The sequence below is a fragment of the Rhinolophus ferrumequinum genome, chromosome 4 (genome assembly GCF_004115265.2).
Source record: "Rhinolophus ferrumequinum isolate MPI-CBG mRhiFer1 chromosome 4, mRhiFer1_v1.p, whole genome shotgun sequence".
NCBI classification, from domain to species: Eukaryota; Metazoa; Chordata; class Mammalia; order Chiroptera; family Rhinolophidae; genus Rhinolophus; species Rhinolophus ferrumequinum.
Window position 1 is genome coordinate 68,050,955 of NC_046287.1, and position 288,358 is coordinate 68,339,312.

Here is a 288,358-nt window from a genome sequence, read left to right on the forward strand (position 1 = left end):
TATTTAGATTTAAGCCCATTTCCTCTCATTTTGGCCCCTTGTTGATGGAACAGCTGTTCACAAGGCTGTGCAATTGGCATCTGTTCCGTTGCTGAGATCCAGAAGGGCTGGTGCCAGGGTAATTTTTTTCTTCTCTCCCACATTGGAGAACCTCTCCAAAGGAAGGGCTGATGTTGGGATGACAGACATCTTTGCAGGTCCCAGGGCCCAACTAGCTGTAGGCCGCTTAGTGCTCATGGAGACCCACAGTGGCCATTCCCTCTCACACTTTGTCATCACCCTAAGGGACTCCTCGTGAAATAGTCCCTTCTGCATACCCTGTGCATCTTCCTCTGTGTATCTGCGTCCCAAACCAAAGTCTTGTGCATAAAGCTTTCTTTCCTGGCTTCAGGGTGCAATCCTGGCCCAATGTAGACTGCATCTCTGGCAAAGGATCAGTAGCCCGTATGTCTGGGCCCACAGCGCCACCCAGTGGCCAATGTAGGTCCAGCCAGCCCCTGCTTCCCAACAGCTCTCCTCAGTCTGGGGTAGGATTCAAGCTCTTTCTGGTTTCCTGCTGGCTTAGTGACCCCATTAACCTGAACTTCTTTCTCCTTTAAAGGTGGCTATGAGAGGTTTTCCTCGGAGTACCCGGAATTCTGCTCCAAAACCAAGGCGCTGGCAGCCATCCCGCCCGCTGTGCCCCCCGGCACTGTGGAGTCTCTGGACCTGGGCTGCAGCTCCTGTGGAACTCCACTGCACGACCAGGTGTGTGGGGGTGCTTCTTGTCAGAGTTCTGCTTGTCAGAGGCTTTGGATGCAGTGCCTCAGTGTGGGGAGAAGGTAGTGAACCCTGATACTGGGCTGGGATGGAAGGTAGGTTAGGAATAAATTCTATTTATTTTTTGGAGCCCTTCCCCTTCCCTCTCTTACTTGTTATCCCCACTTAGACATAACTCCCTGATTAACTTCTAGAGTTATGTGCAAACTAGGAGGCCTGCTGAAACTATAAGTGTATGACCTTCCTGTAGGAAGCCGAGAGAATACCCTTCTTTGAGGAGTGGCCTGTGGACCCCAACCCCCAGGTCCAGAACAGTCAGGCTGTCCCCGTTACGAGCCAACTGTAAATGCTAAATGGACATAAATGGTGAGCCAACCCTCCCCCAAGAAAATCAGCTGAAGCCACTGCATTTCTTACAAGCTCACCCCTTCTAGCCCTTTCATTTAGACGGAAGGGTGAATTTAATGGGCTCCGACAACCCTGCTCCTCAAATCCCAGATCACTCTGGTTGATCTGACTCAAAGTCATCATTAAGCCAAGCTTACCTAATTTTGCCAAGATCCCTCCTCTTGTCTGTGAGGCCGACATGGTATCTATTCTTCATGTACCAAGTGAAGACCCAGCCAACCGAGGAAGTCCCTGAGACACACAACAGACAGCCTGGTGATTGGCAGGTGTAAACTCTTAGTGCTACAGACAAGTGGTACAGAAGGGGAAACCTCGAAGGGCTGTGTCCACAGGCATTCGTTCTCCCCAGGGCCTGTGACGGCCCCCCTCTCCCTGTCCTAAGCTGCTTGCCTTACGCATGACCTTGGGGGCCTTTGTTTCCCCTCTCTGTGTAGGGCGGTCCTGTGGAGATCCTCCCCTTCCTCTACCTTGGCAGTGCCTATCATGCTGCTCGGAGAGACATGCTGGACGCCCTGGGGATCACGGCCCTGTTGAACGTCTCCTCCGACTGCCCAAACCACTTTGAAGGCCACTATCAATACAAGTGCATCCCGGTGGAAGACAACCACAAAGCCGACATCAGCTCCTGGTTCATGGAAGCCATCGAGTACATCGGTAGGCTGGCCCTGGCTGGGCGCTGGCGCCCAGGCTGGTGGGAGGGTGAGAGGGATCCCTTGTAACTGGTGTGCTGAAGGAGGGAGTAGGAGGTCGGGACCTGGACTGTACCCATTTCCCCCCGCGCTCAGTAGGACGGCTTGCCTGGTGGGTGGTGTGTTGTGCTGTGTTGTGCGGGAATAGGAAGACTTGAGTCCTCCTCCAGGGCTGTTGGCTGATAGAGCCAATCACCTTTTCCTTGCTTGTCTCCGGATGTCCAGATAAGGCTTGGGGGATGGGGAGAAAGACAAAGATGGAGAACCGGGTCATTGCTTTTGTTTCTGCAAATGGAAGTCCTTTGAGTGTATGCTGGGATTTAACTGGATTCAGCACGCGTTTTCACCAAGTGTAGTGCATTGCATGGGTTTCCTTAAGTCTCCCACACACCCACTGTGGGGCGGAATTCTCCAGTCCCTTCCCCACAGGTTTCTTTCCACCCCGCCTCTGCCCATTATTTCTCCAATACCTGTCCCCTCCTTCCGCCGCCCCCCGCTGGCTTACCCCCCTGCCCTGGCGTTTGGGGGCAGGATCGGGACTGCGGAGGGAGGAGGGCACTGACGGGACGCCCTGTCCGCAGATGCGGTGAAGGAGTGCCGCGGGCGCGTGCTGGTGCACTGCCAGGCGGGCATCTCGCGCTCGGCCACCATCTGCCTGGCCTACCTGATGATGAAGAAGCGGGTGAGGCTGGAGGAGGCCTTCGAGTTCGTCAAGCAGCGGCGGAGCATCATCTCGCCCAACTTCAGCTTCATGGGGCAGCTGCTGCAGTTCGAGTCGCAGGTGCTGGCCACGTCCTGCGCGGTGGAGGCCGCCAGTCCGTCGGGGCCCCTGCGGGAGCGGGGCAAGGCCACCCCCACGCCCACGTCACAGTTGGTGTTCAGCTTCCCGGTGTCGGTGGGCGTTCACGCGGCCCCCAGCAGCTTGCCCTACCTGCACAGCCCCATCACCACCTCCCCCACCTGTTAGGGCTGCTGGGAGCACCCCCACACCGGGCGCCTTCAGCAAGGGGTGGGGCGCCGCGCGCGGGCAGCGAGTCAGACTGACCAGTTGGGGGCAGGCGACCGAGCCCCTTCCATCCATTTCTCCTCGGCCGACCACCGGGCCACCAGAATGGCAATAAGGACTTCAAATACATACTAAAAGCAAACAAACAGCCCCCCTCCAACTTACAGCAATAACGGCTGCCTCCGCGGGCAGGGAAGACCTTGGTTCGGTTTGTGGGTCAGTTTTACTTTTCAGATAGGAATTTCTTACCTCATTTTTTAAGCAGCAAGGCTTGAAGTTATGAAACCCACAGGTCCTGGCAAAATGTGCCCATCCAGTTTTACTAAAGGGGTGGCGGGGTGGGGGTTAGGGCAAAGGACAAGAAGAAAAGTTTGCCAGAAGTGCCTGGTTCCGTGTGCTTGGCCCTTTTTTTGTTGTTAAGTTACAGGAATTTTTAAGAAAGAAATCTGTTAGGACAGGGTTTTCCTTTCAGGTCACCAACAAGTGAATAATTATGCGTACTAATAGAAGTATTTATTAAGCATTTCCTCAGAGTATGTAAGTACGAGGAGTCTAGTGACAGTGACTGTAGAATGTATTTATGTTGATGTCGAATGCAGCACATGGCGGGCTGATGTCACAGCGATTAGGAAGGAAGGAAGGAAGCGGTACCTTGGAGGTGATGGCCCGGTTAGCTAGATCGACTTGTACTTGTTGCCACTGAGAAGCAGGCAGGGTGGGGTGGGAGGAGGAAGGAAGGAAGGGACTACTTTTTACCTTCAAAGCTGGTTGCTGGCTACATGGACCACTGAAGCCATGTTAAACCACAACAATACCACCTTTTCTCCCTGATGATCAATAACTCAGTTTGGCGGTGGGAGCATTTCTCGCATAGACCTGCCTGAGGACTTATATATCATCTGTGATAAACGCCGTATCATTTTAGGTGCTCCTGAAAAATTGGGTGCAATTCGGATTTTCCTACAGGGAATCATTGGCAAGGCCATTGGGGAAACCAGCTAACTAGAGACAGACCCCTTTCGTAAGTGGAAGCACCATCTTTTCTCTTTTGCCTAAACTGGAGTTTTTAATTTCAGGAGTTTTTAATTTCAGGGGGTGTACTTGGAATGAAGTATACCAACAAATTCTTGTGTTCTTAAAATTCTTGGTTTAGGTGAATATTTTTGAAGCCCGTCTTTTGAATAAAAAGGGGAGTGTACACGACATTTCAGGTCTCCTTGAAGTCTAGAATGGAAGAGAGCTTGAGTGAGGGGTCAGGGTAGACTCTTTGCTTGGGAGCTGGCTGCTGGACTTCTGTGACAGGCGTCATGGGTACTCGGGAGCCATTTTAGAATCCTGTCTTGGGATAATGCCATTTTAAGGGGTCTTTCCAAATGGAGGAATGGCTTTTGGAAGAAGAAGGATGTTTTCTGTGGGTTGGGCTTGGGGGGAGGGTGAAGGGAACAAACTACGTGTTATTTCATTTGTAACATTGTGGAACAGTGTTGTTACGGAGTGCCAGATTAGAGGTAATTGCAAATTTGTCTAGAAATGAGAGCGTTTTGTTTTGTTTTGTTTGTGTTAGCCCTTTGAGAGAGTAAATCTAAATGAACAGTCTTGCTCAGCCATAAATAACTTGCAGCCTCAATGTCAGAAGTGTTGGAATGCTCTTTCTCATCCTGGCAAACCAGACAGGACCTGGTTCATTCCATTTCCTTCCATAAACATGAACCTGTGTTGGCATCAGTCGTCCTGCCTTTGTCAAGTCCTGTCTTTGGGTGATGCCATAGTTCTCACTTCCTGTTTTTAGGAAAGCCTGAGGCTCCCTTCTTCCCCAGGAGCTGCTTGGCTGACTGGTTAGGAGTGAGGCATGCACGGGCAGCAGTCCCTGGACATTGGAACTATTTAGAGACAGCACAGTTTGGCGTTCCCACCTTTTCCTTGATCCCCGGAAGTTGCTTCATGTTTTGTGATGAATGAGGCCAAATGGGTTTTGCAGTTGAAAAGCTATGGGTTTTAAGAGCAGATAGTTCTGAGAAGAAGCGCTTCTAGAGTGGAAGGGAAAGTAGCTGGAACAGATTCACTTTTTCCAGAATGACTCTATATTGCCAAAACCCATGTATCCTGCTTTCCCAGAATGGATTCCAGCCACATGCCCACTTGGAGCTCAGGACCAGCCCCAGGCATGTCTTCCCCGGCTTTCTAATTCAAGTCTTTTCGCACAATGTCAAACTGCTATTTATAAAGCCATTTTCTTTGTACTTGATAACAGCGTTGGAGTCCCCAAAAGTTAGAAATAAAATAGGAAATTGGCTTGATTGGAAAAGGGGGTTTTTGGTTGTTGGTCTCCCATCAGAAGCTCTTTGATGACTTGGAAAAGCTCTAATGAAGACACCACTACAGAATCAGTTCAAGTGGCCAGTGGGTTTCAAGAGACATGCCTCCCAGGAAGTGATTTCTGGTGATGCGCAAGTTTTGTAATGGCCAGAAAGCATTGCCACTTTAACTGATTACCAACTGTGCTGTGGGCTGCGAAAGGCAGTAGACTTTGTGTCTTCTGCAGAGACGAAGCAATGCTGTTGGTTCCCTTTGGGAGGGAATCTTGCGTCACCCAAGGGTATTTGTGGAGCACCAAGGGAAGTGGACTTGACTGTCCACAGAGCAGTATTAAGTTGATGTCACTGTGAGCTGGTGGCAGGAGCTCCCGCCTTCAGTCATTCCGTCCTGAGGCCACTGTCCTCGGGTGCTCATTCCAGGTGGATTCCAGACAGTTTTCAACAAGCTTGGGAAGTCATGAGAAAAATTTTGAAATCCTTGGGAAGGTGGACAGAGGGAGGCAGGATGGTTGATTCCAATGCGAGGGGAAGGCGTGGTTAATATGAATATTAAAGTGGCGGTTCACCTTGGCTGCCCATAGCATCAGTCAGGGAGCTTTGAAAATCCTGCTACCAGGCTACCCCAGACCAATTAAACCCGGGTTTCTGGAAGAGCGACCCACGCACCAGCATGTTTCAAAGCTCCCCAAGCGCTCTCCAGGTGTAACCAAGTTTGGGAAGCTGCTTTCTGGATGGCAAGGTGCTGTGGGAGGCTGGGTCTGGGTATTAGAGCTCGCCTGTCTCACAGAAACCACAGCCACTGCGTTTGTTACCAGCTCAGCATAGTCTCACTGCCAGTCCCAGCCTGGCTGAGGGGACAAGACGGTTTCTCTCAGGAGCTCATGTCACGGAGCATGTGACCTGAATGTGGCACCATTTTATGCTCCTTGCAAGTCAGCCGATCTGTGGAGCATCGTTAGGGAGCTGGATACAGTGTCTGTGTGTTGTTTTTCCTTGAAAGTCTCCTTGTCTATCAAGAAGGATGGAGAGTTTCACCTGTTTGGAGCTAGCCCTCCTCCCCTAGGAGCACAGGAGCAACCTGTCCTTCCTTAGAGTTTATGAGTCATACCAGGAAGAGGCTTCTTCAAGACAGAGCAATGCAATACTTGTACCTTCTGTAAATAGCCCCACCTTTCAGAGTGATGTCATTTCTACATTTGATATGCTTGTATTTCTGTAGGATGTATATAGTTTAGGGGAGTTTTTTGTTTGGTTTTGTTTTTTAGAAAAGTCAACACATCTGTTTTTATTTATTGCTTGAAAAAGATCATTTGACGAAAAATAAATACATTTTCAACCACTTCTGGCTTAGTTTATCTTGTCCTTGAAAACTGTGCTGCTACGCTGACTTGGAAGAGGAGGAAAGATGTGGGTCATTTAATCCTGTGCACTTAGGAATTTCTACAGTGGACACTGGCTCATAAAATCAGTGAGCCCATTGCTGCTCCCTGAACACCACTCAAGGACGGTGACAGAAGGCTGGTAGGAATCTCTAAGAACCTGAGTTCTCTAGGCAGAGAGACCTTCCTTTAGTTACCACGTGCCTGGTGTGTTTTTATATGTCTCCTTTTCATTTTAAGTAACAGTTGGAGATTGATCTTTTAATCATAGAGAAAACATGACCATTAGCTAAGTAATAGAAATATGACTACAGTATAGGTTGAATTCTGTAATGAGGCCAAAAGTTGATTCTGGATATAGCAATGTAACTGTTTATAACAAAGTAACTGCATTTAATATATAATTTATTTCTTTGAGTAGACCCAGCAGGAGACAGCAAAGAGTGACATTTCTCTCAGTCCTCGTCATTTCTACCTTCCAACTGAAAAGATTCTCTTCCAGCATTCTGAGTAAATGGGCAAAAATCACAAAGGTACTAGCAGAATGGCACATTTATAGTTCATCATCACAACTTTTTTCATTTTAAGATGATTGCTGTTCTTTAAGTTCCCAAACAGATTAAAGCAATTCACCTGGAAATCATACTCTTTAAGTTTGAATTCCTGAGCCACATGATTTAAAAGTTGTTTGTTTCAGACACATCAAAGTATTAGAAACCAAAACAATCTGAAATGCTATGTCTCTGAAACAACCACCCTCAATATTCTATAACCATCTTTTTACATCTGTGTGTGCATGTATACATGCATAAACACATACACATGCTTTGATGTTCTAGTTTATAGACAGTCATGATAGTTAGATTTTCTTGTGGCTTATAGGTGATGTTTCTTTGTTCCGTATTTTAGATAGATATAAAACTATACATACATATAATACACAAACAATATTTTTCAAAAATGTCGGATATATTGTTAAAGACTATCTTGACTTACCTTCCTCCCTCCACAAGACCCTGCAAACCACTGTCAACAACCATGCGTCCTTCCATAGTTCCACGCCCACAGTCATGTACAATGTAATGTATTATGTGGTATAAAGTACATATATCACATGTCTACATGTGTAACTACATATAGGGATTTTATTTGGTATTGTTTGCTCTATAAAAACAAGACCATATAATACACAATTTTCTATATCTTGCTTCCCTTGATGTATTGTGGAAATCACTCCAAGTCAATGATAAATGATCTAATTCACTCCTAATATTTAGTTCTTTATATAGACAATTTATTCATATATATCAAAATTTTAAAAATACATTAAATGTAATAAAATGTCCCCTCTTCAACTATGTCGCTTTGCCACCGTGTTTGCGATGTTTACAAATGTTACCTGATTTTTACATATTTATCCCGAAGAGATATTCCATGCATTATTCATACATGAAGGGGTATGTGTGTTTACACCCACTCACGCATTTTTTTCCACCTACTAACACTTTGTTATAAAACAGGGTTTTGTCACTCTGATAGGTAACTTGCATTAACTTAACTTGTACTTCTCTTATTATAATTTTTTATATATTCAAAATCATTTGTATTTTTTCTATTTCCTGTGTATTCATAAGTTTATCTTACAGACTTTTAGGAACTCTTTCCATATAAGAGATGAGTTCCTTGGTTATAGTAAGAATTGCAAACACATCCTCCAGTCTGTCATTTGTCTTGACTTTGCTTCTATTTTTAAGACAAATATTTTTGAGTTCCTGGCTTTCAGTTCTATCCTGTCTTAAAGAATACTTAAAAAGAGAACAAAGCTGCTCACCTGTGGCGCGGCCCCCGCTGCTGTGAAGGGAACGTCTGTGCAGGAGAAAAGGGCTCCTCCAGCTCATTGCTCTTTTCTTCATAATTCTCCTGGGTGGCTCCACGTCCAGAGTGGAGGAAACATAAAAGAACATTTGCTCTCCCTGTTTTTCCTAGTTTCAAATGAATTAAAAATACCAGGATACTTTAATACACGTTTTCGCTAGTCACCTCTTTGAAGTCAAAGGTGTTAAGGTCAAAATTAACTCTTTTTATTAGTATTTATTTCTTCGTGTGTGTATGTCTCCTCAGTTAAAAGAGGAAGTGTGTGTGTGTATACTTATCCATTGCTATCCTGATCTCTTTTTAAAAGGCGACTTTATTTTTTAGAGCAGTTTTAGTTTCACAGCACAATTGAACAGAAAGTATGGAGTTCTCATCTATGCTGTCCCCCCTGCCGACCCCCATAGCGTCCCTATTATCAACAGCCCCCAGCAGACTGGTACCATGTTTGTTACAACTGATGAACCTACACTGACTCATCATCACCACCCAAAGTCCATAGTTTACAGTAGGATTCATGGTGGTGTACATTTTGTGGATCTTGGTAAATGTATAGCGACAGGTATGACAGGTATCAGTGCTCTAAAAATCCTCTGTGCTCCCTCTTCATCCCCCTTTCCATCTAACTCCTGGCAACTCCCGATCCATTAACTGTCTCCAGTTTTGCTTTTTCCAGAATGTCATATAGTTGGAAACATGTATGTAGCCTTTTCATATTAGCTGCTTTCCCTTAGTGACATGCATTCATGTTTCCTCCATGTCTTTGCACGGCTTGATGGTTTATTACTTTTTGGTGCTGAATAACACTTCATTGTCTGGATGTACCACAGTTTATCCTTCACTTACTGAAGGACATCTCGGTCCCTTCCAAATTTGGGCAGTTATGCATAAAGCTGCTATAAACATCTTTGTACAGGTTTTGTGTGGATGTAGGCTTTCAGCTCTTTTGGGTAAATACCAAGAGTTGGTATTTGTTGGATCGTACAGTAAAGACTTACTCTACAAATCAGTCCCTGGCCCAGAAAAGGAAGACGATCATATGAACAAACCTACATACTTTTACTTACGTTACCTACATACTTTTACTTACGCAAAGTTGTTTCATTAGCACTCTAGGACAGGTGGAATTGGTCAAAATGAAGACATACTCACCACCCCTTCCACTTCTGCTGTTTCTAAGTCCAGATCTTCAGGGTAGAAGCCAACAGAAAAACCTGGCAGCTCGGTCCCAATTTCATGGGAACAGATAACCTTTCATTATTCCCAGTATAGTGCCGGGTGCTCTTCCAGCTTGGAGGCCCATTGTACTGTCTTGTGGCTACAAAATCACGAGGGAAAGTGAACCGTGCTGAATGACCAAGGTTCACAAGTGCTATCAAATCGGGGTGCCCCCTCTAACCTGAGACACCGGCTCACAACAACCAAGGCACTCCACGTAGACAATGCCTGTCCTTCAGAAACGGTTCTTCAAAATTGGCTACCTAGGTAGCACCACCCCTTTATGTTAGGACGATTTAGTTTTCTAGCAAGTCATTTTCTACAGAAATAAATCCAATCCAGCAAGTCCTTTACGGCCCTCCCCCCACACTTCTAGCTCCCGATCCACCATGGTCTCAAGCTATAAAAGCAGGCCCTTGAAATACTTCTGTATCAGTAACCAAACCAAGTTGCTGCAATTCAAAGTTATTTGTTATTTTCTATTCCACTTGCTTTTTGTGCGTAGTTCAGATCATTTCTATTTTCTACCACAGCAATAACCAACGGGGAACACCTGAGTCTAGTGGCATTTAGAATCTCATCTCATGAGATACTGACAGAAAACCATGCAGTTGAGTCACCTCACTGTTTTCATTCCTGCTTAAACACTCAAACTCCATAAACAGCCACCATTTGGTACATATCAATCGGTACCTCTAAGTCACCACTTTGAGTCTCTGTTTCTTCATCTGTAAAATGAGGATTAAAATACCTATTTTGCAGGGTTGTTGGGAAATGTACACAAAGTACCTGGCTCATCATATGGTCTCAATGACAGCTATTGTTATTTGCAGGGTGGTTGGAGTGCTTCCAAGTACTTAATTTATATCTTCTTGCGAATCTGACCATCACACTGGCAAAGAAACTACAGAGAAAATTCTACCTTTCAATGTGCTATCTAATGAATCCCTAGGCATGGATACAGGAGAGGGGAAGAAAAACAATTTTCTTAGTCTTATGGGCCAGGCACTGTGCTAGGCATTTAATGTCCACCATTGCATGACGTAGGCGTTAGTATCTCCTTCCTCCCCCCAATATGACAGGTGAGGGGAGGGAGTCTATAAGCAGGGCCTCCGGGCGGGTGGCCCTGGTGTGAGGTGTGCCTCCAAAACCCACGCCTCTCCATTTCAGAGACATTTCTAAAAGGAACCTGTCCTCCTGCTATTGCTATACTTCAGTGACTCCCATGTGGGCTTAGAGATGGGGACAAAGCACATCCAACAGATGACACCAGGAAGACGAGAGGGACAGTTGTTACTTGTATTCCGACAGTTTTAGGTGGGCTGTGTTAAGGTTGGTCAGGTGGAAATGAACTAACTAGGAAACGAAAACACATCAGAGCTAACTGCTAGCCACATGCAGTATACTTTAAAAATGTTTTTATTGAATATTAAACAAATACAAGTACTGTAAGTTAGACATTTAGCCAAAGCACAATTACAGGTTAAATAGAATCATCAAGATGTCTTAAATAGAAACCCACCATGCAGGCAGGTTAAGTTCCTTGATGCCCTCTTTTGGCAAGTTGAGGGTGACGGTGAAAAAGTCTTCCATTCCACGTGAAAGATAGTGAAGACTAGAAGAATTTACATGCTGTACGTGATTTTCCACAACCAAATTGATAGGGTTGCCAGATTTAGTAAAATATAATAAAACAAAGCAAAAACCCAGAATGTTCAGTTAAATTTGAATTTCAGATAAATAATGAATTTTTAAAATGTAAATGTATGGCAAATAATACATGAAACATACGTAAGCTAAAAAATTATTTACCTGAAATTTAAATTTAACTGGATGTCTTTCATTTTATCTGGCAATCCTACAAACAGGATGCAGAAAAGAAAAGGGAGGGATTGGAACCTCCCACAACTGGTGGGTCATACAGAGACTAAAAATAAAAACAACATCAATAATGAACTAAAGAGTCACCACACTGGTTACTTACACAGACCAACATCACAGTGAGAAAATACAAGTACTACTCCAAATGCTGTCGCCAGGAAACATTCCAGGTTTCCTGCAAGCTGGTTCTGTAAGTGTTTCTGAGAAACCTTGTTGATAAAAGTACCTTTTCAGTTTGCAGGTATCAAAGTCAAGTACTACCACAAAGACAGGCTGAGCTTGAAACAATGAAAGCAGAAGCGGGTATTCTATGCACATGAAGAGTTTAAATATTTTGTGTAACGAATACAAGAGTTAGATAGTTAAGGTCATCTTCTAGGTCTAGGCTATTAGCTTCAAAGATTTTCGTTCCTTTCTAAGTTTGACTGTTGTGTTTTACAGCTTTTCATCCTGAACCTTAGGAGGGGCACAGGAGTGTGTGAGGGACATCCCACTACCAGAATTTAACTGCATTTCTCTGCAAACACTGAATCAACAAAGTGCTCTCAGAGCTGCCTGCAGAAATGGGTAGCCAGATAAACCACAAAACAATCTGAATTCTGGAGCATGAGAAATCTGCTTGAAAAGATGGGTGGCAGGATGGGGGTGGAGATGTGAAAGTGTAAAGCAGAAAAGAAAATGTGAAAGAATGAAGAGTCAAAATGCAATCACCTCTACAGTATGAATGTTGTTTCAGAGGAGGCAGAACCCTCTGGCAGATGTATACAACTGTCACACCATGAGCTTATTCGGTCTTACAGAGTATATAAAATTTAGCTTCTTCCTGCTTTTCACTTATCACCATAGTTTATATTTTACAGTGATTAAAAACAGCTTGTGCAGCAGTCAAATTCTACATGGTATCACTTCATGGGTTGTTGCTGTATCTCCACAAACACAAAACTTAATAGATTTTGAAATCTTTCTAGCATTTCTCCAAACGAGATGATCTGGTAGCGGGGGAATTTCAGAAATAGAGAAATTCGAAAGGGTTGATTCTGTCAACTCCTTTGCATAAGCAAGCATGACTTACGAAATATACCCTCACCAAATAAGCATTAACGGGTGTGATGTACACAAGAGACATACCCAACTCATGGACACCTTTCAAACACTAAGAAATGGAATCACAACTTTTTATTTATTAGGATATAAAAGGTTAAAAAGTTTCTGTCAAGGTTAAGGCTTTCTTAAGGAATATTGAACTGTCTATAATTTTAGAATGCACAAAGTGTCTGAAGAAGCCTCACCTTTAGGGGTGGTTTTTTAAAAAAACGCATTTCGTTTTCATATGCTAGACGTGTCCAAGCAAAGCTCAAATATAACCTTCCCAATTACTTTTCATTTCTGTCACTAATTTGACATCAAACAAGTTTTACTTTAGTCTTCAAATAAATTTCTGACACATGAAGTCCTAGCTTAATGTCAGTTTTTAGTGTTCCCTGAATGACTAACGTCTTCACTACGCAAGGGAATTGCCCAAAAGAAAACTGTCCCACCATGAGCATTTCTGGTAAGTAAGAAGGCTGTTTATCACAGATTATCATATAAATGGGATCTGGACACACGCCGGGGAAAGGTGCTTAAAAATATATACCATTTGTTTGAAAGACAGTTTACAGAAATCCAGAGAGTGCACATGTTTAAAAGAGTGAGCAACGTCCAATAACCACTGGGCAACTGAGAGAGTATTGAAAGAGAAAAACCTAGACAACTTACTGCATTCTAATGCTGTTCTTCCAGCATGTTTTGTCGTCTATTTAATATAAAGGCAATAATAATAGAATATTAATCTATATTACTTTGTTTGCCACATCCACGCATTTCTCTGTATGTATCAAGCACTTTGCTATTCTGAGAGGAAAGGGAAATTAGGCCAGCCACTAACATCAAGCTCAGATGCACCCAACAAGGATGTTACTTCATGAAAACATCCTAATATTGTTTATTCTTATGTTATTGAAAAGCTAGAAATTCCAAATTCCAAGAAGGAAAAGGTAAATAAGGATCCTGGTTGTACTGCTTTATTTTGCATAGAATTAAAACTCTGGGTTCCATGCTATCATTTGTTAACAAAGTGGCAGAATCTTCTGAGCAGAAGACATGGGGCCTAATACTTGGTTCTGGTTGTGATATGGAAACAGAGAGGTACTGTCTCCTTTTGCAAGACTCAGATGCAGAAAGGAGGAAAATGAGTGGCGTCAAAGGTAATTGTTGTAGCTAATTATTATTCCAGACTAACCATCTAGGGAAAAGGGATGGAGGCCAAGTACAAGGAGACAGTGGGCAGTCAGGCACTCACGCTTGACTCTAGTAGCCAGGCTGGCCACTGCGTGGTAAGTGGAGCCATCACGTCCAGAAGCCCTTTCATGTTAGACCTGAGGGAAAGCTGGGGGAGATGTCCAGATTCACTCTTACATTCCATTTGGGAAACAGAAGGGCCAGTTCAAGGAAGGCCATATTGGAAGTCCTCAACTTGCTAGTGTTTCTATATAGTGAATATGCAAGAAATTAAGTGGATTTGAGCGTAATTTATTGTCATGCTTTCATATTCTAAAGGGTTTCTCACACTGCTATAGACGGAAATTCCAAATGTAATCAACTTTTGCTAGCTTGAGTACACTCATGATGACCTTTGGTTTTCAAGTTTTGAAAAAATGTATTTGGCTCCGATGAGATATCAACCCATTCTCTTTAGCAGATGAATATGTACACATTCTTTTAAGAATTACTATATACTTGATTCATTACAAGACAAGAAGCACTGCAAATGTCTTCCTACACAGTACCTTTACTCGGTACACAGAACATACAATACATAACGTTGGCAGTTTAAATACTGAACCACAGTTTAACTTCTCAAGTGTAAGGCTGAAGTTTAAAACTGGCACATCCATTAACCTAATTAATATGATGGAAACAACATATAACCATAGTTGGGTAGTGGATTATCTTTTTAATGAAGCTATAAAGCTTTTGGTATCTATGCCATATTAACCCTTTTAGTTAACTAAAAATCACAGCTGTGTTTACCATTTTAAACTATATCTAAGTGGAGAGGCAAGTAATACACACTTTCACAGCTACTGAATACTACACAGATGCCAATTCCTTCAAACCATTGTTATAGCAAAACAAGAAGGAAAGGAGGAAAACGCCCTCTTAATGAATATCAACTTCAAAGCTTCCTATGGAATTCTAGTGCTATTACACAAGTAGCCAAGACAAACACCCAGCTTGGGCCACTAAAACTTCAATAGAAGCAACAACTGAGGCTAATTCTTGATTTAATTTTGAGGACTGATGCAAGATTCAGCTATAAAACTCAAACTAGTTCCCGATGCCTAGTTATAGCATTGGACTCAAGCCAGAAAGAAAGCAAAATGTGTATTTTAAGAGCCTATTCTAGAATTTCTGCATGTAACCATTTTATTTTTCTTTAGGCGATTAAATGAAGTCACAGCTTAATCAGCCTGTATTAAAAAACAAACAAGTCAATTTTCAGGACTTCAAGTTGAAACTGCAAGTTTGTGTCACACTGTTTTTCATTTTTTTTTTAAACCACATTTATATTACCTTTGCTTCAAAGCTGAGTAGATGCACTGCTTGTCAAAGTAAATAAATTAATGCACTCAATTCAATATTCAGTTAAGGTGAAAAGGGCAAGCGTGAGAACTGTAATGGATAATTTTTTACAAGTGTCAATGTGTAAAAACAAGTGAAAGAAAGTAATTTCATGAAGTGACGGTACGGTATTTTTCCACCTTCATTTAAAAAAATAACTGAAAGAGCTTTGGTTTCAAGTTTTTGTTCTTCTTTTCTATTGAGAAGTTTAAAGAAATGGTTCAAAAATTTAGTGCAGGGATCTGTATAAACCATTGGAAGCACCTCACTCAAAGTAAACCCCAAATCTGGAGTCAACAAAAAAGCTCTTGCATTTGTGCACAACTATCTACTACACAGGATTTAAATCCTAGCTTGCTAACCCAGAGAAACAATAAAGTAATATTTTTGTGACTCCAATGAAGTACAATCATTTGATTGAATTTGGAAATAAGGGAGCTAATTTTGGGGGTGACAACTGCGGTGGACCGGATTGAGAGCAGCTTTCCTGTGAGGAGTCTCACGGTCCTTTGCGGTGGCAACTGTACAGGACCACACGCTCCTCACACGTTCTAACAGCCCTCCCTCGCTGTCTCATCTTCGGGTCCAGGACAGCATCCCTGCGCTGTCTCATGGCTGTGCTCCGCTGGGCTCTCCACCGGTCTTGACCGCCTCTGACGCAGACGTGTATTGGAGAGCAAGTGGCCCTCACCGGCTTTGACTTCTCTGAACTTGGGAGCTCCTAAGTCAGGTTGATGTTTGTGCATTTCCCTTGTAAGACTGGCCAATTAATAAAGGAAATGAAAACTTGATGATTTTCCTTCCCCTCTCAATTTATGTTTATAAGAAGTACAGATATAAAATAAATTAAAGTGAAAAGAACTCTTGCTCAGCCAGAAGCTTGTTGCATTGCTAATGATTTTAGTCAGTGTGACTTTGTGCAAAATATCCTCAAGAAGGCTCTGGCTCATTATCAAAGTAAGAAAAAAAAAAAACACACCAAAAAACAAAACAAAAACGCCCCAAAATGATGCATGTTTAGAAAAAATGAAAAATGAGCCTGTCATATGTGTATTTGTTATATACACGTGCCATATATAATAAAGCAAATGTAGTGTGTGAATTGTGGACATTTGGGAAAGTATTGGTTATGTTTTCTTTTTTTTCCATTTCCAAGTCTAGATCAAAGCAATCTTATTTTAGAAATGGATAATTACAATGAAAGTGAGCCTGAGATATATTAAAAGGCTGCCCCTGTAAACATTTCCTCAAAGGGAACAGTAGCAGTTGAGTACATATCAGTTACTCATACTATATTCATTACTATATAGCAATGCTTCATAAAAGACAAACAGCTTATTCTAGGCTGTCAGGGATTTACAGAATATTGATTTTGTTGGAAACAATCCATTGTAATCCAGTCCCAGGTGTAAATCTGATCTGGCTTTACCAGTGGGCATTCACTAGGTCTTCTGCTCTGCGGCTGTTGCAGTCTGTGAAGGAGCTTCCGGCTTCATGATCTGGTATGTGATGAGATACTCTGGGTATGCCTGGAGAGGACAGGAAGAAAAACAGGTCACCCTTTTGGCAGCTACAATATTAAAGCCTTACTTGATGTGAAGCCTCAGGGGAGGATGGTCCTAACCGATATTCTACATACACACTCAAGAGCCTATGCAGGCCAGCCAACAGGTGCCTGAACGATTAGGAGATCCACCCACATGTCTGCATATAACCCATGTATAAAGCCTGCAATCTAGCAAGTTGTTAAAATGTTCTTTCTACTTTTAATACTGTAAATTAGTTAACACCGCATGCACCCCTCATTAGAGAGCCACATGCCATAAACAAGAAAATTAAGGTAAGAGGAAATCTTTTCCACCTCAGCTAGTGTAGTGCTCAATATACTAGCATGTGTTCAAAAAGTCTGGTAAATGAAAGAATGATTCTGCTGAATCAATTTCAAATTAATCACAGATGATTCTTCCACTGAGCTGGAAGAATGGTGAGGTGTGTTGGGTCACCAATAACTTAGAGGCAACAGTTTAGAGATAATTTTTAAAAGTCACCCACATATGAAAGAAATTGTATTTACATAGATAACTTGCAAAATATTGAAAAGCGTATGGTAAAGAAAACCGAAATCACTTATTATCTCAATACTGAGATAATAATGTTTTGGTTGATTCTGTGTTTCACATCTATTATGTAAATGCATTTTTAAAAATCATAGTCATATAAATATACTAACATGTATTAAATCATTTTCTTTTTGTTGAATATTTAGGTTTAATTTCTCATTATGATAATCAAGACAGTAATGAACATCCTCACTTTTTTTGTGTGACCATCACTGATTATATTAATACAAATTTCTAGAAGTGGAATTACTGAGTCAAAGTGAAAGCATTTTATCTAGCAGTCTGGAGTTTCTAATTTAAACAAATAAAAAACTGACAAATTTATTCTTTGGTAGTTTTTAAACTTTTCATTTGGAAACTGCAAACTTACACATGAAGCTGCAAAAATTAAAATGATACTTACATAAGACACCTGCATGCCCTTTACCCACATCCACCTACTATTCAGGTTTTATCCCATTTGCTTTTTCATGTGTGTTTTCCCCACCTCTGTACATATCAGGCAGGCAGGCAAGCAGATGCACAGGCACATTTTTTCCTGAACCATTTGAGAGTAAGTTATATACATCACCATGGGTCTTTACATATGCCAGTATTTATTTGCTAAGCATAGGGATATTCTCTTACGTAAGCACAGGACCAACCTTATAATTTGATACTGATAGAATATTTGTATCTACCTACCATTCATTCAGATTTCACTTTTCTCAGTTGACCTAAGGTCCTTTCTCTCCCAGTACCAGATCCAATGTGGGGGCAGGACCTTCAGTTAGTTGTCCTGTCTCTTGAGTTTCATTTAATCTGGAAAGTTTTCAAAGTCTTGCTCGGTCTTTTATAACACTGGCATTTTTTGAAGAATCCAGTCTTACCACAATTTTTATTAATAGAACATTCCTCATTTTGATTAGACTGCGGTTATGCATTCTTGGCTGGAATGCTGCATGAATGCTGCTGTGCCATCTCAGAACACACACCTGGAGGCACATTCTAGGTCTACCTGTGATGCTAATTTTGGTGATGCTAATTTTGATAATCTGGTCAAGGTATTGCTCCCTTTCTCCAATGTGTAATTACTGTGATTTTTTTTTCTCTTTTGTAACTAATAAGAAGACCATGAAAATATCTTTCTCCTTATCAAAATTATCCCCTAGATTTAGCAACCATGATTCTTGCATGATCTTGATGATTCTTCCATGATCTAATCTTTACCACAATGGCTGCAAAGAGGATGACTGTCTAAATCCAGTACTCCCTCCACATCTACCCATGTGCCCTTGGCTTTCTACTGTAAGCAAAAGCCTTCCTTTCTCCTTCACTCACTCACTCATTCATTCGTTCATTTATTTATTATCAATATAGAATCATGAATTCCTATTTTTTTCAATGGTTTAAATTTCATTACTGCACTTATTTGGTATTCAAATTGTCCCAGATTTGGCCAGTGGGAGCCTGTTCAAGCTGGCTCTGTGTCCCTGTGGCATGCCCCTATAATTATTTTTTTTTTGGAGCACTTCATTACTTCCTGGCACGCCAGCTCTTCCAGGCTCATCTTGTTCCTGTTCTGCTCCAGCCCTGGAATTAGCTGTTTTTCCAAAGAGCCTGGGAGCCTTTTGGTGGGGATGGTATTAGAGGTCAAGATCTGGGCTTTCGGTGTGCTCACTGCTATTGGGGTTTCTCTGCTCTCAGCAGACAGGGCTAAGAAACACATGCATGTATATATATATATACTCAGATACATCCACATGCTTCCATGACTCTTACACAGAGACCTATACATACATGTATTTACATGTGTACACACATACATACATACATTAGAAACCACAAGTTCGTATCAATACCTCTCATCAGTCCATCCCTACAGTCATTCTTACCTTCCCCCATTCCATATTTGTGTGTCCCTTCAACAGTGAGAACCCTTGCTCCCTAAATCAACACATTTACTCATTTGCTGAACCCTATAATTTAACGAAAAGAGTTTCACTGCTTTGCCCATACCACCACAATCAACAGATCTACTACACGGAATTCAGAATTTGTTCTCAGTTCTTCCCCCTATACCACACCCCACATGGCCAAAGACCGATAGCATATAATATTGTTTTCATAGGTTACTGGTTTTTAATTTCTTCTTTCTCTCTTCTTCCTGAAGTTAAGGCATCTATTTGAAATTCAATTAAGTTCAGACAAATTGGTTTTTGTTTTCAGTCAAATTGGTAGGCAGTTGGCAGTACTGTGAAAGTGAAGGACTGGGTTGAAAATAAGAGAAAGTTTTCCTGCTTGTTGGAGCCACAAGTAATTGGCAGAATTTAATGTACTGTAGCTTTATGACTCAGAAAGCTATCATTCTACGAATATGAGTACCATGCTCAGCAGTACAGATGGTCCTTGATTTATGATGGTTAGACTTGTGCTGGGCAGTGGGTGGCAACGAGCCACAGCTCCCAGTTACCCATGCAATCACAAGGGTAAGTAACCGGTATGCTACGGTGTACTGTGTTGCCAGTGAATTTTAGATACTGTGTTTTCACATCCCATCATGCCTACAAAACACCCATCTGTCAACTGTGTGCCAGGGTGCTTTCAGCTGCGTATGTTAATGGTGAGTACCCATGCAACCATTCGGTTGTTCATTTTCAGTACAGCGTTCAATAAATTACACGTGATAGTCAATACTTTACTATAAATAGGCTTTGTGTTAGCTGATTTTACCCAACTGTAGGCTAACGTAAGTATTCTGAGCACGTTTAAATTAGCCTAGGCTAAGCTATGATGTTTGGTAGGGTAGGTGTATTAAATGCATCTTCAACTTACACTACTTTCAACTTATGATGGGTTTATTGGGATGTAACCCCATCAAGGAGCATCTGTACAGAGCTTCAACTCGTGTGACCAGCTGTGGCAAGTATATCCATGAAGACGATCCATCAAATGGTAGCTGCTCTTAGCTCTACTGCCATGTTGGGGTATGAAAGATACAAAGCATTAATTTAGAATAGCGGGCTTTAAGAACAGCATGAGATGTCATGCCTTTATTTCTCAGCTGCTCTCTTGTTCACACTGTGTTACTTGGCTGACACGTGACTCATGGTTTGTGTGTGTAAAGTTGATGTCAAAGAATTTTGACATCTTCGTTTTGACCTGAAGCAACTAATGCCATCAGACTATGTGGTAGATATTTTATTAAATGGTTTTCTTTAACTCTTATGTGGTCTCCATATTCTGTATGAAGACATTTAGCAGCTTTGTTCCGCTCATCTGATGAGTAACATACCTGTTCTCCTCTGTAGATGACATACTCAGCATATGCCAGCCCATTCACACTTGGTCTCCCAATAACTGAGTGATGTCCTGGAGGCGCATGAGCCATTTTCATGGTGCTGAACTGCAGAAAGGATTTTCCAAGGGTCACTCTACAGAAAAGCATTTGTCTAAAGAAAACAGAAAGTAATACTTTGAAGGAAGCTTTAAATCTTGGAGTGATATAACTGTTAGGTTTATTGATTTAAAAAAATATTTAACACAAGGTGAGCTAACTTAAACATCACTTTCATGTTTATGAGTAGGCATGGAATGAGATTGGATATATTGCTTTATTATGAACAATAAGGCTCAATTGCTACACTTTAAGTGTAACTTAAAGTTTTGGTGTGGTTTAGGAATCAATCACAAAAATGCCTGGTAAGTTTTGAAAAATGGAAAAAGAAGAATACTAGTGAAAACAGTTCTTGTAAGGAAGGATAGGAATAAAGTGAAGATAGTAAGTGAACAGTAGCGGCATCTGAAATTAAGATTCGGATTTACTCATTATGAAGTAAGAACTAGAGTAAGATAAATAATAAGAGTGGATCATATACAGCAATACTTGCTTAAATGTATGACTGGAAATTATACTACCTGGGTGACACATGAATGGGGCAGATGAGAAATACTATAGAGGAGAAGAAAGGTTGATAGGGAAGAAAGTATATTATATAAACTAGGGCTGGGCATACTGGCTCTTGGGCCAAGTTGAGTGTGCCACCTATTTTTGTAAATAAAATTTTATTGGCACAAGACCACATACTCATTTACATATTGCCTATGGCTGCTTTTGCACTACAAGGGCAGAGCCGAGTCATGGGGACAGGGATCACATGGCCTGCAAAGCCTAAACTATTTATTATGTGGCCCTTTCAAGAAAGTTTGCCAACACTTAATATAAACAACAAACATTTTAATTGAACAGTAAGATTGGTCACACTGCTAAAAGTAAACAGTTTTTCAAAGTTTGTTTTTAGTAATGGAGCATGATCTTTATGACTTATCAGAGATATTTTGAGTCAATTAAAAATTGTGCCACACCCAGTATAATTGGGTCCTGCCCAAGCTTTTTTAGTGGGAGCTACTGCTGACCCTCTGGCTTGGTTGCAGCAGCATTCTCCTGTTGGTCCCAGAGGAAAGGGTTTTGATCTACACGAGAGGGAGGCTTTTGAGCTCCATCCCCACACTGTGGCAGCACTCTGGTATCACTGGACTGGCTGCTCGGCTGGCAGGGCCCATTGCCATGGCCACTCCCAGACCGTATGTCACATAAAGCTTGACCTGACAGTCCTCGCCTCCTGCCTTCTGTTTCCTGCCCCAGGGCTTCCCTGTTTCTGTGGAGGCAGAAGCAGCAGGACCTGCCCTGTGGCCCATGAGGCTGCAGGCCGCAGTGGGTAGGTGGGCTGGCTCCTGCCTGCTGGCTCACCGGCTTGCCCTGTGATTGTGGCGCATTCTGCAGATGCAGCAGCCCAAAGTGGGGCAGGGACGGGGAGAGTGTACAATGCCCCGTGGGGCTAATGCTGACCAGTGCAAGACAGGAGCCAGCAGATAAATTCATCTCTTTTCTCCCATGATGTACTGTTCTTGAGATGCAGTAGTTCATACAGCTTCTCTAAAGGTGTCTCATGGACCAAGCAACCACGCACTTGTTCTGAAACTGGCCAGCTCCTTGATGGACCTCAGTCTATACTGCCTTGTCTACCTCACTGCTTTTTGTGCCCTTATTCCTGCTCCCCTGGGACTGCACTTGCCAAGAAAGTGCTAGCACGTAAGCTTTTGTTTCAGCCGTTGTTTTCTAGGGAATCCTGGCTAAGACATAAATGTGTGTGTCTAATTTTAACGAGGCCTGTTCATCTTCATCTCAGTTCACTTTTATTGCTTATTTAAGTTCATTCTGCCTCCAAAAGAGTTAGGTTTGAAGCAACAAAGACAGATTTTTGCATATTACGTATTCTTGGGAATTTTCGTGTGTTACTAATCACAGCAGCCTTAATGGAATGACACTTCCTTCTGGATATATAGCATCCATCTTAGAACTGCTGATGGCTGCAGTTTGTTTCACAACGTGACCCAGAGAGGTAAGGTTTAAGGTTAACAACTATAATGCATTTCTAGGTTATATGGGTCTTTTTGAGGTTTTAACTGAATTACAAGATCTCTTATTAACTTGACTTTGCAATAATAACCCTTCTGGTTAAAGAGATATGTAATAAACTGCAATCTTTGTGAAGTACAATTCTTTTGTATTTTTTTCTATTGGCAGGGAAGAGAATAGGGAAGGGAAATTTTTTTTCACTGACTTCAGAGACTATACTATTATTCTCTATAATTCCTGAGTTTTAAAATCCTATTTAAAAAGCTAATATTCATTTGTTTATTAATTCCAAAATTAATATTCTGAAGTCGGACGTTTCAAGGCCAATTATATATCCTGCCTTAAAACGTCACTAGCAACCACAGAAGCATATTAAGATTCTACTTGTTTATAGAAATGTATGTCTTACTTCCAATGTGACTAGAGCTAGAGGCTCTTTGTTCTGAAGAAATAATTTTCACACTTTTCTTGTTCTGATTCCAAAGCAAGAAAAGTGAAGCCCTGAAAAAAAGCCAAGGTGGAGGGAGTTTCACTGTCACCTATGATTGATTGACACATACCCGGATTTTATCACCACCAATGCCAGCTCTGGTATCGTTGCTCCTGTTAGGGCAGAGGCTGATGAGCTGTTCCCACCCACTCCCTGTCTGATTCACTAGGGTTAAGAATGAAGACAACCTGTGACTTTTGTAGAGCCTGAGCAACAAATGTGGTTCATGACCTCAGAATAGTACCCACTACATGAAAGGCAAGATGCTCACCTGTGACATATATAACATGACCGATCTTTGTGTGTGGGGCAGCCTGTGCCTCCTCCAATTCCATAAACATACTGGTTGCTTTTAGAAGAGTTTTCGGCAAAATAAATCCCAGCACCAAACATTCCTCCTATGTATGCATGTCTCTCATCAAACCCTTTATGAATAATGGCATTAATGAAAGGAGAACCTAAAAATATATAGAAAGATTAGTTTTTGAACACTTTTCTAGAATCTCAATTAGCTGCATATTTGGCAGACTAATATTAAGTAATTAGTAATACATAACTGAAAAGTTTATTTTGTAAGATGTCTGTCATACATAAATTATTATCATGTAGTAGAATCTTATCAAGGACCAATAATGCTCACCAAGCAAAGATGTTATAGGGATTTTGGAGATGGCATGAGATTTTAGGTAGTAAAGTACAATGAAGCTTTGAAAATACAGATTATTTTATAGCCAATCTTACTTTAAATAAGCACAGATAATCTGATAAACTAAAACAATTATGTTAAACTACAATAAAAATATTTCATTCTCTAGATGGCTCAATGTGCAATTTAAGTTCTGAAACAATTTCAAATAAGTTGTTTTCATTATACATGCCTCAGAAAGCCTGTACTAGAATATAATACATTAGAAAGCTGGTACTAATATGTAATTATTTGGAAAAAAATTCACAACACTAATATAGTCAATAATACCGGTTTTCCACTTTGCTGGAATTCGTGAAAGCCCAGAGAGGTGTCTATAATTACTGTCATGACACTCACCATGAAATAACATGCGCTCATTGTGATGGTTATGATTCTCCTCAGACACTTCCTTTTGTCTGTGACAGAATCGCTCCCGCAACTTCTTGTTGACAACTTTTTGAATCTTTAAGAATGAGGAAGAAAGAAGAAATTTAGTGAAATGCATGCTACTTGGCAATTTATGATTTGAAGTGAAAAGGATGTTTTCCTTTAGGAAGGTCTAATTTGTGTTTTGTTTGCTTAAGACATTACTTAAAAATGATAAAGTTGCCAGGTTAGTATAATTTAGTTAATACTCTGGCTCTTAGTGACATAATTTTCAGTTTTGGTTTTTGTTTATTATTCTGCATCAGACCTGGCTATACCTCAGAGTCCAGGAGTTGGAAAAAAAAAATTATTCCTAGACTCTTCCCTAGACTCACTGAATTTTGGATAGAGGGGCCTATAACTCTGGTATTTTTCAAAAAGCTCACTGGGTATTTCTGACGTCTAACTTCTACAGGTCTATTAACCCAAAGGGTTAAATCAGTTCTCAACATATTTTATTCATCTTCATGATATCCCTTTGAAAAAAGCACATAAGCAGTCATCTAACCTGTATTATAAATTAAGATACTGAGATTAGGAGATATATACATTCTGATATAATCACGGATTCAATTAGATTAAAAATATCCAGGCCTTTACTGCTACTTTGAAATGGTGATAACAAAAATTACTGTCAGTTATGGTCCGAATTTATGGATGAGCTGGGAGTCGCATCATCATATTTGTATCACCAATTCCAGCTGATCTGGCCTTCTCTTTGTAGCTTTGGTGGTGTTTCCTGGGTGTCTCTATTTCTAGTGAGTATGGTCTTGAAAGGCTAGACACTATATTTTAGTGAGGAGGGTGACACCTGACTGCAGCGCAACAGGTGACTCATCATCCTTGAGTTTGAAAATATTATTTTTAAAAAAACTTTTTCATTGTCAGTGTCTGATTTTCAGACAAGCCTTGTAATCCAATTTTCACCCTGAAATTTAAAAAACTTACTCGAATAACATTGTATCTGTTGAAGATGCCGCCAGCGTTACCACCATCTCTGTGTTCTCGAATTGTACTTTGCATCTATAGAAAAATAAAATAACGAACTTTCGGAAAATGTGCCAGTGTATAATTCTAAAGACACTCCTTCCATTGTTTTCAGAATTTCAATTCTATTACATTGTTCCACTGATGAGTCTAAGACTCACTTATAAACAAACAGGAGTTCACTATAAATTGATCAACAACTTTAGTAGGTATTTCTGGTGAGAATATAGTCATACACATAAACATTAAACTTCTGCATTTTCTAATAAAAGCTTTGAAAGATTTTTCTGTAAAAACAATGGGGAAATATAAAATATCACATTAAGTCACCTACATTACTATTTTATGTTACTGAGAATGGAAACAACATTGTGATTAAGTCAAACTAACACTCCTCATATTCAATTAATACCCCACTGGACAAATGCTAAAAATAAACACAAATTATTTTCTAAAATAAAATTTTTGTTCCCTAGGTGAAATATTTTATATTATCTCTTTAATTTGGATCTCAAAGTGTATCTACACAGACCAGGGGAAGTTAAATACAATGTATAACTAAGTGGAATAACTTTCTTCTGAACACCACTCATTCTTTCTCTACTCTCCAAATTAAAAAGAATTATTATGGAAAAGTGAAATGTTTTAAAGACCCAAGTTTCTCATAGAATTGACTCAGACTTAATTCTCTAATTCATCACTCAATTTATGAAGTTATTCGCCATATTTTGACATTATTATCAGAATTTACTAATCACTAGGAGATGATTAGGCAATAATACACTAGAAGACATGATGCTTTCCTGAAAAACTGGCTATGAGCTGAAATACTACTTCAGGTAATTGTCTTGAGTTCCCAGAATGGGAATGAAATGAGTATTAATTAAAAAGCAGATAACAAACAAAACTGTAGGCATTCTTTTGTATGCAAAATACTTTATTAGGTGTCAGAAGTGGGGCAGAAGCAATCAGTAGAGAGGGATTCTCCATGGCACCTGTCTACCAAGAGGTTCTTACAAATTGTCTTACCATGGTGTGTTAAAACCATTGCGACTGAGAAAATGAAAGATGACTCAAATTATGAGGCAAGCATACATGAAATTTAGGCATATTATTTTATAATCATGTCTTACAGTGCTGCACAAAAGTCAAGATGAGAACATATTTGCTAACTATGAAGTAAGATTACTCTGTATCATTCTTAGGTAGCACTTTAACAGTATTGAAAAAAAAAGTTTCAACAGTATTAAAAAAATAAATTCTAAAGGTCCTTACTTGCATGAGTTTCAAGAGTCTCCAGAATAAAAAGACAGATCTGAACCATCCATTGGAAACCCTAGGCTTATGATGTGAAAATCATGTGGCATAGTAGTTCTAATCCATAGTCTATTTTAATTTTGGCAATTTCCACCACAATGGCTATGGAAGATAGGATAACAGATAGGCAAATGACGACATGTCGAAATAAGACAAGCTTACCTCTCCCGGAAAAAAAGGTTTAACTGTAGATTCTAGGAAAAGATAACTAAAAATTTTGATGTACATTACCTCTTCTTCTACTGACTGATACTCCTTATCCTCTGGAGCAAGATCTAGCAAAACAGTTCCCTGATTAACACAGTGAAAAGTCAAATAAGGGTTGGTTCCTATGGGAAAGAAAAATTGACATAGTTAACATAAGTCCATACTATTCAGGCTCTATTTTAGGAAAAACTTTGATTATTTTGGAACAAGTCCAAATTATTTGCAATTGGAACCGAATATATAAGGTTATATTAAACAAGTGTATCCAAAAACATGAGAAGTAATGGAGATGTGTTTGAGGATCAATTTTACCTGTTCTTACAGAGTTCCTTGTACACACAACATGGCTGAACAATTATTCACTGAACTAAATCCAATCATGAACATATGTGAAGCTAATGTTTGATATAAAAGAGAAACACATTGTAATTACAATGTAGTCAGAGCTAACATAAAAGAATTATCCTTTTCTTAAAACTCTGTGAGACGGCTTCAAATGGTCCCCTGTAGTAAGTTTAAAATACATTATTTTTATTAATTTCATTATTCTTGTTCATACGATACAGAAAAATAAGCAAGACTCATTCTCAAAACCTAACTTTTAGCTTCATGTCACTCTTGCAATTTTATTAGCTCTGCAGACTAACTGACTTATTCAAGTTGTTTCTTTTCTCTCCTCTTGCTTTCCTATAATGAAAGCACTTCTAACAAATAGAGAAATGATAGACATGGAGACATACAAAGGAAAAAGATAGGCTTGTAACAGCAAAGTACGATGGAAAAGACTAAGCTGACAGTTGTAAGGAAAGGAGAAAGGTTCGAGGTGAGGTAAGGGAGGAAGGTCAGATTAAGAAAAGCCACGTTTCTAATGTCTGATTTTATCTGAAAAGCAACAGGATTCTATTGAAGGATTTTACGCAACGAAATGATATGATCATATAGTCATGTTGAAAGGAATCTTCTGGTTATAGTGTAAGGAAGGTACTGGAGTGGAGGCAAAAGTGAATGTCGGAGATAAGCAGAAAGGTGGTTGTGACAGTCTAGGCGAGACATGATGGTGACCTGGATTAGGTGACAGCAATGGAAGAGGGCAGAAGTATGAATCCTAGAGATATTCAGGATATAAAGTGTGGTGAGAGGCAGAATGACTGAGATTTCCAGCTAGAGCAACCAGAGGGCGAGCGTGGCCAATAACCGAGATGGGAAAGGTAGGAGGTGCTATACCAGGCAAGTGCATGAGCTCTGGGCTCAGACCACCCGAGTGCAGATGCCAGCCCGGACACTTAGCTTGTATCGCTAATTTGTGAAATTTATTTTTTCCTAATAACTTACCTTGTTGTCCACCTAAGAGTCTTTCTACTCCTTTGATTAGTTTATGGCGGTGTCCATATGCATTGATTCCTATTTCTTTCAACTCTTCATGACCCATATCAGCCAACACATCTAGCGTTATCTGAAAAATGAAACAAAATTAATTGGTCAATCTTTAACAGTTCCTCAGACAATAAAAACTCTTCTGTCTTCAATGCTATAAATCCATTCAAATTAAGAAAATCCTTTTGTTTCCATTATAAGCATGAACTTAAACAATCTTCTTAAAGTTGTCTTGATAACTTTGTCAGCTTTTTGCTCACTTTAAATATTCTTTAATTTGCTTTTAGACAATGGAGAATTAAAATGGGAGAAACAGTGTTATAGAAACATAAAATGATCTTTGCTATATTTCCTTTTGATTATTTAATTCTACCCCCTTTTGCTTCCCTCAAGAACAAGTGGGAAGAACCAGTACTACCCTTCAAATTGGGAAACACCGGATCCCAGCATCCAGCAGGTAGCAAGATGAATGGTAGGGGAAAGGAAGAGGTGATTAGCACAATGAAACAGAATGTAGCAAAAGGAGTAAGAAATTTCAGGCAAGGAGATTTATATAAAAATAAGGAGGAACTTCTCAGAGCTAAGAAAGAGTCAAACGTGGAAAATGCTTCCTTAGAAAGTAATGAAATTTATATCACAAGTATTTAGTTAGATTACAGACCATTTTATATAGAAACTATAATAAAGAATTCCAATATGGAGAAGAAAAGAGTAGATGGATTTAAAATTCTCATATTTAACAATTCCTCAAGCCTAACACACATTCTATTTTTGTACAAAATAGTGGTTTTTAATTTTTGGTTATTTATCCGTGTAGGTGGAGATGATTTCACCATGACTCCAAATTACCTAATTCTTTTGTAGACCAAAAGTAACTTTGACGCTACCGCCACCCAGTGGCAGTGTTCTAAATGTACACGGTGAAATCTTGGGTGACCTCATTTTTTGAGGGCTGAACATGCAATTTTCCAGTTTAGAAGCTGGCCCTGTGACAATCCAAATACTACTTCCCAAGATTAGCTTTGATTTTTCTCTTTCATTGGGAAACTGAAAAATCCTTTTAAAGACACCCGTTTCCCAATTCAAATGAGATATTTTTTTTATCTATCCATAGCTTCTCTACCTTTATACTTGCACGTAACATTTTAAAAAACTGACAAATTAGGCCTGGAGCTCTGCTGATTTTTACTGTCAGGATGAAATATTATATAATGAGTCTGATCTTCTCAGCACAGAAGCATTCATCACTCAGTCTTTGGAAATAATTTACTATATTGCTCCTAAATGGCCATTTAAGAAATAATCGCTTCATTGCACAAAATGGGCAATTCACTTCCAATCACCCAAAGGAAGTTTTCAGCAGCGCTTTTAAAAAGCAACAGTTCTGAAATACACATCTTTGGGACAGAATAGTTCACAATATAATAGGAGCCTTTACATTTTTAACTAGATGTGATTTTAATACAATATGGAAACCAGGTACAGGGTTTACTACATTATGGATATCCCATTATTTTCCCCTCTGAATATTCTAAACTTTAGTTCAAATAAGGGTCGACACAAAACTAGGATCTCTTATCTATGTGGTAGCTTTAATTCAAAGAATCCTTTAGCTTTTCTGAACTGACACAGATAGTGCCTATCAGAAGAAGCAGAAACCAGGCAACAAAACATCATATTCTCTCCAAGGTTCTAGAGAAGAAACGGTGAATGTAATACATTTGTTCATTATATGGCCCCAATCATAAAATGAATAGCTCCTTCAATCCTCACAATGACCCATGAAGTACTGTTAATGTCCTTCGGAGGAAACCCAGGCTCAGGGCAGTCATAAAACTCACACACAGAAGAGCTGAGATGTATTGCCATTTCTGTCTTTCCTTAGCTTGTATTTCTCAAAAGACATGATCACTAGAAAGCTAACATAACTAAACATTAAATTTAGTTTCTTTGACTTACATGGCACCCACTTTGTCCCATATTTATCAAGTAGTGACCAATGGAAAAACCTTAAATGGCAAGCTAGAGAATTCAGATTTATGTTTATTTGTTCATTCATTCATACACGTTTAATGAGTATCTTCTATATGCTAGATATTTCCAAAAAAATAACTTTATTAAACATTTCATTTCATCTGAAAACAACCCACTATAGCACAGAAGGTTAAATAACTGGTACAAAATGGTAGTACAAGAGTGGGGCCAGGAAACGAACGAAGTACTACCACGAAAGTCCATGCTATTTCCTATACCAAGGTGATAAAAAGAAAACACAAAAACATGGAAAGGCTGGGAAATGTTTTGGAGGAATCCCTATGGGAACTCTCAGGAAGGTTACCTACTTGGTCGAGGCTGTAAGTAGGGCTGGGAAGGAAGGAAGGAACAGGCAGGGAGTCAGGAAATGTTCTTAGAAGCAGGTAATAATTCAGTTAAAAGGTAGGAGTTAATCAGGCAGAGCTAAGAGGGAACCGTATTTAAGACAATGCAAAGGAAAAATCAAGTAAGAGAATATAGAATATTTGAGAGACACTAAGTCCTGAAGATGAAAATGGTTAGAGTATGATGTTTATAAAGGAATAAAAGCAGGGATGGGCAGAGCAGCAGGCCGAGGGCAGATCTCAATGGGCATTACATACCAGGGTAAGATACTATCGAGAGGTCCGAGGAAGCCTTTTCAGCAGAGTAGCACAATCAAAGCTGTATCTGAGGAGACAGGACATAATGCCAGGGGAGGCATTATGAAGGGCAGATTTGGAAGGGAACGCGACAGGGAATAAGATGATGGGAGTGGAGCGGGAGCAATGAATCGGAGAAAGCAACTTCAAAGGGAGAGAGGACAGGGCCCGGTAAAAGGAAATAGTTAAGAGGGAAAAAAGGAACAGGAGTAAAGATTATTCTAAAACTCTGAAGCTGGGTGAATATGAGATTATTGTATCAATAAAAGAAATGAAATATCTGGAAGTAGAGCAGTTAGATTTTAGACATGTTGCTCCAAGACTCAGGGCTTTTATACTGCTAGAAATATTTTTCTGAAAGTTATCATTAAATTAACTCATTAAAAAAATGTCTTAACTTAGTTATAGGCAGGAAATCACAAATTTGTTGGGCTAGTTATTTATATCTAGCACACATGAAAAGCAAATTATAATCTTTAAAGTACAGATTATCCATGTATCAGCTGCATCTTGCAAGATAAAGCAAATGTTATTTTAAGAAAGGCTGCTGCTTGTTTCTCAGATTTGCTCATTTTTCCTAGAGTGGAGGGACAAATGAGAGGTTTAATGAAAAAGACCTTTCTTTTTACTTGGGCTTAAAGGTTGCAGGCTAGAGTTACAGTTATTAGAACTAACTGTACAGCCATGTTCACAATGAATTTACTTGAGCCCATGACTTTGTCTTTAAGAATTTGAAATAAAAATTTATGTGGTCACTTTTCATGAAAATATATAGGTTGACCATAAGTATGTCCACAAGGAATATTTCACAGTATTTATGTTCCAGGAATTGCAATATAAATCAAATCGGACATTCCCATAGAAAAAGTATTCTAGTCAGGAAGCTACATTATAAAGGAAGGGCCAAAGTGACACTGGTACTATATTTAATTAACTGTAAAGGACACAGGTATTTTATATTTAATATAGAACTTGGCAAAGTATATATGTCAAACAAGTCAAGTTAGTTAAGAGACTGCTGAGAGAATAACTATGAAGAGATGAGGCTATGACACTCTGAAGAAAGTTTTCCTGGGACCAGAAATAAAATAACTGCTTTCCTTACTCCACTGGGAGAGAAGTACCCATGAGTACGAACAGAAGCAGTAAGATATTATATGTCAAAGCATCTAAGGAAGCGGAATGACTCTCTGGCTTAAGCTAAATGGACGTGAATTAAATGGGTAGAATACATGAATCCTCACTCCTTCCTCACTACACAAATGTCTCGTTATTAGCCTGATACAGAATATTAATGGGATACAATTCTATGGGTAAGTTATGAAAAGGGTTACAAAATTCATTACTCTATAACTGAAAGCTAATCAAGTAACACTTGCAGTTAAAATAAAAATGAACTTGATTGCTTGATGACTGGTCCAGAAGACAAATGCAGTTCAATAGAAAGGTAATGAATGCCATTTGTCTGGAGGAAAGGATCTGTACCAGGTAATACACATTACGTAGAATAGTCAACATGTTGATAAAAAAAGAATATAGAAATTATTCTGGCAAAAAGAAAATCAATGGAACCATTTATTCAGAATAAACCTGCAGTGACAAAGACAAAAATGAAACAGATGAAACCAGGATAAGCTGTCATAAGGACCGACTGTAAGACTAAACACTTAAACTATTAAAAATCAATAAAATGAGATTAACCATACAACAGGAAATCAGTTACGGAAATGCTAAGTATGTAAGGTAAAAAAGGAAAAAAAATTATGATGTAAACTAAAAGAGTAGAAACTGAAGTCCTTTGAAAAACTTTCAGCAGTCACTTGGAGTTGTTTGAATTAGGGTCTTTGTTTTATCAGGCAAAGATGTATGAATCATGTGTGGACATAATTTGGAAAGACGTGATAGGGCTGGAGTATGGCTACAGCAGAGGATAATGCTTTTAAACAGCTTTAATACCTTCAGTGATAAAATAAAGGGGAAAAAGATTGTCATGATTTAGGATATTCTCATAAAAATTTTCCAAACCATTGCTGCTTTCAGTTTTATATCCCACATATCAGTGAAATCATGACAAAGAGACAAAGACTGATAGACATAGACAATAATTGTTTAGTGGTTACCAGAGGGGGAAGGGGAGGAGGGTAGAAGATGAGGGTAAACGGGGTCAAATATATGGTGATGGAAGAACTGAATCTGGGTGGTGAACACACAATATGATATATAGATGACGTAATACAGAATTGTACACCTGAAATCTATGTAACTTTACTAACAATTGTCACTCCAATAAACTTTAATTAAAAAAGAAAAAAAAACTTCCAAACCAGAGGGTGAATCAATGGTAGGTGAAGCTTACAGGAAAAGGAAATTATTATAGCAGTCTATAAAGTCCTCACCACCAGTCAGAAAACCCGTCTGATGTTTCATCAAAGCATATTTTAAAAATTGGCACAGAAGTACAGTATTACTGGGAATTTTAACTATCTGGACATTTGAAAGTATTATTATATTTTACAGGTAAGGACAGTGATAGGGTAAACGCTTTACCCAATGTTACACAGCTTGTAAAAGGGAGAAAATAATCAGAATTAAGGTCTTCTTTTCGTCCACTGCTATTTTTACTCAACTGTTTTGCTCATTAAGAGCATTAAAGATGAACTACAATAAACAATATAGACAATTAGCTAAAAAAACAACAAAAAAGGTAAGATATTAGAAAATCTTAACAGTATATGAAAAAGACCTGAGGTTTTAAGGAACTCCAAATTAACTATAAGCCTACAAAGAAACCAGAGTGGGGCAAAGAGGCTAGTGAAGAATTTGGAAACACTGTCCATATAAAGAAGAATTGAAAAAGAAGATATATTTATCCTAAAACAGAAGAAACTTTGTAGAGGTGGGCAGTTGGAAGGGTTAGTCCATGATAAGCTGACTAGGTCTTAGAAATATATCTAATGAAGAGCTACATTATGTTGTAGTGAGCTGAATGGTGGACCTCAAAAATGTATGTCCATGTTCTAATCCCCAAACCTATAAAGGATCTTATTTGCAAAACTTTCGTTACATCTTTGCAGATGTAATTAAGTTAAGGATCTTAAGATGAGGAGATCATTTAGGACTATATGGGTAGGCCTTAAATTCCAGGCAAGTGTCCTTACAAGAGACACACAAAAGAGAAGACAGATGCAGAGAAGGCACCCTGAAGATGGAAGCAGAGATTGGAGTCATGTAGCCACAAGCCAAAGGGGCCCTCAACCACTAAAAGCTAGAAGCATGGGACAGATTCTCCCCTAGAGCCTTTGTTAGGGAGTATAGCCCTGCTGACACCTTGACTTTGAACTTCAGGCCTCCAGAACTGTGAGGGAATAAATTTCTGTTGTTGAAGACACCAAGTTTGTGGTAATCTAGTAGGCAGCCCTATGAAACTAATACATATGTAGATAAGCGATAGATTTCTGTGCAAAACAGGATAAATATAAACATAAGATCAATGGATAATACATGGGGGCAGATGATGGTACATGTCAAATTACAAACATTTTATTACACCTGCCCAAATTGTAACACATTCTTTTCCCATGTGGATATTAAAATGGTAATTCCTATATCTAGAAGAAGGGCTTGATAATCTCTAAGGACCTTTCCCATTCTACGATTCTATGTATATAAATAGTTAAAGTCAAGAACCTATTATTCATCTTTAATCTTTTTTTTATTGAGACATAATTGATATATAACATTAATTTCAGGTGTACAACATGGTTCAATATTTGTATATATTGTGAAATTATTATTCAATATTTAACATTGACCATGGTAATAAGATCAAATAGTAATAAGTTAAAAACTTATTATCCTGTATAAAAACAGAATAACAAAGAGAAGGATCTTAATTCACAAACACTCTAATGATGACTACATACTAAGACCTTCACAGACACTTAACATGTATCCAAAGGTAGGTCTTTTTAAGTATATTGCCAAGTTTTGGTTCAACATTTTAGACTCTAATCAGACAACAAAAACTTCAAAAAGGGGCAATTTTAAAAAAGGTATACCATTCACGTATTACTTTGCTTTCCAATTTAATGGACAACTGCTTCATGAAGCTATTGCTAAATATTAAACACAAAAATTTCTCATTGATTTCAAGTGGCATCTAGTCACATCGATAATGAAGTTTTGATTATTTTTGCTTTGTAGTATAAATTGAAGTCGGGGAGTGAGATACCACCAGCCTTGTTATTTTTCTTAGGATTGCTTTGGGTATTCAGGGTCTTTTGTGATTCCATACAAATCTGATGATTTCTGGTCTATTTCCTTAAAAAATGCCATTGGGATTTTGATGGGGATTGCAACTGAATTTGTATACTGCTATGGGTAATATGGCCATTTTAACTGCCGAATTTCCCTGAAAATAAGACCTAGTGGGACAATCAGCTCTAATGTGTCTTTTGGAGCAAAAATTAATACAAGCAAGACCCAGTCTTATTTTACTATAAGACTGGGTATAATATAATATAATATAATACTGGGTATAATATAAATATAATACCCAGTATAATATAATATGATATAATATAATATAATAATAATATAATATAATACTGGGTCTTATGTTAATTTTTGCTCCAAAAGACACATTAGAGCTGATTGTCCAGGTAGGTCTTATTTTTGGGGAAACACGGTATATTGATTCTTCAAATTCATGAATATGGAATATCTATTTCTTTGTGTCTCTTTCAATTTCTTTTAATAATGTCTTATAGGTTTCAGTGTATAGGTTCTTCACATCCTTTGTTAAGTGTATTCCTAAGTATTTTATTATTTTTGTTGCAATTGCAAAAAGAACTGTTTTTCATTTCTTTTCATGAAATTTCATTGTTAGTATATAGGAATGCAATGAATTTTTGTACATTGATTTTGTATCTTGCAACTTTACTGTATTTGTTTGTTTCTAATAGTTTTTTTGGTGTAGTCCTTAGGATTTTCTATATAAAAAATCATGTCATCTGTAAAAAGTGACAAAAAATAATAATGAAATGAATAATAGTTCCAACACTTTTTGGAAACAAAATAATGAAGATTTTGAAAACATTCTTTTGAGATGGTTCATGGCCTAAGTTTTGACATGTAATATAACATATAGACCCAGACTGCATATAATGATATAACAAAATAATAAAGACTCCCATCACCTGTTAGGCACTTTTGGGGACAGGTATAAAATACTGGATTCCCTTGGCTTCTTTAGGAAATTGTTGTGGGTTTTAAAAACAGCGGTTGAAGCCAAAAAGAAATGAGTGAAAAATAACTCAATATTTAATTAGAAAGACTCAACTATATAAAGAGAGCTTACCTGTTCTGTTTCAAAGATGTCTCGAAGGTGTTCAAGACCAAGGCTTTTTAGGAATTGGCTGATATTCATGTCAAGACCCGCAACTAAAACAGACATATATTAAAGTTTCTCAGAAAAGTTTATCAATCTAAAGGAAGTTCCAGTATTTTTTAAAGCCATGGCTCTATGACACACTTGGCTACGTAGATGATTTTTCCATAGTGTAAAATAATCATAAATTTCATTCAGACACTTCAAGTTATTTCTGAATTTGGTTGAGAAGTAAAAGGAGAGTTTATCTTTATCAAATCAGTAGTATTTTTATATTAATTTTAATATTACAGAGCATAATCTAATGTTTTTAGTGAAATATTTAACAGTGGATATAAAATTCCGTATTTACCAGCTATTATTTTAGTTTTCATTCCTTACATAATCTCTCAGTTTTTTCCTGATGTATTTCAGGACTAAGACTCACTCAGTAGTTCAATAGGACACTACAGTTGGAAATGCATGTACTGGGATATACATCAGAACAATGTTAAAACCAAGAAACTTATTCTAGTAAGATGTATTTCTTGTAAGTTGTTGTGTAGATGAAAACTTACAGATAAGGTGTCTGTGAGGTGTTCACAAATTACCAATAGAAAAAAGTGGCTCTGTAATTATAAAAACAAAAGCCAAGAACCACATACGCTTTTCGTGGTATATACTCGCCTTCTCCTTCCTTCCTTTCTGTGCCGGCAGCGCCATCCCCCGCGTTGGACGCTCCTCCTACTGCCAATTCCGCTAAAGGGCCGGTGAGGTTATCTATGCTGCTGGCAGCGGACAGGCAGGATGGGGTGGATGCTGGTGAGATTAGAGAGGCACTTACTACGGTAGCCTGAGGTTTAAAACAGGTCGGCAAGGCCTCTGGAGGCATAGCATCTATCAGCAAAGCTCTGATATCGTCAGCCTAAAAATAATAAAAAAAACACAGAAAAATACTACATTTTAAAGTGATAAGTTTTTTACTAAGGACCAAGTGCTTTGTGAATTTTTTCTCTAATAAATGCCTCATTATCTCCTATTTGTTTTTAATAATCTCTTCTTTTTTCCTTCTCTGATCCACAGCTCCACAGAGTTTCAGAAGTTCCAGCAGTTAGAAATGAGAAACCATGTAATTAACCAAAAAATTCATTTTTTGAACATTCAATGTACAGCTTGATGACTATAGTTAAGAATACCGTATTATGTACTATTATGCTGAAAGTAGATCATATTCTCACCAAATACACACACAAAGAATTATGAAAAAATATCTAACAATGTGGACTATGTTGATTCCTCAAAGTGCTTTTTTAACAGTAAGTGAAAAGTGTGCACACAATTGTTCATACTGATTTCATATGCATTTAAAGGAGATGTAAGTGAATAAAAATTTGAATTGAGTTAAAAAATGAAATATTTCATCCTTCATTAAAAAAAGGACATTTCAGAGTGTTGATTTTTAATCTCTTCTTTAGAATGAGTTTCCATATTTGTTTACTATGTTTTGTTTATGCTTAAACAACGACAATAACTTTTGTTCAGTTATTTAATGCACATTTAATTTAATGTACAATTAAAATCTGTACAATTAAAAATTTAAAGGCATAGAACTTTAATTTGGCTAGCTTATTCATGAACTTTATAGTTTGTTAGGCATAACTGCGATTAGAGGATGTGGAGATAGCCTCCAAAGACAGCCAGCCATTAATTCCTTCCTCCGCGTACACGCATGGCACTCCTCCCATCAAGAGGCAGTTGTCTATTTCCCTTCCCAGGAATCTGGGTTGCCTGTGAGTTGCTGTGACCAACAGAATGCAGAGGAAGTGATGTTTTGAGGCTTCTGGGCCAGGCTGTCAAAGATTGGCAGCTTCTACTTTTTCTCCCTAAGCAGCCATCCTCTCCTCTGTGCTGTAAAGAAGTTTGAGGTACTGAGTGATGGCATACTATGTAGAGTCCCCATAGGATGAAAGGCCATTTAGACATGGCAGCCTCAGCTGAGGTCCCAGCTGAGGTACCAGGTAAGTGTACAAATAGCAGAACTACCTAGCTGAACCCAGTCAACGCACAAAACTGTGAGAAATAAGAAATCACTATAGTAAGCCACTCACTAAGTGTTTGGAAATTGTTTATTACTTAGCAACAGACATATGAAACAGAACGTATTTCTGGCTTAAAAAATTATAAATTATTGTGTGTGTATGTGTGTGTGTGTGTGTGTGTGTGTGTGTGTGTATACATATATATATACACACACACAGTAACTCTCTGATTTTTCAGAAGGTTCAGGGAAGATGATGCTGTGTTTAATTTGGTAGTTAAATAATATTTAACCACAACAACTTAATTCTTGGTTTTGAAAATATTTCTACAGTATATCAATTTATTTTTCCATCTTCAGAAGAGTAATACACTGCCCAGTTCATTTTTCTTTGACTATCTCAAAGCCTCAGGTAAATGATCATGAACATCAATTCTTTACAATATGCCAAATATAGAAGGTGTAAGATATTGCACTAAATGTAATTCTTTTAGGAAATACTACATATGTGTTTTTCTATGATTCATCTTTCTCCTCCAAGTTAATTATGGCAAAATGAATTAAGCTAACTTACTACTTAGTTTGCCTTAACAGAGTTTTAAATTATATAAAAAAAGCAAATTTAAGAAATTTCAGAAGGAAGGAAATTTGTTTTATTCTAAGTGAAATTTGCACTACTAAAGCTAAAGCTGCTAAGCCCTGGAATTTAAAGTCATCTCTGAAAGTATAATAAGCAATTCTGAATATTTTGAAATCAGGACTTACTGTTGCCAGATCTAAAGGTGTCTGACCTTCTTGGTTCTTCATAGTTGGATCTGCACCATGTGCTAGGAGGAGGGCACATAACTGGGTCCTTCCCTTTTGGGCTGCTTCATGAAGAGGAGTAAATGCCCACTTATCTGTTGCATTTACGCACGTGTTGTATTTTATCAATAATGCTGCTATGTCCACATGCTGAAGAAAAATAAAAGAATGAGAAGAGTTAAGAATGACATGATTTGGTAAAGCTCCATCACATACACTTGCTTTTATCTAACATTTCATTACCTTTACATCATTATTCTTATCCTTACTAGAAGTTTATTCTGTAAAAAATATTTATCCCACCCCCTCCCTGTATTTTGGACTCCATCTTTCCTTGCCTCTTCCAAAATATCAGTTCCAGAATTATTTTTTTTCCCTGTAATTCTAATTATTCATGGGAGCATTTAAAATTTTTTATTCAGCCTTCTAACATGTTCGGGTCTATTTTAAAAACAAACACATAAAATGTAACTATGACCTGACTCCAAGCCTCCCATTAATGGTCTAATCTGTCTGCCGAACTTTTCAAACAGGCATTCTATACCTACTGCTTCTCTTATCTTTCCATTTTTCTTCTAACCCATTGCAATCTATCTATTTATTGAAATACTCATGTCAAAGCTTCTCAGTGTTCTTTCTCTAGCCTTTGGGAAAACAACATCACACAACCAAACAATTTATAAAAATTAGTTTGTCATGTCCAAAATGACTTAGGGAGTGAAGAAATGTCAGCAGCAGACAAGATTCTGAACTGGGATGGTTAGAGATGAATGAAAAAGACGAGTTAATGGAGAAATTTTGAAAGAAAAAAATACTGGGTTTTAGAAAGACTAAATTAATTACAGAGGAGGAAAGAGAAGTCAAGAAGACTACCTTTTTAAAAAAATTTGGTCTAGAAGATTAAAAAACAAATGTAGAAGTTTAAGTAGGAATGAAACTATAAGAAAGGTAAGGTTCACTTGGGGTACACAGCTTTTGACGTAAAGTACCAAAGTACCAAAGCAATGATGCTTTGTAAACGGTCTGACACAAAAGGCACAGACAGGAGGGCGTCATTTATTTGTTCACTTCTTCTCTTACCCCCTCACCTGCCAACCAAACATTTACTGAATAACCACCTAAGTGCCTGGCACTGAGGGGATGACAAAATGGAATATTAAGTTGATAGTTGTAGCTACTTGATAAATTAGCTCACTAAGAAAAGGCATACAGAAAGATAATCACCAGGGGTTTGATAAAACCTTGAGAACGGCATTTTGAAAAGGAGAGTGGAAGACAAAAGGGGCAATAAGAACTGTAGAAGAACTAAAGAGAGGCAGGACTATGAAAAACAATGTAGGAGAAAGTTTCAGGGAGAGTAGGTTCTTTCAAATAACAAGTTCTGTATAGCAAAAGGTTTCAGCTTCTTCCCAAAAGTCCTTATAAACTAAGCTTAAGACTATGCAAAGGTAATGCTGATACGATTAGGCTTTTGAGAATAATAAAAATAACTTTATTCTTATAAACACATTTAGGAATACTAGTTTGGTTACCACTAAAGTATTTCTGAAATCCATTTCAACTCCAGTATTCTATAATTTTGTGCAATTGGCACATTTGTGTTCTTTATGAATACATTTCCTGGCATAACTGGATTACTTTTGATAATTAACTCTGAAGCACATTATCTGCTAAGAATATTTCTAACTTATGCTGTTGCTCAACTACAATATATTGAGTCATTTGAAGCTGACTTTCGTGAGAATGGGAAGAGATGAGGAAGGGAAAGACAGAAATACCCCAAGATGGGATTTAGGGCATTACTTCTTCCTATTGTCCTTAAGACAGTCTTGGCTCTCTTGGACACTTCAGAAAGAAAAGGCACTTTTTTCTAAGGAAGTATTAAAGCTTTTAAAAAATATAATACAAATTCTTATTAATTTTAGGAAAGGTAATTTCAGAAAACAAAGAGAAGGAAACTTATCAGAAAAATACAAATCAGACAACTAAAGCTTCCATATTGACTTTGACAATATAAAGACAAAAAAAGGAGCATAATTAGATTAGGGCTTCTGAGAACAGGCTGTGTTTTGTGATCTTTTTGGGAATATGACTGATACATCATCATTATAAAATTGATCTTCAAACAAAAGATAAAAATAGGTACCATCTGTGGTACTATCAAAATTACTTAAAACAAAACCTAGTAATTTATCTCTCTTATTCAAAGGATATATGTTGAAAAGAACAGCTATTTTTGTTCAGTTAATATAAAAGCATGGAATAATTTGAAGCTTCTCCATAGTAAGGTTATAGGATATTTAAATTGTGTTTCTGATGATTAATTTTAGTCTCTTCCTATGTATATTGGCAGAATAACAATTTGGTAGACTAATTTGTATAGGCTTCCAAAATTAGACCAAAGAAAATAATGTGTGTGTGTAAAATAAATTATATATATGGTATATATTATTAAACTTTTTTTATATTGAATTCATAGTTTATGCTTGGAGAAACCAGTTACATGCTTTTTAAATTTGCTGAGAAACTTCTAAAAGAGCAATAAAGAGAAAGGAGTATATTACTACCCAAGTATGCTAACATCACAATTCTTAGTCTTTTGAATAGCTACACCACTGGGGCAAAAATAGGAACTGAAATTTAAGGCTGACAAATGCAATAAACAAGCTACAGCCCAGCTCCATACAATACATGAGCAAAGTATTAAACTAGAAGGTCTAGAAAAGGAACTGAGCTCTTGGAATGTTCCCTGGAGACAGAGTCCACTTAACATGGTTTTAAAATCCAGCTGCAACACAAAATGCTTTAAATGACAAATACAATGTAAAAAGACTATGAGGGCCTGAATTTAATGAAGGGCAAGGAAGAAGAGAGTAAGAGAATACGGAAATCATGGTGACTAGTTTTTACTTGTAGTTTGTCAGGCTTTGGCAAATGCAGAAACTGTCCTCATCAGTAGTGAGTCCCACTGTGAGAAGCTCTCTGGTATGTACAATCTGGCGCCTGCAGATTGTGACAGTCAAATAGGGACTAAGTGGATGAACACACAAGCGCATGAGCTTTCGTTTTATTCCTGTGTGATTCATTAGGCCTGAAGTGGGCCTTGGTGACTCCCAGGCAGTCAGTTTCAGCACATGGCACCACAGCTGTGTAATCCATTCCCCTTCCTCTCCAGCTGCTCACAGTTACAGTGCTTTGAGAGAATGACTCTGGCCTTTCACTGCAGGGCTTTAGCTGGTCATTCAAACTCTAGCAAATCATATGTACTAACAGCTCAACCATGTACTTGAATATTTTTAAAAAGTTGACGATCAACATAAGCAACCACAATTCCCATGCCTAAAAAGAAGCCTCCTGGCTGTTACAGTTTCTCAAATCTACCTGAGGTAGAGTTAAGATTTATTATCTGGATCAATCAATATTAACCGTGCAGCCATTACACACCTATCATTGTGGTAGATCATGTTGAAGAGACCAAAAAGCTACAAAAAGCATGGTACTTGGCCAAGATAGTTAAGCTTGACTGGGATGGCTAGAAACATTCTGAATAGAAGATTACAATTGTGCTCAATTACGCTATTGGATAGGTATCTACTTACTCCATGCATAGTATATATTTAAGAAAGCAGTAAATGCCAGTGAAGTTTTCTAGACTTGCACTTTAGCATGCTTACCCCATAGGATGCTGCATTATGAAGAGGAATTAAACCACCTTTGTCTTGGGCATTAACATCTGCTCCATGCTCTAGAAGATATTCAGCTACTTCCAGGTTATTGTAGCCTGCTATTAAGAGTGAAAAAAGGCAAACATGTCAGCTTAAAGGAAAAAAAAATGGTGTGTGTGTGTGTGTGTGTGTGTGTATATAAATAATAAGGACCAGAAAATGTTAAAGTTTAATACTTCTTGCTTCATAAGCTAATACTATTATCACATAATTAAAAGCCTTTACAATAAGAAATTATATTAAAAAATTATGTCAATCAAAAGCATTTTACTAAATAGTACTCGTTATGCTCAGCATTTCTTTCATCTCCGTTAATTTGTACTAGGTATCAAAGAAAGGACTATGAGACTTGAAGTGCTGGTGATGCTTACCTGCCAGGTGCAGAGGGGTTGAGTTTCTGCCCTGGGTGTCTCTGCAGTTGATATTCTCCGGAGTACAGAGCTTCTGCACTCTTGCCAGGCAGCCCTTTTTGGCAGCGTCCAACAAGGCAGCATCTCCTCTCAGTAAGTCCTGAATATCTGTGTCTCCTTCTTTTACCAAATCTAAAGGGGTATTTCCATCTCTGTTCTTTTTAGTTGGATCTGCTCCATGCTGCAAAGAAGAACCAGATGGAGTATGTATTTTCTATAGTATCTTTCTTAAGGTTGTTTGTTTATTTTTAACTTCACCTTCACTCATCCAAGGAAAGATGTCTATTCTACATGTATTTTGAACAACAGAGGCAATACCTTGTTCAATTTTGCAAATTCCCTACGTAGCAATGAACTGGGTCAGCTTTCTATCTACTTCTCAACAAAAGCCCCAACCCTCAGGATCAATGGTGACGGTGAAGTGGGGAAAGGTGTTGAGTACATTTTATGTGTCATCTGATATACTTTCTCAGACTCCAACTGTCTTTGGAAATATCTTTTCCTTTAAAGAATGGCCTTTCCATTAAAAATGTTAATTTTGACCAGATTTCAATTACATAAAGATTACATATTCAATTACATATTCAATGCATATTGTGAAAAAGAAGTGAGAAGAGGAAGACACACAGGCAGAGAAAGTACATAATTATAAAGGTAATCAGTAAGATGGGTAATTTTAAAATATTTTCATTGTAAGTCTTAACATCTATCATGAAATTAGGTATAAATGTATCAACAATTTGATTTTATAAGTTTAATTACATAGACCTATGAAATAAAGTAAATAAAAGTCAAGAATCTTTATTATGGGCCGGAAAGTCTGCTATTAGCCCACTGGAGAAATTCGGAATAAACCAAGCTACACAATGAATTCACAGTGACCTGGAAGTTATTTCTTACTAACCAGTTAAAATAAAAATGAGTATCAAATACAGTTATAGTCTCAAGGCTCATAACAACATATTTGATACCATAAAAATGGCGGAAGAATTTTATTTATATTTAACAAGTTTTTCTCTAGTTAAAAAAATAGAGAGAAAACTACATACATACATTGTCTGGTCATTTGTCACATTCTTAAAAGAACACAAAATTATTGAATTAGTTCCATATAACTACTGGTTTCTAATATTTCATGTATACTTCCAAAATTTATATGAATAACTTCTGTTTAGAGATTATCTTATACTTTAATAAAAACCTGATATTAAAATAAAGTTTTTATAAGATGTATGTTTAAATCATGTTTAATAATGATGAATGAGTTTAACAATAATAGCCAGAAAGAAAAAATCAAACTTGACTGAAAAACTTGTTTCTCCTTGTACAAATGTTTTCTGATATTAATACTGTTAGTATTAGATAAGCAATGCAAACTGATTCAACTCTTTACAAAACCTACATTGACGAATGGTGACAAATTGAACTTAAATCAGTTCAGAAAGGTACTTCAGACACGACTCAAAGCTATTTAAGTTTCACGATATCACACTTAAACATCCCCCTAAAATGGAAAATGGAAGCTGTCTCCACAGCACTTATTGCACTTAATAGAATAATTTACTTTGATGTAATTTTATGTACTAACCACAAAAATTAATAATTACTTTGTATTTATAATTTTTAAAACTACCTACTTTTAAAAGGAGCTTGCAGATTTCGTATTTTCCTTTTGCTGCCGCTTCATGTAGAGGGGTGAATTTCCACAAGTCCGCCACGTTGACAGAAGCCCCATGTCTCACTAAAAGCTCAGCTACCTCATAGTGTCCATAGGAACAAGCATTATGAAGGGGCACCAAGCCACTAGACAAAAGAAAATTCTTTTAAAGACATTGAACAAATTGTTGAGTTAAAATGCTACTTATAATAAAAATAATATATTTCTTCTACAGCATTGACTGTACTGAACACTCACTTAGAAAGAAAAAGTACTCTGGCTTTGAAGATATAGTCATCCATTTCTAAATAAAGATTAATAATTTCAAAAATGTCCCTTTCAACATAAGCACTTCCTTAGTTTCTTGGTGATGGATATAAATTACATAGCAATATACATATATACCAGGGGTGCCAAAAAAATGGATACACATGCCTTGTATTCATCTTTTGTTATCGGTATATATCGAATATTACAATTGTAATACAGTTTTTTCCTTTTTAAAATGTGTATACATTGTTTTGGCATTTTACACACACACACACACACACACACACACACACACACACACACAGAAAAAGGTTCCATTACAATACTTTTAATTCAGGTTTCATCTTGGCAATATAAAGCAACATTACAAAGTGTTTTCAGGAATAACTAATCAATAATCTGGTTTATCATTGCTCACATTTTCTTCCATTTGGGATTTCTTAATGAAAACTGTATGCTTATTTATAAAATATACAATGCAAATTAGCTTATTTATTTAGGCAAGTTCTACCTTTTGATTTTGGTTGTTATTATTTTTGGTTTCTGTGCATAGGTTTAAATATTTAGATGCCAAGCAATGAAACTCAAAATCTAAATGATACAGAAACTTCAGTATTCAGTAAGGAAAATAATGGCTCCAACCATAAACTCTAGTTAGATAAGAAAATCTGGCTGCCTCATTATGAGCACACTATTCTGAGATGATTCTAAGTTCTGATTAGAAGATAGCTGACATTCTATTATAAAAGGACAAAAAATATCCCCATAAAAAAGGGTCCATTAAAAGGGTAAGTTTAAGTTGCACTTAAGAAATGGCAAAAATTAGGTGCAAGTACCTTTTTATTTAGAGGTTAATGCTTCTTAAATATTTTTAATGTTTTGAGATCAAAATACTAAGTGCTAAAATGGGAAATAGAAACAAATAGTTGCTTTCCAATGGTATTAAGGTACTTTGATAATATTATTGAATATTCATGTTTGATGTATCCCTTTTAAAAGATAAATAAATCCATAATGGTTAATTGAAGTCTAAGTTGTTCAATTCAATTCTATAGTACTGTGGTATGTAATTGTACAGAAAGGTGCTTCCTTATTTGTATTTGGAGGTGACATGAAATTAACTCAGAATATGGAAGCTCATTTCAGGTGAAACTTAATTCTTGTATTTCTAAGTAGCTTCCATGACTGCTTTAAAAACTCTGTCTAGATAAACAGAAATAATTTAGCAAGCTAATATAAAAATATAGAATATCTTACAATAAAAATTAAATTATGTGTCTATTAATACTGACGACTTTCGGATGGATGGCTTCTTTTTGGAAGAGATTATATATTTTTCAACAGCAAACCAAGGGATAAACAAATGATAAGCTATATAAACATATTCATACAAAGTGATAAAATAATATATACAGGCATTAAAAGGATGAGATAAACTGTTAAGTACTGATCTGGAAAGATAAATTCAAGATATATTACTTGGTAAAAAAAGAAAACTGCTAAGCAGTCTGTCATGAATTGCCAAGGATCCTGTATGTTAAAACCACCATCAGCACTACCACAGCATACACACTGGGATATGTATTTAAAAAATCAGGAGGATTACCATAATATGTTAATGTTGTAATCTAGGAGGTAGGGTGATATAGAATTTTCACTTTCTATACTACACATTTCTATAATGTTTTAATTTATGTGTGAAACCTTAAAAAACATGCATTACTTTTTCAATAGGGAAAAAAATCAAAGACTTCAAAAATATCAAAATAATTTTTGAGTCTCACAAGAATGAGTCCCACACAGCTGAATTCTAACACATACCCTTTGTCTTTGGCATGGACGTCGGCACCGTGGTGTAGGAGGTACTCCACAACAGACACACGATTATAGCCTGCGGCAAAGTGTAAGGGTGTAGAATGCCGGCCCTCTAAATCTCTGCAATTCACATTTTGAGGGCTGCAAAGTTGCTTTTATGGCACGTAGACACAGACGAACACAAAAAGAACATTAATATTTATTCACAGATTTTGCTCCAAAATACTGCAGGTATCGTGGATAAACTGTAATTTTCTAATGACTATTTCCAAAGATTAGATAATACAAGTGATGTTTAAAAAAAACAGCACTATGCTGGGTTTTACAGTGTCTACAAATATTCTTACTGTTTACAGAGCAATTTAATCTTTTTCTACATTTCCTGGCCAAAATTGTAATCAAAAAGAAAAACCCATAATAAAGCAAGCATTTGCAAGGCCACTGATGCCTTCCTTTTTTAATCTTTATATGGCTTTCCTCCCTGAGACTGCTTGTCACAGCATGTCTGCTTGTACTAGCATGCTCTTAGCCATTATTTACTCAAATAACACCAACCCTGGTTGACTGCAGAACTATCCAGTTGGCAGGCAAAAAGATTCTGGAAAAATTATATTAATAATGCCTGGGCCACCCACTTGGCCCTTTGATCCATTATAACAAAGCCATTCAGTCCACATTGCTTTACTTGATCTTTGGAGAAATATTTGTCTAACTCCACAAGTCAAAAGATTCTAGCCATATTCTAGTATTTGGCCTTTACTTCTTTCTCCATCAGCTGTGCCCTCCAAATCTCTCCTGTCTTCTTTTCGTTACCATTTCAGCACAAACTCCATTATGTTTGATAACAAAGCAGTAGGAAGCAAAGTAAGGACTGACAGGCTGCAGCATCAGTGGTGACCGATAAATTGTAATAATATTTGAACAATAATTTACAATTTATAAGACATTTCATATTCTTTCAGTGAGAAAATTACTATCTGTGAAGTTGATGATTATCTCCATTTTACAGATAAATAAACCAAGGCTCAGCGAAGTTAAGTGACACCCTTTTTCATAGAGTTGGGAAGGGGTAGAATAAAGACTCAAATCCTGTTTTCCTGATTATTAATCTCTTGATCTTTTTGCTACATGGTTGGTTACTTTCATAATTACCGAAATTTAGGGAAGTGATGAGAAGAAAGGCAATGAAAAGAAGAAAAGTCAAAAAGGAGAGCATTTTCCAAGTTATGATGGCAAGGGCTTTCCAAGTATTTGACAATCTTGCTGCCACTCCTGTCACTGTAATGAGCTATTATTTACTGTATCTACTGATATACTAAGTAGGGGCTTTCACAGTGGCAGGGTAAAAACAGGTAGCATAATTTTTACATGAGAGAAGGAAGTCTGGGCAGTATAAGGGAGGGCCTACCATTTCATCAACTCTATGTGGAAAAGCACAAGACTCTACGCTCTGAAAAGCCATTGTTATCTGGCAAGGTCAAATACATATCTTTTCATGACAGATCAGTCTGTGGCTATATTAATACATAAATTAGAGAATAAAAAAATAAAATTAAATAGACGTGAGCAAATTAATATATAAACTAAAAGAAAGACTGCAAAAACTGGTAATAAACATCAATGGTGTCTTACATGATTGTAGCTGCTTCCTGCTTCTGCTAATTTTTCTTCTGGTCTTACTTTCTAAATTATTATTTTTTTTTTTCAGAGAACACTGGCAAAATAGGGATGAGGCAGGGAATGAAGAAACAATTGATTTTGCCAGGTTATAAAAATAAAAGCTCATTCTGCTTATTAAACATTTGCTTTTTAATATTTGGAAGTTTTTTATTTATTCTCTATTCAGTTTCACTTCTTTTTGAATGCCAAAGCATTTTTCACCCTTCCTACCTGCTTTCCATAATTTCAAATATGTTACTCAGCAAAGAGCCTGTTCTTCTGATATATAATTTCTAATACTTTCTAAAGCCTCTAGGGAAAGAAATTTATCAGGCTTGATTCTCACTTAATTTGTGCTTTGCTTTCTTCTGCCACTTCGATTCCATTCATAAAAATATAGTTGGCCTTTATTGTGAACAGACTTTAGAAAACCTGAAAGCTGCTGTGTATTTGCCTATTATATACAAAACTAATGGAGTAACAAATGTTACTTTACATTAAAAAAAAAACCTATTAATTTAATTATAATGGGTACATGTAAGAATTTTAGTACTGAGATTATCATGCTGTGATACAGAAAAGGCACTCTAGTCACTTTTATATTCAAAGATTTTCTTTTATTAGGATACATTTCAAATGATAAAATATTTTTAAGAAAAAATATATAATTTTAGATCTAACAGAACTTTAAAATTTCTCCCCAGTGGCTATTACAACTGAAATTTACTATTTTTCTTTAAATAACTTAGATGTTATTTTAAGATAAGAAGTTGGACGTGGCCACATATTGAAACAAAAATAAAATTTCTAAGAAATAGAGCTTAGAAAGTGTTTACTGTCATTTTCAACCAGTATATATCATCAAGAGTGCTAAAATTCTTTATTAAAACTCACAAAAACAGAGTTTGCTTAATAAGAAATGACATAGTTTTGTTTGTAAAAAATAACCTGGAATGACTGTCAATACCAATATTGCAATCAGCCTTTCTTTAAAAAAAAGAAATATAAACAAAACCACAAGACTAACCCCCAAACAAAAACCGTAGAAACCATACCCCTTTCTGGTATCTTTACCCCTACAAGAGTGATTATAGATGGGGAGTCTGTGTGTTTTTAAAAAGTACATTCAATATTAGAATATAATTTTTATTTGAAAAACATTAAATCTATAACCATTATTTCTATGCCACAAATAAAACTGATAAAATTTTCTTGGCAAGTGGAGTTACACAGAAAAGAAAATCTATCTTCTGCATATCAATTATTCCAAATGGTTGCAGGATCATATTAAGTTCCTAGAGGAAATGTGAGAATCTCTTGAAAAAGTTCAAGAAACACTGAAACATTATTGTACTATTATCTGGGCTTGAACTAGCTTAGAAATTTATGAATGCAGCCAAAAATAACACTTTAATTAACACAAGTAAAAATAAAACCGCTTTCACATAACCAGAAGAAGAGCAACTAAAACATGGTTTACTGGAAATAAGGCACGGACTAGGAAATCTGTTATGGTTGAAGGTCTCTCCTGTTTAGGGATCTACTCTGCTCATCCTCTTAGTTGTTTGGATTTGAGTAGTTTCACAAGCTTCACAAGCTTAAAATGAATTGGTTAGCAAATGTTCCAGAGTGCTGCTCAAGTCATTAAAAGCACTGACTTACCTTCACAGTTTCCAAGTCTCCAGCTTTAGATGCCTCTAAAAGTCGATAGTCAACATCCGAAGTACGGATAGGTGTACTTTCTGCATAAAAGGAAGGAAAGATAATTGCTGTTTTTTAGGGCATCATAGAGTAGTTAAGGAGGGAAAATTATGGGGCGAATGCAAAGAGAGATTAAGGGGTCAGATTCCGAAATATAAGAGAGTTTTTTCCCAATCTTTTTCAGATAAGAAGTGGTTTCTTACTTCAATCTATAATACATACATCTTAGCCTAAGCCAAACTTAAATAAATCCTAAGACACACAAATCCTTCTCCAACCCTACACTACTCTATCCTTTAAATTTTCTGTTTAAAACTTGGCAAAGAAGAACGAAGAAACATAAAACCATGAGATCAAGAACATCTTTCAGTGATCTTAGAAAATATAATCAGTGTACAAAAAAAGGTCTACTAAGTACAGAAATTTGTTTACCTCACATTTATTGAATGGCTTCAGGGAAATGCAATTTAATAAAATGCCTGTATAATTAGGAGGTGTGATACAAATGCTAAGTAGAATATAATTAAATCGAGCTGTTAAATCTACAAGTAGGAGGCTAATAAACAAGGTATTTTGATTAATCCAGTACAAACAAACCAAAAATTCATTACATATTGGCGCAAGTAAAAAGGTTTCTAACGAAAACAGTCCGGACTGTATCATTAAAAGCATGCTCATGGACATTAAGTGTGGCTTTTATAATGCACATGTGTATACACACTCAGATAACACATTAAAGGTCTGAAGTCCAGGAGACCTGGTTTTAAACTGGGCTCTATGAACTATGATGATGGACAAATCACTTCATAGCTTAGTTTTTGCACCTATAAAGTGAGTGCTGGTTTCCCTTAAATTCTCTTTCAGATTTAAGATTGCATTATGTTATGATCAGAGATAACTTTCTTGAGTACACTGTCCAAATGGGAATATCAAGTAATACTAACAAGAAGGGTTTCAGGTTTCAGAAGAAATACTTTGCTTCTTTCTAGTCTAAAATGCTTGGTTCAGGAGAGATGCTTTTACAGAGTAAGTTATGAGTACTCTTCAATGGAAGAGAAGCTATTTAATTTAGTCATAATGATAATAATAATAATAATAATAATAACAGATAAAATGTTAAGATTAAAGGGAGGAAAGGAGAGTATTTCATATAATAGAATACATTTTTGAAATATCTACAATTATTTTTCTTTAAAACGGAGTTTATTACATTTGTTAGTTTGTGGAAGTGTTGAGGAAAGGAATCGGATCTTGCTCCTCTTTATATTCCCTTTAACATGGAGAACATTCAGAAAGCATTTGCTGAAATGACTTCCATGCTATTTTATATTGGGGTCAATGCGTATGTCAAATCATACCTCTTTCTGTGGTTGCCCTTATTCTGTTCTTTCACGTCTCATTTGTCTCCATTCTAACTGTACATGACATTACACTTATCGGTGTGTATATTATGTCTCTATGACAGTGATTCTGGCAGTTGGTAAAACTCACCGAAACTTTGGATAGCTATAGGTGATATTTTTTATTATTTCAGAATAATAAAATGACAATTGTTTATGTATATAGAGTTAGAACTTTGAATATTTTCAGATTCTAGCATTTGAAGGACACAAATTAATATGGCTGAATTTTTTAATTCTAAGAACTATTTGAAATTGGCACACGTCTTGATGCAGACTGATTTGCAAAGGGTATAATTTTACAATCAATCAAAAATTTTCATGCAAATATAAGAATGGTTCTGAGAACTATGAGAAATTCTTAGTCCTAGTTAAAGAGTAGAAAGTAAAGAAGTTAGTTAAAGACATTGATTAATTACTATACAAGTTATAGAACTTTGCATCCATTATAAATCTCGAACAGGCTTAGAAAAGATTCATTTTTAGAAACAACATGAACAAAGTATTAGCTGAAAGGATATGTAAACAGTCCAGGAATTTTGTACAAAGAAATGCACAATTAAAAGAAGGGATATAAAAATTAAGTTAAAAAGGAAACATAGGCAAAAGAAAATGAGCTGATATGCAAAATATTGTAACAGTACAATCCTTCATAAGCACAAGAGCTTTTGCAGAGAATGAAATTAAATATGTCACTATGGTCAAAGGCTAGAGATGGGCTTCTAAATTTTTCTTCAATTCTATTTTGGCTCACCAGAATGAAAAAACAAACAAACAAAAAACATGAAGTTTCAAAGGCTGAAAGGCAGTTTGCTATTGTAATAAAAATCCCCCGTAGACGGGCTGTTAGTGTTAGACTCCAGCACCTCATTCCAAGGTGCAAATGTAAAGAGGGATTTCAGTGTTTAATTCAGCTTTCACAAATCCTCAAATCGTTGCCTCTGTAGGATTTGGTAAAAGCAATGCAATAACCATACTGGAATATGCATCAGAAGAATTCATGTCAATGGGATCTGTTCAAAAGAACTGTCTGTGATGCTAGAAATACTCTCTTTATCTATGCTGTTCACTACAATAGCCACTAGCCGTGTGGGGCTATTCAGTACCTGAAATGTGGTCAGTACAACTGATGAACAATTTAAAAATTTTATTTAATTTTAAGTAAATTTAGCTACATGTAGCTAGTGGCTACCAGTTGGACAAAGCAGGTGCTGTTTTCTCTAGAGAGAAAAGTCAAATCTTCCGAAACAATGTTTGAAAATGCTGGTTTAGATATTAGCCCCTCATCAGAGGTGTTGTTTGCAAATATCTTCTCCCATTTGGTTGGTGGTCTCTTTGTTTTGTTGATGGTTTCTTTTGTTGTGCAGAAGCTTTTTAGTTTGATATAGTCCCATTCATTTCCTTTTGCATTTACTTCCCTTGCCCATGGAGTCAAATTCATAAAATAATTTCTAAAACCAAGGTCCGTAAGTTTAGTACCTATGTTTTCTTCTATGCAATTTATTGTTTCAGGTCTTATATTTAGGTTCTTGTTCCATTTTGATTGAATTTTGGTGTATGGGGACGGAGAGCAGTCTAGTTTTATTATTTTGCATGTGGCTTTCCAATTTTCCCAGCACCATCTACTATTGAAGATGTTTTCTTTTCGCCAGTATATGTTTTTGGTTCCTTTGTCGAAAATTATCTGCCCACATAAATGTGGGTTTATTTCTGGGTTCTCAATTCTGTTCCATTGCTCTGTCTGTCTGTTTTTCTGCTAGTACCATGCTGTGTTGATTATTGTTGCTTTGTGGTATGATTTTAAGTCAGGGAGTGTGGGATACCCCCCGGCCTTTTTTTACCCCCTGGATTGCTTTGGCTTTTCAGGGGCTTTTGTGATTCCATAAAAATCTGATTTTTTTTTTTAGTTCTATTTCTTTTAAAAATGCCATTGGGATTTTGGTGGAGAATGGATTAAATTTGTACGTTGCTTTGGGTACTATGGCCATTTAAACTATGTCGATGCTTCCAATCCATGAACATGGAATATTGTGAGGGACCAAGCCAAGCAGTGTGTCCTCTAGCTCTGAAGTCGCCACTCCATTGTCTCCTGGCCTCCACTGTTTCTGAGAGGAAGTTAAGCGTAATTCTTACTGTAGTGCCCTGGTATGTAGTGGAGGCTCTTTCCCTGGCTGAATTTAAGAACATCTTTCCATTTCTTTGTGTCTTCTTCAATTTCTTTTAATAACGTCTTGCAGTTTTCAGTCTATAGGTTCTTCATATCCTTTGTTAAGTTTATTCCCAGGTATTTTAGTCTTTTTGTTGCAATTGCAAAAGGAATTGTTTTGTTCATTTCTTTTTCTGAAATTTCATTGCTAGTATATAGGAATGCAATGGATTTTTATACACTGATTTTGTATTCTGCAACTTTACTATTACTTGTTTATTGTTTCTAATAGTTTTTTTGGTGGAGTCTCCAACAAACTCAACAATAATCAAAAAATCCAATTAAAAAAATGAGCAGAAGACCTGAACAGACACCTCTCCCAAAAAGGTGTCTCCCAACAGACACCTCTCCACATATAAACAGCCAACAGATATATCAAAAGATGCTCAACTTCTCTAGCCATTAGGGAAATGCAAATCAAAACCACAATGAGATACCACCTTACAGTTGTTAGAATGACTATTACCAATAAGACAAGTAATAGCAAGTGTCGGAGAGGCTGTGGAGAAAAAAGAACTCTCATACACTGCTGGTGGGAATGTAAATTGGTTACAGCCACAGTGGAAAACAGCGTGGAGGTTTTTAATAAATTAAGAATAGAATTACCATATGACCCAGCAATCCCTCTTCTGGATATCTACCCAAATAATCTGAAAACATTTATCTGTAAAGACATATGTACTCTGATGTTCACTGTAGCATTATTCATATTGGCCAAGACATGAGAACAATCAGTATTCTTCGGTAGATAATTAGATAAAGATGTGGTATATATATGTACACTGGAATTATTACTCAGCCATAAGAAAAGATGAAATACTGCCATTTGCGACAACATGGATGGATCTTGAGATTATCATGCTAAGTGGAATAAGTCAGACAGAAAAAGTCGAGAACCATATGATATCACTCATGTGGGATATAAAACTGAAAACAACAAATGAACAAGACAAACAAACAAACAAAAATTCATAGACACAAACAACAGTTTAGTGATTACCAGAAGGTAAGGGGAGAGGCGATGGCAGAAGAGGGTAAAGGAGGTCAAATATATGGTGTTGGAAGGAGAATTGACTCTGGATGGTGAACACACAATGCAATATACACATGATTTATATACACATGATATTACAGAAATGCACACTTGAAACCTATATAATTTTATTAACTAATGTCATTTTAATAAATTTAATTTAAAAAATGCTGGTTTATAACAAAATGCTTATTTTCTTTACTCTGACATTACTTTTCACATAAATATTGTCAGAAGTTTACAATTATAACTTTATTCTTTATTAATGTTGGCAACTATAGATTTCGGACCTGAAAGTGAAGATTTCTAAAAGTGACTCTCAAATCCGGCATAACAGGTATACTTAAATGAATCTTTAAAATGTTTCCCAGAATAGAACCCCAACAACTTATTATGCATCCTATATGAATAAAGCAGTCATTATAGATATAACCTGGAATTGGATTAGTTAATGGAGGTATAATAGAGACGTTCAGCTAGTTCTTGGTTCATAGACTATAGATATACAAGTTTCTTGTAGAAATATCAGTTTAAAAAATTGTACCTTCTTTCAAACAAGAAATAATTCCTATTTTTGAAAACCTTTCTAAGGATAAGATTTTACCATATAATTGTATTATTTCTATTATTTTTCCAGATCAACAAAGAATATGAAGAATTAAACTAAAAAGTTCTGGCATGTACTAAATTAAGCATTTAATTACCTATATAATGTTTTATCTTACAAATCAATTTTTTAGAAGAATTATCAAAATTATTTCATGTATGATTCAGTATTTAATTTTATGGTTTATCAGGAGTCATATATTCTAACTGCATTCAATTAGAAGACACTTTAAAAAGAAATAATGGATCTAATCTGCTTAATTTATTCAATCCTTTCCTCCCCATTTTGTAAATTATCTTTAAAAATTATGTATAGTATTGTTAGAAAGTTTGATGTAAAAGCTATGTTGCCAGATTTATGGTTACAACTTATAGAACCTAGCTTAAAATTCAGTATTAAATTGTTCTTACCATGTTTCCCCGAAAATAAGACCTAACCGGAAAATAAGCCCTAGCGTGATTTTCCAGGAAGACATCCCCTGAACATAAGCCCTAACGTGTCTTTTGGAGCGAAAATTAATATAAGACCCAGTCTTATTTTCGGGGAAACATGGTAGTAAAAAGTTTAAGAGGAAAATTTAGGATATTTTAACAAAAATAACACCTTTTAGAAATTATAAGATTTTATTGAGAAGGCAAAAACTTTTTCTAGTCAAAGAAGAACTATCTTCTTTAAGCAAATGTTCCATCGCCCTGTAGAAACAGGAAGTTAAATAAGTCCTGTTTTTCACAGTTCAAGCTTGAAATCCTGTAATAGGAAATTCCACTCCTTCAGATAGATCTTATTTGTTTTGATAGTGAAGATGGCCTAGTCATGTCTTACTTCATTCCACTGTCTAAAGATCACCATCTAAGAGTGAAGTAGAATGATCACTACCCAAGGATGAACTAGCATGAGGAAAATAAATCCTAGTAACAGGTTTCACAATGTGGCACAGTGTTACTTTTATGAGGCTGGTTAGCTCTGATTCAACTCGAGTAACACACATCCTGATCTCTGTACGTCTGGAAAGGTCCCTTATTTCAGTGCATAGTAGTTATTCTCAACTGGGCTGTACTTTTTAGAGGCCCTTCAGAAATTTGTGGGGTTGATGTTTGTCTTCTAGTGTAGTCACGCTCAAGTAATTACTATTATAGTAATTATAAATTATTTTATTGTAACTCACTGTCATTTCCTCTTATATTATAGTTAGGACATTTAATATAGATTTTTTGGAAGGCACCTATATAGTTAGATCATATTATTTATGGACTCATTTTTAGATAGTAAAGGGAATGTCATAAAATATTCATAATAAAAAGAGGGCACTGTGCTTGATGGAGTAAAGAGCTACTGGACTATAGGTAGGAAAAAGAACTAGGACTGCTAGTCTGTTGCCTTTTCCATGTTACTCTTCCAGTTTGTTATGTCATTCTGGAGCAGATATAATCCACAAACAAAATTAAAGAAAGATGAGTCAGTTGTATTAAATTCCTTTTGTATCAAGTTCATCACTTTTCAGTAGGTGGACTGTGTTATTTTGTCTAATTTTTGGGCTTTGGAAACTAGTGTTTATTTTTGTATCAGTTTTATGCTTGATCTTCCTCAATAAATTAAGTATCTAGCACTGTACCACTTAGCCAGATTTTATAATTATAGTCACACCAGGAAAAGGCAAAGTAATTTCATAAAAGTGCAATGAAGAGTTATAAAACACAGGTCAGAACACATGTGAGAACATTTTATTAAAGGTCATTACCATGAGTGATTTGTAATTTTCTCTCTCGCTCTCTTTTTTTTTTACTTTACTGGGGAACAGTGTGTACTTCCAGGACTTTTTTTCCAAGTCAAGTTGTCCTTTCAGTCTTAGTTGTGGAGAATGCAGCTCAGCTCCAGGTCCAGTTGCCGTTTTCTAGTTGAGGGGGCGCAGCCCACCATCCCTTGGGGGAGTCGAACTGGCCACCTTGTAGGTTGAGAGGACGCACTCCAACCAACTGAACCATCCGGGCGCTCAGCGGCAGCTCAGCTCAAGGTGCCGTGTTCAATCTTAGTTGCAGGGGATGGAGCCCACCATCCCTTGTGGGAGTCAAGGAGTCGAACTGGCAACCTTGTGGTTGAGAGCCCACTGGCTCATGTGGGAATCGAACCGGCAGCCTTCGGAGTTAGGAGCACGGAGCTCCAACCACCTGAGCCACCGACCTGGCCCTGTAATTTTCTTTATTTGATAGATTATAGAACTACCATAATTCCACACTGTTTATATGAGTTTTAACTAACATTTGATTATAATACGAGTCAGGTTTTTAACTAAAAACTAAAAAAAAAAATCAAAGATAATATTTGCCTCCTTCTCATGACATCTACGTCACCTCATGAAAAAGGCTAATTAATGGACAGGGCCCCAGGCTAAACTACAAGCAAGGAAAGGCAGGAAAAATATTCAAACGACAATGAAAAAACATTCCAAGAGCTACTTAAAACAAGAGGCACAAAGTTTGTCTGTGCATACCAGTGGACGGTGGAAGAGAAAGAAGAGAATGCAATAATTATCTATTTTAACTCACCACTCAGAATCTGCTGCACTGCTTCGCTTCCCATCTGCGCCGCTGTAAAGCCTTGTAAGGAGATGATGGAGGGATCCGAGCCATAACTCAGCAGGAGGCGGCAAGTCTGCAGGTGACCAGCTAGGGCAGCTCTATGCAAAGCAGTCTGACCAAGAGTGTCTAGTGCATTCATCTGAAAAATCATTAGGTGGACACATAGTATTGAGCATCAATTTTGGTTCCTTTTTATACCCAAGCAAATGAATTCCAGTGAGAAAAATGAATTCTCAAAGCTTTTTGAAAATGCCACAGATTATTCATGAACTTTTTTGCTCACTGGTTCTAAAGAATATCTTCTTCTTAAGTTACTCTTCTCTGACCACCTTATTGAAAATTACAACATAATCTATCCTTCCCTGAATGACTGTCTTCCTGTTCGTCCTCCACTTCCTGCCACTCCCCTTGGCAACTAGAATGTAAGGTCTCTAAGCGCTGGCACTTCGTCTGATATCCACTGCCTATCACATCAAAGATGTACATTACTTTTGGATGAATGCATTTTACTAAACTTGTTCTCAGAATACAAAGACAACAGAATAGGTAAGCAGAGATAGTTAAACCAGTTTAGTACATTTCTAATTTTAGTAAATAAGTATAATAAGTATAATTGAATTACAAACACATTTAACCAAAAGAATGACTTGAAGATTCAAATGTTCCATTTTTAAAACTTTGAAGAGTTATAAAGAATAATAATAATTTAGCTAGTTTTAAGACTATTTAAGACAACGTTAAACTTTGAGATCATGTTCGAATTTGATCGAACCCAACTTGTGTGGTTTTCCAGGATGCCCCAGTCAATACCTCCTACTCCAGCGAGACCACAGTCCGTATTCATTGTACACCAGTTCTTTCAGAGAAGGCTTTCTTCCTGCCTTTTTAGATTATGAGATCCAGTGCAAGTCCCTGCTTTGTCTAAGAAGCCTTCCTTGATCACTTGAAGCCTCAATAATTACTTCCTTTGTGAACACCTATGTCAATTCACCATTATCCAAATTATTAACACTAGGATAGTTTTTGTTTAGCAAGTAAAACTAAGATTGAGAAAATACTGTATGATACATGTTTTCTGGGTCCTCTAGACGGTTCCTGTTAATGGTACATAATAAATTCTCAAATATATGCTGGTTGGTTATTTGAAACATTTGCGCACACCCACCAAATGCAAGATTAAGAAAAATAAAGGATTTAAGACAAGTGATCTCCCTGTCTCCAGTCTTTCATTGTTACCAGTAAAGCTGTAACACTTGTTTAGGCCAGAGTTCATCTAAGTTTTTACTGGCGTTTCACAAAATACACCATGAAATACCAACATATTTAATTATATCACCTTTGCCATCAGGAAAATGACTTTTTATACACAGACAACATAAAAGCACAGCCATTAGCATGTACTGATGGAAAACACAAGCTGCCAAACTAAACTCTTGAATTTTTCTTTATTTTTTTCAACACAGGAGAAAAACCTAAAATTGAGAATATTTTAATCATTAACATTTTTCTGGAAACTGGATAAGAAACCCACTAAATTATTCAATTATAGTGATGGAAATCTTCAAAGCAGCTTGATGAATCATGGGAACATGGTTTGAAAACTACTATTGTAAAATACAGATCTTACTAAGTAATTCCTCAGGACAAACTTAGTGATTCTTCAATCCCTTCAAATGAACTTGAGTAAATCCCTTAGCATGTCACTTAAGACAAGCCATAATTTGCTTTTATACCACCTTCCTTTCTACTATATTTTTTCATTACAATCTGATGTACTCCAGCTTTATTAGATTACACGGGAGTCCCACTTTATGAAGATGTTAGTTTCCAAAGACATTGCAAAAGGTAAAATACACCTTTGGTTGAGATCATCCTTGAAAACACCTTAGCCATGCAATGGTAGAGACAGATGTCAAATTTCTTCGTTAATCCAACACCAGCCAGTTTTACCTCCAGTATACTGAGCAGTATCTAAGCAGCAGATAAAGTGCATAAAGTATTTTTAAACACTAAAGACACACTATGTGTAAGAAGAGGTTCTCTCTATAAATATGTATGGGGGAATTGAGCGCAATATAGAAAATAGAAGATTTACTTCCGTCACTCACTCTGGCACATGCACTCATGGAGTGAAATACTGGGCAAAAGGCACCACTAACTAAAGTTATTTAACATTTCTTGTTCCTCTCCCCCTCTGTTTTGGAAGGGGTGATCCTGAGTGCAACTCCACTGTGTACGCTGCATTTTCATTTCTCTACCGTGCTGTTCTTTATCTAACATTTTTTCCCCTTGTGTATACCTGTCAAAATCAGAACTAAGTTTTTTATCTCCTAAGAAGTCTCATAAGGAAAGGATGTAACTAACATTTACTAAGCACTTAATAATATTAGGGTCCGTGTTAGATGCTATTTGTAAATTATAAGCTATTTAAAAGCAACGACTATGACAATCTTAAATATAACTTTTCCCTCTACCCTTATTCTCCCCCTCCCCAAGAAAAACCAGTATCTAGGACATAGCGGGAGCTCCACAAATGTCTTCTGAATGAATAAAAAATAGAAAACTGTATAAACAGTTAACTAGAATTTATTTATAAAAGGAACTTTTTTTGCTAAAAAAATTGCAATAGTTTGATGAGGACTGATTGATAACCCTAGGAAACTAAAAACTTGACCATATACTGAAGCTTTACGTCCTCATCCCTACATTTATATATATATAAGGCATTTTACTCATTTCTGTAGATAGTGTTATAGTCTAGCATTTCAGAAAGCCAAACTTTCTTAAAGTACAAGACAGAGCAATGTAACACAAAATTCTTTGCTTTAATAAATGTATATTTTTTTTATTATGAAAGAACAGCAATTCTTCCCTCAAAACTCTAAATGGCATCATAGCAAAAAAAGATTCTCTATGGAGTGCTTTATCTGAAAACAAAACTGAAGCAGTACAAGAAGTCATTGAAAAGTATCAGCGAGTAGTGCAACAGAAGCACTCATTCTATGGAAACAAGTAGAATAACAAAACTAGAACAATTTGGTGATACTCTGTAAAACCCACTTAGAATAAACCACAATGGATGACAGCGTAAATATGAAAGAGACATTCTATAAGGGTTTTTGTGAGGAAGAATTATTGTTCACTATAAGCAAGTGTCATAAATTTCTCAGCTCCTCTAATCTTAGGACTCCAGGCTTGTCCCTCTGTGGTCTAAAGATGACTGTGGCAGCTCCATGTAATCTCACCAGGGCCAAAAAGGAAGTATTATACATCTATTTTAAAAGAGAAGGAACTTTTCCCAGCAGACTTCTCCTTATGACGGGGGCCAGAAATGTTTCCTGAATCAGTATCTACATCAATCACTAGCAAGGAAAATGAGACTACCAGAATTGGTTTCAGACCCGGCCTTCTAGAAGCTCCCATACCCGAACAAAACAGGAGTTGGCAAGCTATATCCGTGAGTCAATCCAACCAGCTGACGATTTTGTACTGCCTGCAAGCTAAGAATGGTTTTCATTTTTCAATAATTACACTTTCAATGGCTATATGAGTACATATATAAACTCCTTGATTTATCTCTTGGCCCATAAAGCCTAAAACATTTGCTGTCTGGACTTGTAAGAAAATGCTTGCTGACCCCTGTTCTGAAGCAAGGAAGAAAGGGAAAAATGATTACTGGATGGAAAATCAACTATCTAGTAGAGTCATTATAAATCTTTAAATTGATTCAAAATTGAAAAAAAAGTTAAGGTTCCTAACTTCCTCTTATATTCAACTTTATCAATGCCCATAATGCTCTACTTTTGTTTATTCTTTAATCAGTCATGGGATACAATGAGGGCTCTCTAAGAAGTGGACAACCTAATTTTTTCCTCCATATATTTGAAGTGGTTCAAGGCACAGAAGTGCAAAACCTACACGCGTAGGCCTTGTAAAGTAAGTGATACATTTGTTTTTAGAGGGCAGCAGTAACTACCCAAGACCAGGTCTTACATTAATTTTTGCTCCAAAACACGCATTAGGGCTTAATTTTTGCTCCAAAACACGCATTAGGGCTGTCATCCTGAAAAATCACGCTAAGGCTTATTTTCCCATTAGGTCTTATTTTTGGGGAAACACGGTGTATTTTTACATGACTACAGACCAATCCCAATTCCCTGATTTATTTTTTAATGGGTAATCTGAAAGGATTTGCATTACTGCTCTAATTCAGTTTCACAGTGAAGAAGGGTGATATTTTGGAGCTAGTGTAATTTTAGTTCATTGGGATCCCAGAGAATTATAGGGAACTCTAATTGCTTAAAGGAGGTTCTCATAAGTTTGGATTTACTATTCTAATATCTATCATTCTATAAATTAGATAAATTGCAAATGATAGTAATTTACTGCATTGATGGAGAAATATAGAAGGAGATTAAATGACCTATGCATGTCATCCAAAATATCAATACTGGAAGCCCTGAAAAAAAGGGCCACCTAATATATAGAACAGAGCCCATGACCTGGAAGATCTCTGAGACAACACTGTTTTTTGTATTCCTAGCTTTGACAATTTTGACTCACACATTGACAATTCTTCACTCAGGCAAAAAACTTAGGCTTAATAACATTTAACAGAAACAAAGAAATGCAGTGTAGTATTATACATACAATTAAGTGCCTCAATGGTAATCAAACTGAGCTATCAAATAAATGGGACTGCTGCTCACAAGGATTCTTTTAGGAACTTTTAAATATATATATACATGTATTACTGTCCATAAGTTTTGTGTTTTCAACTTAAAACATACATTTGACAGATTTATTTTATATATATCACCATTAATTTATTCTTCATATTTTAAAGAGATACAACTTTAATTCTTAATAATGTATTATTTGGAACTACCAAAATACATACTTACTGAAGAAATCTGGGAATGTTAAATCAATTTTTCTGATCAAGTGTTTTTTAGACCCAATCCTATTTTCCTCTATCATAATCTTCAACACAGGATATGACAAGAGAATGTCATCAAAGATGCTTACCAGTCAGCATTAAGGAGATTTTCCCTCAAGTACAGAAACTGCCTTAAATAAGAAAAATACTACATTTAATGTATTATACCTCAACTGTGATAATTAAATGGTTGGAAATGGCCTGAGATATATATTCAGAAGGTGTCAGAAGAATAAGAGATGTCTAGCAGTTTTGGAAACAAAACATATTCCACTTTTTTCCCTTTTATCTAGAGATAGCAAGCTGAGGTACGTATTAAAATTGAGCAGTAATAGCGATTTTCCTAGAGGATAACAGGATAAATGATACAAATCCATAATGGCCTTTGGCTTAAAATATACAGACCATAAAATTATGATTTGAACACGCCAGAAGAGTTCTGGAAACCAGCAAGCAGACTCTAAGGAAATGGTTAAGGGGAATCTTTCAGAATTTGAATCAGTGTGAGTACTGTCGCCTCAGAGAGCTCGCCTGGAGGCTGAGTTCATCTGTCCTCTCAACTTAAAGCTACCAGTGCCCCTATCCCTCACTTGTAAGTAATCATGAACTGTTCTGTGATGAAGTAATCATGACTAGTTCTGTAATGAAGCATGTATTAAGTCACAGTATAATTTTACTTTAACTGTGAACATATGTCTCAATCTTAACCTGATTTTAAGTAATCTGAGAATTGAAACTAGTCTCTGTATTCCTTTAGCTAGTGATAATGTGTTTTTTTCCCCCAAATCAAAACACCTTAAAAAGTGAAAGTGAACTATTAGACAACTATTAGATTTTAAGTCCCTTAAGAGAAAAATTTTGATCAAATTCAAATTTCATATATACCCCATAGTAACAAGTACAATGCCTTGTATTTGAAATGGTTGGTAAATAAATGGGTCACAAAAATAAATCAGTAAGTTCTGATGATAAAGAATACTGTTTTCAACATACTATTCTGTATACTAATCAAACATTAGAGATTATGAAAATAGTCTCTCACCAAAAACCATGCATTCTTTTTTCCCTAGACATTTGGGGAAAAAAATGTTAAATGCCAGTGTTGATAAAATTTTTTAATATTGAAAGTCACTGATTCACTTTATCTGTAATAAACTATAATTTAATTTTATCCTAAAGTTTTTACAAATATTTATAGGCCATCATTAACCACAGTGGGATGCATAGTTCAAGTACCTCCTGTGAGGAATGAAATAAGACAAAATGACAACAAATTTAATTCTTACCTAGAATTCTGATACAGTAATCAGTATTTTACTTTAAAAGGTTTTGAATCCTTTAATGTGTTGTGAACCCACAACAGAATACAGAACTTATCTAAGAAGTTAAATTTAATATAATTTGAGAGACACATGAAACTAGATTAATGTTTACTAGGTGAACTTCAGTGTATTACTATTTGTAAACCTTCAAAATTCACGTGGAATTTTAAAAGAAACAATCAAATTCTCCGCTAAGGGGTATATATAAATATTATAGTGGTACATAATTTCTCTGCTTTATTAAGGGGTACTTAGCTTTTCATGTGCCCTAACTGCCTGAGAAATAACTCAGTGAGCACAGCTGATTAAATAGAAGGGCCAATCTAATGACTGTGCTGAACAAACTGACGTCTCATTCATGTTCTCCTTTTCTCGTCCAAGACTGGAGAGAGATGGTAGCTGCAGGTGGCATATTTCTAAGCCAAAAACATATAAAGTAGGGGCCGCAAAGACCATAGCTATGCCATAGAGAACTAAACAGAAAAATACAGTCTATAAAAAAAAGAATGAAATAGATGAGCAAAGACTGACAGAGGAAAGAAATTCATGCAACTGCAGAAAAAGAGACAGATACAGAGAGATTGGCAGCCAAAGCACCTAACAGTTTGCAAATTCCTTGTTGTAGGCTTTTGCAGATTAACCATATGGTTATCTCAAAAAAGTAATAAGCACATATTTTCATAAGTATAGACTAGATTTCCATTTGTGCTTAATCTAGATTTAGTTGATCTGTTATGGTAACTAAATTTCTCTGAGACACTGGTCCCTTTGGTCTTTATTTTGATATGCTCAAACCTCAGACATTATTTAAACTGTAAAAGATAGTTTGGATCTATAGTTTTAATAGCAGTTTAACACCTTTGCGCTAACGGAATCTGCTTAGCAATCCAGCTCTAGAATGCATTAATAAAATCCTTATAATGAGTTAACACATTTCCCCAAAGTGAGCAAAGACTCTTGATCACTTCTCAATGTGAGAAATTAAGCCCATTTAATGCCAATTACTATCAAAACAATTTCTTCTTACATACAATATAAATAAGTTAATTAAGACATATGAACAATCAAAAGAAATTTCTTCATGTTCTAAACATTTAACAGATGCTCACTAATGACAAAATAGCAATGCTTTTATGTATGAAAAAAAGCACCTCTGAATGAAATCTTTTGTTTTTAGGTATTAGTAATACCATATGCAATTGGGGCTCAAGTTCTACCCAATAATGATAGCAGACAAGGCAGTAGTAATAGACCAAAAATTGGCCAGGGTAGACCAAAAATAATAAAGAAAACAACTGCCGTACAAAGGATAAAGTCTTCATGTCTCTCCCTTTTAGGCTTTATAGTAATCTTGCAAAGCAGAGGGTTGGTAGAGAAAATTATTAATTTTTTTTTAAGATACAAGTTTACTCCTATAAAAGTGGATTTCTCACATTAGTTAGTTAATACCCCCATTTTCTTATAACCCTCCTTTCCTCACTGGCTTTTTGTTTTCTATCCTTTTGCTGAATATTGCCTGCTTGCCCCTCTGGATAGCCATCTTCCACCCTGCTCTGTTTCGTAGGAAAACCATTTACATGGATCACATCAGTGTGCTCTTGTGGTCTCTAACCTTTTGTTGTATTTGGCCAATGAGAAGCAATGGCAGGAGACTGGTGGGAAGCAGGAGAGTGATGGGTAGGGTCAAAAGCTACAGGTGCTGTCGGATGACCTTCTCCATCTAGCTCTAACCTCTTCTGGTTCCAGTGACCTCTCCCTTTCCTTGTCCCTTTAGGCTTAGGGATGGTAACATCTCCCACTTGCTGCTAATGCTGCTACCTCACCCCTTCTTGATTTCCTTAAGTCTTACCCACACCTTTGTATATAATTCCTTTATTAAACTCTCTTCAATTACCCACCTTGAGTATGCTGTTTATTGCCAAGACCCTAACTGATACAATTCTCTACTTCCATTATCTTTGGAACACCTCCTTCCAAAGCTACCAAAACCATTATAGGAAAATTGCCAAATTAAGTGGCATTGTCTCTCTTGTTTTCTCTCTGCAGCACTGATCACCTGTTCTTTCTTTATAATCCTATTGCACTCAATAGACACTGTGAAGACTTTTGGTTTCCTCTTCCCGTTACTGCTCTATGAATACGGATGGGTAATCCTCAGAGGTTCTTAACTCTCAATTTATCTCTTCATATTTTCTCTACCAGGAACTCTACTCAATCCCACAACATATGATCATTACGTTGATGGCTTCCCAATAGATCTTTCTAATCCTAAACTCTCTTTTACTTATACTCTAGTGCTGTATTTCCAACCACTAGGTTTATCTAAATGTTCCTCTATCATGTCAACTCCAAGTACAAAGTCATTGTCACAGCATAGGAAAATAGTGTTTCTCTCTAGCCTTCTTTCTTCCATTAATTATACCACCATTTTCTAAGTTCATTCTAACACTCAATTCATTTCCCAGTACTAAAATTATTCCTTCTTAAGTGGCTTTCACCTTTCTCTTCCTTCTTCATGACTGATGTTGCTAAATTGGGTTAGGATTAGCTTCAAATTTGGTAATCGTATTAACGTCCAAACTGGTATCTCCCACAGTACTGAGTACACAGTCTTGATCATTTTGCATCTCAATATTTGCTGAGTTAGTGGATCAAGACAAATTAGAAAGGGATTAGATGTTTTATATAAAAAGAGAATTAAAGGAAACATGTAGTATATAACTTTGAAAAAACAAACACGGAAAAAAAATACAATGCTCATACTTACTAGTAGTCAAAGTATTGCTTGTATGCCAGGTATTACACTCCATACATATATACATAAGCTCATTTAATTAAAAAAAGAAAAACTTGTAGGGGAGGTATTAATACTCACATATCACCAAGGAGGAAACAGTTTCAGGGAATTAAGTGCAAGGTCACACAACTAGAAAGTGGAGGATTCTAAACTGAAAAAAGTATGCCTGTCTATGTTTAAATTAATATGCTTAATTTAACACATACAACGAACCTGAATTTTGTATTTTCTTTTGCTTTGAGCAAAAGAATGTTTTGGCTTATATAAATTTTACTAAGTTCTATCTAAGTAAGACAAATTAATTACTGGTATTAGATCTCCCTACCAAATTCTCTGCCTTTTCTCAACAGCTTTAGGTTGAAAATTGGACTTATCATGAAGAAAAGAAGGCAGCATGATGGTAGAAGCAGTGTAAGAGGGCTGAATCCTAATTCAAGACTGGTGTGCTTGATCTGAAGGTGTTTTTAGAATCAAACAGGAAACCATGAATTGCCTGAAAATCAAATTGAAACCATGAGTTCCCCAGAAAGAACACTAAGCAAGGAAACACTGGGGCCCACAGTAGCTAAGTTGGGCTTTTACTAATAATGCATTAGTCAACAGCTAAACCCACCCTGAGCGACAGCAACCTGCCTTGGAACCAGGGAACAGGTGAATGGGAGGATAGCAGTTGGTATCTATTGGTTCATAACCCTAATTAAATAGGATACCCTCTCCCCCATTTTAATGTATTTAATAGCAGGTGTTTTCAATTTATTTATTGGAAGGACTAGGGAAGATACACTAGTTTAAAAGTCATTTTACATCACTGGCAGGGTGTTTTTAAAATTATACATGCCCCACTGATGAACTGAGCATGTACTGTGGACATGAAGCGCATACAAAGATTGAGAACCACAGACCTTGAGTAATGGTGACTAGGATGGGTTATAAAGCAATTTTTCACTGAATCTTCATGAAGTAAAATGACTCATGGGAGACAACAAATAGATATTTTCCCAAAATGAAGAACATCATTCATGGTTTTTCAAGAATATTATAAATTCCATTAAGATATTTTAAAAAATATGTCAATGATAAATACATGATGCTCTAAGTGTAGCAGAAAGCCCTCTTAGCTTAGCATTTTCTGCTTGAAAAGAAACAAGACATTATTTATGTAACAATGTAGTATGGTACCCTCAAAACAGGTACTAAACCTGCAGAACTCCATTCCCTTGCATTCCAGGTCGTACTATTTTTTAAATTAAAAATACCAATTCTTTTTAAAGCAAGGATATCTAAATTTTTGGATCATGCACCTTATGAATAAAAAATGTTTTAAGAACACTTTCAATATACATGTGTGCTCATTTGTTAATTATAACCAAGCAGTGCTATACTAATATATGTAAAACTTATACAAAAAGACAAATTACAAAGGATGGAAAAGAGATTAAACAATTAAAAATTTAAAAATAATTACTAATGATACAATTACTTTTGGCTCAATTAAAAAAAACCTGAAAAACCTTATAAAGAACTGTGATGTAGATTTGAGGATCTGATTCTAAGTTCATTTTCAATAGTTGGTCCCACTGGCTAAAAAGACTTCACACAGATATGCAGAACCACTGGAAAAAGTGCATTATTAGCAATGCCTACTACATCATATTGCTTATTTTTAATGTAATTTACTAATTATGCTAAAGTTTAAGTTGAAATTCTGGTAGTAAAGTTATATCTTTCTTAATGTTCTTGAAAACTTAAGAGGAGGTGCTGCATTAAAATGTTTTTAATAGCTTAAAAAACCACCTACACACAAATTAAGAAAGACTTTTAAAACAGGTTAGAAAATTCTGTTTTCAAGTTTTTTAATTATGTGGATATGACAACATCTGGGTGATATATTTACATCATTTTTTGGCAACAAAATAAAAAAAATGGACATTTTCTAATAATCTACTTTCAAAATGTCATCTTCATTTTTAAAAGTTTCTTTAAAAAAACAGTTACTTTCTTATTCACTCTAAAATATGTAACTTTTACCTTTAAAATTCTGATTATTTCTTTTTTAAAAAAGTACCTCCATACAAGTAATAGTCATTTGTCAACAAAGAACTCAGCAAATTTCGAACTCTTATTTTCATTAAAATAAAAAAAAGCACAACTAAGTATGACAATTCCTGAAAATACTAATTCATGAAAGAGCCAGATAACCTCTTTATACTGTAAGATTGTCATGATCATTCCCTCTGCTTATCAACAATGATATTTATAAAGGTTCAGCCGTTTAGGATAATGTTCATAAATCTACTCATGTGGACACATGTAGAGTGCAGTATGTCACAACGTGCTGAAAGTGAACAGACGAGTGAGTGTGTCACTGTCAGTCCCTCCATATTCAAACTCCCATTCTTCCTCAGGAAATACTTCGGACTCAGACATGACTCAGACAGGCTGACACATGGACCTGATGAGGTGCCAGCATCAATCTGAGTAGTAAATGTTAACAGATCTTAATTTCTTTTTTTTTAAATGAATATTACTATTTTCACAAATTAAAATTCCTTAATGTTGAGGTTATCTGAGAAAATTATTATAATTACCAGTTTGAAGGAATACAGATGTTATTTAAAATAAGTAGCGATATTTTAATTATCATTATTTTCTAATAATTTCTAAATTATTTTCTGATAAACCATCACTGATGTTGACTATCGAAAAATCCATTCCAGTATTAACGTAAAATAATGTAAAGGTAAAATGTATTTCAAATGATAAGACTGTAGCTACATTTTATTGCTTTACAGAAGAACATCAGTAAAGTACAATAAGACACAGGTAATTATTAGTAATAAGATTTAAATCATCTTTAAAGGAGAACTGATGAATTCAAATACATGCCAACAGTCCTTTATAAAATTACTTTTCTCTTTGATTTTCCTGAAGAAATTAACAGTCTTAAGAGCAGCTAGATACTCAGTGCCAAGTCTGGCACTCGATTTCAGGTGTGTGCCTTACCTTTGCTCCATGCTTATGTAGAACTTCCATGACATCATTGTGAGCTCTTTCTGCTGCAACGTGCAGAGGAGTCATGAAACTATAGAGAGGAGGAAAGGAAAAGTTAATTTCCTAACGTTTATTACATTTTCCCTTTAAGAATTAAACAACTCCTTCTATAATTACACTTACTCTTTGTTTTTTTCATTAACATTTGCTCCTTTTCTAAGTAACAATTCTGTCACTTGTTTTCGTTTGGGATGCAGGGAGGCCACAGCACAATGCTGTAAAGTAAATAAAAATAAGTTAAAATAAACTATTTAAAAGTAGATTTCTGAATTAAATAGCATATGCTGACTATTTAGAACATTGTTATTTCAAAATACACATATATTTTACATTATGGAGATGACCAAAATTTCTCCTAAATATGCTGGAAGTACAAAACATAAGCCTTTATTTTAGAACAAGACAAAATTATGCTCTTACTTAAGCATTAAATGAGACTTTTTTCTTTAGCCAATAAATAACTACCTAATATATATTTATTTGAAGGTATCAGAATACTGCCTCTCCAAAGCTACAAAAATCTATAACTAGATTACTCAATTCTTCATTAGACTGCCAGCCACTTAAATCATATTTCTTAAACTCTTTCACAGAGATACTCCTAGCACTATAGAAGAAAAAGCCTATATGCCTAGTGAGAGGCAACAGACCTCAAGGAGTTTAACAGGAGACGTATTCAGAAATTTTATGTTTTATCCTGTTAACGAGGTGTGATGAAAAAATACACTGAACATTTAAATTAAAAACAATTTATTATAGTAAAAGATACAGTGCCATTAACCCCCCTCAAAATATTCCGCTCACTTCGAACACACTTATCCCATCGTCTTACCTCTTTCTGATGGAGTTCTGGAAGTCCTCTTAAGTGAGTGCCTTTGGTTGCCCTGTTGTGGCTGCCTTGATGTCCTGAATCGCTTCAAAACATTTACTGTTGTTGGTCATTTTGACTTTGGGGAAGAGCCAGAAGTCGCACGGTGCCAGATCTGGTGAAGAAGGTGGATGAGGATACACCGTAATGTTTTTATTTGACAGAAGCTGCCATACCAGAAGCGATGTGTGACACGGAGCCTTTCCGTTATGATCAAACCACACTGGGAATGCTGCTGCCGAGTCCCATCCAACGAAAGGCAGGGATCTTCAATACAGGAAGCGGTGCATCAGACCTTAGTAACAGTGTGTGACAAGTTTCAACTTGTTCGGTGAAGTCAGTCAGGTGTGAGCCACAGTTGAGAGAAGGTGTGTTTTAAAGTGTGCCGTAAATCATCCTCCATCATGACAACGCTCCATTGTCACACATCGCTTCTGGTATACGGCAATTTCTGTCAAATAAAAACATTATGGTGTGTCGTCATCTACCTTATTCACTGGATCTGGCACCATGCGACTTCTGGCTCTTCCCCAAAGTCAAAATGATTCAGGACATCAAGGCAGCCACGACAGTGCAACTAAAGACACTCACAAAAGAAGACTTCCAGAACTGCTTCAGAAACTGGTAAAAATGGTGGGATGTGTTCAAAGCAAGAGGGAGTACTTTGAGGGGGTTTAATGGCAATGTGTCTTATAGTGTAATAAATATTTTTATTTAAACATTCACCTTATTGTTTGATAACACCTCATGTCTACCTTTTATATTCAACTTCATTTTATATGAACATTTGTATTAAAATTTAAAAAGTAAAAAACTATTTACTAATGAATGAACGCTCCAAAAATGCAAGTCAAGTTTATTCTGGGCTTTGAGCATCTCCTGGCATAATGCTGTGTAGCTTGAATGTATTTGAACCGTTTGAGAGCCATATATGTTTAAGTGCACACACAGCTGGTCCATTTCAGTCTGGTAATTCTTTTAATGTTGTTTTCAGCACGTATTGACTACAGTTTGACTTTTTTGTGCCAGATATATGAGAGTGTTAACGGAAGCATATTTAGAGGTTTGTGATAGAGATATTACAAACATTTAAATTCTTAATTCAGGAGTAATCTAATCAGCTCTATACCTGAAACTTACTGTGATAAATGACAATGAAAATAAACTAATTTTTCTGAAAATACATTAGAAGGAAAAACAGGAATAGTTTTAAAGACAGTTTGTACAGTCTGGAACAAAAAATTCATGATCTTAGCCAATTTTCTATAATGAATGTAATAATCCACTGACTACAATTGCTCAAAAGGATGACGCAAGTATCTTTGGAAATACTTTAATCTTCTATAGCAAACAAATATAGTACTTATTTAGCAACCCCAAGAAAAAAAAGTTCTATAGAGAAAATCACATTTTGTACTTCATGAAAGCATTGGCTATAAAGGTAGATTTGTTATAATACGGCTGGGTAAAGATAAAAGTAAAAATAATTCCCAAATCAAGATTGAGTAAAAGTATTTTCTCACCCATGAAAGCAATAACCTACTGAACTAAATGTAAAGATCAATACAACCAACATTAAAATGCCAATTTCCGGCACTTCAGATACTAAAGTTACTTAAGCTTTCTGAAATGAAAATCCTATTTTGTGCTCACATTACTATTACAGATCGAGGGAACAGGTTAACAGTGAACTCTTACCAGTGCAGTTTCATGCGACTGTGGTTGTTTGAAATTAATTATTTCCAAGGCAAGCGTTTTTTTAACTTTGGCTAGGTCAGCTTCTCTGGCTGCTTGTAGTAAAGAATGACCTTTAAATTCATCTGTTAATGAAATAATGGTTGAGATAAAAAGGATTTAAAAATCTATAAAAATCATTAGAATAATTATAAAGTAGGAAAATTATTAATTTTAAATTGTCCTATATTTTAGCCACAGAAGGAGCATGGCGATATGATGATAAAGGTGCAAAGGAAGAGGGTGTAGGTTAATGAAAAATTTTGAAACCTGTATGCTCTGAAATAAGATTGTTTTATACGCTTAGATTTCATAAAGATACACATACAAAAATACTTATTCCAGCAAAGTTTTAAAACAAGCAACTTAATTGTCCACCAAATGGAAACCAGTTAAATAATTTGTGAACACGTGTACACTGGAATACTTTATAGCTCTTAAAAAAAGATAGATCTACATATACGACAGGAATATACGTATCCTTAAATGAAAATTCAAGTAGCAGAAGAGGAAGGATAGGTTGACGCAATTGTTTGCCACTGTTATTACTACTATTGCCTCCACAACTAAATGTAAGTAATGGTATAAAAAAGACATTTTAGAGAAATCGTCACTAAAATATTAGTAATGATTATGTCTTCACACAGAGAAAGAAAGAACTGAATTCTGGGGGAAGTGCCAGAGTTTGAAATATTTTCAAAGAACAATTAATATTTTATTATTTGTATACGAGTGAAACATTTTTAAATGGCTTTTCTAAATTAATTGCATAAATAAAAATCCAATTTTCATTTATTAAAAACATATAGTCTTATTTTCTATTTTACAAGTTTGGTTAATATGACAACTTATTAACAAAAAAGGTGAACACTGTTTTCAAAAGAAGCAAATGATGTGTGACCTAATATATTATGTCACAATTCTAGGCCCTCTCACGTTCAGGCCTTTGTATCTGCCTGGTACTGAATTTTTTTCTCTTTTCTTTTTTCTCCTCTTCTTTGAGGGCCCCATCTCACTTCCCTCTTTCCCTCAAAAGACACAGAGATAAAATCTATTGAAAGGGAGAAGATATTTTCAAATGATATATCCAATAAGGAGTTAATATCCAAAATATAAGAAGAACTCATACAATTGAATATCCAAAAACCAATCCAATTAAAAATGGAAGAGGACCTAAACAGGCATTTCTCCAAAGAAGATATACGGATAGCCAACAGACATACAAAAAGGTGTTCAACATCACTCATCATCAGGGAAATGCAAATCAAATTCGAATGGCTGTTATGAAAAAAATCAACAAATAACAAGCGCTGACAAGGCTGTGGAGAAAAGGGAACCCTTGTGCACTGTTGGTGGGACTGTAAATTGGTGTAGCCACTACGAAAACAGTATACAGGTTCCTCAAAATATTAAAAATAGAACTACCATACAATCCAGCAATTCTACTTCTTGGTATTTATCCAAGGAAAACAAAAACACTAGTTCAAATAAATACATGCACCCCATGAAGAAAAGTGCATTGTTACTGTGTAGTTACATTTTGGCTTCTGGCTTTCTTTAATTTGAACTACATTCTTGTCTACCTGACAGTCACAGATGTCATCTCTGCAAGAGATGAACACAGAGTGGTGGTGGCAAAATTTCTAGAATGTTATAAAAAACAAAACAAAACAAAAAAACCAAAAAACCCCACCCACACCCACGTGCCTTTTCAAAACCAACTAAACTTCTGTAAAGCATTTCTGGTTCTTTCAGGTTTGTATTATACGGAGCGATGTAGGTGATGTTATAGTACTGTATATTTTTACTTATAATAACAACTACCAATTCTTTTTCACTTAAATTAAGTTGAGAAATTTCATTTAATGGCAGCTGAAGTACCATTTTCAATTCGGAAAATTCATTTATATCTGTGGTAAACTTTATTTTGATGAAAAATTGCAGTAGTATTTTACCACCAGATAAAAAAAAGATGAGCATCATTTAAAAATTAATGTATTTAAAATACAGAGGAAAACATTTATATAATATATATTAGGCTTTGTTTCGAATGAATCTTTCCCCCCCGGATCCTTAATGTAAAGATCTTGTGCTATAACTTTTAAGGCCATACAAATAAGAGTGCTAAACTGTGGACTTAAAAGTAGGTGTGTAAATATTTTTAATCAGTGTTAGTTGGAAAATAAAACATAACAACTATATTAAAAATATATTATAGGCACTCCTGTGTTCATTGCTGTATTATTTACAATAGCTGAGATACAGAAGCAAACTGGGTATCCAACGATAGATCAATGGATAAAGATGTGAAGATGTCACACACACACACACACACACACACACACACACACACAGAGGATATTACTCAGCCAGAAAAAAGGAAATTTTCACATTTGTGACAATATAGATGGATCTAGAGGGTATTTTACTAAGTAAAACAAGTGAGACAGAGAAAGACAAATACCGTATGATTTCACTTACATGTGGAATCTAAAAAAACAAATCAAATGAACAAATGAAACAAAATAGAAACAGACTCACAGATACAGAGAACAAAGTGATAATTGCCAGTGGGGAAAGGGGTGGGAGAATGGATGAAAAACGTGAACGAAAAAAAGAGATACAAACTTCCAGTTATAAAATAAGTAAGTCATGGGGATGCAAAGCACAGCATAGGGAAAACAGTCAATAATATCATAATAACTTTGTATGGTGATAGATGGCTACTAGACTTACAGTGGTGATCACATCGTAAGGTATATAAATGTTTAATCACTATGTTGTACACCTGAACTACTATAATATTGTATGTCAACGATACTTCAATTTAAAAAAGACCAGAAAGACACACACAGACACACTTGCCTTATTAACTACTACTACTCATTCAAGGTCTCAGTTTACATACACTGGATAAGCCTTTCAGACATTTCCCATTGTTGGGTTATGATTCCATTTTATGAAATCCACTACATTTGTAGTTAGCTTTATATCATAGGACATATTACACTGTCTTATTTGCTATGGTAGTCTTATCACCTAGTACAGTGCTTGAGTATATATATATATATCAATAAGGTACTCAATAAGTATTTGTTGTACGAATGATGAATATTTATAAAATAAGTGATGGTGGGTTCAGGGAAAAACATTTTTCTATAACCTTTTGTTTAGTGGTTATTACCATTGCTAAATTCCTCATAGTATAGGACTTTGAAACTTTAGAAAACCCAAATCAAGTTTAAATAAAATTAAAGTAAGCCAATATTTTTAAATAACAAAATTATAGATTTTCATTGAATGATAAACTATCACATGTAAGGAGCAGGATCCTGACAACTGCAATAGAAGGTGATGTACTGAGAACCGATTTCAAGCAAAAAGCATGGTTTTGCTTAGCTCCTCCACCAGTCTAGAGAAATTTAAACTGAATTCAAATTATACTGGCTTTTTTTCCTAATGCCAAATAGTCTATGAATATCAAAATGATAAATGCAATTCTACCTTTGCAATTACTCCTTTAAGATCAGACAAGGTGGCTCAGAAGAAGACTAAATAGGCAAATTTATAAAAAGCATAAACAATAAGACTGAAATACTAAGGAATGATGATGCACTAATGCAATTAAACAGCGTATTTTCTCAAGTAGCAAAAAGTAAAATACTCCTTATCTTTGTTCTTTAGAAAAATAGCATATTTCTGCCCAAACTGACATTCAAATTTAAAGTATTTTATTGACAAATACTCAAGAATAAAAGAACCCAGAGAATGAAACAAACCTCTCAACTGTATAATTAATTGTCCTTCTAAATGTGAAGGTTACATCAAAGCTTGTTTTTAAAACCTCAAGGAAGTTAAATAATTAAAAAGGTGGTAAACCTTCCAATTATTCAGTATTTAGTATTTACAGAATGCCTTAAAACTTTATCTTTCTAGATGCATTTTGAAATGCGAATGAAAGCTACTTTCAGTATTTTCAGCTCTAATATGTGCAGAACGTAAGCTACTTTGTTCATTTGGCTTCATGAAAACAACAAATTAAAAAAAACAGACAAGAAAAAGCACAAAAAAATGTGTGTGATGAAAATGCTGTAATTGTGGGTGAGATTAAAATACTGTTTTTGTTTCCTACATAATGTTCTTCAAGAGAATTCTGTAACTGTAAATGCCTAGTATAAAGCAGTGGACATGATGACAACTGCAGTTAGAGAAGTTCAAACTTTGGTAAATCCTTTTCTTCAGATAATTCATTGGTAGAATCTTAGTTAATAAAATAAAGGAGATACTGAAAAGTTCAAAAAGTGCTCTAAATCAGGGAATTTCTTCCTTTACAAAGCGATACAAATTTAGGTTAAATCTTCATGTTTACAGAATCAGACCAGTGAAATATAAAATCATAATACCCATAATCTGCAAAATGATTGAAAGGAAAAAATTGTCAAATGGTGACATGGGGATAAAGCTGAGCCCAGGGTATCAACTAACAGAAGGAAATGAGAAAAACATATTAAAAAAAAAAGTTTTGAGTTAAGTTGAATTCAATTCAATAAACTTGCTGAACACATACACAATGCAGGTCAGGGGTAGGCAGATATAGAGGCCCAAACAAAAACACCATCCACACATTTTATAACAAGGCATTGTACAGGTACTAAGAACACAAAATAATAAAACTAAAGGTCTTTCTAAGAATTTAAATCTCACTGGGAAGCTAGAACATATACACAGAAAAATGAACTATATAACGCAAGATAACATATGGCCAGACTCATCACAGTGGGAGAGAAAATAAATGCATTTCTACAGGATTCATTGCTAAGACATCTGCCCAGTTATCATCTGGTTTGTGCAGGCTTGTAATCTAGTAGATGTCATCTGTTCCAGTACCAAAATAAGTTAAAATTTCCACTTAAACAAGATCAATATTGCAAGGAACACTTTCCTGTTTTAACACGAACTAGTTTAAAATCGGTTTAAACTTAAAAACATGTTAGCGTCCATCATTTTGACTATGCCTTACTTCAAGTTATCATTTAAAGATTTTTCTCAGGTGTTTAAAGGTAGTTACCTGATTCTTAGAATCCTACAAGACAGAATACCCATAGGACCAGTTAAAAATTAGGTAGGTAACGCCCAGTTTAATTTAACCTGAAATGCCCACATATAGAATTAAACATATCTCAATATTTGATGACAAGTAAATGTAATGTGGTATCCAGAATGAGAGCCTGGAAAAGAAAAAGAACTTCAGGTAAAAATAAAGGAAATCTGAGTAGAGTTTGGCCTTTAGTTAATAATGTGTCAATGCTGGCTTGTTAATTGTGACAAATGTACTATACTAATAAAGACGTTAATAATGGGGAAACTGGGTGTGGGGTACATGAGAACTCTACTATTTTTGTAACTTTCCTATAAATCTAAAACAAAAAATTTATTTAAAACTATATATGTACGTAATATGTATCAGATTTGAGAAGATTACTTCTACGATATCATAAAAATGATCTTATGTAAATTTGGGCAAGTGATTTCACTAAGGCTGTAACACACAAAAGAAATAAAACATTACTGTGCAAGCTTGCAGAGCTTGGGAAACAATGAGTGCTCAATAATGTTAGATATCTATTATTACCAATAGCACAGGAATATAAGCTCTATAAGCTCAGAGATTTTTTTCTGGATTGTACACTGCTGCATTTCCAGTGCATGGTACATAGTAGGCATTCAATAAATAGTTATTGATTGACTCATCTTCATTAGTCTTGGAGAAAAAAAAGGGAGCCTTAACTCATGAATTAGAATTAGGCTTGAGTAAACATAAAATAGTGTATGAATATAAGATTCCTGTGGAATCATTAAGAAAAGTATATGATCAGAAATGAGAATGATCAACTAGTACATGTATAAGAATGGAAGGATAGTATCCAAGTTAGACAAAATACCTACATCTAACTCCTAAACAAAACACCTAAAATCTAACCAAAAAGGAGATACTCTAAATTGCAACAAACAATATTGACTTCAGGATATAAATACATACAAGTCAATCTCTCCCGGAGCTCCGGCGTTGGAGCCATATCCACGGCACTTTTGCCGTGGCAATTGACTAACGTCGGATCAGCGCCATGGCTGAGTAACAATGAGCAGACTTCTACGCGATTCTTGGAAGCAGCCTCATGGAGTGGCGTAAACTGCCAGAGATCCATAGCATTCACACAGGCTCCATGCTGAATTGAGAAAAAAAGTTTTAGGTCAGGAATCATTTTGCTGAATCAGACAAAACTCAGACTTATTTCACTGTGAATTTCAGTTATAATTCTTTGAAATATCAATAAGTGTTTTAATTAATTTCAGCTTTTAAAAACAGTTTAAAAAAGTTGAATGTTTTAAAAATTTTGAGACAATGGTAATACTAAAAAAATTATTTTATTTTCTTAAAAATGTTATTTGCCAAAAAACAAATGAAAACTCATGACAAGTTAAAAAAACGCAAATGAAATTCAGTATTTTTAATTTCTCCTACCTTTAGTAGCAGTTCTGTGACTTCATAATGTCCATATGAACATGCATTATGAAGAGGCACAAGTCCACTAAATGAAAAAAGGTAAATTAAAATATTAAAAATTCAAATAATTTATATCTATACAAGAAACAAAAATCTAATAAATCCCAATAATTATATTAAAATATTTTAAAGCACCTTAATAATGATAAAAACACCAATTAGAAAAACATTTAGGCAAAAGGACAAAGGATATGTACTGACAATTGCATGCTTTCTACATCAAGTATTTACAGAAAAATGTTGATAAAAGAATTGAAATATTCCTACCGTTTTGTTTCACTTTCAAGGTAATTTCCAGCATAAGAATTAAATATCCAAACTATGATAACTAGCATTTCAAAGTATCATAGACCCCCTTTCTGTGGTGTACTTCTCTCGATGACTCACCTATTGTACACCCATCTGTTTCTCAGACATGCACAAGGAGACAGAGATGTCAAGACATCAGGCATTCGTACCCCTATACTATTGGGACCCCATTCACATATGGCACAAAACCTGGCGCAGGCAAGAGAGAAACAGAGCACGGAAAGAGCAGATTTGAAATGGATGGATTCCCCTTCTGATAATTATCTCAAGTACGGAGTTCATTCTTCATTTCTAAGTTCCCTGACATGGGCATAGTGAAAGAAACCCCAGTCCAGGGCTTCTCTTCTTTATGCTGCCAGTAAGAGGTATAATATGAATCTACTTTACCTGGATAGTAAGGACAATGATCTTTTAGATCTTAAGGTGAGATAATGAGAAATGTTAGCCCATCACATAGGAAAGCAGACCTGATTCATATGTCCCTACAGACTAGATAGGAAACTGGTACAAGTTTTCCAAAATATACCTATTCCTAAGTAAATGACGATACTGCTTTTTTGGTTCTCACAGGCTTACTTCCATATCAACCTTCATTGGGACCTTTCAAGTTTTCTGAGTTCAGATATCCAGGATATCATCAGAAAAAAAATGAAATTAGAATACCATATACTAATGATTTTGGTTTATTAATATGAGATGGTCCTTTCATACCAGAGGAGTATGATAGTTATATTACTATCAGAATTTTCAATTTGTTTTATCTGTCTTTCTGAAATGTAACTTGAGTTGAAAACTAATAATTGCAATGAGAAAAACAAAGTTTAACTTCAAATAATGGAATTGCAATAAAATTAAACTAATTTAGGAAATTATTATAAGACGCATCCTTCGTAAGTAGGAATCTGAAAATAAAATGAAACTAAAGTTACAAATATTCTTAAAATGCTACTACACAACCTGTAAAGAAATGGAATATATGACTTTGTCTAGTGTTCAACAACTTTAGTGTCAGATGTTGAAAACAAAGCACAACAATCATGAGCAAAACCATTAAAGGAAAGAAACCGATACACCTACCCTTTGTCTTTTGCATGAACGTCAGCACCATGCTGAAGAAGCAGCTGAACTATCCGAACTCTGTTGTAGCCCGCGGCCAGATGTAAAGGAGTAGACTAGGAAACAGAAAGAAAAACACATCCCTCTCTTCAGGTAAATAATTCTTGCTTTGCCATTTAATCTGTATTTATTTAGATTTAAACACAATGAATGTTAACATATACAAAAGTTACTGAGTCGAAGCGCCAAAAATTCCTATTTCCTAATTGGATGAGAAACAACTCACTTATCCCAGGAGTAAATTCTAACTTCAGTGCCATCCACCTATTTCTCTTACTTGTTTCTCGAGGCCTTCAGTAATCAAGCCCTGCCCTAATATCTCCACATTATTTCTTACTTCTTTCCAACATGAACCACTCTCCCTGCTCGGGGAAGTCATGTCAAGCCTCACAATCCTCATAACTGGAAACATTCTTCCTTATTCTGCTTAAATCCTGTCCACCTTTCAGGTTCTAAGTTTTCAATCCTAATTCCATCATGAAGACTTACCTAAGAGCCAAGCTCTTAAAATTTCTCTTTAATAGGAAAAGTTGAAAAGCCTCTCTAAAGAACTATTTGAGAAACTTTAGTGGAAACAGAAAGGACAATGGACCATACATATTCACTCCATGTGGCTGCCTGCGATGGGCCAAAACTAATTTGCCACATTGGATGCAATGAAATATGCCAAAACAGTTTTTAATTCTTCTATTTTACGTATCACACATGCAGGATAAATACATGAGAAAAATATAGTTTCTTCCCAACTAATTTCTGCCACATTAATTTTTAAAAGGTTCTCTGCTCAAATTTAATATAGTAATCAAAATAATCAAACTTCTCACCCTTTTCAAAAAAATAAAAAATAACATTATTTTAATTTCTTAACATAAATAACATTATGTTAAGTTTCTATATAACCATAACAATTTTCCCACTTTTGCTCATTTATTTAAAGTTTAAATACTGTAACAGCTTTTCACACAGGGTTTAATAATACTTTCATGTACTGTCATTTTTCCTATCTTCTATTTGGGCCTTGGGATTTAATAAGATTTTCAATTTTCTTTACATACTACTTGCAAATGTCAAGATACAAAAGAACTACTGTATTACCTGTTACTGCTTTCAAGGCACTCCATACATTTTACATATTCTGACAGTCTCTAAATTTAGGAAATATTTTGAGCAATACACAGCTAACAAGGAGGAGACCATGTAGATTGTAAGAGAGTCCTGAATAGGGAGTCAGGAAACCTGATTATATTCCTGGATCTTATGAAACTGTGAAAGTCATATTACCTATATACCTCAGCTGCTTTATGTGTAAAAGAGATAAAAACCACCCATTGTAGCTATCTCAAAAATGTGTGAAAAATAAAGTTTTTTCCCATACAAAAACAATTTTAAAATGTGAAATGCCATATAAAACTAGACGATTAAAATTTCTGTATCATCAAACAACATGCTCACCCAACTTTCTGCTTTTAGACACATGACAAATGTTACTGCAAATGATACCTCCAGGGTGTATCAAGTTATTTTCAGGACTGTTTTCCCCCTTCCTTTAATATTTTAAAGATGTCATTTCTCTGTCTTCTGCCTTGCATTGTTTCAGACTAGAAATCTGTCAACATCCTAATCTTTACTCCTTTGTAATATGTAAGAGGTTTTTCCTCCGGATACTTTAGTACTTTCTCTTTATCAGTGGCTTTAAGCAATTTGATTGTGATGTACCTTGGTATAGTTTTCTTAATTTTTTCTGTTTCCCTCCCTTTGTCCCTCCCTCTCCCACCCAAAGCTTCTTGAACTTGCTATTTATTGTTTTCACCAAATTTGGAAAACTTTCAGCTATTATTTCTTCAGATACTTTCTCTTCCTTCTCTCCCACTATTCTCTCCTTCAGGGTCTCCTATTATACACATACCAGGTTGCTTTCAAAGTTTGCTTTTAAACTTTATTAAGCAGGACGAAAGCAGCCTTTGGTTTAGGACTAATTTTCCTTTTTTAGTGAAGGAAAATTATCCTTCTGAGTAATCTATGGTATCTAATGAATTATGAGATTTTTCCACTCTGGCTGGAGGCAACAAAAATTATTACAGACTGTGAGTCGCTAGGACTGCTTCCTGCAATCTTTTTTGGGTGGTTCTTTTATGAGCCTCAGTGTCCTCATACCCATATTAATCAGTACTCGGCTGAAGACAGTAAAGGGACCCTTTGCAGATGTTTGGAGCTCTTTTCTGTGTAGCTCTCCCTTCCTTGGTTCTCCACCCTGCTAACTCTTGCCCCCTCACACTCTCAATTCCATCTTCTCAACTCAAGGAGACCACTGGGTTCCTCCTGGTTTCCCCTCCCTGAGGTAATACTTTCTAGGCAGTAAGCTTGAGCAATTACTATTTAATTTAATTCCTACCTCTCAGAGATCACTGCCATATACTGCCTGACGCCCAATTTCTGAAAACGATTGTTTCATATATTTTGTCTATTTTTTAAAAAAATTATTACTGTTTCAGGAACAAAAGTAAAACTAGTCCCTGTTACTCCATCTTGGATCATTTTCAGGACTGAATTGGACTTTATATGCAGTTGGGAAGCTTCCTCCACAGACAATGATGGCTTTGGATGACTGTTTAGTCAGTGAACTCTTTTAAAGGACACAGATGACATTTAATATTATATGTGAAAAAATGACGTAGCCTTTGCTAATGCACAAAAAGATTTTCCTTTTTCATACAAATATTTTTTAAAATTTTTATTTGTACATGTTAATTCAATAATAGTTTTTATTTTTTTCCTTGAAAATGAACAAAGTCCCTAAATGAATGAATACACAAACACACACACACACACACACACACACACACACACACACACACACAGTGTATTTAGGACAAAACCTAAAAAATATCTAGTTTCTGGATTTTTAAAAATCATTTTGAGACTAAAAATTATTTACACTTTGAAAATGATAATATATTTAGTTTTTAAACTACTGAAATTTAAATAAACAAATTAGAAGTCTTTGCAACTGACAAGTTAGAAAGTGACAGGAGGCCTGAAATAAAGCAACTATGAAAAAAGGGAGTTAAGGAGTGTCAAAAACTGTTAGGGAGCAGAATTGATAGAATCTAATGATTGATGCAGGTAGTAACGATTATAGCAGTTTCAGTTTGGAAATATTAGGGACAGATGAAAGAAAGAAAGGAAATAAGGGAGGGAAGAAGAAAGGGGAGAGAGGAGCCCAGAGGGAAAGAATCTGAGGTCTGGGTTTATTGAATTTGAAGTGCCTATCTGACCAGAATTCAGGAGAGGTGAAGGCTGAACACAAATTTCGTCATCACTAGTGTCCATTTAAAATACTGTAGCATCTGCCATGTATCTGGCACCATGTTAAGTGCTAGGGATAGCACGGCAAACAAGAAAGGCTCCGTAATTTGCCCTTATGGGTTTTCTTATTCCTTAAAAACATGAAGTCCCTAAATGGAATACATATAATTTTTTTATTCAGAAGGACGAAAGATGAGAAAACAAAAGTCTAGTTTCTGAGCAGTCAACTAGAGAAAGGAGACAAATACAATTAAATGGGGCAAATACTGTAGTAAGGAAGTTGAAGATGCCATGGGAGCTCGAGGATGCATACCTAAACCACTGTACAGGCAAGAAGGGAGTGGGTCAGGGAAGATTCTCAGAACTGTTTCCTGAGGGGAACTTAAGGATAAACAGAAATCACTGAGGCAAAAAGATGGGGAACTTGATCGCAGGTAGTGTGGAGAGCATACCCAGTGGACATGGTATAATTGAGGAACTAAAAAAAAAAAAAATTCAGTGGCTAAGTGTAGTATGTGAGATGGGGGAAGATTCTTAAGAACAACAGGAAACCCCTGAAGAACTTTAAGCAGAAAATTATTTAAGACTGGGGTTTTGGAAAGATCACTCTAGTTGCTCTACAGGAGGGCAAACCCAATTACAGGAAGATGCGAATAGAGGACTGATGGACTACTCTAGGAGAGAGTAAACGATGGTGTCAGTTAGCAGAATTGCTAACAGCACCCAAGTAGAGGTATCTAAGCTGTGGGAGCAGATGAATTCACAGGGAGAGTGAGTGCAGAACAAGATGGATGTGATTTTCTAAGTAGTCATTGTAATGTGGATGCTAATTATGCAAACTAGTATCACTAGAAGGCACATAAAAATCTGTAAAATGCATGCAATAAATTTGAGGAAATGGTAGAAAGTAAAAAAAAAAAAAAAGATACAAATTGAGAACAATGGATGATTTAAACAAGATTACACTACTAAGAGTCCAGAAGTTGCTCCTCTAGAAAAAAATGTACAACTAAACTTTATATACCAAATGATATCTTCTGATACAAAGCAATTAAAATCATGTGGCCAAGACTAAATTTAGTGAATGGTTACTACATAGTCCCAACTTTATACCCCAAGTGCCAAATGGCAAAGCAGTGATAAAAGGAATTTTCTAAATGCTAGGATAATTCACAGAGTGTAACTTCAGTTTTAAAAAAATAAAGCAGACCCATTTGTAAAATACTCACATGTTATTTCACAATTTTGTGGTTGTAAACCACTAAACACAAGAATCACAGAATCAAACATTTAAGACACTATACAGAGGACAGCAATCACCCCAGTTTGTATACCTCAGATTTATTCTTAAAACAGATTCTTTTGTTGGGAATATTTTAAAAGTCAAACATGTACAGCGATAAAGTGTGGAACTGAAAATACAAAAACTCTATTTAAAAATTTAAATGTTATTCTGCTATAAGAGAAATGTTATTACTAATATTTTCATACTATAAAATGTTTACAGAAAAAAACAATCCTTATTTAAAGAAACCCCATAATTCAAAGTTTTCTTCTTGGAACCACTCCATAAAAAAACAAAACAAACAAACAAAAAAACCCCATCTTTTATGATATAGATTTGCAGCACAGTATAAACCATTTAAGGTAGTTTTAACTTATCCTACACGCACATGCATAGCTAAAATACGACAACTGACAACCCTGTGATGAAACTGTGGATGCAACTTTAACGTAAGTCCAAGCAGCATGATGTAGGAAATGAGTAAAGGCTTTTAAGTCTTGGGTTTGCATTCTTGCTTTGCAAAATGTATTAAGGTATGTGATTTTCAGCTAATTTCTTCCTGTTTCTGAGCCTTGGCTTCCAATGCCTGTAACATGAGAATTGTAATTCCTACCATACAGGCTATTTTATGGATTATAAAGACAACTATATAAAGCACCTAAGAGAGTAGTACCACATAGAGAAAGCTCAAAAAATGATAGTTATTACTTGTTATTGCCCTATTAAGTATCTTACACACTTAGAAGTTCTTAATGGCCATTTATCAGTCCTCACCTTACTTTACCTATCAACATTATTTGACATAGCTGATCACTTCCTTCTTGAAATGTGTCTCCCCTTGGTATCTAGGACAGCTAGATACCTACCTCACTGGTCATTCTGTGGTCTTCTTTTTTGTTTTTTCCTCATTTTCTTGATATTGGTGTACTCCAGGAATGTGTCTTTAGACCTCTTTTCTTCATTATCTATACTCATTCCTTTGATGATCTCATGCAGTCCTGTTGTTTCAAATAACATTCATACACTGACAACTTCTCAATTATATCTCCAGCTCAGTCTTCTTTGCTGAACTTCAGACTCTCATAATCTAACTTCCTACTTGACATCACCATACGGATATGCAGAAGAATTTTACGGTTAGCATGTCCAAAATGAACTCCTACTATGCCCCCAAAACCTATTCTGCAGAATTCCCTATTGCTGTTAATGGCAACTCCATCCTTTTAGTTAATCAGGTCAAAAACTTTGAGTCTTTCTTGATTCCCATCTTTCTCTCACACTCTACGCTCAGTGCATCAGACTCTTTATGTTGGCCATCTCTAAATTATCTCCAGAATCCAATCACTTCTCATCACATCTACTGTCACCATCCTGGCCTAAGCCACTAATCCTCTCTCAGATGGTTGGTTGCAACAGCCTTCAATTTGGCCTCCTTGCTTCCAGCATAATCTTCTTGGAATCTACACAACATAGCAGCAGAGTGATTCTGTTAAAAAGTATGTTAAATACATGAGTTCTTTGTGCAAAATCTTCCAATGGCTCTTCATCTCACTCTAAGTAAAAACTAAAGTCTTTATAACGGTCTACGCTGTCGTAAATGATCTCTCCCATCACTACCCTCCAACGTTCTGCCCTCATTTTTTACTCTGCTCCCCTTGGTTCATTCCACATAGCGCAACTGCCATTAACTATTAATTAGCTAAAACCACTGGGAATTAGGCTGTACTAATCAGTGAACTATCTTCTGAAAAAATTAAAGGCCTACCAGTAACAAAATATTTTCCCATTTTAATTTCACATATGACTTCTTAACAAATCCGAACAATGGAAGACAAAATATTCTTGCAGACAAAATTAAAAAATCTTATGGACACGCAATGCAGTTGTCAGCTTTGAAAGATCTAGGTATTACTATGTGCCTAGATTATAAAAATTTAATTTCTAAGATTTTTTTTTCCACTGAGGAAAGAAATCATGGTAACTATTTTTCAAGATTTAAATATATTATTACATATTCAATCCCAAGGGAATTTTAGCATTTACATTTTAACACATATTGCTATCTCACAAATGACTGCTGGGTAGAGAGGAAAGGGTTCTGTGATCTGATAGTGCTGAGAAAGCTTTTGAAGTTAATTACCATATAGACAGAATATCCCAACCTCTATAACACTTTTCATCTAAGAAGTGTAAAATATTTTTAAAATTCTTACTTTCTTAAGACTATTATTATTATTCTATTTTTATAAAGTACAGAGTTTGGGGCATTCCTTATACAAGATTTTAAAATAAGATTCCAAAATACCAATACTCCAAAATGATTATCTCCTTTTCTCTTGTTCTGTCGTTAGACAATACTTTTGTAATAAAAAATTTTTAAAAATTCCCAAAGACTGGTCCTAAAACTATTCACCACAGTCTTTTACTAATACTTGTCACAAAATAATGTATTTATTTATGTGTCTGTCTCCTCTAATCCACTGTGACCTCACTGAGAATGGAGAACATATCTTGATTTTGTTTCATAGGTACTTAACATAGCACCTCATATATAGTAGGGTATTAAAAAAAATGAATGTTATTGGCAACTTTTGATTTATATTATATTACCAAAGGGAACAGAGGACACAAATGATCCAGCTGGGTGAATTTGGTTTTAAATTTGTGTGATAGATTTATACGTACATTTCAACACGGGTCTGTGTGATGTTTGATGCATTCCGTAGAAAAGAACAAAACCACAACTGTGAAGCTAAGGTGTGTCATTAGAAAACTGCCTACCTTATGATGGATGGTGTATTTTGGTTTTCTTTAAAATGAATGCTTAGTTTGACCTAGATCAAATCCTCTGGGGTTTTCCAGATTAGGGTGACCAAGTCATACTAGTTTGCCTAGGACTTTCCTGGTCCCAGGAAACGCATGCAAACTGGAATGGTTTGTCATCTTACTCTAGACAGACTTAATGCTGAATAAGTTTGTTGGATTCTGGAGTAGTGCTAAGTCAGAAAATTGTGCATGTCTGTGTGTGTGACCATGTGCAAGGGTACACATGAATTCTGAATAAGGCAAGACATGATTACTTTACCAAATTAGAAGAATACCAGTAAGAGTTGGCTCAAGAGCTAACAAAAGGTACTACAATTCTTTCTTCGAAAGACTCAAGTGTAGTCTCACTTAGTTTCATACAAGCTCAACAACATAACATACTATTCAAATTCTTCCTCCTGACACTTGCTCTACAGTTACAATTACAAAATGGTTTCATAAGATAAAACTTGATTATCTTTTCAGTACTTGAACACTCTTGTACCACCCAGATTCAACAATCATTAATTAGTAAGACAAGCTTCTGCTATCCCTTTTATCTTTTATTTTCCCAACTAAAGTATTCTGAAGCAAATTCAAGACACTAACGTTTCACCCCTACATACTTCTGCAGGTGCTTCTAAAAATAATAGGCATTCTCTTTCAAAATCTCGATGTTATAATTAGATCTAACAAAATAGTGGTAAATCCTTGGTTATCACCTAATAATGTTCATGTCAACATTCAAACTTCTTGATTGTCTCAAAACGTTTAAAGTGGGTTTGTTTGTCAGGACCAACACACTTGGATATTGTGCCTTTAAGTCTTCCCACATCTCGAACAGTCTTCATGTTCCCTTCTTTATTCACAATATTGTCTTGTTGAAGAACTGTGTTAGTTGTTGCCTTTCTTGTGTTTAACTTGTGCCTATATCGTCTGTATTTTACGTAAATTGGAAGTTAATTTTCCCCTTGAAATGTAACCTTTTTGGCAAGAATATTTCATAGATTGCACTTCCTACAGGTGACACGTTATATCTGGATATACTACTTTTAGTAATAAGACTAAATGTACCACCAGTTCTGCAACTACTACCTCTCTAAACTTGTGAATCCTAGATATCATCTTTGTAGTTCTCTTAACTTTCTGCCAATTTTTAATAAAAAATATATAAACATACACAAAATCATTACACTTAAAATATTCTAACACTTACATCCTCTTGTGGACATTTAAAAACATGCTTTTTTCATAACTGGTTTCAAAAATGAGGTATTATATATGTATTTTTTCTGTTTTAACTGGTCTCAATATCAATTACTTTACATTTACTCATTATTTCCTAGCCCATAAAATTCTCTTTTAAATTATAAAAATAATGTATTCCCTGTAGAATAATATAAAGTAAAATGTTCTCTCTATTTCTCCCTCTAGCCCAACAACCCCCTTTCCCAAAGGTAATCATTGTTTATAGTTGTACATGTATCATCTGAGATATTTTTCTATGTATATGAATGTGTTTTCCTGAGTTCTTTCTGCTGTTGTTTTTGTCACAGATGGATATTATATTCTTCTGCAATTTGCTTTCTTCCCTCTTAACATATTAGGTCTATCTTATTCTTTGTATAGTATTTCCATTGTATAACTATACTGTAATTACTTACCCGTTGCCTATAAATGAACATTTAGTTTGTTTCATCTGTCTTCTGGCTATCTTAACAGAATGCATCTCTTTCAAACTAATTTGGTTAAGATAGATCAGTGTTTCCCTTCTCCACATAAAATACTTTACCAGCTATTAATACAAAATTCCTAGGAAAATATAATAACCACATAATCAGAGCTTATTAAACTTCTTTCAGGCACAGAGACATGATTAATCTGCTTATTAGGTATAACTAAAAAGTTCTTTGAGACACTGATACCTAAATCAGAATCAAAACAAATTAAAAGCTAATGAATCAATATGGGCATGAGTCCACGGAAATAACTACGGTATTTTGCCATGTGTAATGCACACTTTTTTGTCCAAAATTTGTGAAGGAAAAATAAGGGTGTACATTATACATGCGTAGTATTAATTCCATTTCCCTGAAAGTTTGGGCCAAAATGTGCGTGTGCATTATACACGGGAACACATTATACACACCATATACGGTATATCTCATCTCTGCTGCCTGTATTTTGAAGGGATATTTTAAGTAGTACCATAATGAAGATTAGAGTATCCTTGAAGTTTCTCAACTCAACTCTCAGGCTATTGAAACTATCTGAAGAATGAAAACTGATGAACCAAAGTACAAATACAATTTAAAAAAGGTATTTTATTCACACATTTCTTACAAACTATGTCTCCTTTAACTTGTTTCTTCTATAAATTACACATTACTAGATCCTCTCATAATAAAGTTTTCTTTCCCATTATGAGTCTTTTCTTCTGGTCCTGGGCCTCTTGGTCGACTGTTCTCTAAAGCACAGTGCCTAGAGCTAACCACACATAACCACTGACATGGTCTCATCTCAGTGGACTTTGTTAGGGTTATTCATTAATAGGCATGATACTACTCCTATAACCTAAGAGTGTTTCATGTATTAATGTTTTTAAGTCACAACCTTTGTAATGGGGGTAGTTGGGTGATAAAAGTACTTGGCTTCCTCACCTAGTTATTTTCAGACTAAAATGAAATAGAAGACACAAAGTATTGCAAAGTATTTTAGTGAAAATAATAGCAAAATCTGCTGGGTACTTTCTATGTACCAAGTACTGTTTAAAGTGCATTATATGTATGCATTTGTTTACTTTACACAACTACTACCAGAGCGAGTATCTCCACATAACAAATGAGGAAACTGAGGAACAGGAAGTTACAGCAAGTTAATAGCAGAGTCCGATAGTCTGACTTTAGAACTCTCACTCTGCCTTCCTTCTTTCCCTTTGGCTGGGTACTCGGGCTGTGGGTAGAATGTTCAGAAATGGACTGTCATGGCTAAATAGGCAAGAAGAGTTATTCTTGGCGGGCAGGGATGGCCTTGTAGTTCTGACTATCTCAGTACTCCATAGGGCACCACACATCAAAACCTCCCGGTCATGAGAGTGTGACCATGCTACTGGATGAGTACTCTAGAAATGTAGAACTTTTTAACAATAGGAGTTGTCTAAAATAATAAGTATTGGAGGACGAGGACGAATAATACTGAAATTGAAGAAGATAATTTATCTGCCTCTTTCCTAGTGCAAGATTTTTCTACGTATCGCTAATAGATAGACATTTGGTCTCTTCTTGAACTCAACCCCTCCAGTTGCCTCAACTGTTTCCTTCCTGGTCACCCTGTGACTAGTCAATATCCCCCTTTAAAGTGTGAAACCCTAAATCCAGCCCTAAATCCAGATGTGGTTTGGTCCAAACCAGAGAGCTCTGATTTTTAAAAGATGTATCCAAGCAGGGCCATACGACAAAGTTATCTGGCTCTGGAGTTATCACAGTGAAGGTTCCAATACTGCACTGGGATGTTAGACTAGCTGCCATTCATGTCCTCCTCCAAATCAGAGTCTATGAATTCTAGTTAGATTACATGAACAGAAGTAGAATAATGATTGATATTTGACAGCCTCCGAGAGGACGTTCTTCCAAAGTAACATATGTAGTCAGCTTTTGGAAGGGACCTGAGGCATTTGAAAATTTGTAGAATTTATGAAATATCTTATCAAACAAAGTTTCTACACTTCAACCTTACATAGTAAAAATTTATTTTTAAAGTGAAAATATAGAGGACTCTCTTTATCTTAAGTGTTTGTATTGGGAACAGAAAGGGAGAAAGAAAATGAACAGACAAGAAAGAACAGGAAATCCATAGGGTAACCTTTGTGAGAATAAAGCTCTGAATGCTAACTTAATTCAATTTTCACTTAATATTATCATTGTGGAACTCTAGAGGGATTCTTCAACAGCTAGAAATGTGTCTTTCTCTTTTCCAACCTCAGAATCAGCAGAAAAATTGAAATGTATGCATGAAAATGAGTTTCTAGCATCCTCTCACAGGGTTTGTATGGGGAAAATATGCTTAGCACTCTCAGAAAGTGCAACATTAAATTTACATTGTTTAATGAGAAACAGCTGGCACACTTTATGGAAACCAGGTTTCCTAGTCTGATAGTAACCTGATATTTTATAGTTTTAAGGAGAAAAGTTTTCACACTACCCAAAACATAAATTCATTTTTATAGTTAATATTTACAATCTTAGGTTTTCAAGTCTAAATATTCAAGATTCTAAGTTCAACAGATGAGTTGTTCTTGAAACAGGAAAAAAGTTATACTGATTGGCATTTAAAGATTATTAATCAGGAAATCATTCTACCTTAGATCATTAGATAGTCATTTTAACCATGTAAACTAGGAGAATAAAAAACTCCTTTAGCTAATTTTAATGTGGTTAAGAGCTCTAGGACTTTGGAGATATGCTGTCACCTCAACGTTCCTTCAGTGATAAAATCCTTGTTGTTTCTGAGTTTGCATATGTGAGTTCAGCAGCCAGACGTAGACAGGAGCAGAGAGCTCTAGCTCTGTTCTCTGCCCACAGCTCCCTGACCCAATTCTAACAGGTACTGAACCCTCTCTGAAACTAAGAGATTAGTTTAATGATATTTTTATGGCATTCAGAGTAGGGTATTAGCATGTCACTACTAAAAAAAGAAAATGTCTTTACAAAAGGAAAATCAATATACGAAACATGTTAGTCTATTTCCAAATGTACTAATTTGACTACCCAAATATGCATTTCAAAAGATTATGCAAGGTATTTATAGTGTTTTTCAAGTTTTACTACTGATGCCATTCTTAGCAGAGAAAGATGTTTTCTCATTAGTCACTGAAAGAGTCTTCTTTTAAAAGATTATGAAGATTCTTGATGCTTTTAGAAATTTCCTTTTGTAACTCTAATTTAATTGAATGAGTGAATGGATGAATATGCGTGTGTGTGTGTGGGGGGGAAGTAGGCTTCCTTAGCAATTACACTTCTTAAAAGAAAAAAAGTGACAAAACAGAAATAACCAGGTGTTATAGACAATGTTTATGTTACCCTCCAAATTCGTGTGTTGAAGGCCTAACCCTTAATGTGATGATATTTGGAGATGGGGCCTTTAGGAGATAATTAGGGTTGGAAGAGGTCACAAGGGATCATAATAAAATCATAATCATTATAGGGGTATTTTTAAATCTCTGTATCATGTAATAATTGATACATAAAAATATGAAGAACCAGGACATCGGCAATACCACTGAAGCTACTGATCCTATTTATTGTGTTTCTTCCTGATCCTATTTATTCCCTTGCCACTCTGCCAGATGGTTATTTTTCAAGCTACTGCTGTAATTCTAATCTACACCACCTATAAAGTTTTGTTTACTTGTAGGGTCAAAAAAGCATTTTAAATGTAAATTCTTACCATTTTAAAAGAGATACGAAAGTGTCATTTTTGTAATTTGGTTTCTCAATCAATTTTTAATAGTGAATCGTACTCAGAGCAAAATGATTTATTCGTAGTACTCACTCCTCTTCTATCCCTCACCTACACACTCACACTGCAGGGAACTTGTGCGTTTTGGGTATGAGTGTAGGAGAAACCACAGTTAGGAGGCGGGTGGCTAAGCAGAGCTAAAATGAATTCCTAAGTTTTACCACCTACTTTTTAACACTGTCGTCTCTGTCTACTAAAAATTCTCTTCTCAAAGAGAGCACAGTTGGCACAGGTACTAATTACTCTCACCAGTCGAAATGTCACGCTTGACAAAATAGAGACTGTTTTAGCAGAAGTGATTCTCTAATGAAAAACAAAAAAGACATTTTCAAGCCCTTATTGTTATAAAATAAATATACACAAGCATAAAGATTTTATACAATATATCTGAACATAAGTAGGCAAGAAAACTTGCTTGAAGGGATTTTTGCATTACAGTAAGACATGCATCACTCAGCAAGATATACTTTAAAGATGTGATTTGATTAGATATATAATTAAACTTAAAGTACTTGAAGAGTTCCCTAAAGCAGACGTACTGCATTTTGACCTTCTTGTAATCCCAAGTGACATCTGAACTATGAGCCATAAAAGTTGGAAATTAAAAAATGGTATGATCTTTTATCTACCAAGATTTGGCAAGGGTATAGGATGATAAAGGCCACTAAAGGTCATAGGGAGCCAGGCGAGTGCCCAGATAATGCTAAGACTTCCTTAAAGAGGAAAAAGGTTCTATATAAACTTTATTCCAGATGCCAGGAATGTTTTTCCTAATGTGACTCTATGGACTTGTATATAATCCAATTACTACTAACTCTGATAAAACTACAAAATATGTTAGTCTGAAAATGTTAAAGTCGAAACGTGCCGTAGAACTCATGTGGACCAAAGCCTTCATTTTTCAGGTTAAAAAATTGAAAACTGAGAGAGATAATAAAACTTGCCATGATTACATAGTTAGTAATACTGTTAACTTAAAACGTGGTCTTCTACCTTCAAGTTTCTGCTTTTCCCCATAACACCATGATCCCAAAATATGCATGTAAAATTATTTTTTGTATTCTGAGGGGAAAAGAATCTTAAATTGTAAGATATCAATTCAGAAATAATTGAACAAATAATATATTTGGGATTTATTTTAAAATCTTCCTTTATTCTTCTAAGCAGCTATGAAAGAATCATTTTCAGTAATCCAGCTGAGAAAAGATTCAAGCTTTCTTGCCCAATAGATGATAAGTACTGAATTATATTTTCTTAGAGTAGGGGTGTTTCAATCTATTACTAGATAACAAACCATCCCCAAAAAGTGGGTTACCTGGGTGGTTCTCCTGCTCTGTGTGCCAGGGTGCTAGGATGACTGCTGTCCGCTGGAGATGGGACTGGGAGCTCAGCAGAGGACACAGTCTCTGAGAAGCCTAGATGGTTAACGTCATGCAGAGGCTTAGCTGAGCTAAGGCGGTCTGCAGCTAGCGGCCTCAGTTCTCCACATGGACCTCTCCACATGTCCGCCTGGGCTGCCTCATGGCATGACAGCAGGGTTCCAAGAGAGAGAATTCCAAAAGCAAGAAACTGGCAGCTGCCAGGCCAATTCAGGGGCTAGTCCTGGAAATGGCACAGCAGCACTACCGCTTTATTTTATTTATCAAAGCAGTTCTGGGCTTAGCTCACAACCTGTGGGAGAGGACTAGACAAGGGCATAAATAATGAGAGGCACAGTTAATTGGGGGATCTTCAAAGTAACAATCTACCATATAGGAATTGTTAAAATGCTGGTCAAACATGACATTCAAAGAAGACTTATACTGAAGGGGGGGCGGGGGGTTGCTGTTAACCAAGAATACTGCATTAGAATACGACAAGTGTCTATAACCCTAAAATTTACATATAAATACCAAAAAAAACTGCCTTAATTCTATTCATTCTTTGTGCTTCATGGATGTGCTTTATGAAATTCAAATGAATACTGTGGCATTATTTTCAGCCAGATATTATTTTTTAATAAGTATGTTCTTAAAAATTGATAGCTGTGTGTGCGTGTGTGTGTGTAGTATAGATAGCTCAATAACACATTTCTGAATTTATAAGCTGCAAATTTAAACAAATTTATTTATTCAATGTGATGTTGGGCAGTGAGGGGGCAAAGGCCAAGCTCCAAAAGAATGAATTCATTTAGATGCTTTGTAGATTACCTGGTAACCTACATTTTATCCAAATTCCACCTGGGACTGAGCCTGCATAATAAAGACAATTTAAGTGAGGAATGTTGGAATACTCAAAAGTATGTACGTGTCCATTCTAAATATGATCACACTATTTCACTGACTCCTCTCAAATGCCTTGGAATGGGATGATTATTCCCATATATGAGTGAGTACACTGGAAACTGTACAGCCAGTCACACTCTTAGAAAATGAAAGAGCAGAGAACTGAACCCAAGCAGAGCCTATCTGCTCTTTCAATGACATCACACATTTTTTTTATGATATCTTCAGGGGATGGTACTAAATTCTACTTTATATCTGCTTGATCTCTACTAAAAAAATTAGTTTTTAAACACCTGTTTCTAGAGTCTTATTCATTATTAACTATTTCATGAAGTGAACATTTACATAGTAGAAATATGACATTTAAAGAAACCCTTCAGTTAATCTTCCTGAATTTAAATTGCCTGTTAATCTAAATTTGTGGTTTCTTACAGAATGGCACACATGTCTAAATACTAGTGCTTTAAAAGTAAAAGGGCCAGAAAAACCAATCCCACCCTACAGCTACACTTTACAACTGTATCACAGCAAAAGGAATCATGTTTTTCAGTGTGTTACCTTCAATATATTGTTAATGCCTTAATCATTCTATCAATTTTTGAACTCCTTGTAAACCAATACTACTAAACACATATTTATCTTCCATAAAACCTAACACAGTGACCTATACATGGTAAGTATTGAGTGTTGGTTGAATGAATGAAAGGAGCAAAAAGAAATCTGAAATACCAGAAATTGCACTGAATACTTTATAAAAATAAAGTTCCAATGAAATATTAGTTACTTTCAATATTTGGTGACATACAATCATAGCAACAGTAGGCATTGCAAAGATACATAGTATTTCTATTTAAGAATAGGTACAGTAATGCCCAACTCCAACTTATTCCTTACTACAAGGAGGTGATAAATTTAGGACATTTATTTTGAAAGAAGATAAAGGCAGCCAGGAAAGGAAAATAACACAAGAGGGACCAAACTGAACTCTGAAGAGAGGTGAGTATTGAAATAATTTAAGATGTATTTAAATATTTCCTTTAATGGTAAAAAGGTATCCTTATGAAAACTAATAAGGAAAAACATCACCACCTTAAATTTACATATTAAACAAGGCCAGAATATTTGTATAATTGCTAATAAAACATGTGATCTTGATAGAAAATACTGTAAAGGGAGATTAAAAGACAACAAATCTAAGTTTGAAAATATAGGAATTAGGAATTCTAGAAAGGAAACAATCTGTTTTCAGGATCTGGTTGTACTTCATTGCAATTCAAAATAATTGTGGAATACTATGCCTAATCATAATGGACAGGAGAAAAGAAGAATAAATTATATCTATGCTCCTATGTTTCTAAAGTGGCCATCATTAGAACATGTATATAATTCTATGAACATAGAATTTCAGAACAAAATATTACAAAAAATTTCCTCTCTTTGTTTTACAGGGGGAAAAAAAAAACAACTGGAAATTTCTGGAATAAACTCCACTTTGATTTACATGTGAAATAAAAGCATAATATAAAAATATAAATTACTTAAAACCTTACTGGTACTTCCATTATTTTCATAATTCTACAGGTTAGGAAAACATATGTCTGTGGGAAATAAAAACACCGGGGGTGCCAAAAAAAATGTATGAATATATACATGACTTGTATTCATTTTTTGTTATTGGTATATATTGAGTATTACAATTTTAATACAGTTTTTTCCTTTCTTAAAATGTGATACATTTTTTGGTCACCCTCTGTATTAACCACTCACATATTACTTAATTGAATAATCATCAAGTCACGGTATAGAAAAGATTATTTAAAATTTACACTGTCATTGTATAATCCCACACATCACATTAAAAAGGAATGCTGAAGTCTAAAACCCCCACACATATCTAGGCAAATTCTCCACCTACATTTCTTTTCTAAAAACATTACAAAATTGACATTTCCATGGGCTTTTTAAATTTACAAAGCAGGAACTGTAGTAAAAACAGAGACAGGCAAGAATTTAGTTAAGCATTAATACAGTCATTTAGAAATCCTCTAAAAATGAATTTGATTCTGTACTATGTTCTATAATGGAAATTCAAAAAATAAAACTTCATATACCCAACAAACTTACTATATATGTAAAGTGTCTTTATCCTATTGTCAATATACAATCTGAATTCCTAATTCTGGATAAATACATGCAAATGGCTTGAAAAAGTACTAAATATATAAGACAGACTTATAATTTAGCAGCAAGATTTGCTTACACATTTTCTTGACATCAATAGCAAGAAAACAAAGGATGTTATAACTAATGTTATCCCAATCTCCATTAGTGCCCAGAATATTTATTGCTTTGTGGCTTTACTGCAACTGGTATATTTAATAAGAATTGCTCTGTGCCATAAACAAGGGTAATATTTAAACATTCAATTTTAATTATGAAATTTTATTTGCATTTTGCGTATCGATGGACAATTTTAAATGATTTGTTTATGTTATGTGCAGGAATAGCACTAAACCCTAATAAATGCTTTAGTTTAATTTTCCTATCTAATTTGAGAAAATTGATAATCTAAAAATAAGAATACTTTTTGCAAAATTATTACATTATTTATATTATGAACCCTTCAGTGTAATAGTATTTGAAACGTGTTCTTAAAAATGTTCTACACATTAAAATATAAGTCTCCCTCATGGGATAATTGTTCAAAAATAAATGAATAAAATAATAATAGTAATAATATATAATAACAGAAAATACAAAATCCCACCCCATTCACATACTTCTGAGTTAATTATTTAAATGGCAAAGAGTACAGATGATTTTTTTTCACTCAAGAGGATAAAACTGTTTATCAGAGAGCATATTCATATCTTAAGTTCTGCTACATGCCCAGCTTGGTCTAGTGCAAAATACAAAAGAAAGCTAATAGATTAGTAGAAGAAACAGTCATGTATGAATAACTACAATGCAAGTACTCTGGTAAATGCCATAGAGTAATACAGAAAAGGAGCCATAGGAATTTGGATGAGGAATACACTGGTTCCAGCTAAAGGAATGAAGGAAGTATATTCTCCTTTGGGGAGAAGGAAAAATAAAGGAGTTGTCCATATTTGTGCAGGGGGTAAGGCAGGGAGAAGAAGTAATTTGTTAATTATTAGTGTTTATGTTCCTTAATTATTATGATTTACTGAGCTAGAAACGGGGCTGTACAGATATACGGGTAAGCATCGGAGAAAGGCTAAGACGTAAATTGATTCTTGCCACAGTACTCTCACATAAATTCTGCAGTATTAAAATGGCTACGGAAAACTGAAGTACGCCGGGTTCTAAAAAGAACTCTGTCTAAAGCTATAGCTGCACTTACCATAGATAAGAAGGCCCTTTTCTGTACCGTGATAAAAGTCACTTTATCTACAGAGAGGATCCAAACAAAATCTGGAGCTTAAAGTAACTCAAGAATGTTAAAATCCTCAAACTAACTTCAAAATTAAAGGAAAAATGAGAAGTTATCATTTAGAAACATCTTTAAAAAGCCGTAGTAATACTGAGTAAATCTTTGATATATATACATATACACACATGCACACACACACACACACACACACACACGATTTTACCTTCCATGAAAGTAGAAGTCTCTCCTGAAATTATCCAGAGAAACTGAACACTCATTAGGCCATGTGAAATAATATGAAAGACATCTACAATAACAAATAACATATACTCTGAGGGATTCAATTCCTTGCCACTATTATATGGGTTTCATTAGAATGGGGGGAAAAAACATGGAAGCGGTCAAGGAAAACTGAATAATTTTGATCTATGAAATGATCACTCAGAAAAATAATTTTAAAGGCAAAATAGTTTTGTTATTTCTAAGGGGTACCATCTATCCTGATATTTTTCATAACATATTTTCAGCATAATTTCAAAGAAACTAATTCTTTAAATATTAGGCACAAGATGATTTTCCTCATTATTTGCAGTGTAACAAAAATATTGTTTTTAAAATATAAAAGCCATCTTTTAACATTAAAAAATTAACTGTCATTTATAAAAGACTTAAAAGTACAAAGTGCTTTGTTTTCCAGTATCTATTAGGTAAATCACTGTTAAACTTTGTAGCCAGTTACCAAAGGTTGTAAAGGATTATATTTCAGTCTCCATTCAGCAAGAATACGAAGCAGATAATGAGATACCAGTTATACATTTTATACATTACCTTACATTTATGACAATTGCATATTAATGCAGAATGTTTCTCTTTGCTTTAATCTATTTTCTCAATATACCAATGATCAAAAACTTAGCTAATAAAAAAATAATAAACAAAAAAGCAGGTCTGTTACATAGCTCTAAAAAATTATGAGCAACATTTTCTCAGCTTTAAATAAAAAAAGTGTTGGTATCTAGCAAACAAATGTTCCTCAGCCAAATAAGAAATCAAAAATGCATATATCCTAACAAAGATAGTTAATAGGACATAAACATTTCCAATTTCGATTATCATACACAGAAAATAAAGTTGTTATAATTTTAATTGCCTACAAAGCTGCAGTTCTGTTTAATAAACAACTTTCAGTGTCTGACATTTAAAGAGAAAAGGCTAAACATCTATGCTTCACCAGCTCTATGACTACGTATGTCACAACTACCAATAACAGATATAACAGCATTTCATTTTACAGTGAAAAGATGCCAGTAAAAATACAGCTATATATGTACGTACACACACACATACCAACTAGAAACATTTTAACTGTAAAGCAAAACAAAAATTACTGAAGGGTAATATTGTATTTTAAATAACTTACCTTTCGCCCATCACTTGCATGGCAATTCACATTTAGAGGAGTCAGTAAAGCCATTAGTTTTTCTTCATTACCACTCCTATAAAAAGGTAGTAAGTCAATTCTTATAAAATTATAGAACTTCTTATGAATATTTGTGGGTATTTTTCACAAGAGAGTGGAAAATAATATGGGTTTGCTTTGCTTTCTTTATATGGTTCTCTTTTACTATATTCAATTAATATATTCCTAATTAATTCCTGTTAATCATCATTCAGTGGTACAACTTAGAAAATACAGCTTTCCACATTTTTATTTGTTTTATTTATCTGCATAAAGTCAACTTCCTAATGACAAACAAACTTTATTCTGATAAGGGATCTAAACCACTGGAGTTAAAAATACATACAAAATGCTGTAAAAAGCTAATCAATTAAATTATAAATGACCAAGAACAAAAGAAAATGGATGAGAATTTTAACATTTACTTTATGCCCCTCATTCAAGCTTTTGACAATTAGGAATATTTTCAGAGAAAAACGAAGATATAGGTATTTAAATACTCCAAGAATATCTGTAGAAAAGCTGGGCAACTAAGGTTTACAGGTACCTTAAGAAATGTTCCAAATAAAATTAACCTTATAATCACCATCATATTGAAAGACTTGTCTCATTTAATACACTAATCACGTACAATAAAGTACACAAAGATTTAGTATAGGGTCGTATCTGCATTATTGCATAAAATCCAAGCAAGACAATAACATGCTATAATTTTTATAGTCCTCCACCTGCCCTCCCCCTTTTCTCCCTTAAATGCATTATAGTCACTTAAAATGAATGGAATCACTTACCTAGCAGCTTCTAGGAGTTCGTCTTTCTTGTATTCACCTAGATGATTGCAAAATATCATGCTGTTAGCATTTGGCAGAAGACAGATTAAGAAATGCAGTAGGCAGCAAATACAGAATTAAACAGAGAAGAACAGAAAAAGAGAGTCCACACCCCGCTGGGTGATGGAGCCGTGACGTTAGCCAGCTTGTGAAGGCAGCATCACCAGTGCCTTGGAGACGGGCAGCAAATTGACGCAGCTTCTTGTCCAATCCTCAGATGAAATAGCTTTCTTCAGACAACCAATGAATGCTAAATCTCGTGTCCAGAAACACATTCCCCCTGATAACAGCATGCCAGCTGAAGACAATGTCCCCTCCCCCCTTTTCTATTCAGCCTGTCACAGTATACTTGTGAAGCATAATACACTCTGAGACAAAAGCAAAATAATGTGGCTCTTTAAAGGTACAAATTACTTGTCTTCATAAAAACTCAGTTTTATTTGTAATGACAGGGAAAGTTAAAAAAAAATTAATTACCATTGCTGAGCTTTATAGCAGCAGAAAAAAAAAATCAGACTCATGAAGCCTTTGCCTTGAAAGTGTAGGTCTGTGGACTAGAAATACGTGAACTATGTACCAAATGCTATGAGCCTCTTGGAGGCAGCACTCCAAAGCCAAAACAGTGAATATATTCTTAAACGACAATAATATTCTAATGTGCTATAATCTTTATACTTTATACAAATTGAGCACCAAATTTTAACAAACAATAAATCTCAAAAATATTTTTAAAAAGGAGGCTGGGGTCTCTGAGAATGAACAGATATCCAAGTATTGAGATGTAAATAATTTTTCTTCATTCTATTTTTTTTAATATGTCACAGACTGAAAAGAGGTACATAGTTTAAAACCTTCAATACAAATTTCTTAGGGCATTCAAGATCTAACAAGTTTCTCTTGCAAGCTCAACTGAAGAACAAGGAATTTTAATAATAATAGCATTTGTTCATTCAGTAGATAAAAAGAATAGTCAGGACTATGATTCAGCTATAACACATGGACTCAGTTTGCAATAGCATTAAAGAAATAATCACACAAAATGTCTAAGAAAATCATTATGTGAAAGCAAATATTAAGTACACAGACAAGAAATAAAAATTTCGATTAAATGGAAACGTTTTAATTCTATTAAGAAACTTAAATTATTTCTTAAAATAAAATCTTACTTATACATACGGATTTCTTTGCAAGTTGTTTCTGTTTTACTACAGAATGCAGAATATTGATGCAAATACTATAAAGACACCTCAAGACCACGTTTAAGTTCTATAACCCATCATTAGCAAATATTCTTTTAGTTTACACTTTGTCTTGCTTCTCTGATTAAGATTACACTAAAATCTAAAAACTGTAAAAAGTTCTTTTCAAATAAGGAAAAGTTGTTAAGTATCTATTCTCTCCTAAGGGAATTTTATATACCAATAGAGTCACAGGTTCAACAATATACATGGATAAACTAGAATGTATGATTTATGATCATAAGAATTGGTCTTTTCAATTTCCCATATATTATATTCCAGATTCTTTATTTGATAGACGTTTAAGATTTATATTATTATATCCACTAGCCAATAAAAGTTCTTAACTTCCCAAAGCCAAAGACCTATCTTTATTATACACTGTAGTTGCCAATATGGAAGTGAGTAAATTTAAAAAGCTCCTCTGAGGAAAATGACATAAGCCATACTCTCAAATGCCTTACATATCAAGAACAAAGTCAAATTATGTAATTATCTATAAAAGTCATTAATTCAATCAGTCAATGAATATTTATTTGAAAGGTCTATCTGCCAGATTCAAAACCAAAAAAGACACTATCATCTCTGAATTCAAGGAATATTAGTCTATTAAATGAGACAGACAAGCAAAAAAATGATTACAGTAGAGTGTAAAAAGAATCTCATAAAATGCTATAAAGAGCTTAAAGTCTAGTCTGAATGGGATTAATAAGAAGCAGGGTAATTATAGTCAAGGAAGGCTTCCTGGAAGAGGGGAAATCGCAGAGTTTTGAAGAAGGGTGGGAGAAAGGAAGCAACAAAGCAAAAGGAATGAGAAGGGAAATGGTAGCTCTGTAAACCGGAAGCAAAGGACACTGCAGGGGAATGGGTAAGGATGAGGCGGAGAATTAGAAAGATCATGAATGGCTCTCTAAGAAATCTGAACATTATCTTGAAAACAATGAGGAAATATTGAAATATTTTAACAAAGGGAGTACAAAGTATATTTAATGATCTGTAAGTTTTGTGATTATGTAAAATATTTTCGGGCTCTACCCTGGTGAATTTTTGTTGGGAAAGAAAGTGGCCCAAGGCAAAGGGCGAGGGTGGAGTGGGACAACAAATTCTGACATAGTTTATATTTTGAAGTATAAATTCCCGGATATACAGTAAAAACACATTAAAATTGGGAACCGAAAGTAGCTACTATTGAAATCTAAGTCATAGTGAAACACGACTCCAAAAAGCAAGGTAATGAAATTGCAAACTATTAGGGATTTTCAAAGTTCAAATCAGTGTACCTACATAAAGTATAGCAGCTTACTGATGTTTTCTCCAAAAGGCACATTTTTGCAAAACTATTTTTCCCTCATGGATAAGCTGATAATAAACCAAAGCTTTCAAAAGGAAACAATTAAGTGCATCCGACAGAGTCTGACACAGGTATTACAAATGGCTTTCCACTCTTACTGTTAGAGACCCTGGTACTTTCATCAGCTTTTCTGCAATACATTCCAACATCCACTATCTGGTGCCCAAGGACCACAATCCATAAACAGTCGAAGCTATTTTTCAAACACTGCATCGCAGGAACAACTAACATAATGAATTTAGAGTCCCTTACACACTCTGACAACAAATCTGAACTACTCACTTAACCGTCAAACCACTGGTTCTGTTTCATTTGAGCTGAGAATCTGAGAATATTCTGGTTGAGACTATGGTACTCTATGGAGCATTTATATTCTTTAATAACATCCAGATAAAGGCTAGCAATAGATCAGCCAGAAAGGAAACTAGGCAATTATAGTCAAGATAATAGCAGTTAGGAATGGAGAAAATGGATGGCTTAAAATATTTTTCTTTGATTAGAATAAAATAAGTGGGATAAAAAAAAAAAAGCAAGCCTAAGGTTTACTTTTCAAAGTCTTAATTGTTTTTATTAGTAAAGTAAGTAATGATGGGATACATGTAAAGAATAACACATACACCCATATATATACACACACACGGAGAGTATGACTTAATGTGTTAAAGAAGTATGTTATCAGAAAGGTTAAAAATAAAGGTTAAAAAACTTCCTTTTGTATTTCTATGAGATAGAACACAAAATTACTTTTTGAGTAAAAATGAAGAACACCTATATCAATAAAAAGAAGTCATGATTGACTTATTTCAATTTTAACATTTTGAGGGGCCAATTTACAGGATCACAATAGTTTTGTAAAAATGAGTTCATTTGGTTTTGTTCAGATGGAATAGCAAGGAAAGATTATGAACGGGGAATCACAAATTGTTAAAGTAATAAGAAACTAAAAAAGAATTATGACCTTCCTTTTCTCGACTTTGAAACCATGCATAACACACGCGTATCAGTAACATCTCTGGCTACATGCCACGAGGGGGAATACGATTTGAAAGTCACCTTTCTTCTGTCACCTCACCCCGAATTTCAGAATCACTGTCCTAAGGGACCATCTGCAACATATTCATTTAATGAAACTGACGCTAAGGCAGTGAAATGAATTGTCTAAGGTTTCATGAGTATTATTCACTCTCTGTTAGGCCCTGAACAAGGCTAATATTTGAACACAAATTAATCAAATCTGAGCTTTTGTAAAAGCAACGTAAACAAAAGAGGAACAAAAAACAATAATAGCAATAAGACAATTTTTAAAACAATGACAACTAGCTTTAAACAGATTAAACATATTTAAATGATATAAGCCAAATATTTCCATCAGAACTATTTTAAAGCACTGGAGCTTTCGTATGTGCACACAAACAAACAAAGTCCATCTGGGTCTATTCAAATGATCAGAGCATTTTGCATTTCCCATAGCATGCTTTAGTTCCTCAGGCTTTAGTTATTTCAAGGGAAGAGCTATGCATAGGCTTCAATCAAGAATCTCAGTTACCAGGTTGAGGGACCCGTATGTTGCCAAGTGTTGAGTAGTACCATGAGTTGGTAATTCTCATAGAGATATTTGTTCATCAAGGTACCAGCAAATACAAGAGATGAACTGATTCTTATAACTAAACTGACAACCTATAAGTGGAATAAAGTATTAATTTAGGTGCTATATTCCATGTATTTTCACTAATAGATTTGAAATTTTAGAACCACCTATGTAATTGTGACAGGAACTTCACTAAAGCACCAGAAAATAATCTGGTCTCAAGAAGTTTAAGGCTAGGTCTTTCACCAACAACAATTTTCAGTCTAACTGATATTCCACTATATATAAACTATGAGCCCAGGAATTCTTGAATTATTTTTTCTCTCTGAAATGTTTCATGAATATTTTCAGGATAATTGGGGGGAAATAACAGTTACTGGAATTCTCGATGCTTCCCCCTGCCCACTTCTGAATCCTATCACTCTTCCTACTCATTTTGGTACTTGTTTCAAAGTCCGTATCATTAGTTAAGTCCAAAATTATGGTCAAACTAAACACTCCACGTTCATTCTACACACGGTAAATGATCAGGGGCTTTCAAATTCCAGGCTTGAACAGAGTATTTTCCTGGTGGAGATCCTTTCCTTCTTTTGCCTCCTACAACTTTGACCTTTTTATAATAATTAGCCCATATTAGCTAACATTAAACATCACCTGTGTTCTAACACCATCATAACCTCTAAGGCGTGCTGTCCAATACAGAATCCACCCCTCTTACATCATGGCTACTCACTTTTAAATGAATTATAAAAAATATAACAACTAAAAATTCTGTTCCTCAGTTGCACTAGCTTATTTCAGGTTTCCAATAGGCACACGTGGCTAGCGACTCACACATCGGACAGGCAGAGAATGGTACACAGAATAGCTGAAACTTCTTTTGGAGCATGCTAGAGTGTTTTTAATGATGATTTAATAAGTCATCTTTTACTCTAACAAACTATTTTCCATATTGTTCTTACTGTAAAAGTTATTACTGCCAAAACCATAACCTTTTTTCCCCCTACTGAATACAAAACAACTTCTTCATCAGCGTGAAACACGGGGGCAAGCACTGGTCTGTAGGGTAAAGCAGCTGGCGTGAGTTCTATCTCTGCCATCAGTTTACTTGTGTGCCTTCCAGGGAGCTTCCATTTCATTGTCATTTGGAAAATGAGGGTGAAGGGTTAAATGATCTCTAAAGTTTCAGTTCTAAAATTCTCATCCTGCATTTGATTCTCAATATTGCTCAGATCTTTTTCTAAGACAATTTAATGTTGCTCTAAACAGACTTTAAGGAAAAACATAAAATTATCTGGGAAAAAAAATCTCTACTAAACTATTATAAAAAAATCATACCTGGGAATTACAGAGTAAGCAGTAAAGCATTTTTATCCAACCTGCACTATTTACTTAGTTAACAATTCTAAAACTTTGGTAACACTCTAGAAGCTAAATGTTCTTTCAGAAGAAAGTGGTGTTTTTATATAATTCTGATCTTTATTAAAGATATTTCTACTTTATTGGTGAGACTTTTTTTCTAAAGCAAAAAAATTCACCTAACTATGAAACTCGACATAAACCAAGAAGATTATCATTTATGAAGAATTTCCCAATTCTTTAGGAAAATGGAGATGTCCCCTTACTGTAGGGCAGCTGAAAATCAATTAAAAAAAAAAAGACCCCCAAATATAACTGTATTATCCTGTATCATAATATTTAAATGATAAGAAACTATAATACATTACATGAAAACCTAATATGAAAACCTAAACCAATGTCCTAAAAACATTTGAAAACCACAATATAACATTCAAACACAACAAAGGCTTTGCAAAAAAGATGTAACTCAATCAGTAAATACTACGATTGTTACCCATTTTCCTGGCTGCAATAACATGACTGCTTATCCCCAGCAGTATCTACGATACACATCCCATTTACGGACACTTGTCAGGGTTTCAGAATCATTTATACCTCTTTCTAACATTCTGTCAATTGCATTTGAAATGTGACTCAAGACTTTTTGCTACAAATTTCTTTTTTTTGTTAAAATATAAGTATTAAAATTTGGGACATAAATATAAATACACACTGGCCAAAAAAAGCAGTATTACAAGAGACACACATTTTTTAAAGTTGGGTATTAAATAAAAGCCAAGAGAGCTGCTCTTATAGGACACTGTTAACCAATGAGTCATTCTGCAGTGTGTGCCTGTACTTTAAAAGAAAACGACCTTTTAGATTATGCTGCAGAGGAAAAGTCCTTTTGATTTAAAAAAAAAAAAAAGGACAACAGGGAATGAAGAAAGGCAGGAGGGAGGGAGCTGTCAGTCTAAGCATGGTAGACTGTGACAGCAGGGAATGAGTCTCAGTGCTTGAAATGCCCACCATTACTTAAGCCATCAACTATCTGTGATAACAGCTGGCCAGGAAGAAGTGGGACAATAATTTTTTACTATCACAATGTTTATTCCAAAAAGAGTGGCATGAAAAACCAAAACCCATTTTGGTCAAAAACAGGCCAATAGTTTTATACTGTTTGTTCTATACAAGAGGTCGCTTTTCTAGTCATCAATCCATAATTTGCTATTTGCAAATCCAAAATCCAAAAAGCTCTATAAAATCATGAGGCAGCAAAACTCAGCCCACTTAGTGTACTAGCTGTCATATACTTCACTGCAAAAATGTTAACCTTTGATATAGGGTACAGCCCCAGACTCCACAGGGATGTTTTATAACGTATAGTAGATGTACTGTGTCTTTTCTTATTTTATTTACTTTTGAAGTATAATTTACATACAATAAAATTTACCCTTTGCAGATGTGTGGTTCTGTGAATTTTAACCAACTTATACAGTTGTGCGGCTTCTACCTCAAGACACAAAACATTTCCATCACCCTAAAAGATTCCTCTGGCCAGGCCCCTCTATGATCAACCTCCTATCCCAACCCCATTCCATGGCAACCACTGATCTGATGTCCCTAGTTTTACTTTTTATAGACTGTCATATAAACAGTCACAGAATGTGTGAACTTTTGAGTATGGCTTCTTTTACTTAATACATTCTAAGATGCATTCACATTGTTGGGACATAATAGCATTTGTTCCTTTTGATTGTTAAGTAGTATTCCATTATATGAATGCACCTGCATTTGCTTATCCATTCAGGAGCTGATAGACATTTGGGTTATTTCCAGCATCTGGTGATTACGAATAAAGCAACTATAAAAATTCAGACAGGATTTTGTATGGGCAAATGTTTTCATTTCCCTTAGGCAAATACCTAGGAGTGGGGGTGCTGAGTTGTATGGTACATGTATATTTAACTTTATAAGAAACTGCTAAATCACGTCTTTTTAAAGTATGAAAAATTCTTAATTCTAGAATACGGATAGGTCACCTATAGAAAAGAGTAAAAACAAAAAAGTGGACAACTGAGAAATACGACAGTACTGCCACAACTTCACAGCTAGAAATCCTAACTGTGCCTCTTGTGGGGGCAATTCAACTAAACTAATTCAATTTGCACACCATTTAGTTTTTCATTTCTCACTTGTTCTGTCTTTTCCATTTTTTTTTTTTTTAAACAGGGAGGGTATACAAATTTGATCTCTTCGTTCAAGGAACTGTTTGGTATGCACTACCTGCAATCTACAGCTACGAGAATATATAAACAAAGCATATTTTGATTTATAGGAACCATGCGGTTATCTGTGAAAAGAAAATGACTTTCCTGCAGGCCTCGCTCCCATCAGTATGCGTGGCTCCTCAATGCGTCAGCTCACTGAGGGCCCGGCTTCAGAGCAGTACCTATGTGGGGGCTGGCAGACCCCCGCTTCGTATAAGCCTAGGCACTAAGGAAACAGACTAACGCAGAAGTACAAGTGACTGCTCTTCTGAACGATGGGAGAACTGTCTTGTCTTCACTGTGACTATTGTGTAGGACTGCCTTTCATTGTTTGAATATTTTGTCCTTGATTTACAAAGTCTCTGAAAGATGTAACTTTGAATTTTGGGCTTCTCAGAAAGCACCAATTATGATTTACCTGTTTAGCTGCAAATGGTTGACTTATTTTTTTCTTATATTTTTGCAAAAGTATCACTAAATCTTTTACTCAGGTTTGGAGTTATTTAACTTTAGCGAAGTCGGATTAAAGGTACTATTGTAGGCATAATCTTTCTCATTCAAACTCTTATTCCCTTTTTTTAATTCATTTATTGGTTCTCCTTTGAATAACATCATTTATTCATTTAACCAATACATTTTCACTATATACAATACGCCAAGCATAATACAGCTACTACTACTGTGCCATGTACTGAATCTTGAACCAATAGGAGAAAAACTGATGTAATTAGAGCTGCACACCAGAACGGAACCAAACCCACAGAATATCTTACTCAGTTAGCAGGCTATCGTGCACAACTGCTGTTCATGGAAACCTATTACCATGTGAACATTACCTGTCAGGTGTGTTGAGGAAAAGTGGTTGAGGATACTTTTAGAAGATAACAGAGCTAAGCACTATGTTCATATTTACCATTGAGACTGAAAGAGACAGAGATGCTGTTATGTGTCTGTGTAAATAAAAAATTTAGATCATGGAAAAGATATTTCCTAACCCTTTTTGGATCAGGGACCACTTTAAGGAGCTAATGAGAACCACTTTAGACTCTTTCCCTAAGGAGAAAATACTCTGAACTTTTCTCCCTAGGGAGAAAATACTCTGAAAAAAAAATTGAACATAAACTCAATTTTTTTGCCTATAGAGTTTTTACAGACTTTTTGGATTCTATGAAGTTACCACTGGTTAAGACCTGTTTTTTGTTTATTTGCTTTATTTGCTTTTAAAAGAAGCTCTGACTTAAACTCACTGATTCTAAATATAGTCTTAGAACAAGCTTGGCAAGAGAACTTAGTTTGATATCCTTATTTTATACATGATTTAGTTAAAACCCAGAACAGGTAAATAACTTTCTGAAAATTTTAAAACTATGTAGTGGCCAAGCTAGGACAAGAATCTATGCCTGCTGACAGTATTTTTAATTGGAATGACATGGAGTGATTTCATGAAGTCAGTCATATATAAGTTGGCCAAGCATTTCTGGGCAGGATTTTAACATGTGGCAACGGACTGGATATTGGATAATTATCAACATGAGCAAAGAAGTTCAGGAAAATGCAAGGTATATCTGGGGAAAAGTGACTGATGTCAAATTTACAGTATATGTTGGGAAGGTAAAGTGGAACAGGGGGCAATGAATAGCAATAAAAAAAAATGTGGTCTATATTTTAAAGCATCTTGAATGTTAGGTTGCAGAGCTGAACATTAGTTTGCAAGCAATAGGGACTGGGAGGTTTTTTTTTGTTTGTTTGTTTTTAAGCAGGGTAGTAAGCTAATTAAAGCTGAACTTAACCTGGTAACTAAATGAATTAAGACACAGAAACGTTGGGGATTAGTTACAGGGCCTGTAGGAGGATAGTGAGGGAAAAGTATGTATAAGTGGTAGCAATAAGAATGGAAAGGATATCAAATAGAGAAAAGGCATTTACTGCATCACGATGTAGCAGAGCTTGTAATTTGATATATTAGCTTTATGTGTGACTGTGGGTATCATGTACATAGCTATAAACTAACGGTAAAATTTTAAATATTTCCATCTTGATCTTAAATTAATACTTTTCCCAATAATCTTTCTGAACATAATCACAGTAGCAATACTTTGTTGATTCAGCTTGGACTCAATGGATATATTACCATAGATCTTTATATACTGAGAAATGCCCAATAAGTTAAATTATCTATTTAAATAATATAGCCAGTTTATTTAATTATTTAGTTGTTAAAATTGAACAGTCTTTCATTCTTGTACAGCCAATTTCAACACAGACATTGAGGGTTCACAGTTCAGGTAAGAGGCGTTTCAGACCTAAATAAAATGTATTAGTTTTGGAAAATACTGTATCTAAAAGACTATAAAGAGAGATATTGAGATATAATGCCTGGAAATCCAGTTTGCTCCTTTCCTGAGCATAATATTAGCTTTAAAAAAATCCAAATCAGTTGAGCATTCACTTAATTTATTTAACCATTTTTTATTATAAAGTTAATACAATGGGCTAGTGTACTATCATGATTGCTTTTGGTTTTGACTTTCTTATACTTTTACTTTATTTTGTTCAGTTTGAGAAGGAGACATGAGGACATTTATTATTTCAGAAAAGTAAGAAGGAAAGAGTTTACAGTTGAGAAAATGAAGAGCACATATCTGCATTTTTTTTGAAAAATTATTTTGTAGTATTTTGCTTCGGAAAACTGTTTCAATCTGTCTAAATATAAGTCAGAAAAATATTTTTATTTCATGTGGCAAACAGGAGAAACAGAAGTCAATTTCAGATCATCATCTTAAAATTATCTTATTGAGAAACATTTCCCCATGTAGGGAGGGCACATGACAACTGTACATTTAAATTTTCTTATCTGGAATATATTTAACCCCAACCCCTTGGTATCAGTTTTACTGTATAGTTCCTTTTTAAAGACCTAGCAAAATAGGGCAGCAACATTTACATCAGCAACACATATTAGACAATCTCATACTAATAATGAAATTTGAGTCAACACTCTTGTCTTTTACATGTGCTGATACAAATGTCTGCCTAGTTATTACTTTTTAAAGGGCAGAAATTAGATTTATATAATTTTCAGTGCTTGATACTGTCTTTTTGGTAGATGATTATTCAGAACTTCTTTCTTCATATTTTTTAGAAAGCCACTTAGATTAACTTGATATATACCGTTACATTACTTCATGCATACAATCTTGCCATGATGTTCAGACAATGATGGTTAATATTAGTTTGTTTTTCCAGGGTTAGGTTTTAGGTTTACACTATCTACAACTTTATCGTAGAATCTGCCTATAAGAAATGTTTGCCATCATTTTTAAACATAGATGATCAAAGACGGAGATTGCAGGTACTACATACAAAAGTTTCTTGAATAAGAGATGAATTTGTGTAGTGGTTTTAAAAATATGAATTATTTTTAAAATAATGGTTTCAAGAGAAATACTTCACATCAAATATTTAAGAAACATTTCTAAAGGAAAAAATGTGGTTTTGAGTATTTTGGTATTTCTACCCTTTGATGGACTTATTTTCCTCCCATGAATTTATTAACCACTCTCATATAAAAATTATAACTTAGTCTTATTAAAAAGCTGCTACCATAAAAATTAACTTTCCTGCAACACTCAGGGACTACATCACTCTAGATAGCCAACTTTTCAACTGCTAATTTAGCATTTTAACTCCTCTGCTATTGGTGGAATTTCTTTCTGAAATATATTACACATTTCTATGCATTCAAATATAGATTACTCCAAACTTAATTCCACCTTTCCTGACAAATCAGGCCCAGTTATTGTAAACTTCCACCAGATTGTGAAATCATATGGCCATGTTCTCTGGGCCTGTGATGATGTGCAGGGACAATCATATATGTCCAAAATGGCTACGGAATGCTATGCATTTTACTATTTTTTAATGTATAGTTCATTTTTCTCTTTTCCTTTGGGTTAATCCCTTTATGCATTTCCTTTTAATGTATAGTATCTAAAACCACTGAACAGTAGAAATATAATGCAAGGCATATATTTCATTTTAAATTTTCTAGTAGCCATTTCGTAAAAAATAAACAGACGACACCGATTTTAATAATATATTTTATTTAACCCAATATATCTAAACTAGTATCATTTCAAATGTGGCAACAGGCCCATTTTATGTGTTCAATAGCCTCCTGTGCACATCTAAAACTATCGTGTGCTGAAAGGTTACAAAACATAGTAAACAATGTCAATAGTAGGCTCAAATTCTCTCTGAGTGAGGTTTTAAAAAGGCTCTCCCAGCGTGTTTCCCCAAAAATACTAAGACCTAGCCAGACAATCAGCTCTAACGCGTCTTTTGGAGCAAAAATTAATATAAGACCGGGTCTTATTTTACTATAAGACCGGGTCTTACATAATGTAATATAACATAAGACCCGATCTTATATTAATTTTTGCTCCAAAAGACGCGTTAGAGCTGATTGTCCGGCTAGGTCTTATTTTAGGGGAAACAGGGTAGGTATAAGGAACTTCTGGGATTCAAAGCATGACTTCTGGACAGTTATTTGGTAGGGGTAGAGTGATGAGCAGGAGAGAAAAGAAAAGGGAAGGGAAGGCGGAAGAAGGGAGAAGTAGCAGAGAATAAGGAGAGTAGAGGTAAGAATGAGATTAGGAAGAGGAAAAGTATCCAATAACAAAGTTGATGAGGTAGACACAAGATTAGACTCAGAGGTGAGTAAAACATAAGAAGTAATGAGAATTAATGACCAGAAGAATGCAAAAATGAGGCTCTTCTCAGTAAATAATCTAGGGTTTTTAAAGATGAATGCAACGATGATGAGAATTCACAGGTATGAAGGACTGAAGAATCCTTGCAACATGTTACGGTATCCAGAGAAAGAGCCCAGTGATGGTTAATGAGTCAGAGGCGGAAGCTTTCTATAAAGCTACCTCACTCAAACGCTTATGCCAAGAAGTGACTGAGAGTATGCTTAGATAATGTGCCAAATACACTACTAATCACTTTCACTGAATCTATAGAGATGAATAACTTTACCAAAAGAAATACAAACCAGGTCTTGCGACTCTGAAGTCCTGGGCAAGGGACCAAAATTCCTGGCATTTACCAAAATGATGGGAAATTCATCATTTCTTCTTGCTGACTAAATTAAATGGAAATTTGAAGAAAAAAAAATAGGCAACAGCTGGATATCTAGATAACATGAATGAATAAAATCCGGTCTTGAGGAACCTGAGCTTAGGATACAAAATGATAGCAACTGATAATGAGCATTAAAAGAATACAGAAAATGAGGATAAATATAAAGTCCTGCTTTTAGAGTTAAAAAAGTCAACTGTTCAAATATATAAATCAAGAAGACTAAAAATTGTTTTAAGACTAGCCCAGATTAAATTACTTTGAAGCTGGTTTGATGGGAAGCTCAATGAATCAATGTGACAAATTTACAAAAAAAGCACATGGAAACTTATGTTGTATCAGCAGAATAAAAAAAGGGGGTGTGTGTGGTTTATTCAGCCAACCGTATAAACGACTGAGGTGGTACAAGTGGTTATAGTTATGGGAAGGATCCTACTTACTATTATCAGTATTTCAGAAGAGGCTCTCAAAAATAAAAATGTTTAGCCATATATAATGTGGTTTCAAAAAGAAGTGACTGTGTTTGGCTTAATAAATGGGAGAAATATTTCTAACCATTTAAGTTATTCCACACTGGACTGATTATGGCAGAGGGGTCATAGGGATATAGCACAGAAATGCCACATGGGAATACGGTACAGGATCCTTATGGGGTAATGGATTAGATTAGCTAACCTCTAAATCTAAGGTCCCTTCCAGATCCATGATTGTACGTGTGACTTTGATGTTACAGTTGTACTCGTATACCTGTTCAGTTTAATAAATTTGGACTTAAATTATACATACATGCATTCTGTACTGTCTACTTCTCATTAGCTCCAACCACTAGTCTCTAAGTTCCATTCACATATAAAATTTTGTATTTAACAGGCCTTTTCCTTGAATTAACTAATTTAATCCTCAAATAATGCTTTTCTTCTATTATTACCTCCGTTGTACAGATGAGAAAACAGAGCAATAGAAGTTTATGTATTAGTTTCCTTCTGTTGTTAACAAATTACTAGAAATTTAATGGTTTAAAAACGCACATTTATTCTCTTATAATTTGGAGGCCAGAAGTCTAAAATGGATCAGCAGGGCTGCATTTCTTGTGGAGGCTCTAGGAGAGAACCCGTTTCTTGGCTTGTTCTAGCTTCCAAAGGGCGCCCACATTCCTTGGCTTGTGGCTCCACACCACTGTGACCTGTGTCCCTGTCACGTCTCTGTCTCTGACTGACCCTCTTTCATCCTGTCTATGAGCACCCTTGTGACTATATCGGGCTTACCCAGATAACGTAAAATAACTCCCCATCTCAAGATCCTTAACTAAATCACATCTGCAAAGCTCCCTGTACCCCCTGAGGTAACATTCATGGGTTCTAGGGATTAGCATGTGGATATCTCTCGGGTCCCTTAATTGTGCCCATCACAGCTAGCACATGGCAAATGGGAGGATTTTTAACCATAATGAATGCTGCCTCTCAAATACTGCTCCTCTATAAATGAAAAAGAGATTGATTATATTTTCTAAGGTATTCCCTAGGAGCTGCAAGGAGTAAAGAATTTTCTTCAAGAAGGCACACGAAATTTGACACGTAGAATCATAGACTGTAGAGCAACAACTAGAATTCCACCAGGCATGACCTTCTTTTGGAGAATAGGCTATTTAAAAAAATATGGTGAACATCTAAAGAAAACAGCTATGCTACTTTTTGGTTGAATTAGCAATAATATGTAAAAAAAACTTTCATTATCAACATAAACATGTTTGTGTATTCTGAAAGATTCTGGTGAAATGCTGAGGAACTACATTCACACCTCCTTTCAACTGCAAAGGAATTAAAATTTATTTTATAAAAGAATGTTTTTTACCGAAGGATAGGGAAAAACATAAATCCAAGTATAAAAGCACAGGAGACAAGTTATTTTTGTCTGCCCAAATGCCTGTTATGCCCTTCTTCTGGTATAAGCGCTCTCTGCCTTGCTCTGGGGGAACTGCTCCTCCTTTACTGAGATTATGCGGTCCTGGTCGAGTTCCCACTTACAGAGCCCTGCTCCACCCGAACAGTCATCATACGCCAGCCACAGACCAGTGACTGATCCAGGTATAGATACAAGACTCAATACGCTCAGAGCTCTTCCTTGAGACTTCCCACTGTACAATCGGGAAAGAGTCCTCTTCTAACATTAGAAAAATAGTAAGAGCTATAGCGTGTGGCCCAGAGCTGCCAATGGGCCACGTTCCTCAACACAGGAAGAGCCTAAGAAAACAAAAAACACACAGAAAATGGAGTCAGAGAGGCTGAAGTCACTGGGCAATGGAGGAGGGGACCAGAAGAACAGAGGGCAAAGAGAAAGAACAGGAAGAGGGCTGGAGGGAGACGCTATAGGAGTGAGGGGAAATGAGCAGAGCAGGGGACAGAGGAATGCTCAGTGGGAGGAAAAAGGGGGGTGGGTTAAACAAAAAAGGAACAGTCAGATACACAATGCAGTTTGAGTCCTTGGATCCAGCAGACCCTGATGTCAACTGTATCTTTGCCTTTATGTGGCTAGTCCCCTTAACCAATAAACTTTGTCAGTTAAATAACAGAAATTCGATTCATGAGTGTTTACAATGTGCTTTGTTATATTCCCTTTAACTTCCTTCCACTTTACCTTTAAAAAACTATCAAATTCAAACCCATCTTCAGCAACTGAAGCCTCCAACCTAGGTAGGTTCCAAATAATTGAACATTAAGATTTAAGTTTATTTGCTGCACATTGTTTTTTTAAAATGATCTTCACATTTATTTTTATGTAATTCACAAGACCCTTTAAAATACATATAAGTACCCCACTCAGAAATCATTTATGTATATGCTCATATATATTTTCTCCTCCTCTGACCTAAGAACAAAGTCTTTCTGGCAAAAACATTTGTGTCTGGGGTTTTTACAATAATCTCTGATATTAGATAAGATGGGTGAATAATGATTCTCTTCCAAGGCTTCATGTGCTTATTGAGGACCCCGCCACCCAAAAAAACAGACTGAACCGACTTACAATAAAAGGAGTAGCTAAAAAGCTCTAATTGGAGTCAGGATGGTGTAGTATTACTGTCTTTAATCTTGTTTCTTCCTCTAACTTTATGACTTGTTAAAAAGAGACAACAGGCACAAAATGGAGTCACTTATGCTAAGCCCACATCACTAAACCAAGACTTAATACCTAACTTGATTGGAGTTTCAGCCTCTCCCAGGAATGTAACCTTGAACCAGTCAATCTGGAATTACCTGGTTGGCACTAAGAAGGTAATTCACCGAACAGACCCTTCCTATCCCCTATAAAAAGGTGACCTTGACTGAAACAATCCACTCTTTGTTGGAAACTTCCTTTTCCCTGCCCCTTCCAGCTTATAAAAGCCTTGTATTTTGTACAGCTCTTGGGAGCTCCTTTCCATCTGCTAGATGGGATGCTGCCCAATTCATGAACTGCTGAATAAATTAGCCAGTTAGATCCTCAAATTTACTCAGGTGAATTTTGTTTTTTAATACTTTAATTATGAAGATAGAGGTGGTATGTGCACATGTTCAGGGGGCGCGATGGCCTGGGCCTGGCTTGGGAATCACCGGTAAGTCCTAACAACGAGCGTCCCCTTTTGTGCTAGACATTTTGAATGAATTCTGGGTCTGCTATTATCTAGCGATGTGAGTTTGACCAAATTATTTAAACTTCCTCTGAGTTTCAAGTTCCTCATTGGAAAATGAGAAAGGTAATGCTTATCTTATGGGTTGCTCTGAGGGTCAGGGATAACATAAATAAAACACCCAATAATGCCTGACTCACAGTAAGCCTCCAACACAAGATAAATGGTAATGATGATGATAATGCTTTTCAAACTTTAAAGCATTTGATTGGCTAACAATTGTTTATTATTTCTCCCTATAAATCACCAGGGAGATAGGACTTTTTTCATTAACATCAGTGAAAGAATTTTAATTTAAAAAACAACTAATATTTAAGGAATCTGAGAAAACAGATTTCTCCATGCCCCACTCACTAACTTTCTCTATAATAAATGAGCTTTTATGTAATTAAAACAGGGGGGTTATTTTATCTTACTGTCCTAAAAATTTTACTGGGTCCCTAGAATGTTATAATCACAGTATGAGAAGAATAGAAACTGATGTACTACATTAATAAAATAGTGGAAAAATAGAGGATTTTAAATAATTTCCAAGAAAAAGTGAAGGCTATTCAGAGGAAGTTAATTAGAAAAACCATGCAGATTAACTTTCTCTTCTCCTCTATACCAAAAGAGATAGAACCTTACAAGGAGTAAATCTCTATTTCCTCATTAGAGAGAAAACCTCATTGAAAGATAAAGATGTATGTAATAAGTTCCCATCATACGTATATTTGGTATTTCTTAATATCCTAGTTGGTGACCTACTGACTTGTAGCAGCTTTACGTATATCTACATGTCAATAATGATAAGCCATAATGAAAACTATAAATCTGTTACTACATTTCATACGCTTCGTTTTTGTTAATTTTTAACTTTATATTTAAATTATATATAAAGATTTTGTGAAATGCATATGGATTTTGGAATGTTTTATCTATCTACCACAGAAATGTATCAATCCTGCAATGAAGCAATCCTTATGAAACCTGACTGAAGGGTTAATATGCACATAAGTAGTCAGTATTTTAAAGCATGAAGTTTGAGATAAATTAAAAATAAAATTAATCTAGGATTAGCACTATGTTAAATACTGAGGAAGCGCAAGTCAGCCCTACTGATGATAATGACTGTTTCCAACAGGACATGGATGAGGCCACATAAAACATGCTTCCCTACAAAGCCATACGTCAGCTATAAAAGTAACCCACAACCATTCTCCAAGTTAACTGTTGCTTTCTTAATAATGACATTACCAGCCTGGCTTCAGGATCAGTTCTGCTCGTCACTGATTACCTGTGTGTGTCTGTCTGTCTGTCTCTCTCGTGTGTGTCTATGTGTAGGTGTATATATCTCCAGTATACCAGCTAGAGTAAATACTAAATAAAGCACAGAAATATATAATTTGCAGATAGCAGTTATCTATTTCCTTTTCCTTTCTTTTTTGCTCTTTAGTAGCAAGATGTTAATTAATACCGTAGGAAAATTAAAGAAAGGGCACTTTTGGAACTCAAGTTAATTGAGTTATTACCTATTAGCATTTTCAGAAAAAGGTTCCACAGTTATACAAGCTTTAACTTTAAACAACTAAACCAGTGCGCACACCCAGGCAAGCACACTTTTACCCTCATTCTAGACAGTAATTTCTTGTGTGCAGGTTTTGCATTTGTGATCACTTGATGCCTCCTGATGGATACAGAAGAAAGTGCTATCTATTTGGTAGAAGGACACTTTGTTGCTGAGAACAAGCTAGAGAAGAACTGTATTTTTCCCCTTTTGCTAAGTCTGTTTATTGCATTTATTTTGTGCCAAGCTTTTAGATGACCCAGAAACAACTGGAGAGTGAAACTGCCTAAGATCACATAAGGCAATATTCTTTTGACACTATTGACTAAAAGTACGGAAAAACAAAATATTCTAAATGGGAAAATACACAAAAATGTTACACAGAAAATACTAAGTCTGAGAAATGGAGAGAACACAACCCAGGTGCAGTAAATGCTGGGTTCTTGGCTTTAGTAACTTCTGCAGAGAACCAATTGCTCCTTCCTCTGTGTTCCCTAACACTTTCTATATTGTATGAAAAATCGTTTGTGGGTCTGCCTTCCTTGCTTAATTTAAGCTCCTGAAAGCCAGGGACCATATTTTACATTCATTCTTATACCTCCATTTTATTTAAAAAACAAAACAAAACAAAAAAGGAATGCTTATTTCACTTTCCCATCCAGGAGTCGGGTACATTTCTTAAAAAGAACGTCTTGTTTAGAGGAAGCGCCATTGCAGCAACAACAGAGGAGTCCATTGTTATCTAGGCTTAGAACTAAGGATGAAAGCATCACAAGGTTACACAGGAAATTCCTGAAAAAACCAATAGGATGGGATTAAGATACAGATTTAGAAAACTGCATTATAAATAAATCAGAATAAACATAAAAGTTAATGTGACAATTTGAAATTCCTGAAAATGTTATGCTTTTAATTCAGTCAAAAAAAACAATATAACCGTGTGTGTGCGTATGTGTAAATGGACTTTCTAGCACAAAATTTGGCTTGACATATAACTTGTTAGTTTTTTAGGACCTAATTGAATTACTGTGGGAAGAAAAATATTTAAATAGCAATCGATAAACTGATCAAACACATAGCCACTTATGTTATGCAACAAATTTGTTATTTTCCTCTATCCAGGAGAATAGTGAAATAATTATAAGTGGTGAGCCTTTATAAGACTGAATAAAATTCCATGTTATGTATATACCACATTTTGTTTATCCATTCATCTCTCTATGGGCATATGAGTTGCTACAATCTTTTTGGTTATTGAGAATAATGCTACTATCAGCATGAGGGTACAAATACCTCTTTGAGCCTCTGCTTTCAATTCTTTTAAATATATACCCAGACGTTAAACTCCTGGATCACAGCAATTCTATTTTCTTTTTGAGAAAACTCCATACTGTTTTCCATAGCAGTTGTATCACTTTACATTCCCACCAATAGTACACAAGGGTTCCAATTTCTCCACCTTTTCACCAGTATGTTTTATTTTCTGTCTGTTTAATAGTAGCCATCTTAATGGGTGTGATGTAGTATCACCCCAAATTTCTATTTCTTTTCAAGACTATGTCTAACAAATAAATCTTTAATAAAAACTAACTTCTCAAGATTCTATAAATGGGGGGGTGGGCCCAGTGGCTCAGGTGGTTGGAGCTCCGTGCTCCTAACTCCGAAGGCTGCCGGTTCAATTCCCACATGGGCCAGTGGGCTCTCAACCACAAGGTTGCCAGTTCAATTCCTCCGAGTCCTGCAAAGGATGGTGGGCAACGCCCCCTGCAACTAAGACTGAACAGGACACCTTGAGCTGAGCTGCCGCTGAGCTCCCGGATGGCTCAGTTGGTTGGAGCGCGTCCTCTCAACCACAAGGTTGCTGGTTCGGCACCCTCCACAACTAAGGTTGAAAGGACAACAACTTGACTTGGAAAAAAATCCTGGAAGTACACATTGTTCCCCAATAAAGTCCTGTACCCCTTCCCCAATAAAAAAAAAATCTTTAATAAACAAAAGATTCTATAAATGACTTAAAAACTGGGTAAAATGCAACCCTATCTGAATAATTTCTCATACTAAATTATTTTAATAAAGCAGATTTCGGTTTTTACTTGATCTGTGTTTTTCTTTCGCTGACTTAAAATTTACATAAAATAGATAAAATATTCATTTTTTTTCCTATTTGGCAGTATGGTATAATCAGCTATTTTATGACAACAGGGTATAAAGGAATATAGTATTTGTATACTTTTAGTCAGGCTGCTAGTATGACAAGTCCTCCAAAACAGGTAAAATAATGAATTTTCTGTTTCGATTTGCGTTCACATGAATTTTTATGAGTTGCTAAAGTATATATATTTATTTAGCAGTATTTTCTTTGCAGGTATAAACCAAGGTTTATATGCCCGAAAGAGTTATTAACACATTCTTTACTAACAGTACTATTATGCATTTTAAATAGAGAATTAAAATATCTCCAGAAAGACTTGGTGAGAAATTAGAGCTAAAGAAAAGAAAGAAAAAATGATGTTCAATATGCTAAGCTAAATTAAACTCAGTCTTATTTCAAAGATAACGTTAACAGACATATTTTATTCATACAAGAATAGTCTGACAAATTACACCTAGATAGTTCATGGCTGGTCATGTTTGTGAAGGATGACATTATTCTGGCCCGTCTCCCACCATCTCAGATTATTTGTCGTCAGCTCAAATAGCATACAGACAAAAACATAACTTAAATTGTTTGTGGAAATCTTAGTATGACAAAAGTAGACAATTGTTTCAAATAAATTCACATTTCTAATTTGTGATTAAGTGATAATTGTTATACATTTAGGAGAAAGCTAAATACTGAAAATGATTTTTCCTTCACATAATCTCTCATTCTGTGTTAGCAAAAAATTCTATGCATTCATTTTGAGTAAATGTGGCTTAATTGATAGAACCAGCCATTTGTATAATGGCTTCTTTAAATAATTATCTAGGTGACAAAGACTGCCTAAGAGTGAGTGAGTATAAAATTTCAGCAAGCTATCCTCGGATTCTTGACAGCCTAATGTTTTTTCATCTTGATAACCTTAAAAGACTTAAGTCAAACACTTCTACATCAAGCTTGTAAAGAATTATCTGTAGCTGTTCGTAAGTGTAAAAATTTTAAATCCCAAGGGTCCAGTGATTTGCCTTGGAATATAAGAAGACTTGGCAAGGTTACTTGCTGAAGAGGAAAACCAAGAAACACTTGAAGATTCATTCTTTGCTTTGTGTGAGATGAAGATCGAGCGTTTTCATGACATACACTGAACTGAGAAACTTTCACATCCTACAGAAAATGACTTGTGGAGATAGATATATCCTAGGTCATATGTTGGGACAGTACTTCCAGAAATACTTTCAGGAAAGACACATATCACCATATAATCATAACTAATCCCTAGGTGGTTCTGTGTAAATCATCATGACTGAGTTACAAAAGAAATCCTTGTCTGTCTCTGTCTCTTGTTATTTTATAATGTTATGATTACTCACTCTGTGGCACTAGAGTTTATCTGAATAAATTCCAAAAATTTAGCTTTGTCAAGGTATTATGCAAAGGTAACCAGAATTCTGTTACCTACACAAAATTATCAAATTCTCAAGCATTTTCTTTTTTGCCTTCCGTTGAAAACATGGTAAAAATGAGTACAGTCTATAAAGGAAAGAGATTTATAAGCAAATCAGACTCATTGTTATTATATGAAAATATATCTATCGCTCAGTTTGAAATTTCGTAGAGGGTAGAGTCAGTGCCTTATATACTTAACTATCAAAATATTTGACATGTAATTGAAAACATATATACAAAAAGTTAAGAAAGCACTCACTCCTAAATGTTGGGGGACTAATTTGCATCTTAAGAAATATCTTTAAGAAAAGTGTCAATGCCCTCCAGCCAAAGCCCACCAGAAATACACCTACAGTTGAACAAGTTGAGTTTGTTACTTGTTACAGTGAGGGAGAACACACGCCGTGGGGAACAGTGGGGCAGCTATGTAAGAGGGTGCTAGAATCTATTATGGCATTATCAGCCTTGGAGAGATATTAGTTGGGAGATTTTGGGGGAGGGTCTAAGGAAGCAGAGGTTTGTTCTAGATTGGATGCTATTAGAAAATGGTGGCAATTCTATGACTTGGTAAAAAAAGCTGTCACCAGATGAGGAAGATGTTTGGTATCTTGTGGGTTCACAAGGATCTTGTTTTTGTCTGTGGCTTAGTTGTGTCAAAACAGTTCCCTTATGTAGAGCGAAAAAATTATTCCTGAGTACAAATTTACAAAAAAAAAAAAAAAAAGATGAACCTGTCTGGGAGCACTCTTAGTAAGCTAATTTAATTCTCAATCATTGCCATCCAATAACCAAAGACAGATTCTTGAATATAATGCATCCAGTTATACAGTAATTTATTTACTTTCCAATATAATAGTCTAAATGAAAATGCTCAGGGGTAAACAATTCTCCAATAAATAACTCAAATAGTATAGCCTTGTATTTAATGGTAAACCTAACCTTGGCTTGATGAACATGCAAGGATATCAAAATTACGAGAGACCTTTTGATACATTCCCTGTATAAGTACTTTTCAGCGAAAGAGTTCAAGTATAATGGGAAAGATTTATAGAGGTCCATATTTTCCTTTAATTATCCTTTGTTGAGTATATACAAGCATATCTCCCATTGCTTTTACACTTTCCTGATTGTGTTGAGACATCAAGCTTTATGTAATTTACTGGAAGACGTATGTAGAAATGAGTGTCTTAAGGGAAAATGAATGAAAGATGCTCAGTACAGAGACTGCAAGTGCTCCGAGAAGTCCTTTCGCTTCTGCACCGTCTTCAACTCACCTCTCATGTAATACACTCATAACACAAACCAAAACCCTTGATTATGACACTAAGAACTCACCGTAGTTTCTGAGGAATAGCCTCAGTGGTTAATTAAATACATTTAATTAAATCAACGATAAATACAAAAGTTACTGAACTGCATTAAACACATAAAACATAGTAAATATATGTTATATTCTCCTATATGATAAAAAGATCTAAGCTCTTTCATTGAAAAATAGGAAAATCCAGAAAGGCAAACAAATAAAGGACTAGATGAATAAGATTATACAGTGGAAAGAAAATCAACTATGCAATTTATATTTAAAGTGATCGTATATATTTCATCACTTCAACTAAAAAATAAATTTCTTTTTTTTTTTTTTTTTTTTAGCCCAGAGAAATGATTGGTCAAAATCAAAGAAAGTTACTCTTACATCCTACCAATAAAAACTGTTGGTAATCTGCTTTCCTAAGCATAAACAACTTACAGTTTGTAAATACTGGTTACTTGAAAGCTTAATTGGTTTTCAGACCAATTAAAGATACGTCTCTATTTAAAAAAAAGTGTTCCTGAATGTTAACCTTCAAGAATCTATAGTACCTTTGTGATTTACTTTAAATAACACTGAGAACATTCAGACTTAATTATATCTTATTACTGGACAATGGCAAACCCATCGGTAAAGTGGGATGATAAAAGTCTAGCAATGTTGTTCAACTTAGCTTCATAGGAAGAAAGTTAATTTAGTAAAGAAGTGGCTAAGACAACCATTAGTTTTGAGAGAAAACCCGGTTGGGAAGTCCGCCATTTTGTAAACTTAAGCCTTTGCAGTCTATGTAGCTTCCTACGGACTTCACTCATTTTGTTCTCTATGTGTACAAGTTTTAGGACATTCGCACCCCATTTCCATTTCTTTTTAATTAAGTTTATGAAAATTTTGCAATCATATATTCCTTTAAGTTTTCTTTAGCCCTGTGAACTGGGCACCAGTTGTACAATGTACCGGTATGTCCATTCATTTGTTTTATAGACTTTCTGTATACTGTCTTCCTATTTTTTTCCATTCCAAATAATATACCAATCTCCTTTCGGCTCCCATAGCTTTTAGCACATTTAAAAGAATTTTCTACTTCACATTTTCAAATGTTTCTTAGGGGAGACTATCTTTACCTACATCCTAACTGTTATTCAATAACATTCATTTGTTCTGAAAATAAAAAGTAATCATGCAAAGTGTGTGTGTGGGGGGTGGGTTTGGACCTACACACACACGGACACGACTATATGATCATAGTTATTTTCTTTTCCAGGAGATTAGAAGATCGTTAGGTCCAAAACCTGCCATAATTCAAAGTATCACCCACAACATTTAAGCATGACATTTGGCCCAACCCATACTTTAAATCAGGGGTGTCAAAACTTTTTTCAATGTTTTTTACCAAGGGCCATATGCGGTAAAATACCCAAACAGCCGGGCCACTCACTCGAGGTGAAGTACGGACTGCCTCACCTGGTTTATTTAAGTAAACTAAATATATTTTTGGAATTTGCTGCGGGCCAATTAACAATGGATCGTGGGCTGCAGTTGGCCCGCGGGCCACAGTTTGGACACCCCGGCTTTAAATAATGGAGAGAGTAACATTTACATGAGAGCATGATTAAGGTAAATACAGGGAAACAAAAGGATCCAAGAACTTTCTATGAAGCACTAGTCCTTGAAGCTTTCAAATGTTCCCTAATTAAGAAATAAAATCTCAAGAAGAGCATGCCTAAAAATATATCCTAAAAAAAAGGAATGAGTAAAATCGCAAACTTTTGGTATAGTGGCACTAAGCATAAAGCATTTAAATAATGCCTCCATTCTTAATTGAGTTTCTTTCCCTTCTATTTTCATAGCTAGCATTCTCTTTTATAAATCGTCATTAATATTTCTACTTGGCATGTTTTTGTTTTACAAAGAGTATAGGCAAGTGATTATTTTATTTTCCCTTATTAAGTTTTAAAAATGAGAGAAGACTTGCTTTATAAACAAGTTCAGAAAATTAGTTGCTTTTCTGGAGAAAAGGATATTCTCCCATGTCTGTCTGTTATTGCCACTGGCATTCTAATAACTTCTTAAAAACAAGAGTCGTTTTTATGTCCTGTCATAAACAATGCATCATTCACTTTCAGAGCAATGGAGGATAATAGAATAATAGAAAAACAACATATGGAAAGCTTAGAACATCAATAGAGAAAAAAGATTCTTTTTCACTCACCTGGGGCCTATTTCCAAACACTGAAGCCAAATACATATAACTAGAATTATAAAGAGCAATGAATTTTTCCCCGCAAAGGAAAAACCAGAGGGAAAGAACATAAATAAAAACTGACATACAGAATGCTACTCTTCTTCAGAAAGAAAAAGAAATATGATACAAACTGGAGAAAATGAAGTTCTGGAAATCTACAAATCAATGGACAGTCTATCTGTAACACATTCCTTATCTAGCACTGATTTCCTGTCTAATTAATCTTCTAAAAACTTATTTAAAAAAATTCCCAAATGTAAGAAAATATTCAGTCATTTCAGATACTTTTATACGTTTTTCACTTTCATTCAGAAAGACTTGAACGTGTGATTCACTGTACTCCTCTCCGTGCCCAATAAGGCGGTCAATTCAGATGACTTTCCATGTTCACATCGAAAACAGTCTAGAAATTCTAACATTGTTTGAGGATGAAACGTACATTAGTAAGATACTCTAAATTATTGACACTCTAAGGAAGCCTCATCCTTTCCCTGAGAAGAGAGCACACTTCTCACCTACCTATCACAGTCAGATGCACAAAACGAAGGCTAACTTGGTTAAAAAGCTTCCTGGGAACTAGTTAGTGCTGACCTAGCACCCACTACGGTCATGTATCTCCACAGAATGCAGTGAATGTACGTGCCTGCTCACCTAAATAGGAACACTGAGTCTACTGTGTTCTTGAGGAAAAGAAAAGACAAAGAGGGTACAGACATCATTTGTTTCAAAACAATCTCAACAAATTTAATGCCCAAGAGTTTTCTTCAGAACAAGACAGAAAACAAGGAGAATTAACAATTATAACAATGCCCATAAGATGGTGTTCTGATCTAAAACCTTGATCTTTATTGACAGAAAAGAAAAACGCATTTAATTTGAAGCCATACTAAATAGAAAATAACACCAATGCAGTAAGAACTAAAATGTAAAGAAAAAGAAAAAAAGGGTTGAGCTTTTTTCCTAAGCACAAATTTAAAAAATAAAGAGATTATCTGAGGTTGAAAAGGAGAAAAAATAGTACAGAATGACCATATAATTTATTGACCAAATTTGGTTACTTTTTTTGCCCAGAGTAATAACTTAAAAAAAAAAATTATCTGAAATGATTTCAAACATAAAGAATAATTCCAAAGTCAGCATAGAGGACTGCTGTATTCTTTGCCCAAACTCACCAATTTTTATTATTTCATCCTTTATATTCTCCCTCTCCCTCTATATCTCTATGCATGTATATATAAGTACCGTGTTTCCCCGAAAATAAGACCTAGCAGGACCATCAGCTCTAATGTGTCTTTTGGAGTAAAAATTTATATAAAGTAAAAATTTATATACCGGTCTTACATAAATTTTTACTCCAAAAGACACATTAGAGCTGATGGTCCTGCTAGGTCTTATTTTCGGGGAAACATGGCAATAATTATTTTTTCTGAAACATTTCAGAAACTTGCAATACATTTGTGCCTCTTTGCCTTTTATTACTTCAATATCTATTTCCTAAAAATAAGAATATTTTCTGGTATAAACACTGTGCAGTAATTAAATTCAGGAAATTTAAAATTGGTATTTTTGTCTAATATAGAGTAAATATTCCAATTTTGTTATTGTTCCAATAATATCCTTTATAGAATTTCCCCCCTCCAGTCTAGGTTCATGTATTTTGCATTTAGCTGTCATTTCTCTTTAATCTTCTTTAATATCAAATAAGTCCTCAGGTTTTGTCTTTCAAAACATGGACATTTTTAAAAAATACAGGCCAATTACTTTGTTGAATGTGCCTAAATTTGTACTCGTGTAATGTTTCCTCATGAGATTTAGTTACGCATGCCTGGCCAGAATGCCGCCTAAGACATGTGTCCTTCTCAGATACTACATCTGCCAGCACACAGGCTTCATCTGACTGTCATTGTTGGTGTTAATTTTGCCTCCTCAATAAAGTATCGTTAGATTTCTCCACTATATGGTTACTGTTTTTCCCATTCCCAAATAATAATCTATATATGGAGAGACGTGCTGAGAACCAAGCATCCACTAACTCTCCTCAATAAAGTATCGTTAGATTTCTCCACTATGTGGTTACTGTTTTTCCCATTCCCAAATAATAATCTATATATGGAGAGACGTGCTGAGAACCAAGCATCCACTAACTCTTGTCTTAACAGTCTTTAATAAGATTGGTGCAAATGGTGATTTTCCAACTCCAACAGTCCCTCCACATGTTATCAGCAGGCATTCCACAAAAGAAAGAATTTCTCATTCATTCATTACCATTGTATGAAAACATCTATCCCTATTTTATCCAATGGGTTTAATCCATTACTGTCATTTATTTTGATGGCCAAATTGTCCCAGATTTGGTTAGTAGGATTCCCTTCAAGCTGGCTCCTGCATCCTTTTGATATGCCTCCATTTTTTTTTTTTTTTTTTTGAGCTCTTCCTTACTTTCTAGCACTGTAAGATATTCCAGGCTCATCTTATACCTTTCCTGTCATACCCTGAAATCAGTCATTTTTTTCAACGAGCTCTTCTAATAACATAGAAATCGAGATCTGGGAAGCAGGTTTGCTGCATGGCCACTGAAGTGACACACTGCTACCACGCCTGTGCTGCAGACCTAGAAGATTTTTCCCTCCATGGTTCTGATACCTACAACTTCAACTCCACAAGGTTTTCCTTTGTCCTCCCTCATTCCATATTTGTATACTTCTTATTCCAAAGTAAGAGCCTTGGCTCCCAATACATTTATCCAATCTTACTTATTACATACAATAGTTTTAGAACTACTACACTGTATCACTGCAAAACAACTTGAAAAAAGAATTCAAGGTTTATTTGAAATTGCCCTCTTTCCCCTTCTAGATTGAGGGTATAAAGCTAAAGTATTGTATTCAAAATTTACTTGGACTAGTTCTTTTTTATTTCCTTCAGCATGGCTTTTATTTGAAATGCAGATAGTCCATTTGACTCTGTTTGCATTGAAACTTTAGGGGTTTTCCCCATCCTTGATTTAACTTTACTTTTTGAATATATAAAGCATTAATATGCTTCTCAACATTAAAATTACACCAAAAAGGGATATCTAGGAAACGTCTTCTCTCCCCCTTTCCCACGGGAGTCTCCACCTCCTTGTAGGTAACCAATTTCCATGTTTGGTGGTTTATCATTCTTGTGTTTCATTTTGAAGAAAAATGCAGTTAAATGGGTCTTCTTTTAAAAAAATTCCCTTGAGTATTAGTAATCTATTACTACCTAACAAATTATTCTACATCAAGACATGGTAGCCTAAAAAAACAAACTTTATCTCATACTGAGGGTAAGGAATCTGGGGGTGGTTAGCTGGATGATTCTGATTTAACATCTCTAACAAAGTTGCAGTCGAGCTATAGGTTGGGGCTACAAAATCTCAAGGCCTAAGTGAAACTGGAAACTCTGCTTCCAAGTATTCTCTTGTGGCCGCTGGCAGGCCTGTTTCTCACTGGCAGTTGGCGGAAAAATTCAGTACCTCCCAACATGGGCTTCTCTATAGGGCACCTCACAATATGGCAACTTGCTTCTTCTAGAACAAGTGATCCAAGAGAATGAAAAACACAAAGACCATGAGGAAAGCCACAATCTTTTATGACCATCAGAATAACCCTGATACAATGTGGGAGGAGACTGCACAAAGGTATGAATGTGAACAGGCAGGGTGCTTGGGTACCTCTTTGGAGGCTAGCTATCACTTCTTGTTTCTTACTAAAAGGGTAGCATACTATAAATAGACTCTTTCATGCTTTGTTTCACTAAACAATATTTCTTAGGGAATCAAACCCTTAGTTCACAGAGAACTTCATTATTTTATAGACATGAAACACTTTATTATGTGTATGCACCACAGATTATTAAACTACTCTCCTATATGTGGGAATTTAGGAAGGCTCCAATATTTTGCAATTATAAATAATAGATAATTTCGCTTATATATTTTTATTGTTGAAATCATAAATTGTTAGAAAAATCCAATCTAGGTCACCAATACATTATACTCCTTTGAGAAGGTCGGTAATACATTTTCTGAAGGGATATTAAAAAGTCTAAATTTGATTTTTAAAAGTTTCATCATGCATTTCTTAAGTACCTAATGTAAGTGGTAATGCACCATGTTCCGTAATTACTACCTGCATCCAAATATCTCTGTAAAGAACAACACAAACACAGAGAGCAGTAACATCACTAAACCAAAAGTAAAACACGTAAAAGAAAAAAGGCAAATGTTTCAGTGGCTACTAATAGCTTCTGTACAAAAGGGGTAACAATCAGGTAGAGGAGATATGGCATACCAATCTCTAAGTGTCCGTGAAAGAGTTCAAGTGGCTCAAAACCTGTTTAAAGAAATGGAGTTACCTGGAATTGATGGAAAAAGTCATAGGCCAAGAAATGTTTTTATGAAACAGTAGGACGATGAATTGTATATAAGAAAATAGTATTGAATTAATACTTAATTTTCCAAGTGTGATAAGTGTGTTCTGGTTCTTAGGAGATACATGTTGAAGTAGTTAGGTGTGAAGCACCACAAAGTCTGCAAGTCACTCTCAAATGGTTCAGAGAACAAAAAGAAAAAAATATACATAGAGAAAAAGATACAACACAAATCTAGAAAATATTAACAATTGATGAATCTACTGGAAAAATATATAAGTATTTATTTTACTATTTTTTAACTTTTCTATAAGTTGGAAATAGTTCAAAAAATAATAAACATTGTAAAAATAGCAGTAGGAAAGGTTGACATTAGCAATGACATATGAATCATGCAATTCAATAGCTGAACTGTATTATTCCATGGTTGAGAATACAATTTTGAGGGAAAATGGCAGCTGAATTTACATCAAGCAGTATAATCTATAAAACTTTCATTGTATTTCAATATATGAAATCTGTCATCTTTCTGCTTATCAAAGGTTTAATTACAAGTTTCAGTTACTAATGTAATTAAGTTCTCTGGGTATATAAATAATAATAACACATAAAATTGCCACTAATGATTTACCCAAAGCTATTTTCAAAGATTTTAATGTAGAATTTGATTACTTTTTAACATACAAGCCAATGTTGATCTCCCTTTTTTTATAATAAAACGTATAAATGAATCATTTCATGATAATTAAATATACATTCTATAACTCGATTCATGTTGAAAATTCTTAAAAATTTGTTACCTTTTTCTTGGGGGGGAAAAAAGTCAACCAAACATGTTAGATTTTTTTCCCCCAACCACGTTAGATTTTGTTTTAGCACTATTTTGAAAAAGTCTTTTGTAACTGAAGGAATAAGATGAAAAATCAAAAAGAGGAAAAAAAGAGAAAAAAGGAAAAAAACAAGAATGGAATTACAGATATAAAACTTAAAGTTTTATAGATTGGAATGAGAGATATTTTATTTCAAAGCAAAACATAGATTTATCTTTTGACTGTGATATCTAATTAAGTCTACCGAAAAAAAGAAAAGAGAGACAAGGTTATTTATTCAAATGATAACACCCAATTAATTAGGTTAGTTTTCAGTAAATTTTCTTCCACTACACCAGATAATAATTTTATATAATAATTATCAATGGCTTCTTTCTCATCAGTACGTTTTATGACCTCTAAGCAAATAAGTGAAAATATACCTACAAAAATGATGTCACGCTGGAGAAGAATTGTTCTCAGTCTTGCATGGTTCCCAATCTTTTGTCCACCCTAAACACCCTAAAATGGTTCTTGACTATGACAATATCATGGCCGAGGGTGGGGAAGTTGGGGCATGGAACATCATGAGGCAGTATATACTGTTTCATCAAGGGGAAAAACAAGCCAGTAAAAGGAGGCGTTATAGTAAAGTATTTCTGGGTAAAATTATGAAATATTTAAAAAATTCTGAGGGTGCCAGAGAATTTATCTAGAGAATTAGGCAATCCACAAACACCAGTTGAATAGAAAAGTTTTAGAATCTCCCTCTTGATAGGTTATTTCATTCATATAGGATTATGATTTTTGTGTTACCATACAACCGATGATCTGTAATTTTTCTTCAATAACCAAAGCTATTATTATTGAGGTTTTAGTATAGGCCAGACATTGCACTATGATAGGAAAGTTTATACAGTATACATTTATATCCAAAAAGTGCTTTTCTTTTTTTTTCATTGATGTGATGAAGATTCCTTTTTTTTTTTTTTTAAGGATGTTATATTTCTTTCTTTTTTTTCTTTTTTTTATAATTTCTTTTTCTTTTTCTTTTAAGATTTTTATTGGGGAAGGGGAACAGGACTTTATTGGGGAACAGTGTGTACTTCCACGACTTTTTTCCAAGTCAAGGTGTTGTCCTTTCAATCTTAGTTGTGGAGGGTGCCATCCAGCTTCAAGTTGTTGTTCTTTCAGTCTTAGTTGTGGAGGGTGCAGCTCAGCTCCCGGTCCAGTTGCCCTTACTAGTTGCAGGGGGTGCAGCCCACCATCCCTTGCAGGAGTCGAACTGGCAACCTTGTGGTTGAGAGGACGCGCTCCAACCAACTGAGCCTTCCAGGAGCTCAGCGGCAGCTCAGCTCAAGGTGCCCTGTTTAACCTTAGTTGCAAGGGGCGGAGCCCACCATCCCTTGTGGGACTCGAGGAATTGAACTGGCAACCTTGTGGTTGAGAGCCCACTGGCCCAGGTGGAATCGAACCGGCAGCCTTCGGAGTTAGGAGCATGGAGCTCTAATTGCCTGAGCCACCGGGCCGGCCCCCGAATATTCCTTTTTTAAAACCACCTAACTAACTAAATAGTAAGTTTGTTAGTTTATTTCAGAGTAGTTGAAAGTGACACTTGCAAATTCTGGGATCGACAAACCAACACAGATTTAACAAACAAACAAACAAAACACCAGATTGGATGATTTACCAAAGGTCCCCTTCCAGATTTTCTTCTTCTTGTCAACGGCAGCTTCCCTGCCTCATGTATCATTTTTCTTTACATTTTTATATTTTTGGAATGCTGTTTTGATTTTACCACGTTATGCTGTTATAATAAAACAGTTCTAGTTTTTGAAGTACCTATCAACTGAATGATCATTCATTTAACAAATATTTATAGAATGTTGAGAGTATAAACAGGAAACAAGAAGGAGAAAGTCCCACTTCTCAAGCAGCCAGTACTGGAATTCAGGGGTTGGGAATTAGGCAATAAATAAGCAAAAGAGTAAATGAATGAAGTCATTTCAGTGATAGATGGGTGATGTAAAAGGGAGGCTGGCAATTGGACTGCACACTAGTTTATCTGAGGGGTCAGGAAGAGCTTATTTGAGGTACTGATTTTTGAATTGAGACCTTTTATGTATCAAGAGAAAGTAGTTAAGTGAAGCTTTGAAGAAAAGAACATTTCAAACAAAGGAATCAGAACACTAGGGAGAGAACAGAGAAAGTAGAGAAAGATCAAGACAGAAACCAGCTTGAAGTCTATGAGTCGTAGAGGGGAGGTTAGTGTGGCTGGTACATAAGGAGCAACAGGGAAAGGGCTGAACTATGCATCAGATAAGTAGATAGAGGACAGATATAAAGTTTAATTTTATTCTGAGTGATTTTTAAGGAAATGAATGAAATAAACCAGTTAGTGTTTAAAAACATTTCACTGGCTGCTATGTAGAGAATGGGGTGACACAGAGCAGTCAGGGGGCTGTCAGCAGTGGTCTAGACAAATACTGTTCAAAGTAGCTCGTCTACAACAAGATCAGGAGCTTGTATCAGATTGTTAATGCAATGCTTTCTCATCCAGGAAGTCCTGCTGTTAAAAAAAAGTTAGCTAAATGAAGGAGTACTTAGTGTTGTAGTTGATTTATATTCTGATGGTGGTCCCTTACCTCACTGCAGGCTAGAAAAAAACAGTTCACCAGAACCAGCGTACAGACCACACTTTGGTTAAGCCTGATCCAAATCAGAATTCTTGATGGCACTAGCAAAGACTGAGAGAAATAGATTTAGAATAGATTTTGTAAGTTAAACCAACAGAACTGGGTGATGAAGTGAATACAAGGTATTGAGGACAAGAGAAGCATCAAGTCTGACTCATAAGTTTTTGGCCTGAGCCACTGGGTAGATGGTGGTGCCATTTCTTAAGAGAGGAAAGAATGGGGTCCAAGCTTGATGGGCACAGCAATCGTGTTGGATAGGGAGATAAAGAACTCTGTACTGGTCAAGTTAAGTTTGAGATGTCTATTAGACAACAAGCTGGCAATGTCAAGTAGGTAGCAGGATATATACTTCTGAAGCTCAAGGGAGAGGTCAGCACTAGAGCTATAAATCTGGGGGGTAAGGAGTTTGAGGAAGGAGTCTTGAGCATATAGTTACTATATAAAGTCAATGGACTGGATGACATCACCCAGGAAGTTAGACAGGGACGAGTCAAAATCCTAGGATTAAACCTGGGCCCTTAAAATATTTAGACATGGAGCACAGGAGAAAGACTCAGCAAGAGAAGAATCCCTCAGTGAAATGGGGGGGGGGGAGGGGGCCGGAGGGGAGAAGCAGGAGTGTGTGGTATCCTAGAAGCCATTAGAAGACTGTTTCAAAAAGGAAGCTGTAATAAATTATATTGAATGCTGCTGAGAGGCTGCACAAGGAAGTGACCACTGGATACACAAGATGGAGTTTATTGATAAACTTGGGGAGAAAGAAGAAAACATTTCAGTACAGTGGTTAGGGACAAAAACAGGAAAAGGTGCATTTATTTCAGAATAAGAAGTGTGAAAGTAGAGAGCAACCATGGACAGCTCCCTAAGCTCTGCAGCGAAGCAGAAAAAACTACCTCTGCAGGGAAGTTCTCAAACTTGAACTTCTTGCATCAGCATGACTGGAGGGCTTATGAAAAACACAGATTTCAGAGTCCCATGCCCAGGACTTCTAATTCAGTAAGGCTGGGATAGAGCCTGCAAAACTGCATTTCTAACAAGTTCCCAAGTGCTGTCAGAGTTGGTGACCCAGGGATAACAATAACCTAAAGATAAGGATAAATTACGGAAAATTATAAACTGTTGACGAGTCCCTGAAAAATGGGTTGATAATATTGAAAGTCCAATGAAGCAAAAAACAAGCTCACTATCAGTAAGATACAATTTATCAAGTGTTTCCTATGTATCATGTATTAAGTGCCTTCAAATAAATTTATTCTGTATACAACCCTAGAAGTGGGTATTATCACCTCCACCCATTAAATGAGAAAATGTAGGAAACTGGGGCTTACAAAGGCAAAGTAACTGTCCGAGTTTACACAATTAGTAAGCAGAACTGGGGTTTAAATGCAGATATTCTCGATTCCAAAATTTTTGTAACTGTGCTGTACAGCCTATGCTGCCGTCTTGCAATAAAGCCATAAACCTGCTGCTAGCGACGTCTTCTCCTTGGTGTAGCATAAAAAATGCTGAAAAGAGCACTGTGACACCTGGGGTCATCAACAATCCTATTCCAAAGCATCACTAAATTGCTCCCTGAGCAAACAGGTACGCACACGTATTAGCCTCTTCCTACCAGCTAGTTAGTACATGTTCTGTATTAACATCTCCCGAAGCAGCTTGTTGGAAGGAGTGAAGTGTAAGTGCAAGGACAGTGTTCCTTGGAAAATACAGAAGAAAAGTAGGTATCTGTTCAAAGAAGGGTTTTGTTTTAGGTCAACTTATATCTTTTGCATCATATTCTGCTCTAGTTCCCTTAACCTTTTGAATGAGTAATATAAGCCAGGGACACTGACAAAGCCGAGATACAGCAGGAAAAGATGGTACTCTAAAAATTCTACCAGTAAATTCTCCAATATTGTTAGTTACTTTAACAATGGAGCCTCTTTGATGCTGAATAATTTCCTATCATCCCAACACTCAACAACACCACATTTTTTTAAATAATTAAAACCCATGCCATATGTTCAGTGACTTTTTAAAGTTTCAGAAAAATAATTCTTTTAAATTAGACAAACTAGGAAAAAACTGGCTGCTGGGCTACTCCAAACCTAGAGCTGAGTCAAAGAGTAAATGGAACTAATGAAAAGCATACAAAGAAGACCATAAAAGAGGGAACTACAGGCTTCTCTATCAGTTATATATTGATAAAGCACCAGGCTGTGGATCACTTTCCCTTTTAGTAAGAATTATTTCAACTGTTAAGTATTGAAATCATAATTTTGCTTTTTAGCCAGCTAAAAATGCTAAGGCATTAAACAACCATGCTCTCTGCAGTACCGTGTGAATAGTATTGCGGGTCCAATACACTCCTCATAACTCAATTGCTTACCTCTAGGTTTCTGATGAGCAGGTAGATTTAGAAAAATAGGCATGTCACAAAAATTCCCACTGTTCATGTAGTTTGAATGCTTGATGAATGCTTACATCCTCAGAGTTATCCATGAGTAATGACTGATTCCATAGAGTGATGACCGATTAAAAATAATTTCAAGGCTTCTGCTTCTAGGAAAATGGAATAAACGTACTTTTCCCTATTCTTCCCACTAACTACACCTAAAAAAACCCTGGACATTATATATAAAATAAACATTAAGAAGACACTCAAAGGTGGACAGAAGAAGGCAGACTGGTTAGGGATTTTGCTACCCAAAGAAACAATGGTGGTGAGTCCCCAAGTTCTTTTTGCCCCATATACACAGTCTTAAGAGAATCATCTGGCAACCTAGAAATACCAATACACACACACACACACACACACACACACACACACACACACACAGCCTGGTATCTCTAGCCAAAGGACCAGGAAAAGAACAGCCTAGAAAGACAGAAAAACTTTAGATAATAACCAGTCACTATTGGTAGTGAAATACTACCAAAACCCCCCAAAAGCAAAAGTAAAAAACCTAGGGCCCCACCCTGATCCATGAAGCAAAGCCCTAATGATGAGCCTAGATTTGCAAGCTCACCAGGAGCCAAAACTTTCATCTCTGCCAGGTAATAATGAGCCCTTCCTTACTACAATGTCAGTGGCGACCATAGACTGTCAGACACTTTCACTACAGCCCAGTGGTAAGGAGGACAGCCCTCTTCCCATCCCGCAATATCAGTGGAGGTCATGTGGGGAAAATCATCAAGGATACAGAAGTACTCAACAACACCATAAACTAGCAAGATCTAATAGACACTTACAGGACACCATCCAACAAGAGCCCAAAACACATTTTTTCCATGTGCCCATGAAACATATATCAAAATAGACCAAATTCTGGGCCATAAAATTTTTAAATGAAAAGAACTGAAAACAAAGAGTGTTGTCCGACCACAATGGAATCAAACTAGAAAGCGGTATCAAAATGGTAATAGAAAACTATCCGAACACTTAGAATTTAAACAACGTACTTCTATTAAACAATCTATAAAGAGGAAGTCTCAAAGAATTAAAAAAGAATACATTGAAGTGAATGAAAATAAAAATAGAACATCTCAAAATTTGGTGCTATGAATTTCCCTCTAAGTACAGTTAAAGCTGTACTTAGAGGGAAATTTGTAGCACTAAAATGCATATATATCAGAAAAGGAAAAATCTCAAATCAAATTTCTAAGCTACCACTTCAAGAACCTAGAAAAGCAGTGACATAAACTCAAAGTAAGCAGAAGGAAATAATAAACATATGAAGAGAAATCAATAAAATTGAAAACAGATTTAAAAAAAATCAATGGAATAGAATTTGTTCTTTGAAAAAAAATCAATAAAATTGACAAACTTCTGGGCAACACATAACACAACAGAAAACACAAATGACCATTAGGAATGAAACAGGGGATATCACTACAGATTCTTCAGACATCAAAAGCTAACAAAGAAAAACAACAAACAACCCTACACACAGATATTTGACAGCTTAGATGAAACAGACCAATTCCTTTAAAGACATAAACTATCAAAACTCACACAAGGAAAAATATATAACTGAATTAGCCTTATACCTAAACTAAATTGAATCAATAATAATCTTCCAAAAAAAAGCAAGTGCCAGGCCCAGATGGTTTCACTGGTGAAAACATTTAAGGAAAAAAATAATCTCTTTCAGAAAATAAAAGCAGATGGAACACTTCCTAACTCATTCTACGAAGCTAGCATTACCCTAATCCCTAATACCAAAATAAAGACAAGTGGGGAAAACTAGACAATAATACTTCTTTTGATGAAATGTTTTGTATTTTGACTGTATCAATGTATCAAATGTATCAAAGGATATTGATCCTGGCTGTGACACCATTAACATAGTTTTGCAAGATGTTACCACTAAGGAAAAATAATAGATGGTGCAGGGGACCCCTTTGTATTATTTCTTACAACTGCATGTGAATATACAATTATGGCAAGATAAAAGTTTAACACAAATTTCGAATAATAAGAGTTATTAACCCTTACAATATCAAAGCATTATTAAATTCTAATGTCACATGTGCTATTTTAAGAAAGCAAATGTTAACAGTAATTACATTTAAAAGAACCAAGTGAAACAGCAATTTGGTTGTAGTTGAAGCTCTAATACAAATGGTAATGAATATGCTATAAGGTTTACTGGGAAAAATGACAGCTGCTCTCAGGGTATATACTAACAAGTTACTATGCTTCACAAGTATGCCATTTTTTGATGAGTTGAAAGATCATGCTGGTTTTAATGATGTAAGCCTGCTGGCTTTAATTACACAAAAATGTTGATGGGATGAGCTTGAAATATTAGAGTGCTGGGTTATCTAAAGAGAAGAGTTTCTAATCTCTCTCTCTCACTCTCTCTCTCTCTCTGTCTTCATTCACACACACACACACACACACACACACACACTCACATCTGCCTGTAACTCATGTAAGGTTCATTTACATTATTTGCACTGCCTCTTACCTACAAATAGGTCAAATATTTGGAATATTACATCTTTCCTTATAGATTCTAAATATTGTTTTACTACTTTCAAAGGAACGTTATTCAATCCTACTGACTTGAAAGAAAGGCAAGAATCATGTTTATAAAGTTGGATAAATCAATTTATTACCAATTAATTTTATTATATGATAAATCCTACAGGTAATATTAATCAGGTAAATTTTCTATTTTTGAAAGGAACAATCTTTAAGCTAAGAAACTAGTGCAACATTATCTTAACAGATTGAAGTTAAGCCCTGAGTTTCTGGGTCAGTCTAATTTTTCAAATGTGTTTTATACTACATCCTTCTAAATGAACAGATACGTAAAAAATCTGATTCTGCATCTATAAGAGCACTGATTCTGGACCCAATCTACTTGAGTATCAAAAAAATCCCAATAATTTCCCTTAATGAACTTGTACAATGAACTTAATCTCTGCACCTGCAAAAATAGGTGCAATGATAATATCTGTCTAGGAGCAGAGCTGTTGTGAGGATTCAATGCCCTTAGAACAGTGCTTGGCTAACAGAAGCCCTCAGAAGTTGTCAGCTATAATAATTATCATCATTATCATCAGTATTATTACTACTGTATTCTACATTAAGCTAATTTCTAAAAGAAAGTTTAGCTTGCTATAATTATTAGAAAACAATTTAATAAAAACCAATCAAATTAAGTACAATCAAAACTAATCAAAAACAAAAAACTCAAGATTTCTTCTAAGCATCTATCATTCACTTAATACAATTCAGTGAAGAGTTTGATGAATCTCTCCAATTAATTATTCTTTTCAAAATACCTAAGTAGCCTACCCAAAGCAAATGGCTATATGCTGGGGTGCCTTAGCTGTAAAACTGAGGGTTTTTTGTTGTTTTATAGAGCTTTGTAAAAATCTATGCATTCTTCATGCAGAACTGGGTATTATTTATACATTTTAAAATATTCTATAAAAAGAGATTTTCACTTTGCTAATTTCCTTTAAGAAATATACATATGTACCTTTAAACAGTTTTGGCTAATGCATAAAAGTAGTAACATAAAAGATACTACAAAGTAGTCTTTAGCAACTAAATTCCCCAAAAAGGAAAAAAAAAAGAACAGAAATTTCACTCTCAAGGTGCCTAATGATACTACAACTGCATCTGCCACAAAAATAAAGAATGCCACATAACCCAGAATAATCTCTAGTAACTCTAAATAAGGCATTCCTTTCAAAAGATTCTCTTTTTATCTATATTTAATCTTTTAAATTTAGCTTTGGAAATAATACTTCCACTATAACTCCAAAGAACTGCATAGAAGAGAACCTGCATAAGCAGAAAACCATTTTGGAATATATTTCATTTAAGGGTGATTTCACTGCATTATATAAAATGAATGTATAAATATCACTAGCTTATATTTTCTACAAAATTAACTACTATTACCAGAATGTTTTTCTTTTAAATCATAACAACTGTAAAGTTGTATGTCATTTCCAAAAAAGTAAAGATTCTTGAAAAGAACAACTAATGAACAGTATTACGAACAAGAATTAATATCTTCCTTATCTAAGCAAAGTACAGTGCTAGATGCTTTTCAAATCAAGTTTAATAGATATGGTATCTATTGTTCAGGAAATCTAGTCTCCATGAGTTATTATGCCACAGAGCTCTTTCCCAAACTAACAACAGCCAATATAATCTCCCCTGAAATTCATCTCAAATTAGGAGATAGCTTCTTGTTGTTAATTAACTTATATTTAAACTTTGTCTTTTAGAAAAATGTAAGTGGATCTAAAAACAGTGTTGCTTTAAATGAATCTAACAAATAGACAAGGAAGGCGTTGAGGGCTGAAGAGAAAAAAGGTCAGAGGGAGGACACTTAGAGATAGAGACAGTCTTAGTCAGCATTTATGATCTACCCCTATTACTAGGAACCGTATTTCTCCTTTGGTCAGGGACCCCTCCAAAGCTGCTATTGTTGCCCAGGGTTTTGTTAAAAGAAGACACTGAAAGGCTGCAGAGCCTAAGCAGGCCTGAGGCTATTATAATTTCATTATTTAAAATTTTATAATTATATATAAATTTCTTATTATCTACACCGGTTTAAAATAGCTTTATTCCTCTAGTGTATGTTATCTTGATTCAGCAGCCCAATCAGCTAACCTTTTAATTAAGAAAAATCGTATTACTCTGATTTAGCAGAGATGAAATCAATTTTAACACGGTGGGAAGTTGTCTTTCTATGCAGAGTTAGTAAGCAGAATTCCACATATTTTCGAAGCTTTTTGTATATAAATGTTTCCAATTCACCTCAGAATCTTTGTTAAAAATGCACAGCACGGACACTAAACTTAAACAATGAACAAAAGATTTATTTTCTTCAAACATGGCAAATTTAAAGAAAGTTGAAAGTCATTTACTTTTACACAACCATTTAAAACAATACTGTTAGCACTGCAGTGACAAATAGGCTCCAAGTTACAAAGGTCAGTTAAGTAAAAGAAGGCAAAGGCAGCAGAACTCAGACACTAAGAATAAAAACAAAAATAGATCCAATGCAGCATTTTGAGAATGAAGATCAATGAAAACAGCCGCTCAATCCCCTATCATTTATAGTGTTATTTTCTACACTGTTACGAGAGAGCCTTTCTATCCTAGCATTTCTTCTTTGCTGGTTCTTGACATTTGTCTTAATAAAACCAATACTTAAGCCAAAAATTTTTCACTATGTGAAATAAAAAGGTAATACATTGCGCCTCAGTTAACAGATACTTAGCTATCAAGGTAAAGTGAGAAGATAGGACAAAACTATAAACAGGATGGCAAGGAAGAAGCAGCATCATAATTTATTTACCTATTGATCTAAGTAATAAGGCAGCAGGTTGTCTTTCTGATCAAAACATACTTTTACAAAGTAATACAAATGCCCTTTCTTGCTCTATAGTGAAGGTCTTCAAAAGAATCAACTGAGAGGATGAGGTACAGGAAAATTATGATCTAAATCATAAAACAACAACTGAACACATGAGTGAATATGTTATTTAATGCTGTGATTCCAAAAATTCTAAGTACAATAAACAATCTTATTGCTTATGCTTATGAGAGTATAGCAATTAATGAGACAGCTAATGTACCAAATCAGTAATCAAGATAATGCTATATATATATATATATATATATATATATATACACAAATATATATATATATATTTGTTGAGCTTAATCAGCAGAAACAAAATTCAGAGCATAAAGATTTTCTCAAATCAGGCCAGTAGTTCCGCAGATAAAATAATTTGGTAGCTCTGGCTTTTCTTACCTGTAAGGACAGCTTTTGCTGAAGGATCTGCCAGGTCCAGGGCTGATTTCCCATCAGTGTTCCGAATGTTTGGATCAGCTCCGTGCTGCAGCAGCACTGTGCAGGGAAAGCAGAAACAGTATCTTACCTCAGGGATACAAAGATTATTTACTGGTAAGTGTCGTCTCGGCATGGTGTAGGCATAAACATACATTGCACAATTTTTTCTCTTTCAAGAAAAAAAGAGGAGAGAAAAAGAAAAAACGGGGAAAAGGCACTGCAGCAAAGGATCTTCTCTAGAGTAAAGCAAAGTTGGCAACTTATGGTACAGTATTATCACATGACTTAACATTATAAACATGAAACCAGAAAAATCTTGCAACAGACAGTTTGGGTTTGCCTCCCTCAGGCAGCAGGATGGGAAGCTGTGTGCTCACTGCCTCACGCCGTGCAATACGCTAACTGTGAACCTGCCCTATCTTTACTACCACTGTGGCTGCTTGTTGCTGCTGCTGCTTTACTGCTGAATTTCCTAATGCTTCCTCTCCTCAGAAGAGTTGTAATACTGTGCAAGCCTTTTAGTGGCTCACTGCTTACATACGAATCTCACCCTAACATACTGGCTTGCTTCCAAGAAGTTTCACAGACACAGTAATGCATGCAACTCTGGTCCCCTGCAGTCGAGCTGCAAAAAAAGAACTGCCTTCTACAGTAATTCTTTCCATCAAAAATGTTTAGAAACAGAAACTCTATCACTATAATACATGCTAAGAAATAAATGTTGAACATACTATATTGGGTAGAAAGTAGCTATAGAGAACTCTTAGATATGGGGGTTCCCAAAATACACAATCACTGCTTAAATAAGATGCAGATACAATAATTTATTACTCTAAAACATTTCTCAACTATATCTGGTATATGTGTGTAACATATACCAGAGGGAGGCAGAGGATGACAGGTGTTGCTTTAACACTACTCAACCAATGGTTAAACTAATATACTAAAAACTTGTCCAAATACCGTGTTTCCCCAAAAATAAAACCTAGTTGGACAATCAGCTCTAATGAGTCTTTTGAAGCAAACATTAATATAAGACCCAGTCTTATTAAAATGTAATGTAATATAATACTGGGTCTTATATTAATGTTTGCTTCAAAAGAGCAAAGACGCATTAGCGCTGATTGTTTGGCTAGGTCTTATTTTCGGAGAAACACGGTAAGCACAGTTCAATTACAAGTTATTCTAACAGTTCAAATAGTTAAGATTTTATGTACTCCTGGAGAGAACAGGAGTTGTTACCACTTACCACTATACTATAGCATAAATTTAAAACAAAGCAGAAATATTAAATTCAAAGAAGTGTTTAAACATGTTATATAATGTCTAAAAACACCAGAGCCACTACTGGAATGAGTCCCAAATTTCACGCATTCATAGTTCCATGCTAAAAGTACATACATTCTTCAGGGATAGTCGGAAGGCAATCCTCATATATTATTAAGTAATAAGTCCTGCTGTTTATAAAGCACTTCCTCTTTAATGCATAAGCCATCTAGTCAATCGCTTTGTTATAACATACAAAGGAATAGCCTTATCTAGAATTAGGACACAGATACTGGGACAGTATTTATTAGCATTTTAGCATCTCTTGCATAAATCTTGGGCACTTTCAGATTTGAGATAATAAAGACTAGCCACGACTTGAAAATATACAATGAGATTTTGCCAAAACCTTCTATATTATTGTATTCTTGAATGTAAGCAATGGACATAATTATTTTCTAGATGTTTATAAACTGACTGAAGTAGAATAAAGTAGCAAGTAGCACAATATCGAACTGTAGTAATCTTCCCTCATAATGAATAAGCTTTCACCGCAACATTTTTTTTTTATTCCAGGAAGAAATCCCAATGTGAAGATTTGGCTTTTAAAGGGGCCTTATCATGAAGCTGACTCATGTATCAAGTGCAAAGCTGACAGTTACATCTTTATTTAATTGCTGAATGGTCACATGCAAAGGGTAGGAAAACAAAGAAATAAGCTACCATGAAAAGCAGAGTTTTTCATTGTATATATCAAGAACTTCAGAACCTGCTTTAAGCAAGAAAGCAGTATGTTAATTTAACAAAGCTGGACTATAATATGATGGGAACTTGTATTTTGCAGCTTAATGAGTGGTAGAGGCAAAACACTGACAGCCTTATTGTTCCTTCAAAAGTCAACTAAAACCTCAATCTTCTCTGTTGTAGCCAGTACTGCACCTATTATATCCTTGCTATTTTGCAACAGAAATCTGCCATTCCAGTTTAGTTATAGTTTTCCTTCATTTTAGGTGATTTTTAAAGGAGCAATCTTTTTAGTAGAAATAATCTGTTTTCTAGATATTTCTGAGTCCTACCTATCTCCTTCATTGGACTTAAACGTACAGAAACATCCAAGCAACAGGGAAGAAACTGAATTTGCCAAACCAGATGCTGATAACAAAATCCACATTAGAAAATATTTAACCATTTTTAATTCACCAGATAAGAGTTAAAAACAAACAACTCAATAGAGTTTTAGGAGCAAGAAGAGTATCTAAAACTAGACCAGAGGGATCTAAACTCACCTAACTTTTATAAAAGGGGATTGCTGAGAGGCTTAAATGAGAACCAAAAGTGGCATAATATGTATCAGCTAATGATAATATTGAAAGCACATTTTAAAAAATGTAGACCCTGTTTGTACTCGCAATTCTATCACTATTAATTTTGCCCTAAAGCCAGATCTTCAGATCTTCCCTTTTTCTGTAAAGGTCCAGGCAGCAGATATATTGGGCTTTGTAGGCCTTATGGTCTCATTCTCAACTACTCATCTCTGCCTCAACCCCACCATTACGGAGGGGAAAGCAGCCACAGACGATACTTAAAAGAATGTGTGTGTGGCTGTGTTCCAATAAAATTTTATTTAAGGACATGGAAATATGAATTTTGCATAATTTTCAGGAGTCACAAAACATTATTATTGTGAATTTTTAAAAATTATTTTAAAATGTTAAAACAATTCTTAGTTTGCAGGAAATACAAAAAAAAAAAGGATGAGTTGGATTTGGTCGATGGATTATAGTTTGCCAGCCCTGACCTTGGGCAGTGATACATAAAGTGCAATCTATGGGCTGTTCTAGTCCTAGAACTCTTTGTAATCCAACTACATTGAGATAATCAAAAAATTGAATATGTCATTTTAAAATCACTTGTTCCAATGGGTAGGGAAAAAAACTGGTCCTCTACCACAGACAGTTTCAGAAGCACTGAGCAGGGCACCTGTAAAATTCTCTGGGCCTCAGTTCTCAGATGTATGAAGTGAAGAAGCTGGATTAGACAGATGATTTCTAGGTATCTAGGAGAGGCCTGAAATCCCTTATAATGCTTTTAGAGTTATACCCAAAGACCTGAAGCATTAAGATTTAAACTCTTTTTAAAAAAGGTATCTTCTAATACCAAAAGAACAGCACATACACGAGGCAAAGGTAACAACAATGGCTTTTAAGAATGTCGGTCTGTCCTTGAAGTGGCAAGAGGACTCTGGATTCTGGATGCTTCAAAATTTGCTTTCAAAGTTCTAAGCTACCCAAGGGAATAATAAAATGTGATGAGTAATACATAATACAATTAGAAATTCATCTTGTAAAATCAATATACATTGGCAACACACTAATATAAAACTGATTCTTCTTTGAAAGTAGCACAAATGTGTGAAGCAAAGTTTCCAAATATATAAACAACATACCAGCTAAGGTATGAAAGAAAAACAAGGAAATAAAAATCTGAGTAATATTCATTACATAAATTCAAGGCTACTGTGGCCATTCAAAATTTCCTTGTACCATCTCCTTGTACCAATCAGAGCTTTATCAAATCTGAAATCTCAAACAACTGGGCTGTATCCAGTTGTCCTGATGTATCTCAAATCTAGTTATCTCCTTTTGAGGAAAGAAGGATGAAGAAAATACAGCAGCTGGCATAAAAACAGACAATTAAAACTAAAGGAGGATCACAATATTCAAAACGTCATTCTCATAAGAGCTTATGGCAAGAAGGACATGTGATTCTCCTATTTCTGGTGCAAACTTCATCTCCAGTGAGCCAGATTCAGAAAGCACGCCTTTAGCCTGTGACCAATGCAGCAGAGACTGAAATTCTTTCATTTAATTGCACAAAACTTTTCAATTTAAGCACTCATATCACTTTAAATCTTCCAAATGAAAATATTTCTAGACATATGCAAAGCCTCATCCTGTCAAATTTCTAGAAAAATACAGTGTTATTATGATAAACTGCATTTAACGATAGGAACATTACTAACTGATTAAAGAAGATAAAAGAAATAAAAACAATGTGATTTTTTCCAACTGAAAATGTAGCAAGCCTTTTAGGTAAATTATCAAATGTGACTTAGTATAGTTTTCACTTTAAAATATTGTAAGTTCTTTATTATGTGAATTTTAGAGCTATATTAATGGTCTAAAACTGCTCCTCACAATGAACAGTAAAAGAAGTTATATTTATGTTAAAAGGTTTTCCAAGCAATTCATAGTCACCTTACCCTTTAAGAGTATAGATATTCATTTGACTGAGTTTCAAAAATTGAATCACACAAAGGACCAAGTTCAATAAACATTTTAGCAAATAAAATTACCTTTAGAGCAAAATATCAAGGGACAAAATTTTAACTATCTATAATCTTCAATGTATAGGATTCTCACCAATACGCATGATTTTAAGAAACAAATTATTTTCTTACAGGGATATCATTCATATATATATATATATATATATATATATATATATATATATATATATATATATCACACACACATACCCTGTGGATAATATACAGAGGGTGCCAAAAAAAAATTTTTTTTTAAGGAAGGAAAAAAACTGTATTAAAATTGTAATACTCAATATATACTGATAACAAAAGATGAATACAAGTCATGTGTATACATTTTTTTTGGTACCCCTGGTATATTCAGACCTCCTCTTCTATAGAAATATGTACAATATCAGAATGGTATAATACTATATAATGGCATAATATAATACCACTATAATACTACATATTTATATACTATATATATTTTTTGAAAAGCCATTTATCTTTTCATTGCCATTTATCTTTTCATTCAAGATATACTTTATTACTACAGCATAAAAGCAACCTATTTCATTCTTAAAAGATCATCAAAAGTTGATTTATCCCTAACAATAAACATGAAAATTCAAGTAACCAATGCTATCCTATATAGCAGTATGGCTTACTGAATTTAAATTAAGTTTTAAATGACACAATTTCTTGTTTTCAGTATTGGTAGACTAGCTTATGTGGGACCAACCCTTAGGCTGTAAATAATGAAGAGAACTGGATTTAAAACAAAAACATAACTTCATAAAATCATCTAAGAGCTTATGAGACAGTTAAAGAATTACCAGCCCAAAATTGAGGAGCAAAAGGGAATCCAGAGGGTAAACATGTATGTAAGCTGCCTTTATTCTGAAAGCAGTTACTGACCCAGAAAAATACAGTCTGTCCTTTCAATGTCTCACGGGGCAAAGGAAATAGCAATCAATGCTCAGGGCTCCCCAAAAGTAAGGATTCTAATAAAAGACTCTCCCTACACAATAAGCACTGTACCTCAGGATAAGGAATAAAGTGGATGTGAACTAGCCCTAGTACGGAATCATAGCTCTGGTTGGAACTTTGGACGTCCAGCCAACCTGAAGCCCTGAATTTGATTTAAGATAGTCCCAGATTGGCAGCAATGCCAAGGCACCGGGCAGACATATGTGTCTATCCTCTCAGGGAAAGGTACCTTCATCAAAGGCCAAAAATTACTCCCATTAAAAAATATACAGTAAAATATCCAGCACATAGCCAAGATAACCAGGTACACGGGTAATCTAAATCGCAGAAACAACTAGCAGCGACAGACTACACAAAAACAGACCTATAAAAACTTCAGATACCAGAACTACCAACACAGATTATAAAAAAGAACTATGCTTATTATGTTTAATGAAATAAAAGACAAGCTAAAATATATTTCTATTGTAAAAGAACCAAAAAGAACCTCTAGAAATAAAAATACAATAACTAAAATTAAAAATGAGGGCTTTGGTTTCCAGCCATGATGGAATAACTGACATCAGACCTCGCTCCCTGACATAAAAACTGGACAAAGTATAGAAGCAACTGAAGGCAGTGGTCAGTAGTAGTACTAAGCTGTGAACCTGAAAGAAAAGAAACTCAAAAGATGGGTACCACAGTCACTCAACTCTGCCTGAGACAACTGCCAACCATGTGAATACAACTAGACTCAGAGAAGAATATGGTGGTCATACTGAGCTAAGAAGACAGAGATCTGAACTTAAGGCAGATGAAAAGGTTGGGTCTGCTGGGTGGGAAGCTAGAGGGGAGTGATCTGTGTACAGAGCAGGCCACCGATATCTGTGTATGGGTCCCCTGTGAAAACATGGCTGTGGGTTGGGCTGTATATGTGTAAGACAAGACCATTTGAGGCTTGACAGGTAATATCTGCTATGGGTTGAGAGCATAACAGAGTTAGTAGAGGTGAAGAAGTGCTAGGGGGTAGAGTAATGCTGAGAGAAACTGAAATTCTGGCCTTTAAGAGAGTAAAGAGGTCATTAAAGCACCTTGTTGACACACTTGATGCAGAGCTTAGAAAACAGGAAGAGATCTTAGTGATAAATAAGCATCATACCCTAGAGTAAAGAGTTGGGTCCACAATGTTAAAACTATTTTCCTAACAACATTATAACATAATTTCCTTGTTTCACTGTATTAACATTTGCACTAATGATGCAAAAGCAATGGAGGTAAAACTGCTGATAATTTAGCACAAATCAAGGCAGTGGCACCAAACTATAATAGTAATCACTACATTCTTCACTACTATTCATTTGCAGTAAAAGAAATAAAAAAGTAGTTTCATTGTAGCATACCCTTGATGACACAGCAAAATTTATTAATTTTATTAAACCTAATCCTTGGATACACATCTTTTTAATATTCTCTGCGAATAATTGAGAATGCATAAAGGACTTCTGCTGCATATCAAAATAACAATGGTTGTCTCAAGGAAAAAAAAACTTGTGTGATTATTGGAGTTGCAAGCTCAACTAGCCACTTGTCATGAAAGCGTCATTTTTAATTAAAAGAAAAACTGACAGAAATACTATGATTATTCAGATTTGGATATCTTGCAGACATGTTTTTAAAATATCAGTGATAAAATTTAAGCTTTCAAGCAGAAATTAGAATTTTGTAAAAATTCTTTATCTGCCTACATGAGCTTGAACTTCTAAATAATTAGACTTTTCTGCTGACATCACTATAATTATAACAATGTAACTTTTTAATATAGTATAAAAATGTATCAATATTTTGGAATATCATCCTCACTCAGTGAACCAATATTTTTTAAATGACCAATGGAAACTGTTACAAAAACATGCCGTGGGTACAAGATCCTTTCAAAGTGAAAGACAGACCAATGGATAGTGATGTTACAGAGTACAGAAAGTTTTCTGATACGGTTTCAGTTTCCAGATTGAAATTAATCATTAAGAAACTACCGCTTGTCACGACTGGATGGGCTATTTAAGAAGACTATCCACAGTATTTAAAAAGGTTATTAAATATATCTCCTCCTTTCAACGATAAATTTTAATCTTTTTCATTAGAACAGATTGCACCCAGAAGCAGATATAGGGATCCAAGTAACTCTGATTGAGACAGATAGGAAAGGTATTTACATTAACGTAAAAACAATGCCAACATTCTCACTACCTTTTTTTCGTTTTGGAAAATAGGGTTGCTTTTCATAAAATATGTTATTTCTATTAGCACATAGTGAGTCTGCTATTTTCTAAATGAATTAGTAACTTTTTGAAGTTTGTAGTTTTGATACCCAATATGCTATATATGACAAACATACACAAAAACTCTTCAGAATGCTCAATGACATTTAAGAATGCAAAGATGCCAAATATTTGAAAACATCTGCCCTAGAACAAACCCTAGTCTAGATACACTCTAATAAACTCTACAATCAAACCTCAACAAGATCTGCAGGGGAGATTGAGTCTGGAGATTGGGTCCCACTATGCTAGAGAAATTTCAGAAACATTTTAGGCTTTCCACAGAAATGCACTAACAAAGCATAAAAACAAACCTCCAGAATCTCAAGGTGATTAGCCAGCAATTGACCTCTGCTAAAACAAAATAAATGTATTTCAGAGAAAAATAAATGAACACAACATTGCAGAGTCTCTACGACATCTACTATTAAATAAAAAATTATTAGACATATAAAGAAAAAGGAAAATGTGACTCACAGTCAAGAACAACAAAAAAGCAGTCAAAAGAAATCATATTCAAAATGGCCCAGATGTTGGACTTAATAAAGACTTTAAACCAATTATTATAAATAAGTTCGAAGAATTAAAGGAAACTATGCATTGAAAAAGTAACGGAGAGATACTCTAAAAAGCGAGTGGGATTTCTAGACCTGAACAGCTGTGTCAAGATTTATTATAAAGCTATAGTAATTAAGACAGTGTATTATTGCAAAACGAACAGATATTTAGATCAATGGAACAGAAAATAGACCAATGCATGGATGGTGAATTGATTTTTCTACAAAAGAGGCAAGGTAATTCAAGGTGGAATAAATAGTCTTTTCATCAAATACTGCTGAAACAACCAGTTATCTACATAGAAAAGAAAAAGAAAATTCATAAAACTTGATTTGTACTTTACACCATACAAACAAATTAACTGCAAATGAGCTATAAACTTAAATATAAAAATTATAACAATAAAATCTATGGAAGAAAATCTTCAAGACTTTGAGACAGGCAAGATTTCTTAGGATAAAGAGCCTAAACCACAAAAAAATTGATAAATTGCACTTCATCAAAATTAAGACATTCTGCTCTTCAAAAGACACCATTAAGATCATGGAAAGGCAAGCCACAGACTAGAACAAAACATTTGCAACAAATACGTGTGATAAAGAACCCAGATCCAGATTATATAACGAACTCCTACAAATCAATAATAAAACGACAAACAACCCAATTTGAAAAATGGGCAAAAGACTAAGACACTTCATAAAAGACATACAAATTACTAATACATAAAAAGATGCTCAATATTATTAGCCAACAGACAAACCCAAATGTAAATGATAGGCAATAGCAAGTGTTAATGAGGATGTACTAAACTGGAACTCTCGTACCTTGCTAGCAGGCATATAAAATGGTATAACCACTTTGGAAGTCAGCTTGGCAGTTTCTTATAAAGGTAAGTATAAGGTAGGACTATTATGTCCTACCAATTCTAGGTATTTATCCAAAAGGAAAAAAAGCAAAAAACGTGTCCACACAAAAGACTTGCACATGAATATTCATATGTTCATAATAGTAAAAAATTGGGAACAATCTCAATATCTATCAACAGGTAAAACGATAAGCAAATTGTAGTATATCTTACAACAGAATACTGCTCAGCAATAAAAAGAAATTGACTCATAGAAGAGGGATGAAATCTCCAAAACATACTGAGCGAAAGAAGCCAAACAGCAAAGAACATAGTTCTAGAAGAGAAAACTAATCTATAGTGGCAGACAACAGATCAATTGTTGCCTGGGGATGGTGGAGAAACAGAAAACCGCCTGAAAATGGGCACCAAAGAACTTTTTAAACAGATGAAAATATTCTATTAGTTTGTGGTAGTGGTTACATGGGTATAAACATTTGTCAAAACAAATCAATATGTACACTTACAATGGATGCACTTTATTTCAGTATCTCAAACTCATTTTATGCTGTAATTCAATAAAGTTGATTTATTAAAAGTTCAATAGAGTGGTTTAACTGCAGCTTAGAAACACATGAAGAGAAAGTTATTGAACTGGAATACACGTCAATAAATATTTCCAAGAATGCTGCATGGAGAGATAATCACGGACAAAGGATAGAGTGAGAAGGTCTAACATGTTGTAATCAGTCTTAAAATAAAACGAAAACACATACATATTTGAAGAGATAATGTCTAAGATTTTTCACAGAACTAATAAAAGTCACCAACCCATAGGTTCAAGAAGCCCAAACAGGATAAACTCAATGATGCAGGACAAAAATATTTCACATATAAATTAGGAACTACTACTACAAAAAAAAAAAAAAAAAAAAAAACGGCTGATAAATCAATAGAGCAAGTAAGTTAATACAGTAATAGTATACAAAATACATTGGAGATAATTAGTGAGCTTACCCAACTATAGTACTATGTTATACTATATAGCATTATGTTAAGTAATGATTTAATTACAACTCTGTTTCCATGTTTGTTTGCAAAATGCCATTATTTGCAACTTAAAAATACTATATTTCTATTCTTAGGATAAATTTAATGTAGGTAACATCAATTAAAGTATGTTATATCTTAAAAAATATTTTTAAATAAATGTTAATAGTAAAGTACATACATTCAAAGTTTTTCTACAATACTACTACTCTGCAACCAAGATATACAAGGTCTGAATAGCCAAATCAAAGAAATTCTTTGATATAAATTAAGTATTTCTTTTCATTTGCAAAATTTTTCCTTTTAAAAATATTTTACTTCCTCTTTACATTTCTTTTTAGAACTCTCTTCAATTATTAAGAGCCATCTTTTTACAGAAGTTTCCACCTCCAAATACCAAACATTTAAATGCTTCCATTCCTAACATTCATAGGAGATAAACACTGACTGTATGAAATTAAATTTGGGACTCAGAAAAAAACAATCAATTCTGTTCTCTTTCAACGTACTCATGCTAATAAGTTTCTCTTAAGCTAGACCTTTCTTTGATGCTTAGTAGTGTCTTTTCATTGAACAAGTAAGTGACATTCATTGAGTGAAGTAGGCTTCTTTCATCTTAATTATACCCTTTGAAAACCTCTGAGAAGCTCATAATATAATGCATGGCTAACATGACTTACTGATAAATCTCTTCGAAAATGAAGATTTAAGAACAGGTATTATAGTAAAATGTAGAGAACTGAGCAAGCTGAGTTTCAGGACAAAAGTTCTGAAGTAATGGTATTAGCTTGGTCTCATTAGCCATAAATTAAGATGATTAGTGATTTCCCAGTGTTCTAGAGCTATACTATCCAATACAGTAACCACTAGCCACATGTGGGTATTGAATCCTTGAAATGTGACTAGTGAGACTGATGATCTAAATTCTTCATTTAATTTTAATTAACTTAAATTTTAAAACTGATACATGGTTCATTTATTGGAAAGTGTTTAACATGTTTGGAACACCTTAAATATGTGAATCAACTTTTTCAACTACACATTTTATTAAATATGAATACAGAGATCAAAGTACTAATGCTGAAAACTTTGTTTTAATTGAGATGTGCTTTAAGTATAAAATATATACCAGACTTCAAAAACTTGGTTGAAAAAAATGAAAAAAATTTTCATTAATGGTTTATATTCATTCCCATTACATGCTGAAATAACATTTTAGGTATGTTGGGTTAAGTAAAATATGAGGTCTGACAATTAAGTTCACGAACTCATCATAGAAAAAGTGCTGCATACCTCATTGCTGAATATCACTACGGTCACCTTCGAAGTACTCCCCTTGGGAAGCTATGCACCAATGCCAGCACCTAGTCCACCCTTCAAAGCAATTTTGGAACTCTTTTTCTGGAATGGTCATCAGAGCTGTCATCGTATTGCCCTTGATGTCCTGAATGTCATCAAAATATCTTCCTTTGGGGCCAGATCAGGCAAGTAGGGAGGGTGTTCCAATACAGTTATTTGTTTACTAGCTAAAAACTCCCTCACAGACAGTGCATTGTCATGATGCAAGAGCCATGAATTGTTGGCAAAAAGTTCAGGTTGTTTTCATCTGATTTTTTCACGCCGCTTTTCAGTAATTCCAAATAGTAAACTTGTTTAACTGTTTGTCCAGATAGCACAAATTCATAATGTACTATGATTAATCCCTCTGATATCAAAAAAGGTTAGCAACATCATTTTGACTCTTGATTTGAACTGACGGAACTTTTATCATCATGGAGAACTGGCTGACTTCCACCCTCTGATGCTTTGTTTTAAGGTTGTATTGGTACACCCATGTTTCATCATCAGTGATAACATGGCCCAAAACATCGTCTTGCCTCTCCAAAAGGTCTTGGCAAACTTCGACTCTCCTTTGCTTTTGTTCATCAGTGAGCTCCTTTGCGACCATTTTTCCCCACACACCTTTCTCATGACAAGAGATTTCAGTTCAGATTTTCTGAACTGTTTCTCTATCAATGTCTAGTTGGTCTGCTATGCTTTTCACAGTCAGCCGATGATTTTGACGCACAATTCGACAAATTTTTGCAATGTGTTCATCAGTTCTGCTCGTTACTGGCTGCCCTGACCTCTGTTCATCAGTGATGCATTCTCTCCCCTCAAAAAAACATATGATCCAGTTGTACACTGCTGTTTTCTTCATGGCATTATCCCCACAAACTTGGACTAACATGTCTCTGATTTCACTTCTGCTGTTGCAAGTTTAAAGAGAAATTTAATGTTTGGTCATTGCTCTAATTCAAGCTCACACATTCTCACGATGGCACACAAAGACATGCAATAGTGAATGCCACTCAGCAAGACACCACCATACATCGACACGAACACAGCTGTGAGACACTGATATACCAAGGTTATGAAACCTTACCGAGCTGTTTGTACAGGGCTGCCAATGTAAGCGCACAGCGGCAAGTTCGTGAACTTAATTGTCACACTCGTACTCATTTATTTTAAATTAGTATCACCTATTTCTTTTTAATGTGGCTATCAGAAAATTTTTAATTACTTTTGTGTCTGTCATTATAATTCTATTGTACAATGCTACTCTAGAGCAGAGTTTTTCAACCTTGGAATTATTGACATTTTGGACCAGATAATTTTTTGTTGCAGGTGTGGGGTAATGGCCGTACCATGGTGTCCTGGAAACTCTGCAAGCATCCTCATATGCTAAGCAAAGCCTTGAATCACAGTTCATCTGAGTCTTGGTCAACGCCTTGTAATCTCTGAAAATAAGAAAAGCTGAGAGACTTGGAAGGAGCTGCTCTGTGGCCATCTTCCCCCCACCTCTCCACCTGCCCTGGAGATGCTCATCACTTTCCACTTCTGATGAGTCGAGGGCCTTTCTTCGTCTTTATTGGCTCTTCAGCAAAATGATATTCCCACAACTTGTCATTGGAGCCTTTTTCTTTCACTGCCATCCTTTTTTGTGTGTGGTACAAGAACCACAAGGAGCTGGTACCCGTGGCTTACCCTTCTTTTCACTGTCTACATATAGTTATAAACTATCTAAGACGGGCTTGTTGCATCTTTACCAGTCAAATTCATTAGGTCTTGGCTTGGCTTGCAGTGTAGTGGAGAGGTGTCCCATACATTGTACGATGCTTAATAGCACCCCTGATCTCTACCAAGTAGATGTCAATAGCAACCCCCTGCCCCATTGTGACAACCAAAAATGTCTGTACACATTGCTAAATATCCCCTCAAGAGGCAAAATAGCTCCTGATTGAAACCACTGCTCTGTAGGTTCTTAGGACCTATTTCCACGCCCCTCACACACAAACACACTTATGCAAGGTGGAATACATGAAGGTCTACACTTATTCTCACTCTGAACACTTTTATATATTGGATTACTGCATTAGATTTTATTTGAAGAAAGATTTCTGTAGTTTAAAAACATAATAGGAAATAAGTAAACAGTAAATCAGTAAAGTAAAATAGTAACTAGTAAATGCCATATTTTGCTGTGTATAATGCGCTCCCATGTATAATGCGCACCCACGTTTTTGGCCCAAACTTTCAAGAGAAGAAAACCTTTTGTTCTAATTTTTTAATTCAAATTTTTATTTGTTTACATTTAGGTACTTGTTTTTTTATATTAAAAAGGAATTTTAGCATTTTTTAAAACATATTATGGTACAATAAATTTTATGTTAACAAATAATTACAAAACTCAAGAACAGGTACAAGGTACAAGAAATTTTATGTACCAGTAACAAATTTACAATATTTACGCATCACAGAAGGCCAAGAACTCTTCATCATAGAAGGCCAAGAACTCTTCGTCGCTGCAAGTTCGTTGTAAGTTCAACAAAACTAATTTATCGTATTCCAGAGTATTATTTTGCATACGGATATGGTTATTGATTTGGACAGTTATGCTTTTAACTCATAAGCATAAATAAGAGTTAAAAACATTTATATAGATACGGAATTAGTACTACCTATCCTTATTTTTCCCTCACAAAGTTGGGCAAAAAAGTGTACCTTATACACAACAAAATACGGTAAGTTTTTAAAAATAGTAAATAACAGTAAATAGTAATAAAAATGATCTCTAAGGATCCTTCTAAATTTAAGATGCTGTAATCTATGAATCTGTCTTTGAGTACTTGACTTTTATCAATTAGATGGTTTTTTAATTACAAGGGAGAAAATATTTTAGCTAGCTTAAATAACAAGAAAATTTATTAAAGAATAAAGGTACCTCATCAAAAGCAAAGAAATGTGTTTAAAAAATTTATCTTGCTGCTGTCTATCCTGTCTCCCAGCACCACTGCCAACCCCCTCAGATACAAACATGCAAAACTGTATCATCTGAATCTTAATTCCAAACTCTCACTAAAGAGAATTTGGTCCAGCTTGTCTTAATATGTGGTTCTGGACTTCAAAACTTTGGCCAGAGAAGCACGAAGACCCAATAAAAATACAGTGATGAGGCAAGAGGCGTTAAATCTGAGAGAAGAGCTTTTGCACAGATACCTCAATAGGTATCTACCGCAATAACAGATCTTAAATTTAAAATATTGTGTATATATATTTATACATGATAAATGAGTACGTTTACAAAAAAGTGTATCTCTGAGAGAGTGAAATAATTGGGACTTCCACTTTCTATTTTACACATTTCTATTCTGTTTATTTTAAATATGTCTTATTTTTATAATGGGAGAGAAAACAAGAGGGATATTTCTCCTCAGACAAAAATTATCTTTATACATACTATTTAAGTATGTTTGCCAAAACAATACTTCTCTTAAAACTGCTATTTAAAGTAGTTTGTAACCACTGAAGAAATAATAATTGGATTGTTCTCCGTCAAATGAGTAACATTAAATATAGTGATAGCATTAGAAAATAAGACCATTATAAAATAAATCCATTAATTTAGAATCTGTGATACCAGACTGTAGAAATAAGTCTTAAGTGAAATAGTCAAGAAGCAATTTTCTACTTTGTAAAAGTCCAGGCTTTTAATTATACTTTATTTTGTCTCTCTTTGATACAAAAGTCACCAAAACTTCAGAATTCTGTCAACATTTGGGACTAGCTTACTTGTGATACATTACTTAATTTTACTTAATTTTCAATGAACTACCTGCCTTTATGTGCCTCATCAGATAGATACACACTTACAACTTTTTCCTTGTACTGCACCGATAAAAATAAAACTGCATGAATTTTTTAAGTTCAAAAAATCAAATTCTCTATTAAGTCTGCTTTACTTACTAATGGCAACACACCATAGTTAGGGGTAATAATAGAGCTGTGGTGAACAGCCTGTCCTCTGGAACCAGACTGCATGGGTTAGAATCCCAGTTCTGCCATCTCCTAGTTCTGGGACCCTAGGAAGCTACTTCATCTCTCTGTGCTTCCATTTCCTCACATGTAAATGAGGAGATAACAATAGTATCTACCTCACAAGGTTATTAGGAGTACATAATATTTGAAGAGCTCTTAGAACAGTGGAGAACATGTAATAAGAATGAACATATAAAAATTTTTAAGAGACATTAGAAAATATTTAATTATTCACTCAAAAAATTAATCCAAGTGTGAGGGATCCAGCTCACACCAACTCCCCAGCCCAGGGTTCAAGTGCAGAGAAGTCCCCAGAACCTCTGGCTGTGAAAACCAGCAGAGACTGTGGCTGAGGGAGACGGAGGGCAGCTGCACTCCCAGGTGCTCCTCCTCTGAAAGGGCTCGCCCACGGACTTACTCCCAGATAAACTCGCTTTGAGCTCCAACTCTGGGGCAGCAGCTTGATAGGTGCCAGAGACATACGGGGAGGAACTAAATTGTCTGGCTTCAGAGCAAGGGCTGTAGAGGCAGATTTTCCCAGACATAAGTGCTGACAGAAGTCACAGATCCTTTGTTGACCGCTCCTGGCACACAGTGTGCAACCGCAGGCAGCTGCTGTATCTGAGTCTCCATCAGCCTAACTAATATAATACCATTTGCCATGCCCTGGTGATCCACAGAGACCCCGCTCCACCCAAATTGTGGGCCCACCCAAGCTGCTTCCCACTGTCTTTTCCATATAAACAGCCTGACTGAGCTCATGTTGCACTTTCTTAAAATCTTTCAAAGGTTCACATACCCCAAACAAGAAGTGTTATGGCCTCGGTGTGCCCTATACCTCTTGCTAAGCAGCCCCAAGCCTGGCAGTAGTGGTAGCTGACCTCGGTTCACAGCTTAGTTTCTCCTACACACCTCCAAGCCCAGCACAAGTGGCAACTATCTGCAGATCACTGTGTAGTAGCTCATATCGTGGCCCCAAGCAGGGCACAGGCAGTGGATGACCTTGGCTTGTAACAGAGCCCCTCCCAAGAGGCCCCAGAACCAACACACCTGGTGGCCAGTTTCAGACCACACCAGAGCACCACCCAACCACGTCTATAAAAAGACACACCCAATGGGCAGACTGGGTAGTCACCAGAGCCCTGCTAAAGCAAATCTTTCTCCATAAGGTCAGCCCCTGTACAACACCTCCTCTACTGTAGTCAGAGCCAGTCCTCATAACCAATCAGCCAGAGGGGCAATCCCTCCCACTGATATGCAAACTGCAACCAAGACTTAATTACAATAAGAGGGCACACACAACCCACAAAAGAGACACACATGGAGTACCTGGCTGAGCACTGGGCCCCCCTTACCACATAAAGCCATACTCCTAAGACGGGGAGGCATAGCAGCCCTACCTAATACATAGAAATAAACACAAGAAGGTAGCCAGAATGGGGAGACAAAGAAGCTTGTCCCAAATAAAACAGAAGAAACTTCCAGAAAAAGAACTAAACAAAATGGAAACAAGTAATCTATCAGATGCAGAGTTCCAAACACTGGTTAAAAGGATGCTCAGTGATCTCAGGGAGAACTTCTACAAAGGGTTAGAAAACATTAAAATGGAGATAGAAAACATAAAAAAGAACCAGTCAGATGAAGAAAACAGTAACTGAAATGAAGACTATATTAGAGGGAACCAACAGTGATTAGATGAAGCGGAGGATCGAATCAGTGGTTTGGAAAGTAAGGTAGCAGAAAATACCCAATCAGAACAGCAAAAAGGAAAAATACAAAAAAATGAGGAGAGTTTAAGTGTCCTCAGGAATAACATTAAGCATACCAACATTTGCATCAGAGGGGTACCAGAAGGCAAAGAGAGAGAGCAAGGAATTAAAAACCTATTTGAAGAAATAATGACAGAAAATGTCCCTAACCTGGCAAAGTAAATAGACATACAAGCCCAGGAAGCACAGAGAGTCCCAAACACGATGAACCCAAACAGGCCCACATCAAGATACATCATAAATAAACTGTCAATGGTTAAAGACAAAGAGAGAATCTTAAAAGCGCAAGAGAAAAGCAGTTAGTTACCTACAAGGGAGATCCCATAAGACTGTCGGCTGATTTCTCAACAGAAACTTTGCAGACCAGAAGGGATTAGCACAAAATATTCAAAGTGATGAAAAGCAAGGACCTACAATCAACATTACTCTACCCAGCAAAGCTATCATTAGAATCGATGGACAGATAAAGAGCTTCCCAGACAAAAATAAGCTAAAAGAATGTATCACCACCAAACCAGTATTACAAGAAATGTCAAAGGGACTTCTTTAAGAAGAAACAGATAAAAAAATATGAATAATAAAATGGCAATAACTCCAAATCTATCAATTACTTGAAATGTAAGTGGATTAAATCAAAAGACATAGGGAGGCTGAATTGATAGGTAAACAAGACCCTTACAGATGCTGCCGACAAAGAGACTCACTCCAAATCAAAAGACACACACAGACTGAAAGTAAAAGGATGGAAAAAGATATTCCATGAAAATAGACATGAAAACAAAAAGCTGGAGTAGTAATTCTTATACCAGACAAAATAGACTTTAAAACAGGCTATAACAAGAGACAAAGAAGGACCCAGGAATTCCATTTCTGGGTATTTATCCGAAGAAACCCAAACATTACTTTGAAGAGACATGTGCATCCATATGTTCATTGAAGCATTATTTATAAAAGCCAAAATATGGAGGCAACCTGGATGTCTATCAATGAATGAATAGATAAAGAAGAAGAATTACATATATACAATGGAATATAATTCAGCCATCGAAAAGAATGAAATCTTGCCATCTGCAACAACCTGGATGGACCTAGAGGGTACTGTGATGAATGGAGTAAGTCAGACACAGAAAGATAAATGTCTTATCATTTCACTTATATGTGTAATCTAGAGAACAGGATAAACAATCAATCAAAACAGAAACAAGCTCATAGATACAGAGAGCATTTTGATGGTTGCTCGGTGGGGGGGATGGGTAAAGGGGGGAGGGAATTAAGTGGTACTAATTGATAGTTACAAATAGTCATGGGGATATAGAGTACAGCGTGAGGAATATAATCAGTAGTAGTATAATAATTATGTATAGTGTTAGATGGGTACTAGATTTATCAGGGTGATCACTGCACATGTTATATAAATGTCTAATCACTGTGTTGTACACCTGAAACTAATATAGTATTGTGAGTCAACTGTAATTCAAAAAAAATTTTTTTAAATTAATCCAAGTAAATAAAATTTTACGGAATTTACGTGGATGAGTTCTTTATGATGAAACTTTGACATGAAATTTTATAATCATAAAAGAATCCTCCAATTGAATTTTGCTTCTATTGTTAACTTTTCCTATAAATACAGAAAATCAAGAATATGTTTAATGAAATTTTTTTTTTTAGAAAAATCAAGAATTTTTTTAAATGCCCATTACATCTGCAGAGCTTAGACATAGATTATTCTGGATGTATACAGAGATTTTTATATTCAAATCAATTATATCCTTTTTTAAATAAAGAGTTAAGCCAGTCCACAACACATTTGTGAAATCAGCATTATCTGCTTATACAAACCACAATTTATTATAAGATAAAGCAGGCACTGGAATAAATATAAGAATGATTATAACAAAGCATATGTCTTTCTACCTGGAAAGACACAGGTAGAAACCCTAGAAAGTAGGTTGGAAAGAAAAGACTGTCTAGATTCACACAAACCTGGGTTTTAGAATGCTGCTCTGACCTTAGCAAGTGCCTAACTTTAGGCAAATTACTACACCTCTGTTTATCACAACTTCCCCTTCATAAAACACTACCTACTTCTGAGGCTTGCTGTTATAACTAAATGAGACAATATATGTAAACCTAGCTTGGTTCTTGGCATATAATAAGGACTCAGTAAACCCCTTTTCTCTTCAATCAGGATCTTTTCATCTGCCTTTCAAAAATACAATCATGAACATACAGTGTGTTAAAAGATATCTGTTGGATTGAAATAAAGGCAAATTGGCAACAGCCCTACGAACAATAAATTCATTTGTGCCAAGTCGATTATTGTTTTATGTTTCCTTTTATTTAGGTGAGATTACTTTTTCTAAAACTTGGCTCAGCTAAATTAAACACTAATAAGGAATAAAGCAGATAACTTTACAGTATGACCACATAAGTTTATAAAAGAATCACAAATTTCTACCATTCTGAGGAATAATGACCATAGGCAAAAGGTGCTTCCTAATCTGTTCTGGGAGAAAAGGTCAAGACCCTTCACTCACTTTTCTGAATCTTTCCTTAAATTGTTAACCGCCCTGCCCCCTCTCAAGGTCTCAAGAACTTGCGCATATTCCAAACAAACTCCCTATTAGTATAAAACATTAAGACCAATTAAAGTAAGTTTTAGTGCTACTAGATAAAAAGTTTAAAGTTACACATTTAAAAACATTTTTCACAAGTAACACAGGATTGAACTTGTACCCTAATATTCTGATTTTGCTTTGAACTTTAGTTTCTCAAGAAATTATATCATTATTATTATTTTCCTATGCCTGTGAAAATTGATTAAACAGAATGAAACTTCAATATAATGTTTGTTGTACTTTCAATCTGAAGGAGACAAAGAACATAACTCTTAAGTTTTCATTCTTTGGGAAATTTACCAAACAATTGTTTTAAAACTTGAGTTTTTTCTATTGGACTCAATAAATTATCCTATTAGCAATTATTATTAATGACAGTATTCAATCACATTTTTCATATCCCACCTCAGTTCCTTCCCCCACGTTAAGGAGGAAAAGGCTGCCGTTTTAAATGTAATTGCTCCTCTGCCCTTTCTCTTCTCTCATTCCTAGTGGGTTGCAATTTTCACAAACAGCAACTATGATGCCCTCTAGCAGCTTGACGAACTACTTGCTCATAATTAATTTGCTTTAAAAAATATTAATCATCGTTCACTTTTAATTATTTAATTATTCTTCACTTTTGTCAAGCTATCAGACAATTTATACTCAGTCACAGTAAGTCACTAGAACTACGTACTCCTGCTATTGAAATACTTGTGGGAAAAACATTTAAGTTACACTAATAATTTTCCATTATCCTGTTTGCAACATCTCCACTGACTAGGTTACAAGACCTAAATTGCAATGAAAAAAATAAAAGCTGATTTCATGTCTCATCAAATCATAATTCAAGTTTACAAAATTACAAAGGATATGAAACAAAGGATGTAACACTAATTCACATTGATGATAACCAAGAGCAGCAAATGGTAACTGCCAACCAGTTAGTCGTTCAGCATTCACTGAGTGTCAGAATACAAAAATGAGCTATGAGAACACCTGACTGTTGACACCCAAGGGAAATGAGAGTGGAAGGAAACAAGCATTTACTGGGGCTCTACCTGCTTTGTTATTTCATTTAACTTCCCATAACAACATGATGCAGTAGGTATGATGACCCCTCAACAAATGGAAAACTGGGGTTCAAAGCAACTAAATTACTTGTGCAAGATCAGTTTTAAATCGTAGAGAATTCATACCTAATTCTAAAGCCAAGCATTTAATTTCTACCCTATCATTCTACACAAGTACAAGCCAAGGTCACCCCAGAACTGTAAAATTCAAGTGTCTCCCCTTACGTGAATTTGGAAAGGCATACATTTGTTGTGAATACCTTATCTATTCCTCCTATGACCAATGTCCTCTTCCTAATCTCACCAAACAACTCCCCTGTAGGAAAGTATGGAACAGGACTCAGAAATGACATGGGAAACACCCATGACAGCTAGGGTTCCATTTTAGGAGACCCACTAGAATGTTTCCTGCTCTTGCTCCCTTAGTCCTCATGCTCAAACATATTTTTTCAAAAGAGCAACACTCAAAACTGTGCTCCAAACAGGCAAGATAAAATATATTCTCTAATTTAGCAAATTTAGAAATTTTCAGGTTTGACACAAAATAAACAAATATTTCAACACACAGTGGGATTTCTTAATGTCTCACTTATACTGTCATATCTGAGGGTGGAGTCAAACAACTCATGACATTTACATTCTTATTCCAGGACTCTTGTTTACAGATGAACAGACTAACACCCCATTTTAAAGAGAATAGATTCCAGTAATTCAAAGAACAAAGAGAGTATATATATAACATGTTTATTAAAGCCTGAAACTGCAATTATTATACTTTACAACTTTCTACTTTGGTCAGTTGAGAAAGAGTAGTGAGAAGAACTCCATAAATCTTTAATCGCCAATCTGGACCTGTCTCTGAAATCTCAGTTACCACAGAACTGCACAAAGCGAGGACAGAGTTCTAATGTGCAATGAGTTTCAGATAACATGATTACCATGTAAGGTGAGAACTGACTGGTTACATGAGCCATTTGCCTCAAATGCCATTTCCATACAACCCCAAACTTAAGCCAGCCATCTCAGTGAAATCCAGATTGTTCTGAACCATCATGGATAGTCTAGAAGCAAGTGCAAATGTATAATTATTCCTTTAATAGACAGAGTAATAAGCAAAGCCTTTTATCACTTTAAAAAATATATGAGGTTTTTTCGTTCTTGTTTTTTAACATCCCCCTCCCAATTTAAGCATCTCTGACATATTTCTTAAGGCCTTAGGAGAATGAAAGCATTCATACTAGTGCTTTTCTGGGGATTCTAATAAAGTGCATTGTACAAATATAAAACTACACACACACGGTGCCAAAAAAATGAATACGTATTTTAAGAAAGGAAAAAACTATTAAAATTGTAACACTCAATATATACTGATCATAAAAGATGAATATAAATCATGTGTATACATTTTTTTGGCACCCCCGGTGTGTGTGTGTGTGTGTGTGTGTGTGTGTGTGTGTGTGTGTGTGAGTATGCCAGCCATTATCCAGAATGCCTACTTAAGTAGTCCCAAATTTATCAGGTAAATACATAAATATTCTAACCTTCTTGAAAGCAGCTGAACATAAGTGGGCAAGTCATCAAGATAACAGTGCTCAGTGTCAGTGGGGATTATTTCAGAAGGGAAAAATTACTATCATTCTTGGCTCTTCTCCTTTTTAAGTATACAAGTATGGAATTCTGCCAACTTTTACTTTTTTTATGAAACGCTACATTGAGACTTGTTTAAAAGATCCCAATTCAATTTTTATATAGAAAACTACTGTTAAAAATGCCGAAGGGAGGTATTCTGGCAGGAAAAAGGAAAAAAGACAGAAATGAAACAAACACAAGTGAATCAAATTCTCAAGGCTTTGCTGAATTTTCAGTGAACTTTTGCAAAGGAAGGTGTGGGAAATGACTTTCCTTAACCTAGCTCATTTATGGATGATGTATGGATAGATAATGTGACAGACTAAATCAAGAGTCCTAATGTAGAGTTCTCCAACAGCTGTAATTTCTTTGGTTCTTATTAAGAAGCTATAGCTTTCCAGAATTTATCCTAAAGTAATTAAAGGTTTATATACATATTTAATGAAAAGGATATTCCCTTTAGTAATGTTTATAAAACAATAGTGAAAAGTCAGAAATAGTCTAAATACCCTAAAATAGGTGACTAATTAAAAAACTAATGGTTATTTCTATATAATTCATTAGATAGAAATATTCACTGATAATGAAGTATGTTCCTAACACAAAAGTTTAAAAAAATGAGAAAACAAACAGTATGTATGGAGTAATCCTAGTTTTATTTAAAAAGGACTATGTACACGGTTTAATAGAACTTTCTGCAATGATGGAAATTTCTATATCTGAACTCTCTAATATGATAACCAAGAGCCGGATATGGTTATGAAGCCCTTGAAATGTGACTAGTACAACTGAGGAATTAAATTTTAATTTTTAAATATTAACTATTTTTCATTTAATGGCTATCACACTGGACAGCATTAAGTCTAAACAGAAAACAAGGTGTGATAGTTGTATTTTCTAATGTTTCTTTAACGAACATCTATTACTTCTAATAATACTGTTAAGACAAGACCAGAAAGTTGTTAACCCTCGATATACTATATTTAAAATAACAGGAGATATGAAAGTACTAGAGGCAGTCCAACACCGATCCCACCCTCTGCTCCCCTACCCCAACCCTAAGTCACTCTAACTCCAAGTTCCAGGACTTCAAACTTCATCAAACTAACCATGGAAGTGATCAGGTAATTTAAACTAAAGCAGAGTTTGTACTAGGAAAGTAAACATGTTTTTCTAGGTAGCAGATATATAAAGTGGAGTTATAAAGAATTTATGAGAGGGACAGTATTTTAGGAGCAAATTATAGCAGTAAAAATTGGTTTAAGTTTTAGTAGATTACTGTGTTTCCCCGAAAACAAGACCTAGCCAGACAATCAGCTCTAATGTGTCTTTTGGAGCAAAAATTAATATAAGACCCGGTCTTACTTTACTATAAGAGTGGGTATAATATAATAAATATAATACAATATCGGGTCTTATTTTTTATGCTTAAAATGTATTCTTAAATCCCACAAAGCAGAGATATCTTTTAGTTCTCGATCAAGTAAACATTTCTATTATAACAACTTTATATCAGCTCTACAGACTGCAGCAAACTAACAACCTTCTCCTTTCTTCACTAGTAAATGGTAGGAAATCTGAAACATCTGCCTCATGCATAGGATAAAAATATTAGTGCAATTACTTGGCTAAGTAATTGAGCCGCCCAAAGGGAACACACTTCACCATGTGTATCCTCTATCCACAGCAATTTTTGGTATATTTAACAGTGTCACACCTTTTTCTCTCTTCTTCCTCCCTACCTCATCTTCTTCCTTCCTAACTGGGGCAACTCCTGGGTTTAATCTACAAATAACAACAAATGTTTGACTGCTCATCCTTCAGAAAAAAAAATTTCACTGTAACCAAAAGTCAATGCATGATTAGAATCAATATTCAACAACCCATCCTAATGAAGAATAGCAATGATTTGCAAATGGCAGATTATCTAAAATTCATATCAGGCTATAAAATGTGCTCTATATTTATATATGAATATGGGAGTGTTGAACATACTGCAAATTCTCATTACTTTAAAATAAAAGAACCTCAAAATATCACCTAATCAAGAAGAAGTAGAAAATTACTCAGCTTCTGTACCCACATTATCAAAGACTAACGCAAAAAAGCCAGACAGAAATGAGCAATCTTCTTGTGAATTTCTATGTCATTCCATATACACTTCTTCAGTAAAAAGTTAGATACTGGTGATAGGCAACAAGAATACAAGAATGAATAAGAAGATGACTGTTAGTTCCCTACCACAGAGAACCAACAAGAACCCGGATCCAAGCAGAATACTATAGGAGCATACAACAAAGCACTAACCAATTTGGAGCACGCTCAAGTTCACAAATTCCCTGATTCAGTTTAAGAGACTGTCAGCTGGTCCTACAGCTGCATTAGAAAGTAAATATATTTTGATTACAGCAATTATAATTTAATTCATCACTATGCATGTATCAATTGCATATGCTAATTATTAAAAACGATGGATTCTTATACTGTGCTTAGGGGCCCTGGTTCACTTGGGGATCAGCTGCAAGATACACTTTTATCCCTAATGGAACCAGACAAATCATTATTCTTAAATAATCATTTCTTCATTGTTTATTTTTACTTATGAATTCAATTTCATAAATAGAGTGTTACCAGTAAGGATAGTCTATGTTATGGTGCTATAACAAAGTGCTCCAGAATCTCATAGGCTTAGCAAAAGTAGTTCATTTCGTACACTACAAGTCAAGAAGTAAGAGCAGGGGAGTTCCTTTACTCACAGGCCCAGACTGAAGAGGGCTCTCTGCTAAATGTGATCCCCTAAATAACCAAGATAAGGAAAAACAAAATATGGTAAACTGCGCTCTGATTCTTAACACTTCTGCTCAGAAGTTACATGTTTTGCTCCCACTCACATTTTGGTGGGGGGGAGATAAAGGAAAGTAAATATATTCAATAGACAGAGGCCTACTGTACTTCCAGGTGCCAATGAGAACTGGAGGTGTAGACTACAGCAGAACTAAAAAGACTCATTCTTGATATTTTAAATTGCTCATATTTTCTGATTCTACACTGTGGGAAAATGGAAAGGGTGGGAAATTCAACCATAGTCAACGACCTTAAGAAATAGCTCAAAGAACATCTATGTGTCTTTTAATCTCACAAAAGCAAAGGGAAAACATAAACCAAAAACATGTTTAACTATTAGGAATTAATGAATCTGTCTTTATGAAATGATTTCAGGCAACAAATTATTAAAAGTAACCTATTTCTCTAGATTCTAGAAATATACTTCCAACTAGGAGGGGCAAACAATGTTATCTCAGAAATACCCATGCATATTTTAGGTAATTACTTTCTAATTAAACAAGGTCCACCTGACTTTTACTCTTAAATCTTAAAAATAAGCCACACAGTATATTCAATTGCTCAGTATGAAGTAGCTTAATCTTTTATTTTAATTTAAAAAAATGTATCCTAAACAGGTTGTTATAAAGCACTTCAGAGACCCTTAAACCAGACACTGTTTTCCTGCATGTATTTCTGCAATGTAATTAAAACAATAATCTTATTTCACTAGAAACTGCTTCTAACCTAAAACTAATTTTCTAATAGAAATCTTATTACTGCAATGCTAGTAAGACACCAAATACTTTTGCATTTTAATTGACAAGTTGGATTTTGCCAAAATTAAAAATCTTTGCTTGTCTAAAGACACCACTACGAAAATGAAAGGCAAAGCACAGACTGGGAGAAAGCATTCACAACATACACAGCCAACAGGGACCCATATCCATAACACAAAAAGAATTTTCACAACTCAGTAACACCAAAAAAAAAAAAAAAAAAAAGTCAGAAGAACTGAACTGAGACCTCCGAAGAATATATACAAAAACACAATAGCGCATGAAAATATGCTCAACACATTCAACTATCAGGGATATGCAGCTTCTTACAAAGTTCAACATAACGCTATTGTTCCACTTAGCAATTCCACTCTTAGGTATCCACTCAAGAGAAATGAAACAGTATGTTCAGACAAAGACCTATAAACCAATGTTCGCAGCAGCCCTCTTCCTAACAGCCACAAACTGGAAAGAACCCAAACATCTACCAACTGTGCTTCATCCACATGACGGGACAGCATAAAACAAAACAGAGGAAGAAACTACCGATGCGTACAATAATATCAACTGACAAATTTTTAGCTAAACAGGCCCTGAAGAAGAAAGAGACTCAAATAACTAGAATTACACATGAAAGGGGTACATCACTACCAAGCTTACAGAAATAAAAAGGATGATAAAGGAATATTAGGAACAACTGAATTGAAAGAAAACTGGAAAGGCACATGCAAAAAATGAAATCTGACTTCTTATCTTATATACAAATATTGACTCCAAATGGATCAAAGACCTAAACAAAGAGCTAAAACTAATAAACTCAAAGAAAAAAACAGAATTAAATCTTCATAAGCTGGGATCTAGCAATGCATTCTTAAATATGCCACCAAAGCAAAAAAAGAAAAAGCAGACGTCTTAATGTTAATTATTAATCAGATCATCAAAACTAAAAACTTTTTTGCTTCTAAGGCCATTATCAAGAAAGTGAAAAGACAACAGAAGATGGGAGACAATATCTGCAGAAAATCTGTAAGGAACTTGTATCTAGAATATATAAAAAACTCTAAAACTCAGTAACAAAAGACAATCCAATTAAAAATGGACGAAGGATATGAATACTCCAAAAAATGTATAAAAATGGCCAGAAAAAGCACATGAAGAGATGCTCGACCACATTACTAATCAAGGAAATGCAAATTAAAACCACAATGAGCTTCTGGCACAGAGCAAGTATTTCACTCTGGCCACAGAGGTGTGTTTTACTGGGTATACTGTGCGAACTAAGACAGACAGATTCCTGTGTTTATATTTAGGCGCAGAGTGGGGAAAAGTACACAGAGAGATGAAAAATAAGCAAAATAACATGATTAAACAAAGACATAATTTCAGGTGATAAGTGCTATGAAGTAAAATGAAACAGGATTAGTAAAATGAGACATGGTTAGAGAAACAGATAAGCAGAGTAGGGTAAGAAATTATGACAGCATTGTCTACACAGATATTACACTTAGGTGCATGACTTGCATTCTCTCATTTAAGTACATCTGAAGTTCAGTAATTACCCCGTTTTAAGAACAAAAAGACAGTAAATAACCTGCTCAAAGACTCAGGTCTCTTTGACTCCAACCAGTATGACATAATGCGTGGAAAATGAAGCTGTTTTTTTCAAAGTTCTAATTGTTAGATTTTAAGTAGCAGTTTCAATTTTGGGCTCCCAAGTAAAGATTCCCTTAGTCTTTGCATTTAAGGCAAATGAAGGCAAGAATTATTTGAAAATATAGAGAAAGAAAAAGAAAGCAAGAGGCAGGAGATTTATTTCTCTAAGATAATGCCACTTGCTCTATTCAGCCTGTCTTACTCACAAAAAGCTGAAGAACTACTCTTTATCAAGAGAATTACAGTTCAATTCTTTTCTTCCAGGAGTCTTTAGAAGGTATTCCACTGTCTTCAAGCTTTCAATGTTGTAAATGGAAAGTCCTTTGCACACTTTTTTCCCCTTTGTAGGCAACTTATTCTTTCTGCCTAGAAAACTTCATATATCTTCCTCAGTGTCGTCTCATCAGTACAGTACAGAACTTCATAGCCTTTTCAATCTCAAGGTTTTTCTGCGCTTATTATTTGTTTAAATATTACTGATCTCTTCCATCAGTTATTTTTTTTTTCTTTTTCCTTCTGGAATTCCTATCCACATGTAAGGCTTTAAAACAATGTTGACTTACTCGGTTTACTTATCTTTTGCTTCATGATTTCCGTATGCTAACATCTTACTCTGTATTGGAGGATATTTCTCATATATGCGCCTAGATATTAGGGTATTTCAGTGAGAATCCCACAAGTGTTATAAAGCCATGCACCTCAACCCTGTTTCCCTGATAATAAGACCGAGCCGGACCACCAGCTCGAATGCGTCTTTTGGAGCAAAACTTAATATAAGACCCGGTCTTATTTTACTATAAGACCGGGTCTTATATAATGTAATATAACATAAGACCCGGTCTTATATTAATTTTTGCTCCAAAAGACGCGTTAGAGCTGATTGTCCGGCTCGGTCTTATTTTCGGGAAACACGGTAGAACTTCCACTTAGCTACCTTTTAAGATCCCTGTATCAGTTATATGCTTTTAGAAATAAGAGAAACCAGTTGTGTCTGCCTTTAACAGAATTGACAGGCGGGTGGAGGACCAATCTTAGAAAACAAAATTTATAGAGGAAGTAGAAGAAAGTGTAATTGTCTCTAAGTAGGGACATTATGGCTGGGCCACTGCCAACACGGCAGCAAAAAACCGCAGCTATGAATGATTCCTTAATATCTCCAACACTTTATACTCAAAATTCTACATTATAGAAGGGGCGTCTGACTGACCAAACTAAGGCCATCCTGACAGCCAAAGGGCAGAAAGAAGGACGGTCTGACTCCATGAGCTCCTGTATCCTCCCCATAATGACCGCCCCCAGTCTCAAAACTCCAAAATCAGAAGAAGGAGTTGGATACTAGTCAGCCAAATTTGAAATGGAGAAAAAGAAAAAAAATGACAAATGTCCATTATGACTCCAAGATCTTATATCAGTTGATTCTGTGAAAAATGTTTTTACAATTTGCTTTAACAATGGACTTTCAAAGCACTAACACTGACGTAGTCTCAAAAAATATATGACATATGTTCAGAAAAGAAGACATCATTTATTTTAATTTTTTGGAGACTACACCTGAGAGTAGAGAGAAATGAATATGATCTAAAGGCAGAAGGTATTGATTTCTAAAGCAAATTAGACTTGCTAAATACAATATAAAAATTCTATCATCAATACCACTATAATGAACTCTATGACCTTTGTTTTAAGTAGTTGGTTTAATTATACAAGCATTTAAAGTTTGTTTTTTTTTTTAAAAAACATCTTAGGCTGTATTTTGTTTTTTTTCAATGATAGCTAAGTAGCATCTATAGAAGATACACATAGATTGTTAGACTTTTAAATTGACATTAAAAAAATGTCAATAAAGGGCCAACAGGAGAAACCAGACAGTATACATCACAATCATAATTCAGGTTTAGATCTCAGCAATAATACTAATAATAGTAATTAATAGTAATAAGCGATACTTAATGTTCACCATACCAGGTACTCAAAGTACTTTAATTACTATGCTGATCTTCCTAAGAACCCTGTGAAGTATGGATAGTATTCCCATTTCACATATAATGAAACACGGAGGGTAAGGAAGTAGCCCTGATCTCACATGCTGCTGGTAACTGGGGGGGTCAGGATATAAGCCCAGAGCACATGCTTTATAGCAATCCGTCCTGCTGCCTCCCTTAAGCCACTGGTTATGTGGCTTGGCTCTATCTTTATAACTATCAAATGTGTTCACGATTGTATAATATTACATATAGAGATATAGTTAATCTGAAAATAAACAAGCCAACATTTCATCATCTAGGCAAATGTCTTTAAAAATTAAGTTTGTACACTAATTTCTCAACACCATCAGATTCAAATGAAAGTGAAAAAAAACACAAGGTTTCCAATTCTTTTACCTTGTCCCAAAGTGGAAATTTGCCTAATAGAAACATTTCAGCATTCCTCAACTACATTCAAATTCAGAAAGTATGATATATAAGCTATCAGAGGTTTCACTGTACCTGAGGGTAAACCTCCTAATAGGTTCCTAAAAGCTAATTAAGAGTACAGAAGAGTCTACAACCAATCTTGTTTCCCACAATAACTGTTATATACTTTAATAGCAGCTGAATCTTCAATTATATTTTGATTATAGTTTCAAAGGTATCCTTCTCCTTCCTTCAACTTTTGTAAGGCATAAGAACGTAAACAGAGGAAAGCAGATGTGCCAAGGCCTACTGAGGACTGCAGGGCGAGGGGACAGTGGGCATCCATGCTTTAACAATGCAAGTCCTACAGCTAGTCTTTTATTTCAACAGAGCCAGGATCAAATGAACCTTTTCTTATGTACTTTTGGGAGAATGATTAGGAGGAAAAGAAGATGAATATTAATTTCAATAAGATATTAAAAGCATTCATAGAATAAAATATTTCAGAGAGGTAAAGATAGGAAAATAGAACACTGAAGCCTAGAAAGGAGACTATTGCAAGAAGGTAAAAACTGTATAAAATTCTGTAACTAATGACAGAAAACGCCAATGAATATGACATGGTGAAGCAAGAAAGGATGATGTAGGGAAGTTGGAAGTCTAGAAGATTAAATAAGACTACAAATCAAGTTTATAATAATTATCACACAGTAACTTACCACAAGTAATTTAAGAGGTTTGCTGATCAGAGAGTATGTCATAAGTTCAAGTTTTTCAGGGTAGTTTTATGTAATGACAGTCCAAGATGTGACGGTTTTAGTGAGACACTTAGGAGGCAATAGGAGAATCAACTGAGAATGGAAGATGTTAAAGATCAAAAAGGACAGGATATCCAAAGGGTCATGGCAGTGGATGCTGAAGTGACAAAGGATAAGGACAGAGAAGGTGATAAAGAAGTTATACGTTAAGCATTGCAATAATTTGAGGAAAACTGAAAAATATATTAGAGGCTGCAATAGATGGCTATTAAAAAGGAGAAAATCTTAATGGCACCACCACTACATCTTTAAAAATGACATTTATTTTTGAATTTTATCATAAAGATAACTGATTAAACTGAAATGGATGTCATCCAGAAGACAACAATTACGTAAAACAACCTGCTCTGGGCTAAACAAACATCTACCGTCTTGAGCATGAAGAAACAGATGACATCCTCAAGAGAAACTGTGCTTGTCCTCTAGAAGCTTTAGATTTCAAAATAAAAAACTGCATACAATAAAGCAAAATCTAAAAATATATATACATATTTAGATATATGTAAAAGAGAAAAATACTGATTGAATATAATTTCATATAATCTCAATACTTAAATGGTAGAAAAGTTCAATTTTGTTTGAAATTGGTTTTTCTGTAGACTATGGCACATGTTGAAAATATTAAGCTTTGAACTACGTACTTGACCCACTCGCTCAAAGCCTTCCAGTACTGATAAAGTAGGTGGTGTTCCATTTTAGTAACATAAAGAAAAAGGCTTTGCCTTAGTATTAGATAACTTTCCTTGAATCAAACCAAAGCATCCAAATATGTCATCCAATTCAGTAAGAATTTGTACTTTATAATGGGTCCCACTGATGCTAGGATAGAAAATGTGTAGTCTTTCAAAGGGACTGTAAAATAACTAAATTTGATAACAGTAATCCATCAAAACTTAGTTCTGCACCAGTTAGCATCTGACTTGCATTTGGAGAGTTACTGTGAATCTTGTTCTTAACCAACTTTAAATTACCATCTCTCTATTTCCCTTTGGATAGAAAAGAATTGCTTCTAAGAATAAGAAGTAATAAAGCCCTCTTTAATTACTCTAAGGAAACACTATTTCCACCACAATAAAAACAGAAGAGAATAGTAAGCCTTTATGTAAAATTTTATAGCTGTCAGGTTGATCTTACACTTTAGGGATCATCAAACAATACTTACCAATACAGACATCGATTTTCCCTTTAATAGCAGCTTCATGCAGAGGGGTATAGTTCCAGTTATCCCTGGCATTGGGATCGGCCCCTTGGCACAGCAACAGACTCACTACCTCGGCATGGCCAAAAGAACAGGCATTATGCAGCGGGATGAGACCTCCGTCGTCACGAGCATGGACATTAGCACCCATCTGTAGTAAGTGTTCCACAACATCCTTCCTTCCAAAACCTAAAAAGAAAGAGGGAAAATGGCGTTTACATTAAAAGAATTTGGTAAAAAGAACCATTAGAATTCCTTTAAGAACATCAACAAATGAAACTTCTGAAGTACTACATTGTATAGCAAAAAGGGTTAAAAAAAAAAAGGCTGACATTCAAATGAATTCTCTCATCTCACACAACTTAGAACTAAGAAAGCTCTTTCTTTAATCTTTGGGCAGTTCATTCAGAAAACATTTCTTCAACACCAATTATGTGCTGTATAGCTGTGCCAGACATACAGAATGAATGACACAAGACTCCTGCTCAAGGCATTCACTTTGCACTGTTGACGCAAGACAAAACCAAATGTATAAAATCCATCTCTACATTTTAAGAGATAAATGTTATTTAAATATTGCTGACAGCCAAATACTGGTTGCTCAACATTCAACATTGCATCACAACACTCAACATTGCATTACGGAAACTGGAGAAATGTGTGGATACCAGAAGTACATGGCAATAATTTGGTTACAAGTTATTTCAAAAGGAAGAACTAAAGATAATGCCCAAGTATCTACTTTTGGGACAGGTGGCCAAACTAAATGAAATAGATGGCCAAGTGAAACAATTCAAGCTTGGATTTATTCAGTTTGCAGAAATTATATGACAAACAAGTAGAATACATGCATTTGAAAACACGGAACCAGAACACGGGTTAAGAAGCACAACAATTTTCAGATGGGAAAAGAAATGGCAGGGGTAGGGGGACGATGCTGTGTAAGGACTAGGCAAACACTGAGAAAGGTAAAAAATACCAAGAAATTACATTATAAAAGTCAAAGGGGAACGCCGTCATGCAACGTCCAGCATGATGACTGGAGTGAGATCAGGGGAGAAGGGAAAAAATAGCCACTTGCTATTTTAATTGTAGTACAGCGATGAAATTACAAGCTACATTGCAAGGGGTTTTTAAAAAGGAAACCACAAATATTAGCATTTTTATCTTTACCAGCTAATACCTTTATCAATGATTCTTTCTTTCCTACTTTAAATTTTATTAGGTCTCATTGGTTAGGTCTCACTACCTCCATGCTATTACACACCGTGTAATGTTGTTAGAAAATGGCATCTTAAATAAAACTAAAAAGCAGTGAGTCATATCTTCCTCCACTTTACACGTATACAAACTAAATAAATGAAAACTATGTGGAAAACAGAAAAAAATTTATTTCAACATATGTTCTCCACACTATCTATAAAAAAAGTCTCTAAAGTAAAACATGTTTCCACAGATACATGTCAAAGTGAGAACTAAGTTTCCTTAGAAAACATCTTTCAAATTAAGCTGAAATTTTTGGGGTGAAAATAGTCAATTTTGTATTAGTAACAGGAACACCAAAAGTATAGGGTACATGCTAAAGTAACTGTCACAATCTTACTGCCTTTTTTTTTTTTTTTTTTTTTTTGGTCTACAGAACGATATAGATGTTAGGTTCTGTTTAATTCTCTAACTTCAATGTCTCTCCTCCCCTACTCTTCCACTAGGCCACAGGCGCTTTCTTACCCATGAAGCTTTAATGATTTTCCTTCTTTATTGATTTGAATAAAGCCCAAGGAAAATTCAAATTTCCCTAAACAATGCATTAACAATGTTTTAGAACTAATTTCCTTTCTTCCCTATCAAACAGAATTAAAATAAGATACTTTATATCTTATCAGTTGGCATTTTAAAAAAATCCATTATAACTGAAGCAAAAGAGCAAAGTATGTTTATTATCCACTAAAACTTTTAGATCTAAAATATGAAACAAAACAAAAATGCTCAGTATGAGCAAGAATGGGGTGAAATGGCATTGTGCTCACACCCTGACAATGATAATGTATAAACTGGTACCATATTTTAGAATAAAAAGCATTACCATCAACAGGTTTAAACCAGTATTATGCTCTGACTCAACAATATCACTTTTGAAGCTTTATCATTTAAAAAGGTATTCATACATGAACAAAGACATTTTCAGCAAGAATGTTTATCATAACATTATTTATAGAAAACCATGGAAACAATTTAGATGTCCAATAATAAAGACTTTGTTAAATAAATGATGGTTATTCATATGACATAACATCATCCTATATTTAAAGGATGCTATAGGACATTGTGAATGTGATTAATGCCACCGAATTATACATTTTAAAATGGCTAAAATGGTCAAACTTATTTTTAAACAAAATTTTTAAATTTGTGTATTTCACCAGTTCTAAAAAAATCACCAAAATAAATAAATAAGTACACCATATACATGAAAAAACAGGGTATTATAGAAAATTCAACAACATGGAAAGGTGTTTTTGAGATTAATTAGTCTTTTAGGTTAAAAACATATAAAACAAAATATAGGAGAAAAAATACATATATTGGAAGTATAGATGGATAGAAAAAAAGAGACTAAATCACTAAGTAGTAGAATTATGGAATATTTTTCTTCTCTCTTTTTATTTGTTTTCTTAATTACCATGTAAAACACAATTTTGAATAAAATATATGTATGTGTGTACACGTTTATAAAAGGAGGTGGAGATAAACAGCCAAAATCAGTAAAGACATTTTATGTGGCAATTATAAAGTTATGTCTTCTAATTTGATTTTGATTTATTAAAATACATTATTAAATCAAAGATTTTGTTAAAGATTACTCAAAACATATATACTCTAGCTGTTCTACTGAGCACAGATCATAATCGGTCATTCACTGTTGTATCAATGGTAAATGCACATGCATTCTTTGTCTAAGGTCTTTGTTTCATAACCAAGGTTTGTAGTCATAATTATTCCTATAATTGATTTGCTTATTTTGGTTTGAAGAATCAAAAAAAAATAAGTGCAAAGAACTACACAGAATTTGAAATAACTTATCACTAACTGACTCTTAGGGAAATAGTCCCTAAGTGAAAGTATTACAGACACATACTACAGAGAAGATTTTCAGTGTCCCATTCCATCAAGCTGGCACATGTTAAAAAAAAAAATAGCTAAGTCACAATTTTTAAAAGGAATAATGTTGTTACTTATACATTTATTTATGGCTCAGTTTTATAAAGTACAAAGTAAAACCAACAAACCATCTTTCTCTGATCCAGCAAAAGTCACCAAAAATTAAGACAGAGTAATATTCTAATTTTTACCAACATACAGCATGTTCTGTAACAGACTTCCAATCTGAGAGGTATACAAGAGGTATAATTTAACTTTTGAAGAAAAATTCTTTTTCGCTCAATGTACATGCCCTATTCTCGACAACAATAAAAATAACAAAACTAACGGTAAGTAGCTAACATTTAGCATGTTCTTAATGTGTATCAAGAAGTATGCCAAATGCTTGACACGCATTACCGTGTTTCCCTGAAAATAAGACCTAGCAGGACAATCAGCTCTAATGTGACTTTTGGAGCAAAAATTAATATAAGACCCAATATTATATTATTTATATTATATTATATTATATTATATTATATTATATTATATTATACCCGGTCTTATAGTAAAATAAAACCAGGTCTTATATTAATTTTTGCTCCAAAAGACGCATTAGAGCTGATGGTCTGGCTAGGTCTTAATTTTCGGGGAAACACGGTAGCTCCTTGGGGTAACACCCTGTGAGAGATACCAATATCCTCATTTTATTATTGAGGAATTTTTTCCCTCAGTTCTAACAGTCATAAACTGTACTTCCAAATACGTATCAAATCTGTCTACTCCCCAGTGCTACCACCTTGGTTTCTAGACTTCAGCATATAACTTTCTAACTGGTCTCTCCCTGCTGTCACATCTTGTCCTACAATACATCCTTACTTACAAAATAGACAGTGATCTTTTCAAGGCATACTTGTATAACAGATCAGGTTGCTTCCCTGCTCAAAATCTGGCAACGGGTTTCCTTAACACATATAATAAAGTACCACTAAAAACTTCTTGTGACCTACAAGGCTTTATGTGAACTGACTCCTCTGACCTCTGCCATACATCATTAAGTTTCACTCACCCTGTCTTTCATTTTCTATTCCCTGAATATGACAAACTAAGGGACTCTGCACTTGCTATGTGCTTGCCTGAAGACGTGGGACCCATATCTTCACATGCCTAGCTCCTGTCATCCCATTCTCAGCCCAAAGATAAGCAACTCAGAGACACTGACTGATCACTCAATTGAAAGTCACCCACGCTCCCACACATACTCTTCCATCAGTTTTCAGTATCACTCAGTTTAACGTTCCTCCTGCATTTAATCACTACCTGAAAGGGCCTTGTTTATTTACGTTTACCAGCCTTTCTTTGTCTCTCCCCACTCAAGAAGTCCCATAAAGAGAGGCACCCTGACTGTTTTATGAGCTGTCTGTATCTCCAGCACCAGAAGAGTGCCTGATACGCAGTATGGCCTCAATAATGCATTTGTTGATTACATGAATGTACCTAATGTTTACTTACTTCATGGTAATTAGACCAAAATTTAATATTTTAATTTATGAAAAGAAAACACATTTAAAGGTTTCTCTGACTATACAAATACAAAAAAAGTATTTAAAAATATATAACCAAAACACCAAATTTTCATAAAGGAAAATCATCTGAAATGTCACCATCCACAGATAACTACCATGAACATTTTGATGATTAAATCGGTTCCAGATTTCTTTCTTTGCAAATGTGTGTGTGTGTGTGAGTGTGTGTGTGTGTGTGTGTGAGTGTGTGTGTGTATGAGTGTGTGTGTTTAAACATTTTTTTCCTGCCTTTTCAGTTTTCAAATATAACTGATTTTTTTCCAGGTAAAAATTAAAAATTTATGTATCATTTTTGAATAAATACTTAACACATTACATGGATATATCATAATTTATTAAGTTGGCTGGTTACATCATTATATAAAAGAGATTTCTGCTATTATGAAAAAAAAAGTTAAAATAAATTTCCTTGTACATATCTCTGTATATCTGTCCAGTTCTTTATTTAAGATCAATTCCTTAAAATAGAAATACTAGGCCAAAGGTTATACATTTAAAATTTCTATGTTGCCAAACTGTCCTCTAATTCATTCTATCAATTTTCATTTTCAATCAAAATGCTTAAAAACATTCATTTCCTCGTCCCGTATACATTAATATAATTTCCAAGCTTTACAAGCAGAGAGGCAAAAAAATAAAACTGTTATTTACATTTTTGGTTCAGATATTTGCATTTTTCTTTTGAAAATGAAATAATAAATATAACTAGAATCTCCCTTAATCTTAATCATCTACTTTCTTCCCTAGATATCATTACATAAAGCCAATGTTTGCTATACCCATGCACATTTTATACTTTTCATGTGTTTATAAACACAAGTTTATATATTTATATGTTGTTTTATTATATTTCTATCTTTCCGTGTACTTCATGTTAATATATTTATACATTATATATTTCACATTCCACGTTATTAGAATATATTACATATACTCATATTATATGGTCAATGTCATTTGGTTCAACCTATATTGGTGAGAGGTTGATAATTCTGGCAAATATCCCCTCTTCCTGCTGGCAAACAGAAACTTAATTTCGGAATTGGACAGAAAGTAACATGCTAAGAGAAAGTAATCCTTTCCCCAGTCCAGGAAGTGAATCCTGAATACTCGAAGCCAGAAAAGTGATTCATTCCTTTCTGTGTCTGGCAATGAGACAGAAAGGAAAGTCTAGAAGCTTCTGGAAAGATTTCTCTCCCCACTAAGAGAAAGTGTGTGACGGAAAAGTCCCCTTTCTCCTCTCTCCTTTCCTGTCCACTTTTAGAAAACTCTCATATAAGGTTACAGCACTTAGGGCCGCTGATACCATGATGGGAAGGTCAAGAGAATTACGAAAATACTGGCAGAGAACCCTACTGTGCTCACAGAGTATTGAACCAATTCTTGAACTTCGTACCTCTAGACTTGTCAAGCAGGAAATCAATATCCTTAGGCTTTACCTTTCTGTTAGCTGAGTTTTGGAATACGTATAGTTGAACCAATGCAAATTCATATAATATATGAATACTTCATATATTCATATAACATGAACATACTTCATATAACATGAAGTACACGGATTCATATCTGTTCATATGTTTACTAACCATTCAAGTTTCATCTGTTTAGCTATCGGTTCATTTTGTTGACCCAATTTTCTGTTTGTCTTTTTCTTATCATTTTGTAGGAGCTCTTCATATATTGTGAAAAATCTTGTGTTGGTTATATGCATTATAAATGTATTATCTCTGTTTATGACTTGTTTTTAAACTCTGTTCACAGCGTATTTGATTTCATACAAGTTTTAAACTTTAAAAGAGGAAAATTTATCAATCTTTCCATACCGGGTTTGTGCTTCCTATGTGATCTTTAAAATATCTCTCCTATCCCTACACTGTTCCTACATTGCCTTCTAGATTCATTTTATAATTTTGCTTTCACATTTAGATCTTTAATCTACTTGCAAGTATGGGGTACTTGTTTTTTCCACATCGTTTACTTTTAGTCAGTTTATCTGTTTAATAGTTTAACTTCAAAATAAGGCTAGATATCACGTAGGGCAGTGTCAATCTACTTTGTTCCTCTTAAAAAATTATCTTGGCCATTACTGCATTTTGATGTTCAATATGAAGTATCTTCAAGTTCCATGAACAAACCTGTTAGAAATTGTTTTTAAAAACTCAGTGATTAGAATTAATTCTGGAAAAGTTGACAAATTTACATATTGAGTCTTCTAACCCAAATATATTTATTGCCTTCAACTCAGGTGTGTTAAGTTCTTTTGTTTTGATGTTTTTCTCCATTAACATCTTGTATATATTTGTTAAGGATTATTGCGTATTTTAAGGTTTTTGTTGCTTTGGGGAAGGAGAGGGCCGTGGTACATTAGCAGTACATCTGGTCAGTAAAACCAGACCACACAGAACCTCTGTGTCTGGATTTAAGCAGGGGTTTTTCAGTTAGCTAACGTGGCTAGAGTACAGTCAGCAGTAGGAATGGTAAGATGAGGTCAGAAAGATATGCAAGAGCTAGATCATGAGGACCTTTATATCAGGAACACATTCAGCTGCTAATAACAGAAAACTAGTGACGACTTAAAGAAAATGTAGAGATTCACATGTCTCATACAACTTGTTTTGTTAAGGCAATCCATGCTGGTACAGTAGTTTAACAATGGCATTAACAGCTCTTTTAAAAATCTTTTCACTTTGGCATCGTTAGCGTGTGTAAGCTTTCTTCCACTTGCATGTCACCTCCTGGTCACAAAAGACTGCTACACCTCTCTAAGCCTGGTGTTCACTCAGTTTTCCATACAAAAAGAGAGAGAGAGGGCAGAGGGAGACAAAAGGCTTCCTCTTCTTAGCCTTTTTATTATTAAAGAGGCCTCTCCAGACACTTTCACCTATATCTCATTGGCCAAAAATGTGTCATCTGTCCAGCTACCCATAAAGTCTAGAAAATCAAGTCTTTTATACCTGAGCATATTGCTTTGCTGTCTGAACAAAACCTAAGATCTATTAGTGACGATTGAGGGAGAAAATGAATTTGGGATGCATAACCAACAATATCTGCCACAGTTCTGTAGGTCAAGAAGGTAAGAAGTTCTGATTTTATTGTGTGTACCTAAAAAGTAATTTATAACAGAAATTACTTGATTGTATTCAAGTCTTAAAAGGATTATCAGTCGCTTTGTATAAAGTAGATTGGAAGGGTCAAATGCAAAATCAAAGAGACAAGAGAAAATTTGCCTAAGTCTAGGCAAGAATTGATGGTGGCTTGAAATAGGATAGTGGCAGTGTAGATGGGTCAAAAAAGAGCAAACAGGGATAGGTTTTAAAGCCAGAATGACTGGCTCCCAGGTTTCCAGCCTAAGCAATGCAGTTCATAGAGGTGCCACTAGGGAAGGGTCAAGGGTAAGCAAGTAGCAACAAAAAGTTCACCCTGATGAACTGTTCTTCTCCAACTACTAAACAATGTAAAATAAACCTATTTTGTAAATTTTAGCACAATCTTTCCCCTAAATAGTGTGAGAAACATTTACATTATTTCCCAGATTCAAAGAAATTTCAAAATACATTATTTGGAAAGCATTGTGCTGGCCTTGTGAGGAATACCTAAATTCATAACACATAATGTAAGCCCAATATACTTAAAACAATTTTCCTTGTTCTAATGGTAGAGTTTCAATTAAGGTCATTCAAAATTGTTTCAACATCGAATGTGAAGTCACTGGCATCTACGGCGTCTGACAATTAAGTTCGCAAACTTGCCACCGTGCACTTACACTGGCAGCACTGTACAAACAGCTCGGTGAGGTTTCATAACCTTGTATATCTGTGTCTCACAGCTGTGTCATGTCAACATGTGACGGTGTCTTGCTGAGTGGCATTCATTATTGTTGTTGCGTGTTTTTGTGTGCTGTCGCAAGAATGTCTAAGCTTGAATTAGAGCAACGAACAAACATTAAATTTCTTGTTAAACTTGGCAAAAGTGGAAGTGAAATCAGGGACATGTTAGTCCAAGTTTATGGGGATAATGCCATGAAGAAAACAGCAGTATACAAATGGATTAAACGTTTTTCTAAGGGGAGAGAACGTGTTACTGATGAAGAGACGTTGGGGTGGCCAGTAACAAGCAGAACTGATGAAAACATTGCAAAAATTCGTGGAATTGTGGGTCAAAATCATCAGCTGACTGTGAGAAGCATAGCAGACCAAGTAAACATTGATAGAGAAACAGCAAAATCTTAACTGAAAATCTTTGCATGAGAAAGGTGTGTGCAAAAACGTTCCTGAAGGAGCTCACTGATGAACAAAAGCAAAGGAGAGTTGAAGTTTGCCAAGACCTTTTGGAGAGGCAAGACGTTGTTTTGGGCCGTGTTATCATTGGTGATGAAACGTGGGTGTACCAATACGACCCTGAAACAAAGCGCCAAAGTGTACAATGGAAGTCAGTCAATTCTCCGTGACCAAAAAAGTTCCATCAGTTCAAATCAAGAGTCAAAACGATGTTGCTAACCTTTTTTAGTATCAGAGGGATTATTCATTATGAATTTGTACCAACTCGACAAACAGTTAATCAAGTTTACTATTTGGAAGTGCTCAAAAGGCTGCATAAAAAAGTTAGACAACCCCAACTTTTCACCAACAATTCATGGCTCTTGCATCACGACAATGCACCAGCTCACATGGCACTGTCTGTGAGGGAGTTTTGAGACAGTAAACAAATAACTGTATTGGAACACCCTCCCTACTTACCTGATCTGGCCCCCAATGACTTCTTTCTTTACCTAAAGATAAAGGAAATATTGAAAGGAAGACATTTTGATGATATTCAGAACATCAAAGGTAATATGACGTCAGCTCTGATGGCCATTCCAGAAAAAGAGTTCCAAAATTGCTTTGTAGAGTGGACTAGGCACTGGCGTCAGTGTATAGCTTCCCAAGGGGAGTACTTCGAAGGTGACCACAGTGGTATTCAGCAATGAGGTATGAGCACTTTTTCTAGTAGGATTAGTTCACGAACTTAATTGTCAGACCACGTATTTACCAGGTCTGAGTTTAGAGACAGAGAATTGTTTCACTTATGTTCAGCATTTTATTGCCTAAAATTAAAATTTCAAAGGAACAACCTTGGCCAATATTAAATCTTGTAACTAACAACTATGACTTCTAAAATTTAATAAAAGAAGAAAAACCTAAAATGTCTGCAGTATTTTAAAATGTTTTTATTTATGGTAGCAAAGCCATAGCTTAAAGACATTTTTCAGTCTAATTGGACTGTAAGCAAAGCCACAACCACTGTACATCATTTGGACTACTAAATCCATTGATCACCACTTACATACCCAATGAATAAATGTATATCACCCACATTTATTTATTTTTAATTTTTTCCCCTAAGTATAAAAAGATTATACCCAGGGCCCGCCCGGTGGCTTGGATGGTTGGAGCGTTGAGCTCCTAATGCCGAGGTTGCCAGTTCGATTCCCACATGGGCCAGTAAGCTGCGCACTCTACAGCTAAGATTGTGAATAACCGCTTTCCCTGGAGCTGAGCTGCCGTAAGCAGCCGAAGGTCGGCATGAGCTGCTATGGGCTGTTGTGTGCTGCCACGGGCTACTACTGTGTGCTGCCGTGAGTGACCGATGGCCAGCGAGAGCTGCTGTGAGCGACCGACCGACGACCGGCGAACGACTGCCTGAGCTGGGGGGAGCTCAAGGCTCATAATGCCAGCACGGGCCAGGGAGCTGTGTCCTACACAACTAGACTGAGAAACAATGGCTTGAACCAGAGTGGGGGGTGGGGGGAGGCAGAAGAAGGGAAAAAATGCAAATAATAAAAATAATAAAAATGATTATACCCAAAAGATACTCAAAGTGACACTAAAGCAAATTTGGGGTTGTCTAAGAAAAATGAAGTCTTATACACATATTATATCTATTTCCTGACATAAAGGAAATCATAGAAGGTAAGCTTGGAAAGATGAAAATGGTACTTGATGACAGATGTGATTTGTTCATTATTCTCTCTAAAAACTTTAGGAAAAGCTAGAATCAAAATATTACAATGACCTACTTACTTTCTTAATAAGCATTATCAATCCACTTCCACTCAAATATAAAAACAAAACAAAAACTCTCAAGAATGACAATAGTTACTTTCAATGAAACAAAATTCAGATATGACACACATATATAATAGCTGTAAGATTTTTAAAGTAATTTTTCTTCTCTTGCCAATAGACTCATCATTCCCCAATTTAACAGTGGTAGTTCCAGATATCTGTGAGCATCTCTAATGGTCATTAAACACAGTAATTTATAATTTTACTGAAATAAAAATCTGAATCATAGCGGCATCTTGGCTCATGTGCAGGAGGCAGCCTCAAAATTAGAGGGGGGTACCTAGAGGAGCAGACCCATCTCAACTTGATTTTCTAATTCTACTAACTTTCCTTGTACTTTCTGAAGTCTTCTGAAGTTTTCAGTTTTACTGCATTTTACAGAGGAAATTACATGCCATAGTTTCCCTAATCTGGGTGTTGGAGAAAATCTTCTGACATACTCTTTAAAAAAAGTTAAGGGTTTTCTGTATACTGGGTTAAATTCATGCAGTCCAATATACACAGAACCATACATACCCAGTAACAGATTACTGCTTATTTTATAATGAATATTCTATGACAAAGAAACATACATTTTCTATTCAATATTCAAAATCATTATTGCTTTCTCTTCTAATTTCAATTCTAACTATTTTAGCTTTTAAATAAAGAACTATTTTATACTTCATTAGATCAGGAGTCACTGTTAAGCAACAGGGAGTATATTCCCTGTTGTTTCTAAAATAGGAGTTTAGAAAACAAACTACAAAATGAATTCTATAAAGTCAATAAAGTTGCATGTTTTTCATTTGTCAAAGGCAGATTCTGACCAATTAATTTTTCCATTTTATAGAACCTAATTTAGAAAGGGAAACATTTATACTTAGATAAAAGAAAAGAAGTATTTAATTAGCAAGTACAGTCAAGAATATGTGCTTTCCCCAAACCCATTGAGAAATCACTAGAAACAAAAGGGTAAGAGAGGAATTCAAGATTCCAGCTAAAAATTAAACAAAAACAAAAAACAAAAAGGCAAAACAACACTGTAAGAAATCATTCCTCCTTGGGGAAGATGAAAAACAAGGGTAGGTGCCACTGGGAGAAGAAACATCAGTTTAAGAGCTGCAGACCAGGCTTCTAGACAGGACAGATCAGAGGAAAATGTTCTGTGTCCTGTTCACTCCTTAACATTGTCACGTTGTCCTCTACGCTGCGATGGAATATGAAAGCAGTATATCCAGCGCAGCTCTAGCCAAAAAAAGAAGGGCAACATCAAGGCAAATCAAACTTGGCTGTGGCAGAAGAAAAATACAAGTAGACTCTCAATTAGGCAATTCCAGGGACAGTGACAGCACTTAGAACAGGGTCAGAGAAATTCTGAGCAACCAGGGAATAGCTGAGCAAAAATCACCATCCAGAGCTTCTCCACCCTGAGGCGTGCCCAAAACCTCTTGGAGGAGCAAGACCTAGGAAACGGGCTTTCACCACCCCTAACCCCGATCCCCATCAAAACCTATCCTCCCATACAAATGTAATATTGGCCCAAATAGTAATATTAGCTGTTAGTTCCAAATGAATACAAACTCACAAGCAAAAAATAATGATACGTCTGAGGAGTGCAAGCACCATGACAGAATAACAGAACGAAAGCAGAATAGACCCAAAAAAACCCAGATACTTAAAATTGACAAATTAAACGTTACAGAAAAAAAATGGAGAATATTGAAAACATGACATGAGAACAAATATCTATCAAGCAACACCAACTGGAAAACTGTCATGAAAAACATAATAGGACATATGAAAAATATGGTGCTTGATTAAATAATAACGGAAACAAAGAATAAATCCCTGAGAAAATCAGGTTAAAGAACTCTCCCAAAAAGTATCTGAAAGGAATAAACGGAAAGAAAGGATGAGAGACTGGAGAGATAGAGGATAGATAGAGAGGAAACATGTAGAAATAATGACAGGATTTCTCATAATTAAAGGAAAATGTAAAATTTCAGATTACTAAGAGTTCAAGAAGTACCAATCAGATGGACAGACACATTATAGTGAAGTCTAGCAATATTAGAGGCTAAGAAAATTCTAAATGCTTCAGGAAGAAAACACAGATCATCTAAAAACAACAGGAATCAGCTGGCTTCAGACTAAAGTTAACCTCAATTTTAAGGAAAAGCATTTGGATGCTTAATTTCATTTCTAGCTAACTTTTTATTTACATATAAGAGTAAAATTGAAATAATCTCAGATATGTAAAATCTTAAAGCTAAAAACAAAAAGATCCTAGTTGAAAGTACTCTCATAAGAACAATTCAGCATGATGAAAAACGAATTCAGTAGTTTGTGTGTATATCTATATATCATGAATTAACTCAGTAAAAATCTACTGCTGGCTCAAGGAACTCTGAACAACAAACATTCTAACAATTACAATGTAGGGGATATAAAGCATACACAGCAATGCAAACTTAAATGATCCTGGGATGAGAAAGCTTCCCTAGTAGATATTTTGAGCTAAGATCTAAGAAAGAAGCAGTTAACAAGACAAAAGGATAGAGACTTTTCAAGAGACATTTCAAGGAGAAATATTTCAAGGAGGACAAGGTATACAGTATATCCCAAAGAAGGTGAGAAACATTATATATTCGAATATCTAAAAGAAGTTCAGAATGGTTCAGAGAAACAGTAATAAAAATGCTGAAAGAAGCAACAATATGGAATCAATTAACTTTCTGCCACAAAAATCAGGAAGAGGTACAGGACCATCCTCAAAACCAATACATCAGAACTAAAATTCCTGTAAGTTGTATGTCAGTGGGAAGGCGATGACTGTTCCCTAACCAGAGTGGCATAATCAAAATTTCTGCTACGTGAACTTAGATTATCAGTGAAGAAAACTGCAAAATGTAAATATATGTATATATATGTGTGTGTATATATATATACATATATCTATATCTCGCAGAAATTAGAGGAAGAAATTAGAGATCGCAGAAATTAGAGGAAAAAGCTAAAAAGACTCTTGAAATTCCACTGACGGTTTTCAGTCTCCCTCCTTTTATTTCAACATAAAACTTACGTAAAAGTTACTTTTATTGCGGAAGTAGAGAGTAAGATTAAACAGCATGATGAATTAATCACAATAGCTAGAAGTCAAAGGAAAAAGACTTTCAGCAATAACCCTTTTAGTTCATTTCAGAATCAAAGCCCAGAGTTCCTATAACTCTACAACGTCATGAATACCAAGCCAGTTTTTCCTCTGAGCTAATAACTACCTTACAAGTTTATAAATATTAACAATTGTCAAAATACTTTCCAAATCACAAAAAGGTTGTACAAATACTAGATGTTCTTAATCTCACTAGACTTGGGAGTCTTAAACTGGTTTTCACGTGTCCTCAAGTAATGATTCTCAACACTGTCTGAACATGAAAAATCATTATAGGAATTTTTAAAAAAATAAAAAGCCCTTCCCCTGCTTCTCCAATTGGATTTCATCGGTCTAGGGTTATGAATCTCACAGCTAGCATCAGCATCAGCGTGTTGATAGGATGGACTTATTAAAAATGCAAATTCTCAGACTGTACTCAGACTGTACTCCAGACCAACTGAATGAAAAATTTGGCGAGTGTGGCCTAGCAACCTGTTTTTTTTTTTTTTTTGGGGGGGGGCGGGGAAGGGGAACAGGACTTTATTGGGGGAACAGTGTGTACTTCCAGGCTTTTTTTTTTTTTTTCAAGTCAAGTTGTCCTTTCAACCTTAGTTGTGGAGGGTGCCGTTCAGCTTCAAGTTGTTGTCCTTTCAGTCTTAGCTGTGGAGGGCGCAGCTCAGCTCCAGGTCCAGTTGCCATTGCTAGTTGCAGGGGGCACAGCCCACCATCCCTTGCGGGAGTCAAACCGGCAACCTTGTGGTTGAGAGGACGCGCTCCAACAAACTGAGCCATCCGGAGCTCAGCAGCAGCTCAGCTCAAGGTGCCGTGTTCAATTTTAAGCAACCTGTTTTTTAACAAGTCCTCCCTCTGATGCAAAGTTTGAGAACCATAGCTCTAGTGCTTCTGGAAGTTTGTAATCCTTTGAAAATTCCACGTAAAATGTGGTGTTTAAGTATATCTTTCTGGGGAGAATGTCTGCACCTTTTACATATTCTCAAACCAGTGTCAACAAAATTAATAACGACTTGTTTTACTTAGCTCAGCAGCTTTCAAAGTGTGGTCTATGGACCCCTGGTCGTCCCGGAGACCCTACCTGGGGGTCTAAGAGGTCAAAACTACTTACAAAATACTACTAAGATGATTTTGCCATTTTCACTGTCAAGACAGTGACAGTGCTTGATTTTATAACGCCACATGTTGCTCATTTGGAAAATGTATGCATGGTGTTCCTGGCGCTACAAAAGCAATGACAGATAGAACTGCTGACACCCTGGCATTGAACCAAGACAGTGGCACAAAACTATACTATTAGTCATTGTATTCACCATCACCAGGCCCTCACAGCTTTAACCAAAAAAAAAAGTCCCGTTTCACTTAAGAATGTCCTTCATGAAAATGTAAATGTTATTAATTTTATTAAATTCCAACCCTTGAGTACATATCTCTTTAATATTCTTGTGACAAAATGAGAAATACACACTACGCACTTTTTCTACACGTCAAATACGGATGTCTTGAGGAACAACTTATTCACTTGTTTGAGCTCAGCTGACCTGTGTATTTGGCAGACATTTTCTCGAGAATGAACAGTGAGCCTGTCACTTCAAGGAAAACAACAGACAGTATTTGTTTCCAATGATAAAATTTGAGCTTTCAAACAAAAATGAGAATTTTGTAAAACTTGCATCTGCCACCATAAGCTTAACAGTTTCCCAATAGTTAAATACTTTTCTGATAAGATTGGTGATATTAGTAAATATGCTTATTATAAAGTGAAACGTCAATATTTGGAAGATATGCAGAGCTCAGTAAATTAATATTTTTCAAAACCTGTATAAGATCCATTTGTGCATTTGTGCAAGATAGATTTTAATGTAACAGAGTATAAAAAATTTACTGATAATGGCTTCAGATTTCACATTGCAAACAACCTTTAGGAAACTACTATTTATCAACTTTGGGTGTAGTATGAAAGAAAAAAAATCTGAGATTATCTGAAAATGCTATTAAAAGATTCCTTCCCTTTCCAACTACATACCTGTTTAAAGTAGGATTGTCTTCATACACTTCACTCCAAATAATAAAGCACAACAAATAGCACGCAGAAACAAGAGAATCCACCTGCCTTCTATCGTCAGATGTTAAAGTGACTTGCAAAGTATAAAACAATGCCTCTCTTCTCATTAATTTTTGTTTTAGAAAAATACATATTTTTCAATGAAAGTGTGATTTACCTCTAACACGTAATAAAGATTATTGTTATTTTTAATTTCTCAGTTTTACTTCCTAATACGATAGATCTCCACAGACATAATCCACACAAACAAAAGTTTATCAGTTATTGTTAAGAGTATAAAAGAGTCCTGAAATCAGTAAGTTTGAGAACCACTGCATTCTGACTATAGACTTCCTCAGGGTCAGGAAATAATGTCATTCTCATCATCTTGCTCCTTATAGCACTTACGTTTATTGAGTCCTTACTGAACTACTTACTATAAAACCTTAGGGCTCACGCCAGATTCCTCAGAAACAGACCTAAGGGGAAAACACACTATGGAGTTGTCCTAGTGACTGTTAATTAAGCAAGTTGCATAAATTCTTTTACATTTCTATAAACACTTCACTAACACTTAGTTTCATACTGCCAAAGAAGGACTACATTACTCTCAAAAATGTGAATTAACAGAAGAAATGAAAGGGTATCCTCAATATATCACTAAGATTCACTCTACTGAATAGGCTATTTTCCACCATTTCACGTTGGTAATATTAAGAAATTAGTTCTTTCTAGGACAATAGAGAGACCAAAAAGTCCACTGTGGTAGATACCCTCATTTAAAAATTTTTAATTGTGGTAAAATACCTACAACACAAAATTTACCATCTGAACCGTTTTTAAAAGTCAGTTCAGGGGAATTAAGTACTTTCAAATTGTTGTCTCTCCCTTTGTCTTATTTACTATTCATATTGTTTTTTTTTCCCTTGACTGCTTCCATGAATCAAAACATACAGCAGTGTATCTTTAAGATTTTCTAATCATGTTAAATAGTCTTTAAAAAAAAGCAGTTGCTAAAATATCCTCTTCTGTTTAATTATGAGGTTCTTCAAAGATTACTACCACTCACACTTTTATGTTTATAAAGCAAATTATCAAAAGATCAGAGTTCAACATTCTAATAATTGCAAATATTCCAATACCTATTTACTAAAAAACTATGGTCGCAATCAAATGCTAGCCATACTGTTTTAAGAAAGCATCTATTTTAAATGCCTAAGAAAAGAGCTAGAGGGAAATATGTCAAAATGACTATTAGCTGCCATGGGGTGCTGAGATGAAGGACTACTTTTACCATACTTCCCAAAATTTGTACAACTACTTTCATTTTCATAAAACAAATTTGAGAAGGCAATGACAACTACCAAAAAAATATTTATTTCTCATTGCTATCAACTTTCTACTTCCCATTTGAGTAGGATGGGCCAAATGATTTTAAAACAGTACATATCAGTATTTAAATCTGGCTCCATCACTGAAGAACTATGTGATCTTGGACAAGACATTAATCTCTGATCTCAGTTTCTTCATCTGTAAAACAGAGTTAAAACCTAACTTTATCAACTTTATCAGCGTTCATAAAATTCCAATAGGATAACAGTTACACTTTTCTATTGTTAAATTTTTGTGGATTTTTTTGGAGGAAAGGGACAACCAAGTTTCTGATAGCTTACTGTAAGTTTTTAAATTAGTCCAAAAGTTTGGGATTTTTTTCCCCATGTAGAATATTTTCCTGCAATAATGAAAAGCACAGTTTGGCATCTCAAGACATTAAAAAAAAGGAACTAAATGTGTTTATTCATTATAATCCCATGTCATTTCCTTCTAAAAAAACAAATTTCCGTAGTCCATATGAGAACCACCTGAGCTTTTGGAAATGGAGAACTGCACATCTTATTAACAAGATGAATGAGAATGTCAAAATTGTTTCCATGGTTGGTGAATATATCAGAATGAAGGCAACTCATCTTTTCAGTGTCTGGTTATACGCATACATATCCTACGTTTTCAAAAGCATTATAACAGAGCATTAACAGGGCATCAGGAGGTTTAGGTTATTCTTAAACCATACGTGATGATATAGGGACTTTAGCTTCAAGGATTTTTGGTCAATCGGTAAATTCAAACTAACTTTTTTTATTTTGTAGTTAATAAAAATAATCTAATTACCAAATTCCTCTTCAATTTTTTTCAATCTACCACAGGAAAAAAAAAAAAAACTTCACAAGGCCAAACAAACAAACCAACAACCATTAGTTTAGTTTGTGTTACACTGAAAAGGGAAGAGGGAAAGGAAACTTTACATCGCTTTATTTCCCCTTTTTCTAAAATTTTTTAAAAAACCCACTAGTCTAATTGGGATAGGAAGTTGACACCCAAAAAACAGGGTGTTTTTTGTGTTTTTTTTTAAAAACAGCCTAAAAAAAAAAAAGCTTAAGCTCACACTGTTTTAATTCTATACGCGGATGCCTTACGTGGATACCTTACGCAGATACCTGAACAAACAGGCAAAACAAGTTTCCACTTGACAAAGAACTCAGCAACTCACAGTTGGGAAAAGCAATCTTGGAGATCTGATGAAGCCTTAAAAGGAAAACCCAGTAGGCACACAAAAACAAAACACTCATAACTTGCATCAATTACTCGAAATCAAGTGATTTTTAGAACATGACCCTCAAAACTAGCCGGAGCACCTAGGTTTTAGTAGGAACCCCCACAACCCCATCCCAATCAATTTTACTATGAATCCACATAGATGATACAAAGCATTTGGTTTCCCCAAATCAGGGCGACATCCCACCTTCCTAAGAGTTTCTGTCAGAAGGATAGACGTAGACCAAAGTAACTTCAAGGATTCTGACATAGAGGGAAAATAAGAATTTGAGACACTAGTCTCTTCAACTACATCTACTGCATATTTTACAATCGACTACCCAAAAGGCTCCTTTGTCCATGAAGTTTTCAAAAGCAGGCTATTTAATACACGTAAGAATAAGCTAATCTAGTGTTTTCACCTGCATTTCATTAACAAGGCTCATGATGATGTTTATTCCTTTCCAAAATCTAACACTACAGTAAAATACATTTTCTTAGCATTACTTAAATCCCTGGATTATTTTTCTTCTCCTGGGCTCAATGCTTAAGACACCATTTTTTAACATTTATATGCTCATAACTTGACCCTCTATGATATGCCTTTTATCCCTCAGATAAATTTCTTTGGCTTTTTAACTGCCAAAGAACCACTTCAGGTCTGGAAGGAAGTATCACCTAATCTGTGATCTATTCCGATACTTGGGAAAAGAAGGGAATGCCCCAGAGAAAAGAAAAGAAGGCAGATGGCTAGACTAAACTTGTCCAAAAAAAACCTCCTATGTAAATAGACTGTGAGGAGGGCATCTTCTGTATAAAATGCCCTTAGCAGAATGTCTCTAGCTAAGGTACCCTAGAGAGTGGCACACAGGCTATATAAACTGAGATAGAAAATGGTGACGTTTCATAATTTAAATGCTACTAACGTAAGAGATGTTCCTGCAACACTGAGACTTCATCTATTCTTGGTCAGAGATGCATGTCCAACATGAGAAGAAAAGACAAGGCAAGTTACCCTCACCATCTCAGACATCTATATTTATTCTTAAAATTATTTAGCAATTAATGTATATAAAAATGAGCAATGGAAAACAATTGAGGTCAAATCCCATGCAAAGTTCTTATAAAGAAAATTTGAGCAGAATCTCATCCTTATAGACAATACGTACCAGAAAAAAATGCCCACAAAACAGACAGTTATTATCTACTTCAAAACTAGCTAAAAGACAGTATGAAAATGATTCAAGTTATGAAAGAACAGCATACATCTGAATTAAAAATAAGATGGCAGAACTCAGGAAATTATTCAAAATAAAAGAAAAAATCATTTCAGAAGTACAGACTAAACAAGAAGACAAACAAAAGTGAAAAAAAAGTACCACAGATAATGCATTATGACAAGAATCAGCAAACAATGACCCATGCACCAAATCTGGCCATCACCTGTTTTTTTATAAATAAAGTTTTATTTGAACACAACCAATGGATGCTTTCATGGTACAAAAGCAGAGCTGAGTAGTTGAAACAGTTGATTATCTCAATATATATACATAAAAGTCATTTAATAAAAGTCAATACTCTTTCATAATAAAAACACCCAATTAGGATTAAAGAGAACTTCTTCAATCTGATAAAGGACAGCTACGAAAAACTTAAAGCTAACATGATACTTAACAGTGAAATATTGAACATTTTCCGCCTAAAAGCTGGAACAAGAAAAAGATGTGTACTCTAACTACTTTCATTCAACAATGTTAAGAAAAAGAAATACAAGGCCTAATTGTCTCTATTTGCAGATAATGTTTCTTTAATGAAAATTCTAAAGAATCTACAAAAGAGCTACTAGAAATAATAATTTAGTTCTACAGAACTAATACACAAATAATTTAGTTCTACTGGTTAATACACAAATTGATCATATTAACAGCAAACATTTGAAAATAAAAATTTCAAAATCCATTACATCAACATTGAAAAATTAAGAATAACAAATATCATGAAAGACCTGTACACTAAAAATGACCAAAAAAAAGTCCTAAATAATGTTCACAGATTGGAAGACTCAATATTAAGATGTCAGTTTTTGGGGGTGGCTGGCTGGCTCAGTTGGTTAGAGCACAGTGCTCATAACACCAAGGTTGTCGGTTCGATTCCCACATGGGCCAGTGAGCTGCGCCCTCCATAAATAGACTGAAAATAATGACTTGACTTGGAGCTGATGGTTCCTGGAAAAACACACTGTCCCCCAATATTCCCCGATAAAAGAAAAAAAAAATATGTCAGTGTTCCCAAAATTAACCTGTAAATTCAACATAATCCCAATCATGATCTCAGCATGCTGTGTTGTAGAAACTGTCAATCTGATTCTAAAATTTCAATGAAAAAGCAACAGACTTAGTAGATCCAAAGCAATCTTGAAAAAGATGAGCCAAGTTGGAGTATTTATACTATCAACTTCAAGACTACCTACAAAAACCTACAGTAACCAGGAAAATGTAATACAGGCATAAAGACAGACAAACAAATCAATAAGACAGAATGAAAAGTCTGGATATAAAAAATATCTGATTTTTGACAATGGTGAAAAAGCAATCCAATAGACAAAGGAAGGTCTTTTCAATGAATAGTGCTAGAAAAACTGGATTTCCAAATGGGAAAAAAAAAAAACAAACAAACCTCAACCCAAGCTCACAAATAACAGTGAACATAAGATTGATCACAAACCTAAATGTGAAAGCTAAAACCATAAAGTTTTCAGTAAGAAACACGTATCTTTGTGACTTGGGGATAGGTAAAAGTTCGTATCCAAGTCACAGATTACAGAAAGCAATAACCATAAAACATATAAATAAATTTAATTAAAAATAAAACTTCTGTTCGAAGCACCTTATTAAGAAAATGAATCAGCACATTTCTCTGACAAAGGACTAGAATGCAGAATATATAAAGTACTCCTAAACCTCAATAATGAAAGATAAACTTTGCCCAACAAAGGGGCAAAACTTCACAAAAGATATATAAACGGCAAATAGACACATGAAAAAGTCTTAAACATTATTTAGGCTTCAAGGAAGTGCGAACTAAAACCACAATAATATACCACACATTCCTACCAGGATGGTTAAAATTAAAATATCTGAAAACATCAAATTTGAAGATATGGAACAACTGGAACAGCCATATGTTGTTGATGGGAATGTAAAACAGCATGTCCACTTTGGGAAAAGATCTGGCAGTTTCTTATGAAACTGAACATTTACCTACCACGAGGTTCAGCAATTCCAATACTAGGTACCGACCAGAGAGAAAAAAAATTTGTTCACAAAAGAATTTTATAAGAATGTTCGTAACAGTATTATTCATAAGTCAACAATGAAACAGCATAAGGATCTAACAAAAGAAAGAATAAATGAACTGTCGAATATTCATATAATGAAATACTATTCAGCAGTAAAAGGGAGTTACTGACCCGTTACAACATCAAACACATTACACTGAGCAAAAGAAGCCTTACAGAAAAAGAGTAAATATTGTAAGATTGCATCGATATGAACTTCTAAAACAGGCACCTCTTACTCTACAATGAAAAGAGTCAAAATAGTGTGTCTCTGGAGGAGGGGAGGGGCAGAGATTGAGGGAAGGGACACAAGGAAACTTTCTGAGGTTATTTTGACTTTCCATTAGGGTTTGAGTTACACAGTTGTTTGCATTTGTCAAAACTCAATGAATGTACACATAAGATTTGTGTATATTTTATACTAAAAGACAAATCTTGAAACAAATTCTGGACTCTAGATAAGGATACCTGCATTGGTATATTTACAGGAAGTTGCACAGATGCCTGCAATTTACACTGACATGCATCAAAGAAAAAGATAAATTGATGGATAAAGAAAAATACTATAAGCAGGTAGACATGTAAGAGGAATCATATAGTATTTAATGTAAACAATCCTCTATTGTTGATCAGTTTACTTTATAATCATTGTTGTTTTGCTATTAGAGATACTTTTATATAACATCTTACACATAGGTAATTTGTTTTTTAAATCATTTGCTTCCAACGAGTGTTATCATTAAGGCAAAAGAAAGAGACACTTTGCAAATCTTTCTAACTACAAGTTCTACGTGAACTTTTTTTAAGTGGTACCGTAAGCAAAACATAAAGGTTTAAGAAAACACTCAGTATGATAATCCAACCTGTGGACAACAATTTCAAATCTGAGAAGATATTTATGAAACTAGTTCCTTTTTGTCTAGTATTCCCAAATCAGACCCTTCTTAAATCCTGAAGCAGGACGTTTGGTTAAAAGTATAATTGAGGACCTTGACAGTGAAAAGTACGAAAAGATTCCCACCCCAGGACTGAGCATTCTGACTCATTTTCTTACCCACTGATGGGCAACAGTTCAGAGGACACAGTGTTTTTTTTTTACCAGGAACGAAATGTGCACAGTGACGAGGAAATACAAAGACAAGCATGGTCATGCTGAAAAATCAGAAGAGACAAGCATGAGTCAGACAACCTTTATATGGTTAAATGTGTGCTGTAGATACCATCCAAATCCAAAGAAAGCATAAAACTGCCATACATAGTTTGCTAGTTTTGATACCAAAATACTTCATATTACATATGCTAATCCAAGTCACATGTTAATTAATGACCAGGAAGCCTATCTCAAAATGTATTCAACTTAAAGTAAATACTATGGAATCTCAGAATTCAATGCTTTATTAAAAATATATTTTTAAAAAGAGTTCCTCTGAACTTTTCTTTAAAAAGAGACCTCATCAGAATATACTGATCCTTTAACAAAAATATGTCACCACTAGGCACTGAACCAAGGAGATATCATCACTCTAAATTGATACTATTTATAAAGCCTTGACTGCTGTCCTCTGAACAATTGAAAACCTGAGTCAAGGGTCTTATCTGTAGAAGAGAAAGTCTTACATAAACTCTAGTCAACAATAAAAGACTGGGTTATTTTAATATTGCCATCTTAAGAAGGCATTAGAAATAGTTTTGAGAATCTGTATCAACAATGGAAATTGAAGATTATGTTCCTAATTGTGGATGGGGCGATTCCATTATTAATATTGTCTCTAAGCCATATTTAAACAGATAATTATCACAGTCCAAAATGGGATAGAAAGGTTCTTAATTGTGCTGCTGGAAAGAATTATGGTTACTCTTACGATAATATTTTTAAAAGTCACAAGAGTTTCCTATAAAAATGGTTTCATTTCATTCCACACACTCGACTGCAAACTCATTTTCTTAATGGAAATACAGGCATGAATTGACATTCTTCCTTTCAATCTCCATTTGGCTAGCTTGGACTCATCTTTTAAATCTCTGCTTAAAAACTCTCTTTATCTACAAAGACTTCCTTATGTTCTAAAATCAGTACAAGAGTCCCTATTACCTGCTCCAACAGACAGCATGCAGTACTTTTCCTATCACTCTGAGTTACACACTTTGAGGGGTTTTGTTATTATTGTTCTTGTTTAGTCTTCCGCACTAGACTGTAAGCTCCATAATGGTAATGACTAGCTGTCATTTCAAAATTGTGTCAATATTTTTAACACCTGATCTACAATAAGTAATAAAATGTTTGTGGAAAACTGAACTAGAAATTTTAAGCTTTTCCCTCCAAGGGATTGTACCAATTTCCTATCTTTAAAACAGCTATTCCAGGACAACTGAATGACTGGCATTCTAACCAACTGATAATCAACTGAGAATTACTTTTAACTATGCAGCCTATCCATGGTGGAGAAGACTAGACTTAACAAAGCTTTAACTCTATGGACACAAATGTAGGGTATGGTAAACTGACTACAGGGTGTTACTATGTTTTTACACCATGGAGAGTTTTATACTGTGTTTGTTTTGTCTGTTTTCCAGAAATGAAGTAAAAAAATTTTTTCTACATAAACCAGTTCAAGGTTTGGTTCTCATAACTACAGTGTAATTATAGGACTGTTTGTCTTCTAGCTTATCTGGGTACACATAAAACTTTAAAACAGAATAAAAAGTAACTATTGTGACAGAAGAAGTGATTTGGGAAACAAGTCTATTTTATGTGTGGCTAATCATACATAAGTACATTATTACACAAATAAGTATAACTATCATTTGTGATTGCTTACAATGCAGTATGCTGAGGAATAACAAGATTTGTGAAACAATACCGTGTTTCCCTAAAAATAAGACCTAACCAGAAAATAAGCCCTAGCATGATTTTTCAGGATGATATCCCCTGAACATAAGCCCTAATGCATCTTTTGGAGCAAACCTTAAAATAAGACCTGATCTTATTTTGGGGGAAACACGGTATGTTAAAATAGTCAACTTTGGAAAAGTATGCAAAAATAAACAACTTCAAGAATGGATCCAGAGGGGAAAGGAGGTCAAATACATGGTGATGGAAGGAGAACTGACTCTGAGTAGTCAACACACAATACAATATATAGATAATGTATTATAGAAATGTACACTTGAAACCTATATAATTTTACTAAATAATGTCACCCCAGTAAATGTAATAAAAAAAAGAATGGATCCAGTGATCTAACAAATGATTTCCTGTATTTCACATATTGCTGATCATGAGCCATTAAGGAGTCACAAACAGCATTTGTAAAAAATGAAATGGAATAGGATATAAATATCAGAATGCAACATACACGTATGTAATGAGGGAAAGTATTGTTTCCTGAAATTTTTTTTGATTCAGTTTGACGTGTATGTGACAATGTAAAATATGTTTCTAAGTATAGACTGCAATTAAAAAAGCAAACAACAAAAAAAAAGTGTGAATGCTACTCTTGGAGTATATGCCCCCAAGTAGAAACTCTCCATCACAATTATAAAAATGAAAAGTGACATTAACACAGGTATAGGTTATAATAGCTTAAGCTTGATTTCACAAGCTCTAAAATCAAACTATTTTGAGTTAAAATACAGGTTTCACTACTTCTATGAATTTGGATTTATTTTAAGAGTATGTGTTTCACTGTTGTCACCTATAAAATGAGGATAGTACAGGGGTGTCCAAACTTTTTTCACCGTTTTTCACCAAGGGCCATATGCGGTAAAATACACAAACAGCCGGGCCACTCACTCGAGGTGAAGTATGTATTGCCTCACCTGGTTTATTTAAGTCAACTAAATATATTTTTGGAATTTGCTGCGGGCCAATTAGCAATGGATTGTGGGCCACAGTTGGCCTGCGGGCCACAGTTTGGACACCCCTGGGATAGTATCTTCCAAGTTGTGGCAAAAATGAATAATACACAGAGTAAGTTCTTAACATATGTTTTAACAAATTAAAGGCATGATGTATATTAGAAACATACCAAGAAACTTAACAGAAGGTAACTTCTGCTTGTTATCTGGGATGTTTGTGTGTGGGTGGTGCTTTTACATTTTGTATATTTTTGTCCTATATGAATTTTATAATGTATATATAACATGTACGTTTCTAATGTAATGTTTCTGATGTACATAACATTATAACCTTTAAGAAACATCAACAGTAGCTATCCTGGCAGTGAGATCATGTCCTTTGTTTTTGTTTCCTATTTCTGTATTTTATAAAAACATATTAGGTGTTTTTAAAATAAAATAGTCAATGACTGGCTTTAAAAAAAAGTGTGTGCTCCAGGATTTAGGAATTAGCACTTGGAGAACTTATGTGCCAAATGCGTGACTAAATCAGGGTTTAGGAATTAGCACTTTTTGGGAGAACTTATGTGCCAAATGCTTCTCAGTAAACCCTCACACAACCTTAGTAACATAATTTTTGCCATGGGAAAACTGAGGCAACTGACATGAGGTAAACTGTCTGTTAAACAACTAACAAATACCAGTGTCCTGAACTTCAAAGCCTATATTTTTCTACTACCACATCATGCATCCAAATATTCTTCTCCAGTTATTTCATAGAGGCATATTTTGATCTACCCAGTGAAGAATGTAAACTCCTTGAAAAAAGGGAAAACTCACAAACTTCACTCATGTCTTTCACTGGCTTAGAGACTGCTACAGATCCTTAAACATTTGAGTTACATTCAATTTCTTGTGGTCTAGACCGTCCTCATGGGACATATCCTGATCGTAAAAACGAAATAAAGGAGCAAACAAACAGCAAAACTACTCTCTAAGACTGCCCAAATCTAACTTTATTCTTACACACTTGGAGCTGAAAAAGTTTAAGTACACCCATATGCCGAGACTCCAACTAAAGGGATTTGGGTGGGAATGAGTACAAGTATCACAGATGGATCCCCACATTCCCCTACCACGCCCCCCCATCCCACCCCACCCACCCGGGTCACCAGGCACTATCTAAGAAAGGAACCTCTATCTAGTCTTCCGGCGAGGTGTTAAAGAACCATAACCACGCCCACATTTTGTTCCATTACAATAACTTTTCTTTCCCTGCCGGGACCCCTGTCCCCAACGCCGAAACCCTTAATAAATAATTCAAAAGTCACTGACCTGCAGCGAAGTGCAGGGGAGAAGACTTCCGGCCGGCCATGTCCTTAGCATTCACGTTTGCCGCGTCCACCAGCCTCTTTACCCGGGACACGTCCCCATTGCGACAGGCTTCCAACAGTTCTCGTAGGGCCCCGCTCACTGCTGGAACCCCTTGCCCAGGTCCCGCTGCCCCAGGCCCCAGTGTTGCTGTGGTGCTAACTCCGGCCGCCTCGGGGCTCTCCGCCAAGCTCGATCCAGGGGAGGATGGAGAGGAAGATGAGGAAGAAGTCGGGGAAGAAGAGGACGACGGTGAATTGTTACTACTACCGCCGGCTGGGTTGGGAGCGACCCCAACGGCAGACGAAGCAGAAACCGCCGGGACCACGGGAGCGGTGGTGACAGTACAGATTGTGCTGGTGGTATTGCAACAGCTGGTACTGTCAACCGGGTCCGGGGATCGGGGCCTGTCGGGCGGATCCCGACTGCCATCCCCCTCCGGCAGCGCTAGGCCGTGCCGCGGGGAGGCGAAGGGGACCAGGCCACCCGCCGTGGGGGAGGCTGGGGTGGTCCCGGGGGCCAGGCCGGGGCTGAGTGGTGGGGGAGGTGGCGGCGGCGGCGCCGAAGCCCCTGGGGCGGGCTGGAGCTGTTGTTGATGATGGTGGTGATGATGCTGAGAGCGACGCGACGCCGCCATCTTCGGACTCCCCCAGCACTGTCACTGCGGCAACGGCCCCACCCCCCGCCCTCACTTCCGACTGCTGGACCAATTAACATCCAGCGCACAGGAAATGATGCTAGTGGAGTGGGAGGGGTCAAAGAGAAGGAGGGAAGTATTGGGAACTCAGAGAACAGCCACGGGAAGGGGGCGTGGCCTTGTGACTGAGGGGCGGGCTTTGTGACGCTTTGGCGGGCCCGCCCGGGAGATTTGAAAGGTGAACCAGCCTGTGCCTAAATGGGAAACTTTCCTTGCCTCTCTCCCTTTCAGCTTACTTACCTAGCCCTACTCAGTTCTGTTGCTAAATCTCCTTCAGTCTTCCTTATCTTGCCCCAGAGCCTGCTATTCAGGTGTAACTCAGTACAAGAAGAGAATGTGTCGTTTTTCATCTAACAAGTGTCCTCGACTGAAAAAGGGAATAGGATCAACCTCACAGAATTGTTAGCGGGATTAAATGAGCTAACATATACAAAGTGCTCTTGTCGTTAATCAAACGTAACTATAATTATCCCATTGGTAATTTTTTCCCATGAAGTCCTTCCCCCACCCTTCCCCAGTTATTCCCTTGGTCTCTATATCTCTTATTTCTAAATTTTCTCACTCTATGTACTTTGTTAGTACTCCATTCTAAAATGTGGTTCAGATTACCAGGACTGGAATTCAAGCTCTGCCAGGTACTAGCTGTTAAATTTGGGCAAGCTGTTGAACCACTCTGTCTCTCAGGTTCCCCTCAGCAAAATCCAATTAATAGTTAAAAAAATATATTATCTATTAAAATTATGATTTTTCTATAACCTATGTATTTTTATTTCTCACCTTAAACTCAACTCAAATAATTGTGAATGTATTCCTTTCTTTTTAATTCTTTTAGGCTGAACCTCTCCTCTCCTCCATTCCTTTCACCCCTCTTCCCTCCCCCTCCCAAACTAAGGTAAAAACCTGTCTGTTATCTATCACTCATCTTCAGATGCCACTCTAAAGCAACTACTTTTTCTCTTTCCTTTGCCTGTACCTACTTCCTTTTGTCTGCCATCAAAAGAGATGTACATTGCATGGGATAATCTCACTAAGGTCTTCATTTCCGGCCTCCTATCCAGTCGTAAACTAGGCTTGTGGAACTTTAGACAAACAACATTATTCCAATAGAGTGGACCCAGATGGAGATTCTGTTTCAAGAAAAAAACCCACCAAGATTTAGGTGGGTCAAGTAGAAGTTTAGCATTGCAGAATATTAATCCAGGTGATAAATTTTTTTACATGCTATTAAATATAATTAGTGTGGTGTTAATATTCCCATCTAATTGAAGAGGTAAATTTATTTAGGACTACCATTGACATACAACAATGTCAGGAACATAATTAATATTATGAGTGACATTCTCATCTAATCTAGAGTTATAGATTATAACTAACATTATCCATCTGTTTCATAAATGTGTGCCATTGTTCACAAATTGACAAATGTGTGACTGGATAGGAAAACCATCAGTGAAACTAAAATCTGTCCACAACACACATTCTCCTGGTTTTGAATCTTAAATTAATGCACAGCATAGGATAGCATTGAGAAGTGGGGGTGAATCAATGTAATACATTAGACATCAATAACTCTTTCTGCCCCCTTGACTATGGCCTTTTCTCCCTGAATGGAAGACATAAGGACTATCTCACCTGATCCCCTGTTGGCCAATTACTGATATAGATCAATTACTCATAGAACACAATAAAAAGTAGTAATGTTCGCCCTAATTTAAAGTGTGTCTAGTATGTCTGTTTGTCAGTATAAAGTAAATAAGAAAATTTCTGCTGGAGAGAAAAGGTTGAATTGCCTGAAACAGCTCTACTGACTGGTAAACTGCCTAAAAATACATTCGATCAATTGGAAATTTCTTTTATCCCCTCCAGTGAAAGAAGTAAAGGTACTTAACATTAAGTATTTATAACGTTTAGATTTATAACAACTAATATTGAGCTCTAAACACAAAAGGGCATATATCATTACCTAATCTTTTACAGCAAAATACAATTCCCTGAGGAATGAACTATACCCCAGTGAGGAAAGCAAAGTGTAGAGTCAAACAAACCTGGGTTGGAATCATCTGTGAAGATTACTAGCTGGCTAATCTTGGTAGGTATGCTTCAGCTCTGTTACTCTAAAATTCTGTTTTTATTGTCATGAGGATTAAAAGACCTAGGTGTTTTCTAAGCACTCCCTGAATGTTATTTTCATTCTCTTATGTGGCATACATAAAGTTTTAATAGGAACTCATAGTCACTATTGATAGCTATCGCCTCACAACTTCATTTATGAAAAAGATAGTGACTGGGAATAAATATCCACCATTTTACATGTCACACAAATCTTAAGCAAAGAAAGATCAGGTTTAATTGTCTCCTCATCTGAAAATTCAAGATTCTATACAAGCCAATATCTCCAAGACTTGTTGAGGATCATACTTTTGTAGTTTCTTACCATTTTCAAAAATGTTTTCAGAAAAATCATGTCCAAGTGGTATAAAAATGTGAGCGCATAGCACTCTCTTAAGTCATATTGTTGACACAAAAGAAAGAGCCACCAACTCAAAGGGTATTCACTCACCTGGACTGTGCTGTGATGTTTTATTTTTTTCCCCCATGGGGATCATATGGACACACTTTCTAAGTTACACAATCATAAGCTTGCGCAGTCTCCAAATTTCAGTTAGACTTGGTGTGTTTATTCCATCCATATACTTCTCATTGGAGAAGTATAACTTGGATCTGCCCCAGATCCAAGTTCACTGGTAGTATCTCAGATCTATTAAGTTTCCCAAGCCATGATGAATGTTGAACCCCAAGACTGCCTGAGGGGTCATGTACTACCACATACTGACCATAGGAAAACTCTTACCCCTGGTGAAAATTGGAGCAAGGACTTCTGCGAGCAGAGACCACCGGACTTACTGGCTGGGATGGGAATAAGTGGCAGCCAAGCAGTGAGAGGTACCAGTCAATACCTGAACACATAGTGTGTGCCTTCTACCTACTGTCTTCTCTTGCTTTCTTGCAGTTGTTTGGCTTGAAGGAAATAAACGAGTGAAATCTGAGCTAAGTGGTGTTTGTGTGCAATTTCTCTTGGTTTTGCCTACTCCTTCATATCTTGTCTTTGTTTTGATGGTGTTACTCAGAAAACACAGTGAGTAATCTAGAAGTCATTGAACCTTTCTGTAAACCCATCAGCAAGGTGGGGATATTAAGAGTTGTGAGACATAAATGAGTTAATATGTGCCAAGTGCTTAGAACAGTTTCTGGCACATGATAAATGCTATGTAACTGTTAGCTGTTGCTATTGCTGAGAACTGGGGAAGGCCTCTGGTATGAGATGTGAATAGGTTACCTGGGAGACATGACTAGTTTTGCCTGCCTGCCCAATAACAAGCAGGTTTGTTTTCACCCAGTAATGTTGACGTCCAACCTCTCGTACCTACTTCTTTTGCGTTACAGTGCCATAAAGGAATGTCTATCAAGCTTGGAAACTGAAAGGGCCTCTTATATTTGGTGAAATGCAAATTGTCCCTTCTGGTTGTATCAGGGTGTGGGGGAGGTGGAGAGTCTGCAAAGGAGGACACCTCAGCCCGGAAGTATGCAAGTTTATCCCTCAAAAGATTCTGCAATACCACAGTGTTGAGAAACCACTGTGGCTTTTGTGTGGGAGACCAGCACAGCTGCCAAGACCACCTCAAGAGAAACCAAACTCTGCCGTAGTTCCTCAGGTCCCTGGGACCCAGGATGTTTGCAGAAGAAATCTCCCACGGAAGATGAGCTTACCACCATAAATCACCACATATGTGAGGAGGGCCAAAAACATAAGGAAAAAAGCAAACCCAACAAATGAAAGGCACTATAATGGAGGAAATATAATAGAGCAATCCAAAAGAAATTTTAATATCCATATTTGGAGCTTGTAGGCCAAATAATGACACCCGAAAGATATCCATGTTTTAATCCCAGGACTCTGTGACTATGTTACCTTCCATGGAAAAATAGATTTAAGCTTGTGGATAGAATTAAGGTTGCTAATCAACTGAACTTAAAATAGGGAGATTTAACTGGGTTATGTGGGTGGGTCTCATGGAATCACAGGTGTTCCTAAAAGGAAAAAATGGAGACAGAAAAGGAGATTGCACTGATACCATGTGAGGAAGACGCAGCCATTGCTGGCGTTGAAGATGAGGGAAGGGAACCACAAGCCAAGAAATGGACAGCCTCTAGCAGGTGAAAAAAGTAAGGAAACAGATTTTCCCTCAAAGCCCTGGAAAGGAATGCAGCCCTGCCAACATCTTGGTTTGAGGCCAATGAGACCCATGCCAGATTTATGACTGCAAAACTGTAAAATATTAAATTTGTGTTATTTTTAAGCTATGAAATTTATGATACAGCAGCAATAGAAAATTAATAGAGGACTTCTTTGGAAACTGAGATGGCATGAAGCCCCCACCCCCCAGCCTAGGTTTCCACATGGCAATAGACTAAAGTCCCACAGTTGCTGCCACTTGGAATTGCCACCATTCCTTTTGCTAATTTATATCTATCCGGCTTTACTCAGTTAAGGACCTGGTCCCTATAGGCAGAGGCATATTTTCTGTGTGCCAGGTGCCATACCATGTAGAGATTCCCCAAATGAATTAAACCTGGTCCTAAATGTTGAGTGTTTGTGGTCTAGTGGGAAAGATAGATTCATAGACAGATAATGTCAACACAATGTTGTGAGTGCTCCAAGGGCAGTGCATACAGGATACGCTGGGAACACAAAGCAGTGTGTAGCCCAGCCCTGGGTAAGCGTACAAGGAGGCCATGACCCCATGTCTCAAACAGTGAGATCCTAGCTTCAAACAGCAGCAGTATCACTATCACAGAGTACATTCAATGGGAAAAATGAAAGTATATTTTTGTGCTGATAAGAATGTAATAGAAAGAGGGAAATTTCATGATGCAGGAGAGAAAGGAACATGACTGGGGCAATGTGTTCTTAGGTAGGTGACAGCGTTGCGATCTAAAGGACAATCACTAACTGTTCATCCTTCGTATCAAGGAAAAAGACAGAGTATGTGGGCATAGATGCAATAAATGACTATATATCGTGGTGCAAGATTGAGAAAGACTCTTGATTGCTTCTACTTTCTCAGTGAAATAGAAAACAAACAAAGGGAGATTTTCTGTTTCTCCCTGCATCTCCTTGGCCCAAATTGGGTCACGTGCTCGTTTCTAAATTAATTGCTGTTGCCAGGAGAACTCCATGCACTGACTGACTTGGGCTTGTATTTCCAAATCAACCAACTCTAAGGGAGTTGGGCTTGAACTGATCATGACCCACTCCAGGGATCAATTCCCCAAGTGACGTGGCTAATGTTTAATGGGAAGAGGAAGAATGGATTCTGGGAAGTCACACATATGTCCTCCTCACTTTCCACAATCACAGTTCCCAGCCCAGGCTGACCTCAAAGCCCTAAGCAGAGTATATTCGTTTCCTAGTGAGTCTATTCAAAATTACCACAAATTTAGTAGTTTAAAACAACACAAATTTATTCTCTTAGCATTCTGAGGTGAGAAGTTTACAATCAGTTTCACTGGGATAAAGTCAAGGTGTCAATAGTGCTGGTTTCTTCAGGGGGCTGTGAGGAGAGTATCTGTTTACTTGACTTTTTCAGCTTCTAGCAGCTGCCTATCATCCTTGACTTGTGAGCTCTCCCTCCATCTTCAAAGTACATCACTCCAATCTCTGCTTGATCATTACAGCACCTTTTATCTGGTTCTGACTCCTCTTGCTTCACTCTTAAAAGAACCATTACATCTGGGTTATTACATCTGACTCACTCAGATAATCCAAGACAAATCTCCCCATCTCAAAATCCTTAACTTAATCACATCTACAAAGTCCCTTTTGCCATATAAGGTAACATTCGTGGGTTCTGGATCGAGGATGTAGAAATATTTGGGGCAGGAGGGCATTATTCAGCCTACTGCAATGAGAATGCTCAACCACTCCTTGTATAAAGAGCAGAGAGAGGCCTGCCCTAATGGGCAGCCTTGGGTTAGTTTACAACATGGAAGGAGAAGGACAAGACAAAGCATCATATTCAGTCAGAGAACTGTAATGGGGTTAACACTGTCCTACTTCAGGGGTCTATCAGCTTCCTGGCCTCATGTGATCATTTAGTGTCAGAGATCTTGATTGCCTTTGTCTTCCACAAGACATCACACTGGCCCATCACATTGATGAGAGTATGCTAATTGGACCTAAGATATTTGGACCTAATAAGATAATTTGCATGCGAGATGGTGGGAAATAAATCTGACAAAAATTCAGGGACCCTCTGCCTCAGTAAAATTTCTAGGGGTCCAGTGGTGTGGGGCATGTCAAAATATCCCTTCTAAGGTGAAGGATAAGTTGTTATATCTGGCCCCTTCCATAATCAAAAAAGGGGCACACTACCTAATGGTCTTTTTGGATTTTGGAGGAGATGTATCCTCCATGTGGAACTCCAGCCTGTTTACCGAGTGACCCAAAAAGCTGCTGGTTTTGAATTGGGTCCAGAACAAGAGAAAGCTCTGCAACAGGTCCAGGATGCTGTGTAAGCTGCTCTGCCACTTGGGCCATTTGATCCAGCAGATCAATGGTGCTTGAAGTGGCAGTGGCAGATAGGCATGCTGTTGGGATACATTGACAGGCCCTTATATGTGAATCACAGCACAGACCCTTAGGATTTCAGAGCAAAATCCTGCCATCCTTTGTGGATAATTACTCTCCTTTTGAGAAACTTGCTTACTAGTAGGTGTTAGTAGAGACTGAATGCTTACATGTGGCTCACCAAGTTACCTGAATTGCCCATCATGAACTGGGTGTTGTCTGACCCATGAAGCCATAAAGTTGGGTGTGCACAGCACATTTCAACATCAAATGGAAGTGGTACATATGAGATCAGCCTTGAGTGGTCCCTGAAGGCACAAGTAAGTTACACAAGGAAACGGCCCAAGTGCCCATGGCTCCCACTCCAACTTTGTTATTCTCTTCCAGCCCACATTTATGGCCTCATGGGGAGTTCCCTAAAATTAATTGGCTGAGGAAGAGAGAATTTGTGTTGGACTTACAGATGATTCTGCAAAATATGCAGGCACCACCTGAAAGCACACAGCTGTAGCATTACAGTCCCTTTCTGGGACATCCCTGAAGGACAGTGGTGAAGGGAAATCCTCCCATTAAGCAGAACTTTGAGCTATACACCCGGTTGTTCATTTTGCTTGGAAGGAAACATAGCCAGATGTGCAATTATATACCACTTCATGGGCTGTGGCTAATGGTTTGGGTGGATAGTTAGGCACTTGGAAGGAATATGGTGGAAAATTAATGACAAAGAAGTCTTGAGAAGAGGTATATAGACAGAGCTCTCTAAAACGTGTGAAAAAAATGTGAAGGTACTCGTGTCCTATGTGAATATTCACCAAACTCTGTGCTCAGTAGAGGAGAATTTTAATAATGAAGTGGATAAGATGACCTATTCTGTGGACCAGCCAGCCTTTTCTACAAACCATTCCTTTCATTATCCAATGGACTAATGAACAAAGTGGCCATGGTGGCATGGATGGAGGTATGCCTGGGCTCAGCAACATGGACATCTATTTACCAATGCTGACCTTTCTATAGTCTCTGCTGAGTGTCCAGTCTGTCAACATGTGACACCAAAGTGAAGTCTCCAAAATGGCACCATTCTCTGGGGTGATGAGCCAGCTACCTGGTGGCTAGCTGATTATAGTGGACCACTTCCATCATGGAATGGGCAGAGTTTTGTTCTTACTGGAATAGACGATCTTAATATGAATTTGCCTTTCCTACATGTAACGCTTCTGCCAAAACTACCATCTGTAGACTTTCAGAACTTATCTACTATCATGGTATAAGCATTGTAGTAAGAATTGCTTCTGGTCATGAAACTCATTTCACAGCAAATGAAGTGTGATAATGGGCCCATGTTCATGGAATTTACTGGTCTTACTTACCATGTTCCCCATCATCCTAAAACACATGGCTTGATAGAACTGTGAGATAGCCTTTTGAAGACACTTGAATATAGCAAAAGCTAGAGGCAGTATTTTGCAGGGCTGGGGCATTGTTCTCTGGGAGGATTATATGCTCTAATTCAGCATCCAATATATGGTGGTTTTTCTCTAATAGTCAGGATTCATGAGTCCATGAATCAAGGGCTGGAAATCGAAATGGCACCACTCATTATTACCCATAGTGACACACTAACAAAATTTTTTTACTTCTATCCCTGTGATCTTAAACTCTGCTAGTCTGGAAGTCATAGTTCCAAAGCAAGGAATACATCAACAGGAGACACATGAATGATTTCATTGAATAGGAAGTTGGGACTGCCACCCGGCCATTTTGGGCTCCAATTGCTTCTGACTTAACAAGCAAAGAAGGGAGTTATAATACTGTCTGGGGTGATTCATTCTGATTACCAAAGGGAAATTGGGTTGTCACTACAAAATGGAGATAAGAAAGAGTATGTCTGGAGTACACGAGATCTGTTAGGGAATCTCTTAGTACTGCCATGCCCTATGGTTGAAGTCAATGGAAAAATACAACAGCCCAATTTATGCAAAACTACTAATGACCCAGACTTTTCATGAATGAAAGTTTGGGTCACCCTGCTAGGCAAAGAACCATATAATGCACCCAAGTGACCAGCTGAGGTGCTTGCTGTGGGTAACAAAAGTTTGGAGTGGGTGATGGAAGAAGGTATTTATAAACAGCAGCTACAATCAATTGGCTAGTTGTAGAAATTAGGACTGTAAATGTTATGAGTATTTCTCCCCTATTTTGTTATGAATCTATATATGTTTTCTTCCCTCTCTTATCCCCTTGTCATATAACATAGGATTTATTTATAATAGCTAACTTTATATTAGTATTTAAATTATTGTTTAAGCTATCATGGAGAAGAGTGAACTGAATCATCCAAGGACTTTGCATCTTCTTCTGAGAGAAGGGTTAGCACATTTTAAGTTGTACACAGTATAGGCTAAAGCATGACTTTCTCACTGTCTGTATTTGGCGATTAAGTATAGTTTAAGAAGATGGGTATGGATCCCAAGTTGACAGAAGGTGGACTGTAATGCTTAGTTTTATGTGTCAACTTGGGTAGGCTATTGCACTCAGTTATTTGATCAAACAGTAAACCAGTGTTGCTGTTTTTAACATCCACAATCAGTTAATTTTAAGTAAAGGAGATCTTCTTCCATAATGCGAGTGAGTCTCATCCAATCGATTGAAAGGAAGCAGGCCCAAGTTGAGTGAAGTGGTAATTTTAACTTTTAAACAAGTTCAAATTTTTATTATTTTACTATTCTGTTCATGTGTTCTATGAAAAGGAGACATTATTTCAATTATACTCTAAATAGACACCACTGTTTATTTTCTTAATAATATCTTTTCAATAGATTAAAATAAAAGGTTTTAGGATATTATCCCTGTTACACATTTGTATCCCTATAATAAGGGATGTGGTAATATTTAATGTTATTTGCCCTCCCATTTTTGAAAAAATAGGACCTAAGTCTTGTCCAGAATGGATTTCTCTATTACCACCACCTCCACTACACTGCTTACTCTAGGCTTTTCCAACTTGTCTCACTGAGCCTTGGTATTGAATGGTGTGGCCCTCATTCTTTCAAGAGGTTTAGCTTTCTCTTATCCCATGCTTCCCTCCGCATTCATACTTCCTGCCATTCAGACTATACAAATTATACATGCAAAGCTGACTTTGAGTAGGAATGATGATCGGTCTCACAAGGAGTGGGCAGCTATTGCTGTAAGAAGGCACAGGAAGGAGTTGGCCCCCTATCCAGTTTCCCGCTGTGCCCTCCATCTCTCAGAGCCCCCAGGTCGGGCTCTGGAAGGAAATGCTTGCTAGTGGAATTTAGTCCCAGGTGAGACCAGCATGGATCTATCGTCTCATATGCTGGAACCTACCAAACTGGTCTAACTTCTCCATTATGAAGAATGAATTCTTTCTCTAGTTATAGAACTCAATCTCTTCCTTGAAAATGTTTTGCCAAAAAATGCGCAAAGTTAAAGTACATATGATCTGTGGAAACAACCGAAACGCCCACCAGCAGACGACTAGATTAAGAAACTGTGGTACACTTATACAATGGAGTACAGTGCAGCCATAAAGAAGAATGAGATCTTACCATTTGCAACAATATGGATGGACCTAGAGAACATTATGTTAAGTGAAATAAGTCAGACAGAGAAAGACAAATACCACATGATCTCACTTATATGTAGAATCTAAAGAAAAGAATAAATGAATGAACTAATCAGAAATGGTCTCAGAGACATAGAGGAAAAACTGAGGGTTGCTAGATGGTAGGGGGGTGGGGATAAGGGAAGGTGAGGGGATTAGAAGCACAGCCAGTAACCACAAGATTGCCACGGGGAGATTTTGTAGGGTATCTAATTGACACTTGTCTCATTAGGGAGACCACCTGAGGGATGATGTAGATGCCTGATCACTGCACGGTACACCTGAAGCTGAAGCTGAACAATAATGAATGTCAACTACAATTTTATATATATATAGTTACAAGAAGTGGAGTACAGCATTAGGAATAGAGACAGTGGAAATGTAATGGCTGTATGCGATGTCAGAGGGGTAGTGGATGAGGGTAAAGGGGTTATCACTGTGTGAGGGATATAAATGATAAATGTATAACTATTACATTGTTTTGTGTACCTGAAACTAATAAAAAAATGTTTTTAAAAAAAGAAAGAGATTCGAAAAAAAATTACTGGTTTAAATGCAACACAGTACAGACACTTTGGAAAACAGTTTGACAGTTTCTTATAAAGTTAAGTATACTTTACCATATGACCCAGCAATTGCATTCTCAGGTATTTATCCAAGAAAAATAAAAACCTATGTACACACACACACACACACACACACACACACACAAAAGTACATATGATCTGAATTGCTGTTGCTACAATGGCGCTTCTCTCTCTGATAAGAGATTCTGTTCTTTCAAAAATTCAGAGGGGCCTTAAAGATAAACCCCTTTCTTTCATCCTTTATTTGATTATTCTGCATCAACCTCTGTAGATCCTTTTACCCTTAGGATCCAAGATCTCAAGATGATTTGCGTTCTGGAGTTGATAATTAGTTTCTATAATAGAGTTTTCATAATGCACTCAGATTCTAAAGAATACAATATAATCAGGGATAATGTTCAACTGAAAAGTAGTAGTAGGGCTGCATCAATTGTTGTTGACTGAAATCTGTCTGACTGGTTAGTGGCGGGGCCATGCAGGTTGTTAAATATTTTGAATATCACTCCTCTCCTGCATATGGGTCCTCATATGCAGAGGGTTGCAAAATATATACAACTTAATCATGTTGAAAGCTTCAGGGAATCACACCTTCAATAACTGTAGTTCTGTTATTTTGTACAACTCTGAAAACATCATAGACATCCAACTACATCCAAATACAGCTAGGTACAGTGTGTATTCATGAAGTCCCATCACTAATTACCTAGATCTTATTATAAATGGTGAGTACTATTATTGACATTATAATCATTAGAGGAGCTGCTCCCAGTGCTTCTAGAGGTAGACAGAACGCAGCATAGTTGGTTGCACTCTGTAAGTAGAGTACCCAGAATCAATCCACAACTCTCTTGAGAGGGCTTCTTGCCAACCCAAGGTCACTCAAGGAGAAGTTCTTATGAACACCAGTGATCTGTATCTTCATAGAATGTCATCTTAGCATCCAACTTGGACAGAATATTTGAACATCACCCGGCAATTACAACATTGTCATTTGAATTTATATCTCAAGTGTGCTTACACTTCACAAAGGGATCTGTTCCGTTATCACAGTATTTTTTTATTATTGGATTCCCTTTCTAGCTTTTTAGAAAAAAAGCAGAAAAAGAAAACGGATAAAATGTGACAAAGGTGGGTAATTATCTTTACAATTCTCACCAATATAGTCCTCTCAAATTATTTTTATTGTTTTCCCTTTGGCCATCTGAGAAACAAATGTCTTTGGAAATTTGAACTTATTGAAAATCTTTAAACTTCAGCCAACCCTTTCTAAAGAGCAAGGGCATCATTATGGTTTTCCTCAAGCACAAAAAGAGGTGCTCAACTTTAATTGTACCAAGCTTTTATTGATTTGGCTGACTTTCTATTTTAAGCCTGATTAACACTGGAGAACTTACAATCATCGTTATTCAGGCTTGGAGAGGTGGAGGAGACCCAAGGAGGTCAGCTACCAAGGGTGGCCATCATTAGAGGAGGGGAGAACTCCAAAGTGACAGAGACATGCATTAAGATAAGACAGCCAGTTGCTCTTGGTAGCTATTAAGAATGCCGAGGGTGCTTATTGATCATGTGAAATCTAAGTAGATGTAAATAATCAGAAAGTAAGAGTTTACTAAAATAACTTCTCTCAGAGGTACACTACAATTATATAATAAGAATGATATCAATAGCACCCATTTATCAAGTGCATACTACAGTGCTTCTCCAAGTGTCCCTAACAAGTGTAGACTGGGACTCACCTGGAGCCCACTACCCTCAGTTTTTCTGACTTGAAAGTCTGTGTTCTCCTATTTTATTTCCAATTTTACTTTCCTTAGAATGCCTGGTTTCTAAGGAAGTATGTCAGAGATATTCAGATACTTGTATTACTGAATCAGTGGCAGAGACTCTTTCCCTACTATGATTTATTACAAGGGCCACAGGGAACAAATGTGTGTAAGAGGATAGTTGGAAAAAAAAACCTTGCTGACAACCACATCTCACTATTATTTCCCTTTGTAACACAAGAATGTCGGCCTTACCCAGCAGTGACCATGGAATATGGTCACATATTTACACCAAAATTTATACTCTTACACTTGCCAAGTTATTAAGAAGTCCAGACTTTTCCTATGTTCCTCCTTTCCAAATATTCTCTCCAACTCCCAGGGGTTGCTTATGCCTGTTAATGAAATCAGTTCTGCTTGTCTGCTGCTGCTGCTGGAAGAGTGAGAACTCGTGTTGTTAAGATCAGACTTTCACTGTCCTTTGACATTGAGAAGGCCTGGTCTGTGTATCTTGGATGTCTCAGCTGTGTGGCCGTCTGAGGTTACTAAGCCTGCTGCAGCTAAGTCCTGGCAGTCCTACAACAGTGGTCCCTGATTAGGCATCACCACCTGCTGATGGGTCTACCTGAGCATAATTATTTAATTTGGAAAATAAATTGGGAAGATATATAAGGATGTTTACAGTAACTATGTCAGTCATCTTCCCTCTTGACATACTTCCATACTAATATTCACAAAAGTAGTTATTAGCACAGAGGCAAATGCTCTAAGAGTCTTTATTTTATAGCCTTGGTGGCTTTGTTCCAGTCATAGCACAGCTTTTCTAAATAAAAAAGAAATTATAATATTCTCTGGAAAGACATGTAATGTTAGAAGTACAAGTAATTTTAGACAGAATGGGCACAAACTCCTAATTTTATAGCTGAGAAAACAGAGTTACCCATTATGTCATAGCAGTGGTCCACCTCCTGAGTCCAGACATTAGGATACCAGTCCAGAAACCATCTTCCAGCCAATGCTTTTTTTTTTACGAATTCATTTTTTTATTTTAGTTGGTATACAATCTTATATTGGTTATATTAGTTTCAGGTGTCCAATATGTAGTAATTTCACATTTTTATACCTTACAATGTGATCACCCAACAATTCTAGTAGTCATCTGTCACCGTATAAACTTCTCACAATATTATTGACTATATTCCCCTTCCCCTTTTCACCCACCCTCTCCCCCTCCTCCCTTCTGGTTAACATTCCTTTGGTCTCTGTTTCTGAGTCTGTTTTTCTTTTGTTTTGTTTTAGATTCCACATATAAGTGAAACCATACAGTATTTATCTTTCTCTGCCTGACTTCTTTCACCAAGGAGAATACCCTCTAGAGCCATCCATGTTGTTGCAAATGGCAAGATTTCATTCTTTTTTATTGCTGTGTAATATTCCATTGTATGTCTGTGTAAGACATATCATATCTTTTTTACCCATTCATCTATTGATAAGTACCTCAGTTGCCACCATCATATGTACTATTTCTATTGTAAATAATGATGCAATGAATATAGCAGTGCACATATCTTTTCCAAATAGTGTTTTCATTTTCCTTGGATAAATACTCAGAAATGGAATTGCTGGATCACATGGTATATCCATTTTTAGTTTTTTCGAGGAATCTTTAAAAATAAACTCAAAATGGGTTGAAGACTTGAATGTAAGGCCTGAAACCACAAAACTCCCAGAAGAAAACATAGGAAGTAAACAGCCTGACATCAGTCTGAGCGATGTCTTTTTGGACATGTTCCCTCAAGCAAGGGAAACAAAAGAAAAAATAAACGAATGGGACTACATCAAACCAAAAAGCGTCTGCACAGCAAAAAAAACCTTAGACAAAATAAAAAGACAACCTACTGAATGGGAGAGTATATTGGCAAATGATATATACAATAAGGGGTTGGTATCCAAAATATATAAGGACACGGGACTGGAGAAGTGGGATCACTCAAGTGGGCAGTTATCTAGGTTACCTAGGGTTTTCTGCAAAAGGACCTTTATGGATGGGGGCAGCCTGGTTCCTTATCTGGTTGGTTTACTAGTAGTTGTTTCATACAGCTGGCAATATGTTTATCCGAGATGGATATCTTTTGAATTCAATGCCTCAGCAATCAAAAACATAATAATGTCATGTTCTTACACTACAGCTAGTGATGTTGACTACCTTCTTATGTGCTTATTGGAGATATGTGTGTGTGTGTGTGTGTGTGTGTGTGTGTGTGTACACATATATGTAGAAATGTCTATTTAAGTCCTTTGCTCATTTTTTAATTGAGTTGTTTGTTTTGTTGTCGTTGTCAAATAATTTGTATTCATAACACCTTCCTAGGTGATGATGATCTGAGAATCACACTTTGAGAATCACTGCTGTTGTTTATAGATGTCAAGTGATTGAATGCCAGCCTTGTTGTGATACAAAAGTTGGATAAAATTTGCTTGGTGTATAGTTTTAACGACTTCTTAGGCATCAGGCTTTTGATAATTCATCTTCTGTGGCTTTTCTGGGATTTTGATATATTACCTTGTTCCCAATGCAGCAACAGCGGAAGTCAAGGCAGTCCTGAAATGGAAAAATCCCAGCATGATGTCACCCATCTTCTTCAAATGCCCAGAGATTTTTCTCTGGATGTGTTATAATACCCTGGGAATGGACAGCCTACTGAGCTGGACCTGAAATGATGTTATTACTCACCTGAAGACTTAGGAAACTCTTGTTTATATATATCATCATGGAGCCTCAGAATTGCTGACCAGTAGGAGTCATTTTATACATATGGCTTTTATTTTTAAGAATATTTATCTTAAAGAACTCTTGCATAATAGACTGAGTTAGATGAATTATCATTGGCCATATGAATATGTAATTACCATGATTTATTTGCCAAGTGCTGAAATATGTAAATTTCCCACACTTTTGTTGAATTTGAGAAGTTAATTAGTATGACTATTAAGCAAAATCCAGAGATCATTATACATGAAATATTTCATTATAATTCTAATAAACTGATTTCAAAACCTATTAGGCTTGAAATTTCATTCAATAGTTCCCAAACATTTTTCCCTTCGGTTAATGGATCTTTGTATTTATCCTTCTCACTGAAAATATTCTTGATCTATTTGAGAGGGTTATGACAGTTCTTGCTGAATATACATAATTAAGTTTGTTTTCTATGAAAACCTGTGGAAATGTCTTCGGAATTAACAGAAAAGTAGAATTTGTCTTAGGATTTATGTAGCATTTCATACTCCTATGTAATCACTAGATTTTCTTGAGCTATTTTATGCTATGCATTATAATGTCCTTTGGGTATGATTTGTGATTTACTTGTGTTATGCCTTTTGATATATTTCAAGGGAAGAATGGAATAAAATGGGGCTCTTGTAATACCCTGTGTTAGAGTTTCCCAAAGATCACCCCCAGGTTTGGTGATTCCCTAGGAAGACTCACAGGACTATCTAGGTCATACTCATAATTATGATTTATTACAGCAAAAGGATACAAAGCACAATCAGCAAAGGGAAAAAGCATATGGAATAAAGTCTGGGGAAAACATGATGCAAGCTTCCAAAGGTCCTCTCCCAATGGAGTTGCACAGAGTATGCTTAATTTCCCCAAAAACAAGTTAGGACAATACTTGTGAAATGTTGTTTACCAGGGAAACTCATTAGAGATTCAGTGCCCAAGGTTTTCACTGGGAGCTGATCACAGAGGGAACCTCTGCTTGGTGTGTACCATATGTCCAGATTCCCAGAAGGAAAGCAGGTGTTTAGCATTACATTGGTTAATTTTATGTGTCAACGTAACTGGGTCACAGGGCTCAGATATTCGGTCAAACAGTATTCTAAATTTTTCTGAGAGTACGTTTTTGGATGAGATTTACATTTAAACTGCTGGGCTTTGAGGGAAACAGATTACTCTCCATAATTTGGGTGGGCCTTGTCCAGTCAGTTGAAGGCCTGAATAAAAACAAAAGACTCACCTCTCCTAAGCAAAAAGGAATTCTGCAAGCAGGTGACCTTTGGACTTGAACTGCAATATTGGCTCTTTTTGAATCCCCAGCCTGCTGGCCCCCCTTGCAGATTTTGGACTTGCCAGATTCCATAATCATGTGAGCCAATTCCTTAAAATAAATATATATGTGTATACACACACACACGCACACACACACACACACACACCCTGTTGGTTCTATTTTCTGGAGAACGCTAATATAAGTATTAACCATATTGTTTGTACAGTTTAGGCACAGTGAGCCACTCTGATCAGTTAATGGTGGGGATACTCCTGAAATCAAAATTCCCAGATGCCAGCCAAGGGCCATCTTGCAACAGACTTTCCCAAGAATACCAGTTAGGCCTGCTGTGTTTACTCTTTTCTGCATACCTCTATCTCATATACTTTATATAAAAAGAGACCAAAAAAAAGACGGGGTAGTTCTTGTCAGTCTGCTGGACACTTGTGCATATATATACATACGAGTATACATCTTGTTCATAAACCAGGGGGAATTTCTTGTGTCCACAGGGCTGGAGGAGCTTTCTTTTTATAGAAAAAACCATAAACAAGCTGCAGCTTTCCCTATGCTTTTCTCACTTGTTACTGTTTAACATTTCCAGTCTATCTTAATATCAGACGACATTACCCAAGTAAAGCGGTTAGTGTCAAACAATGTTGATCCAACTTTGGTAGTCCTCAGATCCGTGCTGCTTGCAGTTTCTGTCCTGTGATTTTGCAACAGATAACATAACTTTTTCTTTTAACTTCACAGGAAATTTCATGCTTGAATGTGCCCTGAGATATGAAGCATGACAAGAACTAGCACCCAAGAACGTGTCAGAATAAAAATGATTTGACAGTGGTTCCTCCAGGGGCTTGCCCCTCTCCTGCAGGCCATCAACAGCCTGAGATGGAGAGATGGCAACTTTCCAGGCATAGCCAGTCTTTTCAGAATCTGCATTTCTTTACTCAACAGGTCCAAACAATCGGCAGACATGGGTGAGCACGGGGAAAATAACATGCTGTAATTCGTTGCCACCTCGGGCTTTCATTCTTTTCTCTTTATTTGACAGTGTATTATCTAGACTCCCTGTGTCTTCTCTCCCCATTTTCAATTTATTTCATATATTGCTATAATAATTTTTCTGTAAGAATGAGTCTGGTCATTTTTGTCTCACTCAATCGCAGTTAACTCTATGGTCTGCTGAATAAATTCGCAAGTCCTTGGCATTGCATTGAGATAACGTCATAGTGTGGCCTGAATTTATCCTCCCAGCCATATTTCTAGCCACCTCTATATCAAGGATGAGTCAGTCACTCCCCTGGGACTCCTAAAGCTAAAATTCCATACGATTTTAAAGTTCTATGCTTTTGTATGACTTGCTATCAGTAAGATATGCATTGTCAAGTAAACTTTGTATTGAAATATAGAAACCCGTTAAGTGCACGAACCTTAAGTGTATAACTTGATTAATTTTCAAAATGAACATACGGGTGTAACAGTCACCCAAAGATATGCATCGCCAGCATCTCCATAAGATTTTCCACCCTCTCCTACTCATTTCCTGCCCCCTACCTTGTATCACCTATGATGAGTTTGTCTTGTTTTTGCAACTCTATATAAATGGAATAATACAGAATGTAATATTTTGTATCTAACTTCTTTTGCTCAACATGTTTGTAAGGTATATCTGTGTTACTGTGTGTAACAATAGTTGGTTTATTCTCACTGCTGTACTGTGTTCCAATTTATCTATTTTATTTTAATAGATATCAGGTTATTTTAAATTTTTTGGCTATTAGAAATATGCTGCTGTAAATATTCTTGTATAAGTGTTTTGGTACCTGCATGTATGCATTAGCGTTGGGTATGTATCAAGGAATAAAATTGTTGGGTCATAGGGTATGTATATACTCTTAGCTTTAGTAGATACTGCCAAACAGTTTACTAAAGCGCTTTCGCCAGTTTATATTCCCAGCAGCAATGAATGAGTTTTCTTCTACATCCTCACCAGCACTTGGGTCTTGTGGTCTTTTTTCATATTAACCGTTTTGGTGGATGTGTAGTGATATATCATTGTGGTTTTAATTTGTGTTCCTTGGTGACTACTGATGTTGAGAAATTTTTCATGTTTCTTGGCCATTTTTTTTTCTTTTGTGAAATGTTTATTTAAGTCCTTTGCTCATTTTTTTTCTATTGATTTTAGGATTTTTCTATTTATATATTAGGAGTTATATATCCTAGATATAGGAAATTTTATACACATACACACACACGTGTATCTTTATCTCATTATGTATTTTGTCATTTCACTCTCAATGTTATATTTTGATGGAGACAAGTTCTTAATTTTAATCAAATCCAATATGTTCATTTCTTTCCTTTACACTCAGTGCTTTTTGTGTCCTGTTGAGAAATTTGCTTGCTCCAACTTTATGAAGATATTCTCCCATCTAGAAGCATTATTGGCTTGCCTTTTACAATCTGAAATCTGCTAGACTTGATTTTTTACATGATGTGAGGCAGGAATCATACTATGGTTTTTCCATAAGGATATCCAATTGACCCAATTTATTGAAAAATCCATCATTTCCCCCATTGCACTGCGGTGTCACCTTTGTCATAAATCAAGTAGGTGTATTTGTTGTGAGTCTATTTCTGGATTCTCTGTTCAGTTCCATCATTCTATTTATCTATCCTTGTGCCAATACCACCTATCTTAATTCCTATAGCTTTATAGTAAATCAATAAGGTGTTTAGTAGTGTTAGTCCGCCAATATTGTTCTTCAAGATTGTCTTGGCTATTCCATACTATTTGCAATTTCATATAATTTTTAGAATCAATTTGACAATTTTCACAAAAATAAAACTTCTGGGATTTAATTGGTATTTCATTGATTCTATGTACCTATTTCTATTTGTGTGATAATTTACATTTTTATAATATATTTTCCAGTTAGTGCATATGGTTTATTCATTTATTTAGGATTGCTTTAATTTTTGTATAAATGCTTTACAGTTTTCTGCAAAGACGTCTTGGCTAACATATTGTTTAGATTTGAGCATCTATGCTTGTGAGAGACATCGTCCTGTAATTTTTCTTTCTTGCAACGTCATTGTTAGATTATGCTGTACTCACAAAATGAGTTGAGAAGTGTTTCTGTTTTTATATTCTTTAAGAGAGTTGATTATGACTGGTATTATTCCACTCTTAAATATATTTGGATGAATTTACTGGCGAAGCCAGATAGCCCTGGTATTTTCTTTGTGAAAGTGTTTTAAATCGCAGATTCAATTTTTTAAAAAAATTAGTTTCAGGTATACAAAGCAATGTAATAGTGAGACATTTACACCTCTCACAAAGTGATACCCCTCCCCTCAATTTACTACCCCTCTGACATCATACATGGTCAATTTCTTTACTACATATATATGTTTGAAATTTTAAATTTGTTTTTCTGTCAGTTTATTAAATTGTGTTTTTCTTTGGCTGTGTACATTTTGTCTAACTTGTCAATTTTTTAACATAATGTTGTTCATAATATCAGTTTTTTTACATCTGGTTAATCTGCACTGGTGTCCCTTTTTTTATTTCCAATATTCACGATTTGTGTCTTAATCTCTCTCTCTCTCTTTTTTTATCAGTTGTGCTAAATATGTATCACCTTTAAATGTCTTTTCAAAGAACTAACTTTTGTTATTGATTATGTTTTATATTTTCTGTTTCACGAATCTCTTTTCTTTGTTATTCTTTTCTTCTACATTATTTGGGTTTAATTTACTGTGTTTTAAAAAAATTGTTTGTGATGGATAATAGTAATTTATGCATTTAAAACACTTCCCCTAGAGTGGTGATAGGTTGTATCATAACCTTTACCCTTTTGCCCATTGTCTTTTGTGTGATCAAAAGCAGTGTTTTCAAATAAGGGTCCCCTAACGAACTAAGGATATAGTTTGTTCATACGAAAACATTAATTTTTTAGAGGGCAGGTGCTATGATGTGGAGCTGTGACCATAATTATAATTATTACTGTAACAACTCAAACTGTTTCCCAAACATCTGGATGATAGCATCATTCACACTCCCAGGTTATTATATAGTAGGAAGTAACTTCGCACGAGAAAGAATTCAATAGTGGATAGTGGCCCTGGACATGTCATTTTTTATCTCCTTTTGAGATTAAGCTATTAATATTAGGTTGGTGCAAAAGTAATTGCGGTTTAAAAGGTTAAAAATAATTGCAAAAACCGCAATTACTTTTGCACCAACCTAATAGGACGATATTAGCTTCCTAAGCCTGCCATACCAAACTACCACAAACTGGAGGGCTTAGAAAAACAGAAATTTATTGTCTCACAGTTCTGGAGGCCAAAAGTCTGAAATCAAGGTGTTGGCAGGACTGTGCATCCTCGGGAACCTGTCGGGGTAGGATCCTGCCTTGCCTCTTCCTGGTTCCTGCTGGTTTGCTGGAAATCTCTGGTGTTCCTGGACCTGTAGATACATCACTCCAACCTTTGGTCTTCACACGGCCATCTTCTCTCTTCACATGTTTGTTTCTGTATTCAAATTTTCCTTTTTTTGTAAGGATACTGTTACACTAGGTTAGGGCCTACCCTAATGACCTCATTTTAACCTGGTTATCTCTGCAAAGACCCTATTTCCAAGTCAGATCACCTTCTGAGGTACTGGGGGTTCGCACTCCAACATATCTTTTTGTGAGTGACACAATTCAACCCACAACAATCTCAGTGCTTGTAGGGAAGGCTCCACAGGGGGACAAATGGAAAGCCAGACAATGGAGAGGGGAAGGAAAAACAATCCCGTACTCAGGCAGCTAAAACAGTCTCCTTGACTATGGAGACACAATGTTCCAATAACTGAAGAGCTGCTCCACAGATTCACCAGCCTTCATGGGCAGTACTCTTCCCAGCATGTGGTCATATTTGTTCTAGTCCTTGGAGTGCACACCTAACCACATGTAACTCCCATATGAACAAAGAAATTGGTCCAGGGGCTCAGGTATATCACTAATACGAAACCGGGCTCAGTACGGTGAGGCCAAATTATATAAACTGCTTTCAAACCTATGCATGTTAAACTAAATCCATATTTTCAAGGTGGTAGTAACCTAGGAGGAAAGCTGTTTTTTTTAGAAAATGATCAGAATCTAATGCATGTACTTCTAGAATACATCAAAGCTTCTCTCTGGCACCTCTGAACTTTCAGGAATTTAGTACCTGCTCTGCTCCTGGGATCCTCTGTGGTTGTCTGCAATGTTTCTTTGTAAATTGCACTTTAGTAATATCACCCTCTAGGCAGCCTCAATAGATTTTTAAGACCAGAAAGCAGAGGGGCAAGTGAACTACTAAAAATAGCTACATTCCTGGGTCAATTAAATCCAACTTGACATCCTTAGTGCATCTGTAATGTGATAATAATGATTACCTCATTGTGATGTTGTGAGAAATAAATTAATGATTGTAAAGCACTCTGAAAATAGAAAGGACCCAATAAAAGCTTGTAATTATTAATGGTAGTCATTTGCAAGTGACCTAGAAATTACTGTTAAGTTATAGCATACATCTTATCATCCATCCTTTTCTTTTTGTGTGATTTTTGGACTCCCAGCCCCAAGCTCTATGTTGCGAGAGATTATATGTTGCTACATTGCAGTCCTAAAGAGCCTTCTCAGAAGAAACTTAGAAGCAGCACTGTCTCTGTATCTCTTGCCTGTATTTTTTTTTCTTCCCCGTAGTTAAAATCAGAGATAAATTCTCCAGAGACATTTATTCATCCATCCATCCATCCATCCATCCATCCATCCACCCACCACCCACCTACCCACCTATCTATTCAACTGTTGTTTATTGAGCATTACAGGTACAGACATGGGTTTGGGGGATGAAAAGATGAAAAAAATAGAAATGGTACCTATTCTTTTGGAGTTTATAGTTTATAGAGATAAAAATAAAATAATCTGACAGTTGTAAAAAAAAATATGCAAAGTATACTACGGTGGGAATAGCAGAGAATACTATGAAGGGGCGAATACCACCACCCTGGGAGCAGGAGTAGACAGCCAGGGACTGGAGCGATCGGGTATTATTGAGCTGGAACTTCATGCCTCTCCTTTCAGAGTCACCCTGCTCCCGTCTATCACACTTGCCTAAAAGAACTGCGATTTTGGATAAATTACCCCTCTGCCTTATTTCTCCTGATAATGAACAGTTCTTATGTTCTAATGCTCTTTGTTCTAAGTTGCCCTTTGACTGTTTATCTATCATGTATTCACAACTTAAAAAAAAAAAAAAATGAACAGGAGAGCAGATCTTTTACCAAACCAAGAAGCACTCGGCTATTCAGAGGGAAGAATGAGTAAACTGGTAACCAGCCACCAGAAAGATGTGCAATAATCTGTTAGATTTCCATGTCTGCTGGACCTCAAACATTCTCCATGAAGAGTACAGGACCCCTTGTGCAGGTTCAGGTTTATCCTGGGACTAACACTGGCCCCAGTTAGAAGACTATCCTAGTCAGGGCATTGGGTGATTAGTCCTGCTCTCCTCAATGCCTCCATGTCCTGTTACCCTGGTCTCCTTCCTGAGTCTTAGTGATTGAGGTCCTAATTACTTTTTCAGTTCCTCAGAGGCAGGATGTATCCTTTGTTCTCTCCACATGACTGGCTTTTCCATCTTGTCCCCCAGCCCTTCTTTATGACTGAAGAGTCCTTCAACAACATCTCCTAGAGGCTGAATCCCCAGTGGTAACCCCTTTTCTGATGGTTGCCGGTCCACAACTGGGAGTTCGGCTATGGCTTCTTCTGCGCTTTCCTGACACACAATCCTGGCCCCCAGACTTGTTTTGAATAGCTTGTTTGAAATGACTTGTTAATAGTACTTGAATCTGGTCTATTCAAGCCTTTCTTCCCTTCCTGCCTTCCACAAGTATTTCTTGAGTCCCTCCTCTGATGTTGGCACTGTGCTTGACCCCGGGGACACTGGGGTTTAAACTAAGCTTCAGACTTCCCTATACAGCTTTCTCTAGAATCACCAAACACTGGCCAGATCCCAGGGAGGACCCACACAGCTTCTCAGCCTACCAGGGGGATACAGTTCAAAACAAGATCAGGTAAGGCCAGTGTTTGAAGCTGCCACTTCAAAAAGCGTCTGCTCCCCGAGCAGCTGACCATTGACTTAGACGAGCTTGGATGTCTCTGTTCTGATTTTGGACTCATTCAGCTTCTTCTCAGCTTCGCTCAGCAATTGTCTTTCTCCTGTGAGTACAGTCTGACCCAAATGGCTATTGTTTCTGCTGAACACATCCTGTAATTCCTGTAATTGTTCCTCCACTCTATAATGGGCTTTGATTGTAACCATGAATATTTCTTTTGTGTTTGGTGTTCCCAAGGCCCTAGAGGGGAGGACTTTACAGTTTCTTAGATTTAACCTGTCGGGGCAAAGTGTTAGAGTTTAGTGAAGTTTGTGGATCTCAGCACCCATAGACTCAGATCTTACTGCCTGGACGCCTAACCTGCTTTACTGGCTGGACCCATCATCCTCCTGCTCTCACCAGAGCGTGGTTTTTGTAGAACAGGTAGGGTGCAGTGATTGCTTGCTTGCTTCAGAGTTGCATGAAGTCATGAAAAGGACATGCTCTGGGCTACTGGCTTGGAAATCTGGCTCTACCACTTACTAGCTGGGTGGTTTTAGGCAATTGACTTAGCATCTATAACCCTCAAATTCTACTCTGTAATTAAGGGAGATAAAAATCTACTTTAGCAGAATGATGTGAATATTAAATAAGACAGTAAGTGTAAAGTACTAGCACAAAACCTGGCATACACTAGGTGTTCAAAAATGTTGGTTCTTTCATAATATTTAGAGCTGCTGCTTCAAATCTATGGCATCAACTCGATCTCTCAAATCTCCAATATAGTTTGTATTTTATTTACTTCAGATGGCACCTTGTTATTATCATCATTAAATATCTAAATAGACTGATCAACAGTAAGGAAATTGAAACAATCGTCAAAAACCTTCCCAAAAGCAAAAGTGTAGGACCAGATGGCTTCACTAGTAAATTCTACCAAACATTCAAAGAGGATTTAATACCTGTCCTACTCAAACTCTTCTAAAAAATTGAAGAAGAGGCAACACTTCCTAACTCATTTTATGAGGTCAGCATTACCCTGATACCAAAACCTGGTTAGGATAACACAACAAAAGAAAGCTACAGATCAATATCTTTGATGAATATAGACATAAAATTCCTAAACAAATTTCTAGCAAATACAACATTGAATAAATAGTGCTGGGAAAACTGGAAAGCCACATGCAAAACAATGAAACTAGACTGCTATCTGTCACCATGTACCAAAATTAACTCAAAATGGATCAAAGGCCTAAACATAAGACCTGGAACAATGAATTGCATAGAAGAAAGCATAGGTACTACAGTTATGGAACTTGGGTGCAAAGAGGATTTTATGAACTTCACCTCAAAGACAATGGAAGGAAAAGCTAAAATAAATGAATGGGACTATATCAAACTAAAAGGCTTCTGCACAGCAAAAGAAAACATCAACAAAACAGAGCAACCAGCTGAATAGGAGAAGATATTTGCAAACAATGCCTCTGATAAGGAGATCGTGTCCAAAATATATGAAGAACTCATACAACTCAACAACAAAAAACCCAAACCATCCAATTAAAAAATGGGCAAAGGACCTGAACAGACACTTCTCCCAAAAGGACATACAAATGGCCAACAGATATATGAAAAAAATGCTCAATTTCACTAGCAATTAGGGAAATGCAAATCAAAACCACAATGATAGACCATCTCACACCAGTTAGAATGGCTATCATCAACAAGACAAATAATAGCAAGTGTTGGAGAAGCTGTGGGGAAAAATGAAATCTCATACACTGTTGGCGGGAATGAAAAATTTCCACTAGTATGGTATAGCCACTATAGAAAACAGTATGGAGGTTCTTCAAAAAATTAAGAACAGAATTACCATATGACCCAGCAATCCCTCTTCTGGGTATTTACCCCAAAAATCTGAAAACATTTATCTGTAAAGATATATATACCCCGAAATTCATTGCAGCATTATTCATGGTAGTCAAGATGTAGAAACAACTAAAGTGTCCTTCAATAGATGCTTGGATAAAGAAGATGTTATACATATATACAAAGGAATATTATTCAGCCATAAGAAAAAATGAAATACTGCCATTTGCAACGACGTGGATGGATCTTGAAATTATCATGCTAAATGAAATAAGTCAGACAGAAAAAGTCAAGAGCTGTATGACTTCACTCATATGTAGTATATAAAACTGAAAGCAACAAAGGAACAAGACAAACAAATAAAGAAACAAAAACTCATAGATACAGACAACACTTTAGTGGTTACCAGAGGGTAAGCAGGAAGGGGAGGTGGTAGAAGAGGGAAAAGGGGATCAAATACATGGTGATGGAAGGAGAAATGACTCTGGGTGGTGAACATACAATACAATATACAGATGATGTATTATAGAAATGTATACTTAAAATCTATGCAATTGTACTAAACAATGTTATCCCAATAAATTTAATAATAAATAAATTAATTAATTAATTAATTTCTGAACTAGACACATGGAAAAAAGAGACAAGGGTTAAAATCAACCAAGATTATCAACCTCAAGGGAAGAGTGTGGTTTTATGTATTAATTCTTTAATTCATATCACTCAGAATAATGTCACCTAGTAGTGCTTTGTAAATATCTGTTAATCCCCAGCAAAGAATAGAATGCTCTGTCTCCTCACTTGTGTAATTTAGAAATCAACCTCTAAGTCTATGAGTACGTTGGCTGTGTCCTTCCCTGCCTGTTTACTAAACTGCAGGATTTGGAGAGAATCATAATTTTTTTTTTAAAAAAATGATTACTAAGGGAGGTTTGCAAGGCTACAGTTGAGTGCAATTATGAGGTTAGCTTCTAGGGCTGCTAACCTGGCATTCCTATTACCCCTAAGGACAAATTAATTTAAACTGAGTGAAGAAGAGCTACAATTATTACTTTTGGTAGGGCCAAGGAGTGCTTGTTAGGAACAAACTGTGCAATCAAATGTTAACGATGGTTCTTCAGGCTGAGCATTCCTGAATACTTTAGGCACACAAATTGCTTTTGGTGGATGTAACTCTGTTTCTTGTGAAATTTGCTCCTCAGGGGAAGTGTAAAAGAAAAATGCAAGTCTTTCTTAGGTATGCTGTTCAGGGAAAAATGACACTGCTTTCACATAATGAGGAATAAGGTAGGAGAGGATGATGGTTATATCACAAGTATTTATCTCCATTTTGTCATTTTTTATTAGGGATTGTATACACTAAGTGCATACAAGAGCTGTTATGGAATACGATTGCTGTTCATCAAGGACATTACAATTGTTATTTTTGGAATCTAAATCTTCAGATGACATAGCAAAGAAATGGTAAGTTCCTTTAGAACTGTCACCAAAGGAAGATAGAACCCCAATTCCTCACGGTTCTAGACAGAGTCTACACTCTTTTCATCTCACGTACCCTTGAGGTTATGTAGTGTGCTATTTCTTGGAAATGCGAGTGATGAAATATTGTAATAAACAACAGTTATACTCTGGATTTGTGAAGTGTTTTTCTCTTAAATAGTCAAAGATTCTTTCACGTATTTCCTCTTTTTTAAAAAAAAAAAACAACCTGGAGATCTCTTCCATATGTACCTCTTAGAATAAAAGTTGTTGGGGTTTTATTGATCCTAAATTATGGGATTATTCACTCTAAGGTACTCTTCTAAGGAGAGGGATAGCCTTTTGAATGCTTAACCATGAGCCTGGAATCTGTAATTCATAGGTTTTAGTAAATTCCCGGCCACTGCCTTGCTTTAGGGGGATTCCAGCACGTTCTTCACCTCCCTGGACTTTCATCGTCTCTCTGGGAAATAAGGATTAATATAAGAAAAGCCATCCAAGTGCTTGGCTAGCACTGTTTCCTGGGCAATACCGCACCCAGTGCCCCAAGAGTTCTACATGGCCCCCCTCCCAGGTTGTGAAGGTGGTGGTGGTGGATACACCACAAAGAACTCACCCATCTTTGCCTTCTGTACCTTCCATAGCATACCCCAGACTCCTCCACCCTAGTCTGAGATAGGAGGAAACATGTGGGCTTCTCAGTGACTTTGGTGGCAACAACCACCTACGCAGCCCCCGCCAGAGACTCAGGCATGCATTAAATCGCTGTGTCCTGTGCAGGTGCCCATGTGATTCACTAGAATGGCTGCTTTGCTCTGTCACCTTTAACACACCAAGATTTGTGGCCATTTTTGAGACTGTGTTACAAAGTCAGGGCCATGTTCAGTCACTCGTGAGATCTTAGCAAATCTGTTTTGCCCAACCTCTTTCCTTCATCCCATTGTCTCATTCTTATTCTTTTCAAAGTGAGGCTTCACCAAAATGCTCATCTCAAAAAGAAGTCAATGAACAGACCTAATAAGTTCACAATTTTACACCCCAAAGGCCATTCGATTATGTATGTTTTTGAGAGTCAGGTCTTAATATTTGCATGTGGTAAAAAAGAATTCTCAGACATACAGAATAAAGTCTCCTATATTTCTCATCCTTCCCCAACGCCTCCTTCCTTTTAGAATAATAAAACAAAAGATTTTAGGATAAAAAGAAAAATTCAATGCTGCCAAGAATGGACTACACTAACTCACATCTTACTTATAGAGTAAGTTTTTTTCTCTACTACTAGAGTTTAAGTAGAGTTTTTTTCTCTACTACTATCTATTCTTCAGTTCACACTCACAACATTTCAAGCTCTGAATTTCGTCATATTGTACCATAGCATTACAGATCTAATCCTTACTACTAAATCATAGTTCTGAACTGATTCGACAAATTGAAGGAACTCAGCAGAAGTGGATCTGCAATCAACAGCTTTCTTTGATCTCTCTAAGAATCTGAAGTTAGAACACTTGCCTTTGGGTTTCTGCCAATCTTTTATTTGAGAAATCCAAACAGAGATCTCCCCTATGGACAGTGAATACATCAGGGAGACTTCCAAACAAGACAAAGCTGCCAAGAGGTAGTAAACGACATTCAATAAATAGAACCTGTTTTGGTGAATGCCTTCTGGTGGTGTATGTTTTGATGTAGTATTTGGAAATTTTCCCAGTCAGTTAATAATTGATGGGCTATTTGAACACATTGAGGCACAAATATACAACTTTAAATGGAAAAACTCTTATTTGTCCTTATTCACTCCCTATTTGCTTCCAATCATAAGATTCTAGTGGTATCCTTCAGAAGTAATTCCAGAGCTTACAAAGGAATTAAAAGATAGGTTTTTGATGGAGTCCACACACTCTCCAAGGAACTCTTCAGACTTGACAATACCAGGTATTTTAAAAGTATTCTAGTTAAAAGAGAGTAGATGGGAACATTTTTAGAAAAATAATTATTTATAAAACAATGTCTCTAATTGGACAGACAAGTGAGAGGACGAATGACTTGGCTCCTGTTTTGGCAGATAAGGGGCTTTTTCCAGTGTTCAGGGAAGTTCAGCCCAAATCTCTCCTTATTCTGGGGAGGGGCTGAGCACAGCTATGGAAACAACAGAAACTCCCTTCATTCCTGCGGCAGGATTGTAGGTGGAAGAGGTGACAAGCCTCCAGTGTTCCCATCAGACATGTAAAGGAAAAGCCTGGTGCAGAGTTGTGAGGAGAAAAGCAGGAGAGCTGAGTTTTAATTACTCAAAAAGGTAATTAGATAGGGCACACGGTGGCCTGCCAAGGTACACAGATGCAACAATGTAGAAAATAAACAAGGAAATCAAGAGGAGTGGTAGGCGAAAGAGAAAGGAAATGACGGAAGGAGTAAGATGAAACTAGGGCTAAAGTTGGTACCAAAAACACAGCCATGAAGCCCAGGACACATAAAGAGGGCAATATGATCAGTTACACTTCCAACCAGCACAAGCCCGGTCTCGTGACAAGCAGAGCTGTCCCCCATCTTCCAACCACAAAGAAATTCCTCTCCCATTTGTTATCTGGAATATCTGCAACCTCATTCCTACCTCAAACACAGTGGTCAGATTTTCCATGGTTATTTGGCTTAATTCCTTCAATGGGGGCAGAAGAGAGATCACATTTCCTAAAGTCAAAGAGGTGTGACAAAGCTTTGTCTCTGAGACTCCTCCATCTCGCTCTGGGTTCTTGTGCTTCTCTCCTGCCTCTCACTTTAGCTCTCTACACAGGAAGGAGGACAAAGAAAAGGAAAAAGAAATTCAGTTTTTTCTTACCGTATGTAAAGTGCTGGGTTAGGTGATTTGTGTGTGTCATTTCATTTAGTCTTCGCAAAAAACCTATGATTTTATAAAGGAGGAAAGAGGTTAATAAATTTACCTGATGCTGTTATGTGTCATAGGCAGGGTTTGAACCTGTAGTTGATTTAGATGATAAATCAAGTATGGCTATAATTTCCGCTCAAATCAACCAATCGGCAAGATCTGAGATCCACCTTGAGCCCAGCTCCAGAGACATTCTAGAACTCCACCAGGCTCCCCCTGCTATTAGCTAACTCTCAGCGTGGAGAGAAAGGGTAGGGGAAATAATCTATGGATAACAGAGGAGTGAGAGGGATTTAGTCATTTTTTATATTCCAGTGATGTTTCATTTCTCTACTTGATTCTCTTTTTTCCTGATCATCCTCCCTTAAGCATTATATTGGTCAAGATATTAAACATGAGCAGAAAACCATTTTTTTTTCCCAGCTACTCTTTATCTAAGCAAAGCATAGCCAGCTAGAGGTAATTTCAATCCGTTTTGGAGAAAAGCCTGCCTGCTTTGGCATGTTTTTATCCATAATATCGTCAGGCTCTAGATGAATCCAGGACAAAGCGTCTTCATTTTGTTCCGTGGGAGAGAAAGAGTCAAGGTCATGTTCGCTTTCTAATGAATAGCATTTTGTCAGAGTGAATATTGGCTCATGGGAGGTTAAAGGAGAAACAAGACTAAAATGCTTTCATAGTCCAGAGACCAGCACAGTGAAATGAATTTATTGCTTCTAGTACAGTCCCTCCTGGATAGCACGTAATGAAACTCACCATCTGATAAGGCCGCCTTGGTGTAGAAGCTCACTGGCGGCCAGGAGCAGCATACTGAATACCTGGCTGTCAGGAAACCGGAGGTGACCCTCACACCTGCAGGAGAGGCTGCAGGTTTCTCCCCCGTCTGGGTGAAAGCTCTTCAGGGGTGGGTCACGGGCCTCTCATTTGCGCAGCTCAAGACCATTCATTTTCAGGGGTGGCTGTCCAGATATGAGATAGGCTGAACTTGAAAAGGATGCTACCAGCCTGACTGAACTTGGATTAGCTGTAAAATGAATCACACCAATTTGTTTTCTGAAGGGAGTGTTTTTAACAGACTGGGAGGCCCAAGTAAGATCTCTGGATGCTGAATAACAAAGTACATGAATTTGGCACCTCTGACCTCTAACCACAAGGCTATTCACTGGGTAGAAGAAAACTGACAGAGAGGAAATGACAAACCACTATTGGAAGAGGTGCGTAGGGGGCTTTTTGGTGCAGAAGAAAATACTTGTTGTAGGGAGGGGCTTTTGGTTTTGCCAAGGAGTAAAAGGTTAAAATATTTCCGTAGCCTCTAGGATGGAGAAGAACCCAAGAAACTCACATAATACAATTTCAAAATTAAGAAAGCAGGAGTAGAAGAGAAACATAAACATCTATCTAGACATAACTCCAATGAATGTCAATTGAGAGGGGGAGACAAATCCATTTACCACTTTCTCCTCATTGCTGAGAGGCATATCCTGAAGGTTCCATTTTATTAGTCACCCTGTTTATGTATCTATACTATTAAATCATTTCATTAGTTTTTCTTATGTTCCAATGGATTGAACACTGTCTAAGGACAGAGACCATATTACTGAAGGGAGTATAAACTGGCACAACCACTTTGGAAAACAATTTGGTGTCATCTCCTCCTAAAGTTGAACCTTAATATACCCTAATACCTAGCAATTCCATTCCTAAGCATACAGTCAAGATAAATTCTTGCTCATATACAGCAGGGGATATGTATAAGAATATTCATAACACTAAAACCTGGGAACAAAGGCCTATAACTGAAGAGAACAAATAAATGGTAGATTCACATTATAGAATATTATACAATAATCAAACAAATGAAGCACAGGAATTTTGCAACAGTATGGGTAAATCTCTGCAATATACTATTAAGTGGAAAAATCCAAGACTGGTCAAAATGAACATAACCTTTTTTGTGAAGTTAAAAATAATATAAAAATATTTTAAAACAACTATGTAATATATAAAAAACACAAGCACACACACATGAAAACATGGGAATGATGACCATAGAATTCAGAATGACTTGGCATGGGCTGGGGAGAGTACGTGGTTGAATGGGGGTTTTCAATGTCTTGGCTTTTAGAATAGGTAGTGATTTTGCAGGTGCTTACTACAAATGACTAAGTAATAAATAGATAGAAGTGGGCCACGCATGGACCAATAATGAAAGTGTCACCAAGGATTATTATGATGAATCCAGTTCTGGCCACCTGTACTCCAAAGGGAAGAAAGAGAAAAATAAGAATAAATTATGCTGGTCCCAGAACACTTCATTTAGTACTTGGTGTTTAATAGGATTTCATAAGCATGATGGTGGAATAAAATATTTGAATCAGTCCAGCTCCTTCGTAATAGCGTTACTCATAAATATAATAGTATTGCAAGCAGAATGGTTCTCATATGTTGGTCCAAGGTTTTGAGTTTTGAGTCAAGCACTGACATAATTCATGTGAAGAACTTATATTTTTCTGAATATTCTAACATTTATTATTTTCAACATGTTATTATGAAAATTAAAATACACAGCAATGTTGAGAGAATTTTATAATGAACGTTCTTATACGTACCATCTAGATTATACTGTTAACATTTTACTCTACTTATTTTATCACATATCCATTCATCCTCCTATCTGTCTATCAATCTATCTCAACTTTCTATTGCATTTCAAAGTAAATTGCAAATATCAGCATGCGTCTCCCGAAATACTTCAGCATTCACACCTTGCACTACTTCCAACATTTATTTTCATTTCTGACTTACAGGGGCCTATAGATGAAAATATCTTTTTTTAAAATGAGAATGAAAAGTGTCAAGTTGATTTGAATCTGAAAGCAGTAAAAAGAACGTGATTTTTAAAAACTGCTTTTACATAAGTGAGCTCCTGCATCTCAGAAGCCGCATGACCAGGGACAGAGTGCTGTTCTGTCAGCCAAAAAGAACAACTTGACTTTAAACATGGCCCAAGAGAAACACAATCCTGAGCCAGGCAGTGCAAAGGTAAATGAACCTAAGGAATTGTTGAGAGGCAAAATCAGATCCCTCAACATCGCATTGCCCTCCTGTCAGCTGATGTGGCCTCCACCGTAGGAGCACCTTCAGCCTTCCTGGATGGAACATTGGTGCCCAGCTGTGTTCTGAGCCGAAATGGATGTGGTCTGTCCGGTAGAAGAGGCCTGAGCACAGACTCTTACAGGCGAACGTGACAGATGTTGGCAAAGCATTTATTACCCCAATGAGATATCATGATTATCTGACCAAGGGGGCAAGGTTATTAGAGCTACCAGTCTCCCAAATCAGTGCCCTCTTGCCTGGGACTTCCATGTGCTTGGAGAGACTTCAGTCCCAGCTCTTTAAACTCCAATTCAGAAGAAGAGACCATAGATTGAGTTACTGCCATCTCACTTAAGTCCATTGCACCAATCTTTCACCTGCCACCAAATAATCATGCCCTTGGTTCAGTTCTACCAAAAGCCATCTAGGAAAACCAATGCTCGGTATTATGGCTGTTATAAGAGGGCTCCAGCTAACACACACGTAACTTAACAATCACAGATGCAACTGGGATGGAAGTAAAACATAAATATATTTAGTTTGTAAGATTAGCAATCAATCATTTAGAAGGGGGCAATGCTTGAAGACAGAAGTCAGCAAACTATAGTTGGCATGTCCAATCCAGTTCACAGCCTACTTTTGTAAGTGAAGTTTTATGAGAACACAGCCCTGTTCGTTAATTTACATATGGTCTATGGCTGCTTTCACGCTCAACAACAGGGTTGCATAGTTCCAACAGAGAGCATAGCCTGAAATATTTACTCACTGGCCCTTCATAGAAAAAGCCTGTGGACCTCTGGTTTCATGGAGTGGCCTTCAGGAAAGGTGCATTTTGATGGCGTGGGGAGGTATCCTTGGAAGTGGAACACGGTTTTCAGACAATTCTATGGAGTTCCCTATGGATGTGTGTTTCTTCCAACTCACATTTCATCAACCGAAGAAACTCGGCTCCAGTTTCTTTTACACTTTGGGTTTTTGCATAAATGTTCACTCAAACAAAGAGTTCTACAGTTTTTAAAGGTTTTTTTTTGTTTTTTCCTTTTCTTTTTTTAATAATGCTGTCTAGAGCAGTGCTTCTCAAAGTTGGCTGCACAATAGAATTGTCTGAGACCTCTTGAAAAATACCAGCACCCTGGGACCTTTTAAAAAACACCAACACTCTGCTCTGGAATTGAAATAAAAACAAAGACAAATTTTGTAGATGATTCTACTGTACATTCAGGTTGGAAAACCACTGGTGTAGACAGTAAGGAGGTCAGTTTCAGGAGCTGAGGTTTCCCCTGCAGTGGCCTCAGACAGTAAAGTGTGGATGAGAGTGCTGAAAAACTGTCAGGACTTTCATAGGTCAGGATCTCTTCAAGCTGATGTACAGCTGATCAGTGTATCTTTGTCTGTGATGCAAGTCAACTTCATATATTCCCTCCAGGCCACTTAAACTAGGATGATTGCAGTTAAAGGGTGCAATTCAGAAACATATCTAAAGTTGGCCTTAATTGAAAAGAATAAGATCACCAGGATTTTTAAATATGCGATGCTACCACACCATTGTTCTGTACATGGTCCAGTCCTCAGGGCCTTGTGGGAGGTCGTTTCAGACAGAGGAGTAAGATGATAAAATGGCAGTGAAGAAGAAAAACGAGACAAAAGATAATGCCTTGGTTTCCACTGGTAGGAACTTAGGCTACATTCTCATTCTTATGTGAGATTCTTCCTAGCACATTCCCTAGCGATGCTCTGGAACTTTTTTCCAGGGTTCTTTGGAGCTCAGAGTGTCAGCCATACACAAGGGAGGGGAGAAGGGTGGAGGGGCTGGGTTCGGGTGCTCCAATGGGGTCAGAGGTAGGGATCTCTAAAAGCTACTCTAGTAAGAAGAATCTCTCATTCTATAATAGAAATAAGCAACCAGAAACGAGTCACTCAGGAATCCCACTTACAGCCAAGGGGAGAGAGAGGCTTTCCATTTCCTTTTGAGAATAGTGCCTTAAGAGAACCAACACTTTAGAAAGTTCCTATCTCTGCCTACTGGGACCCACAGTTCCCAAATACAGGACAGGAAAGACAAATGAGAATGAAATAGTTGTAAAGAGACTCCTTTTTCTTTCTTTCTTTTTTAAACAGATATAATTGACATATAACATTATAGTAAAGTCAGTTATGCAACATAATGATTCAATATTTGTACAGGCTGCGAAATGAGTCTAGGTAACATTCACTACTATACATTGTTACTAGATTATTTTTCTTGTGTTGAGAATTTTAAAAATGTTCTCTCTTAGCAACTTTCAAATGTGCAATAGTGTTATTAACCATAGTTATCATGCTATACGTTACAGCCCCATGACATTTATTTTATTTGTACATTTTGACCTCTATCACCACTCGCCAAATTCTTTTGACCCCCACCAGAAGAGATTTCTTTGGAAAGCCCACCAAATATACTGGAGATAGAGGGTGGCAAAGGGAAGGGTTTGGGTGGATGCATATACAAGTAAGGAGGGTAGGCGCACAGCCCCAAATGTATTTTCTTCTTGGCCCTTTCAGACTCAGAAGTTTTATTTTCAGAAGTTGTTCCATTCCTTTAGAATGCCTTTCATCCTCCTGTACTTGCCAAATTTTACTACAATTGAAGACCACTTTTACAAGTCGTCACCACTGTGGAGGCTTCTTGGATGGTCCCCAGAACAGTTGGTCACTCCTGCAGTGCTTCTATAGCACTCGACTTATTTCTCTATTTTAGCCCTGTAATGTGTGTCTTCAAGTAAGTCTCCCAGTGAACTGTGAGCTCCTGAGACACAGGCAGTGTCTCAGTCCTCTTGGCACCCTGGCTTCTCAGCCCAGAGGACACACACAATATAGACTTATGAAGCAAATCAACCCATTTTTTAACCAGTTTCTTAGAACTATGCTTACATTGTCTCTTATAAAAGAGGAGGTAAATTATTATTCAAAGGATACATTCAACGATAAAACATTTATTAAGAACCAGGCATTGTAGTCTGTATTGGGGATGCCAAGTTGAATGGAATGTAGTTTCTGTTCTCCAGGGTGTTACAGTTTAGCGGGGGAGACTTAAGTAATTAGAGGAAAATGAGCTGAGCTACTTTAGAAGCACGAGCAAGGCAGTGTGGGAGCAGAAAAGGATGTGTTTACCTCTCCTGGGTATTTCAAGAAAGACTGACTAGAGAGAGAATGAGAATCTAGACAAACTCCTAATAGTGAATCTTTGGTGTATGTGTTTGGGGACACTTGCGAGGCTTTAGGTCTAGAATCATGGGGAGAAAGAACACAAAAATGTACTCTCAGCTGATTACCCTGTGGGAAACCTACTCCTCTTTTCTTGGACCATGACAGTTCTGGAGATGACCATTCATAAAAGAAAAATGAAGAAAACAACCACTCCAGCCCACCAGTTTGACCAAAAATTGGCAACCCCCAGTTGAAGGAAGCATAAGATAGAAAAAGCTTTTTTTTTGTTCTATAAAATTAGTCAGATTTTACACAACTCAGCAGACAATAACAAGGCTCCCACATCATTTTGTCAGAGAGAGGCCAGTAATTTTAGGGTGGGAACTGATCCATTTACACAATGAGAGAATTTCCCTCATGCACAGTGTTCCATAGCAATTTGTGGCCTCACAGAATGCCATTTATAGTTCCTGCAGTGGCAGGAAAATTAGGGGGCAGTGTGATTATTACTCTAATGGCAAAGCTGAAGGATGCATTGGTCATACTGGTCTACTTTACCTTTCACGCCAGCAAGGGACTGCTCTATTTGGCTTTCAGCACTGAGGAAGCCGTGAAAAGGGCCAATCAGTTCCTTTTTTAGATATTATCTATCACCTTGAAAGTCTCCTCATCAGCTGCTAACTGTAGCCTAGGATCTGAAGCCATTACCCAGAATAATGCTTCATCTTTATTTTAGAAAAATATCTTAAATCCTTTGGGGAGTCAACCCGGGCTCAGGAAGCTAGATCTCAGTGAAAATGAGGTCCCCAAAGTATCCTGGACTATATTGCACATAGCCTCCCTATCATCATTTCTAAACACTTCATTTAAATGTTGTACTTTATTCTTGCTAAATACTTGGATGGTTCCCAATTTGCACTTTGCAAGTAAGAAATAAACATGATCTCCCTGTCTGGATTGTGTGGAGAGGTATTCATAGCAGGATCTCCTTTTGTAGTGCTCAGCTAATTGCTAATTATGCAGTGATGGATGTAAATTGCACAGTTGGCATTTCAGGTTCACAGGCTCACTATCCATTTCTTCTACTTAAAGGAGAAAGGCCAAAATATTAAGAGATTACTAACTATACCTTTATCCATGAAAATAAAGTCTAAATAGGTGAAATAACCCTTCGGAAGAGCTGAAGAGGCTTGAGGAAGGAGGATACCAGAGGCGGGTCTCACCCAGACTCTGCCCTGCTTTTATAGCAGAGGGTTATGAGGAAAATGTTGAGGCTCAGATAACGTGAAAGGAAGAGTGGATGCTCTTGCTTGCAGGAGAAGCAATGCCTCTAGTCTCTGATTGTTGTTCAGAGAAGAATAAATGGTAGTAGAAGTAATGTCATGCCTTTAGTAGGCCTGTTGGAATTGTAAGCCTTTCTCACAAACTGTTTCCTCGAATGGTCTAATAAGAAGATTATTGAGTGGGTCATATGAACTCCATTTTGTACCGGATGAAATTAAAAACCCAAGAAAAGCTAATGATTCAGCTAAGCCACTCTGCTAATTAATGGTAAAGTAGACAGGCCCCAATATCACAGTTGCCATCAATCTCATACTGATGTGGCCACAGCTGTCTTTCTTAGCATTATAGTTATAGGATTTGGAATTTTGGTTTGTAGGCTCATCTTGAGTAGGAAGTTTTAATTTTATGACTTTCTTCCTTTCTCTCTAATGTATCCTTGATGCTGACAAAGTAAACATCAGCTCAGACTAAGAAAGTAAAATATCTGCCCTGCTACTCATCTCATCGGGTTAATAGATAACAGATAAAGCCAGTGGCAAACTTAACAGCAACCAATATTTCTCCCAAGAGCACTCTGCCATTGTAAATTGTCACAACCACCCCCGTTTTTGAAGAGGTCTTTCTTGTATTTATTCACTGAGAAACCTTGCTTTCTAAAATCATAGCTTGCTTGAATTTTTGTGATTTCAAATTATAACAGTAGGAATGTGCATTCTCCTTTTGCCTGGAAGATCTAAGTTACTTTGCAAGAGAGAAGCAGCCTCAAGGACCCACTCAGGCACAGAGGTTCAAATAAGGGACTTCTGAACACGTTTCACCTTGACTTAACTTTGCGTCTTCCTGAGTCCACTTCAAAATCTTGACCTGTTTTTGACCCTTTTACACACCGTCCTGCTTAGTGTTGAGCCTATCAAAACACTGCTTCATTCCACAATGAGATACCACTTCAGACATTCTAGGATGGCTACTACGGAAAACACGACAAATAGCAAGTGTTGGTGAGGATGTGGAGAAATTGTAACCCTCATACATTGCTGGTGGGAATGTAAAATGGTACAGCTACTGTGGAAAACAGTTTGGTGGTTTTTCAAAAAGCTAAACTTAGAATTACCATATGGCCCAGAAAGTCCATTTCTGGATACATGCCCCAAAGCATGGACTCAAACAGATATTTGTACATCAATGTTCAGAGCAGCATTGTTTCCAATAGCCAAAATGTGGAAACAACCCAAGTGTCCATCGATTGATGAATGGAAAAACAAAATATGGTATATATATACAATAGAATACTATTCAGCCCTACAAGGAAGACAATTCTGACACATGCTACAACGTGGATGAAACTTGAGGACATTAAGCTAAGTGAAAGTAGGCAGTCACAAAAGGAGAGCTAGTGTATGATTCTGCTTATATGAGATACCTAGAAATTCATACACAGAAAGTAGGAGCGGTTGCCAGCGGCTGGGGGAAGGGGAAGTGAGGCATTCATGTTTAATGAGTCCAGAGTTTTAGTTAGTGCAAAATGAAGAGTTCTGTGGATGGATGATGGCGATGGTAGCACAACAATGTGAATGTATTTAATGCCACTGAACTGTACACTTCAAAATTGTTAAGATGGTTTTTTAAAAAAACCCTCTTTATTTAAATTTCACCTGCATTCCACTCTTCCCTGAATCCTATGCTAACTGTTTTTTCCCTTTGGCGAGATACGTACAGTTCCTTGGGGGGCTATCTTCCTCATAGCAATGAGCCAATAAACCTGACTTGGTTGGACTACAGGTTTGTCCCTGATGAACACTGGTTGGTTGGACTAAAAAAGTGTTCACTCTTCTCTAACAGACCAGATCTTATTAGAATGGAGTTTGGGGAATACTGGCATGTGGTGACCCGGGGGGATATTATAGATCCATTCACTGAGCCAGGGGAAAGTTTAATTCAATCCCCAATTGAGGACAGGTTTGTTCTCCCCTCTCCCAGGGTCTTGCGTTTCCATAAAGTCACAGCAATAGGCAGAGGTTGGGCAGCATTTGTGTTCAGCATCCTTTTGAGAACAGAGGAACCCACCCTAGGTCCCGGGGCTCTCCACCCACGTGGCTCCAGGTCCATCTAGGAAGAAGCACTGTTCATCTCTGTTGTTCTGAAGAGATGACTCCTCAGGCACCACTGCTGCCTTCCTGTCTCAGGTCCCAGCAGGACTCCAGTTTCTGTCCTGTTCACTATTCTGAGGTCTTGCTCTGCTTCTGGTCCACAGAGATACTTATCATTTTTTTCTTTTAACATTGACTGTGCCTATTTGGTATCTATCATTGCTATTGGTTTTGACTAGGGGTTGAGGATGAGGGAGAGGGAAAGGGAATGCAACAAATCTCAAACACACCATGTCATCTTGACCAGAAGTTCTGGTTTAAAAACTTTAGTGACACTGAGCTCTGAAAAGATTATGGAGCCTCTCAGCCATATGAATTTAAAATAAAAATGCTAAACTACAAAATAGGTATAAAGTCATCTAACAACATCTTATTTTCTTACATGAAGACAACTTTGATTTATTTTTGTAAATATCAGCTCTCAAATTCTTTCCTTTTTCTTTGCTGCCTCTGTTCTGCTTGTTCCCCAATCATTTATATGGTGTGTGCACTAGGCAACCAAACACTTCATCACATCAAGCAAGTAAGTATATATAGACCTTGTATAAATAACCCAGTTTTTCCAGTGGTGAGATGACCAATTTCACTAATAGTAATTATGGTCATGAGAACAATAAATAGTGTTAATTTTTAGATTTTTACCCTGTGGGAACTGTCAACTAATATCACCTACAACCAATAACATGATTCAAATGACACAGTGTCTTAACGAATTCTTCCCATGCCAAGCTGCAAATCCAGCCTTTTTTGGTCAGCTCTGAATCTGATGGGGGCAAAAACTCAACAACTCAATTGTTCCTGACAGAGACTGTGTAGGCAGAATTGTGAAGTTCGTGATGTTACTTTACGGTACTTTTCCTTTTTTCTTTCTGGGGACACACTTACATAATTCCTGTTTCTTGCCCCAGGAATCTTTTCCATGTCTCATTCTTGTAGGGCCTTGGAAAGCAACTGAGACACAATGTAAAGAAAGGCCACTAGATTAGGAACTAAAAACATTGGATTTAATTCCAGTTCACCAAACAGTTAGCTTCGTGACCTCGGGTAACATCTTTGGGTCTCAATTTACTCATATATAAATTTGGAGTAAAAGGAGTAGTTGCGTGACTAAGAATTCTTTATCTACAAATTTCAATAGTTTTAGGATACATTATTCCCACTAGTGTACTAGCAGATGAAGGGTCATTTTTCTCTGAGATTTAATAGGAAAATCTTGGAAACCAAAAGATTTTCAGACTCTTAAATTTTTAATTATAATAATTTCAAGGACAATGGCAGGTTGATGGAGAAATAGTTTTCTGTGGAAATCTTTCAAGCAACCTTAAATCACACACAAAAACTTGATTTACTTATTTGTAAATCTGGAGTTGGAAAAGAAAGTGAAACATGATTTTTAATTTGCTAGTTTAATTACTTTCACATGTTTGAAATTTTGACTATGTATCAAGCACTAATGTGACGGTCCTGTGATCCCTTTCTCTTTGAACAAAGCACATTTTGTATAACTCTCCATTTTCCCTCCATTTTACTCTGCTCTTTATTTATAACTTTCATGATATACATGGCTTGTGGTTAAATTTATGTTGCTAAATAATACTGCTGTAAATTAGGTACCGCTATTCCCTGGTCTTGTTTAGATTTCATCAGTGGAGCTCTATTAACTCTGAGATATTTTCAGTCACAGATAAATTGCTCTGTTTAATTTGCATTTCAGTAATTTTCTGATTTAGACATGGGGTTGGTAATGGGCATAATATTTCAGGAAGGGTAAATTGAAGGAAGGGAATCTCCTGCAAGGCTTGCATCTTCAGCAACATTTCCAAACAGTCACTATTTTCCACTATGCAGTATCTTCTTTCATATGAGTAAATAAAAGTTAACTGTCTTTATAGAGCAGTGTTGGAATTGGTATCAGCTATTTTCCTCTCTTTGTATATTCTGTTGTCAATTTGAATTCAGATTGGTTTGGTAAGGAGTTTTGCCCCAGGGGTCCATTTTAATAGCAGCATTTCTGATTTGTCATAATTTACTGGAGTACATGAACTATTAAAACCATGATTTCAAAGGCCAACACTTAGAAGACATTGATCATTAGTTATGTGGCTTGATTTCTGCTTGTGGCCTTTCTTCATTCTTCCATTCAGACTTTCCTGACAATTTCCTTTGTATTTATATTACTCTTCCTACCTTTTCAAAGAGTATGATCTTCTTGAGGGAGAGGCTTAGTTTGTTTACTTATAGGACCTAATCCAGCGCTGGACAATTAGTGGGTACATGGAAGATTAAACAGATTTATCTATCTAAATCCTGAAACATAGTACTTGTCTAAAGAATCACACACACACACACACACACACACACACACACACACACACCTCTTAGAAGTGGTTTATTGATTGGTTGCTTTGTCTTCAAAATGTGAAACAAATGGTCTGAATGATTTTTTTTTCATGATTGAATTTGTGTGTGGTGCGGTGATATTTAATCAACTATCCTGACAGGTTGTTTTTGCCTTCTGAAAACAGAGCTTTTAAACAAACAAACAAAACTCGATCCATTAACTGACATGAAATTGCTTTAACCCCATGCATTGCATAAAATGTGGGGTGTGTATGTCTATGTAATATATTCACATACATACCATATTGAAATTATAAAAGGGAAAAGAACTTGATTATTGTCTTTTAAGGTGTTTCTCTCTCTTTTGAAAAAAATAAAAGTCATACATGTCATGAAAAGTAAACACCATAGAAAAGAATAAAACAACAGAAGAATTCCCTTTCCTCAACCCCCTGGAACTACTTTTCAGAAAAAAAAAATATTAACTGCTTCTTACACAGCCTTCCAGAGATATTTAATGTTCTCTCTCTCTCTCTCTCTTTCTCTCTCCCTCGACTGTTTTATTCATTGTTTGACTATTGGTTGTAAGGAAGATCTTTTCATATCAGCAAATGAACTTCTATCTCTTTCATTTTAATGGCTGCAAAGTATTCTCTTATATGAGTGCATCAAGTTTACTGAAACAGTCTCATATTAATTTAAATTATTAGATATTTGCTGTTAAAACAAAGTTGTGAATGAACATTCTGTTTTACATATATCTTGGCACACTTGTGTAAGGTAAGTTTGTTTTAGATTTTGGTTGATATTGTCAAAAGAGAATACCAATTTACACTTCTACCAGTAGTATATGAAAGTGTCTGTTTCCTTTCATCTTCACCAACACTGAGTTTTATCAAGATTAAAATTTTTTTGCCAATCTGAGCAATGGAATTTACCATTTATTGTTCTGAGTTGTCTTTCTTCAATTGTGAATAATGTCGATCACACTTTTAATATTTATTGGCTATTTATATTTCTTTTGTCTCTGAGCTATCTGTTCATACTTTTTGTCCATTTTAATTGTTTTTTCCCTTACTGATTTATAAGAGTTTTGTGTATAATAAGGAAATTGGTCTACTGTCATATTCATTTGTTAATTATTCAAAAATATTTATTGAGTAGCTATAACATTGCAGGCATTGGAGATGGTACAATGAACAAAACAGATAAAATCCTTGCTCTTATGCAACTTACATTTTTTTGGGAAGAGACAAAAAATAAACAAGATAAATAAGCAAAATAGGTAGTATGCAGGCTAGGTGAGGAGATGTAGGGAGAGTTTATGAAAGGTGTCTTCTGATTAGTTCTATTCTGCCAGCAAGATAGGAAGCAACATGATTCACTGAAAGTAAGGGTCAGCGCGAAGATGTTGGAGGTTTGACGGGGGAGGAGAAGGAATAAAATAGTTGCGTATGAGAGTGGGAGAGTCCATGGACTAAAAACATGTAGAATGATTGCCTGATATACCGAGGGCCCATTTCACATTATTAGTCTTGAGTTTAATGTGAGACAGTCAGCATGTTTGAGTGGGTTTCTGTTGTTGTTGTTTGTTTGTTATTGTTGTTGTTGCAGCCAAATTCAACTGCACAGCTACACATGGGGAGTTAGCAGAAAGAGGGATTTAACTAAGGTTGGGATTTCCCCAAATGAATTAGTGTTCTAGGGCTGCTATAACAAAATACCACAGACGGTGGCTTAAATAACAGAAATTTTATTTTCTCACAGTTTTGGGGTCTAGACAGCCAAAAGATCAAGGTGCCAGCAAGGTTGGTTTCATCTGATACCTCTCCCCTTGCCTTGCAGGTGGCTGCCTTCTCACTGTGTCCCCACACAGCCTTTTTTCTGTGCTTATGCATCCCTGGCGTCTCTTCCTCTCCTTATAAGGACATCAATCCTACTGGATTGGGCTCCACAATTATGACCTCGTTCAAACGTAAGTACCTTTTTAAATGCCCTGTCTCCAAATACAGCAACATTGGGGTTTAGGGCTTTAGCACACGAATTTGGGGGCGAGGCACAATGTACTCCTTAACACCAAGTGAATCTGAAGAAACAAGGGGACAGGTGAGTTGAAGATAGAGGAAAGCTAGTGACTATAAGGATGAAACATGGAATTCAAGGTAAGTAAGAAAGGAATTAATACTTCAAGGTGAGTGAAGGCGAATAGGCTTAATGCTCTTCCTTATTTCTGTGGTAAGAGTCAAAGACTTGTTTAAGATGGGATAATAGAGAGAGCCAGATGGAAATATAGGAGCAGAATGCCTGATATTGAAATGCAAAGGGGTTGCAGTCATTTGTAATGAAATGTTTGCCCATGGGAGAGTCAGTGGCTGAGATAAGGCGAATGACAATATCATTGGAAGAAAAGAGCTCAGAGAACCCAGATGCCAGGCTGTTATAAGGATCATCTCTGCATATGTTGAAATCATGAAGAATTATGACAGGAAGTAGTGTTGAAGCAAATGGAAGTGAACCAGGACTTCAAAAATCTTCAAGAAATGGAGAGAAGTGGGCTGGACCAATGAATGACTGGAACAGAGTGATAGTCTTAGGACATGAAGTTGGGGAGAGAGAGCTGATGGCCTGGTCATGGCAATGAGAAGTTGGAGGACATTTACCTGATTTTCATGTGCTGATATGAGATTAAGGGAAGTAGTAGATAAAATCGATGCCCCTGGACTAGTCTGTGTGGAAGCACCATGCTCAGGAACAGCCAGGTTGTAGTTAGAGGAAGAAGCTGAGGGGAACGTTCAGAGAAGAACTCAAACATATAGGAGATCTGCTTTGAGTGATAGCACAGTGGAATGGTTTTAGGAACAAGGGATGGGTGAGGTGTTGGGTTGGAAATGGAATGTACTGGCCAAAAGGGAGAAAGTGTCCAGATAATGAGGGAACTCTGGGCTTCTCGAGGTGATTGATACACAAGGATAAAGGTCAGAATGGAGATTAGTGTTGATCTCAAAGAAATTAATGGCGGGGAAAGCTATGAGGGTGGAGATGAGGGGAGCTGGGGACTGAAGTTGGGAGAAGAGGAGCTTTGCCATGAGTATGTAGGATTGAAGGGCAGTTTTCAACTTCTGTCAACAGAGGTGTGGAGGCCGGGTGAGGAGCGGTTATATGTGTTGCAAATGCTTTTTAGCTCAGATTGTTGTTTATTTTTGACTTTATTAATACGTATTTATGTTATATGTATTAATATATATTTACAGAACTTTTTACTTTTTATATCGTCAATTTTTTTCTTTATGACTTCTTTCTTTATAACTCTTAGGTATATTTATACTTCAGAATGTCTTCCTTATTCCAAAATTCTAACATTTTTTTAAAATAACATTTTAAAAATGTTTTATTTTAGTATTTTTATTTTCTGTTTGGAGTCTATTTTGGATTAATGAATATGTAAGAATCTGGATTTTTGCTTTTTCTACATGACTAGCTGAAGGTTCCAACACCATTCATCAAACAGTCCATCGTTTTTCTGTTTCAAAATATCCTAAATTGCCCTGTGAAGGTTTATTTATCATGTATTCACATCTCTCCCTCTCAGCTCCTAACCAAGTCTTGGACTAAAATTTTCAGTTCACAGCCTTTTTAGTTTCTGTGCTCATAGCATTCTATCTTTCGGTTTACAATAAAACTCTGAAAACAAATGTCTTCTTAAATTCAGATGTATCCGTGGACATTAAGAATCGTGGTGAGTTTGGTTGCACCTGGCTCTGGGACATTCGTGCTAATTCTGCCATTTGTGTTTTGGGGGGCAAAGTTCATAAAATACCTCCTGAAGAAAATCCCTCTCAGTCAGTATTGTCTTTTCTAATGACTTGATTTTGACTAATATACTTTCTCCAGAAGGATGTCAGCATGCAGAGCCATGGGAAAATGGGAATATGATATTCACAGTTCATTTACAGAATGGCAACTCCAATAACTGTTTATATTTCAAAGTCCTATGGAAGGTATGTTTAGTGTAAGGCCACCCAGCCCAAGTAAGATCGTGTTGCTGCAAACCCCACAAAAACTACCTTTATTTATTTTTGTTTGTTTCTTATATTTAGAGTCCCCTCACTTCTCAAATTCTTAAGTACTGCCTTAAATGTATAAGACTTTTGATTCCGAAAAAGAGGATGGAGCGCTAAACAGCATTGCCCTAGGGAATTGAGTAACGGGCCTGCATCACTGACACTTACAATCCATCATGTCAGACCAGGGCCCTGCCCTCCATTCCCTTCCCACACTCTTGTTCATCTCTTATGTTCATCTCGAGAGTCATGATGGCCTTCCTGCCTCTGGCTCTCTCTCCCCCTTCTAATCCATGGTCCAGATGGCCTCCCCAATTCTCTTTCCAATATACAAATTGGAACATGTGGCTCCCCCTGATTAGGAAATTCTTATGACTCTGCACTGACTATAGAATGAAGCCCAAACCCTGGAGCCTGGCATGCCAGATTCTTCATACTTTGACTCTAACCTACAGCTCTAGCTGGATCTCTTATCATTCCCCTCCATGCACCCCACAATTGATCCCCCTATCTGGCTACATATTGTCTTATCCCAAGTCTTGTTCATAGAGCTGCCATGCCTGAGATATAACCCCATACACCTCCTCTCCCCCAAACCAGGGAAATATGACAGATCCTCTAAGGCTCGGCTCAAACATCACCTTCTCTAGGGAGTCTTCCCCACTCGTTCAGGAAAAATCCATCACTTCCAATTAGTATTCCTATGGAACTTACTTTATATCATTATTCAACAGCGCTCACTGTTTCTTAGAGGGTTGGTTATGACACTGGCTTTCCCACTGAATGGGGACTGCTTCGTCGGTAGAAACATGTTTAAGCATGTTGTACTGGCATAGTTGCACTGTGCTGAGCGCAAGCATTATCTCATTTTATCTTCCCAACAGTCCTGTGAGGTGGATATTTTTATAATCTTCATTTATAATCTCTTCATTTTGATAATCTTCAGGATAAGAAAATCAAGCCTTAAAAAGATTATGTAACTAACTTGCAGGCAGATTGTATATTTTACTCAGAGTGTTCTGTACCTGGGACTCAACCCCTCTGTGTGACCTCAAAGCCCATGAATGAATGAATGAATGAAAGAATCATCCATGTGCTGCATGCAACTTGACTTCTCTTGAAGAGAAATTTCCTTGTGTGGGAGGTTCATATGGCACTGAGAGCTTCTTACAGTCTTTGTGACCTTGGGCAAGTTACCAAATATCTTTAGTCCTTGGGCTTACATCTGTAAGACTGAGATAATGAACTGCTTAACTACCTCACAGGGCTTTTGAAAGGATTAAATGAAATAATGTATGCAGAATACATAAAGGCTGGCAGAATAAGTTAGTAATAGATACCGTCTCTTCTCTTTTCCCTCACTGCCTTTGCCACAAAGACAACAGACCATCCTCAGAGGCCTAGCCAGCAGTCCTGACCAGAGAGAAAACCAAGCAGGGGCTAGAGATATAAAGATAAGTAACTAACAGGATGACAGGTTTAGACAGAATTATCCATAGATAGAACCATAGATAGAATGATACCACTTCCATGAGGATCTTAAATGAATAATGATTCAAATATACTATACCATTGCTTTTTATCTCCTCTATTTATTCTGGGGAAGGAATGGCCTCACACAGTGCTCTGGAAAGGGGGAAGCAACTGGAAATGATCTCTTGCTTGTCCTAAAGGGACTATCATTTCTTGTCACAAGATCTCAGAGTTTGGACACTGGCTTTCAAATTCAAGAGGAAAACAACCCCTTAGAGATTCCTTTGATTTGCTTTTTGGCACCCTTATCAAATGACTTCAAAGTTCTGTGCTTCAGTGATAAGATTGCAGCTCTCACGGCTGCTGAGAAGGTGAGGAAAGAAAATTATTTTAACACTTTTGGGGTATGGGTTTATAGAACTTTGTGTGTGCTTATTTCATTCAACTTTCGAATATCAAGTGTATGTTTAACACCTGTGACATATGAAGGGCTAGAAAGAAGGATGAGAGCCAATTCCTGGAGCTTTTCAAGCTCTTCCAGTCTAGTGGCAGAGGCGAACAGGTAAAACACAGCAACTAATTTCAATGGTTGGCGATTTAAGATAGGTAAATACAGTGTCAGGGGAGTACAAGAAGAGATGCCTAGCCCATCTGGGAGTCAGCGAGTGGGGTGGTAGTGGTCAGAAGCTGCCCAGAGAAGATATCCCAGAATCAGTCTTGGAAGATGAGTAGGAATTAGTCAGACTAAGAATAAGAAATGGTCTTTCTTATCCTAAGACTCAAACCTGCTATTAGAAATGGAAACAAATCTTCACTGAGTACTTTATCCTGTTATGAGTTCCATATACAGTATATAATTTAATCTTCACACTAACCTTGTAAGATATGTATTTCAGAAATGAGGAAATGCAGAGATTTTGAACAACCTTTCTAAGGTTCCACTGCTAGTCAATGGACAGGTTGGGATTTGAATACAGATCAGACTCTAAGTTATTTGGTCTTTCTATTGTGCCAAGCTAATTTTACATAGTTCCCTGTAATATTTGCATTCACCACAGGACAAATATACTGATAACTGTGACATCATAGGATCTTAAAACTAGATTGACATATAATGTATGCATGTATGCTCTGGGCTCATTTTAAAAGAACAACAAAAGAACCTTTCTATGTGTGAATAAAGGTTGCAGCAATATACATGGCATTTATGAGAACATAATTATTTTGGCAAAAAGCATGTAAGGATTAGTTCTTTAAAAATAATGCAGAGCATATTCCATTTTCAGAATTGAGTTTGTGTTATTCCAATTCTATGAATCTAAAACAAGTTCAGTATATTAGTGTGAATACGCACTTAAATTAAAATTTCAAGTAAGTATAAAATATTGGTTAAGGCCCATGTGAATCTCTTTTTGTTTTTCTGTGAAATTACTCATATCTCTTAATAGCCCTGTGAGTATCTCTTACCTGTTGATAAGGCATGTGTCATACTCACTTTACAGATGAGAAAACTGTGTGGTTATGCAACTCACTTAAAGTCATAGCTGGAGGTCGTGGCAGAGTTATCGTTAGAATGCAGGACTTTCAGAAGCAAAAGGAAATTACAGTGCCAGGCACTGTGCTTGGAATTTTCATGTCATTTATATTTAATTCCTCTAATAATCCTAGAACATAGGTGTCTCCTCCACTTTTACGAATGAGAAACTGAGGTTCAGAGATGGAATACCATCAAGTTAAAGAGCTGTGAGGTAGCTGAGTTGACATTGGAACCTGGTTTTCAAAGCCACCTATCTGTTTTACACATTTCCGCAGCCATCCATATTTTTCAGCTGGATTCCAACGCTGAGCATAGTGCTTATCACATTGGGGGTCCTCCTTTGTGCCTATTTTTGTGGGGTGACTATGTGACAAATAGAATGTTTGATAAATAGAACATGTGTGAAATTCTATCAGATAGAGTCTTATTTGGCAAAGGAAAGTAGGGAAAGTATTACTGACTATATTTTTGGATCCTTTCCTCAGAGTCAATACGCATGGCATGGTATGGAGAGCTTCTCCGGGGCCCCAGCTGCCTTGTTCAGGAAAGCACTCTGACTTAGCCCTTATCCCCAAAATCCTACGTATACAAAACACCCTTCCTTGCCCTTTGTCTGACCCTGTAGGCAATTCAAGGCCTTTCCAGTTAATATTTGCCTAGAGCCCAGATGCAAAGTACTTTTCCTTTTTATTTATTTATTAAGGATGTCATTTGCCATAGATGATCATCTGCTAATGAATAACATTGGCTTTGAATTGGATCTTCAGTTATTCAGCAAATATTGATTAAATAGCTAGTATGCACATCATTAACTGTCCATTTTTCTAATGGACATTATTAACTTTCCATTAGATGACAAAGGAAACCTGTTGTGTTGTGACGTTTCCCAGACTCAGAGTTCTAGTCTTGAGTTCCCGTAGCGCCTCTACCACCAATTACGATAATGATGTGGGCTACCGAGGATCTTATTTTGGATGTCTGTAAGTTTAAGATGTTTACTGGACTTCATTCTATGGCCTAACTCTTCGGGATATTTGGGAATGTGTGGGAGTATATGGGGTCATCAAAATGACTGAGGGAGGCTATTGGCATTTAGTACCCAGAGACCAGGGATGACAAATGCCATACAATGTGAGGGTCAGTCCTCCACCACAAGAACACATATTCTGACCAAGATTGCAATCGTTTCTCTACTGAGAAACACTGATTGAAATCCTCCCCAGATTTAGGGTTTTCTAATTCTGACAGTGACTGAGAGGCAAATTACAGTTCCATTAACTTAAACAGAGTCCACAGCAATGATGTTACATATAGATACTCTCGAGGCAAAATGCCTTCCAAGGAGCAGAAACAATAACAATGAAAGGTAAGTATTAAATACTTGTGTTCTTTGCAATGCATGCTGGGAAAAAAGTTACTAAAATACAATTCATTATTGTAGCACATTTTCTATCAATTGCCTTAATTTGTAAAGCAGTAGCTTGAATGCCACATGGAACATGCATTCTGCTAATGAGTTCAGTGACTGTGTTTTCCCTAGCTTTTCACCGTCATCTTAGCTCCATACCACTTTGGGTTCTATGACAGGGCCCTACACTTGGCACACTTGCCTTTTGGCTACTGATTTTCTTTTACAACACTAACAGAAGCACTATATGTTCCAGACTTACTGTTGTCTAATTATTGTATTGTGCCGTTCAAGCTAATTGTCAGGAAGGACAGTGAAAATGACTTCCAGACATTTTAGTAACTTGAATCATCATAAGCCCCTTGGTGGCGTGGTGCTTGCTGGATCTGCCATCCCAGGCCAGCTCTACTGCTGTTCAGGATGCATCCCTTCCGGCACAGGTCCATTTGCAGGTCTCTGTGCCTTATGAGATGATAGGGTTCGAAAGCTTTTTGCAAACAATAGAATCTATTTGTAAAATATGGGCATACACAAAAATGTTCTTATTGACCAAATCAAAGTTTTGAATTTTTGTCCCAATTCACTCAGTTCAAGAATAGGTAAAGTAACCTGCCCCTCCCACATTTGGGAGTGGGGCTGAGAGGGCAAGTGGGGGTTCCTTTTCCCTCACTTTTGAAGGCTACCTGGCCTCATTTCCTCTGGACTTGAGTATCCGTTAGCATCACCACATAATGTTTGATCCATGTATGGGTAATCCATCACCATACCCAAACCCAGATTTTGTTTGGAGCAGCCATGAATTCGTGCTAGGTGATAGATTGTGACTAATTATAACCAGTCATGACAAGCCTGTTCCCCAATTTCCTCAATTTCTACCTTTCCTGCAGAGAAGAGTTGCCATGTTAACAAGCTCTGGCTAATGAGATCTTCCTCCCTAAGGGAAATTCTTGTAGGGATTTTTAAGAAAGCATCTCTTTATCTGAAAAAAGCAAAGAAAAGGAAGGGACCGATGATGCTTTCTTTGCCTTTCCCCCTTGATTGTGAACATGAAGCCTGGCGATACAGCAGCCATCTTGTGACCAGTAAGTAGAACAAAATATAGGTATTTAAAGATATAAATAGCCTGGTTGCTTGATGGCATCTCTCAGCACCTGTCTACACCTGCCTGCCCAACTCAGGATTTCTTGGAATGTAAAAAAAAAAAAAAAAAAAAAGTCAACCTTGATTTGCCTAAGTCATTGTAGTAAAAATTTCACTTATTTACAGTCAAACACAAACATAAACAATATATCATGTTTTATGCTCAATTGAAGATATACCTCTGAGGGTCTTGGAAATTTGGGTATGAGAATATTGCTGGCAGCATTATGGTGTAGTAAACTTAACATTACTATTTTAAAGCTATAGTATGTGAAATAGTCCTTCCTTTCCCAGCTGTGGAGATTTGGGTACATCAATGATATTTGGATAAAGTACGTGCTGCCATTGCCCCGGATGGTCTTCAAGAAGTCAAACAAAGTGTCATATGATAAGAATGTAAAAACATCAGACTGGACATTTCCAATGTATCACTTCCATAAGAAATGATACAAACGAAAGCAGAATAGAAAAATGTTTAAATGTTTGCTGGGTTCAATTGAATTGAATTGAACATATGGAAATACAGTTGTAAGTCAAGCTGTACACATGTCATATTATTCAAGTGACTAAAGAGGGTTATATTGGTGCTTCCCAATGGAAATAATTTACATTTTTATGCCTGGGTTTTAAAGTATACTAGAAAAACAATGGACCTTCATCAACATTTCTGATTAGTGTCCTTATAAGAAGAGACAGCAGACAACATTCTCTCTCTCTCTCTCTCTCTCTCTCTCTCTCTCTCTCTCTCTCTCTCTCTCTCTCTCTCTCTCTCTCTGCTATTTGCTTTCTTTACCTGTGCTTTTGGTGTCATATCAAGGAAATCATTGCCAAGATCGATATTATAAAATTTTACCCCTATGTTTTCTTTTAGGAGTTTTATAGTTTCATGTCTTATAAGTGTTTAATCCATTTTGAGTTGATTTTTGTGTATGGTGTAAAATAAGTGTTCAATTTCATTCTTTTGTATGTGGATAGCCAATTTTCCCAGCATCATTTGTTGACAAGATGATTTTTTCCACGTTGTGTAGTCTTGGTGCCCTGGTTGAAGACCATTTAATCACATACATGTGGAATTGTCTCTGGGCTCTCTATCCTGTTCCATTGGTCTATACGTTTATCATTATGTTAGTACCATGTTGTTTTGATTCCTGTAGTTTTGTAATGTATCTTGATGTCAGGAAGTGTGAGGTCTCCAGCTTTGTCCTTTTTTTTGGAGATTGTTTTGGCTATTTAGGGTCCTTTGTGATTCCATATGATTTTAGGATTTTTAAAAATTTCTACAGATGTATTTTCATTTCTTTGTGTCTTATTTAATTTCTTTCAGCAGTGTTTTATAGTTTTCAGTGTATAAGTCTTTCACCTCCTTGGTTAAGTTTATCCTAAGTATTCTTTTTTTTTTTTTGATGCTATTGTAAATGGATTGTTTTCTTAATTTACTTTTTGAATTATTCATTGTTACTGTGTAAAAACACAAGTGATTTTGTATCCTGCAACTTTGCTGAATTCATTTACTAGTTCTAACAGCTTTTTTTGTGGGATCTTTAGGGTTTTCTATGTATAAGGTCATGTCATCTGCATAGATACTTTTACTGCTTCCTTTCCAATTTGGACAACTTTTACTTCTTTTTCTTGCCTAATTGCTCTTGTAGGACTTGTAGTATTATGTTGAATAGAAGCAGGGAGAGTGGGCATCCTTGCCTTGTTTATGATCTTAGAGGAAAATCTTTCAGTTTTTTTTAAAGTTAGTTGGGGTGACAATTGTTATTAATGTTACATAGGTTTCAAGTGTACAATTCTGTAATACATCATCTGTATATCATGTTGTGTTCACTACCCAGAGTCAGTTCTCCTTCCATCAGTTTTTTTAACCATTGAATATGATGTTAGTTGTGGACTTTACATATATGGCCTTTCTCATGTTGAAGTAATTTCCTTCTATGTCTACTTCGTTGAGTGTTTTTTTTTGTTTGTTTTGTTTTTAATGAAAAGATGTTGAATTTTTCCAAATGCTTTTACTGCATTTATTGAGTTGATTATGTGATATTTTTATCCTTTGTTCTGTCAATGTGGTATATCTCAATTGACTTGCATATATTGAACCATCCTTGCATCTCACGGATAAATCTCATTTGGCCATGGTATATAATCCTTTGAATGTGCTGTTGAATTAGGTTTGTTAGTATTTTGTTGAGGATTTTTGCATCTATATTCATCAGGAATATTGGCCTGTAATTTTCTTTTCTTTTAGTGTGTTTGTCTGACTTTAATAGCAAAGTAATGCAGGCCTCATAAAATGAGTTTGGAAATGTTCCTTCTTCAATTTTTTTGGAGAGGTTGAGAAAGATTGACATAAATTTTTCTTTAAATGTTTGGTAGAATGCTCTGGTGAAGCCATCTAGGCCCTTGAGTTTTTTTCTTGGGAGGTTTTTGATTATTGATTCTATCTCTTTGCTCATTATGGGTCTCTTCAGTCTTTCTACTTCTTCATGATTCAGTCTTGATAGGTTGCATATTCTAGAAATTTACCCATTCCCCCTATTTTATACAATCTGTTGGGGTGCAGGAACCTCTTAACTGTTTTCTAGATTTTTGGAAAAGGAATTGATTCATGTATTGCTGTTGAATTAGTGTCTCTGTAGGTGCAGGAGGCTCTAGGGCTTCCTATTCCACCATCTTGCTCACGATGTATGTATTTTTACATTTTCTAGTAACAATATTAAAAGGTAGCTTTAAAAAATGTCCTAGAAGCCACTTGTAAAAAGAAACAAGTTTAATTAATTTTAATAATATAGTTTTATGTAACCTAATATATCCTAAATATTGTCATTTCAGCATGTAATTATAGAAAATTGTTAATATGATATTTTATATTCTTTATTTTGTACTCAGTTTTTAAAAGTCTATTTTACACTCAGAGCACATGTCAATTCAACTAACCACAATTCAGGTGTTCAACAGTCACATGTTGCCAGTAGCTACTGTATTGAACATCATAAATCTATACTATAGAAATTACTCCTAACAAACAAATAAAAAAAGAAGACAACCATAAAAATAATAATCTGGGTCTACTGACAGAAGAGAAAATCTGAATGACCACTAACATATGAAACGATGTTTTACTTCATGGATAGAGAAATGCACATTAGAACAACAAGATACCATTTTTCATCTATTAGATTATCAAGGAGTTTAAAACAGAAAAAAATTATGGAATTCGTGTGTGTGTGTGTGTGTGTGTGTGTGCCTTTTTCAAACAGATAGGAGCATTCTTTCCCCTTTCTGCCTGACAGTGAGCTAATTTGCAATTATGTCTTCATTTGAAAGTAATCATAAGATGGTCATATTAGTTTGTTGCTTGTACTTATAGATAAGCCTCTGATTTAATCACTCCATTAATCAAATTTCATCAGAATCTAGCTTTTACAAAACAAAAATATGGTTTACATTTTTGTATATAAAGTGATATTTTAGCATAGGATTTCACTGTAATTCAAAGATTTATTTATATTTCTGAGAGTTTAATTTTTGATTGTTCTGACAGGTTGACTTTAAATTTCTCTCCAAATGAGTTTTTCTTCTCCAATAAATTTTCTACTAATCTTTAATGATAGTGAATGATCTGTAAGCATTTACGTACAGGAATCAATCTTGGAAGGATTATTTTTGTAAGGAATCCTTTTAAATGTTATACTAATGTGTTTAAAAGTTAAAGTTTCTGCAGAGTCAGTGTTTTTAGACAGTGTTTTTACAATGAGTAAAAAGTTTCAAGCTACCAGTTTTAGGATCTGTCCATACATTTGCTTGTGGTTGGTCTTGGTCAAGCAATGCCATTAATGAGAACAAGAATTCCTTTCTATGGTTGAATAAAAGGATTAGGGAAATTGCCCTTAAAATAAAGACAAAAAGAAAAAAGAAGGGAAATGTTTTATCCCCTGGGTATTGTCATTGGAGAAGAGACCAGAACACAACAGCCAAGCTAAAGAATGGATGTCATTGAAACAAGAAATCTGGGCCAGACTAGCCCAGGGCACAAGGAATTATGGGAATCCAATGCTTCTGAATACCACTTAAAAGGGCTCCACCAGGACACATACTTTAAAATGATGTTCCTAATTGTTCTTCCTTTTTTTTTTTCTTTCACAAATCACAAAGAAAAAGGGGGCAAAAAGCCCAGTGGGAAGAGCCAGCTGCTGAGACTTAAGAGAAGAAAGAGTGTAGATATGATGTTAATTTTGCTTTATTATCTCACCCTCTACAAAAGACTGGCTGGCAGGTGAACACTCTGCCCAAAGAATCCTGGTAGTTTTGATCAGGAACAGCAATCTGTCTGGTGTGGCCACATTATCTAAAAATCTCCACGAAGACAGGTAGGAGAAAGAAATGAAAGCCTATATGATTTCCATCAATTCTCCAAGGCTATAGCTCGCCAGTAAATTGGGGAAAGATAACAGGCTCACTCCTTTCAACTGGAGACTCTCAGCTTCCAGAACACAGGCACATTAAAGAGAAGCTGAAATGTGTACTATGATTGCTTCCAGGGAAAAAACAGGCTTTGAGCTGTATTTACATCAATATCCATAGTATAGGAGGCCCTCGCACAAGCTATTGTTCTCTCTTCTCTCTCTCTCTCTCTCTCTCTCTCTCTCTCTCTCTCTCTCTCTCTCTCTCTCTCTCTCACACACACACACACATACACACACACACAGGTCTCAGCACCATACATACCCAGAGGACCATGATCGATTGTTCAAAGCACAGTGATCCTGGTTGGTCACTTATGAAATGCAAATGTTGACTTCGGAGGAGCCAGCGAATAAGAATTCTGTTTAAAGCAAGAGGCAGAGAGTCTGTTTTTCTGAGAACCTGAATTCTCCCTAGGGAGACTGAAAGAACAGTCTGGTTTGTTTTTTCTTTCCTCTACATGAGACCATGTATCTGGCTGAACCAGCTGGCTTTGGGGTTAATTCTGTATTTGACTGAAAAATCATGCTAGGCAGGCCAACATTTCTTTATTGTGTTTTAGACAGTTTACACATGCTACTACCACTTTTCAGCTCAGACAACCACCCCGTCTCCAAGGGTTAAAAGTCATGGTCTTGGGTCACTTCCGGCAGTTTAGCAGCTCCCGCTTAGCAATGCACCTTAGTGCTCTGTTCTTGCATTTTCTTCTCACCAACAAAACCACTGTTTTTTGAAGGAAGATGTTGTTAGCCCCTGACTCTGCCAGCCCTAGATCAGACCATTCATTCTCAGTTCTACTCTAGTCACACGTCAGTCTTGATAAGGGTGGAAGAGTCCATCGCCAGAGTGGGCAGATCAGTTGATAGGGTCCAGAAACAGAACTGTTGCTGTAAACCCACTCACTGTCCAGCATCTCGGGTGTGTGCCTGGGGCACCTGTATGCCTTTTGGGTTGAAGATGTCCCCTGATACCTCAGATACTGCCTTTTCCTAATCAGAATCATTTAGGCTGTTGTTTAGAATGCATATCCCTGGATCTCACCCCAAATTTATTACATAAGGATGGACCTGGAAATCTGTATTTTAATACAAAAAGTATAGTCTATGACAGAAGGACAATGCAATGATCAAGAACACAAACTCTGGTGGTTACCTGTTCCTTCTCTTAACGTCTGTGTGATCTTGTGGGATATTACTTAACCTTCCTCTGCCTCATCTCTCAAAAAATGATATATCATTTTAATACCCACCTCATAGAGAGGATTAAATGAGTAAATCCATTTAAAGTGCCTAGAATATTGCCAGACACATAACAAGGTTTAATACACGCTGGCTATTATTATTATGTAACAAGCATCCCTGATCATTCTTCAAAATCAAGTTTGAGATTCATATGCCCAGTATCTTCACCTTGGCTTCTAAATCTGCATTTTGCTCATCCCTACTGAGTTCTCCTGGGTTTGGGGCTCTCTGTTGTCCTCACAACCTGTTTTCCTCAAACATAACCCTCTTGACTCTCTTGTAAGTCTCTCCAATCCTTCTCTGTGGTGCCAGTTATTTCCTGTCCTTCAGTCAGAATGGGCTGACCACTGAGAATAGGTGTGCTACTGTTAGCTTGAGTAGTATCTACTCTCCAAATGGGAGAAAGGAATTTTCTGTACTTGGCACCCAACTACAGAATTGGAAGTCCCCATTCAGTATAATTCAGTGTTGGTAACTATTCAACCCTAGCCAAAGCTACTAGTCTACCTTGGATACAGTATATTAGGAAAGGGCCTCTTCCCTTAGGGACCTGACCTCAGATGACCTGATTCTTGCACTGAAATTCCCAGGTTTCAGGAAACTTCTTAGTCCTCGGTAAACCAGGATGGTTCTGTTACCAATTTAGATGGTCCAGACCTCTACTGTGGGGACCCGGTCCCTAAGAAGGACTCTCTCTCCTTCTAAGTGCTCTTTTTCCATCCGGTATTGCTGAGCCAAAAAACAAAATCCAATCTGAGTGTCCAGCAGCACAAGCTTTCGTGCAATGGCCAGAGAATGGAGAAGTGGGAGTTAAAACTCAGAGATCTCATTCAAGAGAAATCTGAGGCAGATTATTATGGGAGTAACATAAAGACGGGGAATCATATGCATTAGCATTTAGAGAATGGGCCGGTCTTTTCCCAGAATTGGGGCTACTACCCGTCTTTTTCCTTTATATGGTTTGAGTCAGTTGTCATGGCATCAGTGGGTATGTCAGTTAGCAGGCCAAAGTATTATAATCAGGGAATAATGATTCAGGGTCTCCTAGAGGTCAGATTCAGCACCATTTTGGGTCAGGCACACTCTGGTCGGTTTTTGGTATTCTAGCCTTCTTCTTTCCTCTCTCTTTCCTTTCTTTCTTTCTTTCGGTCTGTCGTTGGCTTGTCGTCGTTCGTTTTCTTTCTTCTGGGGGGGCGGGGTGTATTCATCAAGGTTCATTACGTCCGGCATGCATGAAGCCTTATCCTTCCTTCCTGCTTCCTTCTTCCTTCTTCCGTCTTCTTCTTCCTTCCTTCCTTTCTTCCGTCCTTCCTTCCTTCCTTCTTTCCTTCCTATCTTCCTTCCTTCCTTCCTTTCTTTCTTTTTTCTTTCTTCTTTCCCTCTCCCATACCTGACATTAAAAGGTAAATACACAAGATTTCAACAGCCAGACGCCTACAGCCATGGTGACAGTTGGTCCCCCTGTACCCTACAGTTACCCTGGGTTGGATCCCCAGTAGACTGGGTAGAAACGCCCTATTGGACTCTCAGTTATGAGGCAGGGGCTTAACTGGGGACTGGGCTCAGCCATATTAACCTTCAGAGGTATGAAGCTCAGACCTAGAGAGCCCCTTGAATGTGTTGGTTTAGGACATTTAGGTTTGGAAACTGTTTGTAAGGCTGACATGGAGCCAAATTATACCGAGTGCCTCATATTTTCTGTAACTTGACAGAAGATAGGAGGAATTCCACAGTACAGTGTAAGGCACTCAGAACTTGTATCTTCTGATCTGTCATGTTTCTGATGTGAACAATAGCAAGAGCTATAAATAACCATTCTTCCCTGGGTCTGGAGATTTATATGTTGATTACATTTCAGTTGAAAATGGCAGAAGGGCTTGCTTTCCTTTTTCCCCAGAAGAAGAGATTTGCAGGGGAGAAAACAAGGATCTAGATTTTATATAGTTGTAGAAATTACAAATGTTGTCATGGTAGTTAATCAACATCCAAAGACAACATCAAGCTTCATCCTATGCCTGCACATCTATGCCTCTAACCCCTGTAGGTATGAGTAATAATATGGAAATGAAGGAAATTACCAGAAGGAAATTGCCTGAATGGGACTGTTATAAGAGGAGGGTAGGGCTTACTTAATTAAAGCTCAGTTTAATTATTGCTATAAATTAAGGAAACGAGTGCCATGCAATAATATGAGAGTATGAGAGGTTTGGGCTTTGTTGGGTAACAATTAATTTCAAATAATTTGGTGGGGGTGGGGGAGCAAGCATGATTAAACGCAGGAGCAGACTGACATATGAATCATTAGGGAAGTGCATTTTTTAACTAAATGGAAATGAGTCCAAAAAGAATGGGAAAAAATCATTATAATAATCATTGTGTGGCCTTATTATGGATAAAAGGGAGGATGGTCTCTGGGTCAGATTAAGAATCGAAAGGATGAGCTCTGGGCTCTGCCTCTTCCATGGGAGCCCTGGTACTTCTGGGTATATTCCAGGAAGTGGTAAGCACATTACAGCAGCAGGGCTGCTCATAAAAACTCTGAGCCTCCTTTGTCCTTGGGCTCACCTTCTACTCCAGGCCACTGCTAAGTACCTGCGGTCTTCAGGAAGCCACTGAGTCCTAGTGGAAAACCACCTGGGGCTTGTCCTTTCCCCTGTCTAATTCCTGGCAAGGATGTTTTCTTCCTACCACTTCGTGTTTTTTTCTTTTTTCATTTGTCAACTGGGAAAAAAAAAAATCTCATTTCTTATCTACCTCAAAAGAAAACTGTAAGATGAAACAACATAAAGGTATCAGTGAGAGAAGATATTTATCTAGTAAAGATGAAGATGAGACTAGGAATATAAAATATTGTCTTTCATCTAAGAGAATTGTTCAAAGTGCATGAGAACCAGAAGAAAGAGGGGAAAGCTCTTAATCCATGCAGGGCTTTATATATATTATGCAATGTATATAAATTTTATATATAAATGTTTAAATATATAAATATATAACTTTAATTAATTTTTTAATTTTATATATAAAACTTTAATTAGATAAACTGTACCCTCCTCTTATATATTATTTGAAATCATGAGTTTGTACTGATACCTCCAATTTCAATCTAAGCCCATATTCTTCTTTGCTATTCCCCATTCTACATTTCTGTATCTTCCTTCTGATACAGTGAGGATCCTGGCTTCCCAAGATATCATCACATATATTCTTTTGCTCATTCCTACAATACACATAAACAGCTGAAATAACTTTTCTTCCTATATGACTAAAGAAAACAAAAAATAAGAAAACCTCTAAGAAGTTCAACATTTATTTGCTTTTCCCCCCTAGACTGAGGATATATAATCAAAGTACTATGTTTGAAAAGTTCTCTACATTAATTAATTCATATTTTGCACCTTCAGTATGCTTATATTTTTCACTTGTAATATTCTTAGGATCATTTATTTCTAGTTGCATTAAATTTTAGATTCTTCCCCCTACTCTTGTTGATTTAATTTTTTTAAGTTGTTGACCTGCTTTCAAAAGACAAACTTATATTAAAAGATCTACTCATTGATGTTTCATTCCTTCCCTTAGCTTCCTACTCCACTTCCCTTGTCCCCTGTAGATAGCAAATTTCATTGTTTAATGGTTCAGCTGCTTTGTGTGTGAGGTTTCCTTTTTGTAGAAATAAGCAGGTTTGTATGTGTTTTCTGATTTCCCCTGTTCCACAAAATGGAACATATGTACTACATATACTCTTTTGCATTTTGCTTTTTTCATTTAACAACATACCCTGGAAGTCACTTCACGTACGTTTATAAAGATCATCCCTAGTTCTTTATTCCAGCTGCATAGTACTCCATTGTGTGCACATTCTATATAATTTAACCAGTTCCCTATGCTTGGACAATTAGATAACTACCAATAATTTGAAATTACAAACAATGAATAATCTTATGCTTGTGTATTTTCATATTGTTTTAGGTATATCTTCAGGAGGGGCTGCAGGCAGAAAATGAAAGAGCTGTTTCCTTGAGGCAGTGCCACCCTGGGACTCAGAGTGCATTATGCAGTACAGGCCTAGGGAGAAGGGTGTCAGCCATTTCCAAACTATAAATGAGTAGTTCTAGGGATACACAGCTGACTTGAGGGAATTTTATGCCATTTGTCACCTTTAGTTGCCAAAGAGCAGCTTTGGCTCAGAGACAGAAGAAGATAGTGCAAGGATTGCTGCAACACCAAATGCAGTACCGGTGGCAAAGGCTAGGCTGTCTTGAATGTGACCTGTGGGCAGCAAACATTTAAAAAGAGGCCAGAGGAGTGGACTGTGAGCACAGGTGACATCCCCTCAGAGGACTCCCAGAACAGCCCCGGGGGACTTGGGACAGGGGCTGAGGGCTGTCTTTCTATAGATGGGGCCACCCAGCCAGCACCACTGGGTTTAATGTGAGTATAATCTAATTTGTACTGTCTGATGGGCTTAGGAAAGCTTGGGTTATAAATGAATAATAACAGTTTTGAATGGAGGACATGAGTGAAACATGAAAAATCACATGCTCATTAGAATTATGATATGATTAGGTGCTGTAGATATGCCAAAACATTGCTGGAGTGGCTCAGAGAGGGGCAAACTTCCCATTGCCTGTGTTTATTATCGTGGAATCAATCATCTGAGGGGGCATTGAACATGGAGTGTTCACCTTGAAAGATTAAAGTCCAGGAGAGAAATGTGGTCCCTGGGAGGGAGAGGTACAGCTGGCTGTCCCTCTGCTGGACACTTCAAAGGGGAATTTACCTTGGTGATTTAACCACAATCCAAGGTCTGGCCCTAAGTTTTTCAGGTTCAAAAACTGAGAAAATGGGTTTTGTTAGCACACTGAGGTTTATTGCGCCCTCAGTCATACTAACCAAGTTCGTTAGAGACAGATGTGTAAATCAAAATGCCATTATTAATTAACAATGACAAGTAAAATCAGCCAGGGGACCAGGCACACATTCTGTTTCAAGCACCTTCTCTCCTGGTGGTGAAATCTATGTGGGAAGTCAGATTCTCATCAGAAGGCAGCCAGGCAAGGCTGGAATCAGAGCGAGATGAAGCAGCTGTCTATCTGACTGGAATGTCAAAGGATGCTGGCTGCTTTACTCCCCACCAAAGGGATATTCCTAGAGGGGTCAAAGGGACCAAATTCTGGGGACAGGTCATCTGCTCCCAGACAGACCTAGACATTCACAACTCCCTCTTCCTCTTGGTCACTGCTTTGTCCCATGCTGACCACCCCTCTGTGCTGACATGTTCTTTCTCCAGCTGTGTCCATTCCATTGACTAGGTTATAGCCCAATTGGCCCTCTTCTTTGACCTTGACCTTGCCTTCAGCCCTGCTTACCAAATGAGGCAGGGAAATGGGCAGTTGTCCCAGAATGGCCCTAACCTAGGGTTGGCACTGCCTGTCGGTTTTCCTGAAGGCTAGGTTTCCCCGAAAATAAGACCTATAGTAAAATTTATGTTTTACTATAAATAGTAAAATAAGACCGGGTCTTTATAATATAATGTAATATAACATAATATAATACTGGATCTTATATTAATTTTTGCTCCAAACACACATTTAGAGCTGATTGTCCGGCTAGGTCTTATTTTCCGGGAAATAGGGTATAATCATGGGTGAACAGTGCGTAAACCAAACAATGCCTCCAGGCTTTGCCTGTCAACCTTCAGGCCAGATCCAGTGGGGCAGAGGAGGCTAATGAATTGTTAATGATGAGCTATCTTTATCTCAGAACTGGGGCTGCCTCTTCTCTGCAAACCATTTGCCGCCTTAAGTGAACCCAGAGTGAGCTGCTGTGGGGAGCTGAGGGAGCGCTGCTGCAGTCCTAGAATTACAGGCTCCTGCTCTGCACTGGCCCTCACACATGATATGTGAAATGCTCAGGATGTGAACTGACACCTTTATGAAAGTAAAGGAATAGCCTCAAGGTAACAGCTCTGGTTTAGTTTTTGAGGAAAGAGACATTCATGGCATTCACTGCTCTGAGAGCTGCCCTATGGTCTAATGTGTCTGTCTTCCCACATCCTCCCTTCCTTAGGTACCTCTCTTACAAACAGAACGACCCATGTGAGCCTTCACTTGACTTATATCAAATTAATAGATGACAGTTACTGAGAGCTTGTCAGGTGCCGGACTCCATTCTGAGCATAGGAATTCATTTACTCTTCACAACAATCCTGGGGAGTTTGGTGCTATTATATGTTCAAGTTACAGATGAACAAATGAGACATTGAAAAGTTAAGTAACTTGCCCACGGTCACTAGCTAATAAGTGGCAGAGCCAGAATCCAAACCTATCAATCTGATTCTGGAGCCTGCCTTGTTACCTGCAATGTTAAACAGAGAGAAAAGGTTTCTCTAAATGTCTTCAGCTCGCCCTATTTCCGGAATTGTGTAAATTTCAGCTGACTATACTAGCTCTTACTATCTGAGTTTCTAGGAATCTGCTTAAAAATTGGAGTATTTTAACAACAAATATTTAATTCTACCAGTTATACATCTTAGTGTGTCATTTATCTCTTTGAAACTCAATTTGTTTAGAATAAGAGATTAGACTCCAGAATCCCTAAGTTCCCTTCCAATTTTGACTTTCTGAGTTTACTATCAGGGCTATTACTACTACTTTGTATTTGTAGGGGTTTTAACAATTCACATACATTATTTTACGTTTCCTTTAAATGAGCATTTTTGAGTCAACAAGTAATACTTGTTTACCTTTATATTTCCAGAAATAGCTAATACAGTGTTGGACAGAGCAGGTACTGCTTATACATTTATGAACTGGAACTGATTTTAATAATTATCCTGTACGATAATTATTAAAACATTATTACTTCATTACACAGATGAAGAAACTGATGCGTAGGGAGCTTTAACAAACAACCCAAAATCAAAGAGTTCACTTCTGTGCCCTTCTTTGTCTCCACCTCTCCCTCCACTGTGTTGTAAATGTGCTGTCCTCCTACAGTAGCAAATTCTGAAGTAATAAACAACTAAACAGAGTGCATTTCCCAGGCAGCTGTCTGCCAGAGAAAGAATAAGATTGTGCCTGATTTAGTGTTACATTTCTAGCTCATTTAAGAGAACAAATTGTTCTAAGGTGGATTTAGTAGAGCTATGGATCAACAGATACTGTGGGTACATGTCTTTTTCTTTTCTTTTTTTTTTTTTATAGTTGTCACCATTTATTTATTTATTTATTTATTTATTTATTTAATTTATTTTAATTTATTGGGGTGACAATTGTTAGTAGAATTACATAGATTTCAGGTGTGCAATTCTGTATCACATCATCCATAAGTCACACTGTGTGTTCACCACCCAGAATCAGCTCCCCTTCCATCACCATACATGTCTTTTTCAAATTGAGTAATTGGTAACGAAAGATGAACATTCAATTGCCTTATGATGACTGAATTAGAAATTCTCAATGTTGAACAATGACTCATGCAGGATCACCTAGGAATTTGATGCAATGAAAAGGTAGCTGAAGTGACTCAGATTTCAACATGGTAGAAGATGACCACTTTTTGTTATGGGGTAAAGTAGCCCAAATTTCTGCAAACCACAAACCTAATGGAGATAAAAACAGCTCGTCAAGAATTAGATTCATACTTTGACTAATTAGGGTTTGAAATGTGATCATTAATGACTTTCACCACCAAAGGTTTTCCAGAGATACTCTTTGTGCATGGAGGAAAAAGAGTGCTAATGATCTTCAAGTCATTCTAAAGTTTTATTCCTTGAGGCTCTGTGTTTTTTGTTTTTTTTTGGGGGGGGGGTTGGGGGGGAGGGGTGTTCAGATTCCAAGCTTCAGATTCTCCAGAGTTCAAAAGGGATGTTGGCCTCAGATGGGATGAACCACTGAGAAAACAGAGCCCCATAAATACATGAAATCTAATGATCAGTGAAAATCCTCCTTGGAGATGCTTGGGTATAGTCAGGTCTGGGAAACGTGACAAGGGCTGAAAGATGTGAGAAAGTCAGAGAGTCACATTAGCTGGAAGGCCTAATGTGCAGCTTGAACTCCTATGGCCCATCAAAATGAAAAGCCTAGACACTTATGTCTGGCTATTAGGGGCACATGTGCTTGCTTTTCTTCCTTGTGAAATGGCTAGGCTCCTCTGCAGCTGCTATTCTTTTCAGAGATGACTTTGAGGGCAAGAAATAAATATCTAGACATATTTATAATGGGAAATTGTTTATCCCATTCACCCGCAGAAATTCTTATATCCAATAGATCATGAGTAACTTAAGGGCAGGAATGTTTTTCTTTATATCTCTGGTGCCTTTTTCTCCTCCTCATTTCTCCTTACTATCCACACACAGATTTCTTGAGTGAATCTCTAGTGGGGCCCCAAATAATTGTTTTAATTAGAAAATAGTCTTGCATAAATTACATATAAAACTCACATGACCTAGATCTGCTGAAGCGTATTATATCTAAGTATTTCATAGCCTTTCTTGCTGTTGCAAATGGGTTTTCCCCTCACATTGTATCTTTTAATTAGCTGTTTTTAATGAGTAGGCGACTTAGTGTGTTGATTAGGTATTGCTGCAAAAATGCTTACTAACAAACCACCTCAAAACACAGTGGATTACAATAACCAAAGACCCATATTTTCTCAGGGTCTTTGGGTCAGAAGAGGGTGGCTTGACTTTTTGTGCTGATATTTCCTGCTTGTGTGATCTCAGACAAATTATTTAACCTCCAAGCATCAGTTCCTTTTTGTAAAATGAAAGCAATAATAGTGCCTGTCTCACAGGATTCTCATTAATATTACATGAATAGATGTTTGTGAAATGTTTACTTCAGTTGTTGACATAAAGCACAGGCCAAAAAAATGTTACCTTGTTATTGCTATAATAATACAACAGTAAACGACTTGGAAATATAGGTAATATTTTTCAATTGGGACTTTAAAGGTGAAAAGATTGGTTATGCAAAGGTTGTAAAATTTCAAATTTTGACTTACGAAGTATAGTTTAAGACACATTAATGATCCTTTGGGTAGGTGTGGGTTATATCCCATGATAAAAGAGAAGAGCCTGCTTGACTGGGGAACAGCCAGTTAGTTTCAGAAGACTTTAGATGGAATATAATGGAGGATGAGATAAAGTTCCCAAACACAGAGGAATAAGGGGTTGGCAGGAAATTTATGTGGGAAAACACTGAAGGAGGGAAGGAGGTGAAGTAGAAACAGTACTAGGAGTGTTTGACACCTACATGTCAATGTGAAGAGCCTTGGAATTAAGTGTACATAGCATAAAAATATAATCTCTGGAGTTGATTGCCTCAACCTATGGGATGAAACTCAGAATTTTAGAATAGAGATGGGAGGAATGTGCCTTTTTGCTAAGGGACCCCGTGAGAAAGAGATGTGGTGTGTCCTTATATATCGAGAAAGGTTTACCTATCAGGAGCCACAAGCTTGTAGAGAACTTGTGGGAAGAGGTCAAAGAAGAGACTCAAGCTAGTATTATTATTTGAGTATTCTTTACATCACATTAGATGAAAAAAAGGTACTAGGTCATTTATAGCAAATGCCAGATATAATAAAGTTAACAGTGGGAGTGTGTGGAGGAAAGACTACCAGAACATGGAGGCTCCTCATTAGGCTGAAAGCAGCAGATATGATACGCTTTTGACTTTCCTTAAAAGGATAGGAAGCAAAAAAGAGAACAATAAATAGAATCTTATATTTACAGACAATGAGGAATTTGTTGGGCAAAGTATATATTAATTTACTGAGCACTTACTATGTACCAAGCACTTATCTAAATCATTACATACTTTATCACATTTAATCCTTGCAATGACCTTATAAGGTCAGTACCTTTTCATCTTCATTTTATAGGTGAGGAAAATGCGGCAAAAGAAGTTAAGTCAATTGCTGAAGGTCACACAAGTTGCCGAACTGACTTCTGAGTACATGCTTTTCACCATTGAGTTATCCTGCTCCCACTGCCTAAAAAGTGGGTAAATCACCATTTATGGACATGAGAAAGTTTTGGAAGAACGTGAAGCCAAGGGTCTAGTAGATGGTGATGGAAGCCAACCACCTGGTACTGAAGGGCCAGGAAATTTGGGCGTAGGTAGCCCTACATGTAGGATTAGGAAATGGGTCAAAAGGTACATAAGCAATCCATGCTTTTACCAGTTTGTAAGCAAAGTCACAGTCCTGTTCAGGACTGACAGCTGCCCTCTTCTTATGTGTACTGACTTCATCATTTTCTGAAAATATCATGCAATTTTGCACTTTTGAATCTTTGAAAAGGCTTTTCCACTTCTTGGAATATCATTTCATTTCATTTCATTTCTCCTTTCCCTGGCAAATTTCTATTCTTCCTGTAAGGCTCAGCTCCTACGGCATTCCCTCTTCTGCAGCTTCTCCTCTTCCTGACCAGCTTTGAGCTGTTTGGAGGAGAGACCTTCCTAATGTCTTCTGAGTGCTCTAACACTAGCACAGGGCTTGGCACAAGGTAGGTATCAAGGCATATTGAATGGACACGCACATCAATATAAGTCTATATGTTAGTTACCATAAAATGATCAAAGTGAAATAAGCAGCACACTGGGCTATTTGTCTAGTATTTTGGAAATACACTATTGCTTATTCTAATTGAAAAGCAGAAGCTAAAGATGTATGCAACCTATTTTCTTTTGAAGAAAAATTTGTCTTGCTCTTTTATGCAACTGGGTAATATAGCTCATAAAACAATTCTTTCTGAGAATGGCAAATGTTTCAGGGAAATTTCAATGGAATAAGTTCTTTGTGATTTCATTACCTAACCCTCTGTAAAAATGACTGGAAAGACAAAAGATATAGATGAGAGGAATGGCTCCAAATGTTATAGAGGGAAACAGAATAGCTGAGGAGGAATTTATCATTAAGGAAGATTTATGCAAATCTCAAGAGTGCTTTAAAAGTTAATCTTAAACAAATCTCTTTAGTCTGAGCAGATTATGCTCACAAAAATCTTTTTGAGTAAATCCATGGGAAAAAATTTTTATTAAAGTAAACATGGAGGCTCATAATTTAAAGGAAAATAGTATACACTTGTAATAGCAATTTAGGATTTACTGCTTTAGGGCAAGTTCCGCCAAAAATGTTTATCATTGATATATCCTGCCTACATATTTTCTAGGTTATTTATAAAAGTTATTTCAGTTAAATATGTTATTAGCTACAATGAATTATCTAAATTCATTTTGCAAGCAAAATACTGTATTAGGAAAGAAAACTATTCTCTCTAGAGGATGAACCAATTAAATGTCAGATGGTCAGAGTTCATAGACTAGGAAATGATGAGATCCCAACATACATTTTCTTAGGTAGTCATAGAACAAAAGCAATTACAACAAATAAGTCTCATTAGTTGCTGATTTATACCCTTGCTCTAATCAACTGAGAAGAATATAAGTCACCAACATATAGAAATGTGAATTTTAAGTATTTATGTATCTCATGGTTCCTATATAGAATTTGAAAAAAGTGAACAATAATTTTCAAGTCCACACCAGGCACATGTGCCAAATATGGCCTCCTCAGAAGTGCAGGTGGCTATGTGCTATTGTCTCTTCTCTTTGTAAGGCATTTCTACTTAGACCTCTGAGACTAAAATAGACCAGAGCAAGACATTTTAGAAATGGAAGGACTTTTAAAGATAATTACAAGAGTTACCATTTATTGTGAGTTTATTATGTTCCAGTCACTGTGGAACGCCTTTCACATGCATTATCTCTTTAATTCTCAGAACAATCCTATGAAGTCAGTATTATTAACTCTAGCTTACAGATAAGGAAACCAAGGCATAGAGAAATAAATGTTCCAAGTCTTAAAGCTGGTTAATGGTGGAGGTGGAATTAAGACGCTGGTCAGACTCACACCCACCCTCCCCCAACCCCTGAATGTGAACACCATGTTTTTATTTTCTACTACGTATTTCTCCTACAAAAATCCCACCAAGTGATCTAGCCCATGTTTGAGTACATTCATCATATTGTGAGCCCTAAAATCACAGATGGTATGCACTTTTTCTTACAATTGTACACAACATATACTGCACACAGTCTTGACAGCGATTCATATTTATTGAATAAACAAACTTCCTTATGTACATATCAAACTTTATGTACAGAGAACTTGAAAGAATCTACATAATTATATAATTATCCTCTTCCATGAAAAAAACATAACTTTTAACAGATGGGAAAATATAAGTCTAAAATAATTCAATGAGTTGACCAACATCCCATAGCAAGCAGTCAGTGGCTTACTCAAAGGTCTATGCTCGGTTCCAAAAGATGTCTGTCTACTATTTCTCTGATTTTCTGTCTGCCTCTATCTTTCTGTCTCTTCATCTCTCCCTGCCTTTCATCTTCCTTTTCATCACTCTCTCCTGTAACCCAGAGAGCAGAGACTATACCACTTTACATGGTTTTAACCACCTCTGTATCCCAAAACCTGGCAAGGTCTTAAAATATTGATTGATTAAATAGATGAATCATTAATGAAAACATGTAATTTTTATGGAAAATACCGTCATTCTCTTTCTTTTTAGACTCAAGACTACTATCTGCATTATAAATGTTTCTATATGCCACACTTTCATTAAACAACAAGAAAGTTACAGAAAAGGATACTCATCTGATGTAATTGAATGACTTCTTCAAGTCTGTAGGTGTGTGTGTGTGTGTGTGTGTGTGTGTGTTTAATTACTGAGAAACTGTATGTGTTTTAGCTAATTTTCTTCTTTGCCTCACTGATTAGTATAGGACTTCAGAACTCTGACCTTACATTAGTTTTCTAAAGAAACTCTAAAGCAATGAGGAGAAATGCACAGATGGAGAGAGAATATGTAGAAATTCCACCTTTCCCAAAAGCAGCTGACAGTTCTGTATATGGGGCTCTTTGTTTTCTGTGGCATAATGAAAGGGTTTTCCTCCCTACAAATCACAAGGCATCCATTCTGTAAATTGCAGGCCATGTTCAATAGCAGGTGCAGAATTGCTGATGGAATTCCAGCTCGAAGGACCATATTGCAGGTTTTCATGCTTATAAATGTGCTTTTTTGCTCTTTAGGAAACTTTCAAGGATAAATTTGGGAAGCACTAGAAAGTTAGCACCTTGTGCCCACATGTAAAGGGGCTAATCTGTGGGCTGTTTGGCATGGTCCTCTCCTTGTTCTGGCAATGAAGTGGTTAAAGCTCCTCTAATGGTTCCTGCTAAGTTTTGCCTAAAAGTATGATTGCAGAGAGCATTAGACATCTGCTGTGAGGAATCAATGCCAACATTAGCTATAGGAATGAAGAAAGCATCTCAACACTAAACAAATTCAAGAAAACCTCAGAATGACCGTGTCTTGCAGGAATTGTTAGGGAGAGACATTTTAGAATTTCTTGTCTGTCAGCACCTTCCCACCCTACCTGCCTACAAAGACATCAGTGTTGGCAGGCTACACACAGGAGCACAAGTCAATGTTTTCTCAGGACTTCTCATTCTTTAATGTGAAGAGCTTCCAAAGATGAAAAGTATGGAGTCTACTCTTAGTCCCTAATTGATTTATGAAGTACACACACACACCCCCCAATAACCATCCTCCCATCCTGGAAGGGAAGAGGAAACAACATAGGCAGATAAAACTAAAAGCCTGTGTCCCCCAAAGCTATTTGAAAAAGTGGTGAAGGTGAAGAAAGATGAGGTAAGTTACTTCAATTGTAACTTTAAGACTGTCCGCCTTCATTTTTCAGTTCTCTCAGCCCTCATTATGTTTGCCTCATTTGACTGTGGGAGTGATAATGTCCCTGTTCTTCACAACTTTTCCAGGTAATTCTGACAGTTAAGAAGACTTTCTAGAATTAAGGATATAAAGAAGAGGCCACATTGAGATTGGTAGGAGGCGTGGAGATGTGAAATGGGCTGACCCCAAACCCACAGGTAGTGGTTGTGCACCAGGAGGGACACCTCGGTGGTGAAAGTCCCCCCTGAAGAGTGAGGGATCCCCAGCCACAGATGTCCCCACAACATCTGGTGGTGGAAATCAGTAAGGATTCCCTCGTCCTGGTGTGACAGAAGGCAGCTGGAAACCCAGATGTCCTCTTAAAGGGCCCACAGACTCACTCACTCATAAGCACTCACCCTGGAGTCTGGTGGAGGAGTGGCAATTCGAGAGGTGCTAGAGACATATGGGGAAAGATTGAGTTGTGTGGCTTCAAAGCGAGGGCTAGTGGGGAAAGCTGCCATTATCCCTGTGTGGAACCCGCCTCATGCGTAGCCTACAGGTGGGTGCCATATTTCCTGTGTTGAACCCTCCCCCACAGGGTCAAATCTGAGACTGCATTGGTCTGGTAAAATCCAGGAGTGCAACACCTTGGTGACTCCCTGGGACTCCATCACACCCAGGTAGTGTGACATCACCCAGGGCACTCTCAGCTCATGGGCAGCCAGCTATGCCCCACAAGCTGTAGGAGGCTTCTATAGCAGTGAACACCCTGCAGAGGCCTGGGAAACTCCAACTAATGCTGCAGCTCTTCTTAGGCGGCTCTCAGGGATCTACAGGCCCAAGCTGAGTGATGGCTGTTCATGGTGTTCTTTGGCCATTTTGTGGAGTGGCCACAGGCTCAGCACTGGTGCAATAACTGAACGTATATTATGTCTGTAGAAACCACCAGCCCCATCCCGATGACTTCCTGGGACTCAGCCCTGCCCAACTCTGGCAGCATTGCTGGGGGCACTGTCAGGACCAGGTCAATCAGTCTGGCCCACATACCCAAGGAGTCTCTTTTATTGGCTGAGCCTTATAGGCAGCCAGCAGGTGGCAACAAGCCTAGGTGGGCCATGGACATTTTGCTAAGCTGCTCCAGGTGGCAGCCAGTCTTGGTTCACAGTGGGGCCACCCACAATGCCTCTAGGTCCAACACAGGCAACAACCAATCACATATAGCTTTGTAGTTCCTACGCAGCCCTGGACTGATCACAGGCAAGGCTGAAATTGGCCTGCATGGGATACCCTCCCAAGAGGCACCAGAAACAACATACCCAGAGGCTGGCCTCAGACTACACCTGACACCACCTGATTAGCCCCACAAGTGGCACACCCACCCAAAGAATGGTCTCAACAGGCACAAGAGCCCATTTGGGTGAATCCCCCTCTGAGAGATCAGCCCCCACATAGTGGCTCATATGCTGTGGATGTAGTCAACCTTCAGAGCCAGTCAGCCTGAGAGTCAGTCTTACCCAGTGACATGTCAAAAGCAATCAAGGCTCAACTACAGAAAGAGAATATACACAATACACACAAAAGACACTCCTGGAACACACATATGGGTGATCAAGAAGACTGCACCAGTGGGTCCCACAAGACACCTACTACATAAGGTCACTGGCAAGAACTCAAAGACATAGGAGATCTACCTAATACCTATGAGCAAACACAGAGAGGCAGCCAAAATGAGGAAACAAAGAAACAAGTCCCAAATAAAAGAAAAGGGGAAAACTCCAGAAAAAGAACTGGAGAAATGAAATGGAGGCAACCAACGCACCAGAGACAGAGTTCAAAACATATGTTATAAGAATGCTTAAAGAAGTTAGCATGAACTTCAACAAAGAGATGGTAAACATGCAGATGGGCATATAAACCATAAAAACAAACCAGTTAGAAACAAAGAATACAATAACTGAAAGGATGAATACACTAGAAGGAATCAACAGCAGCATAGATGAAGCAGAAGACTGAATCAACGATTTAGAAGACAAGGTAGCAGACAACATCCAGTTGGAACAACAAAAAGATAAAAGAGAATAATACAAAAAAGGCTAACAAAAATAGTTTAAGGGACCTCTGGGACAACATCAAGTGTAACAACATTAGCATCACAGGAGTACCAGAAGAAGAAGAGAGGGAGCAGGGGATAGAAAACTTATTTGAAGAAATAATGACTGAAAATTTCCCTAACCTGGCAAAAGAAATAGTCGTACAAGGCCAGGAAGTGCAGAGAGTCCCACACAATATGAACCCAAACAGGCCCACACCATGGCATGTTATAATTAAAATGGCAAAGATTAAAGACAAAGAGAGAATCCTAAAAACAGCAAGAGAAAGCCAACTAATTACTTACAAATGATCTCCCAGATGACTTCTCAACAGAAACTTTGCAGGCCAGAAGGGAGTGGCAGGAAATATTCAAAGAGATGAAAAGTAAGGGCCTACAACTAAGACTACTCTATCCAGCAAGGCTGTCATTTAAAATTAAAGGAGAGATAAAGAGCTTCCCAGACAAGAAAAAGCTAAAGGAAGTAATTACCACCAAGCCAGTATTACAAGAAATGTTAAAGGGTCTTCTTTATGAAGAAGGAAAAAAACAAACAAACGAAAGAAGATAAAAAAATCTGAATAATAAAATGGCAATCGTTATTTACCTATCAATAATCACTTTAATTGTAAATGGATTAAATGCTCCAATCAAAAGTCATAGGTTAGCTGACTGGATAAGAAAACAAAATCCACACATATGCTGTCTACAAGAGACCCACTTGTAGACACACATAGACTGAATGTAAAGGGATAGAAAAAAAATATTTCATGCAAATGGAAATGAAAAAAAAAAGCAGAGTAGCAATGCTTATATCTGACAAAATAGACTTAAAAACAAAGACTATAATAAGAGAGAAAGAAGAACATTACATAAAGATAAAGGGTTCAACCCAACAAGAGGACACAACTCTAGTAAGCAATCTATGTACCCTATATAGGAGCACCTAAATATATAAAACAAATATTGACTGACATAAAGGGAGAGATCGACAGTAACACCACCACAGTAGCAGACTTTAACACCCATTGACACTAATGGACAGATCTTCCAGAAAGAAAATCAATAAGGAAATAGTGAGCTCACATGACACACTAGACTAGATGGATTTAATTGATATTTTTGAGCATTTCACCCCAAACAGCAGAATATACATTCTTTTTAAGCACATATGGAACATTTTCTAAGATAGAGCACATATTAGGCCACAAAACAAATCTCAATAAATTTAAGAAGATTGGAATCACATAAAGCCTCTTCTCTGACTAAAATCATACAAAACTAGAAATCAATAACAGGAGGAAATCTATGTGGTCATTTAATCTATGACAAAGGAAGAATATACATTGGAGTAAAGACAGTCTATTCAATAAATGGTGCAGGGAAAACTGGACAGATACGTGCAAAAAAATGAAACTGGACCACGTTCTTACTGCATATACAAGAATAAACTCAAAATGGATTAGAGACTTAAATATAAGACCAGAAACCATAAAACTCCTACAAGAAAACATAGGCAGTAAACTCTCAGATATTACCCTTAGTAACATTTTTACTGATACTCATATATCTCCTCAAGCAAGGGAAATAAAAGAAAAAATAAACAAAGGGGACTACATCAAAGTAAAAAAAAATTCACAGCAAAGGAAATCATTAATAAAACAAAAAGACATCTTATTGAATGGGAAAAGATATTTGCCAGTAATACATCTGATAAGGGGTTAATATCCAAAATTTATTTAAAAAATTCATACAACTCAACACAAAATAACCAAGCAATCCAATTAATAAATGGGCAGAGGACATTTCTCCAAAGAGGACATAAGGATGGCCAACAGACATATGATAAGATGCTCAATGTCACTAATCATCAGAGAAATGCAAATGGAAACCAGAATGAGATATTATCCCACACTTGTCAGAATGGTCATCAATAAACCAGCAAACAAGTGTTGGCGAAGATGTGGAAAGAAGGGAACCCTCGTACATTGCTGTGGGATTGTAAATTGGTTCAGTCACTATGAAAAACAGTATGGAGTTTTCTCAAAAAATTAAAACTAGAACTACCCTATGACCCAGCAATTCCATTCCTGGGTATTCATCTAAAGAAACCCAAAACACTAATTCAAAAACATATATGCACTCCTATGTTCACTGCAGCGCTATTTACAATAGACAAGACATGGAAACAGCCAAAATGCCCATCAACAGACGATTGGATAAAGAGGTGGTACATATGCACAATGGAGTATTACTCTGTCATAAAAAGAATGAAATCTTACCATTTGTGACAACATGGATGGATCTAGAGGGTATTATGCAAAGTGAAATAAGTCAGACTGAAAAAGACAAATACCATATGATCTTACTTACATGTGGAATCTAAAGAACAAAATAAAGAGAAAACAAAACAGAACCTGACTCTTAAATACAAAGAACAAACTGATGGTTACTAGATGGAATGAGGCTTGTGGGGCAGGGTGAGAAATGTGAAGGGATTAAGAAGTACAAATTGGTGGTTGCAAAATAGTCATGGGGAATGTAAAGTACACTCTGGGGGAATATAGTCAATAATATTGTAAAAGCTATGTATAGTGTCAGGTGGGTCCTAGACTTACTGGGGGGAATCACTGCATAGGTTATAGGTGTCAAGCCACTGCCCTATGCACCTGAAACTAATATAAAATAATATTGAATGTCAACTATAATTTAAAAAATATAGTTATGGGGGTGTAAAGTACAGCATAGGGAATACAGTCAATAATATTTTAATAACTATGTATAATGTCAGATGGGTACTAGACTTATTGGGGCTATGGCTTTGTGGGGTATGTAGATGTCTAATCACTCTGTTGTTTTGTACAGCTGAAATTAATAAAAAAAATAAAAATAATTTTAAAAAGAAGATTTTGTATGTTGTGGTATTAGTGGGCCATTTTTCTTCATAGTCCAGAAAGCTGCACTACTTTTCTCCTGGGAGCACAGTTGCCAAAGTGGGGGGCAGGGGAGCCCATTGTTGCACAGCACTTAACAGTTTAAAAGTGATTTCCCATTTTATGATTTCACTCTCCTGGTAACCCTGTGATACAGATACCATGAGAAGTCTGCCTAGTTTATGGAAGAGTGAAGAAAAGAATGAAGGTATTGAACAACTTTACTGGGACCTCAGGGCTCATGAGTGACAGACAGCACTTGACCCAGGTTTCCTGACTCAGAGTTCCTACTAAGTGTGTTCTCCAAAAGCAGTGTCTTCCCAAACAAGTTTGCTTTGCTTCTTTTTAAGGTGGTATGTTGACTTGATGATGATTAAGACTATAATGAAAAGGCAAGACCATGGAACTACAAAAGTCTGTGGTCAAAGAATGCCTTCTTTTATATGTGTACTCCCCATAACCAGCAGCCCAGCAGCCACTCCCTCTGCCCTGATCACCCCCAGGCTCACTCCCCTAGCTATGGACACTGGTGACACCTCAGCTCCCATGAGAATATTCTCTTTTTATTATTCCTATAACTTACTGCAGCCCACACCTTCACCAACATCACTCAAAGTCTCTGAGATACAGAGTGAATCTTTTTTCTCTAATAAAATTTTATTTTTATTAAATTATTACATGCTCCTTGTTTTTTAAAACAATCATACATTACTAAGACGTTCATCTTGGACAGGGCATCCCTTCCTTATCCCACTCTCTCCATCTCCAGTTTTCTTTCTGAGAAACAAGCCCTTTCAACTCTTTCAAGTGATTCATCTGATATTTATCTCCATATTTTCCATGTAATAGGCATTTTTTTTTGATATTTCTTAGTGCATCGATTTTAGATGGTGTTAAAGTCGACCCTGTTAAGGTACATATGTATTTTGGTTTCCGTTAGCTCTGTTTATCCTTTCCCTTTCTCAAATATGGTTACATTATATTTTTTTACATTATTATGATTATATACATTTTTACCTCTGAGTCAAATACTGTGACTCATTTTTGTATTAGTTATCTAACTGCTGCAAAACAAATTACATCAAAATGTAACGACTTAAAACAATAACATTTATTATCACACACAGTCTGTGGATCTCAAATTTGCGAACAGCTTAGCTGGGTGGTTCTGGCTTGAGGGTCTCTCATGAGGTTTCAGTCAAGATATCAACCCGAATGATTCCCATCTCTCCTACATGCAAAATTCACTCACTTCCCTCTCAGAGTCCTCAAAAGTCTCTTCCTATTACAGAATCAGCCAGAAGTCCAGAATCTCATTGTATAAATCAGGTCAGGGGAAGATGAAGCTCACCAGGGATGATTCCTTGAGAATTGCTCTTCAAGTACATTACACGGGTTTTTTGGTTTTTTGAAAAATCATACATTACTAAGATTCCTGTCCCACCCCTCTCCATCTACTGTTTCTATCCTAGAAAAAAGCATCTGTGAACTAAAGAGATAAGTTATCTACAGCCCATACACCAAGCAAACATTAGTGGTTTGGGCATATGAGAACTGCTAGAAATTTTTCTATTAAAAAGGGCGAAAGAGAAGACAAACAGGAGACAGTTCATAGCAATTCTTATATCTAGCAGGACACAGTTGACAGTTCTTTGATAAGACTCAAAGCCTGGGAAAAATTCTCCAAGGCTCTTGGCTATGTTCTCTGGGCCTGTGTTTCTATTTTCTGAGTCATTTCTCCATTTCCATAAAAGGTAGACTGTGTTAGCAGCTGAGAAGTTTTCTTAGCCTGCTTTCTGCCTGTAGAAGTCTGAAGATTCAAAGCCTTCTGTATAATTCATTCTATTTTTGTTCTTTTCAATTCAAGCTTGAGGTATTTTTTTCCAATACAATGCTCATAAAAACTTTATAGGTCTCCTGTGAATCTTACTGGGATTCATGTCATTAAGCAAAAGCCACATCCAGAAGTCTTTTGGAGATAAACCCGTTCCTACTTTGGACTTTTACTGAGTGGCTTAGAGACAGCACCCTTAAGCTTCTTGGAAGCCTTGTTTGACTGAACTGTCTGACACAATGCCTTAGATATTTCTGATGTGATGTTTTAAGTTTCTTTTTTTTCTTTCTTTCTTTCTTTTTTTTTTTTTTACAACCACACAGTCAGTTTCATCTTTATACCACATTTTCCTGACTTTACCCTGTATTTGATCTTTGCCTGGGAACCATTTCTTAATTTTAGGATCGTTTACCATCAGGAAATGCTAGGAATTTTATTTTTTATGCTAGGAATTTTTAAACTATTAAGTTCCATCTCTTTTTTGTTTAAAAAAAAAACCAACAAAATGAAACAAAGCCTATCTCTCTACTCTCACATTTTACTGTAAGCAACCAAAAGAAACCATGTGGCATCTGCCAGGAAATATCCTGAGCTAGCTTACCTATTTTATTAGGTACATTTTCTATTTTCCATGTTGCCACAGGCAACGGTACTGTTAAACTTTCTGCTGCTATATTACAAGTATCACCTTCCCTCCAATTTCCAATAACATTTCCCCCACTTTCTTTTAGGTCTTTCCCAGCATCCTTCTCAAAGGCAATCATGCATCTATTGACAATATCTTTAATATCCTTAGGCTTTCACTAACACTCTCTTCCAGGTCCATCCAGCTTCTTCCCCCTATTACGTCTAGATTCACCCTCATAGTTTTAGGTGTTTGTTATCGCTATACCCCACTTCCAGGCACCAAAACGTTTATTCTCTAAATTTATCCCAAAACTTGGTGCCTTAAAGCAACAATCATCATTTATTATCTTACATAGCTTTTGTGAGTCAGAAATTCAGTAGTTCAGGCAAGTTGTTTTGGCTCAGGGTCTCTCATGAGCTTGCAGTCCAGGAGTCGACTGGGGACTGAAGTCATCTGAAAGCTTGACCAGGGCTACGGGATCCACTTCCAAGATGACTTACTCACATGATTGACAAGTTATGCTGGCTGTTGGCTGGCTCTTGGTCCTAAGGCTGCTGAGTGTCATCATATCATGGGAACTAGCTTCCTCCAGAGCAATTATCAGAGAGCAAGCCCAACCCCAGTGTCTTTTATAAACTAGCCTTTAAACTCACACACCATCATTTCCCCCAAATCCTAACTGTTACATAATCAGCCCTATTGAATGTGGGAGGGGATTAGACAAGGGGAATGAAAACCAGGAAGTGGGGCTCATTGGGTGTAATTTGGAAGCTTTCTATTACTACTTTCCTCATTAATTTTTCCTGTAATAAATAATTGCCTAATTTTCTTTACTTGGTTTAGATTTATATGTATCAGTCCCTATTTTTTCCCTATGCTTCAACATCTTTCAAATGCCTGGGAATTATTTTTTCAAACAATGAAATATATCAGAGTCTTTATTTACATTTTTCCCATATGGATATCTCCCCTCTATATCCCTCCATCTTTCTGCTCCATCTGGACTAGTTCCTTTCTAAGCTTGGTGAACAGCTGTCATCCTAGCACTTCCCTTCACCATTATTTGGTTTTGTACCTCTTGCTTTGCAGATCTTATGTCTTTCTCTTTGTTGAGTTTCTCCTTCATTTTGCCAATTCACAGGCTCCAGGAGTTTGAGAAACAGTGCATGGGAGATAAAGTTTTTGAGTTCTGTGTGTTTGAAAATGTGTTTATTCTCCGCTCACTTAATCCTTAACCGTCCACTCATGAACTTGGTGCATGTGGGTGGAGTTTGTCAAATTGTGGGCTCCTTTGTAGGGTGTCAGGGAAAATGCAGGTTTTATTTTTTTTCTATTGCTAGACTCCCAGTTTTCATTGTGCAGACATCATTCCTCTGAGGCCACTGAGGTTCTTTAATCTCCCCCATAAGGTAGGAGGCGGATATATCCCTGACTGCTGCATTCCAGGAGCAGGGCTGAGGCAGTGGACTGAGAGCCTCACAGTCCACTATGTAAGTCCTTAATCACCCCACTTATAGTGCCAAGTTTCCCCTGCCCTTAACTGTGCCTTGTGCCCCCAATCTGTAGTTCATTTCTCCAGAAAATAAAATAAAATTCTCCTTTTTCTTATGGGAGTGAGCGGAGAGGTGGTTACCTGGCTCCTCAGAGTGAGGCGGGTCCAGTTGGTTCAACAGGTCAATATGGACCCTTTGAAAGAACTCACCTATTTTCTACCCTACACTATTGCCCACTCAATGTGCAGTCCTTTATAATCAACCTTCTTCTTCTAAGTGAAATCAGTCTCTTATGGATTACTCTGCTTGGGCTGCCATAACAAAATACCATAGACTGGGTGGCTGAAACAGCAGAAATTATTTCTCATCTCACAGTCTGATATGAGAATGCCGTCATGGTCAGGTTGTGATAAGAGCCCTCTTCCCAGCTTGTAGGTGGCTGCTATCTCCGCGTGTACGCACATGGCTTCTTCTGTGTGTACTATGCATTGAGAGAATGAGTGAGATCTCTGGTCTCTCTTCCTCTTCTCATAAGGACACTAATTCTCTCAGATCAAGGCCCCACCCTTTATGACCTCATTTAATCTTAATTATCTCCCAAAGGCTCTGTCTCCAAATGTTGTCACATTTGGAATTATGCTTCAACATATGAATTTTGGGGGACACAATTGAGTGCATAGCACCCATCTGCTTCCTGTTTTCCCTCAATTTATAAAATCTTTTAGCTTCTGTTTTCCCTTTTTTTCATTTCCACTTTCGTTCTCTTTGCCCATGGGTTAACGTCTTTTTTCAATTTCTTTACTTTGTTTTTTATTTGGGGAAAAAATATAAACACGTTTGCTCATTTCTCTATGTATAACCATAAATCCAGGTAGAGGGTAACAACTTGTAGAATAAAAACTGTAACACAAAAACTCAAAACAAAAGAAAACCCATCTAAAAACACTCCAGATGTGTGTATGTAGGGAAATCTACCAATGTCACCCCAAGTAAACATGACCTTTCATAGCTCCAGTCTTGTAGAAGACGAATCTTTACACCTTCACTGAACAAGAAAACACTCCCTTCTCTAGCACCTAGCCTTCTTTCAAGCATCTGTAGCCCTTGCTGCTGGCATGAACTCCACAGCCAAGGGAAGCAGATGGCTTTCAAGCACTGATTAATCACTCTTCTTTCTTCACTTAGGTTTCCAGCTGTGGTTCACTTCTTCTTCCTAGCATGGAGTTATTTCTGCTGGTTGCTTTTCTTCCTGGTAAAATGTAAGAAGCACTCCTATTTTTTACTAAATCTCTTCTGGTCATCAGCTCCACTTTGCTGGTGGTCAGCATTGCTTTATAGCACGTCTCAGAGTCACCTTTAGGTTGTAATTTCCATCTGTTACGGCATGAAGACAATCTATCCTCATCTAGCTTTTTGACCTCTGATTGCACAGTGTGGTCAACAGAAAGCAGAAATTCAAAGTAAAGGAAATCTCCATGGGTCAAAGAAATCTTTCTGGGCTTTTTAGCTCCTTGTGTAGCCTTATTTCAAAGTCACACAGCACATTATAAAACAAAATGGATTTGTCAGTAATGAAGCACTGGAGTCTGGCAAATGGCTAGCCAGATTTGTTAGCGCTAAAATAGTATATCTTGGCACACGGTTTTGGAGTAGCCACCTCTCTTAACCAGCTTTATTCTTTAAGCTGTGGTTCTGAATCAGAGATGTACTTCAGAAATTCTGCCATAAGACATATGTCCAAACCCAACCCTGAGAGTTTACTAGAGCCAAGGCACTCATGTTTTGGAATAGTTCTCCGGGTGATTTGGTTAAGAAGCATTGCCCTAAAGCAGGGGTGTCCAAACTTTTTTCAACGTTTTTCACCAAGGGCCAAATATGGTAAATACACAAACAGCTGGGCCACTCACTTGAGGTGAAGTACGTATTGCCTCCCCTGGTTTATTTAAGTAAACTAAATATATTTTTGGAATTTGCTGTGGGCCAATTAACAATGGATTGCGGGCCGCAGTTTTGACACCCCTGCTCTAAAGGAACAGCTCTAAAGTGAAAGAGGCAGCAAAGCATAATAATTGTTTTTTAAAAAATAAAGACTCTGGATACCTGGGTGCAGGTTCTGGCCCCAGCTAAGTTGCTTCTCTCATTTGTAAGGAGATCATAAAATTTATTGTTCATATTAGGATATATTTGAGAGTAAAAGACGGAGCTATTAATAACCATGTCAGGACAAGAGGCGTAAATTAAAACTGTCTGGACAAACCTGTCACCCTACTCATTACTCAAATGAGAGATTGGAGTAGACAACTCTGAGGTCCCTTTCAGATTTATGATTCTATAATTCATGACCATTGGGACAGTGGAAAGTATGTTTTCATTCCAAATGCAGGCAGAACAGAGCTATTTAGGCATTATCTACACTCAGGGAAGCTGAAACGGCAAACATACACAGCTTAGAGTCTGACAATACTAAAGCTGAGAGGTGAGGCAGATAAAGCGAACAGGAGTGAGTGACCCTCCCGGAGAAAAGCCACCAAAGGATCAGTAGGGACAGGTTCAAAGTCAGGTTTTCTCAGAGGCAGCTGCTATTGCCATCAGAACCTCAGAGATAGACATGAATGATATTTGAGGTCTGTTGACATTTGTACACACTTCTGGATTATATTCCAATATAGTCCAAGACCTTTACACATATTTCTGTATTATCTCCCATATGATACTTAGAGACATTTAAACACATTTCTGTATTATCTTCCAGTATGCTACAGAAATAATTTATACAGCTATTTCTTTGGTGCCTGTCTGCCATGTGGCACAATTACAGAAGAGAGTGCTTAGGTCAAGCAAATGCTCTGGTTAATTGTAAGTTAGTGTATAAATGATATATTACACCAATTACCAATTTTCTAAAAATCAAAGGGTAATAAAATCTCCTCAGAAATCCCCCACACCCTGATCATTTTTCTTTCCTATTTTAGAAAACACTTCAGGGCTCTGCCCTGGTATTCCAGAGGCCATGCCACGCCATAGCTGTGAACAATCAGCCTAATAGAGTCCACGGTGTCAACAAGTCGTAACGATCACAGGAGAGCTAGTCTCAGTGCAGTTTGGTTCTTAACGGCTCTTTCTTCTGCTGTATTTTCTATGTTGGTGCTTATCCCGTGTGTAAGAAAATCTTTAGAGTAAGACACTGGGACATAGTATGAAAGAGCGAGTAGACGACACTACCATCACAAAGCCACCACTATGATTTCAGGGAGGTGGGCTGAACTGCCTTGTGTGCACAGTTTTTGACATCAGGGGAATTAACAGAGATGTGGTGAGAGAGAGAGAGAGAGAAGACAAAGAAAAGGAAGTGTGGGGGGAAGACAGAGGGAGTGAGGTGAAGACGGAGAGGCGAGAGACTGAGATAGGAAGGAGGAAGGACAAGAGGGGAGGGAAGAAGGTAGGGAGGAAGAAAAAGATTCAGACATAACAGAGAGCAAATAGAAAGGTGGAGAGAGATAGCAGAGAGAGGAAGAGGAAGCAGTGTACCTGTGCAAAGTTAGATGTACGTTTGTGCACACATGCATTGGTGTGTCTCAGGAGCAAATGGGAGGGGGAAGGATAAATCCTAGGTTAGAATTTTTAGTTAAAGCCTTGGAAAGTCTTGTATCAGAATGTAAGAGATGGAATGGCTCACATAGTTGCTGGAACTATTTTGATGAACACTATCCAGCTCATTTCACGTAGACTTAGGCTCATGCTGTTTGAAAGGAAATTGCACACCGTGGCTATGCTTCAGGGGTGTAATCAGAGGGAGTGGCATTGATGGAAAGCTTCTCACCATCGCTCTAGGATGAAGCCAGCAGATTGTGAACAGCTCTGTTTCCACAACTGTGGCTGTATCGTCTGTCTGCTAGAATCCGTGCCCTGCATACATTCAGGATATGAACATGCTTAGCCCAGGATTAGAGTTGCCCTGGCTGTGAAATGGATTTTGCTTCTTCCTGATTTTTACCTGTGGCAGAGAACAGCAGCACAGCAAGGAGAAATTGCTATTGCCTGGCTAAGAGTCATTTCCAGAGAGCCTTGGAGAGGGTGTCTGTCCCTGTGAGAATGGTGGAGGGGAGGAAGCCAACAGATTATCACTTGGCTCATTAGTTGACATGGGTTTATGTGGCCAGAATGGTCAGCATGATACTGGTGTCTCCAGGAAGAGCTTTGAAAACAGATAACAAACACTTGCTTTCACCTGAGGAATGCTATGTGTACTTCTCATCCCTGTACTTCAAGAAAGGCATAATGGAACTGTAGGAGGCCCAGGGAGGGGCCAATGAGATGAAGGGTTGGAGGACTGGGCAGGTGGAAAATATTGGGGTCTTCAGTTCCGAGTGGCAGAGGCTACGAAGGGATGGGACAGTTGTTTGAAACAAAGGAAGGGTAGGAATGGAGAATAGGGGTGTGATAACAGATTCTTGGATTTCAAACCCTTGAAGGTTTAGAAAGGTCATTTTAGGGAAACAAAAGAATTAAAGGATGAATTTTTATAGTGAAGAGTAAACTTAGGAAACTTGTAGAGGGTTGCTAAACATTACTAATCACCATCCCCACAGACTTTCATTGGCTTTGGGCATGAACTCTCCTGATTAAATCCAAGCAGGTGGTTGATAATTTGTCTCTCTGTCAGTGCTGAGTCTGTAACCTGGCTTCTGCCCAAGGATACAGAGAATTTTCCCAACAACATTTGGAAACTTAGTGAAAAGTGTCACCGAGCCAAGTGGCATGTACAAAGCAAGAAAA

The 288,358-nt window shown here is 36.5% G+C and overlaps 2 protein-coding genes across 2 annotated transcripts in view; one reads left to right on the forward strand and one right to left on the reverse strand.

The window, feature by feature from the left end:
- Positions 1–3,295, forward strand: part of DUSP4 (dual specificity phosphatase 4) — a 15,523-nt gene extending 12,228 nt beyond the window's left edge. Inside the window, exons 2-4 of the mRNA XM_033104543.1 lie at positions 602–747; positions 1,602–1,821; positions 2,438–3,295. Coding sequence (XP_032960434.1) covers positions 602–747; positions 1,602–1,821; positions 2,438–2,823 — 752 coding nt within the window. The 3' untranslated portion in view covers positions 2,824–3,295. The remainder of the gene's footprint in view (positions 1–601; positions 748–1,601; positions 1,822–2,437) is intronic.
- A 13,188-nt stretch (positions 3,296–16,483) lies between these two features.
- Positions 16,484–203,430, reverse strand: TNKS (tankyrase). The gene is made up of 27 exons (XM_033104145.1): positions 202,727–203,430; positions 175,570–175,794; positions 143,156–143,251; positions 101,664–101,700; positions 100,834–100,909; positions 80,804–80,898; positions 79,376–79,442; positions 78,893–79,079; positions 72,817–72,938; positions 70,374–70,465; positions 70,203–70,281; positions 58,109–58,280; positions 50,281–50,360; positions 46,966–47,111; positions 44,855–45,020; positions 43,179–43,398; positions 42,757–42,866; positions 39,044–39,232; positions 36,928–37,165; positions 36,232–36,314; positions 28,156–28,276; positions 26,848–26,945; positions 25,261–25,335; positions 24,244–24,349; positions 23,470–23,656; positions 20,585–20,741; positions 16,484–16,719 (listed from the first exon to the last, which is right to left on the reverse strand). The coding sequence occupies exons 1-27, from the start codon at positions 203,397–203,399 to the stop codon at positions 16,633–16,635; spliced, it is 3,984 nt and encodes a 1,327-aa protein (XP_032960036.1). The 5' UTR covers positions 203,400–203,430; the 3' UTR covers positions 16,484–16,632.
- Between the last annotated feature and the right edge of the window lie 84,928 nt (positions 203,431–288,358).

What these genes read in the sequence shown, in the direction of transcription:
- TNKS (XM_033104145.1), bottom strand. Translation starts at nt 203,399, where the DNA reads ATGGCGGCGTCGCGTCGCTCTCAGCATCATCACCACCATCATCAACAA. An exon ending in ATAATGCAGCATCCTATGGG is followed by an intron (nt 39,233 to 42,756) that starts GTAAGCATGCTA and finishes ATTTTTCTTCAG; the next exon opens with CATGTGGACATAGCAGCATT. An exon ending in ACATCTTTGAAACAGAACAG is followed by an intron (nt 28,277 to 36,231) that starts GTAAGCTCTCTT and finishes TTCATTTTTCAG; the next exon opens with ATAACGCTAGATGTGTTGGC.